General features: G+C 39.7%; 6 protein-coding genes across 20 annotated transcripts; 3 read left to right on the top strand and 3 right to left on the bottom strand.

Annotated features, from left to right (window-relative positions):
- Positions 1-15,856: 15,856 nt before the first annotated feature.
- On the bottom strand, positions 15,857-28,765 carry GPX7 (glutathione peroxidase 7). The gene is made up of 3 exons (XM_074598480.1): positions 28,503-28,765; positions 20,896-21,157; positions 15,857-19,007 (listed from the first exon to the last, which is right to left on the bottom strand). Exons 1-3 carry the CDS (start codon positions 28,743-28,745, stop codon positions 18,844-18,846), a joined length of 669 nt encoding a protein of 222 aa, XP_074454581.1. The 5' UTR covers positions 28,746-28,765; the 3' UTR covers positions 15,857-18,843.
- A 3,390-nt stretch (positions 28,766-32,155) lies between these two features.
- Positions 32,156-80,244, top strand: TUT4 (terminal uridylyl transferase 4). Of its 8 annotated transcripts, none has more exons than XR_012588835.1 (31): positions 32,164-32,283; positions 33,665-33,842; positions 40,966-41,637; positions 43,345-43,508; positions 46,998-47,114; positions 49,243-49,420; positions 52,665-52,753; positions 53,990-54,041; positions 54,826-54,895; positions 55,872-55,998; positions 56,999-57,118; positions 57,497-57,718; positions 57,868-58,042; positions 60,102-60,844; positions 61,347-61,497; positions 62,100-62,186; positions 63,251-63,354; positions 63,729-63,786; positions 63,881-63,984; positions 64,635-64,724; positions 65,826-65,939; positions 67,055-67,132; positions 67,516-67,693; positions 68,066-68,113; positions 68,216-68,298; positions 69,643-69,758; positions 71,433-71,593; positions 72,815-72,912; positions 75,674-76,006; positions 78,566-78,739; positions 79,777-80,244. XR_012588835.1 is itself a non-coding variant. In XM_074598699.1 (31 exons), the coding sequence occupies exons 3-31, from the start codon at positions 41,079-41,081 to the stop codon at positions 79,866-79,868; spliced, it is 4,878 nt and encodes a 1,625-aa protein (XP_074454800.1). In that variant the 5' UTR covers positions 32,164-32,283; positions 33,692-33,842; positions 40,966-41,078; the 3' UTR covers positions 79,869-80,244. The 8 variants fall into 8 exon arrangements, 7 of the variants coding, with proteins under 7 accessions (XP_074454802.1, XP_074454799.1, XP_074454800.1 ...); XM_074598699.1 differs by having other exon boundaries at positions 33,692-33,842; positions 75,481-76,006; XM_074598697.1 differs by having other exon boundaries at positions 75,481-76,006.
- Positions 80,245-82,352: 2,108 nt separating this feature from the next.
- Positions 82,353-87,179, bottom strand: PRPF38A (pre-mRNA processing factor 38A). The gene is made up of 10 exons (XM_074598706.1): positions 86,564-87,179; positions 86,320-86,479; positions 85,637-85,758; positions 85,039-85,124; positions 84,756-84,866; positions 84,070-84,182; positions 83,503-83,529; positions 83,324-83,421; positions 82,933-82,981; positions 82,353-82,680 (listed from the first exon to the last, which is right to left on the bottom strand). Exons 1-10 carry the CDS (start codon positions 86,691-86,693, stop codon positions 82,638-82,640), a joined length of 939 nt encoding a protein of 312 aa, XP_074454807.1. The 5' UTR covers positions 86,694-87,179; the 3' UTR covers positions 82,353-82,637.
- Positions 86,890-107,619, top strand: ORC1 (origin recognition complex subunit 1). Its single transcript, XM_074598705.1, has 17 exons — positions 86,890-87,006; positions 87,662-87,766; positions 88,164-88,291; positions 91,535-91,704; positions 92,124-92,499; positions 93,151-93,448; positions 94,992-95,096; positions 95,452-95,653; positions 96,726-96,832; positions 97,634-97,735; positions 98,245-98,416; positions 100,562-100,669; positions 101,433-101,582; positions 102,814-102,933; positions 104,451-104,617; positions 105,778-105,865; positions 107,252-107,619. The coding sequence occupies exons 2-17, from the start codon at positions 87,678-87,680 to the stop codon at positions 107,444-107,446; spliced, it is 2,577 nt and encodes an 858-aa protein (XP_074454806.1). The 5' UTR covers positions 86,890-87,006; positions 87,662-87,677; the 3' UTR covers positions 107,447-107,619.
- A 616-nt stretch (positions 107,620-108,235) lies between these two features.
- CC2D1B (coiled-coil and C2 domain containing 1B) lies at positions 108,236-144,627 on the top strand. 6 transcript variants are annotated; one of them, XM_074599032.1, is made up of 25 exons: positions 108,236-108,336; positions 108,803-108,907; positions 111,869-112,010; positions 116,376-116,491; positions 117,266-117,385; positions 118,503-118,640; positions 120,673-120,946; positions 121,372-121,496; positions 121,636-121,711; positions 122,843-122,938; positions 123,266-123,396; positions 123,663-123,735; positions 125,938-126,050; positions 126,848-127,040; positions 129,300-129,472; positions 130,140-130,265; positions 131,501-131,559; positions 131,811-131,927; positions 132,440-132,513; positions 133,145-133,203; positions 135,052-135,103; positions 136,484-136,583; positions 140,372-140,462; positions 141,165-141,295; positions 142,997-144,171. In XM_074599032.1, the coding sequence occupies exons 2-24, from the start codon at positions 108,842-108,844 to the stop codon at positions 141,282-141,284; spliced, it is 2,634 nt and encodes an 877-aa protein (XP_074455133.1). In that variant the 5' UTR covers positions 108,236-108,336; positions 108,803-108,841; the 3' UTR covers positions 141,285-141,295; positions 142,997-144,171. The 6 variants fall into 6 exon arrangements, 3 of the variants coding, with proteins under 3 accessions (XP_074455133.1, XP_074455136.1, XP_074455134.1); XR_012588862.1 differs by lacking the exon at positions 135,052-135,103 and adding an exon at positions 144,488-144,627 and having other exon boundaries at positions 108,242-108,336; positions 142,997-143,145; XM_074599035.1 differs by having other exon boundaries at positions 108,252-108,336; positions 118,529-118,640.
- Positions 144,628-145,528: 901 nt separating this feature from the next.
- ZFYVE9 (zinc finger FYVE-type containing 9) lies at positions 145,529-207,037 on the bottom strand. 3 transcript variants are annotated; one of them, XM_074599029.1, is made up of 19 exons: positions 206,758-207,037; positions 190,600-190,704; positions 183,526-183,630; positions 180,652-182,735; positions 175,541-175,640; positions 171,784-171,960; positions 171,276-171,445; positions 170,380-170,503; positions 168,516-168,638; positions 167,108-167,263; positions 158,944-159,168; positions 156,460-156,542; positions 155,615-155,719; positions 152,743-152,893; positions 151,199-151,279; positions 149,680-149,842; positions 148,618-148,723; positions 147,450-147,626; positions 145,529-146,617 (listed from the first exon to the last, which is right to left on the bottom strand). In XM_074599029.1, the coding sequence occupies exons 3-19, from the start codon at positions 183,593-183,595 to the stop codon at positions 146,456-146,458; spliced, it is 4,257 nt and encodes a 1,418-aa protein (XP_074455130.1). In that variant the 5' UTR covers positions 183,596-183,630; positions 190,600-190,704; positions 206,758-207,037; the 3' UTR covers positions 145,529-146,455. The 3 variants fall into 3 exon arrangements, with proteins under 3 accessions (XP_074455130.1, XP_074455132.1, XP_074455131.1); XM_074599031.1 differs by having other exon boundaries at positions 180,652-182,573; positions 206,758-206,935; XM_074599030.1 differs by lacking the exon at positions 190,600-190,704 and having other exon boundaries at positions 206,758-206,941.
- Positions 207,038-219,894: the final 12,857 nt, after the last annotated feature.

The raw sequence follows: 219,894 nt of genomic DNA, 5'->3' as shown, positions 1-219,894 counted from the left end.
CACTACATGTTAGGATTTAATCACGACTCTTGTGATACTTGAGGTCTCTTTTAGAGACCAATCCCTCTGTGTCATTTGATTCAGAGCGAGTTTCATTTTAATACAGTAGCTTAGTCTTTCAAAGACTTTCTAACACTGGGGACTGTGGTTCTGTGATTGAGGAAAGAGTCTCTAGTGAGGGAAAGATGGGTGAATCTCAGCTCAAAAGTCATCAGTTGGTTGGCCAGATGTATCCATCAGTCAGCTAATCAACATGTGACGTGGTTGAAACCAAGCAGTGTATTCAAAATCTGTTACTGAAGGATTGACAGACCCACAGACAGCATAGCTGTATAGACCTTGTTCTCTAATTAAGTTAGGTTTAAGCAGAAGACATGCAAGAAAAGAAAAAAAAAGCAACAACCCAAATACAGTGCTAAATGTCATGGTTTTGGGGACTGATTCAAGACTTCGTGAGGTTCTCAATACTGTGTGTAAAAGGGAGACCTCATGCAAGTCCTACAAGATCACAGGCTGGAGGAATGTCTACTTCTAGTCTAATAGGTATGGACCTTGTTATATTGCTAATAGCTGTTTTCTTCCAAAACCTGAATTCCCATCATCATATTTCTTTCTGACTCTTTATCCCCCAGCATTTTTTCCCCCCATCTTAACCTTTCTGTGTCTATTTCTATTGAGGTTCTGTTCATACCAGGCAACAATCATGGCAAAAAGAAATTTATCAGAGAATCAACTCCAGGAGTGGTTCAATTCACCTTTTCATCTGAGTGTTCCTAAATTAAGTGTTCAAGAGATGTTTAGGAATGTAGAATAATCTCAGTTATGTTTGTATTTCATATTGTTATTTTACCTTTGGAGATTTTTCTCTTATTATTCAGAACTCAGAACAATTTTCTACTCGGAAATATTACTACACTTGTTTGGAACAAATAAAATTACTTATCACATTTTTATGCTCAGTCTTACCCAATCTTTCACTCACACTTACTGAGTATATGGCAGATCAGAGTTGGAGTTGAAGTGGATTCTTTCTCCAAACCTAATGAAGTTTGCCTTCAAAGAAGGCTGAAGTGTTATGAAGTGGTGAAATCTTTTTTTTTTATCAATCAGTAAACTCATTTATATCATGCAATTAATTTGTACTTGCCATGATTCTTGAGTGATAATAATTAGCACACTCTGTTGTTCCAATTATTTGGAATGATTTATATGAAACATTAGAAATTTAGAAATGAACTTTGAGTTATGTACCTGAGTGACTGAATTAACTATGTAATTACTGGAGGATTGAAATAAAAAAAGCCACATTCTCTTTTGATGAGACATTCAGGAACAGGACTCAAAGTGGGAGTGGGAGGCTCTTCACTGACCAGTGGATTGTGTGCATAGTCCTTGTTTTCCCATTCCAATTACAAAACACAGACGACATCTTCCAGTAAGAGATGGTGGTTTGGACCTCATAAAATACGTTGCCCTCTCTCTCTCCCCCTTATTGCCAGTATCAATTTAAGTTACTACACAGATGCCTGCAACACTTCTCTCTGCTGAGTAAGGAGAGTGTTTCAACTTAATAATGAGGTCATTCAGGTTTCAAGAAAACAAACACAGATCAAAGACCTTTGCAGCACAAGTGTAAGTAAAAAACTATCTATCTAGGTAATTCAGAAGCAGCTTTCAGAACTGTATCCAAAGCAGGATACTTCTGTTCTCCAAGTGCTGAACTATCATCCTTGTGAATATGAGTCTCTTCTGCAGTGAAACTCTATCTAAGGTCTGGTAAAACCTGCCAGCTTTCTCAGATGCCTGCAACCCAGACTCTTGTGCAAATCTTTGACTTACTGGTACTCATATTGGCTTCCAAGAGGTTGTTTTGGCTGTACTTAAAGCCCCTTTTCAAAGTACTTGGTGCCATGGAACTGCATCTTTGGCTTTCTATTTCTTATAACTGTTTTCAAGCCTTCCCAATTAAGTCATAAAGGTAAATATACATATGCAATATGCATATAATACGCATATTGCATATTATGCTATGCAATAATTAGAACAGAAGCAATTCTTGTAATCATTAATAGTAATCTTAATCGAAACTACAATTAATGTGAAAAGCATTCAGTCTCTTATTTAATTATGCTTACACCACAACATACTGGCCGGCAGAACTGGGCTGGTTTAATTTTCCAGCAAATTTAGAGTTCCTCTGACTGAATGCAACTTAGAGCAAAGGGGACTTGAGGAAGAAGCTAAACCACCTGATTCAGCCATTCGGTTTGGAGACAAAGTGAATTGTACCTCTGCATTGACCACTACTTAAGAGCTGAGAACAAACTTCATACTAACAGCTGTGGGACACATTTTTACCAGCCAAGCTTCTAAGAAACGTAAAATTAATTACGAACTACCATTAGAGTTGCCTGGATCAGCATCAGTCAGACCTACATGGAATTATTTTCCTTAAGAGCATAATCTAATTATTAATAGGCAAACAGCTGCATAAATTACCTACAAAAGTATTCTGGTGGCAAATTACACAATTAAACAAAATTGTCATGCCAAGATGGTGTAACTAGCCCTGATTAGGAGTAACAGCTCAAACTGAGATCAGGGTTAGTACTGACATGTTTTATCACACGTGAGTAGTAGGCGCTTCAGGAAGGCAGATGACACCATAAGGTTCGAAACTGAAACGCGAACAGAAGTTTAAGGGGTGCATACTTGCAGTACAGTGAGATGCTGTCACTCAGAGGACTTGAAAAAGAAGGACTGATGGCAGGAGCATTATAAGGAGGAGTATCTGCTTTGGTACGGTGTTATTTGACTCTTGTGCATTAGTGAAGGACTGAAATCTGTCAAGAGGATATGATACATCTTGGGTTCTGCTCTCAATTCAGCTGGTGTACAGCTGTAAGTAAATTGCTTTCCCAGTGTGTGCTTCAGTTTAACTGTAGATAATGATGGAGTTCTGACACTTGTTTGCAAAAGTGTTTGTGTTTTGAGATCCCCTCTGTGAAAGTGAACACAAGTATAAAGCATTGTTATGATTTTTTCATGTCACTCTAAAGCCTACCAATTTTTCTAGTAATTTTAACTCTCTTTCATACACATTATTCTTTAATTTAATTCCCCCAGTCAATATATAGTATAGATTTTGCCTTTATACTGTCTCTTCTTTGCTCTACAGAGCTAAATAATGAAGAAAGGGAAAGTAATTTTGAGCATCAGGAAGAGGTTTCAGTCAAAATTTAAAGGAAGAAGGAGAATCAGTGAAACAAAGTGAAGTAGGAAGGTTTATTTTAAGTGTAGACACTGGTAATTTTGAGGTGAGGCTGGAGGTCTGATAAGTAGTTTGTGTTCCTATGTGTTATGGTCTCAGTATCTACAGTTTTTTATATGCTGTTATTGGTAAATATTTCAGAATAATGGCTCACGAGCAAATTTTGCACTTTTATGTATCTAGAAATAGAATAGTAAGATGGATAATATAGTTTCCAACAATAGTCTTGTGCAGTTCGTCTTTGTGGAATAGTTTTAATTTCTTTTTCCTTTTCAGAGGGGAAAATTGTTTTTACTCAACTGAGCTTTAGGCACAGAAGAGGCATGCTCCTTTACTTACCAAAAATTTGCAATGTGATACTGGCTTAATTATTTACCTTTGCTTTTATTTACCCTGCCTGTAAAATAGATTTATTTGTAATTTTAGAGATACAATTATACGTTGTAATGCAATGTCTACTTGTAGAGGATACAAATTTTAAAGGTATGTAGTTTCTGCCTGGAGGGGATGATTACAGGGATAATTCTGAAACTGAGTTCGTCAATTGCAAGGAAGTTAGAAATGATGGGCCAGTTATTTCAGACCATTTAAGCAAGATATCCATCAGAGATAGCACTTGTAAAACATGTAAGTTCATTCAGCATCAAATTGTCACTTTCTGTCACAGTTTGAATTTACCCTGTCTGAAACTGAAGATTAAAGAAAAAGACCTTAAGAAAACAGGTACGAAGCATTGACTTCTAGATATCAGTGAACAAATACTACAATAAAACTTCTTCCCACCATTTTCACTGTAAACTTGAATTGAGGCTTGTTAATTTTCTTCATTTTGTTCAACCTCTTAGGCCAAAAATTTAGATTTTAAAAATCAAATGCTGATTTGTTATACAATTATATCAATATTTTTTACATATTTTTGTGCACCTTGGCTGAAAGTCCTTTCCCTCACTTGGCTATCATAGAGAATTTTCATTCTAGTTTATAATTCAAAGAGATTCAGATATTAATAGCAGCAATAGCTCTTCCTTCTTTAACCCTCCCACACAACTCTCTTTATGTTTTGGGTGTATGGGGAACCATTTTAAAGTTCGGCAGCAAGAGAGAGGCTTTTTACAGAGTCTGTTTACAACCCCTTCTTAACTTACCAAGCTTTATTATTGTGACTGAAGTTTTCTATCCTGTGTTTTTGTCTCCTGCTAACTGTTGGGTTTTTTTAGTTTAATTTAAGGGTATGTTGTGAGGCTAGAATGGAGGGGAGACTGTGACTGAGAAGTCCAAAAAGAGAAACAGGGACACCAGCGGAAGGGCTGATGGAAGGGAGCTGAAAACAAAGAAATGGAACAGAGGTCTGAAGGCTGAAGTGGAGGAGTAACAGCTTACCTGGTAAGACAGAAATTGAGTGAAAGAAGATGTTAAGGCCAAAGGTTTGGGCTCTGAACCACTTTGGGGTAGGAAACTCGAACTGGAATGATAAACATAAGGATCAGGGGCTGGGATTTGGTAATTAAAGACAACAGGATGAAGAGATGGGAGCTGTGGAAAAATGTACACTTCATTTAGTTCTCTTTCACATATATGATGTCAAACAATGACTGTTATTTATTTCATTAATCCATGTGGCAAAGTTCTGTATGATAGTCTGAAGTATTTCAGATGACTCGTGGTTGTCAATATGAAATTCCGCTCTTGTTTTCTCTATTTGTTTTCACACAGAAGAAATTACATGTACAAAATTACATTCAAAGAATACTGGGTTACTCAGAGTTTAGAAATGCCAGACTTACAGCTAATAATATGATCGCACACTATCTTTTAGAGATTCCATCTCATTTGGCAATGGAGTTTTTAAGGATTTTATTTTCTTACTCTTTTCTAATGCATGGTCAAAAGTTTATCTACTGCATGTTAACCATACCTACTGTAAATACAGAATTATTTCAGCTGTGTTTATTGGTAATAGTTATGACTGCTTCACAGATATTAATTCATTTTTTCAGTGCCCTGTGAGATGAGGACACGGAATATTTTTCTATTTTGCAGATATAATATTTTGTTACATACCTGTCTCTCACACCTGAATACAGAGGCACAGATCCATTGCACGTCTCAATAGTTTTTCTTCTGGTAGGAAAGCTGAGGAGTCATACTTATTATTTGTAAAATGCATGAGATCCTTGAGCAGTAAATTACAGAGAAGCTCAAAGTATTGCTTCTAATTACTACAACAACATTTTACTAACATGCAAAAACATTATTACTAACCTTGGAAATGGGACTTTTTTTGTATCTCACTTGGCTGACATCTAGAATGCATTTTCCCTCTGCATTTAAAAATGCATTTTTAAAGTGTTCTAATTTAAAAAAAAATTCAAGATACTGCAAACTTCCATAAGCAATCAGAATTGTAATAGAAGTGTCAGTGCAACCTTGTTATTGATGGCAGTGCTCTAAATTTGATGGGGAAGAAGTCACATAGTGTATTTCTTCTTTGTTTGTGTATTACATGTATTTACAGGAAGATGGGAATTTGGACGTTTCACTCCTGATTTGTTGTGTTAGTCACAAACAATGACATGCCTTTCTTAACAGCTGTTTTCTTGACAGAGCTTCAGTTTTATTTTCTAGATGCAAAAGCTCATTTTTATTCCTCTTTTCTAGTGCTGAATGTGAGTTTGTTTTCCATCTTTGGAACACTACTTGATTTGGAGATGCTGTAAAGAGAATCAGTTTCCATTGCCTTTCTGCCTTTGTCTGAAGTTAGAAAGCCTTATTCAGTTCCAAATCCCTTTTCTCTTCAGCAGCAGAGACAAGGAGCAGTTGTCCAACATGAGCTGATAAACCAAAGGAAAGGTAAAAAGTATATTCTTATTATGAACATCTAACATGGCCTGTGATTTGATAAGATGGTTCATAACATTAAACAAATACAGGCTACTAATAATAACTAGTGCCTAAATGGTTTTGTATGTCTTTGAGACACTACAGGTCTTTCAACTCAATTACATTTACACAATAGTTACTAAAATGCAACTGAGGCATGTGATTGTTATCTCTTAATCCTATGTGTCGCTTATTGTCAGAGCACCTGATTACCACAGTCTGTAGTGGATGGAATTACTCTTAGTGATAGGTTAGGCCTTTTGAAGCTGGGCCAGGTGAGCTATTGGTCAGGTCTCCACCTCATCAGTCCTGCATTGGTGAAATGGTCACCAGTTGCATCTCAGACGAATGACTCATTTGATCTGTGTTAATCTTAGTTCAGCAGTCAGATGTTCTCTTAGAAATTGGATGAAGTGATCAGATCTATTATATCTGTTCATCCTAACCATCTTCTAGATATTACTGTCCACTTAAAATAGTTGCTAGAACAGCCTGAGCGTGCTTCAGCACTGCATCAGTACACAGCTTGTCTTCTTAATTCAAATACTGAAGAAGGCTTTTTAAAATGTCAGGTGGCTTTGTGTTGGTTTGGATGAGGAATGCTCACATGCCTTCATATGGAGTGCTTTTCTCTGGGGAAGAAAATTAATAAGCTGTAACAACTTCTTAAGCTGCTCCAGTTTGATTCATATTTGCTGCCTGACCACACTAAATCAATAAAGATTGGTGACACAGATTAAGCAGTAAATAAATATTAGAGCTTCATAGATGACGTATTCAGTCACATCAGATGCTTCCAAAATGAATTGGTTTTAGTCTCTCACTAGTTGTCTGGGAACCACTTCCCATTTTGGTTCTTTTGGGAATGTTTGTATATAGAGATCAAAGATGTCGTGCCAAAAGCTTAAAACTCACCTTAGTTCATTTTCTCCAAGTCTTGGCTGAGGTCTGTTGGTAGGATCATTGGAAGGAACCATTCATACTATCCTGCTCTGAGGTTACATCAAACTTCAGTTTTCAAGAATTTTAGTTTGGCGCTTCCTTGTCAGATTTTTCAAGGCACTGGTTAAAATGAGCATCCACAGTCCAGACAACACCACTTACCGAGAAGCATTGTGTGCATGAGACGCCAGCCCCGCTTTCTGTCATGCACATCTGTCAGAGGTCCTCTGGGGATCTAGGGACTCCTTGGAATCTTTGGCTGCCTGGTGTGTTCTGCTTGTCATCTTCAAGTGATGTCCTTGAACATTTCACCATCAGTCTTATTCGTGGGTTGGTGGGTTTTTTTTTTGTTTTTTGGTGGTTTTTTTCCCACCTCTTAAATGTTTTGCTTCTGGGCTCTGTGTCCAGTCTCTACAGTTGGAAGAGAATATTTTTTCCCTCAGTAAGTCTAGTGTAGCCACACAGAGTACAAACAGGCTGGTAGTCCAGTTTATCAACTTTTCTCCAGCACTGATCAAAGTGACTTCCTCTCAGTCTAAGAAGAAAAGATTTGACAGAGAAGCTGTCTGAAACTTGCAGGGGAATTTCTCTACTTGCTCCTGGGTAAAGTACTTTTCTACTTTTCTCCACTTCTTGTGGAGAAATACGATCTCTAATGTCTTCCTTCACACAGTGCTTTTATTTTGTATCTTATGCTCCCTTATTTCATTCCTTATTGTCTACTTCATACATCTCAACTATGGCAGATGTATGGCTCAAGAATAGACAAGAAGTTGGCTTTTCAACAGAATACGTATTAAATTTTATCAGCAATCTCTTTTGGCATCCATTTTGGTCAGCATCTGGGAAAAGTTGATTGAGCAAGTGCCAAATTCCAACATACAGCTCTGCCCTTAGTTGCCCATATTCTTTCCTGGCCAGCCTGAGATATCAAAGGGATAGGGATCTTCCACATAAAGTCTTGTCTATTTTCCTGGAATTAAAAAATCTTAGCAATACATACCACCAGTTTTTTTGCAGGAAGTGTTTTTTAACTTGAGGAAAAAAGACACATAAACACTTCTGTTCCAGATGAAGTGAGAAGGTGAATAGTCGGGGAAAGGTCCAAAGCCTGAAAATGGCATATCTTTGTAACTCTTTTATTGGAGTTAGTCATCACAGAAGATGTGTTATCCATTAGCAAGGAGTAAGATATGGTTTAGTGCGTTCACTAATATGCTATCAGATGTAGTTTTTCTTCCAGCCAAGACTAAGCCGATACACCCCTAATGAAACCTATGATATTCATTGTTCTTCCGTAGCTGGAATTTGCACCAGGGATTTTGACAGGAATTGTTTCTGTCTTGCTGCTGAAGTGGAACGTATCAGTGCAGCTCACTGTCACAGACATGACGAACATCTCAACAGAAGTAGTCAAAGGAGAATCAAGATAAATTATCTTAATTTACAGTAGCATTGCTGCTTGTCTTAGGGAAGGGAATGTGATTACTTCATTTGTCTTTTGCCTTTTATTTGTCACCTTAACTGCTTCCAAATCAATCAGCTTTTACATGACATAACTTGCTTTCTCTTGTTTGATTAACTAAAGGTGATAGATACATCTGTACAAACTTGGAAGCAGAAGATTAAGTTCTGTTCTTTGCTTTTCACTCACTTGTTAAATGCTTTTGGGAAAATGGTGTCACCCACATGCTTAGTTGCTTCATCTACAAGATCAATATCAAGCCCTTTTTCTTGATGCTGTGAGATTTTTATGAGTCTCAGGAACAGAATACGCTCATTATCATCCTTGACTAAAAATGTTCCACTTTACTATTCCTTATTATTACTATAGTTCCTGCATCAGTAACAAACATGCTTTTTGTTTTTCATCTCCCTAAAAATACTCATGTTTCGAACTTCATTACAATTCAGTATGGAATAAATCTATAATAAGGCACATACCATTTCTCAAAAAAAATTGAAAAAGCTGTGTTCTAAAATTAAAAAGGACAACTGTTTGGGTTGGGGCTTTTTGTATTTTATTTGCCATAACTGGGGATGGATTTGAAGGTTAATGAAATGATCTGCTAAGAAATTGCTTTTCTATTAGCATAAGTAAGAATCCATCCTACTGGACTGAGAGTCAAGTTTTAATTGTTCATGGAATAACTGTCCAAAAAGTGTAAATTTGTGAAGGCAAGGCAGCCAAGGCCTGGTTGGTGTCAAAAAATAATTGCATAATCTGAATTGTAAAGAACAAGGAATCCTCAGGTGAGGACAGGACTGAGAGACTTGTCTTGAGCTGTGAATTCTGGATTGAGTCATAAAAGCCAGAGTCTATGAAGGGAGTTGTGTATAGCCAATTAAGTCATATAGTCAATGGAAAAAGGTTACAAAAAAACCTGACGTCACCATATCACTTTTGATCACGGATGTTTACTAGCAGTCCGTGTTGGTTCACTTCATATTAACAAGTTCTCTAAAGCAGCACACGGATGTTTTTCCAAATTAGCTGGTTTAGTTATTGGGAAATGTTTCCGTTATGCATATATCAGCTTTGTAAACATATATATGACATGAAACGTCTTTGCTTGAGAGCTAGTGCAGTAACTGTTAGCTGTGAGTGCACTATATGAATGTGATGAAATCATGCCGTTCGAGTGATTCTGCATGCTTTTTTTTACTGTTGACTTTAGTACAAAATGAGAATAAAAGAGGGTGGAATTTCAATTTTGTTTTTATTTTCTTCACTGGTTGCTATTTTATAATTGAATTGCATTTTAAATGTCATATTCGAAAGGTTCAGTCTGAGACACAAGCACTGATCTCCCTATTCGAAAAGAAATTCGAATTTTTATCTAATTATAGGTCTAAAATTCAGAATTCTGGTCACACTAGACATTTTTATATCAGAAGCTCCCACTCTAAATTCTAATCTAATTTCGGCTTCAGAATAATGCCTATAGGAAATTTGTAATGTTTTTATATTATTGCAATTTGTTCTCAGAAGATCTGAGAACTTCTTGGTTTTTTTTAAAAAAAAAAAGGACATGCAAGAATTGTGGTTGTATAAACAATTAAAAATAGAATCCTATATAAGGCCAAATATAAATGGTTATCCCCCTAACTTTATGGCTTTCCTCTTATCTCTCAGGTGGAGTAATTTTGAATGCCTAACTACACTACAAAAGTAGCCCTTATCTCTGGAAATTCTCCAGGTTTTGGGGCAGAATGTGAAAGAAATCATAGCAGCAGTATGGAAGTATATGCCTTTAAGTGTTAAAGAACTTTGTGGGCTTTCAAAATAAGGCAGTGTAATTTTATTGCTTGTATTTAAGTCTTGCACCGATTATTATAACTTTAAAAGTAGTCATCTTCCACGTGAGAATGTAAAAGGAAGAGACATAACAAGTGTACTAGTTCACTGCTGCAAGCCTGTGCCAAAAGCGAACCCGGCCTGATGGTTAGGAGAGTGCTGAACGTTCATTACTTTTCTGGAAATAATGTATGTTTTACTGCCGCCAGTCTCTGCCTTTTAGAAAATAAACCATTCAGCTCATAAATAAAGGGATGAAATTTTTTTAGAATAGTGGTAACAAAGTCAGTCCTCCACCATGAAGTCATTTTTTGATGAGTCACCATCTAGTCCCAGAGACATCATCCTATTCACAACAGGTAATTAATGCAAACACGAAAGGGGATCAGTAAGTGGAATTCTAATTATGAGTTTGTGTATATATTGAGGTTTTTTAAACTTATTTTGGAAGCTACCAAAATATATGAACTAAGGTTGCTAACCAAACTATATTGATAGTGAGGTGCTAGAAGCACAACTATCTGTTTTTTCAACTGTATTTTACTTCATTATTCTCCAGTTGCTGTGGCTCAAGATGATTTTGGTTCCTGAGAACAGATTTACTGCATTTCTGCCATTCAAGCTGATGGAGAGCTGCAAGAAAGTGAGTTTATAATGGCTGTTAGTAATGTAATACACAAAAAAGAGCAAATCTTTATAGATGCTAGACTCTCGGCCCTTCCGGCCCATCTATGTAGCTATTGCTAATACACAGCTTTGTTTCTGGATTTACGACTTCTACTCATATTATATTGCATTTTTTGAGCACCAGCCTCCATGTAGGGTGTTATTTCATGCTCTCATTAATTAACTTACAAATATTTTGTGTAGTATTATCAAGTCTATTAAGTGAGAGGAAAATGAGATTATAAAGTGATTAATTCACATGCTTAGTATCAGAAAGGAGACATTTAGAATGCAAGAAGCTAAGTCCAACATTGGTAATACCTGGTCTGGACATCATATGACACAGAACTCTGCAGCAGCTTTTTCACATGCAGTACATGTGAATATGCTTTCAGAAGGAATAAGAAAATTATGTGTGTCTTTGGCAAACATGGCAGAGCATCAAATCTCCAACAAGGAGTTCAGAGTATAGCTTCTTTGGAAGGACCAGGTGCATTTCAGCCTAGCAGATATTATTTCAAACATTCTTCAGGGGTATTTTCAATAAATATTGAAATACTTAGAAATGATGTTTTGAAGGATGTAAAATAAACAGAGACAAGTATTTACTGTAAGATTGGAATGCACAGTAAACTCAGGTTGTTTATGTTCATTGATATTGTCATTGGTAGCAGTTACAGAGCTCGTGTATCCGGTTCAGAACTTAAGGAAGAGCATATCTTAGGACAGACTCACAAGAAGTTTTTTTTACCTTGATGCTGGCCAACTGAATTTCAGCTACATCAGTGGAATGTTTTTTCTAGCGGAAACAGAGGTGGAGTGTGAGGCTCAACTCCTGACTTTTATGGCATAAAAGCATGGCCAGAGCATTCTTTGAGAGCCAAGTCAGAATGATTCCACCAAGTAAGAGTAGCCCATTGTACTAAAATCTAGTTAGCACTACTCCTGGAACCAAGCTAGAATGATCCTCTTCCATCCTGTATGAAGACAGGACTCCCCCTTCAAAACATTGCCAACAGAAGCATCTCAAAAATCTCTTTTATCCTCTGTTGTCCTACTGTTAATAGAGAAAGGGAGAAAATCAACACTGATTATGAACCAAACCAGAAGAAAGAGAAAATAGAAATGGCTTCAAATTATTACACCTTCCATTGGACCCCTTTTCCTCCTTTCATCTATTGTGTTTTTACCTACAAAGAGATGTTTTAAGAATACATTTTAATAGTGATATTTTGTAGAGTGAGGCTTTCAACTTAAGTTATGGTAGAAAGAGACATCAGGAAAAGAATAAAAAAAAAATTGTGAGAGGTGAAAGGGTAGAAAAGCAATGAACTTTTAAAATTGAGAGGGAAAACTGACAGAGAACTAAATCAGACCAGATGAAGTAGTCACAGGGCAGAGAAATTTCCTGATAGATATCATCACAAATGATACATTTACTTGCCATACTTGCAGTAATACAGCTTTTTATTAGTAATCGATAACAACAGAATGCCTCTGCTCTGTGATCTTCCTCTGGCGTTGAAATCATTTACCCTGAACTTCCCATCTGCACATGCAATGATACTTTTTCATTGCATACAACTTAACACCTGAAACTTGGGAAAGGTTTATCCCTAATCAGCTGGCTGTCTATTAGTGTTCTCTTCAGTTCTTGAATCTTAAAAACCAAATCTGTATTATGTGCTTTTTTCTATTTAAGTTATTAAAATTATATTGATTACATGTTTATTGCATGGATTAATCACATTACATGAATTTTTAAGTCAGTTCTTTGAAATATTTTCGTTTTCTGTAATTCTTCCAATGAATTCTTGGTTACCAGTTTCTTAATCTTGGGCCTGACAAACACGTTTACTGTGCATGCAGTTAACAGCTAGAAGTGGTGTCTGCAGTTCCCGGTATTCCATACTACATGATTCATGTAATTCAGAGACTTGATCTTGTAGTTTTACTCAATGATAGATTCCTATTAAGTTCAGGATAGCTATGTGCAGAATAGATTGGCAGCCTCTGAAGTTAGCAAGACTTTTGCAAAAGGACATTTTCTTATTAGGAATTGTCAAATTTTTTAACCAAACTGTTCTGTAAGCTGAAACTTGTGGAAAAATATCTCTTTTGACAAAATTCACAGTATCAGTTTTTAAGTTTTAAAATCATCAAAGCTTTCTATATTGGCATTTAGAGCCTATTGCTTGGTTTGAAATTATTTTAACTTTTAATATTTTATTTATATTTTTTAAGTTTGAAAATTTGAATATCAACTTTGAAATCAATTTCTCATCAATTGTATCCAAACAAAATATTTCAGTTTAACCAAACTTAAAATATGTCTACTTTGTCCAGATTTGGAAGAGGAGACTTCAAATGTAAAATGTTTATATGACAAGAACATTTCCCTACCTACCTCTAGTGATCAGTGGTCTCTCCAGAGGACAGTAAAGTACCACTAATAAAATAACTAGTATTTTGAATATATAACTAATGACAAATCAGAATAAGCAGTGTGACTCTAATTAAAGGCTAGAGAAGCTGATTTGTGATTTAAACTGGGAATTCAGCAAGCTCTTACAAGAACAGTTTGACTATTGTGCCCTTTTTTTAAAGGATGGATGAACAATCTGTGGGTTATGGACATTTGCCTCTACAGCTGTTCTTTATTTATCATTGTCAGATTTACTTGCTTGCTAAATAAAAATATAATGGTTGTTCATATAATTCAGATGAAAACGCTTAATTATGATGAAACAGCAATGCCTTTAGGGAAAGTGGTACAAAAAGACAGAGGACTATTTTATATAATACAGTAACAGCTTTCTCACTGTATCTTTCATTTAAGGAAACTAAAGCTACAGCTCCCTGAGGCTAGGATTTCAGTAATTTCTGTCTGATGGGGAAGTGTTCCACAGAACTGCATTTATAGATCAGGTGTTACAGAAGTTTGTTCTTCAAGTAATTGTACTTCAGTCTTTTCTATTGTTCTAGAATACTATTATTTCCTTTTACTGTCATTGTTCCGTCAATTAGTGCTTAAGAAATAATCTGTTCCTGGCTCTCTGGATGCTGTCATTTCTGTTTGAGTGGGTGAAAAGAATCTAGGTGAGCAGAATCGCCTCAAAAATTTTCATGTCTGTGCTTCCCTTCCAGAATACAAGTCTGTTTACTTAAAATGCAATGGTCCTTCAACTGTTCTTATTTTCGGGAATCAGTTTAGAAGATCTTCTTGTTGAGCAGGTATTATGCAATGCTTTGAGATAAACCAGCATGCCTTATCTTTTAGGCCTGTAAGATTGACAGCTTGGATCAGGTTTTCTGGGCTAAGAATGGGAAGTTACTTGGGGCTGACTTCAGCTTCTGTGTAGAGACAGCTGGAAAAGACCAGCCGTTATCACTAGACGGGCCCCCACTGATGCCTATGCCTGGCTGCTGCAGAGTTGGCATAAAAGATGTAGCTGAGTTGTGTTGTTTCTCATCCTATATTGTGGGCATCGCTATGTTTGTGAGCTGGCTAGGTAGACGAGTTGGATGTGTAGCATTAGATCACAGAGTCAGCTCTGTGATGATGTTCAGGTACAGCTCGGTTATTTCATAGAATCATTTCCTTCTGCTCTGTGTATATCTCTGCTATGGAACTTTAATATGGTTCAGAAGTAGTTCTCAAATGTCTTGGTGCTTTCAGTATCTCATGCATCGAAGGGATGTAAACTCCTTTGTGTTGTGTCAGTGATGTTTTTACTCCACAATCTCTTAATCTCTTGATCACAGAGAACACCTGATTTCTCTGCTTACTCAGCTCTTTCTGTGAATGAGTGAGAGGTAAGCTTGTTAAATTTCATTTGTCTCTCCAAGTAGCTACAGTATAAATTTACACATGTATAGGACCTATTTGGTTAATCCAATAATTGAAGGTAGCATAAAATATGTTTTGCTTAATCAAAGGGATGTCCAGTCTTCTGACTGGCTGTGGTCAGCTATTTATTGAACCAGATGCTGATGTGTTTGAAATCATAAAATGGGCATCATCCAGCAGAGAGAAATTGTGTCTGAGTCACGATAGAAACTTGAGTGAAATGTCCCTAGAATATAACTAAAATACCAGAGCTATTTGGTTTTGTTCTTGTTACAATGCCAAAAAAGGGAGGGTTAAACCCCTCTCTATCGCTCCATTCAATTGCGCTATTTCAATGTAGCATATTCCATTTCAAAACAGAGCTTTGTATATATGTAGGTCTGATTTTATATTCTTTATGAGACAAAATTTTGGAAGATTAAGAGTGTCCTGTCTAGTTTTAAACTTATAATTAGGCTTTAAAATTATTTCTTTTCCCTCTGACATGCTGCAGGGGGCACACAACTCCATATAATCATGTGTCTAAGTGCTTAGTTTAGTGTTTAAATCAACATGCCAAGAGTTTACACCTTCAAAGTTGCAAACTGTAAGAGATCAAGTCTTACATCGTCAAGATAATAACTCTCTGTGCATGTATGTGCTCATCTGTTAATGCACACTAAAATTTTCTCTGCAAAGCAGACAAGCTGCAAAGAAAATAGTCTCATGCTATATATTCAGAGCTGTTTTACACTTTTTGGGACTTGCTGTAGGGAAGATCTCTGTCAGATTAAAACAGTGTTGGAACTCATGAGCCAAAAAAGTAATTTCTGGTCTCTGCATGGCCTCTATATAGTCTCAACAGAAAAATTCAACCCAGTGCAATTTGCTTTGCAATTTTCTGAGCAGGAGGTCATGAAGTACTTATAGCATGACTAGATATGAATTAATCTACAACCAAGAATATTTACTTCTACTCTGTAATTTTGATTAAAAGACCAAAGCATTTTTTCTACAAACTGATGCCAGTGCAACAAGAGATGGAATAGATGCCACGTGCATTATTAATCATGAAAATGTTTCTGTTAAATTCAGAGACAGAGAGTAGTTATGTGCTTAAAATCACGTGCCTGTTCAAATTTGTTGTTGTTTCAAAGCTTGCATATGTAATACTTACCTTATTTCCCTTTAAATTGCCAAACTGGTAAAAATACCAACTATAACAGTCATCACTATTAAGTTATTCATAGCACTCAGGCATCTGCTCAGACTTCAGACTGCAGAACTTCTTAGCTCATACTAAGATAATAACACTAACAATTACAGCCTCATTGTTCTTTGACAGAAACCCTTTGAAAATCTTGTCAGCCAGCACTCTTTTTATCTCAACAAAAACACAACGTGCAGGTCCCTTGCTCTTAACCCTGGGATGCTGTAAGAAGAATCTAGTCATGTCCAATTGCAGTATTATTGACGAGTGAAAGCTTTTTTGTGCTTTGTAATGCCTTTAAAAGCAGCACAAACAATATTTGTCCATATAGTATGAACCCTTTCCAACTGATCATTGCCATTATATCTCTTCAGACTTCTAGAATTTGTTTAATAGAGAATGCAAGGTCATATCTATGTAAATCCAGAGTTCTGTTTGAAGCTGGACACCCAAAATTGAAATAGAGAGGTCTTAAAATGTCTTTCAAAGTATGGTCAGTGCTCACTTAGGATTCAGTTATAAAATAGAAACATATCTTCTAAGGAGAAAATTTTAAGCCCTGTAGCACTTGCCAACAGCATGCCAGGGTGTTGCATTAGTATAGACAGAGAAAAGAGAAGCAATCTATAGAGTAATAAAAGACCTCCTTTCCTAGTAGCTGGATTCTCTGTCCCAGCACAGTATCAGCTGGGCCTGATTTTCCTTTCTCTGTGATATCCTTAGTAAATGTTGTCTTACAGTGATTCATCTAAGAATAGACTAAATGACTGAATGGAGTTTAGAGTTCACTTTTCTCACTATCAGAGGAGGAAAATAAAGGCATATTCACTGCCACAAGCACCAATTTCCTGCACTTTTAAGTTACACTCCAAGTGAGAAGTAGCTGATATAGCTTGGAACATACTCGTTAGTATCAATGTGACCTGAACATTTCCACGCCCCGTTTGTCCCAACATTCTTTGGCTACAAACTGTGTTTTAATTTCCGTCTCATTTCTCCCTTCTTACTTGATCTCTTTGTGCTCTGTACTTCTGTTACTTCTTCCTTTTATTCTCTCTTCCACTTTTTTTTTTTTTACTAAAAACTGGAAAACCTCGCTCTCAGCTTCTTTCAGGCGAATAGAGTTTGTTTTGTACAGTACAATCGCTGCCTTTCAGGATCCTTCTGCAAATCCTCAAGTACCTCTAGCTCTTACTTCCTAGACCACTCCGTAGAATGAGTCCAAGACTTCAGGAGACAGCAGCTGTTCAAGCACGGGAACTATAATGTACTTTAGGATCAACCCTTTTATTTCCAATAGTTCCTCAGTACTCTTCCTTCCCCTCTTGTTCTGCAAGCCAGTGCATGCCATACTTGCCTTCAATTTCAACTACAGCCTGTTTGGATACTGAAGAGCTATAATGGCAGTGATGAGTTAGAAAAAGTTTTTACTATGGTCAGGTCAGTTAAGGCTTATTTGTACACTTGGGCGCTGACAACTATATGGACAAATATTGTTTGTGCTACTTTAAAAAGCATTATGAAGCAAAAAAAACCAACCCAGCTTTCACTCGTCAATAATACTGCAATTGGACATGACTAGATTCTTCTTACAGCATCCTGGGGTTAAAAGCAGGGGACCTGTACATTGTTTTTGTTGAGATAAGAAAAGTTCTGGCTGACAAGATTTTCAAAGGGTTTCCGTCAAAGAACAATGAGGCTGTAATTGTTAGTGTTATTATTTTAGTATGAGCTAAGAAGTTCTGCAGTCTGAAGTCTGAGCAGATGCCCAAGTGCTACATTTGAAAAACGTGCCATTAAACATTTGTAACATTAACGTGGTATTAAACAAGGCAGCATTATGCAATGATTAAACATTTGAAAAATTATTTCCATGGAAAAATGTTGATTCTCTAATGTTTGTCTGTATATGCAGCAAAATTGGATGGTGTTATAAATTGAAAAATAAATTTAACATCAATTGTATGAGGTGAGAGTAATTCTTCTAAGGCAAAATACTAATAGAAGAAAGAAACAGCTATTTCATATAGGCTCTGGTCCCACAGACGTTCAAATGGCTATTTAAATATCATCTGATCATCTTTATTGTGTGAAACAATGCTGAAATTCTTCTCGTAGCTTTTGGAGAATTTTTACAGAGACTTTGTCTTCACATTTTTTTAATTTAAGTTTTATAGATGTGTTTTCCCCATGCCCTTCTTAACTGACTTTCTAGGCAGAGGAAATCAAATATATTTGGCCTTGGTAACTAGAAAGACATACATCTATGTAAGTTTGCCTGGTTTGAAGGTATCTATTTTGGCCGTCTTCCTAGCACATGCCTTAATTAAATCATGCACTTTTTACTCTTTATTTTTTCATTCAGTTCACAATCAAAATATAACAACAGAATTGTAGATGTCAGTGAGATCCCAATCAGGAAATTCTCATTATTCTGAGCCTTCTTCCTACAGGTACATGAACTGACTTCCTATAGTGTCACCAACAATTAATAATTTGAGTTGGGAAAGAAACAATTGCTGATGAGTTTTCTTTCCCAGAAAGGCCAAATTGAATTCAGTTGGAGAAAAAATTTAAATTATTTTGACCATGCTAACTTGCTGTTTTCTACATTCTTAGGATGATGAATATAGATTCCGCTGGTCATGATTTCCCATCCCCATATACTCTCTTTTGGAATGTGAAAAGACAAAGTCCAGCTCTAATTCTCACTAAAGAGGCAACTGACATGCTGGAATTTTTGAAAATCATAATTCATCTTTCTTCTTCAGGATGATTTTCCTTACAAGTTCTGTAACATGAGGTCTTATTTCTTCAACAGAGACAGTAGAGTCCCAGGCCTTTACTACTTTCCCATTGGGGTCCACCAGGTATTTCCAGAAGTTCCAGGTTGGTTCTTCTCCTGTAGAATCTACAGGCAAAAAAAAAATTGGAAACTTAGAAAAGAAAACCACGTTAGCCAATTCCTAAAATTTGTTCATGTCAATTTGATGATTACTGTCTCTGAGGAAGGAAGAATGTAAAATTAAGAGGGAGTTCAGATTGAATAATAAGATTAATTTTCTGATAGACAGGGAGCTTTAACTAGATAGTGGCCCCCTGGAGACTTATGGAAACAGTGAAGCTTGAGACAGACAGACAGGAGAAAGCATTATAATAGATGTTAAATTGTGGGTGCATGTGTGTGTGTGTCTGTGCTATACAGGTAAATCTGAAACAGTTGAACATTGATAGGAAAATGGAATTTGGCCTAACGATACAGCTGTACCAGGACTGATTATTTGCTTGCTTATCCAGAATTTTTTCTGCAGAACACCCAGTATCATGTGCTTCAGAAGGTTTCAAGAAATGCTACATGAAAAAATAACAAAGTAAATTGTTCCAGGAGGTTTCCTCCTAATCCTCATCGACTACAGTTTCTCCCTCCACAACCACATACTCATTTTACATAAATCGCATTCTTATCCTTTTACTATTCTGCTACATGACTAAAAAAATTTTCAGGATTTTCAATCAGACCAGGAGCTTTGTCCCACTAATAGCACAAGTACAGATGCTACAGGCAAATTAGCATCTTTTTTCCATTGATTATACATTGGGCAAAATCTCATACGGAATCAGAAGATATTTCAGAGTATCATCAAGACAGAGCCAGACCTACACTGATCACTATCTTGTCATTATGCTGCATAAATATACTGCCTCCAGCAGCCTCCAGTTGCACATGGACCAAAAGGGAAACAGAAGTTCTGCAAGTTTCGTGTGACATGTCTGCACTAACAACCCCACTGGGCTGAGCGGAAATGGAAGGATGTGAAGAGGATTAAAGGGAAGTTTGGCTAGTGGAAGGATCCATGACAGACACCTGGAAGGAGGTATGCTTGGGGTAGTTAAAAATAATACTAACTACACTCCTTTAAATTCAGTGGTGTGCGGGAGAACACTGTGGTGCTGGAGAGAAGCAGCAGCGGTATGGTCCTTGCAGAATGCAGCTCAGGTGATAGCATGCCATATTGGGCTTTATTATATATCACTGCTGGAAGACACTTCCTTCACATTGGATAAAGACTGACATTTCAGTTTAGCATTTAAATATTATTTAGAGCATTTGCTCAGTGCAAGAAAAGGAGTGCCTTGATGATAGACAATATCCGGCTTCACAGTGTATTTTGTCAGGTGTCTGCTAAGAAGCAGCAAAACTTCTTCAGGTCTCAGTGCCAGCTATACTGCAGATTAGAACTGGGGGAACTCTACAGTATGGCTATCCCAATCCTTGGCAGGGAATGAAGAAGGGAGTATTCAAGGACATCTCTTAGTGCCTGGTTTCACTTTTTCATTGTTGAAGTAAATTATGTAGGCACTTTGCTTCCACTTATCCTACAGCTCGAGATGAATCTTATAAATCAAACTTGCAGCAGTCACATCACAGGAGAAGCACTTATGAGACTGCAAAGTGGAAAAAGGAAGATCAGGTGTTGTATGCATACAGGAGAATATTTCAAGACCTGTATTCCATGTAGAGGTTTAGTAGACTAGCTTTTACAGGGCATTTGTTATCGTAGTGTCTTCATCCCTGAGGATCTTTTTAGAAGGTTAGACAAAGGCATCAGGGGTGACACGGAGAGAAATACTGCCTTGTGCAGGAGGATGGACTGCATGACTTCTGACCTCGAGCCTGACAATTCTGCACTATGATTCTGTGAACACAGTCATAGATATATTTCTTCTGTTGGATGGTATTTTGTGTCAGAGGAATTCTACACTGGGGAAACAGCCCTCCAATGTTCCAGATTACTCACCAATTAAGTACTTGAAGGCAGGAATTGCACCAGCTCCGCTGACTGTAATTTTGCTGAACATAGGAAAGGAGGCACCGTAAGTCTTTCGCGCAAAACTCTCGATTTCTTTGTTAGTGTCTGGTTCTTGCTGCCCAAATTGATTGCATGGGAATGCCAGCACATTGAAATGATATGGGCCAAGGTCTCTCTGTAACTGTTGTAATGCCTTGTAGTGGCTATCTGTATACCCACACTCACTTGCAACGTTGACAACTAGCGACACCTGAAGAACAAGAGAGATTAAAAAAATGTGCTGCACACGTCAGTTTTCCAACAGGTAGGCTGGGATGCAGATTATTTGAAAAAAAATAGAATATCTAGAGAACTGTGACTGAACACTTACGTTTGAAACTACATTGACTTCTGTTCACAATAGGAAGATTTAATATTTCTTTTATGTGTTCCCATTTGGCAACCATGAAAATAATCAATAAACTGCTAAGGAATCTTAACTCTCAGTTTACAGAGAATCTATGTTTTTCCACTCTGCCTTTTGGATAGCTTCTAAGTATATTTAAGAAATAACCATCTAGCTAAGGTATACCAAGTTGCTTGAAAGAAACTTGCAAATTAATGTATTTTTGGTAATTCATATATCTGTAGTGAGGCATCCATTCTGCAGCATCTGTACAGAATTTAGTAATCACACAGAACTGGCTGATCCATTTATCATTGCTAGTGATTCCAGATCATTCTTGACCTGGAAATTAACAGAAGCAATTACAGGATTTTGGGTTGGTCTCTGCAGTACTGAACTGTAAGATTTCACACTATTTCTAGAGTAAGTCTACTTAGTTGTGGCAAAATGGCAGCACATCTTGCATACAGGTTTACTGCCTCAGTTAGACGTTCCAAGAAGTGAAGACTGTGCCCACTATCCGTTAAAGAGTTATTCCTGTAGCTGATCATCTTTGTCGTTGTGTGTATTGTGTCATTCGGACATTACCACCAGGCATGTATCTGCCTGCACAGATCCAGCAGAGAGGAAGATGCCAAACGTAGATGAGCACTACAGGAAAACAGAGGCATGTGTAAGGAGAATACATGACAGAACAGATTCTACTGAGAATTTGTTGGGGAAATTGAGTGACCTAACCCCAAGCTGACACATAGTACACATCTTCTCAAGGCCATGAAGAGCTTTCCGTTGGTTTTTGAGATATTTTATCCTCAAATAACTTTTAGAATTTATTTTCAGACTTACAGTTTTTATTATTATTAGAAATTTTCTAAGTGTGAATTGCTATTCAGTCTACATAAAGTCAATTCTGATGCTTTCTTGAGACTGGATTGAAGCTGAATGTCATAGATTTTTAGATACAATATGATTTTATTAATAAAAATAGCATTATGCACTTTACAGTGAACATATAACCACATTCTATTTCTTTTTTCAGAACAATTTGTAAGAGTCACAAGGCAATATAAATATTATAATAATAAAAATGTTTCTACCCACCTGGTTTAAAATCAGACATAGTACAGAAAAAGCATTATGATTTGGGAACCGAAATTCTAGCTGGTCTACACTGCATCCAGTGGGTTTCTATGGATTATACATCAGCCTAGAAGCTGGTCCTTCATTTTCAAATTGCAAAAAAATTTTTAATTCAATCAAAGTAGCCAACGCATTCCCCAGTGTTAGTAACAACATGAGTAGCTATTTACATTGGTTCTTTCTACAAGAGTTTGGAAGTTTCACAGAAGCTGGCATGTTGTTTTCATTATTGTCAGTGTGAGACAGCAGTGTTGAAGGGTTCAGTGCCACAAGAGGAAAGCCTGAACCTTGTACACATGAACTGAGCTGATCAAATTACACAGCAAGTAGTTGTAAAACAAAAGGAAAGTAAAAACTTCTGACTTCAGGTCTCAGAGTCTTGTGCCTGTGGCCATTGGCTTTGCTCAATTTAAAGTTTGGTTCTTATGTTACTATTGTTCCATATTCCTATATGTATGTTTTTATACAAAATATAAAATTATATAGGAAATATTAATAGAGTGCATCAAATAAATTATGATAGATGAAAAATAAATTACTACATGTGTATAGTGTTTTTAAGGCTAGAAAACAAATGGGCATATAAAAGTCCATAATCAGGCCACGATATAGGATCGTAAGATGAAATCCCTAGAAGGGGCTGGAATGAGTAAAGAAAAAGATAAGGTGATATTGGTGTTTATCATTTCTTACATTAAACATTAACGCTTATTTTGTGTATTTTGTACCTTGTATAGGTATGTGGCTATATTTAAAGTGGTTTCGGAGCAGCACCGTTTTCCCTGGAAGACAGGTAATTCTATAAAGCAGAAGTTGATGTAATCTTTGTGGTGTAGTGTGTCAACAGAATACAATCTAAGCAATCCCTGTACACTTGCATATGAAATATGATCTGGAGCCATCTAGCAAACTTCCAAAGCATCACATTCATTCAGACTACATTTACAAGCTTTACCTGAAATTTTCGTTTCAGTCTCCTAAAACATCTAGAGATATGGCATATATTTATTTTTTTTCAGAGAGGAGGTAATAATTTTGTGATGCATTCCTGTTGCAGACTGTCAGCATTTCAAATAGAACTTATGTATTCGACATAAAAAATAACTATTGGCAGTTCTGTTCTTTTTAAATAATCTGTATTTACCAAGAATAGTAACAACTATAGTTTAGTAGGACTGAAGTAAAGCTATGTTGTAACGCTAAGAATTGAAGTCACATGTAGTTCTTTCATATAAAATTTTAGAGTGTTTTTCAAATACAGTTTAAGCCTCAGCATTCTCGTGATGCATAAGTATTCATACACCTTACAGTAATCATATCTATTGGTACTTTTTCCCAAATACAATGGTAATATATGAATTTATCACCGGAAATTCGGCGGAAATAAGATTGTGTAGGTATTATGTTCATATTACAATAGATATGAAAGATTACTTACCAATGAAAACAATCAAGCTTTTACAACTTTTAGTTGATTTTGAAGTTAGAAGGGCTTGAAACAATTCACTCAAACAACAATTTTAATTTACAGCTGTTTAAACCCAGTGATTACTCAGCATGGTGGTGACAGGCATGAGAGCTCACACTGCAAATGGTGCAAACTTCCAAATGTTCTACCACAAAATAGGAGGAAACTACATGCAGCATTTCTTAGAATGGCAGACATCTAATGCTTCTCTTTTTTCTTTAATAAATGCATTCTGGCAGGGGGGTTGGACTAGATGATCTCCAGAGGTCCCTTCCAACCCTTCCTACCATTCTGTGATTCTGTGATTCTATTACTGAACTCCATAATTTAATAGTGCAAACCTTCTAAAACTGTAACTAACACATATAATAAAAAACTGTCAGGATTTGTTAGTATTTCATAAGGACTAAAAGAGAATAAATTTAGATTAGATATAAGGAAGAATTTTTTTACACTGAGGGTGGTGAAACACAAGTTGCCCAGAGAGGTGGCAGACACCCCATCCCTAGAAATGTTCCAGGTCAGGTCGGACGGGGCTCTGAGGAACCTGATCTAGTTGGAGATATCCCTGCTTATTGCAGGGGGGTTGGACTGGATGGCCTTGAAAGGTCCCTTTCAACCCAGACTGTTCTATGATTCTGAGTCTACGAGTCTATGAAATGGGGTGATTTTTTTCTATATTTTATTTTTAATAAGTAACAGTCACTCTTTTTGTTCTTATGAAGAGGCTGTACTTCGACCTCTTGCAACAATTAATTATTTAAATTAAGTTTAATATGCCTCTTGACTGTGTTTAGGCTCTGAGAGTGCAAGTCAAGTACACCACCTAGTGTGCAGCACAAACAATTCATCCTGAACCTTACAAAAATTATTTAAGCTGAATTCTGTATTAGCTGTTGTCTGACCTCTTAGTATTATCCTTTCCTTCCCTTTGCTTAGAAAACCCATGCATTCTAGTAATGAACTCATTTACTTAACCTTGAAAAAATATTTCTTGGTTTACTTAATGTTTACACCAGTGTACCTCCTTGAGGAAAAGATCCCTGGAGAGATTTATGAATCTGCTATCAGCTTCAAGTTAAGCCTCTGTGGATCTGTTAGCAGAGACAGTAGATTCTTAGGATTTTAGACCAGGAGATACTTAACTGGCTCCATGTAACTGATGGAAGAAGCAGCCACGAGTGCCAGATTACACCGATTCACAAAGCTTTTACCTTCATGGAAAAAAATAGCAATACTTTGTACAGTAATTAAGTAGCTATACCCTGTATTTATACACATTCAGTAGTACTACATTCTCGGATTGCAGAGAGCTGTGATGCAAAGTGCCTAACATTACTTTCAATCGTAAAATTATACTTTACATTGTTATAGCAAGTAATGCTTTAACATTATTATAGTACCTTTGGTTCAAGATTTCCAAAGCACTGCACTAACACTGCTTTATTACACGTCAGCACACTGCACTTAGCTGTGTGGTAGGCAGGTAGGCAGGCAGGCAGGTACTATTTTATCTAGGTAGGTATAAACACAGCAGGGAACAGTTGAGGCTTAGGAGTTCTGGCTCCCAAATAGATACTATTTTGGTAAGAATACTGCCTCTTACAGCATATCTGATAGAGATCATAAAATACAATGTAAGCTTTCCTGAATTAAATAGGTAGATAGATTAGATAGAAAACTAATCTTATTTGGATCCTGTTGATTCTTTTCCAGCCAAGCATCACTGCCCTTCATTTTTAACGGGTCAACATCAGTATGGCAGCCTGAAAGAAAGATAGGATGGCCTTCTTGTGCAACACAGTAAAACAGACAACCTTTTGATCTATTTCACTTGTGGTAGTCTTTTTTTCAGTCGTAATAGTCCTCCCTTTCTCTGCTTTCAGGTAGATGTAATATCACACCTGATTTCATAGCATGTGTGCCAAATTTTTTGCCCTCTGGCTACATAATTTCTTATGACCCCATAAAAAAGGAGTACTCTCACATATTTTTGGTGTTTTTATTAAAGTGGAGGATAGGTTATGCTTGTGCACGTTTATTTCAGAAAAAAATCTGTTCCTTAATTTTTTCCATTTTTGTTATTTCAGAATTATTAGTACATTTCTTGTTTACTATATAATGGAGGGTACTTCTGATTTGTATCAAGATGCACTTGAATGGAAAATGAAAGACTATCAATCAGCCTTACTTTTTTCTTACCAAGAAAAATTATCTCAATGATCTGAATACATTAATAATAGTTGCTGAAGAAAGATTCTGCAAGTCATGAATTGCACTGATTGTTTCTACTTAGCATGGCTCTTGTGGTTTCAGAATTAACAGACTTTTTTTTTTATACTCCGGAAGCATTTGGATTTTTTTCAATTCACAGTTAGTTTCTTGACTACAAATTAAGTAGTTATTTAACTAAATTAGTTGAGTGACTGAATTGAAGAAAATGTTTCTCTACATCTGCCAGAAAGCTTACGGCTGTTAAGAGCCTGTTTAGCAATTAGTAGACTATTGTTCCAGGGGCTAACTAGTGACTCACTTCCTTTAAAACACCAGCAGCACATATGTAGTACTTATACATTATTTGCTTTCTTTTAATAGCTTTAAAATATGATAAACCTACATCTTAACATTACTTATCTAACTGCAAATTTAAGCTGGTTTATTTTAAGAAATAAATGGGAGTTTTAATTAACCTTTGTCTACCTTGAGTTCTGACAACATAATAACAGAAAGGGATGTGTTTTGATATAATTTTCTTCAAAATTGTGCACGTGCGTTCTCAAACAGCAGCTAGCCTGAACATTAATAGGCTCTCTGAATGCAAATCTTTTTGTTCCATACAGAAGCTGGTCATCACTTCCTGGGAATAAACAATTCCAAATGGCCTAGCAGAGACCAAGGAGTACTGTTCACCGATGATGTTACCTTTTCCAAGGTATGGCTCCAGAGCTCTCCCTTATGAAACCAGTCACGCCTCGAGGACGGCCTGGTATCATAGCACCAATGGAGATACAGACACATACCCCTAAATTGGTCATGAGATACCAGGGCAGGCTCTGCAGCTTGTTCCGGAGAGGATGAACACCCTCAGCTCTCTGCAGGGTGGCTGTAAGGAATTCCTCTGAGTTCCCTTTACTCCTTTCCATGTGGATTCTGGCCCTGAGGTACAGAAGCTACAAGTGGTATTTACTTATTCAGTCAGATTTGCAGATGACCTGCAGGCAAAACATGCCCCAGTAACAGGATTTATTGACAGAGCCTTTGGAAGTAATGCCTAAAAAAAAGCAAATATTGCTTAACATTAAATAGGTTTCATGGTTTTTCCAATACAGATCTTTGAGTGTGCATTGGACCAGTTCTGCTCTATCTGAATTGTGAATGGGGAGGAGAGGAGGACTTTGACCAGGTAAGATTCAGACCTCTCATTTGGTCCAAATCCACCAGTATCCCATTCTACCGAGCTCAGGAAAACGTGCATCTCCTCCTGTTGGCATTCTTTGTCTTCCTGCCAACATTTTAGTGACCTACTACTGTGGACCAGTGAGCTCAGACACTTCAGTGAAGTACCTGAGGAGGGGGAAAAGAAAGGTGGACACAGAAAGCTGGAGACCAAGGGTGAAAGCAAGAAGCGCTGCCTGCCTTCCTGGGCAGCATCCAAGCTGTTGGACTGCCTGGCTGTATCACGGAAGATGGGTCACTTGAGTGCTAAGGGTGGCAGCTGTGGGCTTTATGTTGATTTTAGCTTCTGTAGCTTGTCAGTGTGGCTACGAGAGCTTCTAGTATTATGCACCCCGTCTGCTAACTTCCCTTTTCACTCTTGCACAGCTACTGACCATCTTTCCTAGATGATCAAACCCCTAAAAAAAATAATCTGGTTACATTCAAGGATATTGTTCTTAAAATGGGAAGGAAAGCTCTGCTTAGAACTCCTTTATATATAAATGAAATTTAAAAGACATCATAAAGGTGTAAGTGCATCTACACGCCGTTCTTCATACTGCTCTGTCACACTAAAAAGTGACAAGGAGCAGCATAATGTTGCTACAATTTCACTATACACTGATATTAAAATAATTACTTTATCGTTGTCTTGCTTTTTTACTAATTATGGTGAAATCTGTTAACTCCATTAGAAACTGATTAAATCTTTTTTTTTTTAACAGAACATTAAAACGGAATGAGATTTAAGCAAAAAATAATTTACTAAAAGCCATGCAGTTAAAAAATCATGCAGAAATATGCTCCAAAAGTTAAGTTATACAAAGGCACAAACTTCCTGAGCTTCAAATTTGTTCGTCCTGCTGAAGGGAAGGCAGGGAAGAGGGAACATTGCCTGCCTGCCACGTCTGCAGGCAGCAGGAGAGGACGCGGACACACGCAGAGGTTGGGGCTGGAGAGGCTGCTCCTGAGCCCCGCGGAGCGGTATCAAAGGCAGCGCGCAGGTAACGCTCCAGATCAGTTAAAGAAGAGCCGTAAACCCAAATATCTCTCCACATGCGGCCACCGAGTTAATGTTCAACCTCGCCGCCCCGCTCGGTTTCTGCAGGCATGCAAGGACCGGCTGGTTACGAGCCAGGGCGAGCTGCCCACCCCGCGCAGACTTACCGAGCCCCTGTATTTCTCCAGAGAGACTAGTTTGCCCCTGATGTTTACAACTTTGAAAGTGTAAAAATCAGGCTCTTTCTGCTGCGTAGCGGAAAAGGCTAAGAGCAGGAGCGCTGCAATTGCGAGGAGCATGGCTAGAGGGATGAGGAGAACTTTTGGGAAGGCAGAGGAAGGCGGGTGCTCCACACTGCCCTCAGGATCCAGCATGCTGCACGGCCGCGCCGCGGGGACACCCGCCGCCATCGGGAAGGGCTGCCGCAAAGAAAGGGACTGCTGCAAAGCCAGCTTTTGCAACAGTCCGGCCTCTGCAGAGGGCCAGGGGCTGTGTCCATAGCAGGCATCGGGAGGGTGGATTGAGGGAGGGTTCAAATACTCCAGCACTGAGTGTTTCACGGTGGTGGAGGTGTATTAATTTAGGCCGGGTTTGGGTACAAGACACGTAAAAGTGCTAGTTGGCTCAAGAATAGTAATACTGGGTGTGTCTCTGGGATACCAGATTCAGAGATGCGCTTTAACCATGTGCTAGGAAAATAAGGGATAGAGTTATTGTGATTTTTGAGGGATTTGCAAGTTGCTTTTTAAAGTACACTAACTATAGCATCCAGTAACTATGGTGTAATGTCAAAGGATACCAGTGGCTTGGTTGCTAGTGGTTACTGATGCAAGTGCTCTGAACAAGAGTCACAGCATACACTCAGCAAAATTACCAACATGTCGTGCACTGTATCATGTGAAATGGAGCACCGTTAGCCAGGCCTTCATGAAATTATTCTCTGCATGCACCTGGTTGCCAAGAAGTGACAGAGCAGGCCACTGGGCTTGACAGTGTGATCTGTGAGAAACCACATTACCAAAGGGTTTTTAAACAAGAAAGAGGCATTAAGCATCAGGAACTGAATGTGGTACCAAAGCTTTCAGATAAACAGAGCCAAACCACTGCTTCAGTGCACTGATGCCATTCTTGGATTGTCTGCAAGAAAAAATAGCTATTTGTACCATTCGCTGGTACGCCTGCTGGAAGAAAAGGATTTGGATATATTAAGTAACAACAATAGAAAGCATTTGATGGTCATTGATTCCTTCTTGGACCGAGAAACTGGTCCTCCATGCCTATGATTTTGATAATTCTTGGCAAAGAAAAGCAAAATGTAGTGATTTACAGAAAACAATTAAGTAGCACATCCCAGGCGTATTGGAAATCTATCTTCTGAAGAGCAAATTACATTTTGTAATCTCGCTTTGTTATTTGTTTTTTTTTTAAACTGAGTTTTGGTAGATCTTTGACATCTTGATTAAATTTGGTTAGGTAATAGAAGCATAAGTGGCATTGCTGTAAGTGAAGAAGCCATATATAACTAGTTGAAAAATTTTCATGCTTTTATGTATTTCAGCTTAAGTAGACATCCAGCATCAAGAAATAATGCAACATGCTACAAAAATATATAGATGGAAAAATCTACCTTGCTGTTGATGGGGAAGATACGCTGTGTTAAAAATCTGAAGTTCTCCACAGGTGCTATCTTTCTGTATACTTTCCTGGCTGTAGTATTGACCAAGAACCTTTCCTTTAGATGACAGTCAAGTATGATTTCCTCATTTTATAAATAAATTATCTAAGAAGCTTTAGAGTTTCTTCAGACACAGCTAGAGACAGAGAAGAGAGCTTTAATATAGTATAATAGGGCTTTAATATAGTATTTACATTTAAAGAAATTTTTAAAACCTACTAAATCCTAAAAATAATTTAAAATCATTCCAACAATGAAAACAATTCATTATAAGCATTTTTTTGGCCATAAATTTAAAAATAAATCTTTTTTTTTGAGGCATAATTTTATAGCAGTTTGGGTATGGGACTAAAAATGAGGCATCATACTGGAACATGAGACGAGCAAGGTTTTGTTCTGGAAAGGGACTTTATAAACTACAGCTTTATGATTATCATCTCTGATTTCTAGATAAAATTTAGCGGCTTTCAAAATTATATTTTCTCCTACAAACTGGGCCCATAATCTGAAAATTTTTGATCACTGGCACTGAGTTGAGAACTCTTTATATAATGGCCAGCTGGCAGTAGAATTCAGCTTCCTCTTTTACTGCCATGTTTCTATATTGCTCCCTGCAATAAAACATTCTTTAACATCGGCAAAGAAGGGAGAGTTGTTCCTGAATACACAGAGGGAGAGACTATGTCAAAGACTGTTGGCTTTATAGCGATGCAAGTTTTCCGAGCCAAACTGCACGAACATTTCATATTAAAGTCTATCCAACTATTTGAAATAAATCTGATATATTCTAATAAATTTCAGCTTGCAGGAAAAATGCCAGTTAGGTTTGCAAACTGGTGTGTGTTTGCTCACTAGCATGTCTAAATGTTGATCTAGGAGGATTGTATCCAGTAGCAAGTATAATTTAGTTACTTTTGCAAATTTCTCTTTGGCCTACTAAACCTAATAAAAATCTTTGTCAAATAGGACTGGACTGAAACCACTGCCGAGCTCACAGCTGTCCCCAAAGAGCACTGCCGCACTGCAATTTCTGTCACTGCTGACCTGGACTGGATCGGCCCACCTTCCTAAAGGTGAAAGCTCTGCACTACACCCCATTAGCAACACCCTGAGCTACCCAGTCCTCATTTCACAAAACGACAACTTCAAGGGAACCGCAAAAATGCAATTAGCTCTAAGGATCGCACTGACTTCACAATACATTCAGAAGTACATCTTGACAGTATTTATAGAATCCAGTATTACAGATTTTGCAACTTTTGTTTACCTGCATAGACTCTTTGAGGTAATGTTTCCAGCACTACTATTCACATTAGTGTTAATACTTTCCTTTGAACCCTTTTAGTAGTTCAACATTAATCTTTTAGGCGTCTTGTTTTTCTGGAAAGGCCTCCTTAGGCTGGGCTAGGAAGTGCCAACATGACATTTCACTGCCAAGAAGGGGTAGTACTGTACTGGATCACAGAGAGATTTGCCTTACACAACCACTTGCCAGTTTCTTTAGGTCACCCTGCAGCACTGCCAAGAGCCAAGCAGCCCAGCTCTTCTCCCCCGAGGCCTGCGGAACTGCCAGCAGACATGCTGGCCAAGACGCTCTCCCTAGCTGCTGCCGGGGCCAGCTTTGTAGCCAAGGTCAGGGAGCTAGGAGCCTTTTCCTCCCCAGCGCCCCTGTTTACCATCAGGGTGGGGGGCACACCTGGCTTTCTCCACAAAATGGAGCAAAGGGGGGGAAAGCCCTGAGGAAAAGGGGAACAAGGCCCAGGCTGCAGCATTGGGCAGGCCCTAACCCTGCTCCACAAGGCCTGGGGCTTAGCGTACATGGAGAGAAGCCTGGGGTGAAAAAGGGGGGAAAAAAGGGGAAAAACTGGGGTGCCTGGGAGGGGATGAAGGAAAAAACGGAGCCGCTTATTCCCACATCCCCACTTCGTGCTGTGGCGCTGGGGGAGGGAGGCCCTGGACGCCGGGGCAGATGGGAAGGGGGAGCATCCCCCCGGCGAGGGGGGCGTTCTGAGGCGCAGGGGGGGGCTCGCCCGGCAGCCAGGCCCGATGCGGGCCGGGCCGGGCCGGGCACAGCCTGCCGCCCGCCGCCGCCCGGCAGCGCCGCCCGCCCTCGAGGCTCTCCCTCCTTCCCTCCCGCCCTCGCCCCACAATGCATCGCGCGGCGCGGCTGACATGGCGGCCGGGCCGGACTGAGCCGCTGGCGTCGGGGCCTCCAGCAGCTGGAGCCGGGCATGGCGGGGGCGCAGCCCCGGCACCCCTAGCGCCACAGCCAGGTACCGGGCTCTAGGGGCCGGGGGGTGCCCCGCCCGGCTTCGCGGGCCTCCCCTGAGGGGTGGGGGTGGCTGGGCGCGCTCTGCCCTCTCCCCCCGAGCGGGGCGGGGGGAGGCGGGCTTGGGGGGGGCCTGTCCGCGCCGGCGCCCCCCGCCTCAGCCCGCGGCGGCCCAGCTCCGCCCTGCCCCGGCCCTGCTGTCCGCGCCCCGCCTCGACGGCCTACGGCGGCCTCCCGACCCGACGCCCGGGCAGGCTGGCGGCGACGGGGCTGCCCCGCGCACCCGGCCGGGGGCGCTGGTCATGGCCCCGGCGGGGTGGCGGGGGAACGGCCCCAAGGTCAGCGGGGAACCGGGGCCGGCCCCACGGCCGCATCTGGGCGGGCGGCCGGTTCCGAAGGCAGCGCCCGGCGGGGTCTGCCGGGCTGGAGCGGGGTGCGTGCGGCTTGTTATTCTCACGCCCAGTAGAATTAAATACTGGGGGGGGAGGCCATTGCAGTTGGTGAGGCCCCTGGGGAGATGGCCCCCTCTTCCCGGCCGCCCTCAGCCGTGTCGTGTCGTGTTCCCCCCCCCCCCGCCGCCGTTTCTTGCCAAAGCGAGAGGTTCTCCTTTCTGTGGGTTATGATGTGCCTGAAATGGCACAGAGGCATCCCTTCGGCCCTGTGTTTGTGCTCTTTTGTTGGCTTATCTTGTACACAAATACAGCTGAACGACTTTCCTGCTTTTGCAATATGTTGCAATTTGCCAGTTGGCTGAATGTGTCATATTACCTGAGGCCTTCTTGCTTTTAAGGTTGTTTCTGGGTATATCAAAGGAGGACAAGCTGGTAACATGCAGAGAAGCAATATAATCAGGTTTAGGCTAAGGTAGGGTTTAGTACATTAAAATAATAGTTGTATCTAAGTATGGATCTAATAATTTTTTTTTTTTATATTCATGTCACCTCCACGTTACTTGGCTTCCTGAGCACTGTGCCCTGGATTCCAGAGTCATTGCATTTGCTTGAAAATAGAGGATACGCGTTGTTTCTGTTTTTGTTTGACTTGTGTTCCCAGTTTCAGTAGGTGCTGTTTGGATAGTCTGACTGCAGATAGTTATGACATAATTATTTCCGTGACAAGAAAATTAAATGAGCCATGGAAGTATGACTTAATTACAGTATCTGGCAGAAGACGCTATGCTAGGAGTCAGAGGTGTCCTTTACAAACATCAGTTTTGGCAGTGGGCTTTTCTAATCATGTTTCTACTTAACTTTACTGAAAATAGCTTAATAAAATTAATTTTGGGATGAAATTACCATTTCCTAGAACATACATATTGGGATATGTTCCCAGAAGATATGTACAGAGGTATCAGAAAGTTCCTTCTGTGTTCTATTTTTGCACAGAAGACAGCTGGGACTTTTCTCTCATAGCTCAACTAGCAGAGGAAAAGAAACTACTGGATGCCACGGGACACCTGCACAGTGCGGAGCATTTACTTTGTTCTTCCTCTGAAGGGAATTGCTGCTACAGGGAGAAAGAAAAAGGGGAGCAGGATTTCCCTCTGTCCTATTTGAAAGCAAGGTATCTCTGGGGAGGTCCTCTTAAATGTCTTGTGGATCAGCTTGTGAGAGTAATGGGTTAGGATTGTGTATTTGTACTGATACCATAAGGCAGTTCAAAATTTTGCCCTGCTGAGAGTATATCTTGGTTTTTAGTCATAATGCTTGCTTTTGAAATTTTAGAAAGCATTTCTACTAAATTAACTTTTTTTTGGTACCTATCTTAATGAAATAATGTAATACTGGTACTGACCTGTACTGAGAACTCATAGAAAGAAGGATACTGCCGTTTGCTTGGTGGATTAATTTGCAGAATGGAAACAATCCAAGGGAAGTCAACATTTCTTATTCTTTTCCCACATTCAGACTATATTGTATATTGTTTGATTAATTGCACATAAATGATAGATGAGTAACTCTTTTAACTTAGAAATACTAAAAACTTATTACCTAAATTTAGTAACAATGTGTATGAATCTAATTTTTAATTTTTTTTTTTTTTTTTGCTAGAGATGCGTACATGCATGCGTGTATATGTACTCATACTGTATCCTTGGTTCATAATTTTAGTTCTAATGTTTTAGCAAGTCTTTGGAAGAAACACTATTTTTTCAAGATGTTCTTAGATTTTATTTTTTATTTCTGTTGATGTATGAAATAATATTTCCAGCAAGAAGTAGCTTTCAGATTTCAGTTTTTGGTGTCAGCAAAGTTTGACTTGGGAGTCCGAAATCAGTTTTGTGTTACAAACTGTTGTGACTCAGTCTCTGTGCCAACTACATGGATGTATTCCTGACACCGCTTCTGAAGTAGTGGTTTTCAGCATATATCTTTCAGTAGTGAAAGTGCTGGATCCTGGTAATGCAGGCGTAAGGATACTGGTAGAAGATCCATTTGCTTTAGCTGTAGTTTGGGAACTAGTTTGTGGCTGGTATGAAGTACTTCAAAGGCTGTTCCTGCCTCAAGGATTAGAGTTTGGGTGAAGGGATCACTATTGCTTACAGACGAAGATCCAGCTAAGCTTCTATACCACAAATACATGCTGCTGTATTTTTATTTAGCATAAGTGCCAAGTATCAATGGAGGTTTAAGAATAAGATGGATTAATTGAGTTTAAATGCATAGCTGCCATTTAAGCCAGTTTCATTATCAGTTCAGGCCTCTGGAAGCTAGTTTAGTGTCTGAAAGGCTTTAAAACCTATGCAGTGCTGTACTGTGTTTTTCCAGCCTCATCACCTGTATTGGTGTACAAGTGTTGTGTGCGTTCTTTTTTAATGGTAGAGCTACCTTGGGTTGGTTTCCTGATCTGATTACAGCATGTATCGTACAGCATACAATGACATTTGAGGCAAGTAGTACCCCTCTTCTGGCTTCCGTGCTTGCTTGTGTCGATTGTGAAATGTTTAAAGGACTATTACAGTAAAACCTAGGATGAGACCCAAAACATACTAAAGCATTAGAAATCTTTATATGAAATACAGAGGTAAAGGAAGCCATTGTAAGTTACACAGCTGGTGTGACTGAGAGTGGTGGCTTTCCCACGTTTGGAACAGGCATCATCAGCAGTAGTAGATTCAGAGTGGTAGTTCTTGGCATTTGGTTACGTGCCTCTTTCTTACCTTCTCAGTGAGTCATACCATGTTGTAGAAAAGACAGCGGGCGTCAATGCAAAGAGAGAATAATCTGTAACAAGCACATCTTGTATGGCTCTCTTATCCAGCATATTCTGCTCATTTCATAATTTAATTGTAAGATATTTGCACCTACGTATGTTACTAAGTTCTGTATCAAGCAGATCAAGCTTTCCTTTTACTTCAGTTACTCAGCGGTGCTTTTGTAATTCAGATGTAATCCTGTTACAGTTATATACATATATATATGTATACGCATACACACTTGTTTATCTAATGATCAACTGTCTTAGAAGTTTTCAATCCTCCGCATTGTAAATACAACATTAGAGCTTCCTACTGAGTTACGTACCTTCGCGAAGTGCTAGTTCTGTTGCATCCCTGTTTTGTGTGTTAAATTTTGCGTGCACTGCACTGGCTTCCTTCTAGTTAGATTTTGGTAGTATTATACTTACTAGTCTAAATTCTATAGCCTGTAGAAACAGGAGGATCTGAAACACTGTATAGCACTTCTGTTTGTTACTAAGAATACCTATGGGTTTATTGCTGGTAGAGCCTGAGGCGCTTTAGTGGCCAGTAATCTCGAGTAGTTTTAGTTTTAAGTAGTTTGGAAAAACATCAAGGATTGATTAATAGCTTGTACAAAGTTGTGTCTAGTTCATCATAAAACAAACATAAATGTGTGATAACGTTTTTAAACTATTGCCATAGAGCATGGGAGAAGCTTGAATGATTTGTAGAAGTTCTCAGACACAAAAATGGATGTAAGGCTGTAAACAGTCCAGAAAAGAGAGACACACGCACACCCCCCAGCGCTTTAGGGCTCTCTGTAGACATTACTTGTGCTGCAATCTGAGCAGAGTGCAGAAGACAACCTTTCCTTTTGTTCCTGTCTATGGCTGTAATCTTTGCTGAATTTCATTTTATTTTTGTTGAGGAAGTTCAGCTGGGCTGTATCGGTAATCAGCTGGGGGAGGAATGAGGTTAATCACCCCACTTACTGTTGGAAGGCTGGCTGGGGAGAATTGAGCTTATGGAACAGTCAGAATGGGACTGATAAAAGCAGGTCTCAGATAAAATACAGGTCTCTATCTCGAAGGAGGGAGTGCTTTATAGAAACAGGGTGATAACAATTATGTTTGTAGTACTTTCGCTGTTTAATCTAGTACTCCCTGGGGAAACGAAACTTATGAGACTGTTCTCTTTCCCTTTAGTTGTTCTTCTACACTCTTGTCTTTTGGACATTTCAGCCAGTCGGGACCAGATTTTAGAACATATTTGAAGTAATGGCAAAAGATTGTTGAGTTTCTGTATGTTTTCTGGAAAAAACATGCCTCGATAGAGGAGGGGTCTCTGCTGAGGGCAAAGCAGGAGGACGTTACGTTTCCTCTTGGGAAGTAGCTCAGAACCAGTCAGCGTGTATGTACCTTCAGCTACAGCACGTCTCCTCTGCTTGCCCAATGGGCTGTGATCAAGAATGTGACAGAGGAGCACAAAATTAACGTATAGGAAACCAGGTATATTCAGTTCTGCTGTTTATTAAAAAAGAAATGCTTTGCGAAAGAGCAACTCAGAATGCAAGAGCTCTCAGTTTAACTTGGCCTTCATCTTGGAAGAGGCCCTGTTATGGCAAAGTCTGACCCAAAATGCCTGCTTTTGAAGGAATTAAATACAGTTGAACAACTTGAGAGGAAGGAGTGGAAGGGCAAATGGGTAGAAATATCTTCTTGGAAGTGGCTTGTTATTTTCCTGTTTGGAAGTAAGTGTTACCCTGAGTTTTTTTGCAATTCAAATGCAGAATTTTCTAATGCTAGTCTGAGAGGAGGAGGAAGCAAAAGAAACTGGCAGAAAAGAAAGTGAAACTCGTTCCTTCCATTCGTGAGCCTAAAATTAATTCTACAGTAGTGAAATAGAAGCTGATTTTAAACATTTTTAATTTGATGATTGTAGGTATGTATAGGCTTAATGGTTTTCTAGAGTTTGAGATCAGATAGTATCTTGTCTGATCTTAAGCAGATGTACTTCAGCCATATAATTTTTCTACAAAGTGCCAGGAATTGAACTAGGTTTCAGAGGGGTAACTGGCACTGTACATTCAGAAAGCAAGGGAAACCAAGTCCCCTGTAACACCAGGATATTGAATAAATGAAAAATGCTGAAATGATTTAAACAAGTGAATCACACCCCAGCTTGCAGACGCAGGTGAAAAACTCTGGTTTTGTTGCCAGCCGCCTGGAAGAAAATTCTTCTTTGATTCCAGGTCTGGCAATTTGGTATGAGCCTGAGCTTGTGAATAAGAGATGTCATCCAGGTTTCTAGAAAGATGCCACCTCAGCACTGATTCACACCACTTTTGTGTTTTGTTTCTAAACATGTTGTTCTTCTCGAAGGCACTCCTTTCTCTCCTCCTATTTCCCTCTCTGCCTTCTCTCACATGTACATGGTCAGTATCTGCCGGAGGAGGAAGGATCTTTTTCAGACTGTCTCGGCTTTAGTCGTGGTCTCTTCTTTTGTTTTACATCTTAAATTTCATTGGTTGGTTTACTTTGCAGTTCTTTGTGAGATGGCTAGCTTGGTTACTATTGAGTATTGTACAGCAGTTTAGATTATTTTTTGTTTGCTAAATCATTTCATTCTTAAAGAGCAAAAGCAAAGAAAGAAAAAAGAAAAAAAATCCCGAAGTACAACAACATTATTATTACACTTGCATTTCAAATTCTGAATTTCATTGCGGAAATCTTAGCTTTTTTTTGTACAAAATATTCTTGTCTGAGGACATTTCATGACCTATCTTTATTCATATTTCTCAGGAATAAAGAATATATCTGTTCTTTAACCTTAACTACTTGCGTTATTACACTCACTCTCTTAATATGTAACATTATCACAGTACTCAATTTATTAGCTGGGTTATAAAGATAGTTTTTATTAGCAGTGTCCTTAGTTTTTTCCCCCCATCTCATTTGTACATTTGATTATAGCTTATATATTCTCTTTGAATATATAACTGTGTATTTTATTAAATGGATAACATCAAATCATTTGAGCTGTTGTGGATTATTATTTTTTTTTTAAACCTTCTTGCAAAATATGAATCTAACAATTTGATGCTTACACAAAGCAGAGCAAAATGAAGCCCCACTTTTCCTCCAATGCCAGAGTTTCATGGTAGCTTTAAGCTGGAAGCGGTGCCGAGAGAAGTTGTCCCCACCCTACTAGTTGTTTTTTATTACCAGCTCCTGCTCCTCCTCCTCCCTTGTGCCAGCTTTATGTTAAGCTGGATTGGTTTACTGGTTTTGTTCACTGCAGAACTGCCCAAGGGAGGGAGCAGCCCGAGGAGTGGGAGTAAGTAGCCGGGGTTGGAGAAAGGGTGTTATTGCTCCTGTCGGAGTTGATGCTGACCTATGCTGCTTTTCAGTGAGTGTGGAAGTGTGGCCTCGGTGTGTTCCAGTCCTGAGTTGAAGGGTGGTGTGGATGTCAGAAACAAACTGGAAATGAAAGCGGAACTGATGTGTGTGGGCTTTTTTTGTTGCTTTGTATTTTTTTTTTTACCCCTTTTCAGGTTGAGCAACTAAAACATAAGGAATAGTTTAGAATTTGAAAAATCCTACTGTCCTTTCTCTTCTGGTTACATAAAAAGACTCCTCAGTAGAGTACAGTTTAAAGATAGCAACTTCTTCTATGTAGCTAAAACATCTCACCAGTCTATGGAGCAGAGCTTTATATTGGTGGTCAGAGACTAGAATAATTTAGCCAACCTGTGGGGACCCTGGGCCCTTCTTATCACACTGAGGCTTGAGCAATGCTCGTATAGGTGGGCAGTAGTTCCTGCTGCCGGGCTAATAAGAATTGCTGTGGGGAAGACAGTGTCTGCAATCCAAAGGCAAATACTATTTAATTTTTTTGATTTTTGGTCTTTGACTTTTGGTCTAGAAATAAGAGCCAGGTGTAGTCAGTGTTTAATAGAAAAGAGTTGTAATAGTAGCTAAATATATTTGTGAGATAAAATACTTAGCTGTTGGAATTAATTTAGTAATACAGATTTTTTTTTTTCTTTTATATTTTAATGAAGACTGTGATGCTGACATTAACTTTGTGAAAATTCTTATGGGTTTCGGTTGGTTGGTTTTTTTAATTTTTCAAAGATAACATATATTTTCAATTATGTCAATAGAGGCTTAAGGTAACCATTTTTAGTATGTGCTTTGTGTCGTGAAGTATTTTCTGATTTGTGTCTCTTTAAAGTGAGAGAGAAGGTAACTACGTTGTATAGCCTAAAAAAGTATTACTGTCCTTTATACTGACAATATTCAGAAAGTTTTTTTTTTTAACCAGATGTTTTAATCTGATCATTCCTTCTGGTTCTTATTATTTAAGTACAAAGTACATTGTGATACTTCTAATAGTTGTAATTAATTGACTTTTCTGTTACTCCTTTTGTTCAGTAAATGATAAGCTATTTATTTTTATGGATTCTCTAAAACCCAGAAATTCCCATGGATCATGCTTTTATCTGCCAAATATGTAGGTAGACAGGAAGGAAAGAAACTGTCTATTCTCAAACTCTTATCTTGCTATAGTTTTATAAAATTTATTTTCTTCTGCCTGATACTTCATTCTCATAATTTTTTATTGCTATCTTGAGGTTATTTAAAAAAATAAAAAATAAATCCAAGTTCGTGTTACAGATTTCCCCCTTCATTTTCTGTATTAGTAAGAGTAATTCCTTACAGACCCACTTACTCATGCTTAGCTTCCCATTGGAAAAACAATCTTTGAGTTGTCTCCAACATAAAGCTCAGATGATATACCACCTAAAGGACTGAGGTTTAGATAAGTAAAGTTAATCTGCAGCTAAACAAAATACTATTTGTGGGGGTATTTGGCTAAGCAAAATCTTATTTAATTGATGGCAGTTAACTTATATGAGAATTGTATGTGTCAGAAATATGCATAAGTATCTATGGGTACAGGTGATAGGTCAGGTTTATTATTAGTACTTTGAACTATATCACTAAATACGTATTTTTTTTTTAATTCAGTTAATAAAATGGAGCTTGCTTGCTGGAAACTGAAGTAGTTTTCTTTAGTGGCTAATTTGAGTGGTCTGCTTATCGAGTGGTATTTTTTAGATGTGTTAAATTTTTTTTTATTTTTTTTTTCCAGTGTAGTTGCAGATATCTTGGTTCTTGGTTTTTTTCAGAAAGCCAAAAATAGGAAGGGAAGAAAAAAGCAAGCTGTTGGCAGGTTTATCACTGAGTGGTTTTTACCATGTTCTGCCATTTTTTGTCTCTTCATATCTCCTATTTTAAATAGAAGTCAAGATCATCAAAATTTTCATGAGTTACACTTCTAATACAGAAAGTATTATGAAAATTCACTTATACCTGTGGGGAGAACATCCTTCCTGTAATAGTTTGTAGTTACTTTAGAGAGGTTTATTTTAATGCATTGTCTAAGTAAAGCTTTGATATTTTTCCTTCAATATAAAAATGTCTGTCATTATTTCCTCAGTAGACAATCAGCTACGATCCTTGCCTGCACAGTGGATTTAAAATCAACTGCAAATTGCTGAAGAATTGCACTTAAGTGGTCTCAAGAGACAGGAGAAGCAGGTCTTCACTATAATGGAAGAGGCCAAGAGCTCAAAGAATGGAAATCATGACCCAAGGAAGTCTGTCCGTCTTGTCTGTGAGGAAGGCAAAGCAGTCAAAGTTACAAATAATCAAAATTATAAACATAATAGAAACGACAAATCCGTGAAGGATGTTGGGAGAAGTTCTCCAAGTGGGAATAGCAGCAAAAAAAGTAAACAAAATGATGTTTGTTCTGAAAAACAAGGAGAAAATAAATCATGCAAAGTAAATACTATTCCCGGAACTAAAGATACGGGGTCAAATGTTCAGGATCGAAGTCATGGAAAAGCAAAAAAATTTTCTAATTTATCAGCAGCAGTGGAAAACCTGAAACAGGCAAAAGCTCAACTGGTGGGAGAAAACTTTCCAGGCTCCCATGTTTCAGGGAATGGGGTCAGTATGGAAAGCTTAACAGCTACACAGAAAGGGAAACTGGTGTTGGAAAATCCACTGGGAATTCTTACTTTGAAGAGTGGTGTTGATCAAACTGGTGATCCTGGTAAGACTGCTTCAGATCAAAGAAAAATGGAACATAAACCTGATGACTTCAGTGAGTATTATTCAACACTACTTTATTCAATTTTCTTCTGGTAAAATTGTTAACAGTCTGAAATGGGCTTTGAAATGTTTCCATTTGCATATTTTTTTCCACATACGGTAAGTTGCTGATTGCATTTAGAGAGAACATGCTATTAATACAAGCATATTACTTAGAGAATAAGAGACTATGATAATAGCTGTCCTTTTTTCTCATGCCTAAGACCTAAACATCTTTGCAAGATACTTTGTGTGAGTTTCAGGAAATTTTGTGAATATAGTTTCTTAGGAGGGGGGGACCCTTTGTAATAATATTGCCACTTACAGAAATGCCAGTTATTGTTGCTTTTCAGAAAGATCAGTGGAAAAATCTGCAAGGAAAGTGGGGTTTTTTTATAGGTAGGGGGAAAATATTTACCTTCTTTTCTGTGTTTGTTGTGCTCTTTTTGTAACTAAAAATGCTTAAAATATGTTTTGGCAGATGGCTTTTCATTTTAGGGAGGCCTGGAATCCGTACCACCCATCAGTGGTTACCCTTATGAGTGTTCAATACTTATACATATTTTTCAATTTCGGAATTAAATCTATGGATCAGGTTTTGTCTCACTTCAGGTTTACTCATTAGTTCAGAATTTGAGACGCTTTTTCAAAATGCAGTTTTTTCTAATAGAAATGCTGTTTTAAGACAGTGTGCCAGTGCAGACCTCCTATTTGAAGTATTTCCCACTATTGCAACAGCTACAGCAGTTGCTTGTATGGAAATACTAAGAAATATTAAAGTGCAGATTTTTTTAGCTATCTTAATAAAATTTAACAGGAAAAACAAGTTGAAATGGCAGCATCCTATGATCAGTCAGCTCTTTGTAGACCACCATCATGTACTGTAGGGACCATCTGTCACTAAGAAACCAGGACTTGAAAACTTGCTCAGTTTTGATTCCTACCTAATCTGGGGGCACAGATCTCATTTGAAAGGAAAGAAAAAAGAAAACAAAACACAAATAACCCTCACTTTTGTTGATGTAAAAACTACTGGAATAATTTAAGATGTAGACGCTTGTACGAATTAGTGGACTATGAACAATTCATAGGCATCTGGAGGAACTGGCCTTTTGTAATTGACCTGCGTGTTTGTGAGTAGCCGCGTTCCAGAGCTCCGTGGCTGCTGGCCGTGGGTGGCAAGGTGTCGTGGTGTGTTCAGATGCAGCTCCAGCAGCCTTCAAAATCGAGGGCCTGAAATGCCTGATGACTGGCTCTGTAAGATCGTTTGGGTGAATGTCTTCAAGGCCATTCTGTGACTATTTCCTTAACAAAATGTATGGTGTAAAAAAACAAAAATAAAAAATTTAAGCCTAGTATTTCTATTTCTGTTACATCAGGATCTTGAGTACTCTGTTCTGCATAACAAAAACCCCCCTTCCTTGCCTTGAAGAACTTAGCAGAGACTGAAGACTGAAACACAAAGTGCATCTACCTTTTATTTTCTCTTTTTGATAACACTCTTAGTTGCAGACTAGTCTCTGAAGTCTCTCCAAAATATTGGTTAACATACTGGAAAGTTTCTAACATCTAAGGTGATTTTAGCCAGCCTTTGCACAAAAAACTAGAATGTAGCTTTAATTTGTGTCCAGCTCCTTAGCAAGAAGCTCTTAACTGCTCTGTACTTTCACTTTTTCTCTCCTTGAGTTACTCTGAAGAAAATTACTCTTTCTTTCTCTAGGTAAAATAAAGAATTCTGAATCAACTAAAGAACACACTTTGGAAGCTGATTATTTAGAAAACGCTGCTGTTATTGATGAATCTAATCTGACAGTTGAACAGCAACTAGGATTGAAACAAGCTGAAGAACGTCTGGAAAGAGATTATATCTCCCGACTTGAAAAAGTAGGTTGGTCAGATAAAAAAGAAAATGGGTGTCTTCTTTCATTATCTTCACCATATTTCTATTTGGGTGGTATTTCTACTAGAGCCTGCTGCCTCGCTTTGTTTCTTCTTTATAATGAAACACTGTAGGTGTTGTACTACTAGACATTATCCCTAGTAGTTGACTAGTCATTCATCATGGCCAGTGAGGGGGATTGAAAACTTAGTGTTCCTTTCGTGGCGCATGTAGCCTTTGTAGAACAGTATTTTTCTAATTCTGCAGACCAAGGGGTTTACAGTTCCATTACTTACCAAAGATTTTCTAGAAAGTCTGGTTACCTGGAAACTCAGAATACAGGATCAAAAGGAACCTTGTGCTATCTTCAGTATATTAGCCTTCTGACAGTCTGCATCACCTATATTGCAGTCGACTCCTTAAAAACGTTCGTCTAAACTGTTCTTAATATTATCTCCACAGAGACAAATTTCAAAGTCAGTATAGGTAACGCAGAAGCTTTTCTTAATGTCTAATGTAAGTGTCTCTTGCAGCCTTTTAATCCCTCATACGTTGTCCTAGGAAAATAAACATAACTTTATTACTTTTTTCAGCAACTTCCTACCTATTTGAATATCATTACCATTCCTGCAGTCTTGTCTTTCTTAGACTCAGTCTTTGTTCTTCGGTCTTAGGGGGTTTTTAATTACTGGTTTATTCTTGTTGCTTTCTGTAGGCATCCACCATGTAACTGGTATCCAAAATTGGACATGCAATTTCAGTTGAGGTCTTACATATAAAGAGGAAAGCTGATTTCTTCTGTCTGAAATATTGCATTTGTGTTTAGGATATCCGCTTTTTTGGCGGCAATAGGATGTTGGCTTGTAGTTTGACCAGCAACGTTCCCCATATCCTTTTCTTAAGAAATGTCCAATCAGGTGTTCCCAGCCCTGTATTTTCTGCAGTTAATAATGCTTAAGGAGGAATGATACTTTGTTTTTATTATTAATTTGCACTTTATTTATTCCATTTATCTACTTTGTTGTGATCACTGAATTTCTGTCATCTTACATCTTCTGTAACCTCTCCCAACTTGGTATCTTTCGCATTTGTAGTCAGCATTGCATTTCTATTGCATTTCCTAAGTTTTCAACAAAAATGCGAATGTTTCTGAACCCAGAAGGACCCCTGTTGAAAAATACTTGGCACATGCTTTTAGACTGGTGGTGAACCCGTCAAGGTATGCGTGCTCCGAGGACAGTTCCCGGAGCAGTTTTGCTTCCACCGTAGTGTTCTTTATTTAGATAGTATTTATGGTCTCCTTTTGAGACTGATACTATGACAAGTGACAAAAACTTCAAGATACAACATCTGCTGCTGCTTCTTCAAGCCCTATGGTTTTGTCTTTAAAAAAGCAACCCTAGTTAGTGCAATTTGTTTATAGCAGATCAGTTTGCCACCTATGACCTGTTTTTATGTGCTTATTAATAACTTAATTTAATACAGTATTTTTCTGGGTGCTAATTCTGACTGTTTGCTGATTCTTTGGCTCATCCTCTTTAGTCTTTTAAAGATATTCTTAAGATTCTCTTGCCTAGTGATCTGGAACCTTCCCATTCTCTGAGAGTTTTTAAAAATACAATTGGCTCTGAGATGGATTAGCTCCCTGAATATCCAAGCACAAATTTCATGAGGCCTGCCTTGTTTGGATGCATCTGTCTTACTCAAGTCTGTAGCTTGGTGTTTAACTAGATGATTAAAAAAGGCTTTACAACAAAGGCAAAATAAAAGGCATTACATGATTCAGTCTTTCTGGCAACTTCTGTTGGCATAATACTGCAGACCAGTATTGTAAAGAAATACCCATTTAAAAAAGAAATACTATTATTGCTGATATTCGTTCAGTTTTAGAAGAGTGGTAAAATATTTTTGGTCTGCTTCGGTCATCGGGTATCTAATACTTGAATCTTCCGAGCCAGACAAGTTTAACTGTCTATAAGTTGTTTTCCAAATGAATGTTTAATTTCATCTTGCTAGGTATCTGTCTCATAGGAAATAAGGGTGAAGAGAATTAGTAATAAAAGCATAATTATGATTTTAGAGCATGTTATTTTTAAGTGATATTTACCCTACAGTTGGAGGGTATCAGACCTTTTTTCCCCCCCCCCCCCCCCCCCCAAAACTAAGAGATTAGACTCAGTAAGTGGAAAAACTTGTCCAAATTTAGCAGTGGTTTAGATTTCCGTATAGTAAGTCAGATTTGTTTAACTGATCTGTAGTCCAACTTAGTGTCTTAAAATGGTGTTCTCTGTTCATTCATTGTTATGTCACTGTTCAAACATCTGGCGTTTTCAGTATATTTCTTAGGTTTAGCAAATACAGATGTATTAGAATTAGGATGAAAATGTGAAGTAGTTGTTTTTTTTCTCTCCCAGTTATAACTGATAGCAGTTATTGGAAAAATGCTAGCAAGTCTGGAGGAAACCTAAGGCTTTTTGTTGGGGCCCTCTTGTCTTTGCAGTGAGCACATCAAAAGGTTTCCAATCTCTATAGCTGTGTTTTATTAGATCAAGAAAGTACAACCGTAGGATGAGACAGATTAAAGTGGAATTATTTGCAAACAGCTCCTTGTCTTTGCAGCGGTGGTCCTTTCTGCCTTTTAGTCTAGTAGTTCTTAGTCGTTTCCTGGTTGAAGAAACTCTACAGTATCGCCTCTTGGACCCTAGGAAAATAGTGATTTCTGTCCCCCCGTCATCTCCTGAGGCTTGTCTGCTTCTTTCAAACTCTGGGGGTTTCCCCAGTAGCAGCTCTCCATTTGTGTACTCAAACTCTCCCAGCCTGTCTGTACAAAAAGGTGCTTGTTCAGCATATTTCTTCAATTCTGGGCATCCCAAATTATTCATCAAAATGGAATAATCTTACCCCTTGTTGGAGGATCCCACCTTATCCAGAGTACAGTTAGTCATTAGTAAGTCAGAAACTGGCTATCTTCGTCCTTGTTGGCCAGCCGCCTCCTTTTTAATGGAAGAAAAAATGCAGTACTTGCACAGTACGCTGCGAATATGCTAGCCAAACAACAACACCATCTGTCATAACATGTATACTAGATAATATGATGAATACTTCCCATTTTCTCATCAGAGAAAGGAGGATAGATGCTGAGATTTAATAAATCCATAGTTATTAAAAGCTTGAGCCGACAAGGGAATGGCATACTGGCCTTTAGGTCAGCCTTAAGAGGCATAAACTCTTCAGTCTTAATCTTGCCTCGCTAAAATTTACTGAGAAGTGTAATATTCAAGTCATCTCACTTCCTTTTCTTGCTTTCCCCACTTGTGATATGGGTAAAAATCCATTTCCACTGTGTTTTTTGAAGATTACTTAATGTTTGCAAAGCACCTTGACATTACAAGTGTTACATAATTGTTAAATACAATTTATTATTCAAAGAATTGAGTTTTTCAGACACTATTGGCAGAAACATTTTCTTTTAATCTATGGCCATTTTTCCTCAGCGCTCCCCAGAATACACCAACTGTCAGTATCTATGCAAGCTCTGCTTAGTTCACATTGAAAATATCCAGGGAGCTCACAAGCATATTAAAGAAAAACGTCATAAGAAAAATATAATGGTAAGTTAACAAATACAATTTTGACTGTTTTTTTTTTAATTCCTTTTTTTTTTTAAGATTTTTTTTTTTTGTTATGTGGTATGTTTTCTTTGGTCATCTTCATTTACGTGAGAGTTTGCTGAGATCCACAAATTTCTGTTGCTTGTTTTCTGTTTGAGAGGAAGGGCTTGATGATCTGTCCAGGCAGAGAGGAAAGAATGTTTTTGGTTGTTGCTTCTGAATGAGTGTCTCTGGGTAGTGGGCAGTTCATCATACTTTTAGTAACAGAATGCAAGGTAACTTAGGTGAGAAACGTATTTAGTTTTTCTGTTTCTTCCAAAAAGAATATTGTTGGGAGCAGGGACTGGAGGTGGGGCTGGGGATGTTGGTTTTCTGGTTTCTCTTTTGTCTGCCTCGTGAAGTTTTTATCTACATCTTTTCTGTGATGGCTGAGTGGAGTGGATAGTATGTCTAGACTGAAAAAAGAGAGTTAAAGTAGTGAGGGATTCAGTTCCTGAGTCAGTCATCATCTCCCTGGGTTTATGTATCTGTTTAATATGAAAAACAGTTCTAAGACTTTCAAAGAGATAAACAGTTTCCTTATCAGATACCATGCTGTTACTATTTGCTTTGCTTTAAAGAACTGTTACAAGCATGATATCCAATAAAAGGCACACAGATTGTCTTGCTAACCCGTTTTTGTAAATGCTCACGAAAAGCTACAAATTCCCCAGTATTGTGAGTCAGATTTTGTGATTCAGATGGCTAAAATTACTCTTCCTACAGCCATTCCCCAAAATTCAGTCACTTACTTCTGTTGCCGTGTTTGTAATTTCTGTTTGTAATTGACACTGTTAATTCTATCGTATATGCAAGTCATCACCTGGAAAACTCTGAATGCCATAAATCCGTTACATCTCAGAAAGTAGCATTTTTATATAATGTTCAGTTATTATTTGTAAAGGATTCTGGTTCTCTTGCTGTCTGCTAAGTTGCCTCATGGAATAAAAATGTAATAAATCAGCCAACAAACCAGCCCCGTGTTTGATATGGAAGCACATTCGTACCACGCTCTTCATCTGAGCATGGAGAGAAGAGTTGAGGAATGAGGTTTCTTTACCACTGAATGGAAATGTTAGAGGACATGGAGCGGTTTCAGTTTTTAACACTTGTCTTCAGATAGCTTTATGTTGTGTGCCACATTACAGTGATAAGAGCTATGTAACTGTTTAAATGTTACTTCATAAAATATACCTATTTACAGCTGTAACTATGAGAGATGTGACTATCAAATAAGCTTAGTAGCACCTGCGGCTTCCCCACTCAAGAAAAACGCTAAAGCAGTGACATTAAAAAACCACAGCCCTTAAAAAGGTGCATATTCTTTCTTAGTCTAAATTTGTTGAAATAAGAACAGAAGAGTTAAGAGATGCAGCCTAGAACTAACCAAACATTTTCATACTGGACTCTGTTTTCTTAGTTCAGAATTATTTTCCGGTTGTTGTTTATTTCTGTTGTCAGTCACATATTTCATTTAGTTGATGAATTCATGAAACAAGTGATTGTCATACTTTGAAATGACTTAATGTGTCTGATGTATTTCTTGCTGTTGGATTTAATTGGTAATAACTTGATGCACTAAAAATAGCACTTTCTGGCACCAGCTGTTTAGCATGGGACTCAACTTACCAACATTTCTTGGAGATGGGAATACTTTTTCTGCCTCTCATACCTTTCCTTCAAGTATAATCCACTCTGAAAAATGTGTGACTCGAGAAGAACTTTTTCAGCTCAGTTACTTTTATTATGTAGGAACAATTACAGCTTTTCATTTCCTTGGATGAATTCTGTTTCAGAACTGTCAGAAAATGTGGTTCAGGAATGTAACACAGCAGATTTCCTCCCCAGTTGCCAGCTGTGAAACAACGTGTTCTCTTTTAAACACTGAGCATCTACTGACATTTCTGTGAGCCGTACTGGTACATTTGCCATTAGACTGGACAGAGTACGTACCTTTGAAGGCGTTTGGTCAGGACAACCCGTAAATACAGGAACACAAACAGCACGTTCTAATATCATGCAATAGTATGAGATAACCTTTTTCTTTTAAAATATCAGTTTTTGCTTTTATCATCCAACAATTATTCAGGAAAAACAAGAAGAAAATGAGCTGCGTGCCCTCCCACCCCCCTCTTCTGCACAGTTGGCTGCTCTGAGTTTTACGCTCATTGAGGCAGCAAATGAACAAGGCATATCAGATGATGACTTCAGAATTCGTCAAGAAATTGTAAACGAGATGGAGAAAATTATTCAACAGCCCTTACCAGGTATTCATAGTAATTCTCCATTTTCTTTAGCTGAAAATTCTTAATTTTTACACATATTTTGATACCTTCATTAATAGTGAATTAATGCATTTGGGGTTAAATTATCTTTATGTTGTACAAAATTAATATGTACAGGCATTTTAATACAGACTAGCAGTTGATTTAAAAGGAGCTAACAAACCTACAAAAAGAGAAAAATAGGATTGTGCTTATTTTTATTCTTTCTGGTATGTGTTTATTGAAGCTCTTGGTCCTCTTTAAAGTGATGATTTCTGATGAAGACTGGAAATTTCCAGGACACGAAATATTTCCTTCCTGGTCATGTTTAAGGCCTCAGCCACTGAGGACCTCTCTCAGGCTCTAGGTCCTACAAACCTTTCCACCTATACCTTACCTTGCATTACTGAGTATCTGTGGCTGTTACAGTAGAGATTTTTTTTTTCCCAACTACATTTAATTAAACGAATATAAATGTAGCAGGAGGGAAAATGAGGAGGAGTTTGAAATGTATTTTTTTTCCCTACCAGTCATTCAGTTGTTTATAACACCTATCATGGTAGGTGAAAGTTGCACGAGGCAATTTTTTTTTTTTTTTAAAGCATAGTTTTAGGTAAAAAAAGAATTAGACCTCAGCTATAAGTGATTTTGGTAAGAATATGAGAATTTTCAGTACTTAATTGTGATCTGAAATATCTGCAGGTACTAATCAGTAACTGTTCATTAAAACAAGTCATTAAATTCAACAAGGGTTATTGTTTAACAAGTATTTCTTGTCATGTGTATTAGAATTAATGGGTCCTAAAATGGGGAGAGGTGTACTTTGAGTAAACTATAGCTTCCCAAAGTCTCTTGAATTGTCTTAAATAGGTCAAAATACTACATTTACTAAACCACGTATGAATATCATACCTTACCTGTGTTTTTCTTGATTGAGTGCTTTATGTTGATGAAAAATAATAATTTAAAAAAAGTCTGAGTAGGTTAAATGGTTAGTCCCATTTATTTGCTTCAGTGGGTGAATAAAGTTCAGTGCATTAATGAAGTTTGTAAAAATTGTCTGAATAAGTTGAATGGTAGTCTTCCTCCCCCTCCCCTTCAGAAGTACAGTATGGTACTTCAACAGAACATGTTAAATATTCAAATCCAATTTATCCTACTGTTGGAAAATAATATAAATAATATAACAGTAAGATAACCTTTGACATTTGCTTCTTTGCATTGATTTCCTATCATCTCCTATAGTTAATATACTAGGAGTTTGAAAGTTGATTTTTGGAGCTACAGTAGTATTGATAACAACGGTTTGGTTTTCAGTGAATCTGAACAGAAGAAAGTATTAATCTCATTGACAAAAAAGTTTTCATTCTTTTAATTTCATCTATATTGAAATTGATTGATATTCTGTACTGTCCTTTTATTTTAGAAATACGTTCTTCTTTCCCTTTGCTCTATAAAAATACTGTAGTAAGAAAGATTTGCTGTAGAATGATTGGCTTTAGTTTTAGGAGCTGTATTAAATATATGCTTAAACATAAGGTGCTGAATAGAATAGGGCCTTGTAGGGCGGAGGTTTGCTAATTCGTTTGCTCTATAACATTGCCATATGTGGCTCCTAGTCCAAATTTGTGTTCTGACATGCTATTGAGTTTTCCACTGATAGTATATTAGTGTAAGACAAAGCAGAGGAAATTATTACTTTTACATGAATACTCATGAAAATTACTGTTGCAGTGTTACTCGGCTGGCTGACTTGTTTGGACTGTTGAGCTGATGTGGAAGTGTATAGTAGTCCAGGGGGAGTCTGTAGTAGTAAATGACAATTTTTTTATTCCACTTTTCAAAACCCACTATGTTTTAGTGAATGTATTTTCCTAAATGGTAAATTAGGAAAAAAAAAAAAATCAATGCATGATGTAGAAAACATGGGATGTTCTGGCATGATTTTCTCTTGAGCTTGCATTAGAACTACGCAAAAATTCTTACTACTATGAAAAGCCATTACGCTGTAAGTAATTACACTGTAGTATTATTGTTGTTATTATTTACCATACAGAAATTCTGGGCTAGTTTCTAAGTAGTGAAAAATAGAGAAAGTTTTGTTTGAAGCTGTGTATGTGTAAGATTTATTTTCTCTTTTAAGAGTTATTTTGCTGTGGTTCTGTTTGAGAAAGTTTGGACAGAACACAAATAAAGGTACTAAGAAAAAATACAAGAAACCCCCTGTTCGCCGTGAGGCTGGTTGAACACTGGCAGAGGTTGCCTGGAGAGACTGGGGACTCTCCATCCTTGAAGATTTTCAAGACTCAACTGGACACAGTTGTGGGCAACCTGCTGTAGGTGACGCTGCTTGAGCAGGGTGTTGCGTTTGGAAGGGATTGAGAATAGTCTCAATTTTCAGCTGACATAAATATGCCAGACCCTAATATATATTACAGGAAAGTTTTCATCTACAAAAGTTATATCATGAAGTGGGTTAAATTCATGTTCATCGAGTGGAATGACATTTCTCATGATATTCTTAGTTACTTTCTAATTAGTTTATATCTGTTGTACATCTGTACAGGTAAGGAACTGTATTAACTATAAAACCAGTTACTAAATGGTTAATATACTTTGTGTCTTGGATTATATTGAAGTTACGTTTTAAGTGTATGTTTCATAGTGTATAGGAACTTGCTAATGTAATTAACAGATTGTAGGACATATAAAATTTTTTTGTGGCGAAAGTGTATGAGGCAACACAGAATTTTATAATTGGCTAACTGCAATGAAATCAAGCTGTAGTTAACAAAAGCTGTTAATTAAAATCCCGCACTGAGATGGTGACAGTTATTAATATTCTGTATTTAATTTTATATTAAGAACAAACAAAACTAAAGCTGCATTGCAAAAATACTTTAAAACACCTTGAAAATTTTTGACATTTGGTAATTTCCTGTGCAGCCTGCTCTAGATGACCCTGCTCTGGCAGCGGGGTTGGACCAGATGATCTCCAGAGGTCCCTTCCAACCCTTGCCATTCTGTAATTCTGTGATTCTGTAATTTTACTATTTGAATTATCCGTTTTCCTGTGATGTTGTGTTATGGAAATGACTAGCCTTCACAGGAGTGAGAAAGTGGTTCACTATTCATTAATTTGGGAATATCACTTGGGAGGTACAGTATCTAAAGCAAGGTGTGTGTCATCCATTGAAGAATAATTTATTTACTAGCTGTTAAATAATTATGCCTCTCTCTCTTCCAGACTGTTCACTGAGGATGTATGGCTCCTGTTTAACTAGATTTGCTTTTAAGACCAGTGATGTTAACATTGATATAAAATTCCCCCCTAAGGTGCGTAGATATTATCTTGTATTAACTAAGAATGTTTCTTAACTCAAGTCCATCAACATTTATTTCTACTCCATTGCCTTTGTCTTCTCTTGGGGCATACAGTGTTAGAATAGCACAAAACATATAATTCAGGCGTGCTGTGAATCAAGTGGATAAAGTTTTCATTGCTTATTAGATAACTTTAAGTTTGTTTATTTGGACAATCTTATGCTAGCTTTTTTTTTTTTTTAATGTTTTGAGTAAGCATTGAAGCAATAGGAAAATAGTTGGCTCTGGATAATTGTGCTTTTATGTGCTTGTAATTCAGACAATAAAATCTTGTAGGTCTTTGTTTCTCCACCCCCCCCCCCCCCCCCCCCCCCAAGGGGCTAAATGTGACAATTTTCCTTTTATGTTTTAGTCACTTGCAATTAGATGTCACATCCCAGTTTACTGTGGTACAAAATTCCTGCAGAAACTTAACCTTTAAACATTGAAGTTGTTGGTTTGTGTTTAGTATGTGGTATTAGCAGCACGTTCCTGCTAGAGGCACAACTGCTGAACTTGCTCTTTTTTTGTGTTCCAAAACCACACACTTTTATAAGTGTTCCAGTGGAGTTCAAGATACCTGTTTTTGGGTACATACTTACACATAACATTTTGAAATTATACTGCCGTTAGGACGCAAAAGATTCCCTTTTTTAGGATGCAAAAAATGCCCTTTTTCAAACAATTGAATGTGGAGTGTACCATGTCACTCTTTCACAAAGGCTCAAAGGTGGTCCTGCATTTTAGATTTCTTTGAACTATTTACAGCTTACCTTTGAAACACCACTTGAATTGATTTCTGGGGAGAAAAGAAAACACATTTAAAAATTGTAAGCTTTAAAAACCCTTGGGAAAGTTCTGACATTAAATTCTTTACTGTGGTGTATTTCTAGTGGCATATGTTGACATTGAAATTGTTGAATATATGGCAAGTATTTTGTTTTAACTTTATGGAGTCTGTTAATACAGAACTAGAACAGAAGTATTAACTGAAAAAGCTGTATGCTAAAAGAAAGCTGGCTGATATGTTTACTAGTACCTGTTCTCATGGTGCAGATACAGAACTTTTTCATTAATACTGACACATGATTTCACTTTTGTGAAAGAACATAGTGTTACTAGTTGTGCAACCTAAGTAGTTTTAAATGAACTGTTAAATAAAATAGGTTAGTCTGAATAATGTAATGTGCTCTAATTCTGTCGTTTTAGATGACTCAACCAGATGTTCTGATACAGGTGCTTGAAATCTTGAAGAACAGTGGTGAGTTTTAGTTGGATCTCATTTCTATTTAATTAACATTCCAACTGCTGTTCAGTTTTTTTAATGCTTAATTTTTCTGTAAACTTACAAAAATGGATTAGTTTTCAACCAAAGTATCTGAGCTGGTTTTATGAATGTGATTTTCATAAATATTGGTGCTTGTGTAAATGAGAGATGAGAACCTGCAGCTGGAGAATGGCAGCCCAGGAAGTCCAGTTCAGATTGCCAGAAGTTACAGTAGTAGTGTTAGATACCAGGTGAAAAAGTATTTAACTTTGTAGGAGAAATTGCAAGCAGCAAACCCAGCAGCCACTTTTCCACTTGCATATGAAGATCAGGGAGAACTATTACAAGTTCCTTGATCTGTTGGGAAGACATCTAACCCTGTAATCCACACATCTTGAACCAAGTGATGCAAGTAGCATTGCGGTTTTGATCCTTTAGGAAATTTTGGTAGGTCACCTCCATAAGTGGTTCTCAGACTATCCTGATGGTTTGTCAGAGATTCAACCTTGTGTCTTTCAAGTGTTGTAAAGACAAAAATTTCTAGAAGAGGTGCCAGCCCAGTTTCCTCACACGGGTTTTTCTTTTTTTTCCTGCTAGCTGTGTGATGCTGGTGGTGAGCATCAAAAGTAATAAGAAAATACTGCTTAGTGGTTAGCTGCACAGCACTTCATTTGAGTTGTTCTGTAAAAGCATGGTATAAATGTAATAGTTTTAAAGACACAGTTGGGGAAATTGTGAAAGATGTTGATACATAATGTTTTTTTTCCTCCTTGCTTAGCTGTCTACTCAGATGTGGAGTCAGATTTCCATGCCAAAGTTCCTGTTGTCTTTTGCAAAGATGTTAAAAGGTACATGTCACTGAAAAGGATTTTTAATGAGATACGAATTTCTACTGTGCTTGTTCATAACAGCTGCTTGCCTGCACTCCTGACGAGAAGTATTACCGTAACATTTAGCTAACATTCATGTTAAAGGAGAATTGCTCATACACAAAAATAAAATCTAGAAGGAAAGCTTAGCTTTGTTTTTGAGCTTCATAGAGCTCATTAGTTATAGGAGTCTGAAAATACCAGTTCTACTTTTAGTTAAATAGGGGAAAAGTGAAATGTTTTTCAGTTGATATTTAAAATTTCTGCCATCAGTTTAATCCAAGACTTTAAAAACATTTTATAAAGATACACATTACCAGTAAGGACACATCGTCTGACAGTTCCAGTGAATTCCTAAGTAGCAGTAACCTGCAAAATGAAACAGGCTTACTGTATGATGCCCACATTGCTTTGACTGGCTAGAGGTACGTGATTGAAACTCTGGGGAAGTAAATGCAGCAAGGGTGGGCATATCTTTTCCTGTGTTTGTAGATCATGCAAATGCCTTCTAAGTACTAAGAGAACAGAAATAATTATTCTGAGAGGCAAACAGAAACTTTTTAGAGATGCTGCTTTGTGGATTTATCAGCTCTTAATATGCAGCGGGTCTGGGGGGTTATTTATTTATTTATTTGGCATGTGGAAGGTTTGAGTTGTGTAAGATTGCACAATTAAGTAATGGCAGAACTTAGAGCAAATGCTTATTACTGTTTTATATTTTTAGCTATAATGAACTTCTGTAAGTTCCAGATCCAACTGATGAGTTAATAGTAAAGAAAACATGATCATATTCTCTAGCTTTTGTTTAAAAAGTTCAGGTTCTCACATAGGGAAACACTGATGCATATTTTTGTTATTGTGGATGTGATGTGCCACCTACCCCCTGCCCCAAGCATCATCTGTATATGCAAGACAATAACCATTTTTTTTTTCTGTACTGTGTTTATAATTACAGTGGTTTGACATGTAAAGTAAGTGCTAGAAATGATGTGGCTTGCCTTACAACCGACCTGCTGGCTGCACTTGGTAAACTGGAGCCTGTCCTTATTCCCTTGGTTTTGGCTTTCCGCTACTGGGCTAGAGTAAGTTTATAAATGTCGAGGATAATTAAATATGCTTATTTCCTCTTTTTAAGTACTGCATACAATGTGATGTATAATATACCATGAATATGTTTTGTAGAAAAGAGCTTCATGCCTCTAGTTCACCTCTTACCTGAACAGCCCAGAATGAGACCAAAGATTTTGGTGTGAAACTGTAGATATGTATGAAACTTCCACTATTTTGTTACTAAGCCATCATGGTAGTTCCTTAAAGCTAGTTAATCGATCCTTGAAAAGCTGCTCAATAGAGCAATCAGGTCTTGCAAAATTTTTGCTGTTGAGGGCACATTGAAAAAAAAATTCACTTGCTCAAAAAAGGGTCTGTCATCATACCCTGCTGTGCTTCTTACAGACATCAACGCTGGTCACAGGAACCAAGTTACAGCGTTAGCTGTCTTTTAATTCAGTCCTGAAATTGTTGCCAGGCCATACTTGACTTACAATGTCTTGGCTTTGCTGAAAAATCAGTTGCATGGTTATTGTTGCTTGATTTATCAAATTGATTTTACAAAAATTCCTGTTTTGCAACATCTAAGTAGCAGCAGTAGAAACTACAAAGAACTGTTCAAACTCTAATATGTTTATTACATCTCTCTTGAGTTCCTATAGAAGACATCAGTATGAGATTACAACCAGATGCGTAGAATCCCCATCTCCATACGTGAGATAGCGCACAATAACAAAAGCCTAATGGTTGACTGAAATTCTAGATAGGAATATAAATGTGTCCCACAATCACAAAGTGTGATGAAACTGAAGAGAATAACATAAAATAAAATAATATAAATTAAGGCACTGTACAGTTTGCTACAATTTTGTCTGTATTTGGCATGACGTGACGACTGCAGTTTCTGAGATAAAGGATTTTCTGTTTCACTCTAGTATGTATCATGTTAATTTAATACTTGCCCTTTTCTAGTAGATTTTAAGTTAAAATGCTGATGTTACATCAGAAAAATAATGATTTATTCACTTGCAGCTCTGTCACATTGACTGTCAGGCTGAAGGTGGGATTCCTTCGTATTCCTTTGCCTTAATGGTGATATTTTTTCTGCAACAAAGAAAACCACGTATTTTACCATCCTATTTGGGCAATTGGGTAAGTGCTTTGATAACGTAATAATCTTATTGTTAAATTGTTGACGTTATTTCTGTGTTCTGCAAGATTATAAGATGTGCAGAATTCGATTGCCTAAGAAATTTGTAATTAGAATGCATTGGTACTTAATCCTCACACAGTTGATGCCTGATGATTCTGATGACTTTTAAAAAAAGGCAGCTGCTATAGCCTGCGCAGTTGTGTCAGGCCTTTGGAGAAAAGGCAAATATTTTCTTCGTTAATTCTCTGAATTTATTTCTCTGATTTCAGTTATTCTTGAGGGGAATAAATATCAGTGTCAGTGTTACCTTTGGTGAAAACTTCTGGTTGTATGTATTATATACATTCTTGTTTCAAAGCTACTTTAATTGTTGCTAGATTGAAGGCTTTGATTCAAAGAGGCCAGATGACCACCAGCTGAAAGGTATAGAAGAAGAGGAGTTTGTACGGTGGGAGTACAAACCACCAACAAATGGTGCAGCAAAAAACTCAGTTGGAGCGGAAAGTAAAACTAAAGTTGAACAACAGAAAGGTGGTGGTAAAAAAGTAACAAGCCTGGAAGTGGACAACCAAAGTAATGCAAAGGAGAAACACGGCAATGTAAGTCATGGCTTTATTTCACGGAATACCGTATTCTCTCTCTCATCCGTATTTTTTATGTTTAAACATCAATACTGGACAGAACTAGGAAAAAAAATGGGAATTTTCATTTCTTATTGCAGTTGAGCATTCTTGTCCATGTGTTTCAGTCTCTCTTAGCATTCAAAACCCCTCACCAAGTTTCACTGGGGCAACTGTGGTTAGAACTGTTGAAGTTTTACACACTGGAATTTGCTTTGGAGGAATACGTCATCAGCATACGGGTACAAGAACTCTTAACCAGAGAGAATAAAAACTGGCCTAAAAGGCGAATAGCCATTGAAGGTAGGGTCATACTTTTTTTTTTTAGTTCTGTATTCATCCTGCATTATTATTTTTATTTACCTAATACTTAGCGGTCTGTCACAAGACGTCTGGGCAATAAATTAAATCAATAATTGGAGGAGAAAGTAATAATTTTTTTCATACTTTGTCAGCTACTTAGTCAGTTTAAGGAAAAATTCTTTGTTTAATGCTACTTTTTGCAACTCTGGTCCTTGAAGTACAAAGTGTAAATTTGTCTCACTGTTTCTTACCATTCTGTTTTTATCTCTATCTGTTTCATTCTTTCTATAAGCTATTATTTATTCCTTTTCAATAATTCTGACACGATGAATTTTCAGCACCTCTAGCTGCATTTCCAAAAACTGCAATGTGTTTTGACTGTTACCAGCAATCAGTTTTTTTCCTCTGACTCTAATGCGGACTGAGCAGAGAGGTTAGCTCGGATCGGAGTGAACTGGCGCAAACCCATCAAAGTAACACACACACACCCCCACCCCCCGACACCCCCACCCCCCGACACCCCCACCCCCCGACACCCCCACCCCAGCACCCTCCCTTGTCCCTTTCCCTGTTGGTAGCTTTTCCATCCTGTGAAACTGAATGTCAGGTCATGGGCTGCACTTCAGGGCCTGAATATCCTGCCAAGGGAAGTACTTTTTTCAGGGAGTGAGACTGTGTGAATTTGATGATAATACACACCCTGAGGTAATGTATGTTGGGGAGAGAAAGAAAGAAAATTATTTTGTCTGTTACTTCTATATAACTGGAAGACATGTTTATTTCTGTTCCTCAGAAAAATATGTAAACAATACTTAACAGGAAAAGTCAGAGAGCGATGCATGCATTCTGAATTGGCCTTAAGAAGAGAGAAACTGCGTGTTTAAGGAGAGAAAGTGGGTGTTTAAGTAAGGTTAAGAAACCATTTCAGGTTATATTTTTATAAAGGCATAAATTGGACACTTCCTAGAGATGTTGATGAAGTAGCTTTTCTGTAACGTACATGAGGTGATGGAGAGGACAAGGAGAAATAGATCAGAGAGAATCACAAAGGCAGAGAATGAGTTACTAAAGGTATATCGAAGAACGAGTCAGGTATTAGAAGGGCAAGAAGGAAAAGTAAAAAGAAAAACAAGCAATGAATTGTTGAGGGACATGTTGAATAGTGGGTCTTGAGGTCATTCCTGTGGCTTTAATTTCCTCTCCTATTCTTTCTTCAATCACACTTAGACAGAGAGGCTTAAAACTTCATTGTATTTAAAATGGTATGTTTATTCAACATATGGGAGACTAAAACCTGTAAGAAGAAAGGGCAAATTATTAAGGAAGAAACAGGAAATAATTTCAAAAAGCAGATGGCATTCTGTTTCTGATACCTGCTATTGTTGGTCTTTTTGTGTTGTTTTTGTTTGTTTTATCGTTTTTTGGTTTTCACTTTTGCTTCTGGGTTTTTTTTAATGTTAAGCTTGTAACTGAAATTATGAAGTAACAGAATCTCAGTTTGATACTATCTTCCCAGGCAAACTTATAGCAACTATGCAAGTGCTCTTTTTACTTGGAAAACATGTTTGATGTAGAAATCGCTAGGAAGGACTAAGAATGAAACCTGGTGAGATTGGTTCATATAATCCTTATAACCTTAATGTTACTCTTGGAGAAATTACTTTCTTACGGAAAATGCAAATCCTTCTTCAGTGAAGGAAAAAAGTTCAGGCAGGCCTACATTTATTTTGCCTTTGTATGTTTATTTTCATTTCTAGTTTAGAAATTGATCATAATATAATGGTACGATAATACCTGGGGTTTTCTTTTTAAATAACACTATTTAAAGTGGTTCATGATAGCCAACCATTCATGGCTCACACGTGTGTTGTGTTTTGTATGGAAGAAGTCCAAAAAATCTTGTGGGCCCTATGTTCTCTAAGTATATCCAAACAAAATTCTGGATTGTATTATAAGAATCTCTTTTTAACTGCCGCATCATAACTTAGGTATTTCAGCTGCTTTAGTGAAATGTAGAAATTAAAGATTGCTAATGAAATTATTTCTTTTTCCTTCCTAGATCCTTTTGCACTAAAGAGGAATGTTGCACGAAGTCTAAATAGCCAGATGGTGTTTGAGTACATCCTGGAGCGATTTAGGACAGCGTATAAATATTTTGCATGTCCACAAAGTAAAGATGGGATTAAATCCAAGCCAGATACCAAGAAGAAAGAAAAAGGGAAAATGAATAGTAAGAAATCCACGAGATCTGAAGAGCCTGTAGCCAACTGTTGCCTTCCACAAGGGGAAAAAGTTGTAGATAAACAAAATATAGGAAGTGGATGTAACATACCAGAGAATGAACTTGAATGTAATGAAGTGGTAGAAACTGTAGCCAAAAGATGTACTTCCAAGAACATAGACTCTCTGCTACTTTCAACATTGGGCTCTAGTTATGACGAAGACAAAGAAGAAGCTTTATCCCCTATTTCTAACGAATGCTGTGAATTAAAGCAAAAATCACTTAAAGAGAGGGATGATTTAGAAATTTCAGTTTGTATAACTGAAGGTGAGCTAAGCCACCATTGTAACTGCAGTGAACATCAGCCCTATGACACAAATTCTAGTAATGATTTTTCTGATGCTGAAAGTAGACAGAGTTTGGTGACAGAGTCTTCTCAGAAGAATAAGTGCACTGGCACATCAGCTACCTCGCCCAACTGCAAAGCAATGGTGGAAGCTCATGATCTCAAAGATGAAGGCAGACTGTCTACGGAAGAAATGCATTACGTGTTTGATAAGTTTATTTTGACTTCAGGAAAGGTAAGCTGTGTATTTAAGCAGTGCTGGTCACATGTCCATAGCCTGTTACTTTTTAATCACTAAAACTAAGGGTGGATGGATGGCAGGATTTCCCCCCAGTGATTGTTTCAGTCTCTGGTAGCTCTGTCCCTTTTAGAGTACCTGTTGTTCAGGAGTAGAAAACACCAAACCTCTGTGCCATTTGGACTAGACAGTTTGTTGCCCTGTTTTATGCAAAGCTTTCTGGTTTCTGCCAAAAAAAAAAAAAATCCTGGTTTTTGGGTTTTTTTTGTTGGTTTTTTTTTTTTTGGTGCGTCCCCACCCCCCCCAGCCTAATTTCTTGTGTAATTTCCAGATGTTCTTGTGTACTGTGAAAACTAAATGCAGCCTGTTGAGAAGTGTTCTTCTGTTCTTTGCAGAGACTCTGTTGCTGTTCATACATTAAATGTTCTTGGTTGCATGACTTACGTGTCTGTTAAGAATAAAATTGTCTTTGTGCATTCTTTTTCTTTTTTCACAAAAGCCACCAACTATAGTATGCAGCATCTGCAAACGGGATGGACATTCCAAAAATGACTGCCCAGAGGATTTCAAGAAAATTGATCTAAAACCACTACCACCAATGACAGACAGATTTCGTGAAATACTTGATATAGTGTGTAAAAGATGTTTTGGTAAGTTGGAAGAGTGTTTATACTCCACCGTAAACTGCCATCTGTAATCTGGAAAAAAAATGACAGTAGGGCTCAATTACTTATTCCAGTAAATTCAGTGGGAAGAAGCTTTCCAGGTACCCTAGGCTACAAATAAATCAATATTTTTGTTTTCACATAATCCATGATTGTGATACCAAATTCTTGTAACAGATTTGAGAAACTAATACTATACAAGATTTTTCACTGGTTTGTAAAAAGTTACTAGTGTTCCCAGAAATTAGGCTCTGGGCAAAACTAGTTTGGGAGTTTGTCAAATTCTATGGCTTCTTTTGGAAAAAGCCCCTTTTGGGTGCTTGGTGAGTTAGCCTTGGCTGGGTGCCAGGTGCCCGCCAAGCCACTCCGTGTTTGAATAATTCCATAAAAATCAGACAAAAATCCAACAAAAATCAGTTGTTAGGAATAAAATCCTAACAACTCTAATGATATAAAAAAGAAAAACACATATTCAAAGAAAGTAAATGTAACAACAACAAGGTATCCAATACTTTTAATGAGCTGGAAAAGATTTTTGAGCTAGTTGAATGTCACATCTGACTGTGTTTTAACTTGTTTTTACTCAGATGAGTTATCTCCTCCTTTATCTGAGCAACAAAACAGAGAACAAATTCTGGCAAGTTTGGAAAGATTTATTCGAAAAGAGTATAATGGTATGTAACAGTAGGTAGTGATTCTTGATAATGCTTTCTTTATTCATGTTGTCCAGAGCACAAAGATGTAATTTGTCTCGTTGCTCGTTTTCCTTGCTTAAAGCAGCGGCATTTCTTTTCCCTCTGTATTGAAACCTATCTTGCAGACTTCTAAACTGAACATCCCTCAGTGCTATTCTGTGGAAATGTCCCTAGGGTGGAGGAAGAGCTGCAAGAGAATAATGCAGACAAAGGACTGTTGCAGTCAGGACAAAAAGAAAGTTTAATGTGCCCTGGCCAGTTGGGTTTAGCGTTAGCTGGGTCATGGGGCAAGTACTTGTTGCCTAGTCACCAGTGTTTATATATATTGTGCTATGTATATTTTCCAAGCGTTGATTTCAGTCAAACAGCTAAATGTATTTTTTTCAATTAGGAAGAAATTGCTTCCTTTACGTAATTTCACTTTCCTTCACAAGAATGAAAATACATTATAATATTTTGTTTCAAACACAAATAAAACAATTGGGAAAGAATGTTCCATAAAGTATATTAATCTTATTGCTTGCATCTCCCTGAACAGTATGTTATGGTTCCAGAAGCTTACTGATTGACGAAATTTACCTAGTCACAGGAAAAATATGCAACCAAGATAAAGTATGAGTGGAACCAGAAATATTGCTTGGACTGCATTGAGAGTAGCTCTGTCTTATCTGTGGGTTAAAGCTGTACTGGTGACTGGGTTTGCACAGTATTCTGATTTATTTAAAACAGGAAAGTGCAGTCACATACCACAAGATGTTGCACCACATTTAGAGATGCCATTTGATGGTTATAGTAACTCTGTAGCATACCTCACTCATAAAAATTACATGGGCTCTATCCTGTCTTACTTTCTATGAATAATTTTTAAAGTATTGTGCTTCCTCCTTTATCAAAGGTGACATCTTAGAAACGGCATTGTGAACTCTCTCTTAAAGTTAATTTTTTTTATGGGCACATGTCTCAGTTAAGCAATATTACATAGTAAGCACCTACCATTCAGCTGTAAAAGAATTTGTCTTTTTTTGGTCTACTCTTTTGATCAGACAAAGCCAGACTTTGCTTGTTTGGCTCTTCAAAGAATGGGTTTGGATTTCGGGACAGTGATCTAGATATCTGCATGACATTGGAAGGCCATGAAAATGCAGAGGTAAGAGTCCTGAAATTGATAAAATTTACTATTTTAAGTGGAAAAATTCTTTAAGGTTTTTTAATTCATTTAAAATTACACAGCATAGGTAAGATTTTGCTAGTAGCACATTGGCGTGTTGCACTCTGCACAATTGAAGCAAGACATAGCCTATTTTACTTTTTAATGCTCTATAAGCACGCTTTTAGTGTACTGTAGATGTCCATATAGAGAATATGATTCACCGATTTACATAAATTCATGTGCTGGCTTATTGCTTACTTCTTTTTGTACATAGGCTTTTCCTCTATGAAATACATGTTTGATAGTAAATGTGCTTGTTGGGATGGGATCCATGTTTCAACATCTGAAGCTGTGATATTTGTTTTTCCTAGAAATTAAACTGTAAAGAAATAATAGAAGGTTTGGCAAAAGTTCTTAAGAAGCATCCAGGTAGGTGTTTTAAAGTAGTGTTTGTTTTGTATTTACATTTACTATATATGTAGTTAATGGAAATGTTTTATGTACTAAAGTGTTGCTTCTCCAGGTTTGAGAAACATCTTGCCTATAACAACAGCCAAAGTGCCTATAGTAAAATTTGAACACAGACGAAGTGGCTTAGAAGGAGATATCAGTTTATACAATACACTGGTAAGCGTCTCTTTGTGTTTCATTTTGCATTTGAAGAAAGCTTTTTAATTCATTGTAACTTAAATAATCATTGGAGGGAATAATTTTGAAACCAGAATTAAAATGCTTTTGTGTGTTTGGGGTTTTTTTTCCTACATTATTTAAATTCGGTGGCCCACACTGTCAAGCCCAAGCCAAGTAGCTCTATAACCTGATGGCAGAGCAGTGTCATGGCACACAAAGCATTTTTGTGAATGCTCCTGAAACGCTGTTAGTGCCACATTCGCCAAGGCCTTTCTGCCATGATGAATAGAACATCTCGTCCCAGCTTACATCTGGCACAATGAAATTGCACGATTTCTTATGTAATGGGCTCACATTCACCTCTGGAGAAGATGCAGTTTGTGGAATTTGTTCCAATGTGAGTCATCTTACGGACTTAATTCTTTGCTGGTGTTTTCCAAGGTTCTTGTTGTTACATGTCAATAGTGTTCTGATTACACCTTTCAGTTACATTTGTGCAGGAAATGTTGCATGAATTTTATGGAATGTTGTCGTGGATTTTTGCCCTGCAATGGTATTATTATTATTATACATCACTTGTGTTTGAACTTGTGCAGATAAATTACATTGAAACACCTGTCTGATTTTTATTCCCCCCCCATCCCCAGGCGCAGCATAACACAAGAATGCTGGCCACGTATGCAGCGATTGATCCTAGAGTGCAATATCTGGGCTATACAATGAAAGTTTTTGCAAAGGTAATATAAAAAGAAGGTACTTACTTGTATAATACAGTGTTTTCTGATACAGCCACTGAGTTTACTTTTTGCTAATACCAACTGGAATGGACACAGTAGAATGCTATTAATATGAAGGGCACTTTCTTAAACTGAGTGTACTTATGCATTATTCATTATACAATAACGAATCTTAATTTTTTTGTAGTATTGCATACTACTGTATACATTCCAAAAATCTTACTGTAAAGAGCAAGTTTCCAAGTTGGCAGACATACACTCTTGAATGTATGTTGCATGGTGGTGACTTCATAGCTACACAAATACTCTGTGTTTAAGCAAAATCCTTCCTCCTCTGTTTGCATGGGCGGAAAAACCAGGAACAGCTGTCACTGCTGCTAATGTCGAAGGGATTCACAAATTACTGTTTTTTACAGACCTAGGAGGTTAAAAATGTGGTGTTTGTGACACAAGCTTGAAGCAAAAAGTAGCTTTGAAGCTTGTGCTCTAGAAAAGTTATACTGTAATAAGGCTTTCAAGCATAGTAAGGTAATTCACTGGTGTTCGTTTTATGCTGTGTTGTGCATGCTGGACCATGGTTTAATTAGGTATGTGTATGTATGCTAGCAAAATGCCAGGTATTGCCTAAGTTGCCAGTATGACATGGAAATGCTTGCCTATTAATTAATTATTTTTTAAAAAGGAAAAAAGACGTGAAACCAAAACAGTAAGGAATCATAGAAACAGCTCTAGTAACATGATTTTAGGATAATTAACTTCTACAGTATTGAAACCTGGACATCAGATGTGGAGGTTTGTTGGGATTTCTGTTTTGGGGTTTTTGATTTGTTTTTTTCAACTTGGCACATTATAAACTAAAAAAAATTATTTTGGCTCTGAAAAGCTTTTCTGTTCTTGTGTTAGTCAGTTTATGTTGTGGGTTTGCCAGATGGCACTTGACTCTAAGGACATTTGTTTTTCAGGCTTCATAAACCAATTTTTAGTTATGAGATGAATGTGTTTTCTGTTAGTGGTGGGGTTTCTGTTTGCTTTCTCACATAGTTGTTTGTCTTAAATAATAGAATGCAAATTAATTATTTTGTTTAAAATGTATTTTTTCAGCGCTGCGACATTGGTGATGCATCCCGTGGTAGTCTGTCTTCGTATGCCTATATTCTTATGGTTTTGTACTTTCTACAACAGAGAAATCCACCAGTTATTCCGGTTCTTCAGGAGGTAGGTTTTCAGAAGAAGAGGCTATGAAAACAGACGCACTGTTTGTTCAAGCCAAATACGAGAAGTCTGGGCTTTTAGGATCAGGGGAATGAATGAAATATGGGGCCTTTCTGCATTAGCAGGTTCCTAACTCCTGCTTGGTTTTAGTGGGTAAAACTTACCAAGAAAATTACAACAAAATCAGGAATTTTTTGGACCTAAGTTCTGCTGTTACATTTATTCTGGCATTTTGGTCTTATGATGATATTTATGTACTGAACATGATAGGAAAAAAAATGGCAGGTGGTATGGAGAGAAGGGAATTGTAATTATGAGACTTTGCCAGATGCTCTTGAGATGCGAGTCCAGGTCTTCCATCAGTTATTTTCAGAAGCAATACTTATTGCTCAACACCTTATCTTTAAGAGAAAAAGTTTATTTTATGATTTGATGAGGGGAAAAAAAAGATAACTCATGCTTTGGTACAACTTTCAAGATACTATTTTACATATGCCAGGAAACTTTATTAAGAAAATAACGTTCTGTACCTCCATTGCATGGGTGCGGAGAATATAATTAGTCAGCTATTTACCTCTTCCTGGATACACTCTGGAACTCCCAAGCTCTTTGAAAATTATCCCTTTTTGGCTTTTTTGTTGTCTGTGTGCAAGAGGAAAATTGGCTTAAGCACTGCAGTTGCGACTCAAGACTTTCTTGCTGATACTTTACTAGTGGTTGGGGGTTGTTATTTTATTGCCACCCTGAGAGTGCATTTAAATAACAGCGGAATTTCCCCTTGGCCTTGCTAAAGTCAAAATGTAATAAGAGTCGTATAAAGTTTCCTTAGAGATTTTGTGGGCAAGAGAGATGTTGGAATCTTGATGAGGTAATTCAGTTATGTTTTCTTAGTTGCAAAGAACAAGTAAAAATAAAATATCCAAATAATTGGAAGAGGCATAGCAATAGTGCAAAAAGACTTTCAACTTTTTACCAATGAGAAATTCTGCCTATATAAGAACTAATTGTTAAAACTAAAAGATTTATATTTTTGTGCTATTTCTTACAAAGCAAAATTGCAAGTCTTTTATGGTGACTTTGAATTAGAGTGCTGACTGTGTCCCTCTCCATTTTGGCAGATATTTGATGGAAAACAGATTCCACAAAGAATGGTGGATGGATGGAATGCCTTTTTCTTTGATGACATGGAAGAATTGGTAATATTCTAATTCCAGAAGTCAGTAAAACTTAAGGCTTGGTTTTTTATGGGAAAGTAATATATTTCTAACAGTGCAATATATAAAAGAGTAGTTAAACTTCCATATCCATATTATTATAACTTCCCAAATGAGTTCCTGTTTTGCTGAAATCAGTGTCTGCTTTTTCTTGGTTTATTTTAAATCATTTCTAAGTAACGTAAATCAGGAAAAATACTTTTTACTCTTAATAAACAGTCCAGGATTGAGGTGAGTGTTAACTGTGGGGGTTTAACCAAGTGAAACTGTTCATGGTAGACAAACTCATAATTAGAGACGTAGTTCAGGAGGAGAAGTCCTTCGGTGACTGTACCTGTATAAATTGTGTCTTCAATTGCATGCAGAAGAAGCGTCTGCCTTCTCTTGGGAAGAACACTGAATCACTTGGAGAACTTTGGCTAGGGTTGCTGCGATTCTACACTGAAGAATTTGACTTCAAGGAATATGTGATCAGCATCCGGCAGAAGAAGCTGTTAACTACGTTTGAGAAACAGTGGACATCCAAATGTATTGCCATTGAAGGTACTTATCGCTGAATTTTTGTTCCATTGAGGGGGGACTGATGAACGCTATTACTTGAGAATCTGTTCTCCTTCTTGCACAGGATCTTTATGTGAGGAAACTAAACATAAATGCCATAAATGTTTAAAAAAAGCATTGTTTGCAAGTCCTACAGCTTACAAAATGAGATTAGACTTCTAACTTTCGATATACATCAGTAACTTGCTCTTGCCTTATTGTGGTTAGTCACATATTTTTGAAACACTCAGCGTTGCTGCGCTATCATCTACTCTGTGAGTGAATTTGAAATGGAATTTTCTGTGTTGAAATAAAAATTTTTGTTGTGGCATATTTTTTCCAGTTTTGATTTGGTTTTCCCCCTTCTTTACACAGATCCTTTTGACTTGAATCATAATCTCGGTGCTGGAGTCTCTAGGAAAAGTAAGCTATTAGTGTGTGCTAATGGTTAACGTTTGCTAATTTCTAAAGTGTTGTGTTGTGCCTTTTCTTTTGTTTTCCAATAACTTTGTCTTTCTTCAATAGTGACTAATTTCATAATGAAGGCATTTATCAATGGGAGAAAATTATTTGGTACCCCATTCTACCCAACTGTTGGAAGAGAAGCTGTAAGTTTTCAGGTTTTAGTATGTTTTTTATGTTTCTTCATCCACTGAATTGATTCATGCAGAGCAAATCTCTTACATGTAGTTATCAATTTGGTATGCACAATATATGTAATTATGCATCATCTGCATAAAAGGTATAGCTTATTATTGGGTTCCTGAGTTTTATCTGAGTTCGTATTAAAATGTTCTTTGATGCAGTGACCGTGTTCTGTTTTGTCCTGTGCCTAATAAAATAGGACCTATTTTTATTGGGACTTTTGAGTATTACTCTGATACAAATAATAATAATAAAATTCTACAGTGTGGATGTAGTTAGCTGTAACTGACAAATGTGACCATATGTAGTATATATTGCTAATTAGTTTGGTTTTATTTAATTGTTTGCATACGTGTTCAACACAATGCTATAGTGCTTCTGGAAAGCATATACTGTGTGTTTGTATAGTGTTCATTTGTGTTCTGCCTCATCTCAGATTTTCACTCCACATTTTACATAAGGATAAAAGGCAGGACAGAAAGCAGCCTTAGTATGCAAATGAGCTGTCTCTTACATGAAGGAAATAATGCCAATAGTATTGCATAGTATTTTATATCTCCAAAGTGCCCAACAAAGGAAGAGTTCTCAGTCTCCTTCCTAAGCCAATGCCCTGTATGGCAGCTTAGTGGTACAGAGAGGAAACTGTAGCAAAAAGGTTCAGTAAATACCTAAGCCTACAGTAGGACTTTGCGCCTGAGCTGTGGTTAGGACATTTCTATTTGTATCTCTATTTCAGTCTTTCAGGCGAGATAAGTACTTTCACAATGTTTATATTGCTCAGAGGCTATAAACTGTGGCCTTTGCACTGACACACGTCAGAACTGCAGCTGTCCTTAGCAAATTCCAGGAGAGGGGAGTGACATAGGTCAGCGTGCAGATGCTCCGTCTGTTTCCCACCTGAGCTTTATTCTGTCCAGGAGGATATGATTATGTCATTTGGGAAGGGACATAGGCTGCTTCGGAAAGCATACAAGCAGTGACTCAGATACCAAAATAGATCATATGCAAAAAATTGCCCTCTGAAGAGCCTTTGGGGAAGTGGAAGATCGGCAGCTGGCTGGAACCTAGTTAAGCTCTTCTGCACATTCAGCCTCTGTCCCTAAGACTAAATACCGCATTTTAGCCCAAACTGCTCCACATCTCTGAAAAAGCTGCCATTATCTAGGGGAAGACAAGGACTAGGTACAATTTAAGAAGTAGTAAAATTCAGGGAACAATAGGAGATGAAAGCTGTCCATTTTTCTTTGATTTCTCAGTCTTCTAAGTGAATGGTTTATATATTGCATCTGTCTGATGTGTTTTGATAGGAATACTTTTTTGACTCAAAAGTACTGACAGATGGGGAATTGGCACCCAATGACAGATGTTGTCGTGTCTGTGGAAAAATTGGTCACTACATGAAAGACTGTCCAAAGAGGAGGAGGTAAGTAATATACAAAGCTTATGTAAAATCTTTGAGATTAAATCAGGAGAGATTTCGATATTTGAAATTTTAATGGAAATGAAGAATATGCTGAATTGCAGAGAAAATCAAAGCTTCGTATCTGATCTTCAGCTTCCCATCCTGTCTTTGCTTTTCTTAAGACTATTTCTGGTAATCTCTTTAAATCTTAGAGTGTTTATGCAAGCACACGCAGTAAAATCAACAGTCTGTAATATGTTAACACTTCTGCTTCATGATCTATCTGTAGTTACAGCTTACCTTAAAATTTAGATCACTGAATTATCTTTTTATAGCGTAAACATTCAGATGGAGACCATATTACCTGACAGCACCATTTGTAATGTATTAAAATGGACTTCCTGTAGTGATCATGTTCGGAAGACAGTGTTGAATTTGAATTACTCTGTAGATCTGATAACATACCTCTGCAAGGCAGGTAAAAGTTCATTTATTAAAATCTAGGAGTGGTTAAAATGTACATAGTTAACGGTGCGTTTCTGTAACATCATACCAGTACCAGTCACTTAGGGATCTTGCACTTGTTTGTTAATTACACTGAGGAGTTTTGCATCCAATACTCCTGCAAAAGGAGTCCCTAGAACATGCGGGTCAATGTCTCCAAAAAGAGTTTAGCAGGAATTGAGAGAGAATGTGCCCTCCTTGCATTTTTACGTCTTTGGATTTTTAATGACCCATTCAGTCTAGGTTGGCTGACTCCTTCTAAAACCTGTTGAAGCCCTGAGAATGCAGATTAAAGTCTGGGCTTTTTCATTTACCCCTTACGTTCAGTTGTGTGCTCCATAGTTCTTCAAAAGATTCTTGGTCTCTTCCTGCTGCAAAGTCCTTATTTACAGCCTGTTGTTCAGTCAGCAGAGCTCAAGATACATGAAACTGGACTGGGACCCTAAGGTCGCAGGTTGACTGTTTCTTTCAGTCACTCCCTTAACGCTCCTCATAAGCACTAGCACATTGAATTGCGTTACCTCTTCCCTTACGTCTGCCTCAGGAAAAGAAATTGTGATGTGTTCTTCACACAAACTGCTGCTACACAGAATCTCTCAAATTGTATACACAGCTGACAAAACAGTATTAATATTTAACAATCCAACAGATATGTGGAACCCGGCCTTTATTTCTTGTCTTGGTTCCTGATCACTAGTTCTTCTCCTGTTTGTTGTATTAGTACTGAGTGTTTGAAAGAGCCTCAGTGCTTTCTTTCACATCCTGTCAAGGCTCAGGATGCTAATGTACTCTCATAGAGAAATATGCCGTCTCCCTTCAGGGGGAGGTTATATCGACAAGATATAGCTAACTTGTTTTGCTTATATTCTGACTCAGTGGGGTTATTGCGCAAAACTACTCCCAAACTAACTGGCAGGTTAAGCCTACTTAACTGCAGGTGTAGTTCTGCACTGATACAGTCAGATAGCTTCCGGACAATAATGTGGAGTTTCGAAGTCCATTAACTTTATACAAACAGGTTGTTAACCAGCCCAGATTCTGAAAGCGTTTTTCTGGGATTCCTAAGATATTTGTATTCTGGTGCAGCTCTTGGTTATTTAACCATTCCCCTTGTACATACCAATATAACAACTCTACCAAGATTTTATTTTTTGTGGTTTTGTGATATTGCTAATAAAAATTATTATTCAGGTTGAAGAAAAAGGAGAATGAGAAAGATGATGAAAAAGAAGTGAAAGAAGATGATAGAGAAACAAGAGAGAAAAGGTGTTTCATCTGTGGGGATGTGGGTCACGTTAGAAGAGATTGCCCTGAATTCAAACAAACCCGTCAGAGAAATAATAGTGTGCCAGGTAAGTTAATTTATGTGTTAGTATAATTTTTAAGTCCTGAGATCCCTTCTCTCTAGGTTTCTGTACAGACCTGGTAATTATCTTAAAAAAATACTGTCTGCAACTAATGATTTTGGTCGTGGCAAATACAGCTTTTCATCTAAGTGTTGATTTTCTTCAAGGGGAGTAATGCCTCCTGAAGTACCGTCTTTGCATGGGTGGTAAAAATGTACTCAGCAGTAAGTATAGTGTACTTTAGGCTATTGTATTATTTGTCTTCCACTCACAGTGGGTACATTCAGGAGTAGTAATAATAGTAAAAATTGAATGCATTTCCTATTCCAAATGTTTCTCAAGCGTTAGCTAACCCTCCATCATCTGTGAGAGGTAAGTAAATGTATTCTCACCAAAAATCATTAGTCTTAAAGCAATACTTCCAAAAGCATACGGATGCATTAGAAAGCTAGATCCAGCTTTCAAATTAGTGTTAGTAATTAGAGACAAGTCTAATTGCAAAACCATTCAAATTAGGCCCTTAGGTGCCTGCAGTACTTGAAAAAGTAGAGAAAGCAATCATAAATCACCTTCAGGGAGAACCTTGCTGCTTTTCTCTATTCTGATAGCCTTTACTCTCTCTCTCTCTTTTTCTTTCTCTCTCTCTCTTTTTCTTTCTCTCTCTCTCTCTCTTTTTCTTTCTCTCTCTCTCTCTCTTTTTCTTTCTTTCTCTCTCTCTCTCTTTTTCTTTCTTTCTCTCTCTCTCTTTTTCTTTCTTTCTCTCTCTCTCTTTTTCTTTCTTTCTCTCTCTCTCTTTTTCTTTCTTTCTCTCTCTCTCTTTTTCTTTCTTTCTCTCTCTCTCTTTTTCTTTCTTTCTCTCTCTCTCTTTTTCTTTCTCTCTTTTCTTCCCCACCTTTGCCCAAAAGTTTCTGCTGTTGCTGTTTAAAATCCCACTACTTACAGCAATAGTGTGGAAACCTGTATAAAGTAGCACTCCGGCCTGATGGCAAAGTGAGCTTTGTGCTAGAATTTGTATTGCTCAGCTTTTGGGGTTAGCTGCTCTAGCTATTCATTTTGGCTGTTGCCAGTAGAGGGAAAGCTTTCCACTTAAACGAGAGGAAAGGTTGAAGTGATTTACCTACTCTGTGTCACATGAGAATTAAGGTATCACTGACTCCCAGTTCTGTGTTCATTATTCTGTCATGCATAACCTTGTGGTTTTTATTAACATTTTTGTTCCTTGATTAGGCACCCAGTTGGTCCGAAGCATGGTAAATTCACAGCTAGTGGCTGTGAGTCAGCAGCAAGTGGAACGGCCTTTGCGCACTAGACAGTCATCAGAATGTGTAAGTTCCAATTAGCTGTAGTGTTGAAGTAAGCAAGGTGTAGCAAGCCAGCAGTCTTGGGCCATGCTAGGAACAGGTTTGCACAGTCTTTTTCTCAACAGGTTCTGGACTTCATAATGACAACATTGCACTCTGCCAGTTAGTGAAACTTATAATTTAGTGTCTCTTGGAGAGTATATATGGTCTTTCAATATGGAAACTATGTAGATAGATTTCTTTTGAGATAGCTTGCAATTCTGAAAGGCCAGCTTCACTATCTTTGAGATTTAAGGTAGGATGCCTTTTGAAGGCTCTAGCTTAGTTATTCTGTCAATGTTCTGGAGTTACTAAGGGAAGTAAAGCATAGCTCGTTGTCAATGTGCTGCAGACTTACGTTTGTGACTACCATGATTCTTTGTGGTGTAAGAGAACTGTCTTAAGGGACTGTCATGAACAGGCAGGGTACACATATGAATCATACTTCAATTCAGATGCGATACCCAGGGATAAAGTCTGCCAGAACATGATAGAAGCACAGATAGAACAATGGGGAAATTCAGGTAGTTTTCTCTTAGCATTTTTTCAAGTCTCTATAGAACTAGATAAAGTATGTTTAACATGCTTCTAAGTGGAGATGGATAGCAGAGGGTATTTGAGCAAATACAGCTGGTGGCATTTAATGTTTTTGGAATACAGAATACAGCAGAAATTAATTAATTTTAAGCTGTTAGTCTGAGAAACATATGCCTGCTAATGAAGCTGGCAAGTAAGCAAACGTAGTGATCAGGGCTGCCGATCATTAGTGCTCTTTGTTCAGTTTACTACTGAATAGTGTATTCATAGTATAGAGTGTTTCCTAACTGATCAGCATTTATGGGAATGCTCCAGTAACAGAGACTTTATGACTTCATTTTTACTGTAATAATATGCTGTTAAGGAGGGACTGACACAGCCCTAACTTAAGTGAAGGGCTGAACTGCCACCATGCTGTCACACGACACAGGAGTATCCTTTTAGGAGCCTTGTATTTCTGCTTGGGGAAGTTGAAGCTGGACATGTGGGACATCTGTCTGACTGCACACACAGTCAAGACACACCACGCACACTGGATCTACTGCATGTGCATAGTCTTGTGTCATCTGGATATCATGGACTCTGTGTGTGTGTGGCATTTTTGTCATTTGGCCAGGATTTCTTGGTGAATATGTGCTGTCCAGGGATTGATTGAGGAGAATGGGAAGGGGGAATGTTAGTGTGGAGCAAGAGGCTGGAGCTTAACATTTCTCCTCTCTTGCTGCTGGCATGTCCAGTGCGTGCTTTTGGTGGTTTAGTGTTTGCAGGAAGGCTGTAGTCAGTGCATGTGCTCTATTTTTATAACATTTAAACTGTTAAACTAGTTGTTGTCTTTCAAATCCCAGGTTTTACCATCTCTTCCTGGTTTGATAGAAAGACATAGGAGGCACTGATACTGGAACAGTTGGAATAGCAGCAGGGAGCGATCCCAGCATCTGGGCTTCAGCTTTTGCCCAGGCAAATACACACAGTGTGCTGCTATAGGGAACGCTCTGAAAGGCTGGCACGGGAAAGTCCTACAGACCTCTGGTTATTGAAGAAAAGTGACTCCCAATTTAAATGGACAGGCGAGCAGTCATGGCTAGTGACAAGGTGCAGAGACCTTTAACTTCAGGTGTTTGACGGCAGCTGAGTTACTTGGAGCTTAGCTGTCTGCTGTAGTCTATGGAGGGAGACAAGCAGCTCTGGGGGAAGGTGGAGATACGAGGTTCAGGTGATCATCTCCAGTTCCGGTATCTGTCATTTGAATTTCTCTTTGGCGGCACCTATTTTATGCCATTGTCTCAGTGCTTAAAACCAGATTAGGTTAATCCAGACATTGGTAATAAATTTTGAAAGACAAACTGGGGAACTCTTTTCCGAGCCACCCCAGTTCTTGGGGTGCTTCTCTGCTTAGTTGCAATACCAAAGAGATGAAATAGGCTCATGCCTAGGGAAAGCTTTGTAAGAGCTCTGCAAAGGCTGTAATAATTGCTATTTCTGTGCCTTCAGCCATGGCCTAACATCGGGGTATGGAGGTTGAAACTGGGGTTTTGGGTTTCAACTTCTTGTTTAACAGATTAAATACAAATTAAGTAACTATTAGGAGCTTATTTTGGAATTACTTTAAAAAGTGGCTATAGTAATAAGAACCACTCGATTCAGAAGTAAGGTAATTTGTTAATGAGATTCGGGGCTGTAAATAAGTAGGGTGGGGGAAGACACGGATTAAAAATCGGAAACGTGTCTGAGGAGTCTAATGAAGAGCTTGGGGCTAATGTTTGCTCAGAATGATGTTTCTGATGGTGGGGATGGGCAACATTAACAGGCAAAATTATCTGATGGTAAAAATCAGTGTCAGTCAAACTGCACTTGTTTAAGCCAGCAGGAACTGGAGCACAGTATTTGGGGTGTTGCTGGGGAGTGCTTTGCCTTTTTTATGAATTGTCTAATGAAATAGGTGCTTATTAAAGAAAAAAACCACCATTATATAGCTAGTGAACTAATCAGAAATACATACTTTTTTTTCCCCTCCAGTCTGATTCGCATCAGTCATCTTACTCTCCACAACCTCAACAATTTACACAGAATTCCTCTCAGCCAGCCTCCATTAACCAGACTCAGCCACAACCAATATCCCAGTCTAAGCACGTTCCGCAACCACAGCAGGGTGCACAGCCACCCCATCAGGTCCAGCTGCCTTTGTTTAACTTTCCCCAATCTCCCCCAGGTCAGTATTCCACCTTGCATAACCTGGGACTACTTCAGATGCACCATCACCACCAAATTCAGCTTCCCAACACTTCCTGGCCTATTCATGGGCCCGTTATTCACTCTGCACCGGGTAACCCTCCTCATTCTACAAATGTTCCATTTTCTATGAGATCTGGCAGCAGCAGCACCGCAAATAACCAGAGCAGTGTAAGCTTGAATGATCCCAGTATCATCTTTGCACAGCCTGCTGCCAGGCCCATGGGAATCCCCAGCACTTCTCATGAGGGACACTGGCACAATCCTGTGACTCCAAACTCACTGGTGAACAATGGCACTGTGGGGAATTCAGGTAACTCTTCTCTGTTGTATCAAACCTCTCGCACTTTGTGTACAAACGTTAAATGTTACAGAAACAGCTAACGCTTTCAGCTTGTTTTATATTAAAAATACGATGCTTAAGAAACTAAGTCATTACCTTCACTGTCTTAACATTTCCATACGAAAAAAATTACGCAAGTTGGATTGTTGTAACTTCCGGGCATTGGTCCTGTCTGCCATTAACGGCTGTGCAACACATGAGAAATCATGCATTCAACTGAGAAATGTTCTAATAATTGTTTGAGTCTAAAGCCCATTTCTGTGAATATGCTTCTAAATACGGTTTCCACTTATGTTGTTGTATGGTTTATTAGATGAATGCTGAGACTGCAGCTACAAACTTAGAGACTGGCAGAATTATGGTTGTGCAAGTTGAATATCGCCTCCTTGCATTTAGTGCAACATGACATGGCATTCTTTTTTCCTGTAGTTTATCCTGCCGTGTTTAACTTCCTTAATCTCAATGTCATTTCCTGAAAATACTTCATACACGTTTTCTCTGCGACAAGTGAGCAACCAAAGCGGAGTACATTTGTATGTTTGAGGCTGAGAAAAATAGTATAGTAATTAAAGCCCATGCAGTTTTCTGTGCAACATAAAACATGGCAGCCCCTAAATTTCAAGTGATCTTTTAAATCATGATAATGATCTTTTGATTTATTCCGAGTGTGTAACTCTTATGTTTAAAAAAACCTATTTGTGGCTCATACAATATACTGATGCAGTTGTTCATCACGAGATGGAAATTTTGCATCTCCTGCACAGCCTTTCTCTGCACTAACAAGGTGATTGACAGCAACAGTAGATTTTCAGCTGAGGCAACAGTGTTGGATGAGGGATAATTCACCAGTGAGTTTCAGATAGTTGTTGAGATGCTGGAGATGTATGTTCCTCTATTCAGAGCTTAGTGGAGAATATATTTTAGAGGATACAGAAACTGCTGCCAGTGTGTGCTCTGTGCCTTCATTTTGTCCCTGCCTCTCCATTTCTGATCCGTGTGCTCTGTACAGGCTCGTCTGTCCCCTCCTCCATGTCCACATCAGCTATGACTTTTTCTCAGGCAGCTCCTTCCAATCCAAATCATTTTACCCAGGTAGCTGCCTTCTTTCAGATGAGCTCCCCGAATCCTAGTTTCTGCTCAGTTCTCCCTGAATGAATCCTGTTTCTCATCATGTAGTCACTCGGTCCCTGTCTTCAGTCTTTTTCCTTTTGCTCTCAGTTTGTTTGCTTCCACTCTCATTGCGTCTGCACAGGTTTTCCAGTTTTCTTGCGCTGTCAGTCACGGTATTTTTTTCCCTTCCATCTATTTCCAATCTCATGACACTCCTTTTCCAAGTTCCTAGTCCTCCCATTTTTCCCTCTTTATATTTTAATCAGTTTTGTTTCCTTTTTGGCTTAGCAGCCATTGAGGTGGGGTCACTGGGTAGGCGCACGGTAGAGATGAGCTCTCTGCTCTCTGTTGGAAACCTGCTTTCATACTTCCTTGGGACAATTTGGGGAACAGTAAGTTTGTGGAAACTTGTTTTGGCTCACAATAATTTCGAGTTGGAAGGAGCAACTTTACTTCCTTTGCAGTAGACAACTGATCAGAAGTAGTATCATTAGAAGTTTCAGACAGAAAACTTTTTTTCATGCTTACTCCAGAGCCATGCTTCATGTTTTATTGTGTAAAAGTTACTATTCTTTTTAAATGCCTAGCTTACTTTTATTTAATGAAAGTCTGTCTGCAAGTTTGTTTGTTTGTTTGTTTTGTGATCCTGAAGGGGAACTGAATTATTGACAAGGATAGTTACTTAAATGTATTTATTTTTAAATGTACATTGTTCAAGTTGTTAAATAAGCAGGCATTGGCATGTCTTAAAAAATCGGGAGCTACGAACAAAAAGAGCAGAAATAATAATACAGCGTTCGGCATCAACTGTTGTGTGTCCTGCCTCCTTGGATGCTTGATTTCTCATCCTTAATGCTGCAGTAATACTGGATTTGTAAATGGAACAGCTTTCAATTTATGTACTTACTTCAAAAGTTTTAATTTTTCTTCCCAAAAACCAATTTTAAGTTGGTCCGATGACCTGTGTGTCAGGTTTCTTAAGCATACAGGTATTAGTGGAATTCCAGTGTACACCTTCTGAGAATTATTTCTTGCCGTAGGATACTAGCTTTCATGTTGCAGCTACATCGGTGATAGCGAATAACTGTGTGGAATCAGCTATTAGTAACATTGTTCGGACCTTGTATTTTTCATCATGAGAATGACATAGGAATAGTGAAATTGTAGGTCTTGATATTAATACTGATTCATCCTCTGTCCTACCCTCCCCCCCCAGTAACTTCTATTATAGTGAATAATGGAGTAATTTAGGTGGTAATTTTTATTGGTGTATATTTAAAAAAAATAATAAGAGTAGCACATCAGACTAATCGCATTAAGTCCCCCGCAAACTGTTATTTAAGATGTAAATTGTATTTGTGACTTACTGTTTAATTATTTCAACTTGCAATGTGCTTTTCCCTTTCAATTGAAAAATAGATCAGGGTTTCCAAGGACAGTTTGGTAAAATGAACCCTCCTTCTGTCCCTTGGGACCATGGGACCCCTACCCATTTTCCTCTCCTCCGAGGAGCGTGGCCTTACAATATGCCTCAGAACTACATGCAGCAGGGAAATGCCAGCTACCCACCGAACAAACCTTTCTACCCTCAAGGTACTAGAACTAGTATATGAATCAACAGCTCATGCAACATGTCTCTTTACTGTCTCAAAGGCTTTAAAAGCCAAGGAATCGTGTTTCACTTGCTAGGCTCCCTGGAACCATAATGAATCCAAGAGTCAAATCAACGCTTCAGCTTCCTGTATGGATGGATGAAAATCATTGTGGGAGGGAAGGGGTTAAATCAAATTGTGAATTCTGAGCCAATTTGCAGTCTGTTGCACGTCTAAACTCTTTCTCCTTCGTTGCTGCAGTCTCACTGGAGACCCACCTCTGCTTCAGTAGAGGTTTAGATGATTTGCCCGTGAGCGTGTTAAGAATATGAAGATGTTTTTGTCCTAATTCGTTTTATTTGGCTTTTGTACTTTGCCTTGTGGAATGACTTTACACACAGAAAAACTTGCAAGAATATAGAATAATTCAGGTTGGAAGGGGCCTCTGGAGGTTTATCTAGTCCAACCTGCCTGCGGTCAAAGCAGCACTAACTTCTGAGTTGGATCAGGTTGAGTTATTGAGGGTGCTTTGAAGGACTGGCTTTATCTCAACTCTTTCTGATGCTATAGAATGGTAAAGGTGTTCAGCATCTGGGGAGGATTGGGAACGACTATAGGAAAAAGACAGTTGGCTCCACTAAGAGAGAAACTATGCCCAAATCTTAACTTGGAGGCTTTGCAATTACTGTGTTGCTGGATCAACTGGTATAAAATGAGAGATAGTGGCACCAAATCCTTTTTTCAAAATCTAATTTATTGGCTGTAGCGAGGTTTCCAAGTGAGACCCATATTTAAAAATCCTGAACCTATTTTTGTTCAATAATTAAAGTAATACAACAAAATGATGATTCTGAAGGAATTCTGGAGATACAGTTGAAGTAATACTGTATTGTCCCATGAAATGGGTTAGTTGTACAGATAGCATGCGTCAGTCTAGTAAATGCCTTTATTTCTAAGTAAGATTAATACATTGAATATAGCCAAGCACTGTTAAATATATTGAATTTGCTGAAGTAATTGTAATCCATTTTCTTTTAGCTGGTCCACTGATGCAGAGTAACCAGCGGTTCTCGCTTCTGTCTCAAGGACACCCACACTTGAATCTGAATTACATTCAACAGAAAAAGTGAAATTTAATGGGATTGTGGGTGGGTGGGGGGTGGGGGGGGAGGAAAAAAATTCAGGTTCTGATTTAAAATCTTAATGCAACATGTTTAGATACAAGATTATTTAAGACTGTTTTTAAACTGTATCATTTGTACATAGATATGAACTATAGTTTTTACTAGTATCACAAAACTGAGTGATACAAATTTCATCTATTTTATTACCCTATTTTTAAGGGGAATTGTGTTTTGTTTTATCTTGATAAACTGTAAAGAGAGAGAATTTTTAAAATTAAGTTCTTTATTTTCTATTAGCTGTATTCATACTTTGGTTGCTTCAGACTTTATATATATTGTTCTAAAAAAATAAAATTAGAAGGGGATTTCATGTGTTTAAAAATTTGTCACTTCTATTCTTTACAGAACTATGTAGTGCCAAAAAACTTTTTAAAAGAAAAATAAAACTTCAAAAAAAAGGACATAAGACTTTTTCCTCTTCCCTATTTTATGCATGCTTGCATTTAGCTGTAATTAGGAAACCAGAATAATAAAAACAGCTTTAATTTAATTATCCTAAAGAAGAAATGAAAGATGAGCAGCTTTAACGAGGCATACAGTCAGTGTACGCCTTTTTTCCCTGTGCCGGTGTCATTGCATGTGCTGCTTACAGCCACTGTGTCTTTCTTGGAAAATACTTGATTTGAGGGAAGAGCACACCTGCTTTTCTGTTCATAAACTTTGCAAAATACTATGCAAATACTCTAGAAAAATCAGTCTCTACTGTGAAGTAATTTTAAAGAGTACCTTTCATAAAGTCATTTGGCATGCTATTTTCTGTGCTGTCAGCACTCATCAAGCAATAAATGAAAATATCTAAGCCGTAAATGCAGTGTTCAGGAGACAAACGCGCCAGGCCCTGTTCCTGAAGCAAGACTATGAATAAAGGAATGGTACACAAGGGGTTTAACACAACACAAATTAATCCATAATTTAATGTACTAAAATGAGAACTGTAACTTGAGTAGGAGATTATATATTCTTAATTTGAAAAACAGGGACTTACTGAATGCTGTCTGATACCACCATCAGAAGAAGCGTATCATTTGATATGCTTAAGGATGATTCACAGAATCACAGAATGGTTTGGGTTGGAAGGGACCCGAAAGACCTAGTTCCCCGAGGACCCACAGCTGTATCTTAACAGGTCCCATGGACTTGTGCACCTTGAGGTTCCTCAGATGGTCTTGAACCTGATCTCCTATAGTGGGTGGTCCCTTATTCTTCCAGTCCTTTCCTTTGCCTTCTGTGACTGGGGCGGTGTGGCTAGAGCACTTGCTGGTAAAGACTGAGGCAAAAAAGTTGAGTATCTCAGCCTTGTCCATATCCTGTATGACCAGGTCTCCCATTTCCTTACAGAGAGGGCACACATTTTCCCTACTCTTCCTTTTATCACTGACACACCTCTAGAAGCTTTTCTTGTTGCCCTTGACATCCCTGGCCAGATTTAACTCTTATCTGGGCTTTAGCTTTCCTAACCCGATCCCTGGCTGCTCAGTTTCTCTGTATTCCTCCCAGGCTACCTGTCCTCACTTCCACACGCTGTAGGCTTCCTTTTTCTGTTTGAGTTTGCCCAGGAGCTCTTTGTTCATCCATGCAGGCCTCCTGGTGTTTTTGCCCCACTTCCTCCTTGTTGAGATGCATCACTCCTGAGCTTGGAGAAGGTGATCCATGAATATTAACCAGCTTTCTTGGGCCCCTCTTCCCTCCAGGGCTTTATCCCACAGTACTCTGCCAAGCAGAGACCCGAAGAGGCCAAAGCCTGCTCTCCTGAAGTCCAGGGTAGCAAGCCTACTGTGAGCCCTCCTCACTGCCCTAAGGATCTTGAACTCCACCATCTCATGGTCACTGCAGCCAAGGCTGCCCTTGAGCTTCATGTTCCCCAGCAGCTCCTCCTTGTTGGTGAGGACAAGATACAGCATGGCACCTCTGCTCATTGGCTCCTCTGTCACTTGGAGAAGGAAATTATCATCAACACATTCCAGGAACCTCCTGGAGTGCTTATTCCCTGCTGTGTTGTCTCTCCAACAGATAACCAGGGTGGCTGAAGTCCCCTGTGAGGACCAGGTCTTGTGAACATGAGGCTGCTCCTAGCTGTCTGTAGAGGGCCTCATCCACTTGGTCTTCCTAGTCCCGTGGCCTGCTGCAGACCTCACTGTAGTGTCACCTGTCCCCACACTCCCTTCTTACAAAGGAACCAGTAGCAGTGGTTTTAAGTTAGCTCTTGCTATTAGTAAACATACTGGACTATGACAGTCTTTCTTACTTCTTCCTGTACTGAAGGTTTGAGATGGTTTAGGCTGGTAGCTCTTCAGTGTTCATAACTCAAACATTCTCACTTCAGCAGCTGACTGCAGTGGCTGTTTGTCAAAACAACAGCCTGGTTTGAGAACGAAGCCAGCTTCAACTAGAAGTCTAAACAAAGTACGATGAAAGAAACAGCAAGGAGCCTTTAAAGACAAAACCCCCTTTAATTGCTCTTCACAAGTTTTTACAGGCCTTGATAAAAACAATCCTCAAATTCTATCACGGGAATGAGTAACTAACTACATAAAAAATGTCCTTAGCTTTCTTTTAATTAAAAAAAACAACAAAAACAAGACTTGGACAAGAGGGGAAGGATTAAAGACATGGACTGCTAAAGCAGCCAGGACATATCCAGCTGTCCCATAAAGCTAATAGGACAGTATTAGACTGCAGGTCAAGGTCTTTAAACTGTCTGCTGGATTTAGTTTGTTATTCATTCCCTCGCCGACTCTTCTTATGACTTTTCTTAGATCTGAAACAGGAAAAAAAAAATATCCATATGACAGGGTACTAGTAATTGTCTGAAAGACCAAGGTGATTCATAGCAGTAAGTGGCATTTTCTATGGTCAAATATGGATAGCGCGACTTGACTACAGCACTGGGGGAGGTACTGATGAAATATCTGATCTCCAACATTGCTAGACAACCTTCAATCCCCAAGATTAAATGACAAGTAAGAGCTCCTACGGGACAGATCCTTAAAAAAGCAGGGCAAGCCTTTACCTTTCAGGCGATTTGGAATGACTTCGGTGTCTGTGACTGCGATGATGCCCTATGAGATAAAAAGGTAACGGTTACTTTCACAGACCCTGGAATTCTTTTTTGTTTTGCTAATGCAATCTGCTTCTAGTGACCAAGCGTCCTAGATAATGCCAGAGCAACCCTAGCCTTAATTAGGCACTCAAATAACCTCCTAGCAAATATATGAAAAACACACTCAGGGCAATTCTGCATGTATGGAATGAGTTCAGCTGTGCTTTCACATAACTCAGAGTTTTATGAGCCAGATTAAGAACCTATCGTACCTTCTTGCTACCGTGACACAGATTTCTCTTGCAGTGGATGTTCTGCTGATAAAGACTTGCCAGAGTTAATCTGTAAGTGACAAAAGTACCTGGAGATTTGGATCTTGATCTGTGCCGCCTCTCCCTGGATCTGCTCCGGTGTCGTCTTGGGCTCTTGCTGCGATGCCTCTCCCGGCGTGGTGATGGACTGAGAGAAAGGAAGCTTTTAAAGATAGTCATACTAAAAATGCAACATGTTTTAAGATTAAATAATAGAATAACAGACTACCTTCTTCTCTTTGGAGAGCGGCTTCGCCTGTAATTGGGGGAGAAAACAAGTTGTTGATAAAAATCATTACCAGCACGAGCTGTTTAATTTCCCATATTATCCAGCAACAGCACCAGGGCTTCCTTTCCACTCCCTCATGTCCCCACTTAGCGTGTGTTTGGCCTGTTGCACAGGAAGCTGTATACGCTTCTGGACTGACCCATACAGCAAGCAAATGAGGTCAGTGATGAGTTTTTCCTGGCTTATTATCAGTAAGAACAATTAACAGGATTTCCTCTGCAGCCTCTGGCTTACATGGAAACAAAGCACTTGGTTCTTCTTAACATCTTCCCTGTATAGTCAAATTTAGCTTCAGTTGGCCAGCAAGTTCAAGCATTACTGAAGGACTAGAGAAAGGGGCAGACGGGTTGACCGTGTCTGTGCACTGCAACTCCTTACTTTAGAAAATGGCTAAAGGAATTGGGAGGCGTAAGTGATTCTGACTGAATTGTCCTCTTCAATTCTATGCCTTGCTCCAGCCATCTGCAGTACAGTAGGTAAAATTATTGCTTAAGAGAGCCGTGTCACCTTCTTGGAGACCTGCTTCGGCTCCGCCTGTATCGCACAACTGGAGATCTGCGAGGTTTATCAAGGTCTCTGTAGCCTCTTCTGCGGTGGTCAGGAGAGGGTGCTCGCTCCAGCTGCGAACAATGGGCCGGAGGGAAAAGATTCTGTAACTCTTGTTTCATCAACGTTTTTATCTATCAGTAAAATTTTCTGAACAATTAATATAAATGACAAAAGTCGTATGATCAAGCTTCCCCATCCTCAAGTATTTCACATTCATAAATGAGTGGTACTGCCTGAGCTTGCCATTTGAAAATTAAAATAGCCACCTGTCATACTGTTGGTTCTGAAGAAGTACAGCAGAATTGACTATGATGGTCATCATAACGTTCATCATCACCTTTGATTCTCTCCAATATACATGTATATAAACATATTTCAGATAAATTGTTTTAAGCAACACAATAGATCCAGATTTGTGAATTTCAGGAAACAGAAAAGCGTGACAAACACAGAGCACCTGAGAACTGCTTCAGGGTCTAACAAGTTCTTGCATGTAGCTTATATGAAAATATGTTAAGGGAGGAGACAGGAGTTTCAAGCAGCCTCCTGGTGACCCCCCCTCAAGTATTTCTGACAGGCCATAAAGTGTTCTGCGGTGGTTCAGCACTGTCTCTAACTATCCCTTTGCAAAATATTTCACCAACCTTTTCATCTTCCTCCTCCTCCTCCTCACTAGATTCTACATCATCCATGTCTTCTTCCAAAGCACTAACACGAGGTTCGAGTTGCTCAGCTTCTTCCAGAACATAACGTTTCTAGGAGAAATTATGACTTTATTTTACATAACCCAATTAAGAACAAACACCTAAGGAAGCATCTTGTGTGCCAGAAGGGCCTATGTCAGAGCTTTATGCAACAAGCTAGTAGCTGCTACAACTACTGAATCTGATGCAGTTAAGAATTCAACAGCCATCTACTTTTCCAAACCTGTAATCGAGGCAGAATGATATCGCATACACGCTCCTCATGGAGTAGTTCATCAATAAACTCATCCACATGCATCAATTCAAATTCTGGGGAGGGGAAAAATAGCATTGAAAAGACAAAGACGACTAACGCTTGCGGTTAGAGTAAGGATTAAATACTTCAGGCAATTTATGTCAAGTAGGCTAGACAAACAACAATTCTAAAATCGTTCTCAAAGATAAGGGAAATCATTAGGCCTGCCTTACAAAAAGAGGAAATTACTGCACAGCTTAGTAGATTCACAGTGCTTAAACCAGTACTCAAACAGTGTTCCTTTAGTATTTGTGGAACTGTGTTTCAGTACTCAACAGAAAATACAAGCACTTGGGGAAAGCAAAATAAGCAAGGCAGTTCTCATTTGTACAAGTGAGCAAGACCAGCAACTGACTATCCAAATGATGAATAAATAATAGTAAAGTTTCAAAAAGATGGTTATGCCACAGTTTTTTAAGCTTATATTACTAAGTAGAATATTTACTTTTATCTAGCAGGATACATTCTTTTAACAAAAAGTCATCTATAAGGTACTAAGAAACCACAACTATGCAGGACTGCTTACCCCCGTTTCTGTTCTGACTTTTTATTTTTCGATAGTCATTGTACAGTGGCTCAAGATACTTGTAGCAGTCAATGGCAGTGCCTGTCAATCTCATGTACAACGCACCAAGCATTCGGACATACCTGAAAATAAAACCGTTTCATAGATCTAATCTTTTTGCATAGTTAGTAGTTTAGATAAACGAGGTGTTTTTCCCAGAAGTTTCAGAGGAAAACCAGTACACTAAAATAAATAGAACATATGACCACTTAGACTTTCCCCTTCAGGTACTCAAGTGTGTGTATATATATATATATACACAAACGTATATATACACACTCAAGTATACATATATATAATTGCTGTATGGGTGCGTTATCACTCACAAAGTCCAAAGAAATACTGAAAAAAAAAAAATAGATTAATGTGGTTCCCTTAATACACCTCATTCTAAATATTTCGGGCGGAGGTGTACTACCAGAGAACACACTACAAAGGCAAGCCATTCCACCAGCCCCGGTGACAAGGACATCAGTCATTTGAAAGCAAGAGGAAGGACAGGCTTTTTAGCAAGAAAAGTCTATCGCCCACTAAAAGCCAAATCCTGCACTGAGGTTCCCCTGGCTGTTTTGGATGGTTTCATTCAGTACGAGAGGCAAAAAGAACAAAAAAAAAAAATAAAAATAATCAAGCTACCAACTTACTTGAAGTCCTCGTTTTTTATGAACTCCACGATGATGTCCTTTTCGGGCTGGATCTGCAGCATCTTCAGCGTCAAGCACAAGAAGGGCGTCGGCTTTATGTTCCCGCCATAGACGCCCCCCACGTACCTCAGCTCCATGGCCTTGTCCACCACCAGCTCGGCTGGGAGAGGGACGGGACGGGACGCGCCGTCAGCACCGGCCCCTCACCGGGCCCCTCACCGAGTCCCCTCCCGCCCCACCATACCCGTCAGGCCGAAGCACTCCTCCTTCCAGTACTTGGACTCGTAGATGCGGGTGCGGATGATCTTCTCCACCAGGTACTGCGGGTTAGTGCCATGGATGCTGTGCGCGTCCTTCACCGTCCGGTTCGCCATGGCCGCCACTCCACAACCTCCCTCAACTCCGCGGCGGGCCGCCCCGCTCCCCTTCCGGGAAGTGCCTGCAGCGCCTTCCGCTTCCGGGCCGCCGCCGCCATCTTATCTTCGGGCCGTGACATCCCTTTCCGCCTGCGGCTTCGGGGCGCCAGGCGCAAACATGGCGCTGCGTCCGGCGCGGCTTCTTCCCGCCCTCCCCCCTCCCCCCCCCGAGTGGGCGGGGCTCCGGGTGGGCTTTGGCGCGAAATTCTATGCTAGTGCTGGTAGGCGCTCGCGCTGCCGCCGCCGCGCGCCGGGTTCGCTGAGTCGCCGGGTGAGTGGGCCTCGGCCCTGGGTCCCTCAGGGGAGCGGGCGGGGGAGCGGCTCCCGGAGGGCGCTGGGGCCGCCTCGGTGTCTCTTTGCGATGTCCGAGCCGGTGGCGGTTGTAGCCAGACGGGGCGGGGAGGGGGTCCCTGAGGTGGAGACCTGCCTGAGCTCGTCTAAACCGACGGGCTGGGGTGGGCGAGGCGGGGAATGGCACTCGTGGGGGGTGGGTGGATGACGTTTTCCTGAGCCTTGCGGCCTGTTTCCAGAGGGAAAATTCTTATTTAGGGGGAAAAAAAAAAATCTCAAAACCAACATAAAAATGGAGCGTAAGCAAAACGCACATCACGGCCTCATGCGGCTGGTCGCGGTGAGGTCTGGACTCAAACCAGCGAGGCACAGTCTTAAAGCCATCAGCTGGACGTGGAAAAAAAAAAAAAAAAAAGAACTAAATAACAGTCCGCTACTAAACACCTTCCCTTTTTCCTTCTGCCTCAGGAGAGGCGTCTGGAGGCTTTGGGGAAGGAAGGTGGGCTTCTCTGAATCAACTGATGCACACCACGTTCTTCCTACACGCTGAAAGAACCAATGGGTTTTCTGTGTATCTGGCCATCTTAAGCCTTTCCCTGCTTTTATTTCTAAAATTGTTTGTTTGCTTGTTTTAGCTTTTCCTTGGGAATCATGAACACCCGGCAGCAAAGCAAAATTATCTACTCCTGGTATGGAAAACCCATGAACTCGGACAGAAAACTGAGGACTTTCCAGTACAAGTAAATAACATTTATTTCTGTCTTGCTCAGGGAAACTTAAGCAATGAAGTCTTCTTTGCCGTTCTGACATCGTATAGGTTAATGCGGCAGGCAGTGAGAATATGAGTAAGGTTTTGAGCATTGTGTCATGACACTGCACGTGTATAACAAAAATGTTGTTGCAGAGCTCTTGAGCTGTAAACTGTATAATGTCTAAACAAAAACGTTTAATTAAATCTGTGAATAAGGGTTAACTGTCTATTTGAAATATATATAAAAGCTTTTAATCAGGAAACTCCAATTGTAGGCTTTGCAAGAGGGAGCATAACTAGCTGTAAGATTGACAGGCTATCAGCTTTAATGTGAATTATAAAGAATATGAAATCCTGCTAATGTGCATGTGTGCATCACTTTCTAGGGGAATCATTATTAAATCAGAAAGAAGCAGAACAGAAACCTGTATACAAGTTGGCGAGTTTATTTTAGTAGAAGGGGAGAATGCAGATCAACCCTTTGTGGCACAACTCCTGGATTTATACGAAGATGGTAAGAGAAATAAAAATTTACCTCCTATCTGAGAAATCTTAAAATGTTTTAAAGATTTCACAGGGATATATTTAGACCATAACCCCATATCACTGGCCTAATTTGTTAAGTAAATTAGATTGGGGAATCCAAATGGAGCAAGAGCAGTGCAGTTCTGGAGCTTGCATCTTACTAGCCATCAGGGAATAGCAATAAGATGCAAGGCTGAATGAATGGGGCTTGTTACTTCTGTCCCTTGTAGGACTCCTTGTTTATAGATAAAGGTAGATATTAAATCATGGAAGGTGAGTGATACAAAGACTATGTCTGAGTCTGAATTAGAAACTACTCATTAGCTATGTCTGATTTCTTTCAACAGCTTTTGTTGTTTGTTTTGGGCCATCGTGATAATGTTTTAGTTTTTTTAGTTATTTACCTTTAAAAAACATAAATGCATATCACTCCAGCTGATTTATTTACTAATGCAGCTTTATTGTAATATAACTGAATATTCTTTTCATCCTGGAATGATACCTGTGAAACTTCCTTGAAAATAATATTTTCCTTTTGCTATATACATTTGACAAATTTTTTAAAGATATGTGGCTGAACACCTTAAAATGTAGAAAGGAACTTAATATTTGATCGTAATATAGAATCATAGAATTGTTAGGGTTGGAAGGGGCCTTAAAGATCATCTAGTTCCAACCCCCTGCCATGGGCAGGGACACCTCCCACTAGATCAGGTTGCTCAAAGCGCCATCCAGCCTGGCCTTAAAAAATTCCAGGGATGGGGCAGCCACCACCTCTCTGGGCAACCTGTTCCAGTGTCTCACCACCCTCACGGTGAAGAACTTCTTCCTAACGTCCAGTCTGAATCGCCCCATCTCTAGTTCCCTCCCCATCCATTCCCTCTAGTCCTACCATTACCTGACATCCTAAAAAGTCCCTCACCAGCTTTTTGTAGGCCCCCTTAAGATACTGGTAGGCCACTATAAGGTCTCCTCGGAGCCTTCTTTTCTCCAGACTGAACAACCTCAACTCTCTCAGTCTGCCCTCATAGGAGAGGTGCTCCAGCCCTCTGATCATCCTCGTGGCCCTTCTCTGGACACGTTCCAGCACGTCCATATCCTTCTTGTAGTAGGGGCTCCAGAACTGGGCGCGGTACTCCAGGTGGGGTCTGACGAGAGTGGAGTAGAGGGGGAGAATCACCTCCCTCGACCTGCTGGCCACGCTTCTCCCGATGCAGCCCAGGATACGATCGGCTTTCTGGGCTGCAAGTGCACACTGACGGCTCGTGTTGAGCCTCTTGTCCACCAGCACCCCCAAGTCCTTTTCTTCAGGGCTGCTCTCAAGCTAGTCACTGCCCAGCCTGTATCGGTGCTTGGGATTGCACTGACCCAGATGGAGGACCTTGTGCTTGGTCTTGTTGAACTTCATGAGGTTGGCATGGGCTCACCTCTCCAGCCTGTCAAGGTTCCTCTGGATGGCATCTCTTCCCTCTAGCGTGTCAGCCGCCCCACACAGCTTGGTGTTGTCGGCAAACTTGCTGAGGGTGCACTCTGTGCCACTGTCCACGTCACTGACGAAGATGTTAAACAAGACCGGTCCCAGTACTGATCCTTAAGGGACTCCACTTGTCACTGGCCTCCACTTGGACATGGACCCATTGACAGCCACTCTTGGGGTGCGGCCCTCAAGCCAGTTCTTTATCCACTGAATTGTCAGTCCATCAAACCCATATTTTATCAGCTTGGAGACCAGGATGTTATGCGGGACAGTGTCAAAGGCTTTGCTCAGGTCCATGTAAATGACGTCAGTTGCTCTCCCCTTGTCTATTGATGGTTGTGACCTTCTCATAGAAGGCCACCAGGTTTTTCAGGCACGATTTGCCCTTGGTGAAGCCATGTTGATTGTACCCAATCACCTCTTCGTTATTCTTCTGCCTCAGCAGTGCCTCCAGAAGGATCTGCTCCATGATCTTACCAGGCATGGAGGTGTGAAGTACCTCACCTATAGTGACTGGCCTATAGTTCCCTGGTTCATCCTTTTTTCCCTTTTTGAAAATGGGGATTATGTTTCCCCCTTTCCAGTCAGTGGGGACCTCACCCGACTGCCATGACTTTTGGAATATAATAGAGAGTAGTTTCGCAACCTCATCCGCCAGTTCCTTCAGTACCCGTGGGTGTATCCCATCGGGTCCCATGGACTTGTTCACTTTCAGGTTCATCAGATGGTCAAGAACCTGATCTTCACTTACAATGGGCAGTTCTTTCCAACCCCTGCCATTGTCTTCTGTGACTCCAGGAGTGTGGCTGGAGCCCTTGCCAGTGAAGACTGAGGAGAAGTCGTTGAGAACCTCGGCCTTCTCCATATCACTTGTCACCAGTTCTCCCGTTTCCTTTCTGAGGGGGCCCACGCCTTCCCTAGTCGTCTTCTTACCATTAATATTACCTATAGAAATTTTTGCTGTTTCCCTTGATCTCCTTCGCTAGATTTAATTCTAACTGAGCTTTAGTTTTTCTCACCAGGTCTCTTGCTGCTCGGACAGCTTCCTTATATGCCCCCCATTCTAGCTGTCCTTTCTTCCACTCCTTATAAAGTTTCTTTTTGTGTGACAGTGTGTCCAGGAGCTCCTTGTTCATCCAGGCAGGTCTCCTAGCATTCTTTCCTGCCTTCCTCTTTGTCAGTATATTTTGCTCCTGGACACGGAGAAGGTGATCCTTGAATACTGTAATATGTTTCTTTTAACTCTCCACACTGAATCTATTCATAGTATTTATTCAGACTTTCTTCTACGTATTTCAACAGCAGGATTCTCTGGTTTGTTAGGCAGTTAATAGTTAATAAATTGTGCTTCTGGTTTGCCTCTAAAATAACATTGAAATTATAAATACTGTTCTGAAATTTCTCACTTCTCCTTTTATGTCACTGCTTTCAGTTAGTGGGGTTCCATTAGAACGCATTTATGCAAATAAGGAACCTCTTTGTGATAGTGAACTGGTAGATCAGCTGGTCTGCGGGCATGTTGTGATTGAGACCATATGTAGGTATTATCTTAGTCCTTAAAAGTCTCAACTCAAACATTTTAATTTAATTTTAAAAAGGGAATTGTAATCTCTTATCAGATGCTTTCTCAGTTGTGTCCAGGGTGGTTTTCTATCCTTGATGGCATTTGGGCTAAAGTCATTGAGGTCGGTTAATAACTATTTGCAATACAATAAAATTCTTAATGTTCACTGACTTTTGTTTTCATTGTTACAGGTGCTCAGGAGAAACGTGCAGTTGTGCAGTGGTTCTCTCATATTACAGAGATACCTCACAATAAGCAGAAACTACTTAAAAGAGAGATTTCTCCCCGAGAAGTGTTTTATGATCAAGTTTCTTGCTATGACACTGATATAGCTGCAGAGACCATTATTAAAAGCATCAGGGTATGTACTGCAGCCCCTCTACAGGAAGAAAGAAAGAAAGAAACCATTTGAAAAACATAGTAGAACAGTGAAGTCACTTTATTTCCTCACAAACCAAATGCGTGATGTACATTTGTTAATGCAGTTAGCAGAGGATGGGATAGTTGAAAACTGCTGATATTCTGTCTTTCCTCCGTCACAAAATGACTAGTTGTTGGCAGCCAGCTCATTTAGAGGTTTGCGTGGAAAGCAGTAGTGTGACTGGGGGTCCTGTAGTGCAATAAACTTGTGCTAGTGTAAATGTAGGTTGAAGTTGTTGCCCTGTATGATGAAGGATTGCATGAGTTCCAATAGTAAGATCTGTGACTAGGAAATAGTTGAATGTTAAATTGATGATAAATGTTAAGGTATGTGTTTTTTGGCATTTTCTGTTTTTACAGGTAATACCACTACATCTGGGGGAGGAATTACCTATTTCATTAAACAAGGAACAGACTTTCTATGTAAAACAGTCTTGGGATGGGAAATGCTTTAAGGCTTTGTCCCCTGACACATTCTCTAAGCTGAAAGAAGCCAATAAGAAACGAGGTGGCATCCCAGACTCTTCAAACTCATTTATTCCTTCGGACATTGTTTCCCCCCTGAAAAAAGAGACAGATAGTGTTGTTCGGAGTGCCACAAAACCAAAAAATGTTGAGTTGGAAATAGAGTCAAAACATTCTGCTTCCAAGTCCTCCCTTGCTAAGGAGAGACATTCACGAAGAGTGGCTAATGGCATGAAAACTCCAACAGCAAGGAAGAAGTTACAGTTAAACAGTATGTATACGACAATACTCTGTCCATTCGGTAGTTTGGAATGTAGTATGTTTTGTGCCTCTTCATTTTGGGTAATTCAAACAATGGTAGTGTTCAACATCAGTATTTTTAGCTACCTTATACAGGCTTTGGGGTTAGCCCAAGCCTTTTGGTCGTATCAGTTGTTTGTTTTATGTCTGTTATTTCAAGCAATTGTACTGCTTATATCCAATTGATGATGCAAACGTTTCATTCATAACTGGTAAGTCTAAGTTACAAGTGCTTATTGGCTGAAAGGCTACCAATCAGCCTAACTTGACCTCAGAATACCTCACTTTAATCTTCCGACAATGCGCTAGAATGTTTACATTGGGCTGGTTGAATAAACACATTTGATCCTATGTAACATGCTGTATTTTCAAACTGGAGCCTGAGCAAAGTTGTAAGTGGTGGAGGTGGCTTAGAAAACTGAAAAAAATCAGTTTGTATTCTATTTAATCATCTTTTTAGAGGAAATTTTTGCCTTCTGTATGTATTCAGTTCCTGGAGTGTAACGCCATTCCCTTTCGTTTAAATGACAACCACTGAACCAGTTATACCATGTCTTCTGAAAGTTAACCAAACCAGCCATATTAAAGCCTGACAAAAGTTCATTTTGCTCTTGATTCCTAGGTCCCACAAGATCTCCTAGAAGCAGGATCCTGGGATGTGAAGTTTTGGAACTTTTGGATGATGACTCCGATGCTGTAGCACCATTAGAGCCATCAGCTACTAAAAGAAAAGTGAAATTCACTGGTATTTTGGGCTCACCACCAAAAATACCTTGCGCCGATGATAAGTCAAAGTCAACGTTTGATATTGCAGAGCACTGGCAGAGGTTCAGTGATACAATACGATTATCCCCCTATACTAAGGTCAAAGAATCCAGTGAGAAAGCCAAGAATTTTAATACGAAAGATGACAGTATATGGTAAGTGATAGCCTTTTTATAAGTATTTTTGTATGGGATTTCTATTTGTATGTAGTTCTTTTAAAGCACGTTTATGAAAGTCTTCTGGCGAGAAAAGCAGGTGAAGTCTCTGTGTGTACTGTGTTTTGCCTGTTGAGATCACTGAGAGAAGGGGGGAGAGCCTAAATAGTTACAAGCACACTGTGGTGAAGCTCTAGAAAGTGTGTTACTTTGAGGTGAATGACTGGGGAGATCGTAAGAGGAACTGACTTTAAAGATGGACACAAGCAGTGCATGGTTACAAGAGCAGAGGGAAGAGATTGGAAATGGGAGGGAACAGTAGGATTATATGAAAGGGAATTGAAGCCATATTGATTGTTATGATTTGTACTCATTGGCGCGGATAAAAATCTGTTTCTCTGCAGTCACTTTACATATGTCATACAAGCTCAAATGTGCCCTACTTCTGCCTCTTTTCCTCCTTTCAAAGAGTAAAGATGTGGGTGCAACATTTGGTGGATCCACACCGCATTTTTGTCACTTTTTTTATAGCAAAAAACCCCATTTATTTTAATTGATAAAATAATGGCATTTCAGTGGTATTTATAGATTTAAAAAAAAAATCTGAGAACTGTCTACAAATAATTAATCTCATTGTGTCCTTTGAACTAATAAGAAAGTTGTATTAACAGTAAAGTGTTTCAGTGATGGGGATGAAGAAATGCCCAAGAAGACAACAAAGGAATCTCGAAACACAAATAGAAAAACCTACTCCAAAGGGCAGATCAAAGAGATGCCCAAAGAAAAACATACTTGTTTTCTCTTAAAAACAAACTAAAAACAAAACACCCAAACAACAAGAGAAACCCACAACCAAACAAAAAACTACTACTGTTTTGAGTTCTTGTCCCTTCAGTTTGTCAGTGTTGTGTTTACAAAATAATTTGGTTGCTAATTCAACGCTAGCACCATCTATTCGGTGCTCTTCAGCGACGTGTATGTGTCTGACTGGGGAAGTGAGGGAAAGTTGTTAACGTGCAGCAGCTGTCAGTCGATGTGAAGTACATAGCTGTTGCCAGCTGAGGGTGCATCAGGAAACAAAGTGGGATAATGTTGATAGGGCCCAAGTCAGAGGTGTCTGTTTTAAACTAATGCTAGTGCAGTCACTATTGTCACAGCATCGTCGGTCAGCTAGCAGCTCTGACTTGTATGGACTCAGGGTCTCTCTTTAGACTTAGCAGCTTTCCTCAACTGATTTACAAAGCTTTATAGAAATACGCTTTACTATAAAAATCTTTACAGTACAGACCACGAATGAACTATAGTAAATATTCTGTAGTTTGGGGGTTTTTTTGGCAAAGATGTGTTGAAGAGAGAGTGCAAGAGAGGGGAAATTGTGCTGCCAATATCTATGCCATAGCCAATTGTAAATAACTGTAAACAAGAATTCATGTTGGACTGACAGCCATAACAATTGAGCCTGATATTTGAAAGGCCTTCTCTCCATCTTTACAAGTGTGATGCAAAGAGGAAATACAAATACCTTTGTGATTTTTCTTTACAGTTTAATTGGATGTCAGGAACTGGGTAATCAGACCCCTGTATTGACCCCTCGTTCTCAGAGAATATGTGCACAGAACACAAGTGCTCGCATTAGAGAGCAAATCAGGTAAACTTGTGTCCATGATATCTTATTCAGATTGCTACTGATAGCTTGATGCCTTGAGAGTTTGTCTAGTTCAATAATGAAATGCAAGTGGTCCTAAAAGCACAGCTTAAGTGTAGTGTGAAAACTGTCTTATGTTCAGAAACATAAGGCCAACTCTTGGTGTTCATCGTAAAACTGACTTCATTTAAACCAGTCTATTAAATAGCCATGGAAAATTAACAGCTCAAGTGGAAAATATGTTGGCTTGCTGATTACAATTGATTACAGAAAAAGCTGAAAATGTACAAATGATACTTTTTAGTGTGTAGAGTTGTATGTATTTTTTTAAAACTCATGTCATTTCCGTTTCTCATAGCATATTAAATACACTAGAGTTGAACGAGGAAGAGGATCTTCTTTCTAGCTCAGACAGCTCTTACTCTTCAAGTAGTGAGGAAGAGGAGAGTGATGTGCCCTGTACACCAGAAAAGAAAACTAAATCAAGTAGAATATTCAGCACCCCAAAATCTTCAAGGAAGTCTTCAGTTCACACTCCTGCTAAGACCCCGAAGAAAACTGTAAGGTTCCATTTAAAATCTGGTTTATTATTTCTAAGCAAATTATTTGAATGCTTGATGGCTGTGTACCAAAGTTAAGTATCTGAACCTCTTAGCTTTTAATGAAATGCTATCTTAATTCCTATGATCTTTGGTATGAGTAGGTAACACAAATGTATGAAACACTTGCGTATTGTGAATGTTGTGACAACGTTGATCAGAAAACTCTAGCCTAAACGGGGAAAATGTTCAACTGGGCTGGACCTCAACAAACTGATGAATCCATTTATGGCCACCATTTTTACTTTTATTGTAATCTGTGCACTGAGACATTTTAGTTCTGTTTCTGTACAGTCTGTATTGAGTGCCGTCTATATATATAGCAGAAAGCCATAAGACCAACGTTGTGCTTGGTAGCAGAACTGTCCTGATTCTTGAAGGCTTACCAACACAAAAGGGATGCTCTATAGTGTTCATGGCCACACCAACGAGAGCGTGGCCAGCAGTTTATCGTAGTGTCCTGGCTGCTGGTGGAGATGGGATACCACGCTATGCGACACTTAAGCCTGACTCATTCAGACTGTTTTCAGTATCATAGCCATACTGTCATTGATGTACAGTCAATGGCTGATTTTTTTTAATGCAATGTCTAACACAGCAATCCTAGCATAACTAGAACTTGTAAGCACAACAAGGCAGAATAATTAAGATATCATATGGCTTTTTTGTTTGGACAATGAAATTCAGATAGATCAATTTCTAGTTGCTTGCGGTTTCTTAAGAACTGGATCACCTTGTAACACAGCACTCCAGAAAGGCATAAACAATTTAAAAATTCTTCAGGCAGTTAAAATGTAGTTGTCTTTGTCACCACCTCCTTCCAGTTTCTTTCTTCCCTGAGGAAGAAAAGACCGTGAGGTTTGTTTGGTAACTCCCTTTTGTAAAGACTGTTTATCTTTTCATCTTGGACTGTGGTATTCCCGGCTAGTCTTTGTGCATAAGTTATGTTTGGGAAACTTGTATGAATGATCAGTCTCCAATAGAAATTGCTGCATGTAGAAAATCTGTTTGAGGTTGTAACTTTTCTTTACAGCCTTTACCAGGAACACCCAAGACACCCCGGAATGCAACTCCTGAAATTCCCAGGCGCAACCATGCAGCACAGAAACCAGCCAGTATACTAGAAGAAGCCAGATTAAGGTAAAGTGTGCTCAGGGGAGGAAATCTTCTTTTTTGCATCAGGTATACATAGCAGTAGGCTATGCTGAAATAGGGGAAATGTCATCCTTACCATATTGAATAAATTTGGTAAAAATGCTTGGTGTTTTGTTACCGGAAGAGCATTTCTGGATTTACAGTATAATACTAGATTTACAAATACTAGTAGTATTTACAATACTACTTTCACAATTTCAAATTATTGTAACCAGTCCATGCTAAGTTTTTTAGAATTACTTATCTGTCTTTTTTCTGTGCAACATTAGAAAAACAAAGATCCTCTCTTATTAGCTTTAGATTGTAAAGGTACAATATCTGTCTTCTCTTGGTGTGTGAAAAAGTTTTATATGTATTGTTGTAGATATTCACAGTGGAAAAAAAAAAGGCATTCAGGACTGAGTGTATCTTTCAAACTGAGTTTTAGTTTTTTCAGTTTCCTATAAGCAATCTTTCCTGTTTTATCCTACCTTTATGTTGGCTTACAAATTTTTTGTGAATTAAAGCAGCTAGATCTTTATTGCTGCGTATTTGTGCTCTTTGTTTATGAAGGTGGCTGTTCAGCCCTGTTAAAGCTTAAAAACACTTCTAGTAAGACCAGGTTATTTCTTTTGTGGTACTTGACATTCCTGTTCAGACTTAAAAGTATGTAAGAGAGTTGAAAATCTACACACGGCTGTGAAAGGTGGAGCATCTGGCTATTTGTTTTCCTCAGTAGAATTGCAAAAATACAAACCTTGGACCTCGTATTTCAATTTTCTTTTTCTTCTCTTTTTTAATCAAAAGGCTGCATGTTTCTGCTATCCCAGAATCTCTGCCTTGTCGTGAGGAAGAATTCCAGGATATCTATAACTTCGTGGAAAGCAAACTTATTGATGGTACAGGAGGGTGAGTATTCTGGTGAGACTGTAACTGAGATCACATCTACCTATGGCATAACAGCAGTCATACCATCAACACTACTTTTATTTAAGAAGTTACCATCATTTGGCTGAATTAAAGTTCCTAGTTGAATTTTCCTGGTATTTTTCTTCCTTAAGAAGGGTTGCGCATAGAAATAACGTGGGCTTCTTTATTGTACAGATTCAAATTAAAGACCAAAATATAACTAGTCAATTTTAGATGTCTGGGACTTTTTTTTTAAATTAAAGATGTAAATTACATTTATAAAGTATTTTAGATTGTTGATTGCTTCAGTAATAATAAAAATCCTCATGATCCTCCAATGTGTTATGTGTCCCAGTTTGCAAATAAAATAGCTGAAGTACAGGGAATTGCCTGAGGTGACAGAGGAGTAGTATTGAAGGCTGGTCGCAGAGCCCAGGAATTCCAGCTCATTAATCCTAAGAGCATTATCATTTTACTCAAGCTGCTGAAAAGGTGTTCTGCTTTTGTAGGTGCATGTACATTTCTGGAGTGCCTGGAACAGGTAAAACCGCGACTGTTCATGAAGTAATTCGCTGTCTTCAGCAAGCTGCAGAAAATGATGACCTACCATCGTTCCAGTTTGTAGAGATCAATGGCATGAAACTGACTGACCCTCACCAAGCTTACGTGCAGATACTAGAGGTAAGTAAAGCCTCTTCAATGGCTCTCCGGTTTGAAAGAAGAAGAGATCTTACGCTTTACCATCAGGTCCTCGATGTGTTACAGTATTCAAGGCACTTAACATATCAATACTTCCAAGTAGTTCCTCCGAGAGACTGTATGCTCTTATCTTAGAGCAGGTTAAAAAATAGTTAACTTAAGGCCATGGCCAATTTCTTGAACTATTTTGCTTTCGGCTACGTAGGGGCAGTGGCTGGGAAATAGCCTGATTTATTACATCCACTCAGGCTTAATAAAAATCTAAACCAGATTCTTTTAATGTTTTTCCCCTTCTATGACTTTTTCTGCACATGTATGCTTGAAAAGTTACTGAGATGACAACTCTGGAAGTAAGTGTAGCAGTAAAATAGTTACTAAGGGAGTCTTAATTGTTAATTATTCTGTCGTCATAGCAGTCCAGCTAAAGAGGGACCGTCTCTGTCAACAGTGCTATATTTCAGATTTCCATGACAAACTAGTCTGCAGTATCCCATCTGGGACTAATGACTCTGCTTGCGTTTATATGGGTGTGAACTAACTTGAGGACTGGATTATGATCACCCAATAAGCGTTAAACAGTAACGGCTCACGACCTTTGTCAGTCTAGGCTAACTGTAAATCACTGACCTGGAAATGAAGTGATGGTTTCCTGAAGCATCTGTTCCATTTTCTTAAAAACTTATGCGCTGAAATTAAGTTTGACACCTTCTATCTGACCAGGAAGTGGCATACATTGTCCTAATATCTGTATCCTCATAGCTGGGAGTTCAATTTACTTACCTGTATCCTTTCCTCAAACCAGGATAGGCAGTGTCTTGCTGAGGGATTATTTGCAGACAGGTTGCTGTGTTTCTTTAGCTTAGTGAAAGGCTTCATGACAATTACCTTATTTCATGGTAACGTTAATTTATTTTAACACTCTTTGTTCCTATCCCATTCAGCATCAAATTTTAAAAATAATAAAGAATACTTTGGACATAAAATTTGTTGCTCCCCACGGGCCCTGAACTCTTTAAGCTAGCCTGGTTAAATATCCTTCAGGACATCAAGTAGTCAAACCACTTATTTCTCAGATTTCTTCTGCCTAGCTATTATCCAGGTACCCTGGCTAAGGCTGCTTTTCCAATTGCCACATCTCTTGCTGCAGGTCAATCTCAAGCTCCAGTTTGCTGACGTTTCTTTGCATGAGTCAAGCAAATTCTGGAGCACTTGCTACTGCAGTGCTCACTCACTACAGTGCTCACTGTTGCAGGAAAACTTATAAAGAAGGGAACAGGGACAGGAAGACCTGGACAAATGAAGGAGATGAGGTTAAATACCTGGGTACAGTACATGTGCCAATTCCACCACAACAAACTGAACTCGGCTGTATTGGATGCCCAGTCCCAGAGCTGTAGAATCAGGATCCCCTGGGATCTAACTGCTTTGTATGGCTGATTCAGACTGTCCTGACTGAATTGTAAACATGAAACAAGTGTAGATTATACATTATTGCCATGCTGTGGCTTCTTTAATAATTATGAAACCTCAGGTTAGTTTTCAAGGGATTCTGGAGAACAAATACAATTTTCAAATGCAGTCTACAATTGATTCAGCCTATATAGTGTAATTTTGAAATGTGATGCTTTAATTTCTATATAGCTTTGGATCTGCAAGAGAACAGGTAATGTACAGTCAGCTCATCTGTTTTGCAACATAGGTTATTGCAGAAGCAGTTCTTGTTGAAGGTAATTCTTTTAGCTTAGAGTTGAATAAATTATTCAGTTCTAGATCCTGATGATACTGCATTAATATTTTAATGGGAGTCCAAGATTACTGAAGTCAGGCTATTCTTGTCAACTGACTTAAGTTTTCAGACGGTGTTTTGCGTTCAGAGACACTCGTGAGGTATGCAAGTTTTTCAGTCCTTTTTAGACTGGGTTCAGGATTTCTTGATGAATCTATATTTAAGACAAATTGCAGGAAATTCTAATGACCTTTCTCTTTTAACTCCTCCACCATGGGGAAAAAAAATCCAGATGACTGGTGTTGATTGTTAGAGAAAAGTTAAAACTGAATAGGAGTTAAAATTCCCATTTCCAGTGTTTTGGTGTGATTAACCTGCAAAATTGTTTAATCCTTGTCCAGTTACTGACAGGTCAGAAGGTGACGGCAACCCATGCTGCAGTACTGTTGGCAAAACTGTTCAATACACCTGGACCAAAGAGGAAGACCACAGTGCTGATAGTGGATGAGGTAAGACAAAGAATCCTTCATTCTCTTCCATTGAAGTATCATAAGAAATGATTTTTTGGACGATGGAAAAAGATATGCTGAGACTATGTCGTATGTGATCTAACAGGAATAGACTTAGGAGAGAAGATATCCAAATAGATCCTCTTAGCCTTATTAGGAAGCTGAATTTAAGTGGGCAAATATCCTGTTGCTATGTTGTTCTCTCCTTGGATTTCACATTGGGTTTATGTTTTGTTTTGGTCAAAGTCATGGAATGAGTTGTTCTGTCAACTCCTAAATACCATAGAATTCAACTGTGTTTTGTCTGGAAGCTGCTGCTTTTCCAGTGAGAAAACTCACAGTGAAATAAGTCGTATTGAGTTTTGAAACTCCTTGAATGTGCTATGTTCAGTAATAAAGAAATGCATGCTTATTTTTTGCTGTAAGCTAATTCAGGGTCTCACATGGAGGGTCTTTTAATCTTATTAGATGTAGTATTAATGTCACAGTGGTGTTTAAAAACTCCAGCTGTTTAATTGTTATACTGTGATTAATACCGTTCAAGCATCTAGTAGGACTGTGCTTTTTCAAAAGAGATTAGAGCCCCAATTCAGAAAATGCAGTCCTATTAGTAGATAGATGAAGGAAACGCAACAGAGAGAGCCTGTTCAGAATCATGTAAGAAGTCTTCTGTGGCAGAGCTAGCTCTCTCAACCCCCCATCAGATATTGTAAATACAAGACCGTTATTTTTCAGTCTAATTCTTCTCTTTCTATCTCTGCAGCTTGATCTTCTGTGGACACGGAAGCAGAATGTGATGTACAATTTATTTGACTGGCCAACTCAAAAGCACTCCAAGTTAATCATTTTGGCCATTGCTAACACCATGGACTTGCCAGAGAGAATAATGATGAACAGAGTAGCTAGCAGGCTGGTATGTCCTAGCAGTTTTGTTGCTACGCTATAAAATGAGAACAGATTAAATACTGTATGCAATCAAAAGTAATCCAGGAGAGAGGCAGGGCTGGTTATGTCAGAGGTTAAACAATGGTTTTCTAATTCCTTCTCCAGAGGACTGATAATAAACACATAAATCTTAGCAAAATAAGTTAAGGAGCCAGGTTGCTAATTGGATGTTATGCAGTGTGAGTACACTATGTTCTTGTGAGAATGAATTACGAATGCAGATGTCTTTTTAAACATATTAAGATCTGGATAATCAAATGCCATGCTTCGTGGTTAAGCTGCTTACTCTGGGGTTCAGAAGAATTCTCTTCTGGTTTCTCTTCCTCTTTCCCCTTTCATTCTGGCACCTAGTTACTTCTCTCTGTTTGCTATCAGTTGGTAGATTGTTGGGTACCTTCAGACAGAAAGTTGGATGCACGCTACGCGTGCGCTGAATACATTTTCTTAGGTCATCCCTTCATCACTGCTCTAAAAACTGGTTTGCAAAAACAGCGCTTTGTGCCTCTGTCCTTCTGTGACTCAAAAATAGTTCCACAGTGTGTGAATTGCTTTCCTCCACCCACTAAACCTGCAGATCAGCTGAGGCCATATAGTCACAAGGGAGAAGAATTTTGCATAAGAAACACAAAACTCAGGCCTCCTATAGAATATGAAAGGCAGTGCACCATCTGTAACAGATTGTCCTTCTCATGTGAAAGCAGTTTTTATCAGCTTGAGCCAGAAGATTTTTTAATTCTTGGCTGATTGCTAATGTGATTTCAGTAGTATGGCTGTATACATGGATACAGATTCGCAAAAGGAGATGAGTATTTTTTCATAGCTTCTGCTGTTACTGTATTAAAAAATAAAGTGTAAACAGTTCTAATCAAAAGATTGCTGTATTAGGTGGGCTCCGATTTATTTACAAGTTTTGTAAGAGAAATTTGAATTTCAATAGCAGCAGGGTCTGCTCTTCAGCCCTTTTAGTGTGGAGGTCCAACCAGTGGTCCTCACTTAATCAGAGTTTTGTGGATTTGCACGTTTATTTCACAAATACGGAGTGGAAGAATTGATTAAACCACATGACTTGGAAGGGAAGGATGTGAAAGAGAGATTAGTCCACCAGAGAAGCTAAAACTAAATCTACAGGCTATGCTTGAGCAGTTGAGAGTTTTCAAGTGCTACAAACGCTTCTCACTGTGTTGTATTATTTACTACAGGGCCTCACCAGAATGTCCTTTCAGCCCTACACCTACAAACAGTTACAGCAAATTATTTTGTCTAGACTGAACAGTGTGAAGGCATTTGAAGAGGATGCAATTCAACTAGTTTCCAGAAAGGTAAGCACAGTACAGATGTATGCCCTCTGTGTTGCGCTAGGTAAAGAGGGGGAGAATTTTGTAACAGTAGTCAGAGCTAGTTATGTGTTCTGTATTGGAGACAAAGTGGGGTGCAAGTAGTGGATTATACATTATGCTCTCTGTAAAGTATACAGGGTATTTTCGCAGGAAACTTTGCTAAAGTAGTGTTCTTGCTTTTTCCACCTACTTTTGAGAAGGCAGCAGTATATTCCATGAGCTGGAGTCATGACAACAGGAGTCGTGATAATGCATAATGATAAGATGTCAGCTTTCTCCAGGGTTTGGCGTAATGTGAGTCACTGGATGATCTTGGAAAAAAACCACTAGTGTGGCAGTAGAAATATCCATATTCATTTTCTTTCTCAAGATGTTTAAAGCCTTGGCATAATAGATAGTACCTCTTCTGGCGACAGTTTTAATACCCAGTTGTACAAAAAATAAATAATGCATTAGGGATCAGTAGCTTCTCAAATTAAGATGTATGCGTTGTTTAATGTCTTATGTTAGCAATTATATGTTAAAAGAATCTATTAAAATTATGCTAGAACATCTGTCAACCAGTATATGCTTAAACTTTTTCTGCTAGCCATCATTACAGGATTAAAAAAGAGTACTTATATGTCAGGAGTAACTATAAGCGTTTGTTTTGTTATGAAGGAACCACCTTTTAGTAAGAACAATGGCGATGATTTTGCAGACTCAATAATCTGTAATGTTTTTCTAGTATGCTTTTTCTTCAGAAAATCTAGAAAACTAACTCGCAATTAGATTTTCTAAAGGCTTTCTCATTCTTGGCTCCAGCTGGGCTCTACTGCTTTCATATGTTATCAGCATCTACTGGGAAAACTAGGCTGATACTCTATCTAGTGAATGTTCATAGCTTTATCAAAATTGTAAACCACAAGTGGGGTTTTAAGAAGTACTGAGTTTCAGAAATTTTAGAGACCTAAAAATTTTCAGGCACTTGTAAATGTAAGTTCACTATCCCAGATGTTTCTTTGAAACCTACTAAAAAATATTAGTGTATCCTTAAATCATCATATCTTAAAATATACTCAATATTCTACTGGGTATGGAAAAACTGAGGACTGTTTTGCCCCTCTCTTTTCTTCCCACCCCCCTGCATGAACATGGATTGCGGTAGGCTCTTTATTGATAAAATGTCTAAAAACTTGGTGTTGAACTGAACTGCTCACATTGAATTTCCTGGATTTTTTTTTTTTTAAACCTCCGATTTCTGTGGTTATAGAAAAAATTTCAATTTTGAATTTGTGATGACCAGATCAGGGTGGGGGTGGGTTGCTTCTGTTGGTTTTGGTCAGAAAGACTGTTATTTAAAATCCAGAATTCTAATAACATAGTTCACAGTAGCTTTGCTCTCCTGTTTTGTGGTTGTTTTTTGTGTTTGATTTTTTTTTTTTGTCTGTTGATTCTTGCTAAACTCTTTTCTCAACTTGTAGGAAATACTGCTACAAACCTGTCTTGTTTACTTTCAGGTCGCAGCACTGTCAGGTGATGCAAGGCGTTGCCTTGATATCTGCAGAAGGGCCACTGAGATCTGTGAGTTTGCTAGCCAAAAGAGAACCCCTGAAATAGTCCAGATGGCCCACGTAACGGAAGCCATAGATGAAATGTTTTCATCACCGTATATAAATGCAATCAGGTAAAGCCATTTCTCAGAGGAATTTCTTTGCTTTTGTCTTTTTCACTGGGCTATTTTTTCCAAAAACGTTCAGTCTGTCCTCACCACGCTTTGGGAACATGTGTGGGGCATCGTGCTTTGTTGAAGAATGGTACAAAACAAACCTTGCAGTGCAGCTAGGAGAGAGAGGGGTACAAAATAGGAATTTAAGACCAGGGAGACCAAGGCATAGAAATCACTTGTACAAGTTTACACAGGGTGTTTCCGTGTTAGTGTGTTGGCTCAGATCAACAGGGGGCTTTTGAAATTTCTGATTGTCCCTGCTTACTGTACATTGATTTCTGTGAACAGCAGCTTCCGAGTGCATATATTTGAATTCCTTCCAGTTGGAACTAAATCACAAAGATGCACTCAGGAGCCCACAGCTACAGATGCTGCTAGTCATTCAGCATACTGGACCAGGCTTTGGGCTGGACTGAAACAAAAACCACTCAGATGTGCATAGTGTAGGCATCAGGCCCTTGAGTCAGCTATTCCCCTCTACATATCTGCTTGAATTATGCCACTGTCTTCGCTCACTTAAATGCAGCCGCAGATGTCTGAGCAGAAAGTAAGAATTTCCCATTTGAACTGGTTTTTTTCTTTAACATAAAGAGATTCTGTTAGGGCTTCCCAAAGGTTTCCTGAGGGAATACAGGTGAGGAATTCTGTTGCCCTTCAGTGGTCTGCACAAGCTGTAACCGGTAAAATGCTTTACCGGTTTCTGGTCAAAAAGAAAAGAATGTTTCACCAAGGAACGGGGGGGCCAAGGGGTGCAAATATGGTATTTTGCTCTATATGGAAGTACTGCTTTTACTGTGCTACTTGGGCCTGAAAACCTCAATGTTAATTTGTTAATTGATAATTGTAAGTTGACCATGACGTGCTGCAGAACATGTATGAAGTATGGAATGAAACGTTGTGCTCAGATACATTAAAAGAGAAGTGAAATGCAGTGTATTGTGGTGCCGGAGCTGCAGGATGTAATATAAGGTCTAGTTGATAGAAACCGCCCCTCTCAGGTAGAAAAATACCCTGCATGTAAATAGGTGGTTACCAAGCAATTTCCATTGCAGACTTCTTCCTGATGTTTCATAAGTTCTAAACTTGGCAGATTAATTTTTGTCTGTTTTGATATTCAGGAATGCCTCGTTGCATGAACAAATCTTTTTGAAAGCAATTTTAGCAGAGTTTCGCAGGGCAGGAGTTGAGGAGGCAACAGTTCAACAGGTATGTTTGTGTTTCGGAGTACACTTCTTTTTTCTCTCTTTCTCTTAAAAGAGGGGGGACACTGTCAAAATTATCAGGCGAAAGTGTAAATATTTAAATATTTGGGGATTTTATTCTTAAAATTTGATGGAAGGAAGATATGGTGGCAAGGTAAACTGGGGCATGGCTGTCTAGGCCAGGTGTAACACCTAATTGAGTGCTGCCACCTGTTTTTCAATGAGACTAAGTACCTGCAACTAGACACATCTGCTGTTCTATTAATGTTACCAGTGATCTGAATCACAAAGTGATTTTTTTTTTTTTTTTAACCTGCATTTGAGGATACTGTATGCCTCCACGTAACATGCTTTATAACAGGAAAAATGAAAGAGAACCTGAAAATATCAGACAGCATAGTTCAAGGGGGAAAACTGAAAGTTGATTCCAACTTCTGTATCACTATCAATAGAGGCAGATATATCACTAGTAGCTTCAATTTTCACTATTCAGATATTTCAGCTATATTTCTAGTAGCTTCAATAGACCCATAAAATACTTGGCACCAGCAGAGCTGCACAGAGTCTGTTTCATGACTCACTGTATGTAAGCTAAATGTTAATACTTATAAAAATGTTTAGAACTATATATCTATATATAAAATAACCTGCTAGTTTTATCCAGTTTGTAAGTAAGCATTTTATTTGCATTTTCTGTAACTGGCTCCTTGAACATCTGCATCAGTTGATTGCGTAGATATGCTGGGCAATCGGTTCTTGAACTTCAAACAATATTTTGTTAGACTGGTTTGTTACATTTTTCCCTTAGTTTTCCTCTGATACCAAAAGGGGTTTCTTTTGCTCTTTCTAAATAGCAAAGCAGAAGACCACAACTGATTCTTGTTGCAGATTTACTAATCTATGTGATCTGTGACAAGAGCATTCTTCTTTATTTTGCCTTTCTGAGCCATGAGCTTTCATGTTTAGTCAGTGTGACTTGTGTTTACTGGTCACTGGGCCTGAATATCACTTCTGCGTGCATTGATCTGTAATTAGTTACATGTCAGCTCTTAATCTGATGGATAAACTTTAGTCCCCATAGTCCAGGGGAGAAGAGGTGTAGTAACAGATAAAATGATCTAATTTAAAAATTGCAGACAAGGTAGGTTGCTAATTGTTTTGCTCCTTGGCTGGATAAAAAGGGAAATTGTAGCTTGGAATTGTTACTTCCTTATTAAAGTCCTAACAGTTTGCTAAAACAACAGCAAGTGCATGTTATCTGATGGGCTGGAGCTAATTTTTCCTCCCCACCCACAGATGTGGAGAGAAGGAATCTTCCCTTTTTCACCTTGGCCTACTCCACTACAACCGGAGGCACACATGACCCGTGTCCTTTCCTCTGTTTTAACAGGTCTATCAGCAGCACGTCGCGTTGTGTAGAATTGAAGGCATGCAGAGTCCTACAGTATCAGAAATTTTGGCAATTTGTTCAAGACTTGGCGCCTGCAGGCTCTTGCTGGTGGAGTCCAGTAATAAGTATCTTCACATGCGGGTGCGACTAAATATCAGCCAGGACGATGTCATGTATGCACTCAAGGATGAATAAGGCAATAGAGATTTTATTTTTTTAATATGTATAAATATTTTAAATATTGTCTATTTTTATTGTTTTTAAATTGTTGATAAAATGGAAATAGTGAAATGTATTTTTTCTAAGTACATAGCTTAAATCTTTGCTGTATTAACGCACTTTTTTATAATAAAGAATTTGCTTCAAAGCATTTTAAATATTTGAAATCAAACTAATTGTTTTTAAGATATTTTTATATGCACCCCTTTCAGCTGAGGTGTAAGAAGTTGAAACTGAGTATTTGCATCACTGCAAAGGCTAACGAGCTCTTTTTGTTAAGACAGGCAGCGTTGGTGGCGCTGCAGTCATTGACTTTTGTTGAGTATAAAAGACATTAAAATGTGCTTTAACTTATGTTATTGATACCATGAAAAGGAACTATTCAGGCGGAATATTCGAATGGGAGAGACTGTTTGGTACCAGAACAAGTGAAAATACCACAAGAACTTTGTCATTTTAAGTAACCGCTTTTTATTATTATTATTATTGATTGATATCAAGGATTGCTTCAATGCCATGGCCTCAGCTAATGCAGGTCTGTTGAAACCTGCTGTTGTGATCAAACCGTTCACTGTTTGATCGGTGTTGGGATCAAACCGGTGTTGTGTTCACCGAAACGCTTTACTCACTTGGAGACGGACAGTCTGAAAACACTTTTAAAAATTGTTTGTTGTGTTTTAAATTGTTCTCGCCACGTGACCGGGGGCGGACCCTCCCGCCCCCGCGCGCCGCTCCCCCCGCCTGGCCCCTCCTCCAGCTCCCCCCGCGCATGCGCGCTGCTGCCGCGGAGCCGCGGCCGAGGTGTCTCAGTGCCGGGCGGCCGCCGCTTCACCGGGCGCCTTTGAGGCGGGCGGCGGGAGGCCGAGGTGAGCCGGGGCCCGTCCGGCCTGTCGCGGTGCCGCCGACGGCCCGTGGGCGGGAGGCGGCGGTTATTTACGCGGCGCTCGGCCTATTGCCTCTGCCGGCTCCACCCTGCGGCGGGGCGGGGAGGGCTCTACAGGGGTACGGGGCGGGCCGGGCCTGCCCCGCCCTCAGGCGGTGCTGGGTCCCTCGGGGAGGGGGTCCGGCCGGCCGGGACGGGCTGTGGGAGCCGGGGGAGCGCCGGGGGTGGGTCGCCTCAGGGGGAGGGAGCGGTGCCGCCGGGCTGGGATCACCGCGGGGGCGGGCCTGGGCCCGGGGTAGTGTTACGTGGTGTGTGCCCCTGCCTTTCCCTCACGGTGGTGCCCGGTGCCGGTAAAAGCTGCAGGTCTGTGTACAGCCTGCTCTGTGCTGCCTGCCTTCGTCCGGTTGAGACGGGCGAGGATACCGACACTCAATTTCATGTGCTCTCAGTCCCTTAGAGACACAGTCCTCTGAAATTCATGAACCAGCATGCTTGGCAGAAGACCTAAAAAAAGCCCTCAGGCAAAGGGCCAGGGAGCTGCAGTTGCAAAGCAGGTAAGGAAGGCGAAGGGCCAAGGAGATGTGGTTGCAAAGCAGGTAGGGAAACCTCCGACTGCTCTTCAGGTCTCGTTCAGACCTCTTGCTGCTGTTTTCCTGTTACAGTCTCCCATGTGTTAATAAAATATGGCAGGACCATGAAAAAATTTAAATTGTGTGGTGCCTGTTTTTCTGCTTTGTCCTTTAGCGCATTCCTCTTAAAGTAAATACGTGATATGCAGCAGTGGAGGTCTTGCAGGGAAGGCACAATGTCGTAATGCTGTAATCTTTGCATGAGGCCTCATGACTCATGTTTATAGTAGTTTCCTACGCCAGCCATACTGAGACTTAATAATAACTTCAGTAACTACATGGAGGATTTTCTTGCACCACTAAGAAAACAGAAATAAGAAGACCAGAATATCAGATAACACGTTCAGGGGCACATATGGGAAAAGATTAAGGTGCTACGCCAGAGCCAGTTAATTTTTAATTTCCCTGTGTATAGTATTTTTTTTCTTGCAACAGATAGACTGATAAGCCTGTGTGCCTCTCTTGTAGCGAAAAGTGAGCTTAGATGTGTCCATGCAGTGCGTTGTTTTCATACTCTTTACCTTTGGATCTAGTTTCAGAAGCCTTGAAGTCAGAAACATGATTTAGTCTTGGTCGGCAGGCGTAGGAAGTCAGGCAACAATGTCAAAATTAGAAATACAGCTGAGGCAAAATTCTGGGTACCATAATGGAAGAAAACCAGAGTACAGTTGGCAGTAAAGAATATGTTAGAACCAGAATGGAATTTCAGAAACCTTTGAAGGTAGAATAGAGGCAAGAAACAGAGGCGGAATGACTGATAAAAATACAAGGAAATATTAAAAGAGATTAGAATAGAATATTAAAATAGAGAAAATGGTTAAGGTGTTCTCTTTTGGTGATTTTTTTTAAAGAATGAATATTCTCATACTGGAGATAGAGTGGTTTAGTTAGAGATCAATAATGTCACCATGGCTCTAATATGAAAGTTTGCATTCCTCAGTTGGAGAGGTAGCGTGTAATTTAGTTCACTTAAATAAGGAAGAAGGTAAAAGGTGAAAATATCTTTCCCCCTTCCAAAAAAAGAAACCAAACTCTAAAAACATAAAGAGTAAATAAATTTTACGGATGTCTAATTCGATACAGTTAGTTATTCAGCCTGTCTTACAGCATGGTGGGTTGTTTCTTGAAACACACTAATGGCTTGTTCTGTTGCAGATTAATTCAGTTTAAACTGTTCTTGTGCTATGTGGTGTATCAACTGCAAGGCTTTTATAACCTCTTTTTTTGTTTTATTAAACATTTGTTTAATACTATTAATTTCATTGGGAATGTGCCTTTACTGAAGAGATTGAGAGACTTAGAGCTAGAATAGCTGGATTCTGTTCTTGACTTCATTCATTACTACACTTACTTCACTTCTTACGCTTGCAGTGTAGTAATGGACAGATCACATGTGCTCCTGATCCATTTTGCACATTTATAAAAGGTGTACGTATGTTCCATGGAACTTGAATGTTTAGATTGCCATTATAAACATTTCCTAATTAAATCTTGTCCTGACCTTTTTTTTTTTTCCATTCTATCTAGGGCTGCAAGTGTATTAGTTTTGTTTTATAGAAGGGAGATGGATAAGGCAAGAGGGTGGCTAACCGATACGCCCAGCGCCTTACAGAATGTCATGGGCAGGATCAGGGCTAGTAAACAAGTAGCTGCAGGTGTTGAGTCCTGTTCCTCATCCTCGGAATCAGTATTTCTCAGCTTCATATTCTCCTTTAGGATTATAAAAAGGTTGAAAGAGGGACATAAAATATTTCAAGGCGGTAGCTGCCAGCACCTCAGTTCCTACAGGGTTAAAAAAAGTTGTTAATACTGATTCACAGTAATTGATAACCTGACAGGCAGCTTCAGCTTCTGGCAGCACTTCAGATCCTGGGAGGTAGGAGGAGATTGTTAACCCTTGTAATAATGACAACTGATTTTTATTCCTTTGCTTGAGAGAAGCTGAGCTGCTGCCTACTTGGCCATGTGAAGGCCAGCAGGGGCTTGTGGTTTGAAAAAGTCTGTGGAAAGCTACTCTACTTACCTCACAGGATGAATCTCACTCAGTTAATTCATGTTTGTAAAAAAAAGCTTAGCATACTTTGAATAAAAAATGCTATTTCTGGGGCAGTTAGTACCTTAACCAGCGATATAAAAATCATGATAAAATGGCATCTTGGAAGAATACCTTTTAGATTAAGACCTTAGAGATTTCTCTGATACTTATGTCCTTTGGCATGTTTTACAATTGAGTGATAACCCCCACTACTTTGTCAAGTTCTGATTACTGTTATTAATAATATTACCCGAGATGCTGATGCTCTGTTCCAGGCAGTTGTTTTCTCCAGTGTAGCGTAGGCATTGCTGGGTTTGTAATGGCTATGTTTTTCTGTGCGTGTGTGCACGCTTTCCATGTGTTTATCATTTACAAACTGAGGTAATGAAAGATAAGAGCGAGATCTCTGCAGTGTATGTATGTCAGACCTGTATTGTGTGGGTGATTATTGAATATTTTTTACCTTAGCTGTTGCAGGAACTGCCCTGAGTTTCCCTGATAATATCTGCCTCATGAGGCTCAGCGTAACAGACATCATTTTATTTTACCTTGTTGTGTCAAACTAATAGATAGACTTGATTTGAAGAAATCATTGATTGTGCAGAGTTTTAGTGGGAGTATTTGTGACTTACTAAGATTTATATACTTTACAGCAGTTAGGGGCTCCTGGAATGCCTGGTTTGGGAATAGAAGTGGTATGATAGTCAGCTTTAAAAATAACGAACAGAATCCAGAATGCATGAAAATGTTTAAATAATCCATGCAGTGTGATGTTTTTGAGTATCATCTCTGTTGCTAACTACAGTATTTCATTATTTAAAAAAAATATGTTTATTTTGCCTTGTCTGCAGCTGGGGCTGTTTGTAGATTTCAATCCTGAAGAGATGCTGCTGGGTGCAGAGGAAGGTGGGGATGATGGGGACCTAGAAGCAGAGCTTGCTGCTCTCACAGGAGCAAAGGTCAAAGAAGCAAAATCAAAACCAAAAGTGAAAAGTAAGTTAAAGTATCTGGTCTTTATTTACTGACAGCCTGAATAATTTACAAACACTGATTTATCTAAAATGTTTTTTCATCACTGATAGAAGCTGAAATTGCAACTACTCTTTTCTTTTACTTTGAAAGGTTTAAGTTGTTAGTCGACAAAAAGGATAAGTTTTTTGAGGGGGTCTATGTTCTTGTAGACATAGGGAAAAGATATATGATGACTAGCCAATTCAATGACTAAATTAAGACATGCTTGTTTAGCATATGAAGTCATAAAAAGCTGTAGTAGGTACTAGAAGAATTAAAAATAGAAATTGTGTTTCTTCTGGAGGGTGGGTTGTTTGTTCTTTGGTTGTTCTTCTGTTTGTTTTTTTCCTAAAGACTGAATTTACTGAATGAGCATTATGTTTTTAGTTACTTAGAGTCTGTAACCAAAACTGAATACCCTTCTAAGAGAGAAATCCTGGAACTGATGAAATTACTGGGAGAATCCTGTAGCTTGTGTTATGCAGGAGGTTAGAGTGTGTCTTGGAACGGAACATTACTATTCTTAGTGTTTTAAGCATCTGTATAGTCTGGTGGTGTTCGCATGCAGCTATGCAGTGTTTTACAGGATTGCTGTAAATCAAGGCAGCTGCTGAGAGGGGCAGTCTCTGGTGAGCATGCTCTACCTCTAAGCTGGTACACGCATTTACGGAGTTGCAGGGTGAGCTGGTTCAGGAAACTGATCTATAAAAGTAAACCCATTGTTGGGCTAGGTTTTCAGCTGAACCAGTTCCTTGATCTGGTTTGCTGCCTGCCTATTTGAACGCTGCTGTCGCTGCAAGGGAACAGTGGCAGCAAGTGGTTGAGGTGGGACAAGGAGCTTGCTAAAGGTGCGTGAGCAGATGCTGGAAAGAAGGGTTAGTGCAACGACAGCCTTATTTGCAGCGCTGCAGTAATTTGCCTGTGATATTTGAAGGGACTTCACACAGAGCAGAGGGGAAATGAAGAATTTTAAAATATGTAGAAAAAATGACTGTCTAAACAGTATTATTGATGAGAGACAGATGAGGTATTTGTCTCTAAACCTAAATTCGAAATCATTTCCACTCTCCAGGTTTCAAGATTGTAGTAAACCCTTAAAGCTAATAAGCATAGTTGTGCTAATAAGCACAATAGCAGAACTTCTGCCTTTGGACATGGGTTACTCATGGTTAAAACATGCAGGGTAGTGTTTTGAGGATGAATCTGTGTGTCAGGATCTCTTCAATTGTTGTCACCTTTTCAAGCGCTGACTTCCTTCTTGCCCTGATCATGTCACTTCATGTGTTTTTTCAGTCTCTTTACTCATAAGAGGGAAATGAAACTTCAGACAGTGCAAAATTAACATTTACTATGCCTTCTAAAGGGTATGTAGTATGGGTCATAAAACTGTTTTCCAAAATCATTTACAGCTGTTCTCTTTTCCTGGTAGAATTGGGAGTGTATAGATTAGAAGCTTGTGGAAGAGGAACAACTGGACAGCTGGCACTGGGGACTCCTGAGACCTGGTTACAGTGTAGCGATGGGGACATGGTGCATGATGGGGACAGGGTACAGGCTGTCACCTGGAAAGGAGGAGGGTATGGCGAGGAGGTCTGGAAAGGGACAGAAAAAGGAACACAGTACAATATGTGCTAGAGTTTGGTTCTTGGCTGAGCACCAGGTGCAATAATTCACTCCTGGATTTACATCATAGAGCTGTGTTTGGGGGACGGAATAGCGAACTCTCCCTCTAACTTGAAGATGCAGGCAGCAAAAGCTGTACTGTTGCAACATCTTAAGTACAGTGATCTCTGCTATCTGTGACTGATAAATGCTAGTTGGTCAGCCACTCGGATGTTTGAAATGTAGCCTCAACTTGTCATACTGGATTAGAGCTGAACCAACCATCCGAGGAGGCTCGGTTGGCTTTTTTGCCTCTAGTGAGGCTTCATGTGAGCAACACTCTGACCCTTGAACTACAGCCAGTTGCCTTTGGATATGGCCCACTGTCCTACTTGCAGAGTTTTGCTAAGGGTCAAATATATGAGTAACATGTATGATATAGGTATTGAAGTACTGATATGGTGAATTAGATTATTTGTACAGAAACAGCTTTGTACCTGTGTTAATTTTCAGCTGATTCAGCAAATGCAGGAGAAGGATGTGATCCATTTTAGATCCATTTAAATTGACTGTAAAAATCTGTCACGAAGATCTATGTTTTATGCAACATTTACTGACACTGGTGAGTCACAGTCATATGTCTGCATAGGGAAGTATCGGAGACGTTTAGGTGGACAGCTGGGATTTGTGTGCAAATAGCTCCACCTTTGAGAGTGCATGGAGGAAGTTGATAGTTAAGGGAGGCGTGGTTGGCACAGTATGAAGTAGAGATGAGAACTTGTCGAGGAGGAATTAAGTTGAGCTTTAAGGGTGAAAACCAGAAGCTTGAAGAGAAATTGCAAGACGAAGTAGCCAAGAAAGATTTGGAAAAGGGAAAATCTCATGGGCATGAGACAGCAATGCAAAAAATGCAGAGGTTGTTGTTAGAGAGGCAAAAGAAACAGCACTTTTTTTGATTTGCTTAGCAGATCTCTGCCAGTGTTCTGCTGCTGCTCTTGGGATCAGGACAAGTACGATGCCTTGATTTGGAGCATTCTCTTTGTGTATGCCAAGTGTGACTATGCAGTAGTGTTTGATGTATAAAACAAGTAACTTCTCAAGGCAGAAAGGTTTTCTTGTCTTCCTTTCTTGGTGTCTTCAAACATGTGGATAGTTTGCTGCGCCTCCTTTCTTATTATGTTAACAACCAGTAGTTTGGCTCATGGCTTGTGTTGCTCAGTGTGTCTCTGGCATTGATGTTAATGTGCATCATCAGTTTCAACGGATAAATATATATCCAGATTAACAAGAGATGGAGAGAGAGACAGACATTCTTGTGCTTAAGATTGTAGGTTGAGAAAATGGATTAGCTGTCTTAGTCTCAAGTGTAGACCGTGTCCAAAACTCCAGTGATTTAATTGTAGTTTTATTGGGAATTGTTTGAGCTCAGCACTGTTTATGGTAACTGCCTTGAACTGTGTTCCAATTTCTGGTTGCATGTGCTGTTGTAATACACCCAAGAACGTATTTTTTGGCTTTGAAAGAAAATGTGGACAGAAGTTTTACTGGCAGGTGCACTGGGATGTTTAATGCAAGTGTTTGCATCTCATGCATTTAACTGTTTGCTAACTTGGACATAGCCATACATGCAGATCTTTGGGAACTACAGTACTTTTAACTCAAATTAGTTCAACATAAGGGAGAGAAGAAAAGGGATAGAACTGGGAAAAAGAAGTTTCTTGGCACTTAAGAGATGGATGAATGTGGACCACTCTGTTCCACATGGAGTCAGAATTTATTCTGTCAGTCAGGGGCTACACCAGGAGTGAATTACATTTTGTTAGGGTAAACTGACATGAAACAAAGGAAACAGAACAGAAAGGCCTGACAAGGGTGCAGATTCCAGGCCTGTTAATATGGACAATCATGTCATAAATATCTGGCAACAGCTTAAAACTAGTTCAGATGTTTATTCCTACTGGGGACAGAGACTGCTCCAGTAATTTTCTCTCATGGATAGAAACTTCTAATCAGATTTATTCATCAACAGTTTATATTCATTTGCTCTTGTGCCACCATGGATTTTTGTCTTAACTGAGGAGTACAGTTTTGATGTAACATCCAAGAATAACAGTACTCTCCAGTTTTTCTTTGGCAAATTGAAGTCTTCCATAATGACAAAGTTCTGTTACTAGTTATTTTTGTAAATAATATCATACAGTACTATCATACTTATCTTAAATCAGCATAGGAGCTTGAGGTGACTTCTAGTAATTTTTCCCTGAAGCAGTTGTTTCATCCAGTCCTACTTGTCTTTCTTACAGTCTTAAATGTCATTACTGTGCAAACCTACCACAGTATCTTTCTTTTTTGTGGACATGCTTTCTGAGCACTGTTGCGTCCCACTATACCTGCTGGTCTATCATGGTGCTTATGGTTTTGCTGTTCAGGATCCTTGTATTGGTAAACAGACATTATTTCTCTCCAAGATGTAATTTCTGAGCTGGGTTATTTGATGCAGTCATTTTACTTGTCTTATTGCCTGCCTTGACTGTCACTCTCAGAAACACTGATGTTCACTTCCCCAGTCTTTGCCATTTATCCATGAATATAATCTCATTTACCTACGACACTATCTGATAAAGAGGATGCAAGAGGAGAAGTCACTGCTGTCTTTCAGCTGGGAGCAACTCCTTTAGAATTTATATCCAGTGACTGCATAACTGTTACTTAGGTTTTATGGCTCCTTGTGGTTTCCTTTTACAGCTCCTCTGCCCATGGATCATATTGAAAAGATGGCTGCAGAGTGTATGAAGGACCTGAATGAAGATGACGAGGAAGAAGCAGATGATGAAGACTTGGAGAAGGATACAGACCTGTTGGTATGCATAACTTTGTTAGAAAAATGTTTTAGTATGTCTTTGTTGGTTTTGTTTTTTCTAATACAGAACTGCATTTAGCAAAAACGTCTGTTAACTTTGTGGTGAGAAGCTAAAATATTGCAAAAACTTTCCATTAGATATAAGGCTTTGCAGAAGCCAACCACCTGCACACCAGAGTAAGAGAATTTTCTAACTAACATTCATATGTGTGAGAATCTTAGAGAAGTGGGGGGAACAGCAGGAATCCCATTCCATGTCAGCTGGTGAAACACAATCAGGGAGGTTCTCCTTAAAGTGATGTCTTGTCACCCTTTTGCTACTGCTTCGAATAGTGCTTGGCCTGAGAGAATAACTTCCAACAAATTCATTGTCATTTCAGCGAGTGATCTATAGGGAAGGAGTGTTAAGCAGTGCTTTTCCCTGCCACTGTTTATAGATGCTTTTTGGAAATTTCAAATTTGGGTTTGAATGACCTTCGTAAAATTAATTCTCTGAACTTGTCCAGCTTCAGATCTTTAACCACAAACTTATGTGGTGATCCTGGAGCTGCAGTGTGGCTTTTGAGTGGTATCTGGCTTTCTGTTGTGAATAAAAGTGGAACCAGTTTCATTTAAAAATAAAAATAAAACAAAATACTGGAATATAAGACGTTTAGACTTTCTGTTTGGGTTCAAGGTCCATCCAGAGGTTTTGGAGCTTGAGACTTGATTTTATTTTGTCTTTTGAGGAAATAGAAAATTTTGAGAAAAAGCCTTTTGTTGACTTTTACTTTAGGCAGAATTGCAAGAAGTTCTGGGGGTGGAAGGTGAGACAGGAAGCTGTGAGGATGAAACAATAGCAATGGAGCCATCCACAGCCGAACCAGAAAATGAGCAACCTGAACTGCAACCACAGGTAGGAAAGAGCTTCATGTTCCTGACAGTTTTGCTGAATCACTGTTGTCATGCAGCTTATATGGGGATCACAAACAAGGATCTAGAGAGGTCTTCTTGCCCTCCGTGGAAGGAAAAACTATACTGTTGCTGTCTCCTCTGTGGAAACCAATGCTGTATTGTTATAAGTGATATTTTTTTTTCCTTTGTTCAGAGGATAATTTCTAATGTTAGCATAGAATTGAGGAGGTAAACAGTTGGAATCAAGCATATCTTGTCTCTCATTATGCATATTGAGCATGTAGGCTGCAGTTCAGGCTTCCAGAGTTCGTATCTTCTCCCTCAGAGTATTGAGTGGTGTGCTGAAATTGTGAGACTTGTTACAACTCAGCATCTTTTACACTTTGTGGAATTTTTCTCAGTAGCATTAACTTTCTCAGCTTAATTTGTCAATCCTCATGCAGTAAAATGCTTTATTCAGTTACTGCCATGTTTCTGTTGTGTGCTACAGATTCCAGTGCACTAGTGCATTGGGCCCATTAATAAATGGATTTGAGAGTCTTTCTGTAGAGATAACGGCAATAATTACATCAGTAGCCATCTGAAAGGTCTTGCAGCTGTGGAGTGTTTGGAAGTAGCTACTCATAACTTTGCTTAGGCTGCTTTTGTTGTTGAACTAATTCCAGGCTGTAGGAGGAAGAAAAGGAGCTCTTGTAGTAAAACCGTGTTGAAGAAGCCCAGAAGGGAGTAAACTAGCATGTTTTAAAAATAAGAAAGGAAAAAAGTCAAGATTGTGCCAAAATACCCCTTCACGCCCTCTGTTGTGTGGTGTTTGAGAGACTTTACTGTTCTCTTCACCTACTCCCTAACCACATGGCTCCAATTACCCTGTGACTGTGAGTTTTCTAAATGTCTCCACCCATTCTTCTCTATTACGCCTTTGAGAGAAAATCCAGAGGTGGATCCAGGGACCGTTAGCCTAGTACAAGTGCTCCTCTGTTTCAGCGACTGTTTCGTCTTTGCGCTCTTGATTAACAGGAGCGTGTGTGAAGAGGAGTATTTGTTTTTCAGTGCTGTGGGAAAAGTTGTATAGTTGGATGAAATAAGTTTTCTTGATTTGTTTTATTATTTTTTCTGAGACCACCTCACTTCCTGCTGTTACCAGTGAGCTGCAACAGACAATAGAGAAGAGAATTGCTGACTATAGGACAGCGATTTCTAACGCAAAGGAGTCAGGTGAGAGTGCCAAAATACGCCGATACGAAAGAGGCCTTAAGGTAAGTTGAGTTCATCAGATACGTGAATGAGGGGGAGGCAAAGTCAGTTCTCTAAAGCGTAGCTCAGAGTCTTTCCAGATGTGTGAATTTGTTGAAAGGGGAGAGAAATTCTAATATGCTGCCTTGAGTTACTTTAAAAACATTTCTTGTTACTTACTACCAGTCTGATGTAGCAAATACACACCGAAAGTGTAACTTCAAATGCCTTTTTGTGCATCAGCTTTGTTTGTGTCGAATGTGGCTAGTGGTAGTTGGAGGCAGGGTTTGTGGTAAATGCTGGTGTTAAACCCACCTGTCTAACTCTGAATTTGGCTTGTGGTGACTGTTCAGTGTTACCTTAAAGCAAATTTTAGGAGCTTTCCTAGCATGTAAACCTGCCAGTTCATCACAGATGTCATCCTTCAGATACTAACCTTCCACTCAGTTCTGTGAGACAAAGGAAGGTGATACCTTTCCCTGAATGTGTTGGCTGTGCTTGAAAATGAATAGAACAGGGTTTTCCATTAAGGCAATTAAAAATTGCAGCAGGGAGTGGTTTCTTCAGCTTTGCATCTTTTCAGCCAGGTGGCGTGCTTGTAGTTAGTTCGTGGTGCTGGGTGATTACCGCTGTGCAGAGTGCCTTTATTTCCCTGTTTGCTTTCGTCTGGCCTCCTGCATCAACTCAGACAGCAGGCAGCTCTGTCTTGTTGAGCAAAGCTTTATAGCTCAGCACTGTCCACTGAGGGAAGAATGTCATGTCTCACTCGCTACCCGGTGTCTTAGGGCACAAAGGGGACAACTGAGACCAAACCCAGGGGAGGAAACGCACAAGAAAGACGTCTGCATGTGTCCACTGCCTGCTAGCTCTGAAAGGAATGTACATGAAATCACTTGACCTTTCAGAGAGCAAGAGGCATAGGCAAACCAGCTTATTTCATTCAGTAACAAAGCTTAGTGCACTGTTTGCCACTTCCTTTATTTTTCAAAGGAGGGAGTTTCCTTGTGCCTAAGCAGTGTAGCTAAGGATAATAGACTAGATCTCACTTCACAGCTCACAGTTCCTTAATTAGCAAAATGACATGCCGACAAATGGTGTACAGTTATCTCTTGTATGTAGTTCTTGGAACTGTGAACTTTAATCTCAGCGTTTAATTCCATTTCCAGTCAGACTGTCATCCCACACGTGGAGAAGAGAGAGCTGTGTGTGGGTTGCTGTACTGGTCTGAACCCCAATCTCACATGCAGTCAATCCAAAGTATCTCTACCACTGTCGCTTAATAGGTCAAACGATGTCATGGCTAACCAAAAATAGTAGTGATTCCAACAGTGATGAGATTTTGTTGTTGTCTTTCTGTGCTTGCATTTCAGTTTATGTGGAAGATGAAAGAAGTAGAACTTTTGGTTTGGCTTAAAGTATATGGTGGTCTTTTGTCTGAGCCTTAAATTAAAAATAAATACCAAGGAAGGTAATATTTGTGGTGGAGGAAGGGTTTTAAAAAAAAAAACAAAAAAAAGAGCAGCAGCTAACCCATGTTACAGATGGTAAGAGCTTCTTGCCATAGATCACCAGCTGAAGCTCCATTTCCTTTGTTAGTTTTTAATGTCTTTTCTTATTGCATTAAATAGGTATGCAGACTCCTTCCTTCCCTGAATCCAGTGACAGGCAGTGACATTTTAGAGTTGTGTATTTTATTTCGTTTTAAAGACATAAAATGCGTCTACAGTTGGTATAAATGCCTTCCTTGGTGTCGCTTTTTGTGACAAAACCGAGTGGACCACATCAGCTATCCAGTAATTCCAGGTGTTGAGGTACTTGCAATCACATAGTTTGGGTACAAGTCCTTTGCATTGTGTTGCTCTGATAATCGGACACCTTTCACTAGTGCTGAAGTTGGCCTTGCAGAAAAATAGGGAGCTAAGGGGCAGCAATCTGTAATGGTGTGCATAATAGATCACATCACAAATAAGGAAATGAATTTGTGTTTTAATGATTTTATGCTAGTAATACGTTTGATGAAAATGCCTATCGACTTTGCTGTTCTATCTCTGCCAGACGCTGGAAACCATGCTGGCTGCAGTGAAGAAAGGCAAAAAAATCAATGAGGAAGAAATGCCACCCCCTGTTGCAACAGGAAAGAGTTCTTCTCACTTATCTCAAGCCACGGGAGTGGAGCTAGAGAATTCAGGAGATTCAGTCGGTGTCCTACCGGAGAATAAAGCTGAGTCTGCTGCAGATGATGAGCAGAAAACCTCACATGAGGCAGCACAGCATCTGGAATCTGAGTCTCTGCAGGGTCATGCTGCTTCTAGTCCTATCGTGGAAACAGGTACCATGATCTGAGAAGATAAGCAGTTGCAACACTATTTTAATGCTACATCTTTCTTGACATTTGTATTGTGTAGCAAAGCACTGCTTATGTTGGAACTTCCCTGCTGAATATTTCAGATGGAATTGTCAGTGGGATGCTGAATTTCTGGCAGTGGAATCAGTTATTGTTATAGAGCTCTATATGCACGGTCTCACTGTCTTTCACTTAACTTTTCCTGTGCCTCAGTTTCTGTATTATTTTTTTTCTTTATAATTGGGAAAAGTGGCATTGTTATGTCTGGTAGGACTTCTGGACTTTTGTAAGATGACTGTGCGATTGAAAGCAAAAGAGGACTAATGCAGGTTTGAGTAGATGGACATAGAAAGGGATGCACAACACTTGCATACTCTGTGCAGTGTCTCAACGTTGGTTCATTCTCACAGATCTCCAGAACAGCAGAACACGAGCAATACTTCTTATGAGGCAGAAGGAGTATAAATTAGCAGCTCTAAAAGCCAAGCAGCAAGGGGACCTGGAGAAAGCAAAGGAATACATGAAGGCAGGCAAGGTATGCACGCAAGAGATCCTGAATGCTAAACATACCCTATGCTGCATGCAAATTCACTGAGTGTCTAATATTCATTGTGGCAGCTAGTAAATCTTGGACATACTAGAATAAATATTCTGCTTTGTTTTTTCTGCATTAGAAATTTAATGTGGTCTTGGAAGCTTTGGATAGCGGGCAGCCAATAGACCTCCAGAACATGCCTCCATCTCCTCAGGGTAAGGCTCGTCTTACAAAAGACATTTTAGAAGTCTCTCTGTGCCGTAATGGAATGAATTCTGAATTTGATTGCAAAGAATTGAAAATCACTTAGGTCTGAGGCTTACTGCATACTCAAATTCTAATCAAGACCAATGAAGAAAAATGAGGTATTTTTTATATTGAAGTTACTCTGTGAATTACAAGTTCAAGTAGGTATCAATGTCTAATATTCCTATTTTTATAACTTTAGATAATAGCAACCAGTATTTGAAGTGGAAGGGAAGGAAGGGTAACGGCACATTCTTAAAGTTTACTGTAATATTTGACAGTTACATGTTTCAACTAAAGTTCATGCTTCAGATTAAGAGATCAACAAACAGATTGCAGTGCATTAAAGTTGAAATCTTAAAGCAAACTACCAATATTAAAGATGCTTTGATCATTGTAAGAGAGTTTCTAAAGAATAAATCTAGTATCATCGCCACCAATTAATATTTGGTCTGTGCAACTCAGTGTTTTAAACAACTTCAGCAGATTATTTTAAGAAATTAAATGACAGATTATTTTATTTCAATAAATCATGAGATTTGTGACTCCTTAAGTTATAAACTGATCACCAAATGGCACTAGAGAGAAACTTCACCCATCATATAATGTTGCCTTAAAAAGCGCAAGATTTTTGCAGCAGATATTTTTGTAGTTTTCCGAAATAACCACTGTTATACAGTGCCAGAAAGTTGGGTGTCTTGAATATATGGTATTACTTGCTTCCCTTTTTCAGCACATCTTTTGTTACTAGGATATTTTAGCCAATTAGCAATCTTGTTCACTCTTTCCATCTGCCAAGATACCAAGTTATATTTTGGGGAGAAAATTCTTAGAATACTTGAACTGGGTTTACTTTTTTTCCCCCCCTCTTTTCCCTCAAGCAGCACTAACTTAAATTAAATCAGCCTTTGAGATTTTCTGTTATAAAGCATTTTTGCTGAATAATGGGAACCTTAGACTTACCTAGCCATGCAGATGTTGTTTTGAAGCCAAAAAGCTTTCAGGAAGATGATGGGATCAAATTGATGGTTTTCTGAGTAACATGGTTTGGCTTGCTGTTTATGGAACACTGTGAAACTTCTGCTTTCCTTGCTTTGCAGATCTTGAAAGCCTAGGAAACGTACAAGATGCATCCAAGCAAAAGGTACCAGCTCCAGTGGGAAGTTCCCAGGGTCTTACAACGCTTGAAGCTTCAGGTAGGATTTTTGCGTTTCTGTAGCAAGCCATAAAAATAGCAGGGCTGGAAGGCACTTTCAGCTCTGCCCTTGTCCCACTGAACTGCAGCAGGATTGAGTAAACCCAGCTAATATTCCTGAACGTTGTTGCTGATGCCATCTGTACTTTTTTTTCTGGATTGATAATGGAAGAAGTTAATAAACTTTCTTTAGAAGAATTGTATTCATAATAAGACTTTACAATGATATTTTTGTCTCTGCAGAAGGTAAGGAAGCGGGAGGGAAAAGGCAGCTCATACATTTTGAAATCTGAATCATGTGGCATTTCATTGTCTGTCTTACTTCAAGCTTCCCTGCAGCAGCCAAAAACGGTGCTGGAAGCGTTGCAGCAAAGGCTTGAGAAGTACAAGTCAGCAGCAGCACAGGCTAAAGCAAGTGGGGATGATCGGAAAGGCAGGATGCATGAGAGGATAGCCAAGGTAAGACGAAAGTGTAGCAAGCCATTTGAATTAGTTCTCTTGCTGAAGACTTTTTCAAGGCTGAAATAATTTGTGTGTTGTCCCTCTACTTGAAAAGAGCTCCAGCACGGAAGCTGTAAAACATTTGGAGGAAGGAGAAATAGAGCCAATGCACATATTATAGCAAAATACTGTGTATTCTGCAACATTTGTGCTGGTTAAATACAGATGATTACTAATTTACAGTCTATTTGATTTTATGTCTTACCGAGTGCCTTTGATTACAGCAATACCAGGATGCCATAAGAGCCCATAAAGCAGGGAGAAAAGTGAATTTTTCTGAGCTTCCTGTTCCTCCTGGTAAGTGTGAATATAAAATGTCCTGATAGCGATTTTTGTATATCTACTGGGCCCTGAAGGAGGCATGCAGACACCGCCTCCTGATCCTGTGGAGCAGCTCCTCCTTTTTCTCAGTGAGTAGGATGGCCTTGCTGTTTGACGGTATTGTGAAACTGGGTGTTAGTATCCTCCCAAATTTTCACGCTGGTGAATATTCCTGACTACTGACTGCCTGTTTGACAGCATTGGAAGCTGAAAGTGGCCCTATTTGAAAAGTTAATCAACTTAACCATGGGAAGGGGCTGAAAATGTCACCTGTCTGTCCTCTGCGCCAGCCCTCCTAGAGGAAAGATTAAACTTGGGATATATTTGCTTCTTAGTTTACTGGAAGGAGATTTTTGAAACTGAAAAAATGTGTGACATTTCCCATTCTGTTTATTCCCAGCAGGAGCCTCAGAACTCTATGTTTAATTTAAATATTTTCTTGCAACTCCTGGAAAGTCAGATCAGTACTGCAGCTCTTGTGGCTAGTAAAAGTAGTCTATGGAGATCAAGCAAAACATGCCCGTGGTCACACTGAGACAGTGACAGAGGCAGAAACTGAACCTGGTTCTGGACACACTGTGTGTCCTTTTTGTCTTGTTCAGAATGTGTAGTGCTGTGTTTGTAAAAGTTTGGGCAAGGTCACCTATGAATGCCCCACCTCTGGTTTGCGTGATGCTGTTTCCCCCCTAGGAAGCATCATTCCTTCTATCTTGTGCCTGATGTGTTCTTCTGAAAAGATACACTCAGCACTGCAAAGTGGTGTCTATATTTTTTTAGTTTTAAAAAAAGCCAAACCAAGCCTAGAAAAGGGATGTGGACCTTGTGGCTTTATTGTCGCTGTCAAACGTGGCAGTGGCAAGTGCTGTAGTAGTAGTAAAGTTAGAAAGTGCCACCATTGTCAGGTTGCATACTGCTTTAAAGGTTCCCTGCTTTGAAGCTGTCCGTGAAAAGCAGTTTAGCATCCCTTGTTCTAGAACATGATCTGTTTCTTGGTGATTATCAGTTTCTGTAAGAGTGAGGTACTCCATATTTACACCTCTGAAAATCTGGCTAACTCCTCAGTTTCCTTGCACGTCAGCTGCTTGTTTTTCAGCCATCATTTATAGGCCATATGATGTGCATTGAAGACAACCATTAGGCTGACACTGGAACCAGCAATGAGATTATAATGGACTGGCAGTGCATTTCATTGCATCTGGATAATGATAAGTACCGGCCTTGACCTCCTTGGAGACAGAAATGCTGCTGAGTAATGGATCAAATGTCACATGGGGGCAGCAGCATAGGGTTCTGTGTTCTGCCTGCCTGCGTACCTCAAACTTGTTCTGTCCCTGTAGCAGCCACCTCTAGGTTTAGAAGCAGTTTAGTCGTCATTTCTTGGCACTTCTAGTGAGACTGGCAAAAAAAATACTTGCTATGTATAATGAGATCAATGTTATTAACAGATGTTTTATAGTGGTGGCTCTGGGTCTCTTGTTTGAAGCTGACACTCAACTAGTAGTGTGGAAGTGAGAGTTTATCTTCCATCATCAAGCCTTTACCCCTATCCTTAAAAGGATAATAAAATAAGAGGATTTTTCTTCACATACTTCACATTTAAGTACTGTGATCCTGCCTTACTTTGCAGCCTCTGTGTTGCTGTTGATTTTCAGCAGAGGCTTAGTGTTATCCAGATGTCAATGATGTGTTGTTTATTACTCCGTGGGTTCGGACTGATTTTCTGCTGGACTGTGTATCAACTAAGGTGAGGCAGCAGTGAGAGGGGGGGAAAAAGAGCCAGCAACACTTCGTACAATCCACTATCCTTCTGTGCAGAAGAAAGAGATTAAATTCTTTGCTGGTTCTGGAGGGATCTCTATTACCAAGGTCAAGGTTGTGAGGTTCCTTGGCTGGCTGCCAGTCAGTCACTCAACTTAGAAAACTGTGCTCTGTTATTGCATCATTTTAGCATCATCCCTTTAAGCCTGTATATCTGTGAGACATCTGATCTTAAGCCCACCACTGTGACTTTATCTAGCAAGGCTTTGTGGCCTTGGCCTCAGTCTAGTTACACTGAATTCTAAAATATATTAGATGATATATGCTTGGATAGAAATAGCTTTACAGAAATGGAGAAGTACGGAAGACAGAACATCGGTTTTATGCAATTCTTTACTTCTGTATTCCTTTTCTCCTCAGGATTTCCCCCTCTTCCTGGTGTTGCAGCAACGGATGGTGACAGCACAGTAGCTGCTGTTCTGGAAAGTGCCAGCAAGCTGGCAAACATGGAAGAGAATGATGAAGAGGAGGAGGTTAGTACAATAGTAGATTGTGAAAAAGTTAAAATGCTGTCTCTTGTGGTATGCAGAGATGAGGCCATTGGATTTCCAGTCGAGCAAAGGTGCTGACATGAAATACACCTCCCAGAAGTCTAAAGAGTACAGGATCTCAGTAGTAATTTCAGTTTGCATTACGGTGGAGAGGAGAGAGAGAGAGATGAGATGTTATTACAGTCAGTACCTACAGAGTCTATGAGTCCAGAGTTTGGCTCTTTCGTAAGTGTCTTGTACGTGGGTTTTATTTTCAAAGCAAACACTTCAGATCCTGGGTACCCCTTTATGTTGTTCTAAAGTCCTTAAACCTGTACTTTGATCCTCCATCCCAGTAGCTCCTATGTTTGTGCTTTCCCAAGATGTTCAACGCTTACTGCTTTTTGTCAGGCAGCACCAGCCTTTTGACTTCTCTTTGATTTCTTTATCTCTCTGGATTTGGTTGCTGATTGTTTGTGCTTTCAGACAGAGTAGCTTTTAATGGATGATGTTTTTTCTGCACGTACCTACTTTTTTTGAAATCACTGCCTTGTTGAACATTCCTTTTGTCCCTTTGATAGCGGAGGTTTGATGCCTGTATAGGTCAACTACGTACTGGCGTGGCATGGCTCATAAACCCCCAGAAATTAAAATTTGCTGTCTGGAATGTTATGCTCCCCTCAAAAGTGATACCAGAAGGCTGATATAGTGATAACTATGGCTATTGATGCTTGAGATGCTATCCCCAACTCTGGAATAGATTTTATGCATTTAATGTGAAATTCTTTTTGTTATGCTAGAATGAACCTCTGACACAGGCCCCAGTTGCCAAGAAGCCTGCTCAGCTGCCTGGAAAGCCGACTCAAGTTGTTAAGCCAATTACAGTGCCATCTACCGTAGCTGGGGAGGAGAGCTCTCCTGGGCACGTGAAACGAGCTATGTCACCCTCCACCCTGGACAAGGCAGAGTCAATGGATCATCTCCCACCAGCTGGTAAGGTGAAGGGATCGTCATTCCCACTGATCCACGTGCAAGTTGTTTGCACTAGTTTAGTTTAATACCTTGTTAAAGACTTCTTTTCATTATATTTTAGATATGAGCCTGTGAATGTGTGGCATAGATTTCCTCTGACAGGAGACTCAATATATGTGTCTGCTGGAGGGCAGATCCAGACCAGCCATGCAGCTTTATTTCACAGAGGCAGCATGTGTAATTATAAGGGTGATTGGGTTTTTAATTAATTTTAATGTAACAAGTGTATCGATTCATAATGTTTAACTCTGCTCACAGTTGAACTCTACATATACACCCATTAAAATGGACGGCTTGCCAGAGTGAATTATTCATTGATCTAATGCAGCTTCCTGCATCAAGCAGTAGTTTCTGCCTAATGCTTCATGCAAGGACCTCACGCTGGCGTATGTAGACCGTTCATCAGTCTCTAGTCCTCCTGTTGCTAAGGTCACTAAACAGTTGTCTGTTCAAGATTAATTGTACAGATAGTAAGGGACAGGCACCACCTCACGGTGTGATTTGGGCACGCACCAGCAGTGTTGAGGGTCTCACTGTTTCTCTTGTCATGCTTTGGCTATAACCCCATCATTCTTCTTCCATTCTGCCCTGGGTGGCTCCCTCAGAGCAAAGCAGAACTGCCTGCTTGGCTGATGTGAGTTGTTTTGCAGAGTGCAAAGGCATTTCGCAGTGCCGCTGTGATTAGCTCATAACTCTTCTCTCTAGAAAATTCCATGACTTGTTTTATAAAGACCACTAAAATATAGTACTTGTCCATTTTGGCTTTGAAAAATCTATGAATCCTCAGGAGGATTTTTTTTGCAATTTTAGCTGACATATTAATCTCTTAAGTGAATTGCCCTAGACTTACGCTGTGAAGGAATTGATAATACCTGATCTCTGGTGTTACAGTAATCTCTTCTGGGTATTTCAAGTATTTTAATATTAGACCATTAGGTGCAACAAGGACCTGGACGGAGTCTTGATTTTTCACAACAAAATGACAGTACTTCACTATTGTAAAGCTATATTTCACTAGCCAAAGTGCATTCTGTGATCCAAATGTAACCTCCTTTCCCCTGGAATTACAAAGTGCAGCTTACAGCTGCCCGTAGCTGATCAATCAACTTTGAAAAAAACTGTCTTTTTTCTTGTTGGAGGGCTCAAGGCGCAGGGAGATGTGTGAGTGGAGTGGAGCAGTTGCACCTAAGGCCTGTACCAGGAAAGTCAAGGAGCTAAGATCAGTTGGATTAATGGCCTTGCTTGGTCTATTCTCCACAGATTTTCTTTGAAAATACCTGTGCTCTGTGTCTCAGCCTCACAGAGCACACTGTGGGTTTTGTCTCAGTGGAATCTGGGCTAGCTACCTTGTCTAATTAGTTTGGTTTTGGCTGATTGGGCAAATTGCTTCCAGCAGCAGGACAGCAGGCTCTTTTGCGAGGATGGGAATAAGTTGATCGTCATCTGACAGCAGTGAACATAGTGTGAGAGTCATTGGTATACTTGCTTGCTGAGTCAGGCGCCTCTTGCAAGTGTTGTTTAGCTTGTGTAATGTTGAGTAGAGTGCAGTGATGAATACAATATGAGTATCTTTGGAAATGGCTGTAATCAGCTCATGCTCTATCATTTCCTAAGTGAGGTATAGGGAGAGACAGGATGCACTGACCTGTTGCAATGTAAAGCAATCTTTGCTGCCTTGTGTGGTTGTCCTTACTGTTTTGGGAAGGAAAGAAGAGACCCAAAAATTAATAAGAAACTAAGATGGCAAGGAATTATAAATAAGCAGAGGCGGGTATGTCTCAGCGTGCCTGCACACATTGGTTCATCTGGGTTTTCTTTGACAGATCAGGGGAGATGAAAGAAAATCAGTACAGAAGATGCTCATAATATTCACTCTCTGTTAGAAGTTAAGATGTCAAGCTGAAAGTTTGATTTCAACTTCTGCTTTGGACCAGTCAGCTGTACTGGAGTCTGTCTCCTGCTGTAATTACTATTGTGACGCTTCTGAAGTGCTGTAAGGTTTTTTGATGAAGGATGCCATGATAGAAGGAAGCTCGTTTCAATTTCAAGTATCAGAAAAAGAAACTGGCCACAAAACAATTAAATGCAGTAAGGAAATGTCCTTACTTGGTATCTGTGTGTTTACTGAACTTTTTCTGCCTGTAAACTGAGTGTGATAAACCTGTTTCAGGGGTATGGCAGTGTCAGATGAGTGAGGGTTCTTATACAACTGTTTTTCAGCTAGGGAACAGCTGGAATTTCTGGAGAACAGAAAGAAGCAATACATGAAGGCGGCCGTCAAAGCAAAGAAGGAAAATAACCTTGAACAGGCTAAGATGTATCTCAGAACAGCTAAGAGCTTTGACCCAAAGATTGAGCAAGCAAAATGTGGCAAACCTGTTGATATTTCCAAGGTTAGTAGGACTGTTAGTATTCTGCTTTATTTCGTATTCTTGGACATCTAAATGCTTACTTGAAACAGTGAATGATTTAATAGATATTTCTGGGCACAAATTAAGTTAGTTTGCTCAAGTGACAAATCTGGGAATTCCTGAGCCCTGAAATTCCCCTACATTTTTTATTTTAGTTTTTGTTTCATTTTGTTTCCTCTGCTGCTCCTCAAATGTGCTGGATTTTGAGAAAATTTAGTCTTCGTGAACCATTTTCTCCTTGATTTACAATGGCACACCTAAACCATGCAGCTTGGAAGTATTCCCTGGGCTTAGGGTGTGAGTGCATCTCTTAGCTGTGTCCTAACTCCATTTTGGGATGAGGATCAGGTGCACGTGATACAATGATGCCCTGGTTTCTCTTGCTATTTGGGTAGATGGGGAAACCAAACTGCACTGTAATAGCTCTCTTGACCTGAATAATCAGGGAACTAGGCCTGTAAGACATTTTGCAGGGGTTTATGACTTAATCTGTTGTCAGGCAGTGGTGTAAGTAGTGGTTGGGTTGGAATTGCCTTGAGAAGAAAAACAACCCATCTCCCTTCACTGACCTTTCCATACATTCTGACTGCTTTTGCCTGCTTCATTTTTTCCTATCAGAACTCTGAAATGTGGTGTTCTTGTGTTGCAGCTGCCATCACCCCCTACAGATGACGAGGGTGATTTTATCTTCATACACCATGAAGATGTCAGACTGTCTCAGAAAGCAGATGAGGTATATGCACAGCTCATAAAATTGCTGAAGGACCAACATGAGGTGACTCCTTTATCTTTTTTGAAAAAGTTCTGGGCTTGTTTTGTTTTGGTTTTTTTTTTTTACATTTTTCTGGCTTTTATTAATATAAAGCAGCTCTGAGGAGAAGGACCTGGGGGTCCTGGTAGACAGCAAATTATCCATGAGCCAGCAGTGTGCCCTTGTCGCCAAGAAGGCCAATGGCATCCTGGGCTGCATAGGGAAGACTGTTGCCAGTAGGTCGAGGGAGGTCATTCTCCCCCTCTACTCTGCACTGGTGAGGCCACAACTGGAGTACTGTGTCCAGTTTTGGGCTCCCCAGTTCAAGAGGGACAGGGAACTACTGGAGCGAGTCCAGCGTAGGGCAACCAAGATGATTATGGGACTGGAGCACCTCCCTTATGAGGAAAGGCTGAAAGAGCTGGGACTCTTTAGCCTGGAGAAGAGAAGGTTGAGGGGGGACCTGATTAATGTTTACAAGTATCTAAAGGGTGGGTTTAAGGAGGACGGAGCCAGGCTCTTTTCAATGGTTCCCAGCGACAGGACAAGGGGCAATGGGCACAAGCTAGAACATAGGAAGGTCCGTTCAAATACACGGAAAAACTTCTTTACAGTGAGGGTGACAGAGCACTGGAACAGGCTGCCCAGGGAGGTTGTGGAGTCCCCTTCTCTGGAGATTTTCAAGACCCGCCTGGATGCAGCCCTGAGGGATGTGCTTTAGGCAATCCTGCTCTAGCAGGGGAGTTGGACTAGATGATCTCTAGAGGTCCCTTCCAACTCTGAAGATTCCGTGATTCCGTGATTATAAGCCATCATTATTTCTCTGGGGTCTTTTGTTTTTCTTCTAAAATACTTCTGATTTTGTGTGTCCCAAAGTGGAAAATTTTCAGAGTTGGATTCTCTGCTAGTTGGGGTCAGAGGGTGTGCTTGGAGATTTAGACTATCAAGTAATCGCTATTAAATACGAGCACTGAAGTTTGTATATAGTACCCGGATGATTAAACCTAGCCCTTGAGTGAACCTCACACCTAGAAATTAAGTGATTAAAAAGTAATAGGGCAGAACAGCTCAAACAAATGCTCTGCTCAGCTTTGGGCTTAAAGGACTCAGGGTGTGGATGGTTTTGGGTGACTTGGGAAAGCTCTTGGCTTTTCTTAAATTAGGTTGTCCTCAACCTCAGAACTCCCTGCCAGTCATGAATCTGCATGTAAGGATCGCTGAGTGCATCCGTATTTGTTTGCTTTTGTTTCTGTTGACAGAGGTGTTTGCAGTATTCCAAGCAATTCATGCATCTGGGAAATGTAGCAGAAACAACTCGGTAAGACACACTGCCCGCTGTTAATCATCCCACAATGTGGTCAGTTCAGGCTTCAGTCTGCCTGACCCCTCTGAAGATAATGGTTGATAAGCTTCTCATTATGTGAAAGCATCAGTAACTGTGAGGCCTGCGTCTCCAGGTTGCTCTCAGTCCTCTGGTCTGAGGCTTACTCTGTGGCCTGTATCTGGCAGAATGCTCTGATGTTCCGGTACCTGTGTAGCTTTTCTATTGTTTGTTTGCCTTTTCTATAGGTTTGAGAAACTGGCACAAGGTTGTAAAAAAGACATGGACATCCTACAGCTTGCACGAGCGCAAGGAATGGATCCTCCAAGCCATCACTTCGAGGAAAGAACCTTTAAAATGATAAGGTGTGGAAAAACAAATGGATTTCTCAGGCAGACTGGAATGAGTTTTCTGGTTTCTAGCTCTTGTTTAGGGAACTGTGCGCCCCAGCAAACTTGGGTGGCTCAGCATTCGGGTGGCAAACTAGGGTTAGGCTCAGCATGCCTGAAAGGACGCTCTCAACAATTTAAATACAAAGAACTTGTTCTCTAACTTCTCTTCTGGGTTCTCTTGTTTTCAAAATATCTTCAGCTTCATCTCATATTCTGCTGCTTCTGCCACTCTTCCATCCTCTGTATTTCTCCCTCAATCCTGTTGCCTTTGGGCTTTGTTTGTGGCACTTCTCTCTATATCCCAAAGATGTTATCATCTCAGTTTGTGCTCTTTCCTTGCTCGTTGGTAATTTATGAACATGATCTATGTACGAGTGCACTATTGAAAAAGATGTGACAAATACCAGTGGCATCCTGGTCTGGCAGCGGATCAGGTGGTGGTGGGCTACTCAGATGAATACACTTTTTTGTCTGTTTTTTCACAGGATATTTTCTGAGCTCAACAGCACAGAAATGCACCTTCTTATTGTCAGGGGGATAAACCTCCCAGCTCCGCCAGGTATGTACTCGAAAGGGCACGTCGGCTTTTTCCTTTGAGTAGCTGAGGAAAGTAGTGGGGAATTATTTTTTTTCTACCTTGAAGACCACTTCAGGAGTCAAGACCTTTGTAGGCAGCACTCATTAAAACAAAATAACCCCATTTCAGGCTCAAGCCCCCCAAAAACCATTAAATGGTATTTGAAAAAAAACAAACCAGAAGCCTAAAGGGTTCCATCTGGACAGAGGGAAGAACTTTAAGTTCAGCTGGGTTCACTCATAACTGGGTAATAGTTTAAGTTTCATGTTTATCTCCTATTTTGTGATGAGTGCCTGCCACCTTAGTGTGTATGGACCCTTCAGTAGACAGGGAGTTGCTCTTGCCAATGTTACTGCTTTTAGTCCCTTGTTTCTGGGAGCTTGTAAACCATCTGTGCTAGACTGTCTCAGGACTAAGAGCGGCATTAAGAAAAGTAGGTGTTTTCCTTTGGATGTCAGCTTTCTATGGATTTTGGTTTGATGGATGGGTTTTTCAGTTGTCAAGAGACAGGTCATGAGTCCTACAGAAAATCAGTTAGGTGCTCATGAAAATCCTGCTCAGCATTACAGATACAATGAAAATACCTGTGTTGGCTGGTTGTTGTCTCATTCAGGTGTATCGCCAAGAGATTTGGATGCATTTGTGAAGTTTGAATTTCAGTACCCAAGTGCGGTGAGTGTGTGTCCTGGCTCTTCTGTTCCTCAGCCTGTGACCCTTGCCACTGTATTAGCTTGTGAGGGCTTCAAGGAGGAAGTCTAGGTTTTCTTATAGAAAGGGAAAACACTTGTAGGCATAATGCCTGAATTTATTTTTTTAAAAAATAAAGTTTTTCTGAGAAACAGAACTGATGAATCTGTTTCCTGCAGATTTGAGCTTTGCTGCACCTTTCTCTTGATGTTCTCCACACCACCTTACACTTAGTGGTGTTGTGTCTCCTTCAGGCTTGCATGTTCTGTGGCTGGCTGACCACCAGCTTACTGCTAAACAGCATTCACAGTGCTGAGCCATGCCCACCATTTGCCCCTGAAGATGCTAATCAGACCGTTTCCAGTGTTCGCAAAGTTTGTAGGAGTTCATTTCTTTCAGGGGTGCACTGGTAACTTCAACCAAACACAAGGGCACGCAAAATTGTCAGTAGGGGAGAGGGGCCACCTTGGATGTGACCTCCCTCCAAGTCCCATTCCTTTAAGAAATCAATGTTTTAAAGGCATTAGCTTTTGGACATCTGCTATAATTATAGAAATGGATTGAAAAGGTTAATCTTTGTCATCAAATAAATACATGTGACTCCTGGTGATTTAGTTAGCAAAAATATATATGAATATCTGGAGAAAGGACTTAGGTCATGAGTTTCTGACGTTACTAATTAATACTTATGTGTATATGCATGTATATGTACATAAAAAATATGTATACATATATATATTGCTTCTTTCCTTGAAACTCCCCAGTGTCATTGTGTTCCCCTCACCTTTAAAAGCAGTCTCTGGTCTGAAAAATACTGAAACCATTGAGCTGGAAGGGCTTTCAAGGAGGGCTGCCTGGTCTTACTGTCAGTAGAAGTGCTGGGTCTTATGCTGCTTTCTCTGTAGGGCAAAAGCAATCTTTGCTTTTACAGGATTAATACTAGCCCTGTGAGAGTACAGAGCCTAGATTTTTACCTCCTAGTAAATTTTGCAGCAATTCCATTAAAATAAATTCAATTACCAGTGGGAGATTGGTGATGGTCAGATCAGGTTTGTGTTTAGGTTTGAGTTACACAAGGCCTCAATGGAGGAGTCCCTGGCATTAGGGTGGTTGAAGACAGAATTGGTCTGTATGAATTACTTTCTGGGAAATAAGTAAGAATCGGCATAGTTGCTTTTAATCTATTTTTCTTTGTTTTTAAAAAAAAAAAAAAAAGCCAGATCTCTGCTGCTGAGACAACAGTCAAATACACCACCTTTCTCCTTCATAGCTGAAATCAGTTTTGCAAAGTAGCTGCAATAATTAGGTCACGTTGTCCTTGTTCGGTCCCCAGAGATTTAGTTTGTACTCCGCTTTAGGTTAAAAGTTAATTCATTTTGGTGGCAGATTGGTTGTCAGGCAAAATAATAGTAGGGCAATTCCCTGAATGATTTGTGATGAATTCCTTGTGTAGCTTATTATTCCAACTAATGCAGAAGGAAGAGAATTACTGTGTCGTGGAACGTGCACAGTTTATCATATAGTTTAACAGCCGCAGTGAGTGACTTTACAATGATTGGATTGAATTGAGTGTGACCATGTAGCTTATCTGTGGCTCTTACATTTAATGTAATGTTTTGGCTTATTCTTTATCTAGTATTATACTTGTTACCACAATGAAATCCAAATATTTTAGTCTGGAATGTACCATGGCTCTTCTTACCATTCAGATAAACCCCTAAACCTCATGTTTCTTGTATAGGTATGAAAAAGAGCTGGTAATAGAAATGGTTACTGCTTTGTATTTTGAAATAATATCTGATGGTTTTATGTAACGTGTGTCTCTCTTAATAGGAGCAACCTCAAAAGAGTAAAACACCTGTAATTAACAATAACAATTCTCCAGGTTAGTACTTTTTCTGGGACAGAGGGGAAGACATTGCACCTTAGGAATCAGTGGAGAGTAGACTCGTCTCATACTGTGAATCAGGCCAGAGGGCCTCACATCACCTTTTTTCTTCTTTCTTATGAAAGTGCTTTTTGGAGGGTGATGTCCAGATGTGTTGGCAATTTCTTCACCCTCATCCCAATGTTGATGATAGTTACTGTGTTACGAATTAGCAAAATTATCGCGTTACCGGCCATGCTCCAGCTGTTACTGTCATCCCTGCTGGGAGGTGGGCCAGATAAATCGTTTTCTTTATTAAATAAGTTAAATTATTAATTTTAATATCTCCGTGGATCAGATCTTTTTCAGTCAGATTTTGTGTCCTGTGAGATTGCCAACTCTATCATGATTTTTGCTAATCAGATAACATTTTTAAACCTGACAAAGCATCATTGCAGTAATAGATTTTAATTTTTTTAAGACAATGTATCTTGGAACCAACTAATATTTGTACCTTTTGAAAAATACCTCTTTGTACCTAGCCACCGGTATTAGACCATTGTGCATTTTAGAATTAATCGTCTTGCACTCTGAGTTTGCTTTACTGCTATATTATTTTTTTTTTCAATTCTTGCAGTAAGCAGCCGTCTAGTATCCAAACAACTTTGAATTCGGTATCCAAATTACTAGTTGTGAATTTATCTCAAAAGCGATACATATATATGTATATTTCTTTTGAGTTTATATGTATTTTCTGGTAGGAGTAGAAGCTCCGATACTGAGCGCTCTGTTCCAAATCTTCCAATAACTTGATCTGCACTTGCTGAGCGGCCCCTTGGCTTTAGTGGTTTGGGTTCCCAGGCTGGGTAGCACAGCAGAGCAGTCTTTGAACATCAGTTGTACAATGGTGTGAGACTCTGATAAAAAGGTATCCTGTGGTGTAGTTCTTGTCACGCTCATAAATGAAACTGGTGTTAAAACAGTATTAATTACATTAGAAAAATACCTCTTCCCAGTCATTCCAACCTTCCTATGCTTGTTCCTTATTATTTTGTATGTTTTTCTTAGCCACAGACACTCTGTTTAATTGCTAAAAGACCTAGATTCTCCAGTTTGGGCTCTCCAGTAACTTGTCACCTCCTCATGACGGCTTAGTTTTTCTGCAGTTTGGTTTCTGTCCCTCTAAAGTGGGGATGACAAATGAATGGTTCCACAGGGCCACTAACTTGTTAATGACTGAAATAACCTCCTGAGAAGGACGTTCATACGCATGTGAAGTGCCTTGCACAAATGGGCCAAACTGAGAGGAACAGAGGTCTGAGGACCTGCATGTAATAGAGCGCTGCATATAGTTTGACTTTCACAGCTTTCTTTCATTTTTCTGTATCTTAACTGTAGAATATAACCAGTTGTTTAAGTTGAACATCAACCGAAATCACAGAGGTTTCCGACGAGCAATTCGGTCCAAAGGAATTAAATTTGAAGTCTTTCATAAAGGGTAAGTCCGCAGTTTGCTCCCCCCTCATTGCTTCTCGTAACAGTTGAAAAGAGTGCCGTAACTGAAATGTATGAAGCACAATCTTTAAGCTAGCAATAAAGAGTTGTCTGGTTCTCATGTCTGAGAACTCCTTTCAAAATGTGCCTGAGCTCTGGATCTTACCTGTGGGGATTAAAAGAAGGCAGAATTCAGCGAAGTTGATTGATAACTGGCAGATCAGTTGAGGATCAGTGTGTTAAGAGGAGTTGATGAGACTGAGAAGGTAATGATTCAGCTTCACATTGGTTTGACTCTTATCCAATTTGGTTTTGGTTGTCAGGACTAGAAGATTTCAACGTTACATGGGATAACTTTGTAGAATAACGAAGTAGTACTGGCAGCAAAACATTCATAGCAGTAAATCAGATGACAGATGACGGCAGAACTAGTGCCATGGTTTTGTACTTCTCTTCATTCTGAGGATCTTACAATACTTACTGAACACTGCAAACTGTTAGACTGCCTTGAGAGGGACGGACTCCCCTCATGTCAGAGATCACGATGATGAGATGGATGTTAACAATTGGTAACGTTCAGGGAAATCATCCTTACGTCTAGGCTCATTACTGAGTTATTCAAAATCGGAGTGGCCTATATTCACTAGTCCCCAAGTTGGTTGTGATCCGTGACTTGGGATGTCGGATAACTGGGTTTTGTCTCGGTGGCTCTTTGTGCTATTCTTTGTTTCTCTTACTGGGACATGCAGAAATGATCCATAGCTTCTCCGAGATGCTTTTCAAGTTGTAGATGTTTAAATTTGTGAGCTAAAGTCACATTGTTTTTACTCCAGATCTTCCATCTGCATCTCTGTTGAAGCAAAAGCTGATTTTTCTTAGTCTTTCTCTGTCAATCCTGACTGCTCCACTGCTCTGTTGTTCGGGATTTCATCATTAGAGATCCTGCCTCTTTTGCATAGAACTGTTAAGCATTTACATTTGTTTCAAACATTTTTCCCTATCTTTTGCATACCGTTGCGCATATGGGGAGTATCCTGTTCTCTTACCAGCTGGAACTGTGCTTGTTTTTAAGGTCTGAGCTCAGGCTTAAGTTCACCCATTGGGAAACAGTCTCCAGTGATTGATGAGTTGTGTGCCAGCTCCAGATTGCCCTTTGAAGCCTTTTTGAAGATTACAAAAAAAAAAAAAATATCTGTGCAGGATGTCTCTTTTTAGGTTCTGAGATTTTTTTTGTTTGCTTGTTCTTAGAACAGGAATCTAGCAAGTTAAATACGTGCTCATTTCTTGATTGGGGTGGAGGGATGGCAGTTTCCCATGGCAAATAGCAACAGGGAAGGAGAAAAAGAAGAAATGCCCGCTGATCACCTTCCCCCAGCCATCTTCTCAGGAGAAAGGAGAGGATTAAGTGATCCAGGCTCTTTTCTAAAGCCCCTCTGCTCTCTGTCTTTCTTCAAGACTATAATGGATAATACTTTCAGAAATGCTTGTAGGTGTTGTAGTTTTGGTGTCTCTGACAGCTCTTTGACCATCTCCCAAGAATTATTTTCTCTCAGTGAGCAAAGGAGGCTTCTTTCAGGTCACATATATTAAATTTCAGTGTAAAAAACACTTTGAAGTAAAAACCCAGCAGTGTATTTTTCCAAAGGAAAACTGTCTCCTTAAACCTCTCCTAAAAGCTTCTGAAGATAAAAGGAGATTTCCCCAGAGCTGTTTCTGAAGCCATGGCCTAGAGCAAGTTCACATTCTTCACTGCAAACCCCCTAGAACTGATCAGAGATGAACCAGTCTTTATCGTTTCTTGAATTATAAAATGGAAAAAATGCTTTAAAAAATTAATCTAGAAGAATTGCTGATTCTCTTTTTAAGTTTATGAGCAAAGTGGCCAACATACTGCAGTGCAGTTACCTAATCCTTCTTTATTTTAAGGTGCTTGTGAAGCGAAGGAAGTATTCTAGCAGCACGTAAGCTAATAAATTCTGAACTTTTCTAAATGATTTTGTGAGTCTGCTGTGGTCTCATTGATGGAGAATACAGTTCCATCTTTGGAAGGCTTTCTGTCAACAGAATTCCTGGGCGTCGTGTTTGGAGGCAGCACTGTCAGATGCTGAAGTATTTATGGCATTGTTTTTCTTTTCTGTAGCAATTTGTGTTGAGATGGACAAACTGACAAATAAGAAGCAATCTGAACAGCTGAGCTGGAGTCTTTCAGGTCCTTCAGCAACAGCTTTTTAGAAGAGATGCACTTCCTAACCGTGACTGACTGCACCTTCCGTGCATTCAGAGTAGTAGTGGTCTTGGGCTCTTTATCCCACCTGGAAACGTCTGAGCTCCGTGCTGTGAGCTTGCTGCAGCCTGGGCTTATGGTACCAGACCGTTGTCCTCCTCATCGGTAGAGACTTACGTGCTACATGAGCCATAGCGTCCCTGATGCTATTTCTGAACACACGAGGCGGAAAGTGAGGGTAAAGTGTGGATGTCAGGCTCGTTATACTGCGGTTGATAGGAGCTATTTGGAGAATATATGAACGAAGCAATCATTGAGGCAGTGGATGTGAGGAAACAACCTTCCTCCTTTTCCAGCAGAGATTTTAGACAATCGGGTGCACAGATGTCCACTTGGAAGTGGTAGGGGCTGATGGCACATCAGGTCTGTGTATTAATATACCGGTTACCGTTGCCACAGATGATGTGATCATATAATCGTCTTCAGAGTTTTCATTGCATATGTCATGTCTTGCTTGATAATATCATAATATCTCTTAGTGATAATAGGAAGAAGGGTGGAAGTTTTGGGGTTGGGTAGGGGTTTTTTTGTATGTTTTTGGTTTGCTTGCTTGGTTTTTACCTAATTAGAATGGCATAAAAAAGGTGTGTCTGGTTGGCTTTCCTGCCTCCAGAAACTCTAGGTATCAAACCTTTTGGAGGCTGCAGAGAAATGCTTGGATGCAGGCAGAGAAATCCAGTGCTTTGAGCTGAATGCTTCTGTGGAATTAGTGTGTTTTAGTTTTAGCTGGTGCCTTTTGTAGGAATTCGTCTGGATGAGGATTGCACCACCTGTCTCTCTTAAGGTAAAGATGGGTCTCTTGCTGATAAAACTGTTCAACAGAAGTGACTGCAGCAGAGAAAAGTCGATTGCTTTCCTTGCAGGATGAAAATGCTTCGTGTTTAATTTCAGCAGACTAGAAATTCTAAAATTATAGTTCCTGACTGTTAAAACTACCAGGATGAAGGTGAATCAAAACAATAGCTGAAGTGAAATGTTCTTACTTGTTGAAATTGAGTGTTTTGATTTGTCAAAATGAAACAGAATGATTCATGTGATTTTTTCCTAGTAAGTAGTTTGCCAAAACCAGCGTGTGCCTGTGAAACATTTGTTTTGATGAGAGATGTAACTTCCTTGGGAAGTTTTTCAGCCCGTAGCAGAAGGTTGCTGTCTGTCCTGGCTCTTGGGCCATTCTTCCCTGTTGCCCTGTGCAGGGACAAAAGCTGCTGCCATTCGAAGTGCTAGTTTGGTCGATTGTTTTTCTTCACTACTCTCATCTTTAATTTTCTTGGATTTTCTTGGAGGAGAGTAATTAAAAAATGAGTCCTTCCATATCTTGTGATTATAGTCTGGTTCCCTAAGGGTTTGCCCCTTGCAGCCCAGTTGGTAGGGCTTTAGTAGCGTGTCGTGACTGGTCCTCCTGGATGCAGTGATGGTGCAAATAGGGCTTGATGGGCTCTAAGCTTGCTTTCTCTTCCATGTTCTGAAAAACCCTACCCATTCGATTAAGGAAGGTTTCTTTGAAACAGGTCCTTTTTCAGAAGTGACAAGCAGGTGGGGACAGCACACTTGAAACTGGAAAAGCTGGAATCAGAATGTGAAGTTAGAGAGATCATCGAGGTATGTTTTCTGGGTGAGGTGTATTCTAGTATTTGAACACAAAGGGAAAATGAATGGTCGCACTGGATGAAGGTATCTGTATACACGTGACGGTTTTGTGTTGCATGAGTTTGTTAAAAAATGGTCTGGCTGTTTTATCATCTCTTGAAGCGTGTCTTAGCTGTGACTGTTCTGGTACTGGGAACTTCTTGGGGAGTCTTCTGCAAATTCGCTGTATCAAGATAGTTTCCTTTGTCAGGACCAGGAATTCGGACGATTCCCAAAAATATTTGTGTTGGTAGCTAACAGATCAAAGGGTTCAGTGAAGACTGCCAGAGCAGAGAGAGAGCTGCTGTAAGATCCAGTAGATCACAAAGCGGAACCTTAAAAAAATAATCCCTAGTGCTGCATCACAGCCATGCTCAGGACGCCGCTGCCCTTAGCGTCCTCTGAGCTGCCCACGGAGTCCACTTGTATGTCGGGGCTTGCAGAGGTAGTGCAGCCGGTGGTACAGGTGCCTCGTGCCAGTCAGGTGGGCAGCCTGCTCTGCCGAATACCGGGAAGCACGTGGCTGTGACACCTCCCGGCACCACAGTCCCCTGCAGGTGATCTCTGTCATCCTTTAGTCATGGGGAAATAAAGTCTGTGGTTGCCTGAGGCACTATAGTTTGACATTGTCATTGGTCTGTGCGCTAACTGCTCTTCTTTTTGTGGTTCTTCCAGATTTTTGACGGCAGGAAGCCCACTGGAGGGAAACTGGAGGTAAAAGTGAGACTCAGGGAGCCCCTCAGTGGTCAAGATCTTCAAACAATTACAGAAAACTGGCTGGTCCTTGAACATTAGTTCTAACTGAGGTATGAATTCTGCATGTAAAGATCGTCTGGCCAGAACTTGACAGGGCTACAGATAGACTCTGCTTGAATCGTGTCTTTTGTTGACATTGACCTAATTACATAGCCCTGGCTTTGGTACTATTCGTCTTTATATTTGTGGTGGTGAGTTGACATAATTTCAGAAACGAGGTTACAGAATCCCTGATTAGTTTGTGTATCAAAGATGCTATTTCACAATCACTTGAAATACAGGGAGAGCTTCTAGAATCACCTTTATTTAGAATTATTTTTAGAAAATAAGATGGACGAGTCCTTTCTAGGAGGGAGGGTACTTTCTGTCCATCCGTATTGTTAGCAAAAAACCTTCCAGAGTTACCAAGGACCCTTCTTCCCCCACCAGAAGCGAGAGAAGGGCGTTTGCTGTCCCGTGAAAGTCTGCTTGACTTCATCTGAGAGGGAAACGATTGCAGATAGACTTCATTCTGGATACTGGAGACTTCTGGGCAGGGAGAAACTGTACAGTTGAATAGAGGCCACCTGAAGAACTGTGCCTGGTGCCCACTGTGCTCATGTTGAGTACAGAAGAGGAGCTGCGTGCCGCCAAAGTGCCTGTGTATTAGAAGGATGAAAAAGAGGGAGGCTTCCTCCTCTTGGCAGCCTCTATGGAAACTGCGTGGTCGGGAGCTTGTCTTCCTTTCTTATACTCTGCTTTTTAGGTATCACAAGTTCTCCCTTCTTAAAAAAAAAAAAAAAAAGCCACAAAGAAATAAGTACCAAAAATTCTGGTGTCTTTTTTTTAAAGTGATGTTTTACATAAAGTTACTGAAAGATAAGTACCAGAAGTCCATCTGCCTGTGGAATCTTTAGTTCAGCCTACTTCTACGTATGTGTCTGATGCTTGAAAGAAGTTCAGATGAGTTGGACACAATCACTGATATCCTGAAACTTAGGTCCTTGCTACTCCCGCAGTTTACATTCATAAAACCACGGAGAGGACACCGACTCGCTAGGGACAGTCACGTCTCCCTTTGGTGTGGGTGTAAATGGCCTGCAGTCGTAGGGTGTTATTGGCAGGGCTGTGACTGTGTTGTCCCTTCTGAGCAGGTGTTTATGGTCCTCTTGGACCATGACCTTGCTCTACCAGCATGGAGCAACCTCACCTTTTCTCATGGAAACCAGACAATGTATAAATACAGTTTCTAATAAGTAATGCCTCTTCCTTTGCTTGAGCTCCTGAGGTCTCTCTGCTCCCTCTTCCTTAGCATATTGTTTTGCTTTGCATTTATAAATGGCAGTTAAGCTTCAAACCTTCACGGCAGCATCACCTGTTCACTACACCTCTGCTTTCGAATTGTGTTGGATTTTACAGATCGGGAGGTCTTGTTTCAATATGAGTCTGAATTTGTTGCACCAAAGGGACTGTTTGTGTAGTGATTTCTTCCTCACAGCCCAGGGGGTCAGGAACCTGCCCATGAGCTCCACAGTTGGGCTGAGGGACATGTTTGTCTGAAGTGACAACTTGGCCTTGTGCCGTCACGGTACACCTAAGCATTTTCCATCACTAGAGCTTAATAATTTTGCTCCATTGATTTTTTTTCTAGTTGACCATCCAGAAAATTCATGTCAGCATTTTACATATAATGTGACCTTGAATTGTGAACATCTGTTCAGTCCTGCAGCAAGTAATTTTGTTGGGTTTTGTTTTTCTTTTTTCCCCCCCAGATCCATCGGAATGTTAGAAGATGTGGGATGACTGTACGCAGAAAGATGCTGCTAGCTGCGAGCACCAAAGATGTTAAATGAATGCACTACTGAACCTAATGTCTATTTTGATAACAGCCATCGTGCTTATTAATAACTGTACGGCAAATGTAAGGCTCTGGAAACTTGCTGCTGCAGGGGATTGTTACTCGTCTACACAAAATAGACAGAATTGCCTTAACGCGGGACTACTAATGTAGCGCCGGGATGAATGTTACATTAACTATGCATAGCCGTGTGTGAAAAGTTTAGCCCCTTAAAAATTCCCTCAGGCAGTGCAAAAACTTTTGAGTCAAGTCACAGGTAAGACTTCACTAGAATTCATAGTTTCAAGCGTACGAGCAGCCAGCGTGGTACAGTCAACAGCTGCCGCTTTTCCATTCTCTCCTAGCAAGGCCTGTTCGGGGTTTTTTTTTTCAATTTTGGTTTTTTTCTTTCCTAAAATAGAGAGGGAGCTCAGGCAGCAATCTAGCGGTGGCGTGTCCCTCCTCTCTGCCTGCCACTGCAGCGTGAAGTTCCGTGGGATGCTGCCTTTCAGAAGGGAAGAATGCAGGATTCTTAGCGGCAGGTGTTCACAGAGCTACATTTTTGTTCTGGCTACCAGCTGTCTGCCAGGCTTGTTGCGCTGCCTGGTCAGAGCAGCCGGGTACTGTGCCTTCATCCTTTTTCTTTTGCTGGTTTTAAATTTAAAAAAGGAGGGGGGAAAAAAAAAAGTACGCTAGACTCTGCTGCTTCCCAAATGTCCCCTGTATTTTTACAAAAATAGGTTTCTACGCTCCTTCCAGGTGATGGGGAAAATAGCCACCCTTTGTCAGGTAGAAAACTGGATGATGACTATTTTCAGGAACGCTTTTGATCAGCGGCACACAAAAAGTGGTACCAAATACCAAAATTGTGTTTTTAAATGTCTGTGAGCTACCAGGATGGAGTGATCTCGGAGCAGGAGCGCTCCTGCACCGGTGCCGGGGCAGGGTGTTTGCAGGCAGAGAGGAGTCCAGACAAGGCAGCGCCGCCTCCGTCTTCCTGAGCAGATGAAGACAATACAGTGTTTAGTTTTTAATTTCAATAAATTTAATATACAAAACTACATGTTGAAAATAAAAATATAATATGCAGTTTTTTGCAGTGTTAACTAACTGAATTTTAAAAGTACAATTTTTTTTTTTCTAAAACAAGTACTCATTTCTTAACAACATGGTAATTAAGGTCATTTAAAAGGCTATGGTTGAAGCAAACATGTCAGTCACCAGTTGATAGTGTTTTGCACAAACGTAATCCAAACCTGAAAGACTTCTGGGGCAAAGGAAGAAAAGATAAAGATTTTTCACCTCTTTTACTGCATTATTAAGCATAACAATGCAACTAAGGTAACTGGCAAGCCGCTGCTGTGGCAAAGCTGGAGTGCAGGCTCGAGGAGGAAGATTGTTATTAGTTTATGGAACGTTCTTCCAGGTGCTGCATCTTGCCTACACCGCGTAGTGCTGCGCCGTGTCCCAGCGGGTGCGAGGACAGCGTGCAGAGGGGAGGCGGGCAGCAGCCACAGCCCCGCTCCGCCGCACAGGGACAGGGCAAGGCTCCGATTGTGTCGTAGCTCACGGTTTGTCCATCGGGAAACAGAGTATGCCGCATGGAGCCACCTTTCCCCAAATGCCAGAGGTGAGCTTTCACTTTGACATAACGCTTTTATAAAAGCGTAGCAGTGTGCTCCCTGCTGCTGGCCAGCTTTGGGTGCTGGAGCTGGCCCCCAGTTCCCTGCCCTGCCTTCTCCTGGGGGGTGGGGGGGTGGGGACAGCTGTCATTTGCAATATTGGATTTGTCAGACTTTGCTTTTTTTGTAAAAAGCAGTAGCCATTTATTCACAAACGCGCTCTGTACATATACTGTGCTGCCTTGACATAAAATATATCGCTACATGTACAGTTACCTTTTCCTTTGCCCAGCTACTGCTGTGTATTTGTTCAAAAAATATAGCATCACTCTCACAGTAGCCTTGCACTTCCTGTTCTATTTGAAAGGCCGCCCGTGTTACTCACATACAGCGAAAAACAACATCGGCCCTGCTGCATCCACCAGCACTGACTGCGAGGAGGGACGATGCAAGGTCTGGGCCACCGTGTTCACCACACATTAGCCCTTCTCTTCCCAAATTAATAGTCTGTAGCAACAGGAGGGGAAACCTTCGACCCCTTCCTGCGAGGGGCTCAAACAGCTGCTTCGCGTGGTTACGGCCGAACAAAGCCCTTCTCCTGCTTCCAGCTCATTCCACTGGTTTTAGCAGCTTTCCGGGGAGACAGTGAGCGTGTGGAGCCGCATTTCCTCTGGCTGAATGTCAGTTCCAGCTTCACCGTGGCAGATGTGAGCAGCCGCTTTCCTTAACTAAAGCCCTCTCAGGTGAGACCAAGAGCACTGGGCCAAGTGCAAAGTCTTCAGAGCTGACCAGAAAGCCTTGTTTCAGCAGAACATGCAAGAAGAGCCACTCTATACTTTTATCGCAGGTAAGCTTTTACATGGTGCTGCTAACATGAAGTGCGAGCTGTCCTGTATGACACGACACTGGCGTTACACTACAGCGTACAGCGAGGAGGAGACTTAAAGCTGCCCTGGGTGTTACTGTTCTTTGAAAGGCAGGACCTACTGGGGGACGAGGAATGAGATATAACTGCACTTTAGGGCTGATAGTTCCTCTGCTTCACACAGATTTGTAAACAAAGGACAGAAGAGCAGAGTTGTTCTAGGAGATTACAGAAATCTGCCGAGGTGATGGGGGCTTTTATAGTAAATAGAGGAAAAAAGGAAACTAGCCTATTACACGCACAAAACTGCAGTTTACATACTACCGCTGTCAGAGAGATGCCTGCCCTCCTGCTCGTTTGGATGCATATGCAAATGTAGTTATGGCTAGGTAATCTTTCCCGATCGCTCAAGGGCTACTCCGAGCGTATTTCAACCAATAATCTGGTCAAAATAATGTAAACGTTACTTTTTAATGTCTACAGAATAACCACAAACGGCATTACGATGAGGTCAGAATGGAGGTCTTGATTGTTGTTTCTTACATGTCCATCTACAAACAGTACAAGATTGGAGTTTCACTTTTTATTTACTCCCCAGTGATCTTTGCACCCGTCTGAGCATTGAGAGTACATGACCGTAAGTCTTTAAACATGAGCATTTTTCTAAACAGGAACAGAAGGGTATTAGCTGCAAGGATAGCATAGCCATGTTGTATAGAAGCTGCCCTGATCCTCTGTTTGTTGACAATGCATAGAAGATTTAGAATTATGGAACAACTGTCCCTCCCTCCTCCCCCCCCCGTCCCCCCAATAGTGTTAACAAAAGCTTAATTTTCCAGTTTTAAAGTGCAAATGATTCAGATACAACTGCTGCTGGAACAGGTCTGAACAGAAAATGAAGTCCTCTTTATGAGATGTTTTCCAGAATATAAAAGATGAGCTCCATTATGACTGGCCCCTCACTCAACTGACAGGCCCCTCCGTGAATCACCGGCACTAAGGCACTGTCCAGGTCGTTCATGTACTGAGAGGGCAGCGGCTGACCGTTGCTCCCAGCTTGATAACCAACCTAAAAAATACAAAGCAAGAGGGGGTTTTACAGAGAGCAGGACGTGAGGCTGCGCTGGAGCGGGCGGTGAGGGGAGTGCTGCGCAGGAGGATGCGCTGTCGGGGGGCTGTGGCCTCTGCCCGGGGAACAGGATGGAATGGACACTAAAGCGGCTTTTCCACTTGTTTTTGTTCTTCCCTATGTTGCCAGCGGCTGCCTAGACAAAAGTAGCCTCTTTTTTTTTTCTACTGCTTTGTCAAAGCAGATCATTCAGATCAGCAGGAACCGCACCCTGCATTATCAGATTAAGTCATGCAGTATTTAAAAGATGGTTGATACTAAGAACAGGCCCACTCCAGGGCCAGGCCAGCTGTCTTGCCAGGAGACCTTATCCCTGCTCGTAGCTTTTGCCATGGAGCACTCTCAAGGGGACCTTCCATCTGTTTCTCTGCCCCACACGCAATGTGATCTTTTAAGAACAGCCCTGCTTGTGAACAACGTCATACGCTCACCCAAGAGGCCATTTAATACACTTCGGCCTTTAACTTCTGGTGAAAGGGCCAATTTAGGGTCTGCTCTGAGGCCGTGGCGGGGCTGTTCACAAGCCTCTGACTACGGAGCAGGGGCTGCTGGTGCTATGTCGGGGTCAAGCCCAGTGTTAATTCAGGCTAGGCACTAACTTCCCAAATTTAACAGATGGCCCAGAACACCAAACAACAGTCAGCACCGCTCGATCAGCAGCAGATAATGGTACGTCTTTAACCACGAGAATGGCTGAAGCGGTGTATTTCCTCTTTGGGGAACGAACAAGGGACCACCCCCCCCAGTTAAACCCAAACTATTCAAGGCTTACTTGATCGGAGTCAAGTGTAACGCGCAGCCCCAGCTTAGTCATTCCATCTTCTTTCAGCAGTTTCAGATGGGGACAGAGCGCTAAGCAGAAAGCCTTTGCCACATTTTCAGTCAACCTGCTGTGGTCGGCTGGGTCACTCAGACCATTGTGTTGCTCATCGTTTTCCAGGAAAAACACCTGAAGGAGTGAGTTAACACAAGACATAACACTTGGGCTTTGCTAGAAAATAAGGTTACTGAGATGCCTTTGAAACTTTTTGCAAATGAAGACTTAAAGACGAGCTGCGCAGGGAAGACCAGCAAAACACACTGAAGACGAGCCACCTTGGCGGGGGGAAGTAAAAAAACTTCAAAAGAAAGATTTAAATAGTTGTATTCTCAAAAAAACTTTCAGTTCTGGTCAAAAGCCTCGTTATGGAAATTCACTATGTATTGCATGTAGTTTATAATAAAACCTGCTTTTAAACAGATGTTAATTTCAGAAAATTCAAATTTTTCGTAGAAGCCCTCCCAGCCTGAAGATCTGCACTATTGTTGTCACTGAACTTGTCTCTGTTGAGCCCAACTGACCTGGGAAAAAGGATCCTACGGTGACAAGCTGCAGAGTGAGTCACTTGGTCCCTCCTGGGCAGGTTAAGTGAAACGCTTCGAGAAATCTTTTAACAGTAGCATTTGTGTGCTGGCAGCAGCACCGCCACCATCAGCTGCTTCATGGAGCTTATGCTTAATGTGACTTATGCCACAGCACCTTCATTTTAACTTGCAACTTTTTAGAGAAGGTGGCTCAAAATAATGTTTTCTAAAAAGAATTATTAACGTTTATCTCAATTTTAAAAGGTAGTTTTAAAGACAAATGCAGGCGAAACCAACCGTTACCTTGGGTAACACAGTGAGCAAGTATTTCTCTGGTTCCCCCCACGCTCAACAACCGTGTGCGAGAAGAGGTGGCCAGTGCAGGGCTGGCTGTGCTAGCGCCTGAGCTGCGCATCAGAGACGGGGTGTTTGACTCTGCGCAACCCCGGACCGAATCTTTCTTTGCAAGTAGGAAAGGGAAGTTGCTGCTTTAATTTTGGTGCGTTGGGAGGACAGGTCCGAGGAAGACTAGGCTTTAGTTGCGCTCCCAAAATGCCAGGCGTTGGTTTACACGCAGCTCCGTGTGACGCACTTACCTCTGTCCACCGAATGACCTTTCCGTTTGCCTTGTACTCTGAGCCGTGAAATATCTTCACGCTTGTTATAGACTCCATCGATTTACCATCAATAGGGCTTACAACACTGTAAAAGGGAGGGAAAAACCTAAGTTCTGACTTAGCAGAAGACAGAGCTGAACAGAGGCCATTGCAAGAGCGAAGTACATCGGGCTCAAAGGGCAGCTCCTCCGCTGCAGCTGCCGCCTCCCGCTGCCTCCCTGCAGGTTTCTTCATAACCGAGTGTTCTGCAACATGCACTGCTACTGCACGGCAACTTGCCACAGCAGCTTAGTGCACCAAAATCAGCCTCAGAAGGGAGGCTCCTACCCCTGACACCCGTCAGGTCAACATGCACAACCAGGTTCCCGAAGGTTTTCGGCAAAGCTTCGCCAGAGATGAGGGCGCATAAGGTGCTAACGCAGCAATGAGGCGTTTCGTACAGATTTGATTTTTATTGATTTGTAACCTCAGCGTAGGCCAGTAATACCTGAAACACTACTTAGCCCAGAATTTAAATATAGAACCTAAAACTGGCCCAGACAGCCTGAAACTACAGAAATACCCTTCTTTCTAGAGGCTGAGTCCTGCGCGATTGCACCCATCACAACAGCACTTTACTGCCATAAATACTTAAGCTGCCGTACGCACCTTTCTTTTGGCTTAACTACCAAGAGTCCAAATATACTGTTGATGTTGAGCAATTTTATTTCCAGCGCTACTTAATGCAAACTAAGCGCCAAGAGAGCAAAGTGACCACAATGTGCAGGGTTCAGCACTGAGCCTTGGAGGCAGATCAGTGGTTTCCAATAACTGGGTATTAGCAATGGCAACAAAAATCCATAGCATTGACAACTTTCTAAATTGATGCCCCAAAGCTCTGGTATCTCAATTCCATTTTCGTTACATTTAATCGCATCTTATCACTCAAAATAGAGGCACAGTCTTGTAATTCCTATTGATTTGAAGACTCACGCACCTTATAAGATCAATTAAAATTTTTAACAAATACAGTCAATGTCAAGTGATTGTTCCTCTACTTACCCCTTACTGAAGTTTTTATCATCTTCTACCCACTGAATATGAACGTGTTCCTGAGGATCTTCAGCATCTACTTTGCCACAAGTGATGGTGAAGTCTTTCATCTCTCTCAAGGCCTGCCTCAAAGAGTCCATGTTCTCAGCGGTTATCTGGACCATTACTCCATCTAGGGAACCAAGAAATCCTATGAGCCAAGATAAGCCACACTGAACAGAGCCTATATATGAAAAAAAGACATAAACAGCCTTCCTCTTTTTGCAACAGAAAGGTTAAACATCTATTTTAAGAGCCATAGGCAGCAATGCTACATACAACCATTTCTGAGTGCTCCGATTCCTAAAATGTAGCGCTGATGAGGGAAAACGCAAGGATAACGTGAGATCCATCTACCAGATGAAGTCAGCTATAGCGATGGCCACGTTAGTTTGCCTCAAAATCTGGCACCTGCTCTAAGCAACCCTCAGAAGCCCCATGTGACACCACCCCCCCCCCCCCCTTCGTTGAGCTATCGCCTGTTGGCACTGGAAGCAGGACTCCAGCGGTGACGGAGCTTTTGGGAAGTCAACGTTTGCCTGACAGTGGCAAAAGATACAGGATTTGGCTTGGCTCAGTCTAAATTGCTGCAGAAATAATTTGGGAATGATAGACTTCCCCAGTGTACAGACTCCTTGCCTGAATCCACCCGTACCTCTGCCTTGTACTAAACCACAGAAAATGGTACGACGGCCTACACGTACTGGTTTACAGTCAGGTGACTGCTTTCCAGCCCCGAGTGACCACTCACCCGGGCCTGCACCCTCATATAGCTGCACGCTCGCAAGTTGGCGCAGCTTACGAAATCCCTGCTCGTCAGCGGCACCGTGCTGACTGCACGCAGCGGCTTCCTGCACATCTCGCTCACAAACTGTAAGGTGCACACTTAAAAACTACTGTCTGCACTGTCGCATCAGCGGTGAGGTTCGACTACAAAGTCCCGTAGCTCGGCTAACAAGCAATAATGGCTTTCAAACCAGTGTACACAGTCGGCATTTATTTCTGTGATATGACAACTGGTAAAAGAAGAACAAACCAAATCGGAGCAGTGCCAGCTCCACAATCTCAACTTGTCATGTTCTTCTGCCCACGTACCAGCAGATAAACAATGCACATTCGTAATCTTGCATAATGCAGAGCTAGTTGGGACCAGCGTTAGTTTAGCAGGGCTTCCTCTCCTGCTCGGTGGAGGGGACATTCCTTTAGTTAGGCTCACAATTTCCTCACTCACCCCAAACCAGTAAACTGACCACAGACCCACAAGACAGGTATATTTCATATCCTACCCTCATTTTCTTGTGTGCCTGTTCTACAGCATCTGGACAAGTTCCTCCTCATTAAAGAAAACAGATTTTTTGTGGCTAAAAAGTAGGATAAAGCTGAAGGAGCAGCATGATTCAAATGCTGAAGAGCAGAGCCCTGACAACTATAGAGCCGAGCCGCGCTAAGAGGGAAGCAGTGTGTTACCGCCAAGCAGTTCATGTCTTACCTTCTACTATACTGGATTTGGCAAGGTAGCCTGAAGAGGATTTTAAAGCTCCACTGAACACAAAGAAGCTGGCACCAGTCACTGCAACAACAACGACAGGAGTGATTTAGGGAGGCTTCCCTCAAACAATGCCTTAGACAAGAATCAGGTATCACAGCTCTATCATGCAGAGAGGTGAACGATCTAAATCAGGATAAACGCTGCTGAGAATTATGGTGACTAACGCCCATCACAGGCTTGGATGTGGAAGGGCAAATCACCCAGTTATTTTCTAAACTGGACAACAGTTTTTGTCAACCTTAATAAATGCTCATATTTCATCACTCACCCTCTCCCCATACACACCTCTAACTTTCAGGGCTACTAATTTAGGGTGACCAAGTACACAAATAACTTCTAAATGTTCCCTCACAGCTGGCAAAGATTGTGAGCGAGCTGTTTATGGATCACACTGTAACACCAACCCACTGGCACGGCCACAGCTGAAAGCTGCATGATTCGAAGTAAAATTCTCTTAAATGACCACTAAGCATCATGAACTTCCTGCTGGAAATCCCTCTTCTTGTCCCGTATGTAAAATTACCAGAAGTCAGATCTGAGTGACATGCCGTGCCAGGGAATACTCACTGGAGTGACTGGGGATACTTGCAAAACATAAAAGTTGGCCTCTGTCTTGCTTGTTCTCGTTTGGAGATAGCATAAATGTCTTTGCCAGAAATCTTCCCCAAAACCACAACATTTAAATTCTCAGCACACTGCTGCTGCAGCCTTTCAGCCTACTCTTAACAGAAATAAAGCCTGGAAATTAGATGGTCTGATTGAGGTGAACACGAGGAGTTTCTTGAAGAGGCATTATTAAAATGCTGCTGTCTTTGGTTATTCCTATTTACCTTTCTCTCACACTAAATCTAATCTTTGTCTTTTCACATAGGCCAGGTTAAGCAGAGGCAACCACAGCCTCCCCTGTAGTCTCCAATAATGCCAAAGACAGCTCTCATTATTAATGTAGAGATGTTGCCTAAGCCACTTACAGCACCGTGACCTCTGGAGCACCGCAAGTCCTGAGCTGTATTGTGCAAGCGGTATTACCATATTTACACGGGAGCAAGCCGTTACGGGCTTTATTTTAGGTCTGCTTGATCTATGAAGTTGCTAGAACATCTCTCAGACAAATTCAGAAGAGCACCGTTGACCTAGAGAAGCATGATGTGGACTGTACACAGGATGCAAACTGCCCAGTGTGCTCCCCGACATCTGAGATCATGGATTCTGCAAGGGGAATAAAACACCAAGGGGGTAAAGGGCAGACAGAGCAACGTGTGACTGTTCCTTGTGTTGCCTGTCTAACTCCCAAAGCCGCCCACTCAGTAACGCCAGCAGTCACAAGTAGTTTCTCTGAATGTCCAAGAGAAACTCCGTGAAATGCAGACAAATCCAGTTCTGACCGACTGACAAAGCCACACGCTGGAACGGTAACACAAACGGCAAAGGAGTCACGCAGGGCGCCGGGAGGGAGCGGCCTCCTCCTGAACCCTCGTTCTCACCCTTCCTCGGCTGATTATGGATGCTGATGGCCTGCGTCTGGTAATTCCCGTCATCATTCTGAACGCACACCAGATGCGAGTCTGCTTTCTCGTTGAAGCACGCGCCCCCTGCTAGAACATGCTCGTTGGATTTGTTCATGGCTTTCATCATCTGCAAACAAAAAGGTTTACCATTTCTACCCAGTTCGTCAAGCGCTACCATAAATAGGTGATTCTTGGAACAGTTTAATGGGACTGAGCGAGCTTCTCAACAGTGCTCATATTCTCGTGTCAGATTTTAGCACTCGGAACCATAAACTGCTTTTGAAAAGAGGGTTCAGGTCTTACACTGTCTAGATGCTTTGAAGTGCCACCTTTTATGTAATTAAGATAAATGGTATAAGGGATAGCTGAGCTATACGGACTGGAAAAGCTATTATCTCTAGCTGGTTTTAAAAAATAAATTCACAGGAAAAAAATGTTAAAAAAACCTCGGGAGGAAATATCTGGCTTGTTTCCGCAACTACAGTTGTTTATGACATAAATCATAAATGCTGCCTCCACAGTTCAGTGCTAGACTGGCTTGTGGCATTTAATCCTGGTTCTGCCGGGATCAGACACCAAAGCGTTCGGGTCTCTGTGCTTCCCCTGCACCCATCGGTGAAACTGGGATCAGTGTTCCCAATTCGAAGACTTTTAAGAAAGAGCTGAATCACAGACATCCAGAAATAATTTTAATTCTCTGCAAAGGAGACCTCCAAAGAGCATCCAAAAGCATTTGTGATGTATCTGCATTTCAGTTTTGCTGATTATTATCTAACAAAAACCTAGTTACACGCCTTGACATAATATTCTTGTAAATTATAGAGCTTCTTTCCTTTTCTCCTCTCTTCATCTTCATGGAAGCTCAGAGTATGAGATTTTTCATCCAAAAGAAAACTGAAGGAGTCACCTATCTCTGGAATTTGTTTCAAAACCAAAACCCGTATGTTTGCTTAAAAGAAACAAACACACAAAAAAAGGCAAATAAACTATCCCCCCCCACCCCCAGTGAAAACCCCGAGGAGAAGGAAAATGCTGAATTATTTGACATCTCTGCACAGCACTCATACTCCCACCCTCTGCCTCCTGTGGCTGATAAGCATGCACGCTACACACAACACATTTGTCTCTCCCAGTCTAACATAAAACCTTAATTATAGCGTCAGGAACATTAGCTGATGCTCGCTATTGACAAATGTGCGCAGGTGTAATGTTTGGGGAGGAAACTTAATTAAGATTTTGCATCAGACAAAAGTGTATTTCATTATCTAGTTTATCATGTCATGCTCCAGAAACAAGATTTTAGCTCAACAGCCGCCGTCTTTATGGAGACCAGAAGTTGCCTTTAGCACAAGAAGAAACAACTGGACATGGCAACTGTACTTTGTAAACAAGGCAGCTGATTAAAAAACAACAGTCACCTTTTCTGCCAGACTAAACAGGCAACTAAGTATCACTAGAAGTTGTGGAAAATTAAAATAGCTTTGACGATAAAAATAGCTATTTGATAGAAAAACTATATATTAGTGTTTAATTTGTTAATTACGGTCTGAATTCTCCACATTTAATCCATGCATGAGATTTAAAATGAATTTTTCGCTTTCTAGATAGTTTGAGTGACACTGTTTTCGAATTAAATGGCACTTTACATGAGAAAAAAAGCAAAGGTCTTGTGATTTAATTCATCTCAATTCAAACTGAACTCAGACGAAAAATTTCTAGTAATTCAACCTTTCAACTGGATTGCAAGCAATAACGTTAAATTTCCTTCATTTAAAAAGCTGAACTCTTACTTCACGCTGTAAAGAGAGCCCAGTCCTGACGCGCAGATTTTACTGAGCTGCGTAACGCAGGGATTTCCTCACAGTCCGGCTTAGTGCGATGTCCAACGCAGAACCGCCAGGCACCGCTAGCCCTTAACTGCATCTCGTGTGCCAGTCCCTACTTAATTCATGCAAACTTTACTGACCTTTTCCTTCTGCTCACAACTGCATCAAGAATTAATGCACCTTTTAACAGACCCTTTATCTTCTTGCTTCATCAGTTTCAGCTTTTTCAAACTTCACGTAAGAACAACTTTTTCCTTTTTTTTCCCAATTTATTTCTTTATTCTCACTGTTAATTTACTTAATGCTTCTTGCAGGGAAATATTCTCTTGAGATAAAGCTGTGTTCTGCTCTGATATTCAAGGACTTCTACAAATACCATTTTGCCCAGGAGCTTTGCTCTCACCCCAAACGCTGATTAGTTTCAAAATACCAAGTTACCCCCTTCTCTTTATTCAGACTGCGAAAATCAATCACCTTCTCCATTGCTCTCTTTCATTATTGTTCTACTATCTTGTCACTAAGCATTTTCCGCAGCACTAAATCCTAAAGACGCTGATTTTTTCACATCAGAAATCATGTATAAAATCTAGATGTTGGGAGAAATTTTACATAAAATAAATAGCAACCCAGAAAATACTAATAAATGCTTCGAGTAAGCACACACAAGATACACGAGAAAAGCTAATTTACTTTTTCCTCCTAGTTTACCTCAAGCATAAAGTTTGTCAACATATTTGTTCAAATCAAACCAGTATTTTCTAGTATTTACAATTACACACTATATGTAAACAGTTAAAAAACCTGAAAAAAAAGAGTTCAAGAATTTCATTAATACTAAATTGAATTGCATTCTTTCTGTGGAGCCACCCTCATTCACTCTCAAAACACGTGTGCATCATGCATTTACCATTTGCTTTTGAGGCAGTTTTCCCTAGTGGTAATGAATAAAATAAAATTCCTTTAGAAGCCAGGTCCTCCAACCACAAAAAACTGTAGACAAATGTATTTCTTATAAGCATTACCTCATTGTATCTGTTGCTGGGAATTTTGATGCTGGTTTTTCTGACCTCCATATCAACCACTAAACCTTGGACCACCGGCAGTGTGTACTGGTAATTTCTGAAGTCCTGGTAATTAAAACAAGTTTTTAAAGGTTAGGCACGATGATCAACATTAGCACTGTAGGTTTCATAACTATCCCAGTGACTCCTAGTTAGCCCATTAAAACAATTGTAATCAGTGACTGAAAGGCAGGGAGGAATGGAGCCATCACAGCTTGTAACCTACATTAATTGCAGTACACAAATGAAAAACCATCATCATGACTGTTAGCTATTTCACTGATTTTCTTACAGCACAATTATTTTTCTCCAGCCTTGAATGTCATCACTGTATGTAAGAAAATTTGCTCTCTCTGTTCTGTTACATTACTGGATAGAGTTATTAGTGTTTCTAGCAGTGAAATTAAGTCATGCATCCAAGAAAATTTTCTATATTGAAAACATTAGCAAAGTAGAACTAGTAACTTTGCTTCAGTTGAAGTATAATCAAAGAGCTGTGACTGCACACTGTGATGACCTAGCACTTCTGAGGAAGGAATCTGAACACCTACTGCGCTTGTTTCCGGATCCAGACATTCTCAGGTGGCCAGGTTTTGGATGTTTATTTGGGTACCTTTTTACAATTCACCGTGTTGTCGAAACCTAACATCCAATATGAGCAACAGCAGGTAAATTCACCCAAATGCCCACTATTTCCTCTTGTCATCTTCCAAACATGCCAGCTACTATGTGCCACTGGAGTACAGTTCTCCCCACATTGATCCACTCACACCGATGGAACGCGCAAACTCAGTCTCAGCACTTACTGCAAGAAGGTTCATGATCGTGTGTCCAGTCTCTCCAAACAAAGGCTTACGAAATCTGACACTAAAAAGTGGGCATGGATAAACTAGGATAAAATAAAACAGTAACGATCAGATGCATACTCAGGTTCTGCAAAACCAGACTCAAATACAATCTCCTCAGTCGAATATGGTAAGCAGCAGCAAAAGACGAGATTGGAAAGAAGACCAGAGTTTAAAAAGCAAAAGGGAAGAAGGGTTTAACATTATAATGCACCTTACACATCTCATGGCTCCTTACCCACCACACTAGAAACAGTAAGGAGAACTATGTGGAATGCTTACAAGTGCCACACTGCAAGCCCGAAACCTAGCGATCGGGACAGTGATTGCAAAGATGACCTTTCTAAATGCTTTTCTCAGGCTGCTTCTTGGAAACGGCTTCTCCCTTTTTTATGACCAGCCTGCTGCTCTCCGCTATAGCATCATAAGCCTTTAGCTTCTGTGGCTGACGTGTGACATTCAAATGATAACACTGAGATTATTTCATTTTTTGTTTTCATAATTTCATGAGAACGTGGCAAATTCCCTACGGGAGTCTATAAAAACCAATTAAAATTACATTTATGGTATGTCGGCAACGCAAAATACCTGCATTCCTTGGCTGAGGGGCACACTTACGTCTATGACGCAATTCAAAGTGTAGTGTATGGACCTGGCTACATTGCATTATGTTGCAGCAGAAGCCGTAACAGTGCTTGAAACATGACTCATGCAGTAATATGTAATGCCAAGGTTTGCTAAACACATGTTTGAAGAAAGGTTCCTAAACTATCCTCAGGCAAACACTCAGCCTGACTTCCCAAAATGCCACACGTCTTCACAGTTCCCCTTGTAGTCAGAAGGGGCTGTAAAACGCTCAGCAGATTTGAAGAACATCATCAGGATTTCCTGATAGAAATAAGCTCCAGCTTCTGCACACTGATGATCTGGAAAGTATCGCAGCTCCTACACGTGCCCCCTACAGCTGACCAACTCATGCACAGTGTCCTGAGGCACCAAGAAGTGCTGAATTTCCCGTGTCCGCCACCCTGGATGCACACAGCAGCTCAGCTACATCCCAGATGCGCTGACTTCCCTCTGCTTGAGAGGCACAGCTGATCAGCAGATGCTCAGCAGATGTTTTCGGGACAGCTAGCACCCCAAAGTACTCCTGCACCTGATCTGCTGTGCGTTCAGCAGCACTGGACAAATGCCCAAAATCTGACAATTCCACCAGAAAAGAAGATGCACCCAAGGAAACCTGTGACACAAATGCAGCCCCTTCCGAGAGGGGACTGAGGAAGTGATCTGCAGTCAGCTCTGCCACAGTGCAAGTGAACATGCCTGAATCCAACCCACAGCTACAGAAGTAATTCAACCCCCAGCTTCCCAGTGCATTCAGAGCAGGTACTTCTGTCTGTGAATACCAAAACATTTGGTTCTGTGCTCAAAAACAGATGTCACATCCAAAATATGAGCATCTTTCTTTGTTTTTCTAAATGTTGACAGGAATAAATACACTACTTAAAAACCTCACACACACAAAAACTTAAACACCTTTAACACTAATGTTTCTTGGGACAATTTTAACCTACGGTCTTTATCCTCAGAAAGCCAATTTTGAAGATTTTTCTTTTTCCTCGCCAGTAGCATATGTATTTTATAAAAAATTCCCAATGCTCCCTAAGCGTCACAAGTTAAATTTACAAATGCCTATAAAATATATTCTAAAACTTTTTGAAAAATATTAACAACAGACCATTTTCATAGTCATTCGGATTTACAAGATGTGCCAATTAAAACAGCAGATGAGCAAGACAAGCAAAGTTTTGGTCCATCGTGGTGGACAGACTTACAATAATCTCTTTGCTCCAGTGATGGCAAATGCTTTTGAAAAAGATTTTATCCTTATTTTATGCTAATTTCATGCTAACTGCTAAGATTTTGTTCAGCTGAAACGCTCTCTCCAGACTACTTGTTAATAGTTGCAACAGAATTTTTGCAATAAACTGCCACGTCAGTTGCCCCTGCACACTTATTGTTACTCTCTGGAAAATGAGTGTGGTTTTAAAAACCTAAAAGGAAACGCTCTTTCATTTCAACACGGAAAAAGCTTAACGTATCAAAGGCTCTCCCTCGTCCTAATTGCAACAGCTAAATAAGACTCGTTTTGCACATAACTCTTTCAGGTTTGTGAACTACAAACAGCTGCTCAGAACTAGATTTGTGTCCACAAAAATCGCCCTGATCAAGCAATACAGCTGTAAAAAAGGCTGTAGGTTGTATCACAACCTCAGTACTGCCGTGCTGCTAGCTGGATGCCATGTGGGTATGAAATACAATTTTTAATTGCCTGTTTAAACTTGTGCGGCTTTGATAGGTAACGATTTAGGGCTGGGTGTGTGTGCTCTAAACCGGAATATATTCTCCTGCAGAAATAATTGCAGCTAAAAGAATGTTACTTACGTCTGTATTCAGCTCCAAGTCTCAGCATCAGCCGAATGGGGAACACTTTAGCCCAGGGAGTCTCCCATTTCTGAATGAGGATGCCAAACAAGTACGGTGGGGTTGGGAGCACCAGGTCTTGCAGGGACTGATACGTAGCTGCAACGTACAAGAACCCTCCATGTTCTTTGCTTCCAAGGAAGCTCTGGCTGAAAAAGGAGTGTCCCAGATTGCCCACAACGTTACCTATGAACAAAAATATTCATTACTTCACAAGATTGAAAGCTATATCAGGAATTCATAGAGTTTTTCAAAAGGGAAAAAAAACCCAAACCATATTAAACTTGCTTTGCTTCCTGAAGCACTATCTATTAATCACACAAGAAACAAAGATCTGCTGCACAGAGGGGCTCAGGTTACCTCCTGTGCAAAAGTGCGTAATCTGTTATGGAATAACTGCTGCAGACTACAGCCACCAAAGCCACAGTATCTCCAGTTGGTCCACCTTTGGTGCCACATGTACTTAGTGACTATCACTGTTAGGAAGTCAGTTTTGTAGGAACATGCACACACTCCTTCATTTCTGCGCCTGTCTAAGCCGTGCCTGCAAGTGCTCCCAGGACAGTACATACAACCACAGATGTACCACCCTTCCCGGGGGAGCAGGGAGGGACACAAACGTCAACCATTTCTGTGATCTGCCTCTTTCATGGAGATCTGCTTGTTCCCAGCAGTAGAGGCGGTGTAATGGAGAGATCATGCATCCCGGGGATAGCCAGGGAAGAGTAATGAGAGCTCAAGCAGTATTGCTGCTAAGGAAGCGGTACCTGCAACCTCCCCCTGGCACTATAAAAGCACCCAAAGAAAGCCTGTTTTCAGTGTCCTCCAGGTATTCAAGGGGTTTCCACTGCAGAAGCTGCTGTTGACTGAACTAAACTTTTAGACCCAGCTGCGATGGGAGAGAGATGTGCACCCGATCAAACAATTAATGCCCACTGGTTGTCTTTCCATTTAGACAAACCACTGGGGTGCCTGCTCAGGCACATATTGAAGATCTGGGTCATTTTACGAATTACACAAAAGAGTGTTTATTTAATTAGTACACTTAATGTAAAACGCAACTGAGAGAGACACAGGGGAGAAACATCACTAATTTTTACTCACATTTTTATTCTTTGATGCTCTTAATTTCCGAAAGTGTTTACACTGGAATGGCTGAATGAATCTGAATGTTGATTAGATTATTATAGCATCCAACGCAGCATTTAACATTGAAGCAAAGAACCATGGTGTGATTCCTTTTATCAAATGACAACAACAGCATGCAAATAAAGTACAGAACAGCTGATCACAATTCTCCATAGGAAGATGTGAATATTAATAGTGTTGATTTGCTCTCAAAGTAATTTCAGAGAGCACGGTGTGGCTGATCACACCACTCATGAGGAATCACGTGGGTTTGAGGCACTCGTGCAGGCCTCCCGGGCTCCTGCAGTAATCCCAGGCTTTCCCACCTGCAGACAGACAGACTGCTAAGTAGGAGTTTCTGCTCTTTCTCCACCACCTCATAATGGAGTGTTTGTATTTGACCTCAAGGCAGTGATGTGCGTGTCTCCAAAATGCACATCAACGGGACAGTAACTGAAGGGTTTCTCCCTTTTACACACAAGAGACAGACACACAAACACTAGGTTTTAAGTAAGTGCAACTTTGACATCCTCAGTAATACAGGTACGATCTTCAAGTTTAAGCCTTCTCCGTTTTTACACGGAGCATACTCCAAATGCAAGGAAAATAAATACAGTAGGCACAGTTTTGGTCAGCAAAGGAAAGGTTAACCAATGAGTCCTTTCATGTCTGTCCTTTACACTGATCTCCTATGAAAGTCCCAAGTCACAGCAACTCTCCATGAAGCCAGCACCCTCATGAGAACAATACAGCTATTCCTGCCCTCGCTCCGGAGGTGTGGCCATGCTACTTTGCATTCCTCCAGACCCCCTTGGCACTATCACCACCAAATATTGCTTCCTTCACATGACCTTGGGAACTCCAGCTTTAAATCGAGTTACTGGCAGGTCTGTAAACAAAAGGCTTCTTTTATACTCCAACTAACAAATAAGTTCAGGGGTTTCCTTGCTATTCAAATTTGTGGGCACCTTAGTGAATTTTTTTCATTTTTTTTCTGTGCCCACAAGATGCTGCACAAACCAAGTTCTCAAGTTCTCCGTTAAAAGGAGCTGCAGCAGCCCCGGTACCCCATGGCAGAGTGCAGTTCATTCATGGCTTGCCACTATCCTGTGAAGCTGATTTGTAATTTTACAGATAAACACAAGCCAGAACTGACACCATCAGCTCAGATCAAATTCCAGAACTCTTACAGTGGCTACAAGTTCTGTAATGCTCAGCTGAGCATACTTGATGAAAAGTAGCTACTCATCAAACTGAAGGACTAACACGATTAATAGAGCCACATCAAATGTTGTCAGCTGCTGAAAATCATTGATCCTGCCCATGTGCAAATGCATTTCTGTGTCAGCCTGTGCTGTGACACTATTGCCTGCTCAGTGAATACACTGCTAATGCACCAACTCAGGCATCTTGCTAGTGAGTGCAAACTGATGTATCAATTGGTGTTCATGGAAAAGATTTTCTCTTATCTAAAATAGCTGCTGGCACCTTTCTATCTCAACTCCACTCGTTTGCTTTTGCAGTTCCCACCTACCCTCACTAATCTCCTCTTCTTCATTTATACTTCCTTTTTCCCTTCCCATCTGTTCTTACTCAAATAGAAGCTACAGGCCTGATAGTAAAATTACTTGGTGAGCTTCACAGTTCCAACAACATGACCACAATAATCCTTTCTAATGTTAAAATGTACAAAGTGTATGAACTGATAAACTGAATTGAATTCTGCACCCTTTTCTGAAGTATTTTCTGCATGAAAGGGGTTAGGCAAAGCAAAGCTGTACAATACCATATAGTTCTGCGATGTGTGGTACTGCCCACTGGGATGACAAAGCAATCAGACATTTCCACTTGTGACTGATGCCAAGTGCTGCAGCAGAAGGGGACGACTACTTATTTTTTCCGTTTCAGGAGACGGAGATTCAAGGCTCACACGCTTGGGATGCCTTAACAAGAATTCTTGCAGCCAACAGAAACATGAAAAAAACCCTCAGAGTGGAATGTGCAACTCAGCTGTTCCGCACTTTGCTACCATAAGCCACAGCATTCTAAATTACTCCTTTTGACACAAGCAGCTCGCACAGTTCAAGCTCCGATAGGTTACCGCTATTGAGAGAACAAGCTATTGGGATTAGGTAGTTGTGCTGCACTTCATCATTAAAAGAGAGTGCAAGAGCCTGCTGTGTGGAGAGCATGGGAAGAATCAAGCGTTTTCCTCTCTAGGGCCCTTTTCAACCAGCAAACACAAGGCAAAAAGCCTCTTTGGACTCTGGGCGAGTCCCACAAACATTTCTGCACTAACCAGGGGCTGTCAGCCTTTCCTGCCATGTCTTTGAAGGTGGTTCCAAGTCAAGGCCCCACTGCAAAGTCGCTATTACCAACTTAGCATGGTCAAATTCAACCCACTGCACTGTTACATATTTTAAGCATATAACTGTGTTTCAGAGGCTTGTAGAGAAAGTGTAGCTGTCAGAGAAACCTTCCAAAAAGCTATCCTCCCCAAAAGCATGTAATTTAATTCACAAAGTATGACAACTTCCTTTCCAAAGAGGTAATCTCAGAGTGAACAGAAAGGTGCCTTTCCTTATATTAACTTCCACCACCTGACATCAGACCATTGATATTATTTAGGAAGCGCCTTAAGTGTGCATGATGCATCTAAAGCAGGTCTGCAGGAGGTCAGTGCTTATTTTCTTCTCAATTATGCTGGGTTACCCTTGACTTTAAACCCTAAGAAGCTCTATAAAGTTCTTTAAAATAACATGCTTTTATCCACTGATGTGACTTTCTCTTCAGTCATCGTCCATGCGGTTTTGAATTCTTCACTTAGGTATCATCCTCTGATGAGCAATGTACTTTGCATATAAGTTTAGCAATCCGTCTGAACTCAAATAAATAGTTTATACCAGGAAAGGTAAATAAATAAATATTTCTGCATTTGTTTATTGTCCTCAACATGTGGTGAATCCAGTTAGGTGCTTTTACCAAAAACACTGAGGTTAAATTCCTAATGTATGCTTCGTATCTTTTGGTTAATCCCAGGTGAAAAAGCTGGTATTAGCATCCAGCCTGAGGGAAGGCACACATACACGGCTTGGGAAAGTTACCTGCACCTGGCTGACCTCATTCCACTGCCATCAGTAACAACGAAGGACAGCCAAGTACCAAACACCACGCCAGCACCCTGAAGAACCAAGTATCCTAGTTCTGTGGCAAGAGATGGAAAGCAATATTCACCTGGGAACAATCCTGCCAGATGGATTTTCTTCAAGAGCCAATGAGCCCATACTCTCTGGAAAAGCAATACCAACCCAGTCGCTACCACACCAAGAGCCACAGAAGAGACAAGACCATGAATGTAACTTGATGGCACAACACATCTGTAGCAGATGCCAACACTGAGAAAAAACATGTGAAACTCAACATTCAAAGTTCTGACCATACTCAGCATCTTTTTATCGAAAACACCCTAGCAAGTAATTTGGAAAGAACAAGGGCCAAGGGGCATAATGCTTCACTTACTATCACTGTGAGTAGCAGTTACCAGCATCTGGAACTTCCTCAGACTAGCCTGTGGCAGTCTCCCAATCACTCCAATCCACACCATATATGATGTTTGATTTTTGTATCCATCTTTCCACATTACAGTTGCAGGTGTGTGTTACTCACTCAGTTCATCTGTCCTCTGTTCAGAACATCTACATGGGCTTCTTTATAGATCTGTTCTGTATTAGCCACCGCCTTGCTTAATTGAAACCAGGCTAGGTAAAAAATACACAAAACTGTGACTGGGATACATCCACCCTCACCCAGAATATCCCCAAAACCAGGGAGATCACAAAGCCATTTCAAGCAGTTGCCAGATTTGCATTTTCACTACAAAAGTAACAGTAGCATTTATTGTATTCCACCAAAGAGTTGATGCACTAGGGCATATCTGGCAGCTCTATATTAACACATCCAACTGCTTCAAAGTACCCATTCAGACGGACAGAAGTTCTCATTTTTCCATTCACTAGACCTCCTGCCAGGCTTATAGCCAACAGACAAGGATAATCGTGGGATTACTACTACAACAGTACAACTACTACAACCACAACAGAAATCATTAGCTTGCAATTTCCAAACAAGAAAAGCAACACAGCAGGGAGCTCGATGACAGAAGAGCCAGAGGAAAAATAAAGTGATGGAAACTGAACAGCAATTAATACTTGCCTTAATTAACAACTTCACAATTTATTATAACTCACATACATACAACATATAGTGAAAAATGCCATTTTTCCTTCAAAATCTCTCTGTTATTTTACAACTATAAAGTCCTAACACCAGCCTGCAGCTTGAGGTTGAGGACTTCCCATAAGAAAACTGGTGAAGGTTGAGGGCAGCGCTGCCTCAGACCGACATCTTATCCACGCTGAAACAGGAGATGACTCCGAAGGACAAACTGCAAAGCGTTGAGCGTACAGACTAAACGCTCCTGCCTGCAGGTTTGAGGCCTGGGCTCCGCTGCTGCTGCGTGCAGATGTTAGACCCACACTCTGCCAGCAGCTGGGAGCAGTAACTAGCACAGAGGACACGACTCGGCCGCAAGGAACAGGTTATCCTCTAAGGAAAGCAGAAACACCTGGGAAGAGGCACAAGTATATACAGGTTTGTGCAGGCTTGAATGCAGAATTCAAACTTGACTCATGAAAACTTGACTCATGCGACTCATGAAAAAAATAAATCGCTATAGATATGGGATTTACTTAAATAAACAAAAGGGGAATGCTGTATTTTCCACTGCTGAAAACAAAACCAAGAAACCCCAAATCACTACAAAACAAAATCAACATCACTAGAAGTAATTCTTGTTTCCATTCCAATAAAAAATACTATACTTGTCTTTTTATTTTATGACGGTTTTTAAGAAAGCATTTACTAAAGGAGATAAATAAAAAACTTCTACAGAATTTATCAGTTTCCTGATGACAAAACAAATTTAAACCAATACATTATATAATGAAAAATGAAACTGTGAGGCAGGGTTTTAAATAGTCTCTAACTTCCAGTGGGAATTCTCGTTTACTCTAAACGTCTATCATCTAATTGCCAGGAGAGCTGCAGTACCTCTGAAATGAACAACTTTGGAAGCCCGGCTCCATCTAGAACAGCATGCAAAGTGCTAACCGCTTCCAAGGGATTACAGACACCAAAGTGAAACCCCTACAGCATCATATCCATCCTCTCTCTCTGGCTGAATAACGTTTAAAACAGCTGCAAATATGCTAATATATACTTCTTCCTCCCAAACACACATAACTTGGAAAGAAAAAAGGATGGATATTGAGAGACTGCATTACAAAATGCTATGGGAATTTAACAAGGTGCTATGTTCTGCTAAAATTTCCGTACGGTCTGGTATTACATAGCAACTCACGCTGTCTGTCTACTTCTGCTACATCTCTGAAATACAACACGGAGCAAATCCTACCAAAAGAACATTACACAGTGGAATTCTTAAACAGTGAAATTTGGTTTCTGATTAAGAATTGTACCATAGTAGGCAGCTATTTCCACCAGTGCAATTGTACAATATCAAATTACTACCACTAGCGCACTAAAAAAAGAATTCCAAATACATTATGTAGGAGTTATAAATTATGTATTTCTGTAGTGTAATTATACAGAATTTCATTGCAATATACACACCAAGCTGGATTTATAGCTGCAATATATGTATACACACGCATACACACACACGTATGCAATTCTTCGTGTCTATCTCCCTCTGAATAACATAACCATTAGAAGATAAAGCATTGCAAGTAACGTGAAGTTTGGAAAGATATTTGTTTCCAGTGTACATGAGATCCATTATGATTCATAATAATAGCACATTCTGAACGTGGCAACGTCTCTCGACAAGCTGACCTTTGTTGTATCAAGACATTTTAGGAAACAAAGATCTTTTTCATTACTTTATTAAAGTGTTGGATTCAGTCACTCCAAAGGCATTGCAAATGATATGCAGAACCCTTCATAAATATATTTTCAGTATATAACCTTAATGTGATCCAATTTCACCTCCGGAAAGCTAGCTTTATTTTCTAATCTGTGGAACCATATACTTGCATTTTTCCTTATACAATACTTCTTGAATTCTGAGGTCCAACAATAGCTAAAAGTGGAAGCCCATTTACTCAGTAAATGTAAAATGTGTAAAGGTTTACATAACACAGTCTTGCAATTGAGATACTAAAATTCAGGGATAAAGGGATAATTTCTGCAATGCCCTACAATTAATTCCAGGCACACATATACAGATATATGTGTATTACTTTAAAATACAAATAGTATCTCCTTAATGTGGTGATAGACACAGACAATGTGGGAATCAAATTTCTAAACCACTTGGTTTGGGAATACTTAACATACTATCCACAAGGATTCTCAAAATTTTGAAAAAAAAAAATAAAAAAAAAATTACTAGATGCAATGTCATTAGCGTATCTATGAGTCCTGCTGCGTATCCTGCTACACTTACTGCTAAATGAAATACCGTACTAATTTCAGATATGTTAACCGTATTCAAACTCTTACCCCAGCACCTAGCACAGCACCCAGCAGGAGCAGCCAGAGCAGGCAGTCAGCAATGGCTGCTGAACACGAAGCTGTCACAGGCAGAGTCCTCCTGCTCCATTGCTGTAATAGTCTATGTACGGCCTTTATAGCCCAAGCTTCTCTGTTCTGCTGGCGCCCCGAGGAAGGCTGGAAGATCTTTAGAGCAGCTCCCCAGGTTACCAGCACCTCGTTAATGCTTTTATTTGGTGAGCTGTGTATAACACAGGATACTAATAACCAGTAACAACTCAGCCCCCTAAACAGCTTTGATCCTTATTCTCTTTTTATATTCTTTTATACAAAAATAGCCATTTGCTAAATGACAAAAATGCGAGTATCTGACCCAGTACCATCATCTATCCAAGCCATTTTTAACAGAGAGCATTTCTCCTACCTGCTAAGGCATCCCGGTAAAGTTGCACAAAATGGTTAAAGATGTCCTTAGGCAAACATTTTTCATCAGGCAAACACTGCAAGAGAATGACTATCTCCGACTGCCCCACCGCATGCATGCCTTTTGTTGTGAAACACCAGCACTTCCTGTTCACATCTGCGGAGAGGAAAACGTGTATCAGAACAGAAGATCAGTATTTCATAAAATATGCCTAAATTTCACTACAGGAAGACAGCTCTTTCAAGAATCAGTTTTACAGCATGTTTGGTTGTGATACCTGTCACACAGACAAATTAGGTTCTAAATCCGCTAGCTTCCAAGCAAGCACATCCAAAACAAAAGCAGCTCAATAATGTCCAGTTTAGAGCTAAGGAAGAGTCAGATCATTACAGCTTCCAGTCAGATTGTGGGATTAACACCACAGAGCAGACTTTTAGCAGTTTCTGTATCCAAATTAAAGGACAGGATTTAAATGGACATGAAGGAACCTGGGAAAAGGCCAGGCTGTTGGCTGTACGTATCATGATCCTGACAGCTAAACCGGTTTCAGACAGTGACATCTCTCTCCTAAAAGGGATAGCTTAAGATGGATAGGCGTCTTCATGAGACGTCACTGCGTTGTTCCGCTTCCATGAATGTTAGTGATGACACATGCTCTAAGCTTCACAATTGATTTGTTGAGAATACTAAGTTACTGAAATATTTTCTATATTTCTATCTAATATTCATACTAATTACATTTTTATATAGATGTACAAAATTGTACTGCTATCTAACCAGATGCTGAAAGGTTTATAAACAACATCTTAATTTATTGTATGAACTTTTCAAAGAAACAAAATATTTTACTGCAAAACCATCCTCAATTTCTCAAATAACGTTTTATCCAGCAGAGATGAAGTGAAGTACTAACATGAGAAGCCATCTCTACCACCTGAATGCCATTCATTCCTCCCTCCCTCCCTCAGCGCATGTACACACACACACAGAGTACAGAAAAGGATAGAAGAGGTGCACAGCGGAATGGAACCTGCGCATAACTATCAGATCCTATCTGCTTTTTCCAGAAGGGGATGACAGGGAAATAAATTAAGCAACCAAAGAAAGAAGGAGGGATAAAATACCTCCTGCCCTACCAAGTTGGACAGGAGACACTGATCTCCAAACCTGAGACTGGTGGCTCTGTCAGTCTAGTTTATATTTTCTACACTAAATTCTCTGTATTGATGTCTAAAGCACTGGAAAAGAGCCTTTTATAATTTAACTTAATATGGCTAGGGATGGAGTTTTCAATCCATGTACCTTTTCCGAGACTATCCTACCAAATAAAAATGCTGCTGTTCCTATAATAATATATATAACATTTCCCCGCTCATACCCCAAGCCTTATTTAATAATAAAAACTTACAATTTACTATTTTTACCATGGACAGCAAATTAGCATTTAAAACAAATACAAGAGGGTCAGGGCCACCATCCTCCAGCTGCTGCATGACAGAGATCTGAGAAGGTCTCTCTTCTACAGCATAGTCTATGAAAGAAACAAGTAAACACACAGTGAAGTCCTTAACTTACTGGTACAGTACTCTACATTATAATCAGATAACCCAGATTCTGATGCCTTTTACTTTTTTGACCTTTAAAAAAAACCAAAACCAACTTATTTAAGTGTTGCTGGTTTGATTGATTGTTTCCTAGGGTGGTATTTTCAAACTTCAATAGCATTTACGTGCATAACCACTGCACATCCTTTACAGAAGTGCAGCTTGTTTTATAAATCAACTTTTTTATATCAACTGGGGGAGAAAATGGAAATCAAATTGAGAAACGTGTCATGGTGTCAACTGAAATCCCAAGTGACAAAGAAGTTAACAACTGTTATTTATATCACAGTAAAGCAGAAGAGCATCAGTCCTGGACTACTAACACCAGCACATGGTCTATCTCGATGTCACATAACTTACACTTTCTGTGCATTAACTACTGGGGAGACAACAAAGAGGGGAGCACTATATAAAGCAACATTTTTCATAAGCCACAGAAGGTCTAAATCCAGTGCAAAGTAGATCCCAACATGAAACTTCAAAGATGTCTGTAGTGTCCCTCTATGATTAGACCTAGATAACTCACAAATTAAAATTTTTCATCCATGTGATTATAATCTACTCTGCATTTAAGCTTTAAGAAAAAATAATTACACTGATGAAAACAGATTTTGAACGAAATGTATTGCCTTTCCAAGTGAAATTATCTAGAAAGAAAGGTAATTTTGCTTTCTAATGTGAAAAATATTTTTGGAATCTTTTTAAATAGAATTAGAATATCAGAAGTAAAATGCTGCAAAGAAAAATCCAGTATGTGACAGCATATGAAACAAAATCAACTTAGCATGCATAATATGATTTATATAAGGTTATCTATACAAAAGCTGAAAAGTATACTGTAGTTTCGCTCCTTTTTTGTGAAGGAGACTGAATAATCAGGCACCCACATGAACAGCTAACACAGGATGGAACAGATTTGTTTTGAAATTAAATGCTGCTCACATTTTGGTTTTGACACTATTCTGCAATAAAAGGTTACTTCCAGCTTAACATTAGAAATGCACTGTAGCAGCAAAATATTTAATAGGAATAAAAAAAAAAAAATCAAAGATGAAAAAATAAGTTAGTCCCAGGAACGTATTAAAGGATATCATGAATCAGATTGTGGAAAGCAACTGTCAGATAAACACATACATTTTTTTTAACCTTTTAAAAATTAGTTTTTAATTTTCTGAATTCTCCTCCACTTAGATACTCTGGGAGGGACATCACAATTGCTAAAAGCTTCACTGTGGGCCAAGATGTGCAATAGTGCTGTTGAATGCAGTGCTTGGGGATGCCTCAGACAGAGCGGATGTTCCAAGAGAATTTCAGAGAAAGGAAGCATGAATATTCATAAGGCTAATTAAAATGTATCTCTGTGTGAAACATTCCCCACAGTCCGATTAGTGAAGAAATTAGCACATATTTCTGGACTGAAGTTAATTTTCTTTTTTGCTTTGTGTTTTACTTCTTACTGTAATTTCATTGCAAGATGGGGCTCTTCCTGGATGCTAATAAGGATCAATGGTGCAAATGAGTGTCACAACATTTAGGCGTGAGTACTTACGTTAATTTCTTCAAATATTCAGCATATTGCCAGCATCTTATTTTTAAAATAAACACAGTAACTATTAGGTTAATTGCAACTGGTAAGCATAAAAGCTAGCTGCCAAATTATACCCGCACCTCCTTTTACTCCAGTGGAGATGAGAATTGGAGGAAGACCATCTTCAGGAATTAGATTCATTGCACTGCCAACAGGACTGCCAACCTGAGTTATATTTCCCGAGAATACAGAAGCATTATCAGTCTACAAGAAGCAAACAACAAGAAAGGACAACATTACAAAGTAATAAAAATGTAAGAGCTGGCTGACTAGACTACTAGACGTAGGTGAAGGAGTCTGTGTCTGCTGGAGAACCAGAAGCACCAAGTAATTTGTCTCTAACAATAGTTGATTGCGTGATGACTCCCGTATGTGAACTATTACTAAAAAGCCTGCTTAGACAGAGACTGCATCATCTCCCTTCTCTAGCGCCACACAAACCCTTTTCTTTACAAAATCTGAATGTACCTATGCCTATCTGAACTTTTTGCAAAGGCTCAAATCCACTCACATGGGATACGATGGATGTAACATTGTTAGATTATATCGCACTTTCCTGCATACATCATTTTATGAGAAGTGTCAAACAAAATATTTTTCTACTTTGTGTTATCATAATCTTATTGTTTCAAACTTCTTAATGACCATGACTCAGCTTTTTTAAAACATGCATCACACAAATAACCTTCACACACAGGCTGTACAGCCAAACACTTGGAAGCCACCTAGCACACAGACTTCAAACACTGCTTAGTGCTCTGCCCCATAATAGTTCATTTCAGTTCCAAATATATGGTTGTTTCAGAACGCTGCAAACATTAAAATAAGTGAGGACACTTCCTACACAACATAATAAGACAAGCCTCAACAGATTTCCTAGATCAGTCTTACTGAAATCACCACAGAAGCTAATATACTATTAATGACCAAGGCAAGCATGGTATTTTGAGCAGTGAATAGCATAACGCTTCCTTACTTCTGCTGATAACGTGTTGTTGGCCACAGGCTTTGATGGATCATGCGACACTGCTAAGGTTCCTGTGGAAGTTGTCCCAGCCACTGTCAGTTTTGCTGCATCGGCAACTTCTCCATTGGGTAATATCCCATCAGCGAACCAAACACGCCTTTGTTCTCTAGGCTGAGCCACTAGAGAGATCATAAAAAAAGTAGGATTTAAGATCTCACAGCAACACTGACTGGAAAATTTGACTACAGAAGAGCAAAACTGAAAAAAAAAAAAAAAGACGTAGAGAAACGTGGACTGTAAGGGACTTAAGACATCATCTAGTGCATTCCCTATGGCAGCATTATGTATGAACACATCCAATGAGAGTAGTTTACTTGTCCTTAAAATCTGATGTCCCTTCTGAGGGCAGGAATATCACAACTGGCATTAGCTAGAGTATTTGAAATGGATAAAGTGCAGATATTCTTTCAAAATTCTTACTACAGGTTAAATTGAAAGTAAAAAGAAGTACTTTTACCTTCTGCTCCAGGATGCTTTAAAACTCCCACAGGTACCATGACAGTGGGAGGCGGAGAGCTCAGGGCACCCGAGGCCTGAGCCTGCTGCAAAGGAGGGATAGTAGAACAGTATTCAGCGGGATTGTTAGGGTTAGGACTCTGGCTTGAGGCACTCATCATGTTCTCCCAGGCTTGAGCTAAAGCAAACAAAGAACAAGAAACATGAGCACAGAGGAAGGTTTCTAACAGTCCAAAACACTGTTAGGTTCTCAGCTACAGTAGGTAGGGACCCTGCCACCTCCAAAGACCATCTCTCTTGCTTTATTTAAAAGCCCAGGAGACTGTAATTAAGCAAGAAAATGCATAGCGGGAGGAGAAACAGCACTGGTCCTATGCAATATCAGTTCATATAGAAATATTTTCTGAAACTTATAACAATACACTTTGACCCGAATGATGCTTAGTTCCTCATGCTTCATTTTGTTTCCTCTTCAAAGATTTAATTGAAAACACTCAATTCTTATATATATGTATGTTTATCACACTGTATGGACAGATGGACATTCCTATTACGAATGTTTTATAGACTACGGCACACTGGAGCAGACTTATGTTTTGTATATGAGAAAAAGCACTTTGCATTTCTTTATATCCAGGGCAGATCAGTACAGATGAACAACTTATATTCTTAACTACAAAAAAAACCCTTACGCTACTAATTCTGAAGGCATGACTTGAGCCTTAAGTCAACTGCCCAAACCATAACACATAAAACTTGTCGACAACATTCATCACAAGGAAATCTCTCCTCTAGCTAGTGAAACAGAATATATCTCCACAGTACTACTACTTTTTCATCTATGAAGAAGGCCTGTAGCTATGCAAGGTACCAGAAAATTCTTATGTGTGCTTGCATCTTCAATCATATTAGTATGTTACAAATAAACACATTCCTCTAGTCAGGCATAAATATCATGCCACCTAAGTTCTCAGAGCAGCTATAAAGCCTGAATAAATGATGTATATCTTTGGGTGCCTTTGGCTATGAATTGTCAGAAAAACAAGGTGAAAATATTAAGACCAAAAAAACCCTAACAGAACACAACAGAGCACAAACCCCTCCTGCTTCCTCCCATCAACCTGTAAAACCAACAGCGTGAAATGCCTGCCAATGGAAAAGGTATTATACATTTCCATTTGAGAAGATTAATTAAATGGAAGTATTTTTTTTTAACAGCAATTCTGTATTCATTTAGAAATAAAAGTGTTAAAAATGCACACAAAAAGTTGTATCTCTAGGATCCCTTTATTAGAAAAGTCATAGCATGGTAAAAGAACATTTTTAAAGCCTAGTTTTCTAAATCAAGCAAAGTGCCAACTCAGCATATCTACCAATTGAAAATACTGTAAAAATAGCATTTGAAACTTTATTAAACACATAGCCTGGCTGTGGAAAAGTGCCAGAAAACATACAACCCTCCCCCCACACCCCAGTAAAACACAAACCAGATACCAAGCAACCAAATTAAGTAACTATTTTTAAAGTGCGATTCCTACCCCTGGTTCCAAGACTGTGCAAAGATTAATGCTTAACCTGCGGCACTGAGTGGAAAAAACACAAACCTGTACTGACAAACAAACTGCAAGGATCAGGAGGGATCAGATCTGATCAGGCTACAGGTTAACTAACCAGTAACCAACAGCATCATCACAAAGCACTGCAGCAGGGATAGACACAGAGAGGTAGCCTGGGGCAAATACACCTAAGTATGCAAGCAGCACTCTCCCTGTAATAAAGTGGTGTCACTGTTCGCTGCCATTAATGTCTATCTGTCCTGGCAACAGGACAGAAAAGCTTTTAAAAGGAAATCATTATAATATGATCAATTTTATTATGCCTTTTTACAAGAACACTTCTGGTTTCAACCGAGATATTTTCAGATTCTTCCCTTGCCCCAGATGCAAGCAAATCCTACTCACCACCAAAAGGAGACAACTGTCTTTTGCCAGGTGTATGTGTATGTAATTCCTTGTTATTGTACACCTTGAAATATGCTAATTTCTCCATCTCAAAATTTAGCATTTTAGCACCCCTTCAATGGCATCATCAGGACTTGGTTTCAATTTCTAGATATTACAACCTACGATTTCCTGTCACCTTACACATTTGGCCTACAGTAAAGAATTATTAATAATTCAAACCTACCATTGCCAACTGATTAATCTTTGAAACAGAAAAAGATTACTCCTGTTTAATAACAGAAACTATCTACTAAATTTGGATGCTTATCTCAAACCTAAGCATTCAGTTCCTTTCAGCCGAACCTGCATAATACTGAACTTCTTTGGAGAAAAAAATAAAGCTATGTGCATCTAAGTTTAGTTAGATGCTTAACAAATTAACAGATCTTTCTGAAAATAGCAGCCCAAATAATCTACTCTACAGTAATATGTAAAGAGATACCATCAAAATTACCTTGTCTGAACACTGACATAAACCAGAATTTTCCTAATTCTTGGTTAAAACTATAGCAGCAATCTTTTATCAGTCTCCGAAGGTTAACTAAACATTTGCAGCAATGGAGATTCCACGATAACTGTTCAATAATTGTTAAGAAAGTTAGTTATCCTAATGTTTAGAAGTTTGCATTTAGAACCTGGATTTGTCTCACTTCTCATTCTACCTACTACATGTTAGAGTGCGCCTGTGAGACCTTCCTCTACAATTGAAGTAGCTTGTCATCAAGTTCCAGTTATCCAGATATACATTTATACCTCGAGATCAAGCCACCTATTCACCTTTCCATTAATAAACCAAAGACAGAGTGCCTGGAATTTCTCATTATGTGACAGGTTTTCTCATGATTTAAGCACTCACACGGATCCTCTCACAAGCTAATCTAATATTTCTACCTTCTCAATTCAAGACATAAAAACTGAACATCGAGTCTTTCAGCAACAGCTGTCTCAATGTCATGGGAATAAGTCAATCGGACAGCATAGTCACCCAAAGGTAACTGCCAGCTCAGGAAATTCTTGAAATTTTCAGAAGCCTCAACAAACATTGGAAGAATACTCTGTGTTTGCCCATATTTACATCACATATCTAAAGTGTTAATACTATAAACGACAACACACAAAATAGATTCCGTGGCCCTTTGGTCAAAACCAAACACAGTCTTTCCTTAGACCAAGCAGAGGTAATACAGCTTCTTGTTTGTTCTACTTGTTAACATCATAACTCTTGTGACCTGTCTCATATTTCCCATTTTCACATCAGGCTTTTAACCACAGCACGGTCCTGGGTTTGACAGACTCTCCAGTAACATGCCCAAAGCAATAATCCAAACTCAGTTGTCCACATCGGTCGACAGGTCTTTAGACAAGGCCTCCTACTCTAGCAACAAGGAGTTAAGAAGGAAGAAGAGTCGGATTAATTTGTGGACAAATAGTACTTTCCCAATTTCCTATAGTGCATAATGTAGAAGAGAAAAACACAAAAAAACCTCACAGTTTCGGCAATCCTGGTATAGCACTTATAAACGAAAGCTTCCAAACTTATCGCAACCTTACCAGTTTTTGCTTTCTGTTAATCATATTTAGTTTAAGAATCCCCATGCCCCATAGGAATTCCACCCTGATCTCTCAAGGACCTTTGCTCTTTTATCATACTTCCCCATACAAATAAAGTATTTTGATTTTTTTTTTTAAATACTGTCACTGCAGCTCAACACAGAGCCAGTGAAGCCCTGCATCTCAGATTCTCTTTCCACTTACCATTCATTAGCACTGAATGGCAGATTACACAGACTCTGGCTTCCTTTCGATCCATGTACAGCAACTTGCACTTCAGGCTACAGCATGCCGCACAAAAAACCTGGAACCAAAGGGGAAACAACTTAAGTGTTCAAAAATATGCGATGAACGGATGAGTTCAGACAAGAGAATATCTGTAAAGCTCTAGACATGCAACGTAAGGAGGCAAATTACCAGTATTTTCCCATTAAAGCCACAGCGACTAATACCTGCCCAGGATGCCCTTCCTACCAATTCTGATGAAGCAGTATTACATGGAACACAAATACATGTTGTACTGATACTGCACAGTGGTGTTTTTAAAATATGTTTGGCATAAACCACAATGGGCTAATAAATTCCTACCACTTTACAATCCCTCACAGAATTAACAACTTGGGAATTAATTTCAATCTTTCTAGAATTAACTATGTTTAAATGCATAAGTTTTCTCTATACAACAGATTGCTGTGGCACAGATTAATTCAAACAAGTAATTTTTATTTGCACCAGGGCAATTCATCTATATTAGCAACTCTAGATTTTTTATCTCTTCATACATAAAAAGTTGGGACTGAAGTGGATATATGGAAATGTTTTAAGTGTTGGACATATAAAATGACATCTAAATAGCTTACTGACATTGGTACTGCAAGAAAATCTTGCTCCATTTATACATTTTTTTAAAAAGTTCATATTTACATGATTACAAACACTACAGCATCACAACACTAGAAAAAAATTAAGAACTGCATTTTACGCACACTGGCTGCTAAAGGGGGATGCGGTGCAAAATCCCCTGCGGAACAACCTGCTGCGGAGATGCAGTTGCATTGCTAGCGCTTCTCACCTGAACCAGCTCTAACAATTCCCCAGTCCCGGGCAGGAAACAGTGGTGAAGCTTCCTCCAGACAAGCAAAACCATAAAACATGAGCACGGCTTGCGTACCAAAACAAATACTTGCATGCAGATATGATCCTACAATAGCAATTGCAATCTCAAAATCCTGCAGAACAGACAAATCAGGGTGCCCTAATGATTTCTTATTTGTTTTAAAGAGTATTTTCTTTGTTTAAAAAAACAAGTATTTCCTCAGGGTTATTATTCAGGTGACATCTGAAGATACTGATGAATACCCGTTTCATGCAGAAAGGTAATGTCACACTCAGGAAGTCTAGAAACAGCAGCAGCTACCTAACAGATGAGTTCAGATACCAAGAGAGAATTTCAAATTTTAATTATAGGTGGATAGTATACCGACAATTCACTGTGTGTTATTATGATCTGTAATGCTTTCTTAATCCAAAAAATTATTCCATCATCACTTCAACAGCAGTATTTCTGTAATATAGTCAAGAAACTATATAGGATTCTCATATACAAATAGATGTAAACCTAACAAAATTTCAACCAAGTTAAAGATCACACGAAATTATGACCACTTAATAGCCTTTTAGTGGCAAGTGTTTAAAATAGGCCCATGCAACATAAACTCCGACTTCACCATGAGAGCTGAAAATCGGATGTGAAGAAAGACGAGCTCACCCTGTCTCATTTCAACCACTTTTAATGTTTCCTAATTATGTCAACTTAAACATTTCAGAAACAAAATATAAGTGTGTATACACTGGCATTTTTATGCAAAAATAAAAACAACCCTTCCACATATGTGAAAACCTTTTAAAAAACAAATGTACTTTAAAAATCTGATTTCTGCATTTACACCTTAACCCAATTTACAAGCATTCTAGGGAATATTAATAACAACATCACAGCATATTTTAGAGACATTTGACATCATTGCAGTTCTCCGGGAGAAACTTCCAGCCATAAATTCAGTATTGAAGATAGAAAAGTCAATGTCTTCAACCATAAATGAAGGACCAACACAAATTAATATCTAATTTAGGACCTTTTATCAAACAACATATTGTGCATTCAGCAAAGCTCACAAGTGCAATGATCTAAATATTAAAAGACAAAACAGACACAATGACAGAGTATCCACCCTTCCTCTCTTAGGCTCCATAAGATTTCTAACAGTAGTAATGCAGAGGAAGAACACAAGCCAGCACAACTGACAATTCAGTCTTGTTATTAACAATCACCAAGTCACTATCTCAGTATTTCATGCTATAAAAAAAAAAACATAGCTCTGTCAAAGCAAGTTTTTACGTTACTAGGGTTTTCAGGTTCACTGGGAGCTGTTAAAGCACTAGTTGCTAGGGGGGTTGGGGTTTTTTATATTTTATTGGAAAAATAGGGTTTTGGTTGTCAGTAAAAAGATGACATATAAATATTCTGTTTTTCCTATCAAGGATGATTGTTTCATCTGACAATAGAAAATACATAAATACATAAGGTAAAATTTATGAATGTGTTCACACACATTTTTCAGGTCCTTCATTTTAATTCAAAATTTACTGTAAGTGTTTTACTTTCTACCACTCCCCTGAGGTTCCTATCTTGCATTAATTTTGCAATTATTATCCTGAAATTAAAAACCAAGACAGACTTCACAGGTGCCACTCAACTATTTTAAAGTGCAATTTTCACTCCCAAATCAGACAGACATATTCACCCCTACTACAATGTTTTGTCATGATGCTAATAAAAATAAACTGTTGTGCCAAAGCTTGTGCTCAAAAATATCTAGTCCCATGACTCCTCCTAGAAACAACTAATTGCAAGAGCTGAAGACACTAATCTCCCCAGTTCTTTAAGTGAGATTCAAACATTTAACAGAAACAGTGGAAGTGTCACTGCGATTCAGTACCTTCACCACAGGCAAATAGTCAACATGACTTGCTTTGGGGATGGTTATCTTAACCAGAAAGCAAGAGCGGACAGCTGAGAACAGCTATGTCTCAAGCCACTACACTATTCACTAAAGCTTGCCTGTTAAAGCCTTTGGTCTCTTTTCTCCCAGAATCATTACAGGAATTAACTGTTGTAAAGCAATTTGCAGTAAGTGCTAAGCATTATTTCACCTATACTGATTCTTAGTAGTTATTAATAAGTGCTTTTTTTTTTAGAGAAAACAACATACGAAGGCATGAAATACCAGAATTTTCTGCCACATCTGCTGACTGCACATTTGGCCCAGACAAAATTTAGCTAACAAAAGCTTCTAGAAACAAGTCATTCTGGGGATCATTGTAAGAACACCCTGAGAACATTAAATGCTAATATGCGATGTATTTTTCACATCTGAGAAACAAGTTTGTGTACAGAGCAGAGGGACCTTTTATTTTATCTATTCCCCACATATCACCCAAAACAACACTGGTTGTTCTTCTCAAGGCTTGTCTTCAGGAGTTTAAAAAAAAAGAGAAGAAAAAAGCCCACACTACAATTTTTTGGCCTTGCTCTATCTGTGCATGTTTTATCCAGTTTGTTTACTGGTATTTTCATTTTCTGCTTCTCACTTGTGCAATTCAGGGCTTCAGTCATTACAGGGAAGTAATTAAATCCAAGCAATGAACTTGTTTAAAACACAGAAATAAGGAGAAAACATTACTGCAAATCAAAATTGTAGTCATATTGGCTAAACTCATAAAGAACAACAGAATTACCTAAATAACTGACAGTATAAGTTAATATTTCAAAGCTAAAATGATGGACATTCCTTTACCTTATATGCTTTACAGATTCTCCTTAACTGCAATGAGAAAAAGACTGAGGCCTTTGATATTAAACAAAAGGTACACAAAAGGTAGGCATGTACCCCATATGACGCTTATTGATCCCTTGTGGTTACTAGCTCCACATCAGGACTGCAAGAGGACAGGCAGAAGCAAGCAGCTGGAAGTCCTGGACCAGTGCACAATGAATGCTTGCTTAGCTTTTAAAAGTGTTCTGGGAAAGATTTTTCAGCATGTCTCAAAATCAAATTTGAATAAAATCTACTTATCTGGTACAGCAGTGAAGAGATTAAGTGCTATGCATTTTAGTTACTAAAGACACAAATGGGACACATACGTAGTCCGTTACAGAGGAGCAAGCCTTGGTTTTCTGCTAGGCTGCTTCCAGAAACAGGTGGCATAAGGGCTTTCCAGATATATTTGCTTCTTTTAGGTCTTTGTTCAATTCATTCTGCATCCCTGCACTCTTCTAGTAGCAAAAGATACCACTTGTAGCGGTCAGGAGGTCTTTCAATCAACTTCAGAAACCTTTGGAAACGGCCTAAATGAACCAAAGTTACTTTTACTCTAGTTTTTAGTGGGCTTTAATATTGCTTTTTATCTTAAAAATATTCATGAATATCTACTTGACAAGACTGTTAGTTTACCGCTGTTGAATCATCATATTTTTTCCTACTTCCCATGTGCCACTGACTTGTATTTCAGTAACAAGACACTTGGAAATACTTTACAAGCCAATCATTTACCATAAACTTGCCAAATAATAATTTGTGTTGACCTAGATGGCACATACGTAAAATGTAAAAAAAAAAAAAGTCAACAACAAAATATTTCTTACACAACACAAGATGATAGTTGTTTTAGTTGTCTTCATTGCAAAATTTCTCACCATGTGGACATCTATCAGGTTACAGATAACTTACTATATTTTTTTCAAGGAACAAGCCTATATTCTTTAAAATAATGTAGGCAATATGAGAAAAGATAGTAAAGAAGACTTAAAAGAATAGAGTTGATCAGCCATCTAAACCAGCAATAGAACGCCAGCAATTCAACGGCACACGTCCAATTCCCATCAATATGTTTCGGTATCTTTAACAGGATTATTGATGTAGTAATTTCTGCAAACTACTTTCCTGTGCTTAGCCTTTTTATAGAAGTTCTACATGAATCCAATGATGTTGATCGTTGCAATCAACTAATACACTGCTCATACAGGCTAATAAACCTTTCAGTTATAAATAACAATTAGTTATTCTCCATGAGAACCCCAAACAGGTTACAGCTTAGAAACTCCTTTTTTTTTCCTTCACAAATCAAACACAGCATTTTAGGAAGAGATGTCACAGCTAACTATAGCCAGTGGCTTAGGAAGTCCTCTGATTTGATTTTAAGCAGTATCAGGAAAAAAGGAGTGCTTTGAGCTTACTCACAGAATACTAACTTACCTTCCCACAAGCTCTGCAGTGATGCCTTCTTTTGGTGAATGTAAATCTGGCCTCGCATTTCATACAGTTTGGTGCTTGAGAATCTGGAACCCAGACTGGAGCCACCTCACCCAAAGTCGTAAAAGGCTTTCTGGCTGGAGCTCCAAACTGACCAGCTCTGAGATCATTATCGGGACTATCTGGGGCTACTGCAAGGCACGGACTACTAGAGACTCCAGATTCATACTCTTCCAAATGTTCCCCATTAGTATCAGTACCAGAGGCATTTAAAGATGTTCCACCAGGAAAAGCATCTGCTGTATCCCCTAATTGTGTCTTACCAAAGACATTTTTGTTTTTACTATTTCCTCCACAATTTGGGGGAACAAGATCATTTTGTAAGTGGTCCGATAATGGCTTCGGAATCTGCAGTTTAAGATTTGTAGGTTGTTTAGGTCTTGCACCACCAAAAGGAACACTGATAGATTGCAAATTAGTCACTGGTTTTGGTGAAGTTTGCCCTTGCATGGATGAAACCTGACTACAAAGATTACGTAAATAATTTTTCTTTATGTGGTCACCAGTGCTGTTTAAAATAAGACCACTCCCTTCTGTGGTCTCATTTCCTCTCTGTTCATAAACATTAGCGTAACATTCTGACTTGCTCTCCTCTATCTCCTTTTCCTCTGTTACTGAGTCTTCCTTGGAGGGTAAAGTCTTTGGAACATGAGCAACTGGGTTCTGCATTCCATAGGAATCACAACCATTAGACAGAGAGCTTGCTGCTGATGTAGCCATCACATCAGAGAGACTGGACCCTTCAAGCTCATCTATACCAGTCCCTTTTAAGTCTATGCCTGCCTCCATCATCCCACCTCCACCTTCTTTACTATTACTACATGCCTCATCAGGCTGTTTCGTCTGCAAAAGTCTTTCATTCTCTCCCAGAGTTTGCTTATTATTCATCTCATTCAACTTGGTCAGTTCCCAATTAGCCATCTCCTGAGATTCAGGGTAACATTCTGCCGTGCTAAGACGTGCTAATTCCGTTGTGCCAAGATTTTTATCACATTCACTGACTTCACTTTCAGTGGCACTAACATCCTCAGGGGCAAAGTGTTCTGCAACAAGTTCCTTGTAATTGCCACTTCCAGCCACGTTAGGTTGACAAGTTTCAGGGAGCCCAGAGAGTCTGGACTGTAACTGTTGGGTTGTTTCCTGTTCTACGATTAAGCTTCCATTACTTGAACCAGAAGAAGAGTTTTTAGCTTCTAGATCTGTTCTCTGAGGAATGGCTTTACTAGTAAAATTTTCAACTGATACACAATTTTCTTGCATTTTAACAGCACCATCAACTGGTGTCTGTAAGAGAGTCACTGCATTAATCCCTGCAGTTGTAGCTTCTGAAAACAGTGAATCTTTACTCATATTAAAATCATCCTTTAATCGAGAGGAGGGGCATGCAATGGTCAGGCTTTCAGATGAAGCGTTAATCAAATGACTTATAGAGTCATCTTCAGTGCACAGCCGATTCACTTGCTTTTCTGTATCTGTATCTTTTTCCATGGATCCATTTACAGTAATACTAAACTGATCACTCTGTCGGTTTTCATTATCCAGTGTAAAGCTAATAGTGTTCATTAGGGACTGACTGTTGTAATTTTTACAATCCAGCAAATCGCCACTTTGTAGTGTTCTTCTGTCACAGTTATGCATGACTGCCACCACTAGTACATTTTTCTCCTCTGGCAAGCAAGCTATATTTCCACATTTCTTTTCTACTGTTTCCACAGTGTTACACTGATCATCCCGATTACTATTTCTTTTGATCAGCTGATCGTCTCCTGCTGCCTGATCATCAATCCACATGACTGGGGTATCTGGGCTTACGCAAAAATCCTTTCCATTAGCACAGTGATCCCCTTCTCCTGTTGGTGTAGTCACTGAATGAGACAAGGAGAAAGACTTTAATTTCTGTTGACATTCATTAGGAGTTGTAGCTTCATTCACATTGGCCACGGTAGGGTTAAATGACAGATGACGACGAGGAGGATCTAGAATCTGATTCCACTTTGCACCCAATAGGGCAGGTGAAACAGCGGCATCTGAAAAAGTGTTTAAATAAGAGAACTTACTGTCCTATTAACACTACAGATTCAGTTAACTCTGCTGCATTTGAATGTGCCAAATATAAATGTAGAGATGCTCAAATACAGGTACAACAGTAAAACACATCTGCCATAACTAACATCCTTGGTCAACCACTAGTAGTGTAATTGCATAATGTTTCGGGAACTGCAGAAGGTTGAAGGTACACCAATTAGTATCAGGTTGAATTTGCACAAGCAACTTTCAACTATTGATTAATGTACTTTAGACAGCTAGAAATGCCTAGAAAGATTCCCACTCCCATAAAATGTTAACTTCCTTGACAGCACAGAAGTAGCAATTAGACCAAGAAAAAAATTTAATACTTCAAATATGATAACTTTCTGTATATGATTTATGTGACCTAATAAAACATTTCTATGCTTGAGTCTCCCAAAATGGCAAAAGAAGCTTAAAATAAATTTTGCCTAATTTGTTTAAAATGAATTATTAAAATATTGCCACTGAGATTAAGCTTCACAAAACCTTTCTTTAAAAGGTGTATGGAAGATTTTCTATTAAAAGACTGAGAAATTTTAAAAACGTAAACAAGATGAATGGAAACAAAAGTGAATACTAACAAATACTCAAGACCCACAGTGCAAAATTAACAGATGTTTTTTGCAAATTCTGAGATTAATTCGCAACTCAAAACCAAAAAGGTTATCACAGCTCTCTCCCTTCTCCATGGTGTTCTCCGTAGAATACATCTAATGTGCATCTACGATCTTGTTCAAAATGACTCACCTTCGTTTTGCTCAAATTCATCTAAAACCTTATCGAGGTTATATGCCTCTGCTTGGAAATAGTTCTCCATTTGTCAGGGAAAGACCACCAGATTCCCGTCTGAACCTGCCAGAGAAGAAATTACAATCAGATATTTAACCTTCAGTCAGCAGGGTTCTACTACATATTGCCCTGATTTAAAGGGAAACGGATCCTTCGTAAATCAAATTTTACACACATTACATGCATAAATCAAAAGTATTTTACAGGAATAAAAATTTTTTGTGTGTTTAAACTTGTTTAATTCAGATTAACCACCTCCCCAGGCTTGCTTTGGATTTTATTACCTCTCATCTCCCAGGTTTATAAATATGTTTTTTTACAATGTTAAAATTTAAGCAAAACCCAGATTTTTTTTTTAGATCATAGTATTTGCAAACACTTCCAACATAATGTTTTTAAAAATCCTGCCACACACAAATAAAAAAGTAAACATGTTGATGTGAACCAGGTGTCTACAGCAACAACATTTGAAGAACAGAGGTTCATTTTTACACAGTGGCTGTCACAGCAACAGAAAATATCCTCATCAGATGAGTAAAAGAATACTAAACAAACAAAGTTTGCAAATCCATGTCAGTTCAAAGTAGAATGTATTCCACACCACAGAACTTATAAAACAATATGCATATCTGTCCCTATGCTTAATTCAATGCATTTTCCATTTAGTGTGGCAGATCTTTTTGAGAGGCCAAAGTAAAAGGACATTCTTCTCAGGATTTGGAAGAAAGTTATATACAGGCAGCACATCAAACTGAATTCCACAATTCAGACATTCCCTGACTGCTTAGAAACTTCACTTCAGGGCAATGTAACAAAAATGAAAGTCACGTAGTTCTTTCTCATGCAGTGTTCACTTAGGATCTGTAAAATGCTACCTATATAGGAAACAATTTTTCTGACATCTGAAGCTTTTATTTTCATTACATTTCATGACAGATTTTTTTCCACCACAATGAACAGGGAGAGAGGGAAGAGGAAGACTTTTCATCAGTAGTTACTGAAGTACAGCTACTGTAACAGATGATCAAGGATATGTTTAACTGAACAACGTCAAACCACGTGCCTTTTCCCCTCACAGCTCATTATCAATGCCTCTCCAAGTGTTTGAAGGCATTGCCTCAACTTCTCACATTCAAGAAAATCACTGACCTCCACCTGAACATTTAAACAGAACTGTCATTAAAGCCAGCAATAGCCTTTAAGATATTTCAAAACCCAAACGATGACGGCAGTGTGATGCTGTCATTAAGGTGGCATTGCCGCATTAACGTGTCTAACCATCAGGATCACCATAATGGTAAGAGCAAAATTGCTCCAATTGCTCCCGCCAGAAAATAACAGTCTAGAGAACCAGAAAGCCAAGTAACAATCTAAAGATCAGATTCAGTTCTGTGCTACCACTGATTAGCTCATGTGGCTTTGAACAAGTAGCTTCAACTCTCCATGCTCCTGATTTTTTAATGTATACTGGGCTAGCAGTGTTCTGTGTCACTCCTCATTTCCCAGAGACGCTTCAAAGATTCATACTTGTAAAAGTTGTTGAAGGACTTAATGGGTGTTACTTGAATTGTGCTAGCTCTTAAAATGCCTGCTTTAATAGTTCTTGTTTCCCTGAAAGGCAGGCACCGGAAATCCAGCAAAATGCACAGAAGTAAATAGTATCATCAAAAGATAATACTCTCAGGCAAGAAAGGAAGATGACAAGGGAGAAATGAAAAAAAAACAAACCCCAACCCTAAGTAATTAATGAACTTTCTACAACTCCGCATAATAAATAACATTTTCGCCCTAACAGTAGGAATATGGTCTTTTTGCTACCAAAGGCTTGTAGCAACAAGTCACCCTGATTCATTTTTTAAAAACATTCACTACTGGCAAAGACATCTTCACTGAGAAATATGTGCCATAACCTATATACCATAAAGAGAGACCCTGATTTGATCTGTTCTCTGAACATCATCCAAAACAGCCTTATTCTCTTCAGAGTTGGCTTTCAATGTTGTGAAATAAGGAAATGGAGGAGGAGAGGGCGAGAACCTTGTTTTGCAGTAAGAAACAGTGTTAGACCTGACAGCGAGACTCCAGCTCAATTAAAAACCTGCTCTTTTACACTTGAGATACAACAGACACAAGAAACATGTCAGAGGAAGTTTCCAATTTAAAACTGTACTTTACTTTAACATTACCTCCATAACATCTGGATTTGAGGAAGACATCAACCAGTTTAATTTCAATCACTACAACATTAAATACAGCTTTGTGTTTATCGTGGGCAACAGCTACAATTAGGTTATCGATACAAAGAGATCATGCCTTAAAATATCATCAAATGCAGAGTTCAAGTTTCTAAGGTTGACCTCAAATTTGACAAATGGTGTTTTTAAAAGATGACCATGCTACAACATAAATACATTGCTACTTAATAGAATCAGATTAAACTATGTTTTAAAGATATATACAAAAAGCCAACTTTAAAGAAAATTAGTGTAATAGCAACTTAGAAGTTGCAATAAGCATCACCCCCCAAAAAAGACCACTTTGCAAAGAAATTCAGAGTTAAACTAGACGTGTCACATTACAAACTCCCAGATTTGTCCTCTGTTCTGGGATTTTAGATTAACTCCTTCTGCAAGGAAAATAGATGACTGGCCATATAATTTACTGTACACAGATGCAAAGATTATAACAAAACCAATGGAGAAGCTGGCCAGCTTGATCAAAAGCTGCATTTCAGGAGGCTAAAAAAAGCTCACATTTTACATTCTCTACCCAAAGCCAGGTTCTGACCTCTAACCGTGACAGTGTACTCTTTGATCCCTCAGATACCTACTCTAAGGTCTTCCTGAGTTATCCAGTCTGCCCACCAAATCATTGCATTAAAAATATTTTGTACATTTTATCTGAAACAATTACATTTACCACACACATTTCACTTAAATCAAAATAATTTTAAAAAGCAGATGCTTCTCCTTACACATCCAAATACTAAAATCATTCAAATTACATCCAAACTGCAAGAGTTTGGAGGTTCTCTTGCACCTTTCTCTACACCTCATTTCAGCTCCTTAATAGGAAGCATCTTTACTAACTCAGTAAATATCAAATATTGAAAAGTTAATTACATCCTGTCCCAATGAATATTTCACTTGAATTTTTTTTTCCATTCAGAGTTCTAAACAACCAAAATTAACTCACTACAGTAAGACTGTTCTGTACAAAATGCCATATAATTTCACATCTATTTATCATGTATTTAATTGACATTCTGATGACAACGTTCCAGTCTAGCAAACAATTGATGAAGATGTGAATAGTTATTCCTAGGCAAAGTCCTGCTACTAAGGTCAATGATGCAAAGAGTATTTGTCAGTGAAGCACTGCAAGACTGAAAAGTGTCATACAAAATTCTTGTGTTCTAAAGTTAAACTGTGACGCTGTCTGAAGGCATCGCACGCAGATTTCCATGCACTTTCGTGACAAAAAAGCGCATCCAGTCAAGGCATTCACTAGGACACAAACACAAACACAAGCTCTGCAATATGGGTGGCCCCAAAGAAATAGGCTACAAGCATTGATTTTGTTTTGTTTTGTTTATTTAAGAGAAGACAAGCAAGTTGATGGGGAAGGAACACTATGCTGATTATGTAGTTGCTGAAAACATGTTTTTAAGTAACTCTTTAGATGACTGCATTTTGATTCTGTGTAACTTTCAAATGCTTAGAAAAATTCAGACTTGACCATTCATACAACTTCCAAACCTGTCTGAAAGCCTGACAAAATTACTTCAGAACTAACTCAAATTTATGCACGTTAGAGTAAGTAGAATATAAGCCACGTTTGCCCCCGACATTTCCTAAATTTTTCATTGTCATACAAATCAGGAACAAGATATGCCTAACCAAAGAAAGCAGTGTTAGAAGTTCATAATAAATACAATCATCTTTATTGACTTATGTTAGGGTTTGGATTTTAAATTTTATATTATGTCATTTTATAACATTAGAAAAGGACCACGTGTTTAACAACATATATAAATGTTAAGAAGGCATATAAAGAAGACTTAGAATTTTGTTCCCACTTCCTTATAATCCCGATGTTGTTCATAGTATCTGTATTAACATCTCTATTATCTAATATTAAAGATCTAATATTTGTGAGTTTAAATTTGGTCCAGTATGACAAAGAGATTTGTTCTATATTTTTAAAAATCCTAAGTAGAGAGAACTATTTGTAAACAAATATATGTAACCATATGAATTCTGAAGCTCAAATACTGATACACAAACATGCAATAAGCCAAAAATCCAGAGTGATGGGTGCTCATACTCCAAACTGAAGAGAGAAACGACCTGTTATATCATTATTGTTATTTCACTTACTGATGTACCAGGATACATGGAGAAACTTTAATTTTTAAACACAATCACTAAGCTGACTGCCACTCTAAATGAGATCTCATTATCTGTGCAAGTAGGTATTTCTCAGAAAAGGTCAGCTGCAAATCTTCAGGTCTAACATCTAAAATTATTATTATTATATGAAAGAACACAACAATCCCCCCAAGCTTTTCCAGAAGTTTCTGATCAAGGGCAAAACACACTGGCAAACCCACAAAAGCCCTTACTGCCCTATTCCTGACCGAAAAGGAGGACGAGTACTCATGTTCCTAACAGACAGGAATACTTCCTGACCAAATACATCGTCAGCAACTCATACTTTTGCCAGTTTAAGATCTAATACTTCAACTGGGCATAGCCAGCAACTCAAGATCAACACAGAAAACAAACAACCCTCTAACACAGCATGCTATAATAATTGGGTCGCTGTTTTCCCTGTGGTTTAGAATTTAATTTTAATATTTTTATGAAATATCCAACATAAATAAAAAGAAACATATTCCTTTACAGATCTTTGGAAACTTTGATTGTAACTCACCACTATACCACTATAAAAGTTTGAAACAGTTTTAGAATTATTCTAGTCCCAAATTTCCTCCTAGTATAAAGGCTGAAATTATATTTTTAAAGGATCCTTGGTACTTGTGAAACTCTTCAGTATTCCTCAACTATTCCAAGCCATGGCATGGAGAGAAGCTGACGAGCAAACACACAACTCAAACTCTGGAAAAGTGAGAATAAAAACATGAGCAAATCAGGAAGAAATTTCAATGGCAATTTTAGCTGTACGCTGCCAAAAAGGAGACACTTCCTAAATTAGTATATATTGGGATGAACAATATGAAGAAGAGGATATCGTGCCAGTGCAACGAAAAGGAGGCATAAATCACAAATTCAGGGAAAAGCATAAGACAGTTTTTCAATAATACAGTCCATGCAAAGATTTGGCAGAGAAGACTAATTATAGCCAAAAACCCCATTAAATAGCAAATTTCTTTTTTTAATTCTGTATCAAAAAAAAAAAAAAAGAATTCAATGGCTACTATCCACTGGTACTCTAAGTCCAGAACCCGAGATCACTTGGTACCCATTGCAGAGTCATCTCCTGTCTTTCATGGCAAAAAGCTAATGAAAATATGCAGCCTGTCAATCAGTTTATTTTCAAGCTCCTGCTGGATCACAGCTCATGGGTAATTCAGAAACTCTGTGGTTTACTTATCAATTTCTTCATACAACAGCATGGACTTATCATCATCATCTTCATCTCTAAAACTTAAGAACTTAAGTTTTATCAAGTTTACAAGCTCTGCTCTCCCCTAATGTCTAAATATAAAGAGGCATGTACCACAATGTCTGTCATACGTATCCAGAATTACTATCCTAGTCACCATAGCATTTAGACATAAAACAAACTTTAATTGATTAGTGGGGAGGGAAGGAGATAGAAGTAAAGGACAGAAAAACCTTCCTTAAAATTAGATGGTATTCTGAACAGGCTTAACCTTGAGACTGCCTCTCAAGACAGCTCAGATATCCCACATGCCAGCTGCTTCTTCAGAAATGATCCGTACAAAGAGATAGGCCTTGTGTTATACCTGCAAAGTGGCAAGACTCAGATTTGTTTTGGTCTCTGTGATAAGGAATTATGTAACCCATGATCTTCTGCACTGCACATCCTAAAATACCCTCAAGATTTTTTTCACCACCGGAACTGACAGCCTTAAGGTCTTTCAAATTTTCTTGACTCTAACAGCGAGTGACCAGCACACAATCATATTAAAACTCTATAATAAAAAATGCACCAAAAGGAAATAATACCAACATACAACTATTAGTCTCACAGCAAAGGCCTAAAAATCAGAGAGTATGTAAAGAACCAGAGTAAGATCTCAGGACTTTCTATAATGCTGTCCTGCGTAGACTACTCTTTCAATATGAAACTGTGAACATACACACTTCAGTAAACTCTTACTAAACAAAATACCCAAGTAGTTTATTATAGTTCTCACCAAAAAAATATATGAAAGACTCCTAAGATGAAAGTCACAAGGGGCACGATCAAACTGAAAACAAACATTGCTCATTCATCCTGATAAAAAACAGACGTCCAGAAAATGTCGTTTTCCCATAGCATGACAACATGGAATTACATATCAACTGGACAAATTAATTTATTAGATCTAGTGCTCCTCAGGACTTCCTTTAACCCCAAAAAACAATGGTCAAGTCCACATATTGTTGCAGCTTCCTTAGTGACCTTTGTATTATTTGCCTCCGGGAGGACGAAGTCAAGCACCTTTGCTGTAATGAACAGCTTGTTGAGAGTTCAGCAATAGCTGTATTTTTAACTGATGAGATCTGCCTACAGCACCGACTGAGGAAGAAAGACTGTGCCCACTTCCCCCCCCCCGCAACCAAAATAAGACACATCTTTGCTCTAAAACAAGGCAATTACTCTTAATAAAAAACAGAACAACAAAATGCTAAAAATACTCCATCATTTTCTATATAAACTATATATCCATATATAGAGATGTATGTATATAAATATATATCCATAAGCACACATAAAAATACATGCATTTCACGTAGAAACCCCTGAATCAATATATTCTAAAGAGAACTTGCCTCTTACCTTTTTCTCTTATACATATGTTAAGAAACGAATGACCCTGTGCCTACTCATGATGACTGCAGCACAACCAGCCAGTTCTGCTGAATCAGTGTGTTCTACTTGATCCTGGAAAGAAAATATAAACATGTATTTTATGATTGGTAATTCTGCCACAAACTATGTTTTTTCAACGGATGACTGCAGCTAGCACAGGCACATTTGGCAAATGCTGCAAGCCTTCAAATGATTTGGATTACATTTGCAGCTTTAAATTCAGGGATCTATGCACTATGCCACTATTGCACTCCAATATTATAGTAAAAAAAGCTTTTAATAAAAAACACATTGCTTCCTATTATTCTTCATTTAACTGTAAACTCATAGAGTGAGACAGCAACTCAAATGTCCTTGTATTCCTGATGACCTTGACTGTAACGCTTAATTTATAAAACTAGCCTCTGAAGTTAATTATATTACACTACAATAGGCCTTCCAAAAATAAAGAGCTAGTAGCGTTGATACTTAACAAAAATTCACGGCCCTCTGGATTCCGTAAACTGTATTCATCAGCTTCACGCTGACTTTGTTACAGCTAAACAACTGTTTGTCTTCAAATTATTCCCTCTACAATCTTAGGCTCCCTTCATTTCCTAAAGGCTTCTTCTCTCAAAAACCACAATAGCATCAATAGCACCTCCAACAGTAGGTAGGACCAAAGCAAAAAAAGAGTTTTCAGAAGACACTGTCTTGTTCTCTAAACTACAGCATTTCTATAGGTCAGGTGCTCATTTTCACAGACCGCATCCTAACACTCAACATAGCTCAAAAATCCAACACAGCCATGAGCAAAGAGAATAGACTAGTTTATGACAAACAGTGAAACAAGGAGTTAGATAAGCTATATTCACGTTTTAAGGTTTGCTGCTTCTGGTTTTTGACCTGTTAGTTAGTTGAAATACTTACTACTGCCCTGATGAAGCAGCATATGTTAGAAAAAAAAAAAATAAATCTTAAAACTCCAGCGAAATGATCAGAGCTAAAAAAAAAATAATCAGTTCTCGGTGCATGAAAGTGTTATTCAGTGTTATACTACAATTTTCCCAGGGTTGTTTATTATTCTTTTCAGAAATAAGCTACAGTAATAATTCCAGGAAACTAATGAACTGAACAGTAGCACTCCTAGTAGTACTGTTTCTAAACTCAGAATAAAATCCCACAGCTCTGTATGCCAACAGAACCATCCCCATACGCAAGTAAAATTTCTGATGCCATGGGTATTTCTACCTCTATAAGCTAAGATGAATTTTGGATATTTGGGAAATAGTAGAAATTAGTATATTACAAAGTTCTTCAGATAGGCTTGATATGCATGCAAAAATGGAGGTGAGGGAAAATTTAATTGCACTGAAAGGCTTCAGAATGATAAGCTTTTTCAAAGGGATATGAAATACCTATGGAAGCAGGGCAAGGCTATCTGTACCACCACCACGTCCCCTCCTGGCCTGTAGGTGGAGGAGAATTATTCAGTTTCCATGAACCCTTTGAAAAGATAGATCAATTAATGACAATCCAGTTTGTGATTTATGACAAGGCCTGTCAACTGCATCACGAACATCAAACACATTTCACATGAACCAGTCGGTCATACATTAACCACAAACTTGAATCTTTACCAATCAGAAATGGATCAGACCTAGCAACCTACAGCTGAAACGTGCTGTGCTGTTACCAGTGCTCTAAGCCAAGCCAACAAGCCTTACAGGGAAGTGATATTCAGGGCAACAGTACAGCTTTATTATTCATTGTTTTTATTCTGATCCATCTTCCTTGTTCCATTCTTCCCAGGTAATAACTTTTTTGTCTGTAACCATTCAACACAGAAGAACACAGATCCAATCAATTGCTACCAGTCTCCAAAGAACACTTTGAAAAGATATTACCTGGAGGTCGTAGAGCTTTTTATTTACAATTCAACATTTACTCTCGGCAGCCATTTCCCCTTACGAAGATGAATGCAAAAATCAAAGCATGTTTACAGATACGAATATAATATATTTCAACAAAAAGCGATTTTTAAAAAGTAAATTATAAGGTTTGGATTTCCTGAAAAAATGAACAACTTGACAACAGAGCCAAATTCTTCTTCCAATATGAACTTAGTGTAAAGGAATTATATTAAAATAAAAATCAAGGACAAAAAGAACAACTACAAAAGAGAGTCAAAAATATTCACAACAATGTATCACCTAGTGATTATTAGGTTTTTCACTAATTATACACACTGCTAAAAAAGGGTTCCATCACAGTTGAAAAAAATACATACATTTCCACCTAAAAATTATGTGCCTACTGAGACCTAAGATCATTATAAATGAAGAAGAACCAGTGTCTCTGCTGTTCCAGTTTGCTTACTTGGAGCATTTCACAGTTTCTTATCTCTTCTGCTGATGGTTGGCTGAACTCTTCTGTCTCCTGCCCTAAAGTGGTATCGCTCAGGTGCTGCTTTGGTTATACCCTACATGCATGATTTCCCTCAGGAGCTCCAAGAGGGTGACTGCCAATTACTGCAAAAGCAAAACAGAAATTGAAGAGAAATTTGACAAGCAGAGACGTGCCCAGAATAAAAAGAGGATGAAGAATAGAAGAAAAGAGCTCTAAAAATATAAAATTAGAAATATCTTCCACAAAAAAGAATGCAAAAAATATTTACGTCAAATGGAAGTAATCTGAACTAGCACAAATTGGAAGAGCTTATAATAAATGGAAAGAGACTGAAAAAGAAGCAATTTTGATACTACGTTAAAAAAATGTGGAAAAAGCTCAAAGCATGAAGAGATGCTAAAAAATGCTTCGATCTACTGGCAAGGATCCAAATCTTAACTACACTACAGATCCTCTATAATGTGCTACCAGTGAGAAGATGTCTTTGAGTAGGCAGGAATACATTTGCAGCCATTTTAAGGCACTTTATTATTGCTAGATTAGTTGAACGAGGCATTATCTTAGATGCAAACCCAGATTTCAACGCTGGTATCTTAACTTCCCAGCTTGTCTACATTCTGGAACTATCACATGGGAGATTCAGGGAGACTACATACAGCAGACGAATTCAGGTCCCAACTTTGCAAGAATAAAAACTACAACAAGAAATACTAGAGCAGGGGGTTACGTTAATAGGAAAACAGTGTAGTCAAACAAAAGGGGAAACAGGTAGCAAGTTTCAGGACACACATACAATATGAATTATTTTATCTGATCAGTTAATCTGGAAGCTAAATCTTCACAAGTGGAAAAGGTGGTGTTTTTTCACTCAAGTGATGAAATGCTTGGAATAATGGTAATTTACCATATGCCCAATGATTTGTCACTTCGTAACAGTTCCTTCTCGGCCTCTTTCAGATGAAGCAGCAACTTTCAGTCAAGTTTCACATGAACATGTGTTTGTATTAAAGAATTACTGTAAGTAGAAAGACTAAGTACTATGCAGGAATGCTCTTCCCGCAAAGGCGAGACCCATCTCAGGATACACTGTCACAACAGCACCCGGAGTTCGTAAGGACAGTGTGTGTCCATGCAAGCTTCATTCTCCGTTGCTGTTACCTTGCCTGAACACTACATTGACTCTCAAACAACTATTAATTCTGCACAAAGTACAGGGATCCTTCTACCTAGTGTTTGCCAAATAAAAGGGCAGGCGGGCATTATCAAATACCTGTGACACAGCAGGAGCAGTATCTGTGTCATGCACATGAAAATGCCTGCAACAGCAAGGACTTTGGATTAGGCCCCAAATTAAACATTTCAACATAAATTGTTCTATTAATAAATTAAACTAGCAGCCATGCAATACAACCAGAAAAAAAAAATTGTTTTTAAAACTCTTATTTATTAAAGGAGACTCAACAAATAACAAAATAATTTTTCAAAAATACCTTGTCTAAGAAACAGTTCAGGATTAGAAAATCCCATTAAAACTCGCCATAAATCCATTTAATAAGAAATACTAAAAACAGCAGCAAGTGATGAAATAAATATATATAACAAATATAAACAAGGTCGCTTCTAATCCTTCTTCAGCACCAAAAGCTCAACATGACCAAGTATCCTTTGGTTTTATTTCCCATAATTCGCTGATGTTCCTACTACTCAATATAAATTAACGAAAGGGTAGACTGGGGCATGGCAGACTATTTCTGTGTAATACAACACTTCGTACCAGCTCACTACCCATGAATGCTGACAAAAGATAAACTATTTCAATGTTGCGTTGGTTTGCCTTTTTTTCCAATCAACTGCACAAATAGAGATGGACAATGCCTAAAGCAGAATACAGTTGCTCTAATTATTTCACTAATATTTGCATCTTTTCCTGTGACTTTTCCCCATGCCATTTTAAAGCTATTATTTTGACTTTTGTCTCCAGCCAAGTCTCCATAAGGAGACATTCACGCATGCCAGAGCAGCAGTAAGGCAGTCAAAAGAGCAGCAACTTCAAAGAAACGTTATAGAAAGTATCACAGTCAAAAGTAACAGGGAGACAAGAAAAATTATAGCAGCGTTATCAACCTTTGTCCTCCACTAAATAAGAGAAAGCAGCCCAACTGAAAAGGACACCTGCTTTATAAAACTTTAGAGTAGAAAATAAATTCAACTTCCTACCTTTTTTACTATTTCAAGGAGAAAGAAATTGATTTATTTGCTTGACACAAAAACCAGCCTTGCCTAAAAGCCCATCCTTCCTCAGCAGGCTGCAGAAGCAGAGCCCTCAGCACCTGGAGACAGGAACCACATGTCCTTCTTGCATAACTACTTTTGACTCCCTTGAAAAGTATCCATACCCAGCTCCTTGGAAGAACAAATAGATAGGTTTACACTGCAGCACTGCCTTCAATGCAAGTTTTTCCAGAGGAATATGGTTGGAAAAAAAGAGAAAATCCTTTCCTGAGCTTACCCATACACTTACGGACCTCATTTCAAAATTTAGTGGTTTAGAAATCTAATGTTTTATAACACTTTGTTTTACATAACTCACAAGTTTAAAATACTGTAAGCCACAAAAAAATTAATGCACACTTCATTAAACATAAATTTAATATGAAATCGTGTTTCTTAATTTGTGCATGGATTCCATGTAATGTCATCAATGTAATGATGTGCTTTTAAAAAGAAAATCAGTAAATTTAACACAGTGAAGTTGTTATTTGACTTTATTCAAATACAAACTAAAGCAAAACGTATAGAATAAATATGTTTATGAGATGACTTTTTATGTTTCTGTATTTGAGAAACAGGGGTTTGACTGTTCAAAGTTAATGTTTAACAGATACGAAGAATAAAATTATTTAAAGTCACACACTATGTATCTCAGCATGGATTAATCCTGTATTCTAATACTTTATGTGTCTTCCCCCTTTCTAATGTAGGGTAGAAAGAATGAATTCCAAATATACTGATCATTCTTTCAGATGTTTCTTGGATTTGAGCAATATGGAAAAAACTGACTAAGGTACCCTAGAATCACTAATTAAATGCCTAAAACTGCCAAGGAACCGTCCTTTTTATAAAACCCATGAGGGGCCAACACTTGCAGATGCCATGAGCAAAATCGGTATTCAATAATAAAAGCCAGAATTGCCCCGCAACCAGAATGGAACAGATGAAAAGGACAACAGGCAAAGAGGGAAACCGCTTCGCCACCATTTACTGGCCCATCAATTCTGAGTTGTACCCACTGGGGAGAGAAGCTGCTAGAAGCGACACAATTTATGTACTCAGCTGCTCTTTAGAGAAAGGACAATCTGTACCGAAAAAAAGTCTGAAAGTCTACAGTCACTTTCTACTGAAGAGCAGTCAATCAGCTACTCAAGCTACCTTTATCAACACACTTGTATACACCCTCTTTCCAACATTGTTATGGTCATTTTTACTTATTTGATAGCTATGTAACATAACGGTGTTCTAAAATCTTACGCACACACATTTTTAAGAAATATCATAGTTATAGACAGCAAATAGTTACTATTTCGCAAATCCTATTTATGTAGAGCTGGATGACCATGCATCCCTGAAAAAAAATTCAGATATCTATGAATTTTTATCTCATACTCCCTTCAACCTAAAATTATCGCAAAGGAAGTAACTTTTAATTCCCATTTTGTGTTGATATTCATATCACACCAAGATTAAATTTTTATGTATATATATACACACACGCAATACTAACACATTATAAAACATTGCTGTCTTGTCAAATGTAGCAAAGTTTACTCCCACGTTTGTGATCTTGATCTAACTACACTGCTGATGCTCACAGTGCATTATGTCTCAAGTCATCGGTAACTAGTAACTCAATACAACTCAAAACATCCATGGCAACAGTGTGTACTGAAACTGCTATTTCTGAGTATGATTCTCATTTATGCTAAGGTCCATTAACATGCTTTTAACAGTGCTGAGGGGACTAAGCGCTAACCAACAGAAATGATGAGTAAATTGTATTCAGATTCGCTGCAAAGCCTTTTTTTCTATTGCTTCAGTGGTGCAATATACCAATCAGGACATATACTTTAAAATTATGTAAGACTTAGAAAAGCTTTATTTATAAAACTAAGTGCTCATAATTCTGTGTCATTGCTAGCAGTCACGGGAAATAAAGGCTTAACAGATAAAAAAAACCAAAAAATTTGAAAGCATTCATTATTAATGAGTGAATATACAGTTTTCAGAAATCTTACGGAGCTCTAGGAACACCAAATCCTCCTAAACTCAGATGCAATGTTTCTGAGTCCAAAACTGAGAAATCTCTGCCACTTCTCTCCCTACCTCTTTTCTTTACCTTTCCTTCTTAGACTGTAGTACATTCTTGTGTTGCATTTTCTTCATCTTATTTTCCCATCTCAAACACTTTCCTTCCTCACTCCTTCCTGCGTCTGTTTTCTTTATCCCTACCCGAGCTTCCTTCTTTCTTTGACAAAAAAATGAGAAACCACATGTTTCAACATCACTGTTCAGATCAACTGGTATAAAACAGTTGTAAATGACCTTATTAACCACAGGATATTATTCCTCACTTCTAAGAATGATAGGAACAAATCCTGTAACAGTGGTGATGCGCCCACTTTTTAAACATAAATGAACGTCTTTACACAAAATAGCTACCAAAAAAGAAAAAAAACGACACGTGGCTAAAATAACAGTCAAACCATAAGACATCGTTGTAACTGTCAACTGCCTTCTACCTATCCTCATCATTATTTACTGATGCCATGGCTCCTTCATGAATTCATTTAAAGCTTCAACCTCTTTAGACTGTGAAATACAATTTTTGACACATACACACAAAGGGTATCCAGCATCTAGGACCAGCACAGCTACCTGCTTCTTCCCTCAAGCATCTATATATTTAAAACCTCTAGTTAAGACAAGATTTATTAACTACATAGGAGCTACTATTGATATATTTCCTCAAAGTAGAAGAAGATACAACTGCATCTACAAGCCATCTGTACAGAAACGAAGCATAATGGCAAAAAAAAAAAAAAGGGAAATATAACAACAAAGGGTATTACAGGAAAAGAGTGAGGGAACAAAACAACTACATATACATGCATCTATTGCCCATGAGTCTCAAGAAACAATTTCTAATTCTTGTCATCATAAAACCCATGTTCATTCTATAGGAGTATACACAAAAAAAACCCAAAACAATTTATGTGCAGATTCCAGCGATAGGTTAAAATGCCTTTTACAGGTGAATTGTTAACTAAAACTAAAGTAAATACAATATAGAGGCTATTATGCCAGTACACTAATAAAATTACTTCAAAGCACAAAAGTACACAGGTAGACTGATGCTTAAAGTTAAGTAAAGACCTTTTAAAGTTACATTTATAAAAGAATCAAGAAAGAACTGTAAAATACATGAAGGATATTGGGGTTTTATTCAGCCTTCATCATTTATACAAAAACACAGTATGAAATTCCTACAATCAATGCAATTTGATGTTTCAGTTAAGAGGCTGTTTCAGTATATACACTGTTTAAAGCAATCTGTTAATAATACAACCTAAGAAGTGCACTTCGCACATACTTTCAAGCTCACCAAATAAGATAGCATTAAAATACTCATTTTGAATTAATATAGCACTCACAATGTAACTTTGTAACAATACGCTCCACTACACTAACAAACTGGCCAGCAAACAGGAACAATAGCTATATACTGACATACAAACCCCCAAAAGGGCATAGATCAGATACCTGTGCCTTTCTCTACAAAACACAAGTCTCTTAAGTAAGCTACAGCATGTATTTCTACTGTATTGCAGAAGAACATGCAATTTCAAAAAGTCTGCTAGATAAATGAAAAAAAAAATTAATAGGCAAAGGGTGAACTTTTCTCTGACATGATCTCAATTCATATTAAATGCTCATTTATCTGCATTACAGTCCAGATAGAGAATAAAAAATTACATTGACATGATTGGTTTGCTGGGTATATTTTAACCATGTAACTTTTCTGTCTCCTCCACCCTACAAAGAAAATTCAGTATTCACAATTTCAATACCACAAATAAGAAGAGGTCTTACGTTTTGGTAAGTGTTCAGTTACTATCACTTTCCAAGTTCTGTATCTTTGATCTGATCTCCTACAGAAATGAAGATTATGGAATCATATTGTTCACTTACTATTTTTTATGCTCATCTTTCCCCAAAAAAATATACGGTCATGAAAATTAGTATCTGCACAGTAAAAACAAATCCAAATGACTGCCCTCCAAGGGAAAAGCAAGCTGCTATATGTATTTTTGGCAGCAACCTGCTGGGCAATCAATACCCACACAGCTCTGGAAAAAACAGAACTATGCTGCTATGTGAGAAAGCTGGGACTACTGCAGACAGGGAAGGAAGCGAAGAGATACTAAGGGGCAAAAAGGATTTAAATCTACAGAAAAACAAGCTTCTTTCATCCCACTGATGGTAGAACAGTATGCTTACCAAGTATCTCAAAAGATTTGGGCGCGTATAACAAATTCCGTTTACACTATAAAAGTCATTCAACACATCTTCTAATTCAAAACAAAACACAGGTCTCTCCGTCTCCAGATCTTGTAAGAATTTCCCTGCTACTTACAAAAATCTTTTACAAATTCTGAAGAATTATGGGTGGAAAATAAGTCCTAGCCACCAGAAAGGAATCTGGAATTAGGTTTCCACTGTTTCAGCTTGAGTGATGGGAGCTCTTTTATCTCTGGACCAGCACACTCCACTGACTCAACCCAAGAACCACTAAGCTCTTTGGAGCATCACCTTAATCAACCCCAGTGTTCTCTGCCCTCAGTCTTGCATGAGGTCAGGCAACATGCTCCCTGGATCTGTGATGTCCTGAAAATACAGGTAAGCATTATCCCTGTTCCACAGCCTGTGGAACTGACTCACACAGAGATCCAAGACGCATGCTCTTCTCTTTCATATCATGCTTACTTAAGAAATCACCAGCATCAGATATCTTCCCGTCTTCTGCGATAGTTCACTGAGGCCCACTTGCTTTTCCTTCTCTACATCACAAGCAGAAAAAGCAAATGTGATACCTCTTCAGTCACTGCACTCCCCAATCTGGTGTAGAAACAAAATTAATTTGATTTTGTTTAAATTGATATGCAAAGCTCAGAGCTGCAGAACTTGAAGAGGGAACACAAATTCAATTCTGCCAGGCATCTTCAGCAGGTGACTGGGGCAGGAATTACCTAAGTCACCCCCACAGAGATCATCAAATTCTACCTCAGATACTGGATGTGCGGCACACCCAAGACCAGAATGAGGTCTGAAACACCACAGCCCAGAGGAATCCAGATCACCAGCAACCAGGCCCCATATCCTACTGCTAATGACACCACTCTTAAACCTTCCTCTTACAATCCAACAATTCAAAAAAAATGAGAGAGAAAAAAAATAATCAAAGCTGTTGAAGAAGAAAAGGAAACAGATGAGAGAACAGTTTCATTGTCCAGGTTAAAAGAAACACAAGAAAGAAAAGTACAGTAAATAATAACTAAGAAACAAAAAAACTCACAGATCTGAAAATATCTGCAATTTTTGTCCTGTAGTATCTCCCAAACTTCCAATAATCCAACTGGCCAACCACTCAAGCAATAAATTTTATGCATATTCACATGATTTGCCAATTCTTCTTGAATTTATAACAACCACATACACCATAAATTCATAGTGTTTCAAATGGTTTGGCCTTTATTTTAGTCATCCTAAATCAATCGTCTAGATCACAGTTGGAGTGCAAACAGGTAAGCCAACATGTAGGCTGAGTTCAAAGCAGAGTTTTGACACTACAAAACTGAATCTAGAAATAGAAAAGCTCCTCTAATACTCAGTGTCATTCACAGATAAAGAAGCTATTATGCGATTTAGAAAGCTCTTTGATCTGCTTCTTACACTGAACATTACCAACTCCTTTTAAGTTCATCATACTACTTTTTAGAAAAATGTACCAGTGTATGTTCCTCCATTGATAACCTTCTATGAATTTTCTAACGTATTTCACCCATATTACGTCCCAAATACAATTTTAAACTTGGAGTGAAATATAAATGTTCTACTCAGAGCATGTGTATAAAGATTGAGTTCTATTATTTATAAAAAAAGGCTTCAGTGTATCACAGAAATAAACAAAAACTTTCATACTACAGTAATTTAGAAAAATTACAAGAATCGAGAAGTAAGGCTAGTAAGTATTACTAGGGCAGCTATGGCACTTCTGTAATTCATAGAGCACACGTGAATCTCTGACATAACTATGGCCTAATTTCAAATTATCACCTGATAGGAAATGACCTCTGATCTTTTGTATGCTGGGAAGAGGGAAAGATAGGTTACTCCCAGCTACCACTTCACCAACAAAAAAAAAAAAAAAAGGCACTGAACTTTAGCCATATACTAAACTTCGGCAAAACTGAAGTACAAGAAGTCAGTAAGTAAGACCCACAATGAAACATAACCTGTAAGGATAGTCATAATTTGGTAAACAGCATGTCTTTTCTAATTCTTAACTCGACAAGGGAATTTCTCAATGCAAAGGCTCACAACATTTCCAGCACCTCTGATCATGTCTAATTCCTCTGTCACTAATGAAGAATAGCTGGGGGACAGTCCTAAAATAGTTACCAAACTGTAATCTACAGCACAGCAATATTTTCATACATAGATAGTAGCAGAAAAAAGCAGTTCCAGCTTTGCCTGCATTAGGCTTTAGTGCTTTTTTCTAACTACTGCAAATGTCAGTTCAGCTTGAGCCAGGCCAAAAAGCAGAAAGACACTAGCGAAGACACATTACTGCATTATTTTATATACAAAGCCATACCCTAAACGAGGGTTCAGCATCACTATCTGAAGTATGAGTTGATGCCTCAAGCCTCCACTAGAAAGCTTTCCACCTTTGTTACTATGTTGGAAGCAAACCAGTAACAGAATTAGAACAAAACAATTTTAAGAAAAATTAACTAGCAATACCATTCCAATTGTGAGGTCCCACTCAACTTCATTATGCAATCAATCCCTTAAAAAAAATCATCAAGTTTCCTGTTGATATCGAAAGGAGGGGTGAAAAGTACCAAAACCAGAAGCAAAATATATGCTAGTGTCCTGGTTTGAGGTAGCATGCAATACAACTATTGATAGAAAAACCTAGACAATCCTAGCAGAGCATACCGGAATGCTTCAGTGTATTCCCTTAAACAACTGATACTACAGTGACCCCACTGACTCATAAGGTAGATTTGTAGCTTCAGTTGCCATCAAAGTATCAGAGATATAAATTAATACTAACACATACAGCAAACAAGACAAAAATATTTATAAATCCTATGTACAACACAGAGACAGGATATAGAGGGTACAGTCATTAGCATTATCTGCAAATAATTCCATAAGAAGGTAATTGCTTCTCAAGAACATAGAGACAAACAAAAAACCAATGCAAGTGGAAATTCAATACTGAGGTCCATGTTTTCCTTTGCCCAACGTACAGTGGATGCTGGGAATAGAATATGTGAAAAGTTTAATATATGGACAACAGAATTTCAAAACATAACGTATGGTCAGACTGACACATATTGACATTTCCAAATTATTAAATTTTACAGGGAAGCAAAAAACTGTTAAAGTTTCTTTAAGCTCTCTCCTCACTGGCCTTCATACTAAGACAACTATTGCCTTAGTTTATACTTAGACTGAAGATATCACGCAAGCTATTCAGAGAGCACTCTAGCTCCACACTTTCCAAAACACAGAAAATCTACCGACTGTGACTCCAAACCTGTTTTTCACATAGTTTATCACTTTTCTTTTTTTTTTTTTTTTTTTTTTTTTTTACTGTTAACAGAACTATGTCTGTGTTAAATTCAACTGACTGGATTTGCTTCAAGTCAGCTCCCACTTGAGCAGATCTGTATGACAGAATACGGAAGGAACTATTTACCCAGTGTTGTTACCCATGAGTTTCTGGCCATGCACTATTTGTCTTTAACCTATATTTCTAAATTAATTAGATTTCTCTAGTAACGACCTTTAAAATAGCTTAAATGACCCTTTATGGATTTCCTCTACCATTCACCTTCAGCCTATTTGATGCTGATGTACTACTTGGAGGCTGTTTTTTCTGAAAAATAAGTATCAATATTACACATTTCTACTTATCTCTTCTAGCAATACAACAGTAATATAATTACTGTTGTAATATTCCAGTAATAAACAATACTGAAAAGATTCAGTGAAAGAATACATATAAACTCGCCTTAAAAGTATCTTCCTATTCCATCTGTCTGCTATGGCAGTATGAATAGTAGCATTCCTAAATATCCCAAACTCCGCGTGTGTATGACGCAAAGGGAGAAAACATCATAAAGCATATTCAGGAAAGAAATACCTGTCAAAGACAAAAGCACCAAGTGCAGCATTCCATTAATCCCAATGAAAAGGTCCTGGGATCTACAATGTCTTGTAATTTTCTCTAGAAACTAACATTTAAAGGAATTACATAGTTTAATAACCTAGGTATGACACTCACACTCATTCCTTCCCACAAACACTAGCCAAGAATTAGAGCCGTTAAGATTTAACAGGGCATCTTAAAATCTACAAATGTTCAATGTCAAAAAAGAATCTTAACAGCTGAATTAAAAAAAAAGAAACTGTGTTTTGCTTTAGTTTCAACTAAGGGAAACCCAGCCAACCAAACAATACATAGGAAAGTACTTTATTTGTCTGTAAAAATAGAATCATGTATATCTATAAAATAAACAATTTTTATTTATATATAAATATATTTTTTGTGTATTAGGTTAATGGTCATTTACTTTTATCACTCTGGTTTTTCAAAGTGTGCTATTCTTTTGATAACTATATAGCGTGTTTTGCTCTAGTCGCTAGTCAAATAAATTTGTATGAATGTGTATCCCGAATTCTAATTCAAGTACAAACTACTATGTCAATGAAGGATCCTTGATATATCTTTTAAAACTTCCCATCCATTTACATTAATTGACATAATTTTCCCAGTGTTGCAAGATGCCAACACAGAAGTAAAAGCTGTTTCTATCACCTAAAACTCAATACTTTAACTTACTTTCAGCCATTTACTCTTGGCTATATATTTCTTATCGATACAAAAAGCTTTTTAAACTTTTATTATTATTATTGTTATTGTACAGACCCATTTCTCAATGCTTCACAAAAACAGGAGGGAAAACTGAGCATGTATGTTCATACTTCTGTTCATTTCAAAGTTCAAGTCTCATAAAGAATCACAAACAGACCTCTAAAACAAGCCACCTTTCAATTTCTTTAGAGACTTTAATCTCAATCACGTTAAAAAAAATAAACAATAGTCTTTATACAAAACTTTCAAAGTAGTCTATGAATAAACTGGTGTCTTCCAACAACGTTCTGGAAAAGATCACCGATTCATCAGCACACAGACTAACCATACACTGAAACTATTATCCCTCATCTGATTTTCTGTCAAGAAACTCACATTTATTTGGAAGATTCTCAGCTTAATGGATCAAAAACATTCTTCTGATCAACAAAACATGAATACACAACTTCTTCCCAGAATCTATTTCTTTTTGGCCAACTTTTATTCAAAAGCAAAGCTTCACTCTAACCCTTTTGCAAAATAATTTCCAGGTAGTTTTTTATAGACAGCCTGTAAACTTGGAAACTACCAAGCTATTTTCTGCTGAAGTTGGCACAGATAGTGGACAGGCAACAACAGATATTAAAAGCTTATCATTCTTTGGCCACAAGTTTTAATACTGCATCTTTGCTCAGTCTCTACCTTTGTTCCCTGAGACAATCACAGTCAGACTTTATGCCAAACTAAAAAAAAAACTGTATTTCATCTCAGTCTTAGCCCCAGGCCTCAGATCCTGAAACATGCGTTTGAAAGTATTTAATCCCCAGCCTAATAAAAGACTCAAAGCTAGTACATAAAAACAACACCCAATATCAGGGCTTGGCAATGCAGTTTTGGGGTGGTTTTCTTCCTTTTTCACACACTAGAGAAGGCACCATAAAGCAATGGACAATTAGAGAATCAATCACCATGTGTGACAACATGGTGACTTGTTAGGTGTAGATCAGGGCTTGAATTAGAGGGAAGCTTGCTTGAGATTTTAGGCCCCTACTCAGCTTCCATTCCAGATTCCCCAAACCTCTGAAGAGATTTTTAATTTTGTCTCTCTTGGGTCAAGGACTGTTCTTCTCATTTGGTACCACATGCCATTACTTTATAAAAAGAAGTGCACTACTGGGCTCAGGCAGTAACAAAGGATTTTGATGTTTCAATCACTGAAGGTGTATCTAAAATCTGGATTCGTTCCATGCAATCAAAAATGATTTGCTAATAAAAGTTAATTACAATGTTTTAAAACACTGCGTAGTCAGTGAAATGCTATCTAAAGAAAATAAAAGCTTTTATTCAAGTAGAACATCTCTTTTTAAAATTTATATTACTTGTTTACACAGGGCCTCTTCCAGTTTTGGATTCAGCCTGGACCAAAATACTGAGGGTAGTGTTATTCAGAAATTCTAATCTAATACAACCATCCTTAATAAAATGATTGCCGGAATTTGAGATTCCATATTCAGCCAACTTCTAATATCTGAACTGAATGAAAATATGTGTAAAAATTTAACACTCTGAAAAACCTCTGTCACAAAATAATCAAGAAAATCTTGTCTATAAATAAACAAGATAGTTAACACGAAAACATAAAGTCTATCAATTCCCATCTGCTACTTGTTTCTCAGTCTGGTTCACAAGATAAAAACAGTTCTTCAGCCACCTTCCATCATATGCACCTATTTAACCGTAACATTCATAAGCCAGTAACTAACCCACCTCTGCAAAAAGCCTGACATGCCAAGAGTGCCAGTTATTCTTAGAGTGAGACATGACCACAGTTTCACGTAATTAGAGATGTTATAAAACGCATCCCGCCCGCTCGCCCCATCCCCCCCCCCCCCCCCCCCACTACCACCACCATTGCAGGAGTGACTTGTTACACATCGTGATGAGCAAGTAACATTCCCTGCCCGGGGAGAGAGCGGAGATCAGGCCACAAAAAGGGCACGGGATGCGAACAGGGATCCTCCCCTCCCCGGGCCGGCAGCCCAGGCTGCCCGCTGCCTCCCCTGAGCGCGGCGCGGCGCGGCCCGGGGAACCGCCTCGCCTTGCCCCGCACCGGCGGCACAAGGGGGGTCCCGGGGGGGGGGAGCCCCGATGAAGGACGGCAAGAGCTCTTTCCCCTTCTGCGGCTCTTTCCCCTTCTTTTCCCCCGCCGGCGAGGGGGTCACCCATTCCACGCACCCGGGGACGGCGGGGAAGGGGCTCGGACGACCGGCATCGCCGCCGGCGAGGGCTTGAGGGGCGATCGCTGCCTTTCCCCTTGGTGGCGTGCGGGGGACAAGGGCGGCGGGGTGAGGGGGCACCCGGAGCCCCCAGGCCCTGGGCCGGGGCGGCTGCGGCGACACGGGGGCTCCGCTGAGGCGTCGGAGCCCTCCCCGCCCGCCCGCGGGGCCTCGCTCCGGGCGGCAGGGGCCTGGGGAACGGGGTACCCCGGCCTCCCGGGCCCGGGGGCTGAGGGCTGGGCGCCGCTCACTCACCTCGGGAGGCAGCAGACGCCGCCGGGTCTGCATGGCGAGGGGGATCCCCCGGGGTTGCACTCCGCCGCCGCTCGCTCCCGGGCGGGCCCCGCAGACCCCACCAGCGCTGGAGAGGCCGGCGCCCGCCCTCACCGCCTGCCAGCCGGGCTCGCTCGCTGGCTCCGCGGCCAAGGCCGCCGCAGCTACCGGCAGCCAGCGCCCCCTGGCCGGCCCCAGAGGCAGCGCACGGCACTGCGGCACCGCCGGGGAGGCAGTGCGGAGCCTGCCGCACCCCCGCCCCGCGGCGCGGGGGGCCGGGCAGGCCGCGCCGCCACCTCCGGCCCGGCCGCCTACCGCCGGGCGGGGAGCGGGAGGAGTCACCCGGCGCAGGGGGACGCGCGGCGGGGGGAGCCTGTCCGCTCACCGTCCCTTCCCCCCGCGGGGTCCCGGCGAGCCTGCGGGCCACCGCCGAGCCCCCCGCGGCCGGGGCCTGCCGCCCACACGCGCTCGCACACAGGCGGAGGGCGGCACCGGGGTTGCGCCGCAAGCCGACAGCAGGCAGCCCGGCTCCGTGCCGCTGCCCACGCCGCGGGGAGGCAGCCGGGCACCGCGCCCTCGGCCGAGGGACGTGCCCCGCAGCCGGCTGCAACTGCACCTACACGCTGTAGGCAGAAGGATGGGCGGCCGGGAGCCGTTCCTATGTTACTTTGCCATTTCATACGGAATTCCTTCATAATCGGAGAGGGATACCCTCTCCTGTGGGACACCCGAGCCCACACGGCCTCCCTGAGGGGTGCAAGGCACACGGAGCCACCCGCTCAGCGACACGTTAACTCTTCATCAGAGCACGATTACAGGAAAAAAAAAAAAAAGGCACGCTGGTTCCTCACAGAATTGCGGTGGCACGCTAGCAGGTTATGCCAAACCATAACTATGCGCCCGGAGTCTCACCGATTCTCCCTCTTAAGAGGAGGCGGCCAGGGTGGCGCCCATGCCGGGAGCGGGACACCTTTCCCCGCCCGGCTTGCAGGCGCTCGGGAACTCGAGGAAATGGCACGTTCCCGCGTGTGGCTTGCGGCGGTGCTGCGGGTCGGACGGGGCGAGCGGTGGGGAGGGGGCGGCCAGCGGGGCGGGGACAGCGACCCTCATCGGCGCCTCACGCCCCGCTAACGCTCCCCCCCTCGGGAACGGCACGCCTCAGGGACCCTTCGTCTCGGCTCCCCCTCAGGAACAGCCGGCCTCGGGAACCTACCGCTTCGGCGTTCCCTCAGGAACGGCCCCGCCTCAGGGACGCCTCGCTTCCCTCTCAGGAACGTCCCCCCTCAGGCACGGGCCGCCTCAGGGACGCCTCGCCTCGGCTCCCCTCAGGAACGCCATGTCACCCCAAGGACAGAGAGAAAGGCGGGCGTTGTGGCCTCTAATGCAGTTGCACCGCCATTCCCCCTTCTCAGGTCTTCGCGCTTGCAGGCTATCACTTTCCAGCAGGTTCGGCTTCTGCATTAACTTCCTACATATGGCAGTGAATACGGTGTAATGAGCCCTGGCGATAAAATCTAGGCCTTCTTGCTCAAACAGCATCTGCCCATCCCACTTGAAATGAAAGGGAAGCACTTAATGTTTATTCATTGATTCTGCTAGAACTATGTGCTTTTCAAGCAGAAAATACAAGATACTCCCAATCAACTGAATCATCAATCCATGGGCAAAGAGCTGAGGAGATAAAAAATGCTAATCAATCATTGCTGGTAGTAGCATGTTAATGGAGGCGGAATTTATTTTCTCCCATATAAAGCATTCCCGGTTAACCCCAACTTGCTATCTCTTCAGCAATTAGTGGTGTCATGCTTGTAAAGCACAGATGAGGAGTTCGGATCAGTCCAATACACACAGTTACTATCCTTAAAACAATTCTCATGAGACACCTCAGACTGTTAAACACACAACATGCCTGACAAACAAAAAGGGAATAAATTAAAGGGTGAGCAATGTAACACTTCGTACCCTCTGGCCAAATGCATGCAAGCACAAAGGTTTGCCATCTACGTGTGTCTCACAGAGGCATATCACTACCATAATTTTGTTCTACTTTAATCCCTCTGCATACAGCCATCCATTGGAATGTTTTCTCACCAAACACTGAGTTTTTACCGGAGGGATATCATAATTGGCTGTTTTTCAAGACAGCCATCTCATGAAAGCATGCAAAAAAGGAGTTAGGAGCAATGGGAAACATCTCTGTGAGTTAAGATGATGGCACATGGTCTCATGCTCTGTCCTGTCTTGCTGTCTGTATGTATCTTGGATGCCACATGACTTGTTCCCAATGGAGATGTATCTAGAGGAGCAGAAACTCATTAAAACTCAGTTTGCTGCTCCAGGCAGTTGTGGTGCCAGACACCTGAGCTTAAAGCAGGAGATTGCCTGTCCTGTGTTCTCAATGTCCCTCTGCTACTGTCCAAACAGGAAACATTTGGGTATGGATAGTGGGAAACACTACATACAAACCAAATCAATAATTTTGATCCCAAGCTCCACCAAGGCTCTAAGATATGGACCATGACCTTCTCCTTGGCACATTCAGTGCAAGTGTCAGAGTTACAAATTCTCCAAAAGGTATCTTCAGCTCTTCCATGTACATCAGCCTCAAGTCAGTGAGCCTCTATAGCATGGTGGTAAGAAATCACGTCTAATAGTACCCCACATGATAGCATGGACATTTGGTATTGAGTTTAACATCTTTTTCCCAAAGCCTTTTACCATCTCTTCCTTTTACCATCTCTTCCCAGATCTTTATGAGAAGGTACCAAGGAAGAGGCATGAAGGAGAGCATATAGAAGAGGAAACTTCAAGTTGCAAAAGTCAGGGAACTGGAAAGTGGGTGAGAAGACCTCAGTTAGAAAGGTGAGGGGAAGCTATGACATGCCCTACTTGAAGGGAGCAGCAGAGAGTTACAGAATCAATACAAAGATGTGTGTCTGTAACACCGTATGTACAGTGGGAGCTAGGAGTAAGGGGCAATTGATACAGGATTCAAAATGATGCAAGACTAATCCACGAACAGCAGAGTTAAGGACAAATAAGGAAGATTTTTTTAACTACTTACTTAGTGAAACTTGCAGAAACCTGGGGGAAAAGGAAGCTTAGTAATGGCTTCGGTCTGTTACTAGATGGGAATAATAGAACGGTTGTACAAGTGTAGGAAAGAGAGAAGACCTCAATAACTATTTCTGGTTTGTATTTGGGGAAGAGCCAGATGATATACGAATATCATATGATGATGATGAAATACATTCCATTACAACAGGCACCGAGGAGGATGTTAAACAGAAGCTAATAAAGTTGGGCATCGGCAGGTCTAGGTCACTTGCGTCCAAAAGTTTTAAAAGCACTGGCACAGAGTATCTTTAAACCATTAATGTTGATTTTCAATAAATCTTGGAACACTGTTAAAGTTCCAGAGGACTGGATGAAATATTGTACCAATATTTCAAAAGGGTAAACAAGGTGACCAGGGTAATTACGACCTGCCAGCCTGACAAGAATTCTACATTATCTATATTACTTGATTAAAAAAGAATTAAAGGATGGAAACAAAATAAATGAAAATTAATGTGGAAAATAAATCTTGCCAAAATAATTTTATTTTTTAATGGCATGAGTTTGGTTGATCAAGGTAAGTATATCTGCAAAATATTTGTTTCGGTAACTTGCAGCATTTTAATTAAGAAGTCAGAACGATTCAGACTCATCATGGCATGTATCAGATTGTTCAAACTCTGGCTAACTGACAGTTACAAAGTGGGGAAATAAGAAATCATCATCAAAGAATGCGTTTCTGGGTCCTACAGCAATTAGTTCTCCACTATATTGTATTGATATTAACGTCTCTAAGGAAAGCATAAAATCATCACGTACAAAGTTTGCAACTGCTGTAAGCAATAGGGAGTGATAAATAACAAGTCATGTTGTAAAGATCTGAGACAGCTTGATAACAAGTAATATGCATTTCTGTACAGCCAAATGTAAAAACATGCACCAAAGAATAGAGACCATGATTACAGGATGAGAGAATTTGTGCTCTAACAAATTAATGTTCAAAAATCCCGAGAGTCATCTCATATAATCAGAAGAAAATGAGTAGGTAATGTGGTGCTGTGGCCAACAGGCTAATGCAATCCTTGGTTTTACAAACAGGAGAATACAGAAAGACGTCTGTATTTTTATCTGGTACTAGTCCAACTGCTCCTGAAGTCTGATACCCAAATTCCTTAATTCCTTGATAGCTGAAAAAGAGATGGTTCAGAGAAGACCAATAAGAATGATTTAGACTGAAAGTGAAAATGTGCAATCTATTTCATCGTCAAAAAAGAAAGTGAAGGGGTGACTCAATCACAGGTTTTAAGTACTTCTAAAATTCAGTGACTGTATGCCAAAGGCAGAGGTATTCAGCTTCCTGGTGAGGTCTTCTACCAGTGAAGGTAGATAATCACTGAGACACTTTAGGGAGGAACAAGTTAGATTTCCCAGCACTGGAATGTCAAAATCAAAATCAGGTGCTTTTAAAAACTATATTTTAACACAAGCAGGAGTTGAGGCCTGTAATTCTGTTACCCATGAGATACAACTATGTGATCACAGCTGTGGATTCTAGTTACTAGTCTATGCAGAAGTCGATTTCCTTGGGCGCTGAAGTAACAACCTGTCATCCCTTTCAGCATCATCTGACACAGATCATGTGTTCCTGAGCACGTGATGGGAGCAGCCGCGTGGATGGTAATGTTTACATGGGTTGAAGGGATGGGAGGACTTGTTCACAGAAGGCAAATCCTTTGAAGCATATTGCATACAAAGATAACATTTCTCACTCAAGAAGTCTGAGACGAAAGTTGCTAGAAGCTGGGAGGTCACTCCTGACAAGTGCGACTATATGAATATCTTGCTACTAATCTCTTTCTCTGGCATCTGCTTCTGGCCACTGTCACAGGCAGGAGACTGATCTTTCCCATGCCGAGCAGTCTTTCAGGTCCATACCAAAGCTGACCCACCCTGGCCTCTGAACATTGGAGCTGGAGTTCTGGTGGGAGCAGAGAATAGATGTGTGATGATGAATAGGCATAGGTGCAGGAGAGGACAAGAACCAGGGAAGAGAAGAACAGGAATACTTGATATTAGAAGGTCAAAGACAGATTTGGATAGGGGATCGTACGTGAGGCTCTGAATCTCCCCAGAATGTGGCATTCGGAAGCCTGCTGCTCTGATCTGATGGCATCATACAATTAGAAAACCTCACAGCAAAATGTTCATTACTTTCCTAATGTAGTTGCTGATACAAATACTCCGTCTTCTACTGGTATGCGAGATCTCAAGTACAAAAAGCCTGTGCTGTAAACCTATGCATCCAAACCTTTTGGGTGACTGAAGCTTTTATTCATAGTTCCATGGAATAAAATGCTGGCTTTTTCCATACAGTAGCTAGTAACTACTTGCATACCACACTCTGACAGACACAAGACTCTAAATGTTAATTACTACTACCACTGCTAATAGAGTGCCAGTTTTTGTTGTAAAAAAACAACTCTCTGATTACACCATTAGAAAGACACCAAGAGGCCTGCAATAAAGGTTACCAATGCTGTGATTTTGCCCTCCAGTGGCTGAGTGACTGGTCCAGCTCCTGTGGCATCTGTCTTGAATACATTTTTATTATCTCATCAGCCTTGAATCTTTGATTTTTCTAAATTTTGTGCATGCTTCATCCATTATACTGAAGTACTACCTGCACCAGAACAATCTGAATCAATAAAAATGATTGGCTAAACATCCTCAGAATCCTATATTAAGTTTAACTGAGTATTTAGTGAGTCATACAATAAGACCACTAATACATGAGCACTTAATTAATCTATGATGCATTTCCCACCAGATATAACTTAATCTCTAGGAAAGAAAAAGACCTGTTAGGTCACCGTCTCAATGCATGGGTAAATTTAGAGTCATTCCATGCTGAATACCTATTCTTATTTTGTCCAGTTTACATTTTAAACATGACGTGTATTCTTAGGAGTAAAAAAGATGGCATTTTAATCCTTTCCAACAGTACACTCACATAGGTTATGCGTTTAAAAGGGAACATAAATGCTTTACTGTCTATGCTGGCTACATCTTGGAACATGCATCACTTTTCTCTCCGTATTCCAGACACTGGCCCAGAGGCTTTAAAAGATCTGTGTCTGTATCTGTGCTAAACTTCTGTGTAAGCTTGAGCAAGAGCTTTGGACTTTAATTACATCTTGATTTTTTTCTTTCTTTTTGTCTCCCTCTGGCACCGATTTTAGCTTATTAGCCCAAGATTCAGAAGGAAACAACACTTATTCAATTAAATTGTTTGTCTTTCTCTTCCCCTCCTTCCTTCCCATATCTTTAGGATCTCTTGGCCAATTTCTGCCACAGCTGAAAAAGTGGTAAGTCTAAAAGGAAATTTAAGTTCTTACAAGTGTTGTGGCAATCCATGGCCAGACACAGAGGGGGTGAGCCAAAGCAAGTCCAACTCAGCTGGTGCACATGCAGTGTGGCAGCAGCCAGTTTGTTAATCAGCGCCTGTCCCGGCCGCTCAGGCAGGATGCATGCACGGCTGCGTTACTCCCAGCATATGCTGTTTCGGCCCAGGAGCGTTGCAGGCAACGTGGAGGAAGTTCAGGTCATTGTGGCAGGAGCGTCATCACAGACGTGGCAGGACTAGGGTTATTGCAAGGAAGAGATCAGAGGGTGAAGACACAAATCCATGTGCAAACAAGGGCGATTTTTCCAATATTCACAGGACAACTTTTCAAAGGTTGTTATTTGGACTCAGTATTTGAGACCGAGATGTGATACTTAGGTAATTTGAAAGCGTCCACTAAGCAAGAAGTCGACTTACAGGATTTAGGAGTCCCTGTTAACAAGAAAACAAGAAACATTTGGATCATTTCATTCTTATCGTTTATTTTGCTATTCATCTGTATTTGGAAGCCCTGGAAATGCTTAAGTACCTTTCTGATTACATTCCTGGTCTGGCCAGAAGCTGGAAATGCCTTTAGTGAATACCCGTGGGGTTTGAGCAAGTATTTGTGAGGGTGTTCCAGATGGACATGTCTGTGCTCAGTAACAAAAAACCCGCCAGGATTTGGAATTGGGAGAAACAGGTTCTTGTTCATCTCTTTAGCTGACTTGCTGAGTGACATTTAACCCGTTTGATCCTCTCTCCTTGTGTGTACGGTAGAAGTAGTTATATTTACAGCATGAGTAAGTATTGCATGAGACCTTATGAAGGTCTGTGAAACCACTTTCAGAGTCTCCTATGAAAAGTGTTATTATGATGATTACATGAGAAACTATCATTTGGAAGATATGAAATCATCACCTAAATATGTGCTTTCTGGTTCACTGAAACAAAAGACCTTTGAGAGTCAAAAATGAGTAAGAGTTTGAAAAATTATCTCCATCTACAGACCTTCATCTTCCTAAAATGCTGAGAAATATGCATTTTCCATTTGCAGACCTAAAAGTACTTTACAATTAGCTGAAACCTGTTAGTCTCCTGTGAGGATTAAGCAACCTGCTCCGTATTGCTCAAAAAAAGCATTTAAGAATTTGGCCTAGAATTGTAGAACTCTTGATTTTACATCCTATTCCATCTATATTGGGATATTACTTGGCTGTGATATCATTTAATTTCCTCAATCATATAAAACCTTCCATCTTTCAAAGATGATAGTACTCCGGGAATAATGTTGGAGCTGTGCCAGAGGATGGCGGAAGGTAGGACAATTGAGATTCTCACTGTTTGGATAAAAGTCATAACTCACGCCGGTTTGGTTTCAAAAATCTGCCTTAAGTATGATTTATTGATGAGGAAGGAGGGACCAGCATTTCTCAAAGCTTCTAGAAAGAAGTTTCTGAGTTGTTGACAGCCTTTTCTAAAGAGCCATATGCACTTTTCCATACGTGCCACCAACATACCTACGCTTCAAGGCCAATAGGACGCACAATGGTGAAGAACAGGTGATTTTTAAACTGAGATTCTCCAAAACTAGCCCAGATGTGGGCCGACAAGAGAGCTTACAAGCTCATAAATTAGGTCTACATAAATAACAGTCTCAGGCATTTGTGTGGGCTTCAGTGAACATACTCAGTGCTTGATGCACTCACTCGTAGAGGCAAGACTTACTCAATATGCTGGCTGAGAACAAACCGCATCAGACACTTCAGAAAGGAATTCCACCAGCAAACAGTAGCACAGAGGATGTTTTGTGGAGGATTTTTGAATGACTGTTTTTGTGAACAGAAACCCACTCCCTCGAATGTCAACACTTCAGATGCAAGGAAACTTCTAAGAACAAAACAATTTTAGAGAAATCAAAACACTACAGTTCAAACTTGACTCGATTCTAATTATATATAGTACAAAATAAAACTATTTCAAACTGAAAAATCGTATCAACATAGGTATTATTAAATAATCCATTATTAAGAATGTTGAAGTGATATCTTTTGATGTGAGAGTCTTGTCTTTTGTTTCTTCCAACATAAATGCATTCTATGATCAAAAAAGCTGTCAGATTTTTTACAGATTCAGTATGCAAATTAAATAAATCAGTTCATTGTTGTACTTATCTAATATAAACGGACACGCATTTTATACAGAAAAAATCTAATCCTTTTTAAATCCTGTTTTAATCTATGATGTCTTGTAACAGTGAGTTCTGTGCACTAATTGTGGTACTTTAAAAGTATTTTCTTTCATCAAATGTAAATGCTCTACTGCACAATTTAACTTAATATCCTTTTTTTGTCTCATATAGGACCAATCGATTTTACTTTCTCTATGTAATCCTCTATTCTATTTATTTCCTTTATGTTCCTTCTGATTCATCTTTGTTCTGCAAAAATTATGACATTTTCAATTTCTCTTTAAATCACAAGTTTCTCTGCATCTTTATATGGTGTCATTTTCAGCTTCTAGAGCCTCAGTTATATCCTTATGGACAGGCTGAGGGCTATGGCCAGAGCTGAGAGGGCCATGTCACCAAGTTAGAGAAGCACAGTCATAGCCTTGGTGTTACTGCCCTCTCTTTTGGGGTGGATAACAGTTACAAAATAACAAGCGGAGCTATCCACATGTAAACTAGACCATCTGAAAAATCAGTGCTGCTTCTTGGATGGTCAAAGCTAAAAGTTAACTCAACCTTCTGGAATGGCCCTAGACAGCTTTAACTTGCTTCCGTCAAAAACATTTAACATGCTGGAAATTCGCCTTAAACATAAGAAAAAAATTCTCTACTCTGAGGGTGGCCAAACACTGTCACAGGTTGCCCATAGACATTGTGGATGTTCCAGCCTTGGACATATTCAAAAGCCTTCTTGACATGGTCCTGTGCAACCTGCTGTAGCTGGCCCTGCTTGAGCAGAGGGTTAGAGACCTCCAGAGATCCCTTCCCACCTCTACCATTCTGTGATTATGTGAAAGACATCTAAATATAAATCGAAGGCCAAAGTGGTAACACAGACAAAGTAAACAGATTAAGGTCAGAAACTACTACTTCTGACTTCTTGTATAGTGTATGCTGTAAAAGCAGCACCAAACAGTGATGCTTCCCAACACCATGTGCCTTACAGACATTAGTGTGGAACACTGGGGCCCTGAGTGTTACAATATAATTTTTTTCTCAATACCTTCCTCCATCACCAATCTCTCCAGATCTGCAGCTCTATGAACCTGAGGGAGGAGGGAGAAAGCTGCCGGTCTCCACAGGAGAAGGGAGGACACAGAGCGAAGGAGCCCACTGAGTCCTGGGGCATAGGAAAGCAGAGGATGAGGGACAGCAGGAGCAAGGAGAGCGCACATCTTGCATGAAGCTCATCGCTTCTGGTTGAGGTAGGAAGTATGTTTCAGAAAAAGTCTTCCATCCAACTGTAGAATTGTCAATGTGTCCATGAACAAGCAGTTACATATTTCCAATATGGTTGGTTTCGTTGTTTGAGTTTTTTGTTTGTTTTTTTTTTAAGGATGTAAGTAACCAGAGGTATAAACCTTTATCTAGAATATCTTTTTTTCTTTCAGTGTTTATGTGAAGAGTTTGATCTAATATGCGTATATGAATTTATCCTTTTAGTCTTTCTGAATTCAAAGGAAGAGTTGGGTTTTCTTTAGGAAGGAAAAGAACTGAAACTTACTTCAAAGGAAGCGGTAGATGTAGTTGGCTCATTGTTATCTTAAGCATTTCCCTTCTTTGTTGTGCTGGAGATAAACTAATAGCTGCTATGCATGGACATACACGACTCTTAAGCTCTGGTTCGTGATTTTTTTGTAATTAAATCATTCAATGCATGATAGAGTCAAACTCCAGCAAAAGGGATTTTAATCTTGAAGGAGTCCGGCAGGCGCCACTTTTGCAACACTGTCTTGGGTGCATACTGTGGGCATGCTGATCTTTTCCACCCTACCTCTCCTTAATGACAGTGGGTGCACTGGGCATCAAAAACACCATTCTTTGTACATACACTTTTTTTTAGCTAAGCCTTTTACAGAAGAAAGGCTCACACATTTGTGCTGCAGATGCAGGTACATCTTCCTTCCCCCTTAGACAATTCAGGAATATGTTGCTCAAATTCAGCCACACTTGAAAGAGGCAGCTGGTGACTGCTATAGGAGAAAGTCACAAATGACTGCCACTACTGAGGGCACAGCAGAGGGAAGGCAGCCACTTAGTAGCTTTTAGCAGCAGGTGGCTTGTCAGTCAGCCCCATGTAGGTCTAGACTTCTTTATATGGTTATTTCTCCCCTGTCAGAACTGCCACAGGGAATATAGTACCCATATCTCAGGGGAAAGATGTGATGAAGGACAGGTAGAGAAGGAGATGGTTAAAAAACACAAGCTCCTCCTGCTTTCATTAGTCCTTTGAGCAGTGAAACTGTTCACATACACACATGCAGAGATTTGTTTAAGTACACCCTAAAGTATTCAAGGCATTAACGAAAATCCAAAGCATCTTGTTCATTTCAATTGCTTCTCCACCCACATTCTTCATTGAATTAAAGGATATCCTACACGCACTTTTGTTTCACTTATTCCCCAAAGATCGTTTCATCACACACCAAGTGAGGATCTTCGGCGTATTCATAGCAACATCTCAGTCATGGCATTCAGCATTATGATGTTCCTGGCATAAGGGATGTTATTAAGGGATTGAAGAGATGAATAGACGGCAGATTTCCCCAGGGCAGCACATCAGAAAATGGACATCAAAAGAACCTGGCTCAAAATGCAGTGAGTATTACTGGCTGCTGGCAAATCCTACTCATTTCTGAACAGTAACACTGTCAGGCTGTGTAAGGGACACGTACATCCCGGAATGCCTCTGTAAAACTATGTTTGCTTACCCACTGAAAGTACTCCCATTTCAACACCCACCCCTCTAGTTGAAGACAGCATAATCTTCATTAATTAAAAATATTTTGGGCCAAATCCAAATACAATCTCACTCAAATCATTAGTAATCCCCCAGAGCAAGCATGGCACAGGCTCTGCAGCCATCAAAATTACCTTTGTTTTCTCCAGTCATTTTTCATGAACCCAACTGGATTGCCCTAGAAACTCTGCAGATCTCTGAATGCGTGAATATTTCTTACAGGATGTGTAGGTTGTCACATATTACACGTCATCCTCACAGACCCCAACAGGATGACAGGCCACAGTCTGTGCCAGGAAATTTTTTAAATTTCTATTTCCTCTTTCACCAAGAACTGGTTGGAATTTATTTTCTTAAAGCTATTTTGAACCACGAGCAACAATTCTTGAGTAAGCATTGAGGAAGGAGAAGCACATACGCTGACATGATGTCACCACCTGAATTATTATGCTGGGATATAAAAATAGTTTGAAAAGCAGCATGGCCAAAATTACCATATCATTTAATTACAACCTACTTTTGTGACAGGCCGTCAGTTAATTAAGAGTGTCAAAATGCTGAATTGCCTCCAACTTCTACATGCTTTGCAAATGACATAGAAGTCATCTTTTTAAATAGCAACAGCTTAACTGAAAATGTAAAACCCATAGTGAAACGCTTTGAAAAATGAGGCAGTCAGCTGAACTGACATGAAATTCCCCACACCATAAATTCACTGGGGAAGACAGTTATAACCCATTTAATTTGCTCTCTGCAGATCATATTCACATGACAATTTTTTTTTTGGTGTTCAAAACTATTTTTCTGAAATTGATATTTAAAAGGAGTTATGAAAAAGGAGCCTTAAGTGACTGTGGTCTGTACAGCTATGCACGTGGCCTGGCTCCAGCACTGGCACATTCCCTCCAGACTGCTACAATACGGGCAAATGTAAAGCAGGAAAAGGCTTGGAGAAAAGGATTTATTTTCTTCAGAAATAAGTCACCGTCACTGATTCTCAAGTAACACATATGACACTAGAGAAAATAGCTGTAGATGGAATGATGTTTGAATAAGCCTGAAATACGATAGAATTGTTTTACCCATTTATTATACCTGGCAGCAAATCCCTTATTCTCTTTACTGGACAGTTGTTTTAAATAAATGACTTTGTATAAATTATATGAGATCACAGTTTAGTATAAATTGTAGCAAAGCAAAAGAATACAGTGGAAAGCAGACTGGATAGAAAACTCATGCGTGAACCAACCATTAAAGAATAGAAACAGTGTGCAAATGCAGAGTTAAGCCGAACATCTTGAAAACAAAACGAAAACAGTGCAGCCCCTCTCCTTCATTCTCTCTTTGGTAATGAGGTGGTCCTTTTGTTGGACAGCCAGAAAGAGAAGTTTTTGGGTTTGTTCTTTTTCCCCCAAGGAAAATGAGTGCTTAACTCTGAAAAAAAAACCTGATAAGCAAACATCTCCCCCTATAGTTTGCAAAAAGCTGAGCACCTTAATAATGAAGAAAACCCTGTGTCTTGGCCGAATAAGGGAACCAAGCTAAAACTGAGCCAGAACTTTATGTGGTATGACAATGTGGAAATGCATACCTCGGGGAGAGTGCTTGAATAAAAAAGGATAAGGCTACAGAAAGCAACATGAGAATTCAGCAAAATTGTGGCAGGCTCATAGCTTCATGATTGTGGCAGTGTGCACGTGATTAACAAAT

The sequence above is a fragment of the Larus michahellis genome, chromosome 8 (assembly GCF_964199755.1).
Source record: "Larus michahellis chromosome 8, bLarMic1.1, whole genome shotgun sequence".
NCBI classification, from domain to species: domain Eukaryota; kingdom Metazoa; phylum Chordata; class Aves; order Charadriiformes; family Laridae; genus Larus; species Larus michahellis.
Note: the sequence above shows the minus strand (reverse complement) of the source record. Positions and strands in the feature narration are given on the sequence as shown.

Bases quoted from the DNA above. Each gene is read 5' to 3' on its own strand.
- TUT4 (XM_074598701.1), top strand. From the start codon at position 41,079: ATGGAAGAGGCCAAGAGCTCAAAGAATGGAAATCATGACCCAAGGAAG. The intron at 68,114-68,215 runs GTAAGCTATTAG...TTTCTTCAATAG, and splicing joins TGCTGGAGTCTCTAGGAAAA to TGACTAATTTCATAATGAAG. The intron at 69,759-71,432 runs GTAAGTAATATA...ATTATTATTCAG, and splicing joins GACTGTCCAAAGAGGAGGAG to GTTGAAGAAAAAGGAGAATG.
- ZFYVE9 (XM_074599029.1), bottom strand. From the start codon at position 183,595: ATGGAGAACTATTTCCAAGCAGAGGCATATAACCTCGATAAGGTTTTA. The intron at 171,446-171,783 runs GTAAAAGTACTT...TGATCTCTCTAG, and splicing joins AAAGCATCCTGGAGCAGAAG to TGGCTCAGCCTAGAGAACAA. The intron at 155,720-156,459 runs GTAAGTGCTGAG...TTTAATTACCAG, and splicing joins CGATCATGAACCTTCTTGCA to GACTTCAGAAATTACCAGTA.
- GPX7 (XM_074598480.1), bottom strand. From the start codon at position 28,745: ATGGCGGCGGGTGTCCCCGCGGCGCGGCCGTGCAGCATGCTGGATCCT. The intron at 21,158-28,502 runs GTAAGTCTGCGC...CTTGTTCTTCAG, and splicing joins TGGAGAAATACAGGGGCTCG to GTGTCGCTAGTTGTCAACGT. The intron at 19,008-20,895 runs GTGAGTAATCTG...TTTTGCCTGTAG, and splicing joins TGCCTTCAAGTACTTAATTG to ATTCTACAGGAGAAGAACCA.
- CC2D1B (XM_074599032.1), top strand. From the start codon at position 108,842: ATGCTTGGCAGAAGACCTAAAAAAAGCCCTCAGGCAAAGGGCCAGGGA. The intron at 116,492-117,265 runs GTATGCATAACT...CTTTTACTTTAG, and splicing joins AGAAGGATACAGACCTGTTG to GCAGAATTGCAAGAAGTTCT. The intron at 121,712-122,842 runs GTAAGGCTCGTC...CTTGCTTTGCAG, and splicing joins CATGCCTCCATCTCCTCAGG to ATCTTGAAAGCCTAGGAAAC.
- PRPF38A (XM_074598706.1), bottom strand. From the start codon at position 86,693: ATGGCGAACCGGACGGTGAAGGACGCGCACAGCATCCATGGCACTAAC. The intron at 85,125-85,636 runs GTAAGCAGTCCT...TCCCCTCCCCAG, and splicing joins AAGTCAGAACAGAAACGGGG to AATTTGAATTGATGCATGTG. The intron at 83,530-84,069 runs GTGACACGGCTC...CCCCAATTACAG, and splicing joins CGAAGCAGGTCTCCAAGAAG to GCGAAGCCGCTCTCCAAAGA.
- ORC1 (XM_074598705.1), top strand. From the start codon at position 87,678: ATGAACACCCGGCAGCAAAGCAAAATTATCTACTCCTGGTATGGAAAA. The intron at 96,833-97,633 runs GTAAAGTGTGCT...TTTAATCAAAAG, and splicing joins CTAGAAGAAGCCAGATTAAG to GCTGCATGTTTCTGCTATCC. The intron at 104,618-105,777 runs GTAAAGCCATTT...TTTGATATTCAG, and splicing joins CCGTATATAAATGCAATCAG to GAATGCCTCGTTGCATGAAC.